Source organism: Anguilla rostrata, chromosome 10, assembly GCF_018555375.3.
Source record: "Anguilla rostrata isolate EN2019 chromosome 10, ASM1855537v3, whole genome shotgun sequence".
Taxonomy (NCBI): Eukaryota; Metazoa; Chordata; class Actinopteri; order Anguilliformes; family Anguillidae; genus Anguilla; species Anguilla rostrata.
This window is the reverse complement of record NC_057942.1, coordinates 40,633,843-40,883,035: the sequence shown is the minus strand read 5'-3', so window position 1 is coordinate 40,883,035 and position 249,193 is coordinate 40,633,843. Positions and strand designations below refer to the sequence as shown.

Below are 249,193 nucleotides of genomic sequence, written 5' to 3'. Positions count from 1 at the left end.
TAAATATATCTGTGCGATCCCTGAAGTGTTCCCTACCCAAGGTTTAATTTTACTTTGCATAAACAAGGAAGCATTCTAAATAGAAAACTCCTCTGCATATATACCTTTACGCCTGTTTCCAAACACACATAACTTCTGATCGTACCAAAGAATAAATTCAGATGAGAAAAAGAAAGACAAATGCTGAAATGTTTGTGGAAACGTTCTTACGTACACTTATTTTTACGATCAAATCTGATCATACTCACGTTTGGTGAATGAGGCCCAATGTCTTTCATGAGCACATGGGAACTGAAGAAAATGTTTCCAGGAAGTGATATTGTTGGTTACGCATCCATTTTGTGGTGTAGGTCTCTTTCCGGAAGTGGTCAGGGAGATGCTGATATCCAGTGGCTTTGTCACTCAAAATCAAACCATTGCTCAAGGGGGGTATGACTCCCCTTTCCCCCAAAAAATCAAGGTGTGATTACATCAGAGAGGCCAGAAACAATTTAAACATGAGTGAAAGGACAGCAATCAAGGCCTCAGCCAACTTTTTTCTTGACTTCCAAAGAAATAAATGTTTTAGTTCTCAGTACAAGCACATTCGTAATAGCTGAACTCACCCAAGCGTATTTGGGAAGAAAAGAGTCAAAGTTGTGAATGCACTTCTGCTCAAAGCTCAATGTTCTGTTTAACCACTATACTGTACATACTAGCCTTAACTGAATACAACATGAAGCAAATGTTATGTATCTCCGTATTATAGTTTTTGCTCATTTTAGTGATTACCAAAATCATACTGGTATATACTGAGATTTTGATTTAAGTAGTGAGAAATTGAAACATTTTCTGAAATTTACTGAATTTGAAGAGGGTGTGCATTTTGAATTTGGGCTCACCTCTTTTAAAGTAAGACACACGCTTATCAGGTCATTGTTATTGTCTTATTTGGTGAAGTACTCCTTTTAAGCTAATCTGAAAACAATAAAGTTGATTGTACATTACATATTAAGACCTTAAGTGACTGTAACCAGTGCTTCATTGTTAAGTCTTGATTTTGTATTTCAATCATGTACAATAGAATGATGTATAAAATGTGGTGATAATGTAATTGATTGAATATAAATATTCTGTAAAATGTAAATGGTCGCTTTTCAACACTGCATCTGACGTCCCCTCTATCTAGCCTGCTGTACATAAAAAAATAAACTTAATTTGCATTTCGGACAGGAAACACCTGTTCTGAGCATTCTTCAGCATTTACAGAGCTGATGTCCAATAATTTTACATTTATTATACATGCAAAAATAAACATTACTACACTTACGGCATTACCTTACAGCATGTATGTCTGCCATCAAGCCACAACAGAACAGCTTTGAAACAAATGGTGTACATATTAATATTACTATGAGACAGTACGGTTGTTCATGTCCTTGGATGGTATACATTTACAGCTGGTATATGGCAATGCTGTTTGACTCTGTGCCTGGGGTTCTCAACAATTTATGTGAAAGCAAGCAAGCTGCTAGGGGTTGTACCGCACTGGAAGCCTTTAAAGTAATTACATTATTATCATTATGGGTTGTTACGATATTACCTGTACACGATGTGACATACGGCTCTGACCTATGACCATAGCTTTATGGCGACGTTTTTATATTTAGATGACATAGTGTGCGCTACTGCATGCCTTGTAACACTGTCGAAATCAGTTCACATAAGCTATTATAATTGTGTCTCTTAGGCTTCATAGAGGGGATTGTGATATACGGTGTGGCCATTAAAGTACTGTCTGTATGATAACCGACATCTTATAGTTCTCTCTTATTGCATTTGATTCGTTGTTCAATAAAAACCTGATGCGGGTACAATTCAGACAACAGCAGCGGGCCGCTTCTCTTGTCCAAATATGCTCAGCTCTAATTGCTTTGCTTTTAGAACGTAATCACTGTTGTGATGCCATTATTTATGGAAACGGGGGGACGGGGGGCGGAGACGGTGGCGGGTGGGGGGGGGGGGGGGGTGTGTGTGAGAAAGAGAAAGAGAAGAGATGGAGGGAGGGGGAGAGAGAGTGAGAGAGAGAGAGAGAGAGAGAGAGAGAGAGGGGAATTGGGAGGGAATGAGAGAGAAAAATTGCTCCCATTGGATTTGCATTGGCCATCCAACCCATAACTCGCAGAATTCATTTGTGGATCTAATGCACTGTAATCATCCAATGAATTTAGATATATTGGCCTTGGTTATCTATCTTGAGTGGATACACACTCCAAATAGCATTTTAATCAGTAATAAACCACATTTTATTTTAATGCTTATGTATTTTAATTCTCTGACACACTGATCCAGATACACTCACCAAGACAACAATAACATCCTTTTTCAAAATGTTCTTGAATGGGTTAAAAGGCAGCATCTGCTGTTTTTTAATTGTGTGGGTTTCCTGCAAATCACACTTAAATTAAATAGAATGTGTTTTTATTTTTTAATGGCAAAATTATACACCGAAGAGTTTTATTCTTAAAAGATGAAGAATTGTGTGTAATTAAATGCAATGAGTGGATTTAAAAAAAAAAAAAAAAATTCAGAAAGTGTGTCTGGGTTTTCAATATGACATGATTAAAAGTAGAAAGAAGACAGTGAAAAGAAGGAAAGAGACTTGGAACTCTGTGAGCGTGACTGTACATTAGCTGGTATACTTAATAAATATATATATATATATTTAAATGAGGTGGCCATGGCCTTTTTAGAAATGATCCAGACGCTGCAGAGAGGCTGAAATTACACACAATTACTGTCTTGCTGAGCGCTATTGGCAGATACAACTTCAGCCCTTTCATTCAAATGCAGGGATGGACTCGGAAGACTTGTGTCTAATTGTGAGTCGAGGATTTTGCTCCTGATTATTTAATTAGCTCAATCATTTGGCCCTGGAATGATATGCACATGAATAGAAGATGAAGATTTTTTTTTTAATCATTATGTAATTATTATTATTCCTTTTTTACTGTGGTCTGGTTTCTGAATGAAATGCCTATGGTGTATGCAGCTAATTAGCTCACTGAGCCTGGGAAATTGATGGTAAGAAAAAACTGTATGCAAACTGGTCCATCAGGAATAGAACTGCCCATCCCATGGTTCAGTGTTGAGAAAAGTAAAAAATCACTTTTCTAGAGAATCACTTTTCTCCTATCATTTTCCCCCAGTCAATTGGATTTTAAATCTCAAACATTTAAAATGGTGATGCACAGTTCAAGAGCATCACATCAACTAATGAGAATTTAACTGGACTGGAATTGGGGTTCCGTATACAGCAGTGTGACTAAATCAGTTTTAGGAAGTTAATTTGCAGGGGGAGGGAAGAGCTGAACCAGCCCGTCTCCCAGTAATTGTCAGGCAGTAGAGTAGCTTGGGCATACGCGTATACTCATTCTGAAACTCATATCTGGATCTGCCATCCAACTTTTCCCACTCTCCAATAATTAAGTTATGACGTGTCAGTTACTGAAGAGTTGTATTAGCTCTCTTTTTTTTATCAGTCATACGGTTCTTTTCACCCACCTGCTACGTGCTGAAAACCTTTTATTTTTTAATTTATTTATTTTTTGCTTCTTCATTATTTTTGTTTCTTGACTGCTTAAAATATTCGGTTCAGGTGCAGAAATTCTGTGTAAAATAGTTTTTTTCTGGCTGATTTTCCATGGTGAGATAGAGAAGATGTATTATATTATTTCTAATATTTTAATATTTGATAGTTCAGGATTTTATTATTCCATAGCCAAGAAACAAAAGAGTAATGGTGATCATTGGGGTATTTTCCCCCATTTTTTAGGTTATTTTATTTATGGGGCTGATTTGATTATTTTATAGCAAAAATAGTAATGGCGGCCATTTTGTATTTATGGGACTGAAAAATCTTCCTCTAGCTACAGTACATTGGACAGAATATGTATTCCTGTTCCACCAATGGATCTATGACTTAATCAGGTAGACCCAGTTATAAGATGTACTTATTACTTCAGTGTAGTTTTTTTAACAGTTGCTTATCAAATTTAAGTGTCAGTGAGTGTCTCTTGACAGTTTTCCAACAGTCCAAATTAATTTGAAATTTGAAATAACGGTGTGAACCTCTTGATGTGGCCTCTTGAAAAACTCCCTTTGAACGGGATATTCTATATGGTGTATAAGTCTTCTGTGCATTCAAATGCTGCCCCAATTGATCCGAAGGGAAGGAACCACTCAGGTGAAAAATAGTCTTAATCTATCGCCAAATTTCTTTTACATTTCTATTTTGTGCACCAGTGCCTCTTGCCTTAGCAATTTCATATAACTTGCATGAACTCCGGTTGCATTGAGAGTGACCTTCAAAGGAATTTCCTGAGTCATTTTTCTGCTCATGACTTGTCCCCGATATTTCATGCAAACATTTTTTTTTCTACCTGGACAACCTTATGAATGTTATTTAATGAAGGCAAAAGTCCATAATTTATCAAGGGATATTTTCCATCCTATATATACAGTGCTGTAATGTTTGGGAAAAAAGACTCTGAACTCCACAATTTTAGATTTGTAATCAAACAATTCACAAGTGGTTAAAGTGCAGATTCTCAGCTTTTATGTACATTTTGGTTTCCTCATGTAGAAATTACAGCACATATGGCGCCCATTTCAGGGAACCATAATATATGGGACAAATGGCTTCATGTGTGTTTCTGATTAGTCAGGTGGGTTCAGCTGCTTCCTTGGAGCAACTTTCATCAGAGCTTTCATTATCTAGTTTTGATTCTATGCTTTTCACTGCCTTTCGAATCCTTTTTTGCCATTTTTCCACATGAGGACCAGAGTTGTGCCAATGAAAGTCAAGGAAGTCATTATGAAAATATGAAATACGAAAAACACAGTCAGACACAAAGGACAAACTTTAGCTCTGTATAAAAAGTGTTGTTATTTCTGCAAAGTATCTTTGTCATTTTATTATATAACTGCCTTCGTATAAACTAGTTTCACAGAAAAGGTTTAGGAGATTAAAACAAAAACAAATAGCTTAAGAAGAACCCAAACAACGCCACAGTGCCTGTTTGATGGGAGAAAGTGTAACTAAAACAATTTAGTGCAGATTCATTGTCTGCTACGTCAAACAGGAAATGCACAATTCTGTTACAAGTCAAAGAGAGTGAAGACTGCTTTTCATTTAATGAACATGTATGGGATGAAATTGATCTTATCTTCCTCATTAAATTTTTATATTCCATTCTCAAAGGCATATCCTCTCTGTCTTTTGTCAATTTAAGAGCAGCTATAACAACAATTCTTAACTCCAAATGATGTTCTTTTACTAGTGTCTCATTCTCATTGCTTCCACACATAGTTGAAGTACATTTTATTATACAGGTATGTACCGAGCGTCCATCCCGGGTAAGCAATTGCCAAATATTTGCCGTAAAGAGCAGATGGATATTCATTCCACTTAAATAATTTTGGTGCAGTGTAATTTTGGGACAATAAAACTCCACCCTTCATTCTTTACAGTCTTCTCTTACTTTCCAATGTCCCAAAAATGACATTGAACAGAAAATGATTTATTTAAGCGAGTTTTTATTCTGCTAACCGTTCCAACGTTTATTAAACATTTTGTGCATAAATGTCCATCTGCTCTTTTTTAGGTAAGTACACCACCTGTGACCACTCATAGCTCTCTGAGAAAGAAATCAGAAAATAACTCTTGACGTAACCTTGCAATATGCAAATATTGTTATACATTGCAAAGCTTTTAATTGACAGAGAGACAATACATGTTTTCTGGGGGATGTATTGTACTGGTTTATAACACCACTACTGGAACCACACTTCCTCCAATTATACTGGTTTGTGGGGACATTTGTGGACAAGCATATTGATGACATTCCATGAAATATATACATGTCATCTATTTTGTCATATTGAACCCAAGGTGTGACCTGCCAAGAAACCCCAATTTAAGGGAATCCAATTCGGTCAAAACATTACAAATAGATTGAGCACAGAACTCAGCTTCACTTGTCCACTTACTCAGGTTGAATTATTTGCAGTTTTATTTGTACAGTTCCCCCCTCCCCCCCCCCCCCCCCCTAACCCCACCCCAGGCAGTATGCGTCGGTGATCAAATAAATAGTGCTTCTCTTACTGTGCTTTACTGCTAAATAAAGCAATACTGGGATACATTTACCAGTGCGTTTATATTTTATGAGCCTATATAAAATAAATAGAGTCCTGTTTTGTTTTCGTTTTTTCACCTGGATCTACAAGCTTTTCCTTCCAGTATTTATGTAGTCTAAATCTTTGCATTTGTGGAGCTATTGTTCTCGGAGTGGCAGCGGAGGTGGAGGCACTTATTTCTTTTGCTGATGCCGGTTACTCTGCAGTCTCTACAGTGTCTTCTTTTCACGGTCTGACAACTTCTCCGAGGCACCATTTGTCTTTTCTGGGGGACAGTCTCCCCAGGTTTTCAATCAATGTTGTGGGTTTTTTTTACGGAGCAGGCCGGATCATTTTTCTCGAGCCCGTGACACCTTAAGAAAAATTACAACCTGTAATAACTTACGCATAAGTTACCTAATCAGGTAGCTCTTCCCTGTGTCAGCCACTCTGAAAATCACGCAGCAGTGACTACACAGAGTAATGAGCTCTTACTCCTGAAAGATTATTTTACAAATAAATATTCTAAGGAGTGTACAGCCTTGCTAATACGGGCTTATTATGCATTGAAAGGAACTTTGGCAATTAGAAGGAAGATGGAATATTTTACCTCACGATTTAGAATCTTTTTTTTTTTTTTTTACGACAGGTTGCTTCAATAGAATTAGCATTTTCGCAGGTTTGGGTGATTGCCAGATATGGTAATACTGGATCTATTGACCGTTGTGGGCACAGTGCATGTTTCAGAGTTCCTGTACGCAGCCCGAACTGTTGAGGGGTACGACCTCCAGCGGCACCTCGTCCAACACAAGTCACACGTGGACCTTTAACTTCTCCTCCTCTTCCCCGCACAAATTTTAGAGACGGTAATTGAAACTGGCAGCCACTTTAAATGAATTAATGGGCCAAAAAAAGTTGCAGCTAAGTTGAATGAGCTTTGGTCAAAGTTTTTTTTTTTTTTAAAAGCTTCCACGTTTAGCAGTAGCTCCTTCTTACACACAGGAAGGTATGAGGCCTGGGAGCTACTTTAGCCGCTAATTGATGCCGGCGATCCGATGGAGTCCTCTAAAAAGCAGTCAGGGGGCATGTGTTACCTCATTAGAACAAAAACGAGGAACCGTTTGTGCAAATGCAGACTCCAAAACAAGTTGGGTCTTTATATAAACCTTATGTGTTCAGTGTGTGAAGCTTCGAGTGCTCAAATAGGCACCGTTCAGTAAACAGACACGCATGATCTCTCCAAAGACTAGCTATTTACGGCTTCTCCCTGAAAGTAGATTAGTCGATTTAAGTGCTATTTTTCTGAAATGAGCTGAGCCGAGAGTTAAAAAAAAAAAGTGAAAAGAAAAGCAATTTGCTTAATGAGTTTATGTTCATTTTAAAAAATCACATTTTTGAAATAAAAATTCTAACCCACGTCAATGAAAATATGCGCAAGTTAGAAGTTAGTATACTGACGGAATCAGTATTGGGACTGAAGCACACACTCAGTGTTATTGTGATCAATCAAAGCCTTTAGCTGTTTACTCAGGTGTAGCACGCCGGGGATAAGACAAAAACTGCATTCACGTGGGATTCTTTTCGGATTAGGCTGGATACCCTTGTTTGCTAGACGAGTGCCCTTAAACCTCAAAGCTCTTCAAATGGTCATTATTTGTATAATTGGGTTGGTTCGTTTCAGTGCTTATCAGTGATTACAGCAATTACAGCGTCTTACAGTGGTGCCTCGAGGATAAAGTACAGGTTAAATGTTTTCCAGGTCACATGTTCCAGAAAATCCCAGAGCCCCTCTGTCTGCAGTGGCACTTCCGATCAGATTCAGTGAGAGTCATTGTATTGAAAACTGAGAGTGAGGATCAGGCTATGGAGACTGACCTGCTTGATCCCTTCTGCTAGTTTTTCACAGCACATCCAATGCAGTAGAATAGGGGCAGCAAAAAAAGGAGGCTATTAAAGATGAGACACAAAAACGTTTTTTTCTTTTTTTTTTTACACGGGGGAAATCAGAACTGTAGCGAGAAAAGAACAGAAGTGAAGAATCAAAACCCAGCGAAGCTTGATGAATTATGGGAATCCACAGCCACGAGATTCATAAGCATGGAGTGAGCTCTCTAACAAAGTTACGTGTGAAAGATGTCCCAGCTGAGGCCAATGATGTCAACCATATGGCGCAGAGGCGGCGTTTTACAGGGCTAACTCACTGTCAGCCTCGCTGCTCTTTAAACAGCCATCGCCCTGGGACCATCCACTCGGAGTGGAGGACACATTAGCGCACCGGCTAATATTAAATGCAGTCCCCAGGCAATACTTCTTCAACTAGCGCTGCTGCTGGTTTCCCTGTAGCCGTTTGCTAACAATAAGTAATTATGATATAACCACATCGTCTTTCCCCCCTCACCCCCCCCCCCGTCCGTCCCCCACCCATTTATTCCGGAGGTGGGTTGGAGATAGAAGGGGTAACTGCCTTCCATGAGTCACACGCCATTGACTCCCACATTTGCGAGCTGCTGGAAGAAAAATCGCCCCAGCGTGTTTGTGAATAAAAGGGCGAAGAAATGCATTTCCATAAATTTCACGTTTGCATTTCATTTGCTCTCCCTCCCTTTGACAAATCATCCAACAGCTTGCGTTTGACTGTAATCACTGTGAGCCTTTCCTACCACTGGCTGGAGGCAAAGCAGGGCATCAGTAAATAAAGCAGCCCTTGCTTCTTTCTCACACAGCCAGCTTCCTTCGCTGCTTTTCTGATGGATTCTTATTCAGGCGTAGGCTCGTGTCATAGAAATCTCCTCGGTGCGCGCTCTTACCCATGCATACAAATCACGCGCTCTTGATATGCCACCTTTCATAATGCCCGTTCACTTCTCATAACGCAATACACTTTTCATAATTCACACACGTGATCTCAGTCGAGACACAGCGGGATTAATGTCGGAAGCTAAGCCGCTTGGCTGCTTTTGTGCATTTTGTGTCTCTTTTTTTGTATGCCGTTGTACAACAGGCGGGCCTTAGAACCTTTCATTTGTTTTTGTGCATAGACTTAACGCATAGATTTACAATGTTATACAGCATGGTTTAGTATAATAGACAGTACACATACGCTGGAAAAATCACAAGCTTTACATCAGGTTATCTCTAACCAGCAGATTGCTTCAGTTGGAAGAGCATGAAAACCCTGACAGTTAAATATTCAGAGTAAAATATTTGCCATACTTTATTGCCTAGGCTCATGGCCTGATACCAAACCTGGTGTTCTTTGCTAAAATAGCTAAAAAGCGAAATGTACCTTTTCTTTACCATGGATCATTAAATCTATCAAAGGCTTGCAATATTAACTCATTAGATTTTTGGCAGTTCTTCCACAATGAGGCAATCAGACGAAACTTTGATTGTGGACCATTGAGATAAAAATCAACCCTAATTTAGAACAGAATGAACTCCTCTATAGTTAGCTGGGGGTGATTGCTCAGTTTTATAACTGCAGCACATGGTTGAAATGTTCCAAAATTCAAGAGTTTATGTGAATCCACAGCGGACAGTGGACATTCTCCACCAGAGTGAAATGTACTCAGTGACAATTGATTTAACACCACCTATTTTGCTGGTTGCATTTTCTCTAGCCTGATTCTGACACCCCCATGACACATATGTCTAGTCGATGAAAAATGTTGTGAAGGATAATTATAGAAAATGTTCCTGATCCTTCCAGATGCTAGTCATTCAGCTTCTGAGCATCAATCACTGTCTTGCTGGTGAGATCTTTTTTTTGTTTTGTTCCAAGGGCTCTCAAATCTCTGCTAACAATAATTAATAAATACTTGTTAGCTATCACTTATTATTCAGTTATTAAAAACAACAGCATATCTGTCAATGAAATTGATATTTTGAACACATTTTATCATCAAAATGTAGCAAAAAGGTAACAAAAACTTTTCAAAAGAAAGTACCAGGCTTGAGCTTCTGTGTATCTGTCAGCAATGCTCTTTGCCGTACAAATAAACTCGGATTTCTGGGCCGCACCTTTTATATTTTACAGCACAGTAAACACCACATTTCAGCGCAGCGAACGTTCTGGCATGGGGTTGCGCGCGGACAGACAGCTGTCTGCCTTCGCTCCTAATGCAAAATTCATTGACATATGTCTCGACCAAACTGCAGCGCGGCCGTCGCGTAATTATTCCGACTGCCCACATCCTCGTTGCGTTGAAATCTGGCGAGGGCCCGGTTTACAGCAGCACGTCCCATTTGAATCATTAGAAACCGTTTCGCAAAAAACACAATAAATGCCACCGCAAGTTACCCAATGGCGAGAGTGTAAGTTTGTAAGTTATCGGCCGCGACGCAAAAGGCCAAACCCGTTTTTTTCCCGAGCCCGTGGAGAGTGTTTTACCGCATGTCTGGCAGCAGTTCAGAGAGAGAGAGAAGAGTCCCTCCTAATTTTCAAAGTTGAAAATTTGTCACTGTCTCGCGCGGTCGAGAACCATACAAATTACTAATCCATCAACCGGTTCAGTTGCCCAAAGCCGGAAGCCGACCTTGGGCCGTAAACAACAAGGCCATGATGTATTACCGGCAGAACGGACAAATAATTACAGTAGGGGCATTATAATGTCCGTTTAGTGTGAGTGGTGAACCTGGATATGTGATATGATCCCCATTTTATTTTAAAGATTGGGTCAATGAATTGCCATGACTGGGTTTCATTCTTGCAAACATTACTTCAGGTGTTTTTTCCCCCCTCTGTGTTCAATGGATATGTTTAGTATGCATAGCTTCCCTCGATAACAGGCTCTCTGAGCAAATAGGATCATAATTAAATTTAAGTAATAATTTCTCCTGCTGAAGTGTGTCTGCAGGTAAATATCACAGTGATTAATGGGCATTAGGCAGACATTACCATTCAGTATTTGTGCGAATTGTGCTTTGAAAGAACCATGCATTTAGTTTGCTCTATCAGGTTTATTTTTATCCTCAACAGAATGGGAAAATTTATTTTTAAAATGGCGAGTTGAACAATTGATGGGACACACTGCCAAATTCATCAGACCACCCTCAGCCCTCATCTCCGAAATACAATAAATCCAGTGTGATCAGAGGGGCCTCCTTTTATTCTGGAGAGCTGTTTCCTTTATTAATCACCTCCTCAATGAAGTCTGTGATAAGTCAACATCCTGTGAGAGACAGGGCAGCTATCACATGAGAAGAAAGGGATTATTATTATTATTATTATTATTAACCGTTATTTATACAGGGTAGGTTGACAGGTCTGAGTGAAGTCAACATGCTAGGAAAGACAGGGCAGCTATCATATGAGGAGGGGATTATTATTATTAACCTTCATTTATACAGGGCAGGTTGACTGAGCACGCATGCACTTTTGCAGCAACACCCTGTGTCTTTTCAAAAGTCTATTTCACTTATTTAAGGCTACAGATCTTACTTTTTTGCTCATCTGAGAAAAAGAATTATGCATCTCTTGTGGCTAATGTCAAAAGGCAGAAAAAAAATAAAGTAAAATGTCACCACTATAAAGATCATACTAAGAAAAGGCAATACAGTGTCTGTTATTTTTTTAAATTATGGAAAAAAAGAGTAGTTCTTTGAGCTTACAGAGGCGTTAATACTGCACAGTGACGCCAATAACACACCTATTTCAACACCCCAATGAAAACAAAAGATTGCCAATAACTTTTACAGGTGACAGCTCAGTCAAGCCAGATGAAGGGCCTCATAAGATTGACAGAAAACCGGTATGAAAAAAGACTAGGTGGAATAGAAAAGTTTAAATGCAATATAGGCTGATACCGGATGTCGTGAAGGCAGAATGAAAAATGTTTGCAATTACGTGTGGGTGGATAATTTCTTCGTCACTTGATAAAAATACACCGGGTCATGTGAAGATTTTAACAACGTAAATTGCGAAAGTCTGATGCTTGTCATAATGAGGCGGCTCAGAAAAACCTGTAGCTTGCTGAGACGAATGCGAAACGCACCTGCTGTGATAATGACTGCAATTGAAGATGTGACTTTTAAAGGTTTCGGATCAAATACGTCGTGTAGAGAGCGAGGGCGTATGCTTTGCATTATGCTGTAATTATTTCAGCTGGGACAGGCTAATAAGGCTAATAGTCCACATATTCTTACTATCTGAAATGGCATGTGTCTGGGAAGACTGCTTCAGAAGTCTACACTGCAATCTGGAGAGGCATTTAGATTGGACGCACCTGGTGGATTAGCATTATAACTAAATAATATTCATCTGTTTTATTCACTTGTTAATTTGTTTGCAGAATATGAAAGTTCATTTAAAGGGATCTATGAAATACAGGTTGTCTGCTATTTTATAATTTACAGTGGCCAATGTGGTTTTTGACTAAAAATGTCTTGGTCCTTCCTGGAGTTCATGATTCCATCGATACCATTAGCAAATCAGAGCCCACAGATGTGAAAGAACCTCATAAAATCACAGATCCACCAACATATTTCACATTCGGTATGATGCTTTTTTGTGAGTTTCTCTCTTTTGATGCCAAGCCCAACACTGGTATGCCTGGCCAAAAGGCTTTATTTTAGCCTCCTCTGACCATAGCTGCCAGTTGTAATAAAGTGTTATGGCTTGAATTGAGTGTCAGTCATGGGTTATAATAATTTTGGAGGTGTATAACATATTATGAATCACAACATCAGTTCATCCACCCATTATCTGTACCCACTTATTATTGGTCAGGGTTGCTTGGGGTCCTAGAGCCTATCCCAGCATGCACTGGGGGAGAGGCAGGAATACACCCTGGACAGGTCGCCAGTCTATCACAGGGCACACACTCCCTCATCATTCACTCACCCACTCATAGGTATGAAGCCACCAATTAGCCTACATGCATGTCTTTGGATTGTGGGAGGAAACCGGAGTACCCGGAGGAAACCCACACGAACACGGTGAGAACATGCAAACTCCACACAGAAAGGCCCAGGCCAGGAATCGAACCCAGGACCTTCTTGCTGTGAAGCAACAGTGCAACCCAGTGCTGCCCTTGAATCACAGCATCTCTTTGCATACTTCGCCATAAAAATTTAAAATATCAGATTTTGGTGTAAAATTGTGACACAATATTGTAAAACGCACCTACAGCAAGCGGGTAAAATGGGTTGCAGTTTAATCCCCTTATTTAATACCTGGCTGCTGAAAATAGCTGTACAATCTAATTAATTCAGACAGAAATAAGAGACCGAAGAGACGGAATATCTTGGGAGTATGTAGGAAAATCAGTGCAGTTGCAAATGCAATTGCTTTATGTGCATAAAATTACCCGTTGAGTCTAGTCAGTGTGAGCAGTGGCAGAATCACTTGTCTGGGGTTATATGGATTGGTGTAAACTGACAGTCTAGTGGAAATTTAACAGGTTAGAAGGGTTTGTTAAATTAGAAATGTGCAAATCAGTGGTCGTCACACAAAATTGTGATTCATCTTTATTGTGGTATTAAAATAAAAACAAATAAGAGCTTGTTTTTTGTACACCTAGATTACTGTCATGTATTTGACAAGTAATATTTTACTACCCATATTTTTTTGATAAAATTTTTTTTCCATCAGACGAATATCCCCATTGGACATTTCCTCTATGTCAGTTACAGGCATCTGTTTTTGTGTTTTCTTTTGGAATAAAACCTAACATTTCTTGAATACTTTTTCCATAACTAATGGTGTAGAATTTATCCTGCAAATGAACTGACACAGTTTGTGAATTTGGCAGTTCGTTTGACATTTTAATGTCGTAAAAACTTTACCTACTCTTTATGAAATACTGCTTCGGCCAACTTTCAAAATGATCAACTTTGTAACTTCATTAAAGCGTGCATATTCACAAGTGTAATTTGGGAATGGTACAATCTTTTTCTTCATGAAGTCATTCTAACTTTTATAGTTATCAAGCTTATTGACACAAATGGACCCCAAGGAGAACAGTAGGTGACCCTGTTCTTAGAACCCAATTTGGTATTCAAAGTGGTATTCTTATCCAAGTCAGGAACACAGCATCTTTAATTCTCTCATGGTTCAAAGTGAGTTGCCCAGTGCAATACAGTTATATATTATTTGAAGACAGTCACCAAAATCTTCTGATGGGGCTTAATTATTGAAAAAAAAAATATATATATATAGTAGAGGTATACTAATAATATTTAATAGTCTGTTGGTTTGAGATTTAATCAGATTAATGGAAATGCTAAAAAAAAATAAAAACAATAATAACTGTGGTGTTGTCAGCCGAGAGTGTTGTGCTGCAATTTTCTGGATTTGACAGTGATGTGCGTTGGATCTCTTATATATGGTTTTGAGTTTTCTAAAATGGTTAATTTCATTATGCAGTTTTTTAACGCTCTGTAAATTGATATGTGACGGTCGATGTGAGCAGTCAACCAACAGCACCAGCTGTGCCACTGCCCCCCTCCTACCCACACACACACACATATGTGTGTGTGTGTGTGTGTGTCCAGTGCATTAAGCAGGTTTTTTTCAGTACACGGCACATGGTTCAGTGTGAGAATCTGCTGTCATATGTACGTGTGAACTTCCTCATTCCATATTCCTTGTCCATTTAAATGTATCATGTAAGTGCTTGATACACTTTTAACGGCCGTTTTATCAGAATAAAATATTAATTCCTGACGTGTCTGACAAGCCAGATGGGACCCTTGGTTAGTCGTTGTTTATTTATTTATTTTTTTATCACATATTGGTTCTGTACAGATGCACTCACCCACATCTCTGGCCCTATAGTCAGTACGACATATGGCCAATTCATCATCACCCTTTAATCATTCATTTACAAGCAATTCCACAAATAAGTCATTCCAAGGTGCAGTTTAGATGAGAGTGACTCAGCTTCAGGCTTTCCAAGCCTGAAATCCAGATGGTTTTCCACATCTGTACCAAAAACATTTGCAGGCTCATGGTGGGAAACCAAAAGGGTTTGATCAAGAAGTTGAATTCAGCGGTTAAGTATCTGAAGCTAACACAAAAACCTACTGAAGTGGAAAAAGTCCAGTTCAGCTAGTCCAGTTTTAATTTGGTTTAAATGGTCAATGCTTGTTCTGTCAGCAGTAGCAGAAAAATGTTTTCAAAATGGTTATATTTCCTGTAAATCAGAGAGTTTTCAAAGTGTGAGCCTGGCCTCCCCAGGAAGGTGCAGAGATGACAGACGCATACTCACATAATCACAGAATGATTTAAACAAATGAGCGAGCGATACAGAAAAGGTGCTAAAACAGTAGAAATAAACCGGCGTATCGCTGTGAAAATGAGATCACTCCAGTTGATTGGAGCGGCTCTCAGCTGTGTGCCTTCTGGACTAGCCGAGAGGTCAAGGGGAGTAAAAAAATAACAAAATTTTTTCTTTGCCTGAAAAGCTATAAATAATAGCTGGGGGGAGGGGGGGTGGGGATGGGATTATCCAAGCTTTGTCTGAAGTTTTTATCTTTGGCATGATGTGAAATGTAAAGTACTGAGCAGATATCCAGCAGTCTCTCATAACTATACCTCGGTCAGCAAAAAGTTAATCGCAGTATCAGTGCTAGGTAATATTTGAACAGTTAAAATTGGGCGGTGTGTTCAGCAACATTCAGTTTCCATTGTGTTTTTAGCTTAACAGTGACAACCTCTGATGGCATCAAAGACACGTTAAATATGCAGTTTGAGGAGAAAATGAAAATTGCCGCAGCCAAGCCTTGGTAATTGAGCACTGGCAACAAAATAGCATTAGTTTTTTTTTTCTTTCTTTTTTTAAAAATAGGTGAACACACACAAAACTCGGCTTTTTAACGAGCAATGCATTTGGTGCCACAGTGCCATCTCAGGTTCAGAGTACACAGGTTCTGCCGGTAAGTGGTGACTCTGTAAACAGATTCCACATCAGCAGAGGCTGCAAACGCTCATAAATTTACTGTGAACACTGGGAAACAGGGAAAAGCCTCACAGCACGAGTCTCACAGGGTGCTCTAGCATTAGCACTCAGCTTAGTTTTGTGCATGAAATGAGATTTTTGTACCCAAAAAACGCAGCAAAAAAAAAAAAGAAATGTAGCCAATATTTTCCTGACACTGCATTTCATTATTCATTTTTTTTCTGCCATGTAACAGAATTATAGATTGCAAAGCTGCATTTTGAGGGCACTTAATAGGATAATGCATGTAACATGCATTGTATAACATGTTGACTAACAGAGCACTGGATCAAATGGGGGTTGTGGATATCAATTCAATATATACCACACTTTTCAATACAGACAAGAGCAGTCCTTTATCAATATGTTGATTAACAAGACATTTTTTTTCAAACCATGGTTTTCGAATAGAGCCCTGACCTTAACCTCATCCAACACCTTTGGGATCAGCTGGAAAGCCAACTGCGAGCCAGGCCTAATCGCTCAATCAGTGCCCCGACCTCACTAATGCACTTCTGGCTGAATGGAAGAAAATCCCTGCAACAATGCTCCAACATCTAGTCTAAAACCTTCCCAGAAACTCTTGTTATGGCAGCAAAGGGTGTACCAATAATTTTGGATGAGATGTTGCATGTCAGGTGCCTGCATACTTTTGGCCATATAGTGTATTAACCATTACCATACACATGTTGCTTTTCCCACTGTGAAAAATTCCAAGATGGCAGCAGACAGGAAGTCTTTTTATGCCACAACATGCCTCGACCATCAGGCCAAATTTGTAACTGCCTCGGGGAGAGTTTTTAATGAATAATAAATTAATCTGCACTTATATGCTATAAATTGATGTACCTAAGTCTAAAAGCCTTTTAGCCTATGATTCACGTTACATAAAGCACTCTCCTCTGAGTAAGATGTTGTATTATTTAATGGCTGGAGTTTTTTTAATAGCAAATATGAAAATCACAAATGGTTTTAATCAATATTGGTCACAGCAACAATTAATTTGATCTTAGCTGTTGTAAATGCCGAAGATCAGAAAGAGTACCATTAGAGAGAGTCTTTGTTACTGTAACCACTCAAAATATCACACAGAGGTCCGGCTTCATAACAATATTTTGCAGGGCAAAATGCTTTCAGAACTCCTTTCTCCAAAGCGAATGACATTGGCTGAAAAATGAATCAGGCGCAAGATTCTCAACTGATTAACTGAAATCTAGCCCCCTGACATATGCAGAATGAAGCCCTCAAATTGCTGTTTAATTTTTTATCAGGACCTGATGGGTAGCGTCATTCGGGCTCCTTCGAATATGACATCTAACACACACAGTGAGCATTAGTCTCTGTTAAAACAACATGTTAAAATGCCTGACGCTCAAAAACCTAGCCATCAATATCATGTAACTTTATAAATGAGTGAAGCATAAAAGTAATTCCTCGCCCTTCTGTCAAAGAAAGGAAAATATTTGTGTTTCATTCAATAATACTGAATGTGAATATGTATTTATGTATGTAATATTTATGTGATATTACATATTATTTGTAATGTGTAATTAGTTTATCTAAAACTGCACCGATGCATCTGCATATTGCAAAATGGATGTGATCCTTCATACCTGGCTGTTCAAAACTGGCCACCTAATTACTGTATGAATACACCTCATCTCAACTGTGGTGAACTTCATGGTGTAAAATGGCTATTGTACATCGCCCAGGTAACGGTTACACATTGGTTGTGGTTGAGGTGAGTGTATCCACTGCTCGCTGTGCAGTATTTTTGAGATCATGAGGGGTAAGTACAATTTATCATCACCGATCATATCCCTGGGCTCCTGTACCATATTGCAATTTAGCTGAGCCGTTAGGTAGTAATGTGGTGGGCTATCCACATCGACATCCCTGCTTGTCAATATCAAGTTCCCTAATCACTTGCAAGTAATATAGCTGGGTAGTCAGCTAATTAACAAGCTATTGATCTTTTAACACGCCAACAATGGGCTGGGATATATGGTCACATATTCAATATAAATCAGAGGCTAGACTTATGTTATAAATTGGAGAACCAAGTTTGGAGCATTGTTAAAATTTCTGGGCACCACCCTGTAAGAAAGGTATAGAAGCTCTCTCTAAAAAAAAGTACAAAGGCAAATAAACTGGCCCAGGTATGAAATAAAAAGGCTATGAGGAAAGCATTTAAAATTCATAAAAGAGATTTACAATATTAACCAAATTATTTTTTTAAGGTTGCATTTTGTAACCAGAAGAAAGCATTGGTCGACTATTTGTTGGTGGTATTTTGTTCTAGTAGTGACTCCAGAGGTCTCATCCTGGCTGTATTTGTGGGTGAACCTGTGGGGAATTGCCATCCCAGACCGGGGATGGGGGTGGAGGTGGGTGTGAAATTAAGATCACGGATCGGAGGGGGAACCCCCGATTTATTGGTGTACCAATCCAAAACTTGGGTGAGCCTAGAACACCCAGGACACAGTGTGCGGCCACCAGTGTTTTGCTCTGATATCTTATATCTTATCTTATGATCAACGTATGCAAAGATCTGAGCACAACAGGTCACAGGAAGTGAAGAAGGAAACCCTTCAGACTCCTCCTGCAGGGCGCAGAGCGGAAAGCGCTTCAGAAAGTGGATAAATAACCCTGAGTCTGTCTGGACTGAGCGGCCCGTTGTTTTCATCATACAATTATACGGTCTTTCTTCAGGGTGACACAATGAATATTTTAGCTAAATGAGTCTAACGTTGGTGTGCAAAAGTTTTAAGTGGAAAAAGTAGGCTTGAACATTTATCAAGGAAAGGTTTCGCAGATAGCTAGGAAATGGCAAGCTAGGTTGTGCTGTGAGCGGTAACATTACTAATTCATTACAAGCAAAGCCAGGCATCTGCCAGAGGCCAATGTGTGTCTGCTCTTTCCACTGCTTAGTACAAAGCTGCACTTACTCTCCCATAAGAAGAGGTGGAAGAAATATGACAAGCTAATCTGTCTCAATTTCTCCTATTTTTTAAACGTTTCTGGCTTAATCACTGCATTAATTCAGGGCATCTGGCTGGAAACTTTAACAATAAATGGTCCAAATCAACGGTGTCCATTCTGTGAAATATTTTTATTTAAAAGTTTGTTGTTCTATTACAAGCTGTACTTGTACAAGGCAATGACCCATTGAAAGTGTCAACATAGATTCATATTCATAAGGTATTTGTATAGCATCCAGCTTAGCATGCTATCTAACTCTCTGTGTAGTTTTAATTAGTTTTTAGGTTAAAAATACATACACATCTATTGCAAATAGAGGACACAACAGTCTTCATCATAGCTGCTAGCGAACATCCTCTAACAGTAAAAGTGTTACCTTTTGAACCACAAAAGAATTAATGAGAAAATGACTGCATGCATGAGTGAATTCATTATTGCTGCATCATGGTATAGTTCACATATACATCTTCTGACAGTAAAAATATTAGCTTATGACCTGAAAAGAATTGATGAGTAAATGAATGAATGCATGAATTAATTAATTATCGGTAGGCTATGCCACAGTTATGGTTCACATATACATGCTTGTTGTGATTAACTATCTGTTCTTTATCTATACAATCTATGTCCAGACTGTACAGAAAAAAACTTTAACCTCTAAATATTTTTCCACTTCTGCTCTGGCAGTTACAAATATGCCCTGTTTCACTGTATGGGAAATAACAAAACTATTATGAATGATATCAATTACTTTCCTGTTCAACACGGGAGTATCCTGAACCAAATCTCTCTTTTTTCCCTCTTCGTTTTTTTGTCTATTCAGCTTTATTTTGCAAGAAAGCTCCACTGGGATGCAAAGTACTCATATACTGCACCGAAACTGTTTTCATATATGAGCAGGCACAGTGTATATTCATTGATCTTTATACCTATCACTGAGTCTCTTAGCTGACAAGGATGATTAGGTTAACGCAACCATGTAATATAAAACTTTTTTGGGTCAGTGCTGCACTTACTGTGAACACTGAAGAAACAGAATATCAATGGTATAAAATCTAAAGTTACAAATGACGGATATTATAGCACTTTTTTTCTGTGTTTTTTTGGACACTTCGCACTTCAAGAACTTATTGTTCCATCTGTGATCAAGTCCCATTGACATTTAAACCATTCACTTTTTTCCTTCCCCCACAAGCACCAGTTCTGTGCTGGTTCAGCACAGATCCTCAATTTAAAAAAATGATGCATCAACGCAACTGTCTGCTTACATCAGCCCGTGCAAATGACAAAAACTCTAATGACAAATGATCAACAGCTGCTAAAAACCTGACACCTGTGTACAAACAGCACGCCAGGCTAGCGAGGCCAGACAGCATAATCCAATACAGAGGCAAAGCTGGCCATTACCCCGAAATGTTCAAATAACATTATTTCAAATGACCAGTTTATTATTTTAAATGACCAATTTTTTTTAAAGGCCTAACAATGACACAGAGGATTTATTGACTGTACACGGGGCAGATAAGGTAGCATGTTTTTCTTCGCTGTTCATCTGCATAAAGACCAGGAGTGTTAGATTAAGACCTGGTATTAAATCTTCATTACAGCACGTGTTTACATCTCTCTCTCTCTCTCTCTTCATAATCTCACTGACAAGCAAATGGGAAACGGTATTGTCTTCATCTGCGTTAATGTCCTGACTGCAAATGCTAAAGCATACAGGATCATTATGCGCATTGTTAAATGGAAACAGCTCTTCCCTCCTTCCAGCTCACAGCCACATTAAATCTACACAAATGTACCCCCAAGGCCTTTTCTCCTCACTTACTGACAGATGTCGCAGGAATAATTCGACAGAGACGGCAGACGTATTCAATTCTGCCTATTGGATATGGGCAGCGCATTTCAATAGAATTTTATTTTTCCTTGAAGAAGAACTCAAGCCACTTCATTAAAAGGAGGACAAAGGCTAGCATGGTTTGTATCCACATTACGTCAAAAAATCCATCAGCTTTTTCTTCTCGCTTAATTTTTTTTCTCTCTGACCTCTGCAATGAAGATACTTACCAGGCACATAAATATGTATTCAGGTGTAATGCTTTTATCAATTTTGTTCCCCTGGGATGTGCGCCAGTTTTGTAAATTTCAGCCTTATTAATATGTATGACCCTTGAAAAAAATGCGCAAAACTTTAGGAAAAGCTAAAATTCGCATTAAGCTGGTCATACACAGCAGGTAAACTGCTTCTGCTTTGCAATAGCAGGTAAGAATGTCCTGTGGATTACAATATAAATATTAAACAACACTCCATGTTGATGTCTACCTCTGCGGCAATTTGAGAACCTGTCAAGCTCCTAGTTAAATCTTAAGGAGAATGTGAATCTCCACAGAGGTGAGGAAACGTTGGAACAATTGCACAAGCTTTTAAATGGGAGGTAATGTAATGCAGTTTTTTGTGTATAGAATTACATATGTTCTGTAAAAATTTTCAGAAACTTCTCAAAATCTCTCTATGCTTATGAAACCTTACCTGCGATGCCAGCGACTTCAAACTGATGCTAGCTCCTTCCATAATATGAATGTGCGTAACACGTGCTATCAGCATTACCAAGGATATTACACTTCAGCCATTGCAGATCTCGCAGTATACATTTCTGGATGAAGTAGGATATTATCTCAATGTATATTCTGAAGCCATCATTTTTTAACTGGAAATTTCCATTCCAGTGCAAACATACAGTAATATCTGGAACTCAGAGTCACAACCCCATACTGCCATCTATGGGCAAATAGGGTGAGACAAAAAAAATCTTTAGTCCATCAGTTCTCAAAATACACAAGAAAGCACGAGAGTAGTAATAAGCACGTAACCCATTGGCACTAAGTGTTTCAATCTACACAAGGTCTTTGTATATACGATATCCCAAAAAAAAAAAAAAAAAAAAAACTGCAAAACTTTTACCCCAGAGCAGTATTGTAGAAGTGTCACCATGGCAACATGCCTTGAAAATCAATGCTGTCATATTTCAGATCACAATGTTCACAGATTTTATTTCCAAAATCCAGGTGTCATCAACAAAAGGTATTTTGGAATGAATGTGTCAATAATGAATGCAGATTGAGTTGGATCACACTGTGCCAAACATCTGTGCTGTACAAACACCGAAAATAACTAAAAACTGAGACTTCAAATGCCGGGATTTGCATGATTGATTGTTCTGGCAGTCGTAGCTATGTTTCTCCTAGAAAGTCTGAAGGAAGTTTACCTTTGGGCACAAAAAGAATTTAAAAAAAAAAAGAATAAAAAATATTTAATTTTTATTTGTCAGAAAACAACCAACCAGCCCAGACAGGTTTTTCACGTTTAAAAATAATAATAATAATATTCTTGCCTGGAAAAGTGGTAAATGCATGAGCGTGCCTGACCTCTTGAAATCTGTGACCTATAAAAGAACTTGCACACGAGGTCAGCTCATTGTTTTTAATAGAGAAGGCGAACTGTACAAAATGGCTTCCACAGTGTGAGGGGTCAGATTCTGGAAAGTACTCTTTCAAGGCCTTGAAGCAGTGAGTTATCACTGCATATGGCATCATTCAATACTGCCATCAAGTACAAGACCCAGGGTGTAAAGTTACAAAGGAGTAAGACCTGGGTACCATATACTGCTCTTGAACAAACTGTAAGAGATTTATCAGCCTAGACCCGTTTATTAGCCTTTTCCACAAAATGACTACATTATAATTCTAAAGAGGTATTTTTGAGTACAGCAGTTTTGGTGACATACATGTGCGGCATTAAATTTTAATAGGGCCTTTTTGTTAATTAGCACTCCACTGAATGTGTATCAAATGTATGGTCTAATTTGAAACTTGAAACTGGAACTTGAAATCTTGAATTGAAAGTTTTTCTATCATTCTCCATGCTTTGCAGTATGCATAATTGCCATTTAAGAACACCGTTTGTATGGTTTCAGATTTATTTCAAACACATATACAGTGGCCTGTGAGTTGTCATTCCAAATATCCCTTCCCTAAATTCAAATTGAGTTTTCCCTTAGTTGAGATTGTCACCTCAGTTCAACACTTAAACATCCTTTAACATCAGCCGTTTTATCAGTGAAAGCTGTTTTTACATTTAATCTTTTTCTGTGATATCAGCAATTCTATTGTTTTTACCACTGATTCTATTCACTGTATCTATAATTCAATTCCAGCAGCAAGTCTTTTAACGTGTAATCAATTTTTCAGATGCAATGAATCTACAGTTCAATTTTAGATAACCAGGTTCTTCTTGGTACCAACAATTCAATTCATGATAGGACAGATACTCCGCTGATTTATTGCTATGACCATTTCAGACATAAAAATTTAAATGGCGGAATAATTTCCCTTTCAGTTTAAATGCTTAAGGAAATAACTTCAGCGAACAGCTAAAGCGTGTGGGCAATACTTCAACCTTTAGAATTTTGTCAATTTAACACTGCCCCCTTGTGGAGTCAAACAATATAAATCTTTTACAGCCGTTATGAATGTATACAATTGACTGAGTCATCAACAAAACATTTATGCACAATTTAATTACATTTAACAATTTTTAGGCACATTTTAATGTAAAGTAAATGCTACAGTGTAGTCTTAATGAAAATATCATTCACTGGAAATGTACATCATCAAATGTAATATCTCTAATGTAATATCTAGTTATGGGTCTCTTGAATAAATTCCCTGCATTTTTCAGTCGTTTCAGTAGTCATTGATCTGTGTTTTGTGAGGGGGGAAAAAAATCATTCAAATTCTTTACTGCAAGTTCAGGACACTGTATTGCGTCGATCTTAAACAGGACAGAGGACACGGTTTGTGGGCACAGCAGTCAGCATTACTAAGGCAACGGAGAAGAAGACACCAGAGAAAGAGCTCATTTTGTTCCATCCGGTTTAATTCTTAATTTCCAGGGTTGTGTGAAATATAGGAGCTGCATAATTTTACACATTAAAAGCATAAAACAAATATGCATTGTTTTCCAAATATTGTTCAGAAAAAAAAAAATTCCACCCCCCCTCCCCCCACCCAAAAAAAAAATATATAAAAGAATAATAAAATATAACGAAAGGTTTGAGGTAGCTAGTGACATACTGCGGAATGGGAGTAAAAATTCGCTATTTATCTTATTATTTGTTCCACGCAAGACTGTAGTTATGCCGTGAAGTCATAACTCTTAAGAAAGGTTTAACTGAGTGCAAACTTTTATGGTACAAACATGTCTCCAAAAGTTTTATTAAAAAATAAAACGCATCATCCCTAAAAGCATTCCTCAGTGACACTAGCTATACAATTCAAAATCAGCCAATGGATCATTTGTAATTGTACAAAATGATACACGATTGCCATAGCATCCAGTATCTGAAATTGAACCAAGTATACAAATTGAATAAGTATACAATAATGCATAGGACTGAACTGAATTTATACTTCACCAACAGTCTGTACCATCTCTCAAGTATTTCAACTGCCATCAAGTTTCACTGCACCAAAGCAAGACAAACGACAATAAAAAAAAAACAGCTTCTTGTGTGATTACAATTCTCTTTGACAAGGCGTGGCCCTGGGCTAGTTTGGATGAAAACGGATCACAGACTTGCCAAAGCGTGATTTCAAAAGAGTAGACCACCAAAATTGACTGCGTTCTGATTGCTGGATATGGGTTCAGTAAGTATTAAGGCTAGTACTTACAGTACAGGGATAGAATTCTCTTTGAACTCACCCAGATTGATCAGTAAACACTGAGCTAATTGTCTCTGGGGACCCAGTATTTGGCCAGCATTTGACTACTCTCCCCTCTTACGACCCACCACAGTGCAAAGGCTGTTCATGCGTGAACTCCGTTCCCCACGTTCCCCAGTCCTCCGCTTCCAGCGAAACTGAAATATTTATGTATCCTTGACCAATCAGAAAATGAAGAAAAATCACCTCCCTGACAGCACGGTTTCTGAAACCGTGAGCGTCACCGGGCTCTATACCGCTAGGCTCGCGCGGAAGGTGCGCAGCCATAGGTTTACAATATTGAATTTCCTCTGAAGCCATAGGGTTATGGCCCAGGTGACTGCATGCATACACGGGTGCAATTATCAGTCTCATCTCGCAGGTTTTCCAGCAAGCTCGTTCAGAGGTTTTTGAAGTCATGGTGCAAAACCATCAAAGGACAAAAAATCACAGATGGGCTGACATCGAACCGCCTTGGGTATTTGCTTAACCCCAACGGTCCCTCCACTCATTGCAAACGCAGTCTGGTTCTCTGCAGATGTATCTAATAGGCACTCGTCTTCTCTGCAATGGCTTAATAAGACCCTCAAACTCTCCTCCTCCTCTTTTTTTTTTGTCCTGCATGTTCTGTTGCCATGGCACCCGGATCCTTCGGCCGTTGGCTTCCTCTTTCTTTCGCTCCTCTCTTCCCCGCTTCTTCTGAGAAACAGCTGCAAGAGCATCGCGCTCGTTTTTATTTCTTTATTTATTTATTTTTTAAACCAACGCTGCACAGATCAGTATATGAAATGGATGGCTCAGCCCATTCTGAGAGCCCCGTGTCAATCCACGCACACACTTTAAAGATCAGTGAAACCTGTTCAGCATCTGCACAGCAACAGTGATCTCAGAGATCCGCTGTGTAGCTGAAAGATCTTTTTTTCTTTTTATTTATTTTTTTGGCAGCTTCTGGGAGCCCTTGTTAGCTGGACTTGTTAGCAGCAAAAAAAAAAATGACTCGTGAATATTTTGTGTTCAAAACGGACTTGTTATTTGTAGGCATATAAGAGCAATTATCTCCATTAGCTCCATAATCGTCTGTCACACCGCAAGAACTGAACTGCTAAGCAGATGACTTGCACACACTGACTTTCAATAAGAATTCAACCAAACAAAAGGGCTTAAAAATCATACTGTTCTAGCTTTTAGTAGAAAACAGAGTATGAATATATTATTTCTAAACTTAGTTACTGACTTTTGAACAAACTTTATAAACTTCACACTGTAACACCCTACCTCCATTTGTTACCACAAAAGGAAATAAAAAACAACAAATACATTTGCACAGCCAATTTAAACCTGTAACTAATATCACAAAAATACTATAGACCCATTTCATCCTGAAACAGGGAATACAGCATGATAGCTTCTTGGGAGATTTCAGCACTTTTTCTGTGGCAGGACCAAAAAAAAAAGGGAAACAAAAACACGATTCTGATTCTCATTTGACAGATTCCATATTCCACAGCATAAAAACACTGGAATAACAACTTCCATAATTATAAAACCCATGATCAAATCCTTGTTCAATATAGCAAAAAAATGTGCAACTTCTATGAACTCTTTTCTGGAATGGGTGGGGGGCGCATGGGGGGGGGGGGGGGTGGTGCGGTGTCCTCTGTACTTTGGTCCAGACAGAGCGGAGTTGTGAAAGCCTTTCCGATATCCGCGGGGTCCTTGTGGGCCGGGAGAGAGCTGGTTTGTAGGGGCGTGCCCCCCACCCCCCTCAGCGGTCAAACGGTGCTGTCCTGCAGGAGGGGCTCGAAGTCCTCGTCGCTGCAGGGGGGCGGGGCTTCGCTCGGGAGGCCGCTGCTGCCACCGCTGCCGCTGCCGCTAGCTTTCCGCGCGCTACAGGTCTTCACCGCCAGTCTGTGGCACTCGGGGATGAAGGAGGCCACCGCCAGGGCCAGCAGCACCGTGCAGGCGCCGAACAGGAAGGGGGGGCCAGGCACCGGCATCCTCTGCAACGTGGGGGGGGGGGGGGAGCGAGAACGACGACAGGTCACCGCGCAGAATCAGTGAAAAATACTATAATAATATTTTTATTCCACATTCAAGGAGCAAGTGAAAATGATTACCAAAAAAAGGAAGCAAGGCTGAACCACTTCCCTGTGATTTCTGTGAGCGGTTAGGGTTTAGGTTAGGGCTGGTTTTCTGCATTTCTGCCACGTGGTTTGAATGGGAGGAGATTTGGGGAGGTACGGTATGCTCCGCGGCGCTAGTTAGCGCTCGGTGTGCAGAACCAAGTTCAGATGAACTTCTCTTTTCAGAGGCCCCCTCCCGGGTTTGTCAAAGGGCATGTTTGCTTTCGAACACCCAGGCCCTCAGAAGCTGCAGGCAAACACGGCCCTGGAGCACTCAGCAGTCTTTAATTCCACTGTGTGGCTTTGCAAAAATGTTGAGCACTTTGTCCACCCCCCCTCCCCACTTCCAACTGTGATTTGGAACCACCATTCCCCGCCCCCCCATCCGATTATGTGCTGTGGCACTAGTCTCATTCTGAGACGGCAAGCCAGGCCCCTGATTTAACCTCGCCTTAAATAAGCTGGAAAATGTAGGACAGCAGTGTGATGAGAAGAGTTTGAATTGGTTTACACTTACAGCCCCCTGCAAGCCCTACCACCTCTCCCATCTCACCTCTCCCTTATTCACCTCCTCAAAGCTCATCAGAGTTTCTACTTAGCTTGGTTCCTCCTAAACGATTGGAATAGCACTGCTGCCAAGTTTTATTAACCAAAGGTTGCAGCGCCCACTAAAACCGCCAGAGCACCGGGTCAGAAAATGCATTTGGTCTGACGACCTGCAATTTATCATCCATCAGTCACGGAAGATCAGGTGAAGTGGTCGAATGCATAAGGAGTATCCATTGCTAATATCCGTCAATTCAAAGATACCGAGGAGTAAAATTGTTGTGGGGAACACAACAGACGTATAAACGCTTTGTGATGTTTGGTGCTAATTTTTGGTATTCTGAAAGCATGCTTATTGCACACGCATACAAAAGCACATATCTAAAAATCATCAATTTCGCAATCGTCTTTGATAATAATGCAATTGTCTTGGCTAATGAAATGAATTCTAATGAACAAAGCAATGCTTTATACCATTGATTAACGTTAATTTGGGTTACAAGGCAGGGCCTGTGCTTGGGTACTAAGCACTAAGAAAATTCAACATTGAAACGACACTGCTTCTACCCCTTTCCCCCCGTCTCCCTGTAGAAGTTCTGGGTACCCTAGTTTCACTTCAACTGGCCTCATCCTAAAATGGCCGCTCATGAACAAACGGTCTATTTAGAACTGAGAGTGTTTTTTATACACCCTGCGGCTGTGAGGTTGTGGGGAACTGAGGAATGAAACACACACCAAGAAGCGGTTAGCACGAGCTGGCGGACAGGCTGGGCAGTCTTTCCCCCTCACCATTTCCTTCGGTCAAAGGAATTTTTGATGAAGACGAACGTCCGCTAATTAAACTCATTAATCTGCTGACGACAAATAATTATCCGGAAGATTCCAGAAAAATACACACCAATGATCTACCATGTTGTCCTTCCACGGGGGCTTGCAATACAGTTTAACGTTTGTGAGGCTGGGCGGTCTAATCGTCGTACCTTGTCGGTAAGATTCTGGAGGGGCTTGGAGCCGTCGGTCTGGACCGGGTTGTCGTTGAGCTCCACGTTGAAGAGGAAGAAGATGAACCCGTAGAGGGCGGGGCCCAGGCCGTTGCACAGCCCGCGGATGCCGGTTATCATTCCCTGCACCACCCCTGAAAAAAAACGGGAAGAGCCGCCAAACTGTTACCGCAGCGCACGCGCCAGAAACGTCGCTCTCAGTCTCATTAAAAACCCAAACGTGAACACGGCCCCATCTGTTCAGTTTGGAGATTACGAGGGCAGCGTTACCCCAGCCAACCACACGCTTTGGCAGAACATGAACGATCTGGTGGCAACATTCAATCAACAGTTTTTTTTTTTTTGTTTTTTTTGTTGTTGGAAGCACCAAATGTAGAGGAAAGCGGAATGGCTGTATGAAGCGAAGCCAAAGGGAACTAGATCTGGTAAATCTCAGATGCTTTGGTATGAAATGACAAACACTGACTATTCCATGCATTGTTTCACATTGCCGTTTATTTTTTATTTTTTGCCAATCTCACTTTGAATATCTGGGGGTCAAATGCTCAAAGGAAATTCAATAAATGTAGTCAACCATCTAAAATATCGTTCTGAAAAAGCTTATGGTCAGACATATACCCAGCTCCCCAGCAATGAAAACACTATATTTATCTATATTGGGCTTTTAAATTTACTTTTGCTTTTACATTTCAGAGGGGACAGATGAAAAACACAAAGCAAGGCCTGCAGAGTAATTTGTCCTGAACAGATCTGTGTACGGAGTGCAAGTAAAGCGGAAAACCAGGGAAATTCTCCTCCGTGCCGCAGAGATAATGGGTAATTTACAGTGAACTACAGGGGCAAGAGACCGCCCTCACCGTCTGCATTCACATCAGCGCGCTCAAAGGTCAGGGAGAGCCTCAAACTGAAAATACGGTGCTGCGTAGAGCCCTGAAGGAAGATTAGCGGTAACAGACATGGCGCACGTAGCATCTGTCACATCACAGCCACCTAAACATGGAGAAATCAGGGATTCATTTTTTTTATCGAGTTTGGTGACGGTGCTTATAATTCTCCGGAATGTTTTTTTTTTCCCCCATGCTGCCTTGCTGCTTTGTGATCGTGACCTTCCCATTCGCTGTGGCTCTGGTGTGCACTCTGGTGATTGGCTGAGGCAGAAATACAGGACTGGGGGGGTGGGCTTACCCTGTTGCCCTGGATCAGCACTGCGCGACACCAGCGCACTGACCGCTGGGAAGGTGATACTCGACATGGCGGCCACCGCACCTGCCGCCCACATCATCCTGAAAAACACAACCCGCCAAAGGTCAAAGGTCAGCGAGCCAACCCAAAGCATCTCTCATTGCATGTATTTCGTAACAGCACCAACAGAATTCAACAACATTTCAATCTGTGCATTTCACTGCATAATAACTTACCGGATACCGAATTTCTTGCTTAATTATAAGCATATGCATCAAATCAATATAAACTCCCCAGCATTGGTTTAGTTGAGTCATAAAATATAATGTCAACAACTGCAATGCAATCTAGTGATGATAAAGCTTGGCCAATGAATATATAGATGCATTCAAGGAAGGATATAGCTCACAAAGAGAATACTACACAATTGAAAATTGTGCATAAGCTAAAAAAAGTTAAAAAGCAACAGTTTATATGCATTGTAATCTAGTACAATCAATAGCTGTAAAACTAAAAGTGTAACCAGGAACTTTCACACTGATGGTCAACTGCAAAATGTATTTACAATTGAGATCAATCTTGGTGGAATACATGAATATTTGACATTATATTGCAAATACTGGCTTGAATACTATACACAAGTTAATGGTCACAATCTTCACACAGTTCAAAAAAAACCTTCAAAGAAAAATCTTTGCAGACAGTCTTGTACATGAAACCATTCAGTCCAAACTGCAGTCGAATGAGCTTTGTCCATGATCATCACAGTGCAGCACAAAAGGCCTACATTACCACACGCTTCATACATCCCTCTTGTGACTATCAGGTGACTGGCCATGCGGAGACGCTTTGCATTTCAAATCCCTGATTATGCTTCTATTAAATCTGCAGCATAAATCGCTCCTGACTGCAGTGTGCATGCATTTTGCAAGGAAACATTTTGCTAGCAGAACAGCAAGAATTCGTCATGATTTTTTATTTACTTAGACAAGTATACATTTTAAGCCAAAATAGTCTAAAACAGACTTGATATTCTTGCTCAAGAAGGAGCAGATTTTTTGGTACAAAGTTTGGATCGGTCACTAAAACATTTACGCATGACAAGCATGGACACATTTATTGCGACAAAATCTATTTTTTAAAAGGTTAGTGCTTCAGCAAGATGCAGACTGACTTATGAATTATGATTTAATAGGCTGCTGCTCATTTCCAATCACGCATGAAATGGGAAGTCTGGACCCAAAATAACATCAGCCATCTATAGCCTCTAGACCAGTGGTCTCCAACCGAGGTCCTGGAGAGCTACAGGGTCTGCCGGTTTTTATAGTGACTCTGCACTTCATAAATCAATTAGAGCAGTTGATTACACAGTTAACTCAACTCACCTGCTGTCTTGGGTCTCAATTGGGTGCTGATGTCAAAGTGAAAACAAAAACCAGCAGACCCTGTAGCTCTGCAGGACCAGGGTTGGAGACCACTGCTCTAGACTAATGACCATCTTGTTGTCTTGCAGGCCATTATGATCAATTATACAGATCAACAGACATGTATGGAGTACCCATATCTATTATATATATTAGGGGTTCAACATCGGTATGTTTTGATGCAACAAAATCGATCATAATGATTCTAACAATCAATTTTGGAAGTTACTATTGATTCCAGCCACTGCCCGACATCAACTGTAGCCAATCTTCGACTGAGAATGACTTTCACTGAAGTCAATGCATGAACGTCATAGAATACACAATGTATTTATGGCAGGCAATTATTTTTCCTTTATTTTTCCAGTGTAATATATAAGCTGGCACAAGGCAATTTTGGTTTGAAATGTCAGCATTTGCTGGTGCAATGCAACCAATATCTTGCGACATCACACAAAATGTGTCTGTTCTTGAACACGGAAACTAAAAGACGGGCTCTTTCTGACAACAAAAAGTCGTAGAATTCAGTGGGCATCTCCGACAACAGTCACCCCAGTGAATAAAAAACTGGCAGCGAGCCAAACAAATGGAACTTAAAGTGGGGCAGTTAGAGGACTTTGGCTCTGTGCTCGGTGTGTTAATGAGAAAAGTTGGTCTTCAAATCTGAAGAAGTAGAGTAGGGGGGTTCAGCACAGTTCACTGAGAAACATTATGCAACAGGACAGTCACCGCCTGGCTCTAAACTCAGCCAAGCATGCCGGCAGATTAAATTTGTAACACGGGTATCAAAATAGATGACATTGAATGTGTTCAAAGCAAACCTTGGTAGTGCTGATGTTGGAATTACCCAGACATTTTATCAAAGCATAGAAATGGCTTTAAATTGTACCTTTTTTTTTTTGTTCCTCAGGAATTAGCAAGACCAAAGCAACAGAGACTCTCCAGAGAGCCAGCGCTCCGGAGAACGGCATCATCGAAAACCACTCTCGTCAGAGAAATGCTTCAAAAGACACCTGCCTCTCTGGGATCTCAACCATTCATTTTATATTCTCCTTTGAAAATGGTTTTCAGATTTAGGTCTCAGAGCACTTTATATGTTTTCTCAGGAACCCTTCAACGTTATTACAGAGTTGTGTAAGACTGTCTGCAAAATGCTTGCAATGCAACGCAATGAGACTCACCACGGCTCTGATCCGAACCCGTACCAGGCCAGCTGGAGCACCTGAAACCCAAGTCCGAGGAGCACCGTGTTCTTATTCCCAATCGATCGCATTGAAATTCTCAAGAACGCCGTCTGCCAAAAGAGAGGGGGGGGGGGGGGGTGGGTGGGTGTATTTTCACATAAGCCAAAAAAATATAATAATAATCAACTGAGCTACTGTCCCTTCAGGTCCATAACGACCCTTCACATTCTGCTCCACATGACACACCACGAGATACACTTTAGACCACCTTGGATGGGAAGCAACTTATTTATTTATTTATTTTTAAAGAAATGCACTAGGTTCTTGGTTATGCAAGTTCATAGGTATATGTTCGACGTTTTTAATCACGCAAACAAATAAATAAAAAAAAGACTGTAAAAGTTGTAACTCCTCCAGAATATCCTGTGCACTGATACTCAGGAGGCACAGAGACTGAAGATGGGACAGATACGCACCTGAGCTATGATCGACAGGATCCCCACCATCGCTATGAACCCCGCGATAGTGGCGGACGAAAAGCCGATAACCTGAAAAACAGACGAACATCACAACGTCAGACACGGCGAAGGACGAAGAGTGTCCCAAGAGACGGCATATGACAAGATTCTCTTGGGGGTGGGGGACTCTGCCAGAGTATATTTTGATTGTTCGGGGGATGTTGGCTTTCACATTAAAAGCATGACAACATTAGAGCGCTCAGTATGCACAACAAACATTTCACTGACTTATAATTAACTGACTTATTATTTACTTATGCTTATTTATTTCTTCTCAGTTAATACAAAAAAAAGTGTTACATGGAAATACATTTACCATAATATAATTCACAATAATGTGGCGAGCTCGATAGTATTTTAGATGCAGAGTATGTGCAGAGTTCTCGGCCAGCTTGGCTGATACTGTTATTATAAGGGAAAATCTATCATTAGCGCAGCACATGTCCGGGCGTACGCTAGCCGTTTAAGAAATGTGAAGCTCGTCACAGTACCAAGCCACAGCACTTTCACACATCCATGCTGCACTGGCTATGGATGGAGCGCTGAATTATTTCCAGGCCTCTGGAACAGCCTGAAGTTCAAATCCGGACCGTGCGCACGAGGTATATGGGCACAGCCGGCTAACATTCGAGCTTCATTAACTCTCTTAGAACCATTCAGGCCTGCGCCAGAGACCATAGGCTCAGGTCTTCAGGCAGTTTTTTGTTACGAAAAAACGGGATTTCCCGAGTTTCCCCAGCGTTGATCAGATTGCGACTTGTGCTCTAAACCTGACATCCTGGCGCTTCAACAATGTGGAAAGGAAACCGCACAAGCGCCATTGTAACACTCGCATTGAGAAACACCACGCGAACGATAAGAGGACAAAACAACATCAATAAAGCTGACATTCAATAGAAAGTGCAATATGATCAAGAGCTATTTATGGACAGAACTCTGAACTGAACTGAACTGAAAATAAGAGCATTATGACCGCCAGTCTTTCATTTAAAGGCAAACTCTTGCATCACTTTGGCCTGACCAGTCCATCATACATTTTAATCCTGGGCTGCAATGTTCATTAGATAAAAAGTAGAGCAATTAAAATTTGAACATCTAATAATAATCTAATATACTTCAATACGTGAATAAAATAAAGTGATGTTTGGATGTCGGAATCCAATAAATGCATACTTGCTGTACCAATCATCAGACTGGAAAGAGCACGATTTCACATCTGAATGACAGCATTTTCTTTTCTTAGCACAACTGTTGCCTAGCAAGTACATTTAATTACACCTACAGAGAGCTGAACATTACTTCATTGCGATGCCAATTAACATGTCAGGATACAACACACTCCTTTCATTCGGAAGTTAATATTGTAAATGCACTTACCACACTACTTCTTTTATTTAAATTTTTTTACTTTTTTTTTTTTAGAATAGCTGTTAAATGTGCGATTCTCCCTAGCTAACGCTTTGCATGATCCTAAAAACCGATTCAATTTCACGCAATGAATTTATATGAATACAGTCCCTCCCTGGACATCATGCATATTTTATAACATCACAGTACAGACCTCATCATGGTCATACGGCATTCAGAATGATGTAAATAAGACTGTGATGATGAGGGTCTGCAGACTCACCTGTCGTAAATAGAGGAAGAAGCTGGAATATTGGCCTGCTTCGGGCAGGTAGGACAGGAATACTGTGATACAGATCAGTAACACTGTAGAGTCCTTCCCCACTTTCCTCAGGGACTGCAGACAAGAACCACATTCAAATGAAGCAATTTTGTCATTTAAGCAATTTTCTTGAATATCTGCACTGAGATTTCTCATATACGGCCATTTTTAAATATTCAAATGTGGTGGTTGAAAACCATAAATGTACAACGGAAGATCTTTACATTGTGGAAAATATGTAAAAAAAATAAAAAAATAAAAACACAACATACGAAAATCACAACCATAAAGAAATGAATGGCTTTAATCTCAGACTCAGTGTGACCTCATATCCTGTAATACAGGCACTCACAGCGAATGGGTCGGCCTGTTTCCAGGAAATGGACGTTCCCCACGAACTGAGCCTCATCTTCTCGGGCAGGGACTCGGGCACCGCCAGGAAGACGAAGCAGATGTCGCACAGGGAGATTATGGTGGCCACCAGCACCACCAGGTTGTCCCCGTATTTGGCCGAAAGGTAGGCGCCAATGGCCGGACTCGTGACCAAGCTCGCAGCGAATGTGGCAGACACCTGAAAGCAGGTGGCAATGGGTTAATCTACAGTCACGTGACACAAAAACTCATAGCAAATACACCCATTTACACTACAAACCTACGTTTCCATTTTACTTATAATTCCCTTTTTTTATACAAATATTTGAAGAGCCAGATGCATGTACTGTAAATGTCTCATAACTGAACTAATAAAATTAGTGACGGGTTAATTTCCACGCACAAAAATACTATAAATCATAGTGCCTGGAGCAGGCTATACAGCCCATTTTAGCTTGTTTTTTCCCCTTTAATGTGTAACGACTTTCCATTATTGAAGATCTGACTCTACAAATCCCAGCAAGTTCTTTTATGCATTCACACCCATCAATCGGAGAATGTGTGCACTCTTGCTCTGTGCGATAGTGTAGTTTTTGCCATAAATACTTGAGGACGTTATGGGAGGAGGGATCATTTTAACCACAGAAGCACCCTTACCAGTCCATAAGCTGCGCTTCTTTCATGTTCCTCCGTGACATCTGCCACGTATGCAAATATCACAGAGAAGGTGACAGAAAACATCCCGGATACAGAAATCAAGGCAAAGTACCACCTGTGGAAAGATTGAAAAATAATAATTATGGATTCTGATTCGGTCTAAGCACGACCACTTTCAACAGTTGGAGCAGGACGGTAAAAAAATGTTTGCACAGCTGGCAAAGTTGCCAACGGGTGCTTGGAGTGGATGAATAACCAAACAGAAATATGAAGCTCCCGCTCCTCTGTGCATTTCCTAAAGCTCATAGTTTATCGCCAAATGGAAGAAGATGAAGGCTTTTTATCAGTACACCCAATTCAGAGCACTGCATTTCTAACTTTCTAGCCAGTCCTGCCATTATAAATACACCTCTAAGCTTAACTGGAAAAAAAGGTGCGCCTTCAAAGGAAAAAAACTAAACAAAAACAAACACCAATGGAAAAAACATTTCCAGAAACAGCAGGCTCAAAATGAATAATGCAACAACAAATCAGATACTAAATAGTTCCTTTAAAACATAACCAACAAACAAATAATTCCTATTCATTCCTAGAACACAGACACAGAACATAGAACACAGACATCTCTGTCACAATGAGGCTGCAGTTTCCAGGCAACAGCCGCTCAGAGCCAGCGCATGAGGGGAATGTGACGGTGTGCAGGGGGCTCGGTGATGGCGGCCAGCACCTCTTACCATGGGCTTATTCTCATGAGCGGGATGGGGGCGCAGGTGAAGAACACGGTGAGCAGCAGGAAGCCCCTCCTGCCCCACGTGTCTGACAGGGCACCAATCAGAGGGGCACTCAAGAAGGACAGCAGTCCCTGCAACAGAAGGGGGGGGGGCTCTGATGACATCACTTTCTGTAAAACCTCAGCGTTTACTTGAAGGGTGCAAGGGCAGGAGGAAGCTCATGTGGTTTGGGGAAGGGAAGCACAAAGGGTGGTTTACAGCTCACATGGTGTGCCCGGGCCTTTGAAGAGGGGAAACTAAGAAGGATTAGTCCACTCAGACGTTAAATGACTCGATCACCTCCACAACCTCCAGCAGACAACAGCTGAAGTCTATTGTAATCAAAAATAAAGTTTCTATCTAAGGAAAAAAAAACAAACATAAAACACTTAACTTACTATAGGGGATCTTCATTCTACTATTGTTGCTGTGAGTTTAAGTTTTATATACTCCTTAATGGCTTGTCGCAACTACTGAATGTCAATGTAGCTCAAAATATACTCCAGTAACCTGGAGGTAAATGTAGCACTGCAAGCTTTTGATGATAAAAAACATATTCCAAGACGTGTGACAGGTAAATTATCAGTCTGGCAGTTTGTCTTCTCTGTAGTCACATGACCCAAAGTAACTGATCCGCTTTTCGTCCCTGCCAACCAGTGAGCATCAGAGGAGAAGTTTCGCCTGCCATAATCTACTGCCACATGTTCACATTTCCCCTTTACTCCCGAACATGTCTATCAACTGGCACCTGCGATCTTTATCGTCAAAATACGGAGAGGAATCTTGCATCATGCCATCTTACTCTTATCAGTCATCAACAAACACTATGACTTTGTTAGTTTGATGCAAGGAAATATCAGACCACAGCTTGGCACAATGCCAGCACTGCGAAAATATAACAGAATACTAGTCTAAACAGACCACTTTATAGCTACATAACCACATGATTTTGTTCTGAAGGCAAACTCATATTGATCTGAAAACTACTGCTGTATGCCAACATTTTAGCACTGACATTTCAGCAATGCTGCAATGCTACTGACTGTTCTGTGCCTAAGCTCCTATGATATGCAAACTTGCCTATGATATTGCTGACGAAAAAACTGTCCAATAAATACTCCTTTTAATAACAATCAAATAATAGTCAAGGTAGAGCAGTCAAAAAGCAGAGAACCACTGTAAATATTACTCAAGTGTACTCATATTAAAGTAGACTACATCATAACATAGATCTCAGTTTGATCACATCACAAACCCAGGCATTTCATATTAAGCTTCCAATTAGCCTATATTCAGCAGCCACCTTCACTACACAAGACGCTTTGTGAATGAAAGCTAAGTCACAAAGAACCATAAATCTACAGAGGTTTCGCCAGCGTGTGCCTTGGCAAGGACGTTACGACAGAGTAATAGCACTGGGGAATCACAAGAAAGTGTAACTCTTTAACTGTGTTGGCATGGCAACGCAAAAAAACGTATAGGCAATTGTTATTGTCTTTAGAAGATGTCTGACGACCCCACACATAAGCATGCCTCTACAGGTTAACAATTCACAGCATGGTTTCTAAATGGCAAATATACACAGTCTGTACAAGGTCGATGTTCCATCACACCATTTGAGCAGCGCTTTGTGGAAACAGGCTTGTGACTCGAGTGGAGGTTCTCTCTCCTGGATCTGATGAATAGTCTTATACAAAAGCAATTCACTAATTTCAAAGAGGCTACTGTTAATACGGTTTCAGCCAATCAAAGCAGATCTCTGTTCATGTGACCTGCGATATCCAACACTGAATTCAGGGCACCAAAAATTTGAATTGGAAATTTTTTTTTGATAACAAACGATTACATTCCCCGGAACCTGCTAGGCATGGGATCACAATGTTATGTTTTCCAAAACATGTGCAAGATATATTTAACCTTTAATGTGAATAACATTATCTGAATATGTAATATGCCGACAGCTGTGCCTTTGTATCAATAACCTATCAACTATCAAACATGTGTTTCCTTATAATGAAAATCTGAAAGATACGAGAGGAACGTCAGACGAGCACTTAAATATTTTGGCAGAGTTCCTTACCTTCACTCCCTGGATGAGACCGTTCATTAGAAACGTATGGTGTGGAAACGTCTCATGCAGAACCTGAGTAATAAAAACAGAAAGACAGTGTACTGTAAGATTTTTTTTTTTTTTTTGAAAGTATTGCATAAAATTCTCACTACCAGTATCATATTTCCGGGTTAGTGCTGAGAATGACATCAGTAAGTTGTTTTGTGTCCCAGGTGAGTTACTCCTTGTCGTTTCCATAAATTGAAATTAACAGATTTTGTTGGGACTTGTTGTTCTGGGGTGCGCCATACTGGGAGTAAATTTGTTTGACGATGAAGTGAAACCGATAATCACATTGACTTTCCACCAAGCTGTCAGGGCTGTCGAGATTACTGGGTTCTTGAAGCGGCCATGTTTGCTTAGCGACTGAATGAGGGAAGGCAAGTCAGTTATTGAAATTATTTTAAACCCATCTGCAGGATTTCTGAAATACTGCAAATGTTTGCTTCTCATCAGCAAAGGCCATGAGACTTTTCAAGACAATTCAGAGAGGTGTACTTCCCTAGTGGCATTTAAATATTGAAAAACTTTAATTAAATTAACATAATTTGCATTTTTAAAGTGAAAGCATTAATAATATGTTAATGATCTTGCTGGGAAATGATCGATTATGCAATCTGACAAATTAAAAGACAGCTTCATAAATTTCTCTATAGCTTCACTTCTAAATATCTCTCAAATTCCAGAAATGAGAACATTTACATGCATAAAAGCTGCACCATCTGGACAAGTTACAGGTGTTTGTGAAGAGCACACACACCACAGCCTCAGTATGGCTAGTGACAAAACTTCCACACGTTCCTGAAACCTTTTGTAAATATTTAATATCTTAAGCTTTCAAAAGGACCAATTTGTGATCTGGCTTCAAAATATATAAGTAGACGTATTGTGTAAAATCCTAAAATTACTATTTCCAGGAGACTTAGATAGACTTGAAATATTTGCAGCTAATAACATACCTCTGCTGACTATTTAACGTCAGGGATTAATTCAGAAATATTCAGTGTACAGATGAACATTCTTATTTATAACACCATTGTAATATTTACCTAACGGAAGCGCAATAATGTTGGGGGCAGTACCGTTATCTGTCCTTAATAGCTTTAAATGAACTCATCGGTATCAGCCGATAAGCCAAGACCGATATGGCTGATATGATGATGTGGAATTCATGCGCCAGAGAGTGATGCATTTTATGTGCGCCTAATGCTGTATATTAGGTGAAAATGCCATGCTCAGAAAGTAGCCATGTCGTAGTCATCTCTTGTTCATTTTTAATTATTATTATTATTTTTATCAGCCAAACACAAACACAGAAGCAAAGTGACACTGAGACTCAGTAGCTCTCCAGACTCATCCTGCCCACAGCCATGCATATTTAACTAGACAGGCAGACACACCTTCAGTTAACATAAGCTCGTGAGTTCCTGGAAGTAAGCCTGCACTGCTCGTGCTGAGAGCAAAACACTGGAGCTCTAATTAAAATGAACTGAGAATAACAGACTTTTAGAAGGCAAAATAAAACTTCCCCGATGGTGTTCTGAAACTTGACTGATGATTGTTACGTCTCATATGAAAATCAGATGCATATACAAAATTTGTAATGTGTAAGAAAATATGTGCATTTCAATAAATATTTTCCCAAGACTTCTGGGCCAAAACAACCATTGTTGCACAAACTGCTATACATAATGGAACCTATCCCAGCATACATTGGGTGTGCCTATCCCAGCATGCACCCTGGACAGGTCATCAATCCACACACTCATTCCCATGCCTACAGGCAATCTGGCCTCTCCAATTAGCCTAAACTGCATGTTGGAGGAAGGAAGCCCATACAAGCATGGGGAGAACACGCGAACACCACACAGAAAGGCCCTGGCCAGGATCTGAACACAGGACCTTCTTGCAGTCAGGCGACAGTGCTACCCACCGCACCACCGTGTCGCCCCTCTAGACTCAAGCTCTCCGCTTAATAATAAAGTAAGCAAGCTGAAATATTCTATGAGACAAATATAACTTGGCTGCTGTTTGCTTTTGTGCTGTAGTGTAAAACAGGGAGGGCAGGTGGTGTAGTCCAACACGACCGGCCATACATCCGTTATTGTTATCAGGCCCCAGAATTTCCATATTGCGCCTTCCTGATTTATCTATTCGACAGCAGAGCAATGGCCGTTCTGCGCTGACAACAATAAGCCGTTTTTTTTTTTTTTTCAAAACGGCGTGTGCACTTACGGTCAGCATCGGAGTCGTGAGCAAACCCCAGGCGAAAAACTCCAAGAAGATGACCACCACCGCATGGCTCACGCTGGCTTTGCCCAGACCCTGCAGACAGGGGGAGGGAAAAGAGGAGGAGAGAGAAACTGGTTAACATGGTGACAGCTCTACTCATTCATTAAATATAATTTACAAATTAATACGAAACCACCATAGTCTAATCAGCACATGCATTAAATCTTCAAAGGCATAATCCAAGAGACATAAAAAATGGTACTGCAGTCATATTAATATGAAATGATAATGATTTGCAATATTAGATAAGCTTCCACAGTTGGCCTAAAACACATATAGTGACACACAAATAGACATCTCTGAGGAAACTGCTCTTAAACCAAAGCAAGGTGAAAAGTCTACAATAATAAGAGAAGGAATCTGCGTTCAGAGGTTCAAAATGTTTAGAATACGATTTCAAATGGTAAAAGGTTAGACAGAGTCAATAATAGTTAATTTAAGCGGTTATGTAACAAAATCATTCATTGAACAGAACTTAAATCAAAGCAGGTAACAATTACACAATGGTTAATGCGCTACATAAAAGGGAGGTGTGTCTGGACGGCTGTTTCTTTGAAAAAAAACTGACACGGATGGGTTCTTAATTCAGTTGGGAGATTTAGGACATTTCTTTCCGAGGAGATTCCATCTTTATCCAATGTGCCAGCCGAATCTTCCTCGTTCCCTTTATTTGTACAATGCAAAGTAAGCCAGATCGGATAGGTTATTTGATTAACCAAATTAATTGTGGAGTCAACGTCTCAGTGTCAAAGTGTTGTTATGCGCTTTCCAGGGGTTGGAATGTCGGTTCTGCAGAAGCTACGTTTAACAACAAAAGAAATTCAACTTTTCAACAACTGTACTTTTCCACGGTGGGCGGGGGTGGGTGTGCATTTCCGCGTACTGGCTCCTTTGAAGTACTGCATCATACAAAGTATACGTTATTTCAACATACAACATACTTACATCGAAAAGCACCACATACGTCGGGTGGTTACGTGCCACGATTATGACTGTATTTGGAAGCAGGTTTAAAAAAAAAAAAAAAAAAGGCTAACGCTGATGAAAAGATGAGTTTCGTTTTTAAGTAATAAACGTTCATGGTGAGAACTGATGAACAACGCGTACATTGCGGGTCCCCAAGGGAATCACGTGACTGTCCATGGTATGTAAACTAACATTTTGTACTAATGAAGGCGTTGGAGTTTCCACCATGAAAATGTGCGGATGTTAGCCAACGGCAACACACCAAGCTACTCACAGTCTACTACAAACTTGGACTCGACGAAGTTCTACTACTCATAGTACTCTACGAACTTGGTACATGTTGTCATGTACCAAGACTGTAATGTCAAACGCACGAAGTATAACTTCAATCATGTTTCACAGGTAGGCTAATATAAAAATAGTAGGCTAGACTTTTCTTTGCCAACTCTGTCACCTACTCCACAACAGTTTCAGCGGTTCAGGACACCGCGGGATTTTTATGTAACAAAGCCATTCCAGAGTCTATAAACTTTAGCACACATAGGTTAGTTAGTTAGCAGTGACCCACTGTTGTCTGATGCTACGTAGCCTATCTACAAACTTATCGCTACATACTTACATACACACACATAAATAAATAAATACTGCTTTTATTTGATCCTGTAAAAAGATCATGATATAAAACAAGATGCATTATTTGACAAGACTCTTAAAAAGACTAAACTGAACCATAAGGTCATATACATGACTCTAGTTTTTCCGCTATACCCAAAGAACAGAAAGCCACGCAAAAACGAAAGAGTAACTTAAAAAACTGGATTGGGAACTACAGCAGTGACGACCATTTTTACGCGTGCTTCCTTTTCAGCTTCTCACCCTCGCTAGCATGTAGACTGGCTTTGAAAACAACAGCTCAGGCTTTTGATTGCTTAAGCTTTGATAATTAACTTCATAAATGTCAACACCACTGCGATGTAACAGCTATTTCCGCAAAAGCATTTGATTAAACTTGTGATTCCGGTGTTTAGCGTAAGTCTCAGAGACTGACAGAATGTGCATCGGAAAAGCTGCAAATCATTCACTTACAGGTTTCCCATCTTTCGTGAGCATTCTTTTGACCAACATCATGCAGTTGGTCTGCTTTTTCTCCTGGGTCATCTCACATTTTGACGGTTTTATAGAAAATCCATGTTGCGTGGATGTCTTTGATGTTCCCGGTTCTTCCAGGTTGCCTTTATAGGGTCGCTGAGTAAATATATACTGGATCTAGCTAATTGAGTACTGCGGTAAGTCTCTATCTATGCATTCCTGACTTTTCACGGCTAACTCCAACACCACCGCCTTCAACACGCGACCGGAAACTACGTGTCTGCTGAGAATGACGTCTCATCACCTAGCAACCACTGAAAAAATGAAGTTAATGCCTAAAATTATAATAACTACATAATAATAGAAGAAAAGAAGTTGGTGACAGCAGCAGCCTGCTCAGTTTACACGTTGTCACTTGCCAGCAATTAGTGTTAAACGTGAACTAACTGCCAAAATAAATTCAAGTTCTAGCAACTGGCTTCAAAATTGTTTTAAAAAATTGTCTCACATAATGTTGGATGATTCACCCTAAAATGAATGTTAAACATTTTTTAATTGAACGGAAGTCTTTGAAAGTGGAAGATTCTGTTTTTACAATCAACAGATATATTTAAAATGATAATTGAATGCTGTATGTGCAGCTACAGCCATCAACGATTTAATCTTTCATTATAACTGTGAAAATAAATAAATTCCACAATTTCAAACCGTTTCACATATCAGTGCCAAAACAGGTATGCCACGAAACTAAAATAATGAAGTGCAGCTACTTTACCAAAGAAAATTTTTACCAGAAAATGAAAAAATGCTTTCATGAGACCCAGCAAACATATTGACCTTTTGCCACCTGCTAGATCTGCCCCAGATGATGTATGCTTGCCAAATAAAAAGGGAAAACTGTAAAAATGGCACAATTGAATAATCTGTGTGGTCTCAGGTGAGCTGTGCATATGTGATATCAATGGAAGACATTTATTTGTTTATCAGTACACAGAAAAGAATCTAGCATAAGTACTCCTACAGAGGCCCGATTCAACTACTATACAATTCTCTGACACCAGTGTATAACCTGTAACAATTAAGCCAGCACACTACTGAGAACCTGCTGAAGCCCCACCTCGATTTCAGTTGTTCTAACCCTGCAGTGACTAAGTCTGACCATGCAGTCATGAGACTGGGCTAAACTACCTTCCTCCCTCTGTGCCATATCCCAGAACGTGGGTGAAGCTGTTAAGTGTGTGTTTGGCCCTGCTGGTTTCAAGGGAAGCATTGTTAGGGTGCCCCTAGCCTGCTCAGCAATCCAGACCTCCACGTCTACCTTCCTAAGATCCATGATTCAGCATGGCCATTTATTAGTGCGCATGCTATGATGTGCCAGCCACTGTGTCCAATATGAGATTGAATAGTCCAGTAGCATCCTCAAACTAACACATAATATACTGTGCCACTAGTACCGCCCTTTATACATTTCTTGCAACCATCTTAAGTGTGTGAGTGCAAGCATGTCACTGGGATCATCAAGTGAGCACCCTCTGAGTATTTAAAATGTATTTGGATGCATGCATGTTGATTTATTTCAACAAATTAATACATGAAACAGTTAAGTATACTGCATCGAGGGCAACCTGTTTCCTGGTTGAGTCTTGTTGTTGTCACGTCCCTGGGGGAGGATGAATGGACTCTGCATCTTAGCTCGTGGACTCTGACTGTGATGCCGACTGCCGAGGTTCCCGTGGCTCTGGCTGCCTGAATGCGCTGTTTGGATGAATCACAGTGGAATTTATCTCCAGTGAATCGGGGGGTTCTGCTAGCGTACATGTTGCACAGCACCCAAGCTGGGGTTTGCATGCAACAATATCTGTATGACTGCTGTAATACAGTCGTCATTTTCCCTTTTCAGGTGGGAACAAAATGCTCACACCTGTAGTTCTACCAGCTCCGATAACAATCTTCAGGCTTCATTCTTTAAAAGCAAACCCTCTTCATGCATAATTTCAAAAGATTGATGCGTTATGAATTCAGTGAATAAACCAGCATTGCCTTTCCCCCAGGCTTTATATCGCTCAGATATTTGACACTTCTCATATGTATCATATGTTAACAAAAATAATAGTCGGCATTGGAAAAACAACACGGGAGGTAGGCTACTTCTGCTCTTCAATCAGCTGCGCCCCTGGTGCATGCTTGCCGATGCTCCCATTGTCGCAGTCAAACCCAGAATGGGCGCACGCGCGGACCTTCGGTTCCATTCATTTCTACCATCTTTGGGGCAATGTGGTGAAGAATAACTCACTATTTAGCAGGAAGGTAGTGTTCGCCGTGCTTGCCTATTCAAATCACAAGGTCACTATTTGGCAAAAAAGAAGGGGAGGGGAGGGGCTCAGCCGTGGAATTTGGGTTGCCTGCAAACGGAGGCTGTTGAGCGGGAGACGAAATAAACTAGCAACATATCTTAACAATTCAGCTGGTAAGCGTCTCAAAACTTAACATTGGCGAGATGGTAACAAGCAGTCATTGACAAGCCAGCAGGTTTGTTTATGTGTGAGTGGGTTAGGTGGGAAAGGAGCTTGTTCTGTTTTTGTGTGAAATGTGTTTTATGTGAGACAGAGTACAGTCCTTCCTTCCTTTGTTCGACTGCGCCGTTTTGCTGGTCTGTGTGCTGCGGGTTTGTAAATATAGTGGTGCAACATGGCTGACATTGACGCTGCCGCCAGTAGCTAGCTAGCAAGCTAGTTAGCCAGTAAGCCAGTTTGCGGTCTCGTATATGGCTGTCCAGCTAAGGAGCTAGTCAGTGCTAGAAGATGTTGCACGTCTGGCTGTAATTTTGCATTGAGCATATACATTCTTTTGTCTTTTTTCAGGACTGTTGCATGAAAATACTTGGATTGCATTTGTAATATTTTAAGGTCACTCTAATACGGGTCTCTTTGGTGTAACAGAATACTAAATTACCATTGTAGGTAACATTTACTCGCTGGCTATGATAATATCTTCAGGTTACCTGTACCTAGATTTATTCAGTAACGGTGTGGAGAAAATGGTCATGTTTAGCTAGCGACATAAGGTCATGCCAAATATGTTTTTTTACGAATTCACATAGTTTTCTGTTACTGAAATTTCATAACTAAAACTCTTGACATAAGTTACCTAGCTGGGTAGTAAGTACTTTAATTCATTGATGTATGCTCTCACAATGAGACAAGAAGAGACGTTTCCTTCGCTGGGTAGGCTGTTGTTGGAGACGTTATGTAGCAACAGAACTCGGGTCAGATTGCAGGTACTGAAGAGGGAAGCTGATTTTAATGTGTTCAGCATTTCACATAATCATTGAATGTGTGGAAAGAATGGGGCGATGCCAGCATTCAGTTTTCCTGTTCAGTAGCCTAACGTTATTGTGAAAAATCGGTATTGTTTGATCATTATACTCGTTACTATTATTACTAGCCAACTATTCTTGAAGTAGACCACCGAATACGATTTCTCCTGCTACTCTTCAGACACATACTTTCACAACTGGCCAATTTATAGCACCGTTAATTGAGAGGGAGGGCCTTTTTGCTGTGGTATTGGTGCGGTGTAGTGTTGAGGTATTAGCCACTAAGGAGTCAGGTTAATTAGGCGTACTATCTCCTGTAGGTTAGAAATCACTGCAGGTTGCTGTTAAAGTCGGTTGATGCACCCTGCGAAGGTGTAACGAGGGCTATGTAAATATCCCCCCCGCCCACAAACAAGAGCTTGCTAGTAGCTTTATTTGGGAGAACCACATTAAGCATAATTCTGTCATACAGGTGCCATATGTTCAAGCAAATGTTTTTTAATGCGTTTGTCTGCATGGTAATCAAGAGCTTTTCTTTTCTTTTTTTAAGCCATGTATCCTGGCTACAAAAAATGCATTTTCCTGTGTTAATGTACCACAATTGCAAAGTTGTGGCCTTCATTGTAACTCCATTTGCTTATAAATTGGCAATTTATAAGGCAGATACGGTGTCCTCCCCATTTCCCCATCTGTTGAAGAATGTTGAAGGAGCAAAGAAAGCTTTTTGTTGTAAGGACATACTGTTCAGCTGTGCTGTAGCCAAGGCTATATATAATCCAACCATGGTCAGCTAGCATGAAGGGAAAGAACATTTAAATAGTATAGATAAAACTGGACTATGTGCTTATTAAATCTTGTTCTATTTAACAGTCATTAGGACTTTTCAGGTACACAGGATGGTTCCTTTGAACATTTCAAAAAAAGAAAAGCCATTTCACCTTTTGTTTTTGGAAGTATAGGTAGTGCTGTGCTGACGGGTGAACTGCTGCGTGCCTCAGTGGAGACCTGATGTAATTTCCTAGCATAATGGACTACTTAATTTCTTTTTGATTACATTGCTGCCTCAGTTTTTTCAGCCACAAATCTCTTTTAGGGCTTCCATCTCCTCTTATCCTTGTGTCGTTGCGAAGCGGCTTTGGCGATACAGCTCGCTTCTTCTCACAAAACGGCTAAAGCAAAATGGCAAATGTACAAAATGTCCCTTTGAAAAATTGCTCAGTAGTGAACTACAGAGCGGCTCTTCCGGGTAAGGCACTTGTGTATAGTGCAGATGTCCTATGGCTCAGATAGAAGCTGGACTGTGCCAGTCCTTGCTTTGGCCTGAGTCCCTGTATAATTACATATAGGATTACATTACTGGCTATCTCTTCACCCAGGGGAAGAGCGGTTGATTCTGCAAGGTAATCCCCACTCAGCAACATCTTGTCTAGTCAGTTGGTCATCGCGATACACAAGTACCGGTTTCGCAGTCTTCCCATACATGAGCTACGCTAGCTTAGCTGGCAGAGTGGACATAACTGCTAGCCATCCCATTATGTGATGATATTCATCTCTTATAAAGGTGAACATCTTTCAGCCCTCTGAAACATGAATATCTTCAAAGCGGGGTTTTTAAAATATTGGTTTGTTACTAAATGGGATATTTTGTATGTTTTATAGCGAATGGCAACACCTGTATTGAATTACGCAGCAAGGTGAGCAGGTGCTTTGTGTGAATCAGTTGCAGATACAGTTGCAGATATTTGATCATGTGGAAAATGTGTGTAGTGCACTGTTGTGAAATGAGAACCCCCAGTGAGCTGATTGCTCTGATCCAAGCAATATTTACAGTCTGGGAGGTGAGTCTTAGATGCAAGTGGAATTATAATGTGCATTTTTCTTAGCTTGGGTTTCCATTAGGAGAATTCAGGAAGCTTTGTTGTTGGTTATTACTGTTTATATAGTCTTGCTGAAATATTTAATATAGCCTATATTAAAATGTTTAATGCATGTCAAAATGTTCAGTTCTTGTTTTACCGTCGACATCGCTTGGAGTTTTAATTAGCAAGCAGACTGTAGTTTCCTGATCAAACAGTGGGAGTCGCTAGTGAGCAATGAGGTGAGGGATTAGCTTGCCAAGTGCTGTCTCCAGCTACTTTCTGGGCATTTAGCGGATGTTCTTACCCACGGCGACTAGCACTGATTCCTTTTTTCACATGCAGTCTGTTTATACAGCTGGATATACTGAAGCCGTTCCAAATAGCCTACATACTTTACTTAAGGGTACAATGGCAATGCCCTCTGCTTGGATTCGATCTCTCGGCCTTTGAGTGGCAGGCCCAGGTCCATACCCACCATATGCCCACCCTGCCGCTCCCTAAACCGCGCTTTCGATCGCACGGCGTATTTAAGTGCCGTTGCTCACGGAGCCCAGCGGCAGTGCCTGGAAGAGTTACGGGGCCCGGTTCCTGCACCATTGTGCTCCGCTGCTGCAGCCATTACGCACAGTCACAGTGAGGCGTGGGCCCCAGCAGGCGTCCATTCAAGCCCGGCTTTCGGGTAGACCATTATACTCCCCACCGGTGTCTCTGCTGGGTAGACCATTATACTCCCCACCGGTGTCTCTGCTGGGTCAACCATTATACTCCCCACCGGTGTCTCTGCTGGGTAGACCATTATACTCCCCACCGGTGTCTCTGCTGGGTCAACCATTATACTCCCCACCGGTGTCTCTGCTGGGTCAACCATTATACTCCCCACCGGTGTCTCTGCTGGGTAGACCATTATACTCCCCACCGGTGTCTCTGCTGGGTCAACCATTATACTCCCCACCGGTGTCTTTGCTGGGTCAACCATTATACTCCCCACCGGTGTCTTTGCTGGGTCAACCATTATACTCCCCACCGGTGCCTCTGCTGGGTCAACCAATATACTCCCCACCGGTGCCTCTGCTGGGTAAACCATTATACTCCCCACCGGTGCCCTGCGGTACATGCTCCATCCTGGGTCAACCATATACTCCCACCGGTGCCTCTGCTGGGTCAACCAATATACTCCCCACCGGTGTCTCTGCTGGGTAAACCATTATACTCCCCACTGGTGTCTCTGCTGGGTAAACCATTATACTCCACACCGGTGTCTCTGCTGGGTCAACCATTATACTCCCCACCGGTGTCTCTGCTGGGTAACCCATTATACTCTCCACCGGTGTCTCTGCTGGGTAATCCATTATACTCCCCACTGGTGTCTCTGCTGGGCGTGTCTCTCACAGGGGCTGCAGTATTAATGCACTGCTCTTCGGTTGGGCCGCCTTGAAAATCCAGCATCTTACAAGTGCAGACAAGCACAGGATTTGACGGCGGCGTATATATTTAAAACCCCGGTCTGTTGTTTGCACAGATTAACTTTTCTGCTAGTGGAAACAGTTTACTTAAAAAAAAAAATAAAAAAAAATTTTTAAATGAATGGCTCGGTCTTGGTTGCGTCGCCTGTGGGAAGAGTGAGTCATATTCAGGCTCCAGGATCGCGATTAACATGGCAAACGGCATCTCGGATTGTAGGAGTCGCTTCTGTGTCCGCCCCCCCTCCTGCTTTATGTGCCCACCAATGTTTCTGTGTGAAAATTGCCTTGGGGTGGAGGGCGGGGGGTGCAGGGGGTTGGTGATTGGAAGTTATCCAAAGGATGTGGTGGCTCAGGGTGGGACAGAACAGTGTAACGATGGTAAACTTTTCCCAGTGTTGAAAATCATTGCAATGGCTTGTTGTCGAGGTAGTCCCCTATTGCGAGTGAATGGTGTGCGTGCCCTGCGATAGAATGGAGGGAGATTGGGATAGGCTCCAGCACCCCCCCCCCCGCGACCCTGACCAGGATACGTGGGTATAGATAATGGATGGATGGATTGTCCCCTATTTCGGCTAGGCCCAGCGGATGGTTTTTGAGATCTGTAAGAACGAACGAGGGGACGCGTGGCGTGCTCAGTGAACGTGTTGCACTTGGCTTTTTCTTCTGTTCTTCAGCGCGAGTGTGGCGAGGCTCTTGGTGTGATGAATGTCCGTGTGTTTTTCCCAGGACTCTGGAGTTTTCCGGCCCGGGCTCCCCCGAGGAGCGGGAACGTTTCCGCGGAGCGCCGCCACCCCTGCATGGTGGTGCCCGACTGCCCCCCCGCGCCCCCCCCCCGCCGACGCGTCCCCACCGGCCCGGGTAGCGGTGCAGCCTTTTCACCCTAGTCCGGCAGCGTGGCTGCTCACCTCATTCCTGATGAATGAAGACCCCATTCGGGAAGACTGCAGGCCAGAGGTCCAGAGCTGATGCAGGTACGACCTCGGCCCTGTCCCACAACCTCCCGCCCGCCCTCTCCCAAAAACTCACGCCCCCCACCGCGCTGAGCGCGAGCTCGCGTTTCGTTTCGGGCATTCACCAAATGTAGATTTCCAGCCGTACGTCAGTTATTTTTGGGGTTAAAATTTCAGTACTTAAACCTCTTAGAAACATTACAATGTGGATTTGATTCATGCATCTGATTGTTCTGCTTTTAAAATGGTGCATGTTTTTGCTTTGTCTGTGCGATAATGTTTTGAATTATGCCTTGTGTACAACGGAACTATTGCCCGTGACTGTAAGAATAGTTTCATTGGCCGTGAGAACCTCAAACAGAGGCACACTTAATTACTCTTCTGCACTATGTCTAAGATGTGTAATAATTTGGTTAAACATGTAGACTAATAGATGATTCGCATTCATCCAGTGGTATGGTGGCTTTGCTAGGAGTGCCAGAACAGAGCCCTAAAAGTGAATGTTTTTTTTATTTTTCTTCTTCCCATGGGAGGTGATTCACAAATATCTGGATGTTTCATGCAAATATGCCTGTGGGAGCTTCAGGTTTACCTGCTCACAGACGAGCAGACTGAGAGACACACAGCGCAGGACTAATCATTTCACATTGAACAGGCCGACATGCGTCATTCTTCTATAATATACACAGTGAAAACAGCACCCCTTGTAGGAACACGAGCTCTTAAATCTTGACTCATTTCTCTGGTGGACCTGTAATTTATTCCAAGTGCTGTCATTTACTTACCTGCCCAGGGACTACGGGTGGAAATGAGCAAATTGCTATAACCCGGTACATTACATCTCTCCTTGTTTTATATGAGGTTAATGTTCTTTGTACACTGTCCCTGTTCAAATAAACAAAATAAATAAATAAACAAATTACAGTCACTTCTGAAAATCGGCATTACTGCATTTGTGTTGTCGTTGCCGGGATATATGTGTCTTGATAAAGTTTTTTTTTTAGATTGGCGTGTGGTGAGAACTGAACACCATCGGTGTGTCCTTTCATCTCATGTTCCAGAAATTTCTATAACACATTTTTTATTTTTTTTTTGCAGAGAGAGAGTGGTGGAGCATTGTAAAAATGGTACATTTGCTTTTACAGAGGCTCTGGAAGGACAAGCTTCTTTCTGACAGGGTGTGGCCCTCTGTACATAGGGATGCATTTTATTGGTATTGGTGTTCAAGGAGAGGATGACCTTATCTCTCATCCTTTGCCATTGTTTTTTAATGTTTTTTCCATCAGGAAACGGCTTGTTAATTTAGTGTTGAAATGACAGTACAGTGCAAAAAAAGTAATTGGGCGTGTTTACAACAGTAATTTCACTTTGAGCTTTTTCTGTCATATTCCAGATGCCGTACAAGCGGCCTTTTTCTTTCAATATTTTCTTTCATATCGCAGCCTTTACTATGTGTTTATTCTGTTTGTGTCTGAAGACATTTGATGTGTGATTTTGAATTGTGCCATTTTTTTTCATTAAAAACTGTAATCTCTTGTTCAAAACATTCATGACTGTCATTGATGGTTTCCTATTGACTGGAGGTATTCCTTTGCTCTTTTCATTCAGTTTAAACTTCATTAGTTATCCACTGCCTGCACAGTGGAGATTAGGGATGCAACAGTTCAGCTAAAAAACTAAAAAAAACTAAAAACATGAACCGTTCAGTTCACCACCCACGGTTCGGTTTGCATGTGTTCAGTTCAGTTTGGGCCACTCAGTAAAAGATTTTTCTCATTTTTCCAAAATAGGCAGTCGTAACTTTGTGCTTTTTAAAAAACCGGTCAAGTGAAAGTTACGTTGGCCAATTCAATTTGATGTCATACAACACTGCAAATAAGGAATACAAAGATCAGTTCATTTGCACCGCTGTAAATAAAAACTCTAGCGATGCCATTTGCTCAGGCGAGACAACTGTGATTGCAGCTTATTCCTGAAACGCCAGTCAGTCAGTCAGACGGTTTGTGAATGACAAGTGTGTGAGAAAAACCAGAATTAGCGGATCCTCCGACGTTGTTTAAATGTGCTCTTTGGGGGCATTGTGGATTTAGTGTTTGCATCGCTAGCGATTGCTTCGTCTGTGTGTCGAATGCTGACGGAAACAAATAAACGGAAATTAGATTGGCACTGGTAGTGGTACGTTTTCTCCCTGAACCAAAACGAACCGAAACAGTGACAGACGCGCGGGTTTTGTGAACCCTGGCACCCCTAATGGTGGATGTAGGTTTTCACCCCGTACTAGATGCGTATTATAACAGTTTTTTTTTCTTTCCTATTTTAGGGCACGCAGGTGTTTCTGCAAGTATGATGAAAAAGAAAAACTCCCACAAGTAAGTTTTGTTCAAGTAAGATTTTTTTTTTTCTTTTTCACATTTTTACACCTGCAGATCTGTCTGACAGATGCGCGTAGACATTTTCAGGAAGTGACACGTTTCCTCCAACGGAGACGGCGAGCGTTTCGTCCTCAGATCGTTCTCAAGTAGGATCCAGACGAATCGTTCACAAGGCGTCTCGTTAACGGACCGCGGCTTTCGTTTGCGTTTGGACTGCCTCCTGTTGTGATTGAAGGCTGCGTGTAGTACTTTATTCCTACAACATAATCTGAGGCTTGGTCACATGACTCTTTTTCCCTCGTGATGCCATTGGCTGGTTGGAGGGCTGGTGGCTGAATGGGGTATTTATTTATCATTCATGTGGGTCTGTGATTGCTGAACGGTTTCACACACACGTGTCAAACACCAGGTGCTGTGCCTCTGTATCTTTGCCTTCCGTTTATCTTTACATTCTTTAATCTGTCAACACCTCCATTAAATGCATGTCTGGTGGGACTGCGTTTAAATCGGTGTGTGTGTGTGTGTGTGTGTGTGTACATGAGATCATAAAAGGAATATTGGTAATTTCTTATTAAGACCACATATTGCCTGCCAGTATTCAGACAGGGTTGATGTACATGGTGCGGATTTGACTGGTCAGGTCTGGCAGGGATCTTGCAGTGCTCCAGAGCAGCAGTACGAGGGCGGAGCTCTTATTGGAGGATCTGAGCGAGAAGGTCCCCCACAGCCCTGCTCTCCACCGCGTGCAGTAAATCCAACGGGACGGATTCGCCCTTAACACCAGAGCGGAGGGAAATAAACGTTGGCGGCAAGCGTGCCACCGCCGTTAAAACTGGGAGAGTGCTTTGTGCGGAGACTGATGCTAATCTGCACTGCGACAAGAAAAGGCTAACAGAGCTAACAGAGTTGCTGTGTGGCTGCGAGTGGCTGTTGTCTGAATGGTATCAACACGCTTTTTTAAATTTTTATTTCAATGCAGCACTCCGGGAGATTTAGTGAACTGGCCGAGGCGTTTGACATTAAATATGTATTTTAACGGCGTAGAAAGTCGTAAAAGTACTCCCTCAAAGGAAAAACAAACGAATAGACGTTTTCATGGGCCAGGTGGAATGTGGTGAACATTGATGAGCACAGCCAGGGATCTGGCTAATCTTATTCACAGTCCTTCTGCAGTCTTTTGAATGTTTCAAAGGGCTTTGCAGTCGGAACACATTTTTAAATGTTCTGTTGTAAAGGATCGTCAAAGCAACTGGCAGAGGTTCCCACGGTTCCAGGAAATGTACATTCCGGAAATCCCCGGAAAGTGGTCAACTCCCCCACTGTAGTTAAAGAAGTCATGGAAAATCTCACTGAATGTTCATGCTTCAGAGCAAGCTATTTTAAAGCTCCTCTTTCTCTCTAACTCGCGTGCTTAATGTCTAACTTCCAGTGTCAGTGTGCTGATATTACTAAGGAATGGGCTCGTTCTTTGAGTGGGTTGTAGAATTCTGTAGAAGACACCGTACCAATGGTTCTTGGCTACACTCGACCACTCACAATCAACATTGTAGGGACAAACTGTCCTGAAAGGAACAAACCGGGGACAGGCAGGTGCTGTGTCTGACTCATTGCGTTCTCCTGCTTTCTGTCAAACTGGGCAGCTACAGCGTCAAGCACGGTTTGCTTCCACTGTGAAACTCAGCGAGGAGGCCCGTATTTGCATTTCTTCATTTTCGGGTTCTTTTACAGCAGCGTTTGAAGTGAAGGAGCACGCCTTTTCAAATGAGATCTTGAATTGATATGGCGAGAAACACAAAAGCCATCAACCTTTTGATGTTACAAAGGTTTTGTTTTTGTCTCTTTAAAGAAAGGCCAAATTCACCTTTTCACATTTGTTTTCTCAGCAGTATGGCTTTGTATACAACGCTGTTGTTGAAGCTTAATTTTTGAATCCGTCGAGAGCAGTGTGCAGTAACAATTCAGCCATACCTGATATGGCTGAAGATGCAGTAGATTGGACCACACAAGGATGTCTGTGTGGGTGCTGGTTTTTGTGTGGACCGTGAGAACTAAACTGTTCATGGCTATGGCTATGGCTAACTGATGCTTTAAGAGAGCTGTACCATATCTGACCTGCGATCTGTAGTTAATGCAACGACCTTTGTTATGCCCTTACTCTACGTCGCTTTGGATCCAGTGGTTTATTTCTAACGTTTTTTTTTGCGTTTTTTTTTTACAGTCCCGCTTCTTTTTCCCGCCTCTTTTTCCCGGCAGGAAGCAGCGGAGCAGCGTGGGTCCGGGGAAGCCGGTGGCGCAGCCGCGGCGGAACATGGTGGGCTGCCGGATCCAGCACAACTGGAAGGAGGGGGGCGGGCAGGCCACGCAGTGGAAGGGCACGGTGCTGGACCAGGTGCCCGTCAACCCCTCCCTCTACCTGATCAAGTACGACGGCTTCGACTGCGTCTACGGCCTGGAGCTGCACAAGGACGAGCGCGTGCAGAACCTGGAGGTGCTGCCGGACCGAATCGGTGAGGGTCCGGGTCCGGGTCCAGGTCCGGGTCCGGGCGCGCTGTCTGAGTGCCGAGCTTTGAGCTCTGGCCTTCTGAAGCTTTGAGTACAGCTGTGATACAGCGGCTTCTGATCTGAACAATGGCGTAATCAACCTAATGATCTATTCATGTTATAATTTTTTTTAAATTATTGAAGTGTGTGTGTGGGGGACAGGAGGCGGGTTGAGAAATTGTTTTTGAATTAAGAAAAGTCCTGGGGACTGGCATTTTGTGACAGTTATGATGGCTAAAGCATTTCTGTCGATCATGATTTTCACTACATTAACACAATCCTTCCCTCTGTGGTTACTTTTCTTTTTGTTCATTCCTGTGACAGATTGTTTGCTTTAGGTGCCAAGGCTTAGAAATTAATTTGTAATACTTACTGGCGATATAGTGCACGAGGAGCAGGTGTTCTTTTTTACGTGCCGTGGCTGACCGCTCAGCCAATGGGCTCGTCCGTTGCTGAAGTGCTTCCTGTCCTTGTGCAGCCTCCTCGCGGATCAGCGACGCCCACCTGGCGGACACCATGATCGGGAAGGCGGTGGAGCACATGTTCGAGACGGAGGACGGGTCCAAGGACGAGTGGCGGGGCATGGTGCTGGCGCGGGCCCCCATCATGAACACCTGGTTTTACATCACGTACGAGAAGGACCCCGTTTTATACATGTACCAGCTCCTAGATGACTACAAAGAGGGAGACCTGCGGATAATGCCTGATTCAAGTAAGTGCCCCCTTAACAGTACTGCTGGCTCAGCGTTTATTATTCAGTGCATATTTATAGAGTCGTGCCGCTTAACCTAGACAGTTGCTGGCTTTTAAATGAAATATTTTTGACATTTTATCTAACACCAGAAAAATATTTATGCACTGCTGACATGTACGTGGTGATTTAGTATCACCAGGAGAAAATACTGAGCATGCTAGCACATTTACTCTCTAAAACCAAATTCTTTTATTACTTGACATTTCTATTATTTTTTCTTTCTTTTTATTTCACACTTACTTGTTTTGTGGCCCGCCAATGGTCAATCAGTGTGTGTAAGGGACAATGAACAGGTTGGACGTGTTGAGTGCTGTGGATTTTTGGATTTTTGTCAAATTTGTGAAGTTGCGTATGTCGTGTTACTCAGTGGCACTTTTGTAAGAGTTAAATACAACACGTCTTTCTGAACCGCCCTTTGCCCTTCAATTTCACATCCCTGGGAGTTAGGTTAGATTAGATCAAGGTTAGAAGTGAAAGCAGTGAACAATGACGATGCTAGCTCCTAACATGCTAACGACATATTTGTTACAATGCACAAATAACTGTCACTGCAGAGTGAGAAATTAGCCGCACTTCCCCCGCAGTTTGATTTTGAGCTGCTGTGTTTGCCGCACAGACACGAGGCTGGCATTCTTCTGTGAGTGACTCCGGGATAGTCCTTAAAAAGTGGCTGAAGGACAAGCTAGCGCTCCTGTGAAAGATCGATAACCCCCTACTGAGGGTGTCGATATAACTTTCCAAAAAAAGGCAAAATGGGGGGTGCAGCGATATTCGTGACCCTGGTGCGAGGAAAAACAAGCGCTTTACACGATGTTGCATCAGGTGCGCTGCGGAGGACCGCCGTCAGCAAGCAGCTGGATCGTCTGGTAAAAAAAACGAAGTGATTAACTGTAATCCACTGCCAGCAGTATAGTCTTAAATCCCACACAGACACCAGCCGAATGACCGTGCTGTTGCCGATGTGCGGTGCCTTCGGAAAGTATTCAGGCCCCAACATTTTGTTACGTTACAGCCTTATTCTAAAACTGATTCATGAAAACGGATTCATTTTTATTGTCATGTGATATTTCAGTTTTTTAAAATTTTGAATAAATTTGCAAAAAAATTCTAAAAACCTGTATTCACACTTTGTCGTTATGGGGTATTGTGTGTAGATTGATGAATTTAATTGAATGTGATCCATTTTGTAACGTAACAAAATGTGGAAAAAGTGAAGGGGTCTGAATACTTTCGGAAGGCTCTGTACTTTGAGAGGTAATTATTGTCCCCCCCCCCGTCGTAGACGACTCCCCCCCCGCGGAGAGAGAGCCGGGGGAGGTGGTGGACAGCCTGGTGGGCAAGCAGGTGGAGTACGCCAAAGAAGACGGCACCAAAAGGACTGGCATGGTCATCCATCAGGTGGAGGCCAAGCCGTCGGTGTACTTCATCAAGTTCGACGACGACTTCCACATTTACGTGTACGACCTGGTCAAAACGTCCTAGGCCTTTCACCGGGAGAGGAGAGCGCCGTCGGGAGGCGAATCCTACAGACTTTGCCAAATCGTTTTTTGGACATTCTTGCCCCCCTCCCCCCCACCCCACGCGACAGCTTGAAACAAGATGGACGATATCTTCACGGGCTATCGAGGAAGCCTGTCCCCCCCCCCTTCCCCCTATGAAAAGGGATCTTGTTTATTTCCAGTTGAAGAGAGAGCTCTGCACAGCTTTAAAATATTGACCAGCTGTGTTTTCTGTTTCAGAGACCAAGTCTGGAAAAAAATCGATATATCGTTTTTGTTGCCATGAAAAGAAAGGGTTTCTATCTTTCTATAATATGTTTACTTAAATAGCGTATGGGGCATAGACACATATATCCTTAAAATACTTAAGAGAGTTTAACGCTTTAGTGCAGTTCTAAAAAAGAAAAGGTATTCAAACACTTCTAAAGTTTTTTTTTTTTGGAAATCTTAATATCCTTTTGATCTGTACTACTTCTACACACTCTAAAAGTGATCAACAGTCCAGTGTAAAACATCTAGCTTTGAGGACTCCAGATTTGTAAAAGGACTTAATCCTGTGGCAAATTTAAAAAAACAACTAAAATATTGTCTTTATTGTTTCAAATTTTACAATGACATGTATAGATTTGTAGTCTTCTTTAATCTGAGTTGGAATTAAATATTGTGGCACATAACTAAATTTTTTCTCTCGGAGAAACGTTTTATTCCAGAATGCATTTTTTATGTCTTTATCCTCTCATCTAAGTATTGTTTTTCAAATTATCTTTACCTCACTGTAGTTCCTAACAGAGGTAAAGCTGTTCACCCTTTCTCAAAATGCACTGCTCGCTTTTAGTCACAAAGTGACAAAGTAACATTGAATAGCTTAACGAGTGAAATGAACAGTATTTGAAATTACATTAAAATAGCAACAAATGGTTTTTCTGTATTTTTCAACGTGAGTATGCAACAGGGCAAATTGTCGTTATTTTTAAGGCCGTACCTAACAACAGTTTGGAATCTTTGTCCCCACTACAGCTGCTTTTTAATTTTGCCTAATTCAGTTTAAGCCTTAAGGTGCACGCCTCCTTAAAACTATGAATGACATCGGAACAGCAGAACAGATCATCGACGCATTCCCTTCACACAAAAAAAAAAAAACCCACTGTCCAGAATGGGTAACCAAAAAGGCCTCTATGGGCGTTTCCAGTGCCGTTCACCGAGAACCCTAAACGCTGAGAACCCACAGCCATAAGTCCTGTTCATCCTGATAGTGGACAGTGTTTCTGTGAGCCTCTGAAGGTTCATATTTTGTATTTGTACACAAATAGCAGTGAAAGCAAAATAATAGCCCCCGTTTTGGAGAATAGGTCCTCTTTCAGTCTGACGTCAGTGTGCATTGTCATTAGTTTTTGCTTAAAAAAAGTTCAGTGATGAACTCAGTGGGGTAGGCTATATTCATAAAGCAGCTGGTACCTGGCAGCCTAAAGCTGTTTTTTTCCATCGCCTTATTAACCTTAATGTCTGTTTTAGCATGTATGTGATGGACACCATCGTTATGGAAACAGCACTGATACAGTAGTAGTTGCTAGGCTGTCGAAAATCAGTATGTAAATGATGTAATATCTATGCGAGCACTAACGAGGATGTCCAGCTAACAGCCAGAGGGAGACTGGTCCTTCATGTGAAGCACGGCAGGTGCTCTGTGAAGCATCGGTGAGCTCTGATAGCCACGCTATGCGCTGGACTACAGAGGCAGCGCAGCCTGCTCTCCTGACAGTGCGCACGCGATACATATCCATTCTCCACCTCGGTCACCGCTGCGCTCGCGTTCTCGTCATCGCAAATGACCGGTCTTGACAATCTGCGGTTTCCGTGACGTTACGCGGTTTTTCGGACGCCGCGGACAATCGGCCCCCTCTAGCTGCTGAAAGCCCGAGACGGGACTGGCGTGAGATTTTAGCGGTAGAGCTACGGAGGTGTCCTTTCGTGCACACTAAATCGTCCAGTGCTAATTCAGCTCTACCCCGGTTCATATTGAGACCGTATGTACCATGTAAAGAGTTGATTTAACACTTTAACATTTTGCTGTGTGGATATTTGAGATTGCTTGCTGGAAAGGGGCTTTTTTATGTCAATACCAAAGCAGCCGGATAGCATTCGGCTTACACTTTCATGCATTTATAAGTGAAACAGTTTCAGCGGCGTTTAGCATCGCCATGAACGTTATGGATCTACCCCATTGTGTTCAGAGAGAACTGAAAAAGAAAATGGAACATCTGTGCAAAATTTATTTAAAAAAATATTTCAACAATGCTTAGACTGATTTCATAATCAAAAGGACATTACACATTCAGACTGAATGGAGGCCTTCCTGTTCTTTAACAAGGATGGATATTCAAGTGGCCAAAAAAATGAATAGTATTGGCAGCTGACAATGTAGTATTGTTAATAATGTTGATATTGTTTATATTGTTACTGTGTATTGCCAGTGCTTTTTTTTCTATTCTCTCCATAAAGCTGACCTCCCCCCATTACGCTGCTGATGATGCTTGCTTTGTGTGCGAAAAGAACAGGAACCTGTTCAGAAATACAGCTTAACTCACTCCTGTGTGCAAAAAAAAAAGAAAAGAAAAAAAACTTGCTGTTTATTGCTTTCTTATACTTACAGGACAGTCATTCGCTTGGGGTTCAAGTTTCAGAGCGACATGCACCTCTTGTTACCCCGGTAACTAAATGCAAGGCCCTCGTTACAGGGTTCCATTTTATTCCAAACTGCCAAAGGGGCTTGTGTGGGTGCAAGGCCCAGTCCGGCATGTGTGTGAGATTTACTGTCCTTTTCACATTTACCTACTGTAGTATTGTACCGTGTTTGACGTCAGTTCCGCATTGAACGTTATTTAGAGAACAGACCATTCTTTTTTGCATGCGTAGAAAAGTTTGTTACTTAGTGTGAACTGCATGTCTGATTCTTCTTTTTTATTTTTTATTAAAAAAAAGGTCATTTATGTTACTTACATATGCTATTTGTAAGTTTTGTTTTCGGTTAGGCCTAGATTCAAACCAACTGCAATGCACTTTGTCGATAAAGTTTGAGTACCCATGCCTATAAGTTTTTTTTTGTTTGTCATCTCCTACATGTTTTTTTTTTTTTGGGTCTATTTCACTTATCCCAGAACTCGTTGCAGTATTTTCTGTAAATATTGAAGGGGAGAGCTGTTGAGTAATTTGATACTTAGACAAAGTGCTTTGCGGCTTGATTTAATAGGGTCCTTATTTTTAAACTTTTGATCTGAGAGGATCAAATGCACTGGTATTGCAAAGAGTGCCAATGAACTGGAAAGTTACCAGTGTTGTACAGCATTTGAGGGATCATATCATTTCCAAAAGAATATAAATTCCTCTAAAACAGGCAGATAATTTCAATGTATCCTTATGAGTGCCATAAAGTATATACACAAGGATAAATGGCCTTTTGTGGCAGGGGAAAGGTGTGCGTGTGTGAATGTGTATTTCCGTATGTGTGAGTGTGTGTATTTCTGCATGTGTGTGTGTGTGTTTCCGTATGTGTGTCTGTGTGCGTGTGTTGTAAAAAATAAAAAAAATATTGTGTACATTTTAAGTTAAACACACTTCTTTTTTCAGAGGTATATAGTGAACAAAGTGAAGAGACTACACTATGGTCCCTTTGAGATGCTGTCACTTTCTAATTTTATTTTGTGTAATACAGTGCAATTTTCTGGCGAAGGGTACATGTGGAGTTTAAAGGTCTTCATGGTTTTTGCGTCTAGGTAAATGGCTTATATTGGACAGCTTGTTCATTTTGTTTTTGGAACAATGTAGATAGTTCGTTATTTGCATTTAGTAAAGTATCAACACTTTAAAACATGTTACTTAATTCTGTAAGTAATTTTTATAATTATGTAAGTCTATCATAACATTTAAAAATAAAAAATTAATGTGAAATTCCGTGTTGATGAATTTCTTTTGATCTCCGCAGTGATTCATATAAAATGTGTGATTTAAGGGGGTAAGTAATGAGGGCGACACAAACTCAAATATCGAGAATGCGAACAGATGCACTCATGTGCCACTTTGTGTTGAAGCCAAGCAGTGACGGCGCTGGCTACACATACAGTTAAATTCCTTTTTACATTCCTACACGGATCACCCGATATGGATGTAAATAGCCTCAAATTAAAGCTGACGGTCTGTACTTTAGCCTCTCATTCAGTGTTTTATTTCAAATCCAATGTGCTGGAGTACAGAGCCAAAACAACAAAAATTGTCTCCGTCCCAAAGATTTTGCACTTAACTGTAAATTAGCCAGAGCGTCTCCGTACCCTGGTTGATCAGGCACCTGCGATTCGCACACTCCAATGGCACAGTCCTTCGGGACGTTAACGGCAGAGCACAGCTGCTGGATTGAAGAACGGATATAAACGGCAGTTGGAAGATGCGCCTGCCAGTGTGTGCGCGCACTTAACGAATCCATTGAGAACGATGAAGCGGTTGGATGACGCCCTACAATTGCAACAATATGGATTTCCACATCGGGGGAGAAACTGGAATGGAAAATCTTCAGCTAATTAGGCAATTCTATACAAATGATAATCATATTAAGCCTCAGGCCAACAATACACTCCGAAAATGAAAGTATAATAAAAGCAGTAATGTGGGAATGGGCAACTTCCTGTTATATTATGCTGTGTTTTTTAGTGAAATGAAAGTGTACACGTTTCTTTTCTGTCACCAACAGTCATTTTTAGATTCCATCTTCTATCTGAGATGATGTTGGTACAGTAAATTTTTTAAAGCGCCACATGAGGGTGCTAAGTGTATTTGCATATGGCAGGTATAGTTAGTTACAAGGAAAATCTGAGCACAAAACCATGCTAATTTAGCATTCCAGGTACTCTTTGTCTTTCTGTCTTTCCAAGGCCTGTCTTTCTAAAGACAGGCCTTGGAAAAATTCCCACACAGATATTTTTTATTTTATTTTAATTCCGAGAACAAACAGCACAGTCGTCTGCAGCAGGGGTTAATCTTAGCAGCTTCGCCAGCCAGCTCTTGCCTTCTACTGATTTCTTTTTTCTTTCTTTCTTTAAATGCTTTTTTTCCCTAAAGAGACCTCTGTTGGCCTCGGTACAAGAATGCCCACTCCCCCCCCCCCCCCCCCCCCCCTTACTCCAAAAGAACACCACCCCTCTGGGTCATTCATTAGGTGCAATGGAACAGCCCAGATTTCCCGCGGGCGATCTCCTCAGGCCGGCGCGATGCTGAACGCACCAGTGCGGATCTGCGAGCAGCGCGGGAGCCTGCGAAAGCGCGTCTGTCTCCTCGGGGGAGCGGGTTTTTCACCCAGCGCCAGACCGCGGACCGGGACACGCCGGCAGCATGCTGAAGAGCGTCTTTCAGACCGCGGGAGGCTCTCTCTCTCTCTCTCTCCCTTCCCTTCCGCTCCAGCACACGGGTGCTACTGACAACGGGGAGGGGTCCGCTTGTCAAGCAAACCCATCTGACACGTTAGGGGGTCCGGTTGGATACCGTTGTGCGGCCCTGCAGTTTTACTGCTGTCTGTACACAAATTGAACTGATTTAGGAAATGATAAAAAATAAATAAATTATTTTTTTGTGAGTATTTTCTGTTTTGAGAAAAAGGTTTGTTGTAGCACAGCTGTTTGCGTGAATCCGCTCAACAAGCATGTGAGTGAGTGAGATACTGGTTTTGCAAATATTGCAAACAAGTATTAGACGACGGACATTAAGCCATCTGTTCTGGAAGATACTGCCAAATGCAGTGACACAAAAAGTGGCTGAGTCTAAAGCACCCTGGAATCCCCTCAAAAAAGTGCACATTTCACACCCCCACCAAAGTCTCAGGGTGTATCACTCATTTTACCAACTGCTCGTTTTTTTTCTCTCTCCACAGTTTATCAGCATATATTCTTCCCTACAGTACAAGCACAAGATTGCTTTCCACCACTGGAAGTGTGGGGAGAAGAGAGCTCCAGTGTTATCAATCCGTCTTCAGTATGACTCAGTTGTTGAGCAGTCTTATTCATTACAGGCATTTGGCGGAGGCTCTCATCCAGAGACAACTTTTTACATTACAGCCATTTATACAGCTGGATATATACTGAAGAAATGCAGGTTAAGTACCATGCTCAAGGGTACAACAGCAGCGTCCCACCAGGGAACCAGCTCCTTACCGATTATACTACGCTGCCACCCTGTGTGTTCACTTATTTGTGTGACGAAGTCTAGCAAAATCATGCATACTGGACTGTGAAAATCAACAGAAGACCGTGATCTTTCCTCGTTTCCAGGGGGTAAACCTGGAGAGTAGGGTGGGGTTGAGAAGAGGTGTGGTAAGGTGGATATCCGACCAACACCCCCCCCCCCCCCCCAGTCCATCACCTTTTCTGACCTCGTCACTTCCTTGGCTCCTCAACAACAAGGAAATGGCTTGGAATCTAATCGCAGCTCATAGCAAACTCAATTTGCCATTCGAGGAGTCGGCTGGATTGGAGCACAGAGGCCCCGTAAACGTAACTGGGACCGCGGCTATGTGAGATCACTGCACGGGTACTGTAAGGGCTGCAGTTAATTGGAATTTAGATTAGAGGCTGCGGAGAGCCATCGGGCTTTGAATGGCAGTGATGACATTTTGAGCACGACCGGAGGCTGTGAAACACGCTGTAATACAAGATGGACGACTTAATACTGTCAAACAATGAGGATTCTATTACGGGGACGAACCCGATGATGCCGTAGAGGAAGTCATCAGTGCCCAAGATTATCACTAAACTCAGCTTAAAATGTCATAAGGTCTCTTTCTTTCTCTTATGGTTTGCGTGCGCGGTTTACAAAGCGACGCTAATGCTGGGCTTCTCCGCGTTTTGATTTATATCGTGACACAGCCAGCGCCTCATTAAAAGCACGTTCGGCGCAAGGGTTCGTTTTCTATTCTCTAATGTAAATTTTATGTTTAGCGCCAGCAGTAAACAAAGCAATAAATATAATCTCCGCATAATGAATAAGATTATCAGGCACGGCACCCAAGGTGACGCAAGTGGCCCTGCGCAGACTCATCGTTAGCCTGAAATGTCATGTAAATAATGTCAGGGCCTGGGCTGTAAAGGATGTTTTAAGGACGGTGTATTTTTATATTTTTTCAGAAGCACCCAATGCAGCATCCTCTTTATCATTTTAGTTAGTTCTGCAATTCTGACCTTGAACTCAACGGTCTAACGAGCAAGTTTTTGCTTTCTTTTTTGTAGCCGAGAGTGGGGGGTGAGGGGTGTTGGGTTTGGGGGGGGGGGGGGGGGGCATTAACCTCAGTGGGAGCCATGGTAACAATGCACGAGCAGAAAAGTCTCATTACGTTTTTATTTTTTTATTTTTTATTTGTAAAGGCCCATCGTTCTGGAATCGGGACGGTGGCACGCTTTGTTACCGCTGCTGCTGAAAAGAGAGCTGAAATGTGTCCGCATTGTGCTCAGCGCTGGCTTCCTCGAAATCATCCGCGATGATAATAGATGCGAAAGGCTGCTATCTATCCAAGCCTGTATAATGTCTGAGTGCGTTTCTCTTCTCTTCAGAAAGCAGAATGGAGAATAACACAGAACAACGGTAATGCCACTGTTTTCACCTCTCCTCTTGCGCTCAGACTCACCACAAATTAAATGAAAACATGCATTACACGTATTTCTGAATGCATCTTTTTCCATTTATACTGAGTTTCACTGAATACATATTGGTCATTATTTTCAATGAAACAGAATTTTTTGGGGGGGCATATTCACAACTCTATTCACTCATTTATTGCCTCACGTCATGAAAGTGTTCACATAATCCCACAGAACCTGCCTGGAAAAAAGTACAGATTACACTTCTGGTTTTTGACTGTTCTTAACAGTCCTTGTATTCCTGTGTTATGGCGTATATGCTGAAGCTGTCCTTCGTTTTTGTAGCGGGTTGTGCCCAGTTGACCACCCATATAAATAGTCAGAAAAAATCATTGCATTCTGTGCATACATTTTTTAAAATTCCACATGACTACAGAACTGAACTAATTGAAGGGAAGGAGTCATGGGTATGCATACTGTGGAAAGGTTAATATCAAAGGTGGCCATTGTCACTTGTGTGACGTCAGCAGGTCTGCTGTGTATATACAAGCAGAACAGTGTCCAAGGTTTGTGTGGAACAGGATTCCACAGAAGCAAATCAACACGCTTATGACAACTATATCTGGTCAGGCGCAACCATATATATTCCATCCTAGTGAAGGTCATAAACGGTCCCTATGTTGAAAAAATTGGACCGTAAACAACATGGATGCAACCACAACTAGTTTTTGTTTACGGACATTCTATAAAAGAAGCTGAGCTGAGCTGAGCTGATTGTGGCACACAAATCATGTCTGCTGCCGATGTCTACACGCCGTATTTCGAAAGCATCGCCTAGTATTTCAGCGATACTTACGAAATACGACGTGGCGCATTTTTAACTCAGCAGTTCTGGTAATGCGATTGCTTCTTTGGAATGGCTGAGACCGTGAAGGACGACTGGCTGGGCTTTCAGTGGTGGAGATGTGTGCATCAGCACTTTTCTCACAGCGAATATCAGGGAAAAATGCAAAAATGTTTTCCTGTTCACTTCTCCTTGACCCTTCTTCTGATTTGTATGGACCCGTGTGTGCTCTTAAGTTCAAGGCACCCGAATCTTAAACCTATTCTAAAGACAGATAGTTATTTTCCTCCCGGGAGTGCGAGATCAATGGAAGGCTCGTATCTAAGGCTCGCAGTGAGAGGGCGCTTCTAAAAATACATTTTTTCAGAAAAAAATTAAAAAGAGAAAAAGGTCCCTGTGTCAAAATAAATGTTTGGATTTAGCATGAAAGACGCCTGGGATTTCTTGAGAAGGAGGAGAGAAGAGAGAGAGAGAGGCTGACAGAGGACCGCCTCAGGTAAGAGCTGAACCTTTGTCGGCAGCCAAGGAAGGGGGCGGGGTTAGGGGGGGGGGGGGGTGGGAGGAGCCAGGCACGGGTGGGCGGGGACAGAAGATCGGGTTACAAGCGAGCGGCGCGTTGAAGCAGAGCCCGGCCCACTCGCTCGCTCACTCTCGCTGACAGGCTCTAATGGACGCCCCGCGCGGCTGTGGTTGTGGGACGGCCCACACAGCGCTACGCTCAGTGTGGATGAGCGCTGAGAGAGGAGAGCCACTAGTGCTGTGGGGAAACGACGGCAGCCTTCTCCCAGGCTACGCCTCGGACCGCGAGGGAATAAATTACAGCCGGTGAGTGGACTACATTTTTTCGCCTGGGGGGAACAGAAGTGTTGTGGGGGGGGGGACTGAGGGTTTGTTGTGGTCCCCATGTCCCCATTTGTGTGTGTGTGTGTGTCACACTTTTGTTAACTGTCTGGGAAAAAAAAAATTGTCTTGGGAAAAAAAAAGATGCCTCCAAAAGAGAGAGAGTTCTGATTGAATACCAATTAGAATGGTAAGGAAGTTCCTGAGGGAGTACAGTTGCAACTTACTATTTTACAACCTGAGTAGAAAAAGGGCTTTAATTCTGTTTTGTTGATCTCAAGATATCAACTGAAAAAAAACAGTGAGATGATAGTAAAAATTCACTTTGTTTAGTAGCTTTAAAGGTATCAGTTTGTTATATATTATGTATATTTAAAATCTTACGAATTTGAGGTAGCACTCTTCAACACACTGTGTTCAGGGATCTAGGTCTAAAAATAATAAGGGACTTTGCAGTAACTGTGCAAAAGCATGGCACAGATGTGTTTCAGTGTTTGAAATCATAAAAGGATGTTCAGTAATGATACTGCAGGATAGTGCTGGATATGAATCTCGGGATGAAACAGGGATGGCATTACCACTCCCAGAAGATCTTCAGATTGCTGGCAGTGTGAGCTCGACTGGCAGGCTTAGTGTAGGCTGTGCATGCACGCATGCACGCACGCACGCACACACACACACACACACACACACACACACACACACACACACACTGGCAGTGTGGACCGGACTGGCAGGCTCACTGTAGGCTGCACACACACACATACACACACACCCACACACACACACACACACACACACTGGATTGGCAGGCTCACTGTAGGCTGTAGCTGAAGCATTCTGAAAGCATGGCTTTCATAGGAGCCCATTCAAGGATGCCAGGGCACTCCTTCACTGCCCTAATCCACCCCCCCCCCCCCACTCTCTGTCTCTCACACACACACACACACACTCACACACACTCAAAGAGCTCCCCTCACATGCATAGAGAGATGTACGCATGGTCCTTCATTCACAAACACACATTTTCTAACTATCAGATACAAAATAAGACTCTCAGACGCAGACAGCTAGTGCCTCATGAGACATGGAAAGCATACCGGTCTGGTGAGTCAACAAAAAACTTAAAACCAGAACTAGGATGTTGATAAGTCTCTGTACAGTTCAGACTGTGGTTGTCTTACCACATCACAGCAGTTGAACAGGAAGAACAAGCAGAAATACCAGAAAGATTGCACGCACGCGATCAATCCAAAGCTGCTCTTACAGGCTGTAACTGTAATCTATACTCAAAGTCCTGCCAAACTGCTCCACTGTACTCTCTAATGCAATCTCCCCTGGTAGAAACAGCTGGTAGTGGCCCCTTGTTTTCAGAGAAGGCATAAATCACATTGTAAACCCGCATTCATTCTCATGCCTTGTTCGAATGCAATGGGCCAATAACGGGCCTGGTATCTACGCGGTAGATGCGGCAGATGCGGCTGGACCCCCCCCGACCCATAACACCCCCCCCCCCCCCCCCCCGCAGCGAAGGCCGAGGCCAGGCGACCGCCAGGTCCTCTCCCCCATTAAAGATTCAGCAGTTTCCTGCTGAGGACCCGGGCTCAGGTTACGGTCTCCTTCCTCCACACAGCGCAGCGCAGGGCAGGGCAGCGACGTCCTCTCCCTGCCTGCCACCTCACCACGGGGGGGTGGGGGGTGGATGGGGGGGCAGTTAACGCGACCCCTGCCTGGGTGTTCTGGGTCATCGCAAACTAACACGGCCATTGCTCGAAGCTCGAGGAGGTTCAGTCAGCCGCACCACATGCAGTGGAAAACGCTGATGCTCATTTTACGACGATGTGATGAACAGTAGTAAAAGTAAAAGTGAAGTGAAGTAAAAATGAATGAATGAAATAAAAACAAGAGCATCGGAAGTCATGAGCAGACAGTGCCACAACATGTAAGCGGTGCTTTGGTTTTAGTATTAAGAAATATTCCACACAACTGGGTCAGAGACATTATGTGACTGCATCTGTATTCAAGGATGCTACATTTCTGGGGGGGAATTTTTTGAGAATTCAAGAAAGTTTCAGTGACGGCGAAAGCGAAAACCAGAGCCTTCAATCTCAAATGTTTTTTCTACAGATGTCTTTAAACTGACTAGCTCTGCAGACCGAAGTTCCTTTTCCGTTTCGGTTGTCATCCCCCCACGCATACGTCTCTTATCCGAGTGAGGAAGAAATGCACTTGTTCTTCGGTGCCACATCCACCGTAGCTCTCCAGTCAGAAGTTGTCACGTATGCGGAGGGGGCTCGTCAGTGCTGTCCTGCGGGAGGGTCGGCTTGCAGCGCTTCACACGCCGCTGATGGACAGCGCTTCTAGATGTTTCACGTCATCGACACTATTCATGTTCTGCAGTGAAAAATAGATCAAGTTCCTTAATTCATTTTCCATAACGAGCATGCTATTTGACTGAGACTATAGGCTATATAGCATGCATATTGCATATCATGAAATTTAAGTACAGTATGTTTAAAAAAAAAAATACAAATAAAATACTACAGTTGTTTATTTTAGGAACTGGAGCGTAGTATGGGTTTTAGAGTCCTTAGCACCAAATCAGAGGTGTTAATTGATAGAACCCCGAGGGTTACTTCCAATATACACTGATCTCTACCCACCCCCCCTCCCCCTTCCCTCTTCCCCCGCAATCTGCCACAGAAACATCGAGGGCTGATTTGATCTCTTCAGACCCCGGCAGCAGAGCTTTTGTTCAAACTGCAAATCCCCCCCCATGTTAATTTGTCAGCTCTAGATAGCTCACTTCCACAGACAGCGCCCCCTGGGGGTCTCCCTTGGAGGAATCGATCGCAGCTCCACATCCCCCGCAGTGCTGCCCATCTCACTCAATGTCCTGAAACTTCACTGAACTGAAAAAAAAACACACAGAACAGATGGAAAAAGACTGTAGACAACGTAAAAATGTAGACAATACGTAGCTTAGCTTAGGTCTTAGGGCGTATAATTTGCTAAGACACGCTTGCTACTTACTGAGCCTTGTGTACTAGGTGATTTGGGAGGGCATTAACCTCTGCTCGAGCAGTGGGGTATCCTGTGTGTCATTCTCAGGTTCCCTACAGGAATCTCCTTTGGTGTGGCTGATGCTGTGCTGTGTTTGCAGGCAGGCTTTGAAGTTAAAAAAAAAAGAAAAAAAAGGAAATCACATAACTGTATAGTTAAAGGGTAGCATTAAGCTTAAACATATCACGTCAGTATGTTTCTTTAGATTCAGATTTGTGTTGTCAAACTTGATTCTAATGCAGATGAGTCTATCTAAAAAACACCTAGTAAAAATCCTGAATTTCTACTACATCCATGACTGAGAGTCTGCGTTTGTAGCACCATATGCATTTAGTAATGAAATCTCCAGTTTATTAGGGAACAGATATGTTTAACTCTTTAGTCTTGCAGCAACTCTCCCTTGTACCTATTGTCTATTACTTTACCTCTGAATGAACAATGGTAATTTGATTCATAAGCTGTCGTAAGCACATATGGGCATTTTTCCAGCACATTCTTCAGTTTAACTTGGTAGAATTCTCATATTTCCTCGATATTTTACCATTAGTCATTGCCTTCAGAAAGAGACAACCAAATTCAATTAGCATTTCTTAAAAGAAAAGGAGACCTATTGCTAGCTTGAGCTATTGCTCGGGTGTAAGCGTATAGAATTGGTCAAGTAGAACTTAGTAATACTGCCTGGGTGAGAACAAGGTCTTCTTATATGTCTGAACCAAAACTCTGAACATGAAGAGTCAATTGAGATGAATCCACAGTGAACATAAACGGCCTTTTCATGACGTCCAGATTGACCCAGCCTGTCAGGATAGTTTTGCATTCACTGCTAACATAACTAACCCTTTCACTAAATCCAGTCTCTGCCAGGTCAGTAAAGCGGCTAATTGTGCTGTGAGTCAGTGGGGAACCTCCTCCTCTCTGACTCACACACACACACATACATATGCACACACACGCACACACACACACACACCCACACACACTCACACGAACACACGCGAACACACACACACACACACACACACAAACAATATATATGAATATACACACATATACAAATACACACATGCACAACTCTCTCTCTCTCTCTTTCAAATACACATGCTCATTTTTGTATATAGGATATTTACTGTTGCCAAGTAACAGTGGATGAAACGGTGTCCTTTCAACAGGATGAGAATGAATGCCCTGATTACCACCATAATACAATGGTGTTTCATTAACAAAGAAAGACTTTGAAAGAAAAATTAGTCACTAAACAAACTACAAAGTTTTAAGACTTATTATCAATTGTGCAGGCGATGGTACACACAGAGTAAAGTTTGAGAAGTTTGAAGACGTCCCGATCATTTATTTGTTTCGAAAACCTTGGAACGGCTCGGCTGATGCCTTTGCAAAAGTCCTTTTAAATATTGTACACAGAGTGCAGTTGCACTTTAAGCTGATTCATGCCACGCAGAATGGAATCTCAGGCTTTTACACAAATTTTCTTTACAAACCTTCTGTACAGACAGAAAGAAAGTTTCCATCGGCAACCAAATAAACTGAAATTGTTCCTCACTATTTATGTTTTTTCTTTTTCTCTCTCTTTTTTGCCTCTTTTAGAGTGGGGTATGGTGCCATTAGAATTTGGGGTAATATCTCTTGGCTGTAAAATGTCTTCTTTATGGGGATACTACAGTAGACGGTTGTACATAAAAACCTGATGATGCTTGATCAGTCAGTTAAATGTAATGCTTTTCTTGCACTTGCTTTTATCTTGAGTCTTTTCCTGTCGTGTACTTTTATCGAAAACAAATTTCATGTTTCTCTCTTATTGTAGACATTCTTCAAGACTGAAGAAATGAAGCTCAACAACAACTCAACAATTTCGACAAAACAAAAATGACTTTTTTTTACCTTTGGGTCTCAACATACTGGCAATTGGTACATATGATACTGGAACAGGAACAAATTAAATCAAAGGACAACTTATATTTTCAAATCTAATTATTCTAACTTGATGAAAGCATCCAAAATTAAGATATATTTTAATTAATAATATTTGATACAAGTGTTCATCACACATAACTGGTAAAAGCCTAAATATATTGTGGACATATTTTTGACAAATTCTGGCCACTGGCACTGGAAATGAATTATATATATTATATGTGCCAATACAGTATTTCATGTCGATACATTATGTGGCCTTTTATCATAAAGTACATAAATCTGTCATAATGAAGCCTGACACAGAGATACAGTGATTTTAAAAATGTGACACAATGAGTCAGCATTGTACCATTATGAACCATGACACAGAGATGCAGTGATAGATTTAAGAATGTGGAACAATGAGTGAGTAATGTTCCATTATGAGGCGTGACACAGAGACAGTGACAGATTTAAGAACGTGGAACAATGAGTCAGTGATTCAGTCCATTCCGCCAGAACATATTTACACATGCTGAGAAGAGAATGTGGTTCTTCCATGTCAAGCAGACACCAAATGGAGATGATGCCATTGACTGACAGATAGGATAGTATCGGGTTTGAAAGTCAAAGCTTAGTCGACACTGCTCAGATTCAATGAAAGGAGGAGGGGCACTGAACAGCTGGTGATTCTCATTCGTCAGACTGCATGGAAACCAGTCCTTTATAGACGTCAATCAAGAAGGCCAGGCCCCAACAAGGACATTGACCTCTGCATTATCTAACCAAGGAAATTAAGTATGTTCAGAGCTAAAAGCCAGGCAATGAACGCTGGTAACTGAGCGGCAATGTTGGACACACCTTGTCCCAATTACTTGCGATGGACACTTTCTCTTGAGATGGACACTATCTTTTGAGATGGACAGACATAAAGGAGGAATCGAATCCGTTAAAAACTTTTGTTTTCAACCGATCGCAAGCAGCTTGAGAAAAATGGCAGATCAGGTACACCTCTAGCCGACAGAGAGTGAGGGACCTCTGATGTAACTCTGGAGGGGGGGGGTACCATGCTGCGGCGGGGGACTATGAACTTAGTGGTCCGCTCAGGCGTGTTCCTGGTGGCGGTATGCTCCGCCCTGTCCCTCCTCTACATGCTCGCCTGCAGCCCGCCCTCTGCAGAGAGACTGTCCCTCCTGCCCCGGGCCGACGTCCCGGCGGACAAGGAGTCGTACCAGGCCCTCCTGCAGGAGCGGGAGGAGCAGCACCGCCGCTACGTCAACAGCCTGGAGAAGCAGGTCTCCCAGCTGCAGGAGGCGCTGGAGGAGCGCAGCCGGCAGCTGGAGGACCTGAGGAAGTCCCTGGGGCAGGAGGAGACGCTGACGCTGCTCGCGGAGTCCCCGAACAGGCTGGGGGGCGGGCCGGGGGGCAGCGTGGACCTCGAGGAGTTCTTCCAGAGCCAGCTGGACCGGGCCGAGGTCCGGGCGGGGACCAAGATCCCCAGCGAGTACGCGCTGGTGCCCTTCGAGGCCTTCACGCTCCACCGGGTCTACCAGCTGGAGACCGGCCTCACCCGGCACCCCGTGGAGAAGCCCGTTCGCAAGGACCGGCGGGACGAGCTGGCCAGCGCCATCGAGGCCGGCCTGCAGGCGCTGAACACGCCCTGGGAGAGGGACGACCCGACCCATCGGCGGGTCTATTCGCCCAGCGACTTCATCGAAGGTGAGTCAAGGGGTCCCGATGAAGTCTACCCTCAACAGTCGTGTCAGACATTCGTCGATGCCCAATCAACATTTATCCTCGATTTTAGCACACAGTGAATTGCAAGTGCCAGTTTGTGTTGTAATAAATACAATTTAGCAAGTATGAAGATCACTAAAACTACCGGAAAAAAAAGTTTTTGCAATGATAAAACAGTAACACTTGAAGTTTTGTAAATCCATGTTTTAATTAAAACTGGTTTAGACCAGGCTAGATTCTCATGCATGATTAATTACTGTAAACTGTCTCAAATTCTGTGCACTCGTTGCTTAAATTACCAATTACTCATCAGCTGCAAAACTGCAGACATATACCTCACAATTCTTTCTAATTTGAACCAAAATACTTAATGTGCTGAAATTACAGTGGGGAGAAGACTCTGGATGATATGATAACACAATAACTCAAAATGTGAAGGTATGATTTGAGGAGGGAATTGAGGTTATTACAGTAGTTCCTAATTTCAGTACAGACACCCTTTGGGGGCAGTCTGGACTGAAGCTGTTTAAACGCGGAAACCTTGAACCCTGCGAGAGATCAATCCGCCGTGAGCACTGCTTTGCAGTGAGTGGGTTTGTTCTTCTCAGATGTGAAGCAGTCACTGAAACCAATGTAGGCTTTACAAGATTTCAAACGGTTTATTTGCTGTGTGCATAGGGACACACAGTACAATGTCTGGTGTTATAACAAAGTAAGCTGATTTACGTGGTCTGCCAATGATCTTTCAGGAGAGTAATTCTTTGTGATAGCTGCTATGGAAGGCAACTCCCATTACTTGAACTCTGCAAAGTTTTGTCCTCATATAACCATCGAAATCTTCCTTTACAATTGCCAGAGATGCTAGACTTTATGGGTTTATCTTTATTGTGCATTGCACCCCGTAGGCACCCAACCTACCTCTCAGCTAATCTGCCTCTGTGCAGGACTACATGAATCATCCGATATGGATGTAATGAGTACGCTCAGGACCACAGTTTTCTCACACCATAAAACTACCGCTGTACTCCAAAGATACATTAAGGTGTGAAATATAATTCCTGTTCCGTCTTTACGACTCCTCAGAGAAACTGCTGTGCGCTGGCCGCGTATCTAAATTGAGGAAAATATATTTCGAGCGGGAGAGCGTGCAAAGCAAATAAATCTGCATACGTTACTGCTGCGAAGGGTATCCGTTAGCATCAAACCGACCGCGCTAATCACTTATCCCCAAGAAACAAAGCGCGTCGTAAATACGAGCACGTTAGCAAACCCTGGACCTGATATTCAGTCAGGTGTATTGATTCCGAAACCTTCCTGCTCTATTTCTTCTTCAAGCTACGGCACAGTTTGAAAGGTTAGTCATACATCTTGTCCGGAAGCATCGATTTGTTTGTGAGGTAAAAATCAATAGCAAACTCTTCTGATCTATTAAATAAGCTGATTCTGACATAGGTTTATGAGAATCGAATTAACCTATCAGTTGAGAGGGACCAAATCTGCCATCGTTAGCTTTGTATATCTGAATAATTTCTGTCTCTTTATAATAATCATAAATGTCTTCATCATAGCCACAATCTTAAAGATCACTTTTTTTCTTTTCTTTTTTGTTGTTGTTGCACAGAACAACCTTAAACTTGAATTCTAATTTAGAGGGCCAAACAGCACCATATATTACCAACAAAATACCCAGAAATATCCATTAAAAATGTAGTAAATGAATTTAACTGAGAAATATGGCAATCGTTTACTCATATATTGCCCCCCCGGCATCAACCAATATTTCTGGCTTCATTTTGTAAATACAAACGCCAGTGCTGGTTCACTCCTATATCAGACTAGAGTCCAAAATGTTTTCACAAAGGATACACGAGCACCCTGCAGCTGAAGCTCTCCACTTCAGCAAATATGTCAGATTAAATAAATGACTGGGCTAATTAAATAACTGAGAGCATAAGCTGGCACGGAGTCCCTTCACAGACCAGCTCCCCTGACCTATCTAGCATAAGCACAGCTGCTCACGATTTGGACAACATTTTGAGGAGGATTCATTTCCAAATGAATTACAGTCCTGACAGAGTGTTGGATTTTACCTCGGATTCTTAGGAAGGTGGAAACTGAGTATTTCTGTCTGTGGTGACGTTGTGCATACATGATACATCAAGTATAGACAGTAATGGAACCTAATATACATACTTCCTGAAAGAACCAAAAATATGTGGACGCAGCAAACACAATATTTACTTGGCGATTCCTACAAACACAGCATGCTATTATAACTATTTCCACATACCTGTTCAAAACATTTCTTTTTAACCATTTAGATTTTCTCAAACAAATCCTTGTTTTTATTCCTGGAAATGCATGTACATGGAACAAAAGATATTTTAAAACCAGTACATCATATTAGAACCAGTTGTCTGATGTACTGTGTAAACCAAATTATATCTTTTACTAAAATGCATTCATGTATGACTGCCCTGCTGAAAATTCCTGAGAAGGCCAGCTGGGATTCTAAGCTGGTTTAAGCAACACTTCTAGCTGGTCATAGCTGGTCTGTGGCTGGTCAAACTGGTCTCTAGCTGGACAAAGCTGGTAGAGTAAGCTGGTGGTCAAACTGGCGGACTAGCTGACTGTATAGGCTGGTCAGCTGGTGATCGAACAGCTGGTTGACCAGTTTAAAAGTGTTTGCGTTTGAAACCGATTTGTACAGAGCATAAGATCATTGGGAGCGGCTGAGATCACGTACTACATAGTAGTTACAGGAAACACAGTTCCTAGAAAGTTACCTTTGGGGAGGTATTTGTACTATAGGTGTTAGGCCTGTGTATCAGGATGGATCAGTCAGTCCTTTAAATATAGGCCTTTATAGAAAATAAACAACGGTGGATCGGAAAATGTACTCTGTCACTCTGTGTTTGTCCTAGCCTTTTTGATTTGCAGTGTGCAGAATAGCTTTTTCCTATTTTTTAATCGATTAATCAATTCCAAAGCATGCATTCGTAAAGCGATAGGGATCGTTGTTTTGCCGTCAAACATACGGCTCGCCCTCTCAGTTAATCGATTATTTTATCGGTAGGTATTTCTCGGACGGAGAAAGACAAGGGGACCGTGTACGAGCTCACCTTCAAGGGCGACCGGAGCCGCGAGTTCAGAAGGCTGGTGTTCTTCCGTCCGTTCGGGCCGCTGATGAAGGTGACGAGCGAGCGCGTGCGCACGGACAGCGTGCTCATCAACATCGTCGTGCCGCTGGCCAAACGCGTCGACAAGTTCCGACAGTTCATGCGTAACTTCAGGTAAGACGCCAATCCTGTAACATCAATAAAACAATTAATGTTGACAAAATGAATTATATTCTTTGTACTGGTGTGCAGGTGTTGATCATTTAGTTGATAGATTTGCACTCAGAGCAAGTAGACTATCAAGGTCTCTGCAACACTGGTGGCATGCACTGTAGTTCCTCTGTTTAAAAATAATCACTAGGCCTACTGGCAATTCACTTTACAGTAAAACGTCTGCAATTCAGAGTGTTGGCCTTCGATTGCAAAACATTGTGTAGAGAACACCCTTGAATGTAATGTCAGGGAATTTACTGCATGGTCCACTTTTCAATATTAGGCAGTTATTCAGTTTTGTCCCCTGACATTAAAAAATGTATGAACACAACCTGCAGTTAGTAGGCACATTAAATGGAATGCAACATTCGCCCCAAGTAGCATCAGAGCAAACTCTTAGCGTAGACATCCAATATGTATGATGCTGTCGAAGAGGAGAATTATGGGCCGTATCCATTATAGTCCAGAACTGAATTGTAATAGAACAGTGGGCGTGAATGGCAAGGTAAAAGCTCTGCGATGCCACAACACAACCAACAAATGCAATGTCATAATGCTGTAGTCTACCATGGAAAAAAAAAAATGAATAGCTATTTCACAGTGGGGTGGCTGTCATCTCTTGTCATTTCTAAGATGACATGCCATTCACATGCAGAATGCTTGCACTTGCCCAGGTTTTGCAATGGGTGACTGGCATTTCACTTATGTTGACAGTTCCAGTACATATCTCTAATGTGCATCAGGTTTCAGTATTCAATGGGGGACTAGCTTGTGCGTTTGCGCATAGGAATGCAGTTCATCGGGCAGTAATCCCTGCTGCTTAGTCAGACAGGTTGTCCATGCCTTGGAATCTCTCAGATACTCATATTTCTCCTTCCTGGAAAATCAATAGCCACATCCCTCTGCTGACTCTCCAGTACTGAGTGTCACTTCCTGGAAGTTGTTTTCCAAAGGAGAATTTACTTCTCCCACAATCCCATTCTCTCCACTTCTACTTTGCATTCTGTGCACCTCAAAGCCAACGTGTAAGCCGTTTCACATCTTGAACCCACATTTTTTTTGCCTACAATGCAAAACCATGTGACCCCAGCACAGACACGTATAATCAGCTTTCATTAGTTTCTCACCATTTTTTAAGCAGCTGAAAATAACAGTCATTTTCTGTGCAATTTGCACATCCAGGATAGGGGCCTCGTTCATGCAGATCTGTGGGGGGAAGATCTTAAGCTGTTTGAAGAAGAAAGAAGCTTTGATAAACGGAATATTTTATTAATCTTTTTGAACCACACAGTGTTTGCACAGCGTGATGGTTGGAAGCAAAACTGTTAAGTCTGACAATGTTCCTGCAGAATAACAGGAAACTAGACTTTACACCACATATTCCCCTAAGTGTTTGGACTCATTCTGTCAATGATTACAGAGCAACTTCAGACATGCAGTCATCACGTCTTCTCAAATGTCATTATCATATTCTACACCATTGTAGCCGATACATTCAATCAAATGTAGCATAGACATAGCGTATGGGATTTTTTGATATAGTTGATTATCCAGGATCAAAGCATTGCTCTGGTGTCCCAGACAAATAAAGTCCAATTCCGACTGTTAGAAGAACCTTCTTATACTTATAACGGTTTTATCACTTGATTGAAAGAAGTGCCTACATTTTCCCTTATGCAACGGAAAGGGTTTCAAATATTTACAGTATGTGTGAAAGCTTGTTATCTTAACCCAGCCTTCACGAATGTGGAGCGTACCCATCCCAGGAGCTGGTGTTGATAAGACAGGAAGGAAATTTCTGAAAGTAATGGGGAACTTGTGCGGTATAACTTTCAACAGACACTGGGTGCGTTGAGTGCGATGGTGAAATATACCCAGCCACTATGTGACACCGTGAAAGAGGTCCAAAACCGTCCACTCAGCCGTGCTCATATATCTATTTCTGTCTGTGCGCATTGATCCATGTAATGCGTTCTCTCCCTGCATGCTATCTGGGATGGCCACTTTGAAGTGAATTGAACTGAGTTTTGCTTTGATCTTTGTTAAAACTCTTGCTTCTACCTTCTTTTATTTCTTAGACCCCGCTATCTGTTAATGTTGTTTTAAAAATGTAGACTGCGTTACGTTTACTTGGCAGATGGTTTGCTGTGCCCTTGTGGTCCTCTGCAGCATCCAACTCCCTGGTAAACTGAAATGTGATAAGATTAATACTATTGGAGTGATACAAACCTGTGTTGGTCAGAGGAGCAGAAGCAGGTATTGAACGTTCGGTCTGGTACACGAAGGGGAAGGTCATTCAGGTTGATGGGAGGCCGTTTGTTCCATGCCCCCCCCCTCCCCCAAACAACACCTTCCTCTTGCCATTCACAGCATGGTAGAAGGTTCTCAGTTCATATAGCAATTGCTTGTTCATAAAAGCAATGGGAACCCATCAGATCTGGTTGATTGACTGGAAGCAGACAGCAAAGAGGAACATGCAAATTTGCAGAAGGTGTGGGGAAACGGTCCGGGGGTGCGTTTCTACAGATCTTGACACAACGCAGGACACTTCCTTCCTCTCTTACCGTTTCAGGGAAGTCTGCATTCGCCAGGACGGCCGAGTCCACCTCACCGTGGTGTACTTTGGGAAGGAGCAGATTAATGAGGTGAAAGGGATACTCAGGACGACATCAAAGTAAGCGCAAACCTTTCTTCTCAGGCGCATTTCTCCCGTCCAGGACTTCAGAAGAGCAGGCCCTCTGAGGCATCGCTCGCTCGAGAGCGTGCTCGAAGTCGGAGGTTTCTGCGACGCCTCATTCTAATGCAAAGCATTGCCTTGGGATATTACCCGGGAATCAGACGTTTGTCACGTATTCGAAAAGAGGCAGGAAATCTGCAGTGTGAATAAACTGAATTATTTTCACAGTAAATCAGTTACGTGAGATTCAGAACTGCTAAACCACCACAACCAATTATGTGATTAATATAAACCCGTCTTGTGTGTTTTGTGTGGGCATCCATCAGTGTAAATTCTTCTCATAAACATTTCGTTCCAATGTGGAAAATGAATTTCTGCTTACGGGTTTATTTAGTTCTTTCTAAGGACAAAAGATTACACTGTATTCACAAAATGACACAATATATTTTGTGTTTAAATGGATGGTAGTCGCACGGACATAATTCAGTTTATGATAAATATATGAACACATAATAATTCTCTGCATAATTTTGTTTGAGTTGGTAATACGGTGAAATAGATAATTTTCTCCACATAGCCAAATAGCCCCCTTAGCAAAAGACATCAGAATAAATCAGAGCAGATTCACCAACTGCATTGTAATGCATTTATCTAATACAGTCCCTGCGTTTTTATGATTAACGTTACTCTGACTAGCAGGTCCATTTGACCTCTGTCCACATAAGAAATTACTGATCTCTGGTCGGGCCTGACTGTGTCCAGAATATAAATGGACTGCAGGTTTATTCAGAGGATGCACACACCATGCCTGTAGCAGTGAATGTACCACTCTGTACACTCTGTAGGGGGGGACTATTCCACTCCATAGGAGGGACTGTACCACACTGTACACTCTGTAGGGGGGACTGTTCCACTCCATAGGAGGGACTGTACCACTCTGTACACTCTGTAGGAGGGGCTGTTCCACTCTATAGTAGGGACTGTACCACACTGTACACTCTGTAGGGGGGACTGTTCCACTCTGTAGGAGGGACTTCCCCACTCTGTCCTTATCAGATCGGGGCCAGCCCTCTGCAAGTGTTTGCCTGAATCTCATATATCAACCCAAACATGCAGGAAATGGAATAACCAGCTCTCACAGGAAGTTGTTATCACTGTCTCTGACATCTATTACACACACACACACAGCCTGGAGGAAAAAGTGAAGACATCAAAGAGAAAGGAGTTTTAACCAGTTCATTCTCTTTGCCTCTCATCAATATTTTTATCTCATCTATCTTAATGGGTTGCAGTTATTCATACCAGACAAAATGCTGAATAATATAAGATACGCAGCCAATAATTTAAGGTTGTTTCCTAATTCCCTAAGTGAGTTATGGGTGGTGCAGGCAGGCTGCAAAGGCTTGGGCACACTGGATGAGTATGCATTTGTAGCCATTACTTAATGGAATATCTTTCATTGCAGATTAATTCTCCAGAGAGTAGGTCTTAGGATCATTACAGAGAAACCAACTCATCTACAGCTTTATTGCTGGACAGTTAACTGCATGCGTAGTCTAACTAATTAATGACTCTAGTCAGGCTGAAAAGTAGAGTTTGAAAACGAAAACTGGCCCTTTTTCTTTTGATATGCATATTATTCTTTGGGGAAATAGTCCAACAGCTTTGACTAACACATTTCTTAATCAGGCTTAAGATATGGTGACTGTCCCACCCACACACACACAACATTGGATCTCTTTCTCTTGTGCCAAGTTTAGCATGTAATGCTGTTGTATTTTTTTTTTTTTAATCTATGGATTATTAACCCATATATACATGTGGTAAAACTGAACTAACAATAAAATCAACTTATTATGTGCATGAAAGATTAATTCATTTTGCTGCATGTGAAAAACACACATTCACTCACACACACTCGCACACAGACATACACCGTGCACTCATACATGCACATGCATTAAATACACAATTTTCAATATTTAATTTTGAAGTTCCCAAGGCAAGCCAACATGCCCACAAGGCAGGGTATTTTTTAAACACCTAGCTACTATTAAAGATGACAAAGCTAATAAATCCCTGGGTGTGTTGCATTTGCGAGGGCAGATTTCCATGTCCGGAAAAAATATAACACGCTGGATTTATAAAGATGGGTGGATTTAGGTTCAGATTTGTTCTGCCCTGAGAGGAAAATGATGGAGTATTTCTAGGGAGTATTTTAAACAAAATGAAGTCATTACGCTGTCCTTGTTATTGTTATGGGAATGGGCATAGTTCACTTTGGGACAACAATGTTTAGCCTTTTGGAACAGTAAATCCCAGCACTGGCTGACTATTGAGCATTTGGCCAATCTACTAGACTATTGCTGTACCCTGTAAAAACTCCTGTGAAGAAAACAGCAGAAATGTTGCCCTCGAAAAAACTGCATGAATCATGTTATTTAACAGTAAAAATCTTGTTGTGCAATGGAACGTCTCTCCGCTCTTACTGTAACTTAAAAACCTTTGAACAATACCTTCTGATTGTGCTGAATCCCTCTGGAAAACAACATAAAGAAATGAACAGTAGTAGTGGTAAGACCTGTCTTGTCTGTGTTAGCTGAGGTGTCCGCCTTCCTCTCACACAGAGAGATGAACTTCAGGAACTTCACCCTCATCCAGCTGAACGAGGAGTTCTCGCGTGGGCGGGGCCTGGATGTGGGGGCGCGGTCCTGGAAACATGGCAACGTCCTCCTCTTCTTCTGCGACGTGGACATCTACTTCTCCGCCGAGTTCCTCAACTCCTGCCGACTGAACGCGAAGCCTGGTGAGGATCACAGGAAGCTCACGCTAAATACAACGCGGGCTGGATTTTGGCCTGGATTTATTCATAATTTCTTCTAAACTTTTGACAATTAAATGCATGTTAATTAGTAGTCTCTTCATTTTGTTGTCTTGGAAGAGGGTGATTCATGCATTAAACTGCCATAAATTAGGTAGGGTTTATCCTTGAATTTCTCTTGAAGACATCATTAAAATTCCGTAAATGGAGTGATTCAATTATCGTTTCTTCCAAATGTCAACATGTTTTAAAAATGTTGCAGGTATAAAAAACACTTCCCCCTTTGTCTGCTAAACCATAGGCAGAACATAGGTTGCAATGTTTAGCACTGTTGTGGGATTTCTACCTGTTGAACTGTTAAACTGCCAGTTTATTATGGGATGGAATGATCATTTCCGGTAAGCTCTTGGTTCGTTATCCCAACTGTTATTTCTGCTCGCAGGCAAAAAAGTGTTCTACCCAGTCCTCTTCAGCCAGTATAATCCAAGCCTGATTTATGGCAACAATAGCATTCCACCTTTACAACAGCAGCTGGTAAAGTATTCATTTCAATCATTTATAATTTAATGTTATTTATTTATTAGGGTGGGGAATGGATGGGCAGGGAATTTGGAATTGATCGGATTTCAATTTTTAAACATAAAACATAAAAAACTTTACGGTGCATTATTGTGTAATAAATATACCTTTGAGCCTGTTCCAGTCTAGCCCCTGGGCTGTTTAGACTTAGACCGTAAAAATGATATAAGAATGTAAGATTGCATTCATACTGTATAACTGTGCAATAACAACATTTCCTTTACTGAAACTTGAAATTAAAGGGAAACTGTTGTATAAGCAGACCTGCCTTTGTCTTACACCAGGGAATAAGCATAAGGCTTCTGTCTTTAATATTAGCAGTGTATTGTTTTAAGCATTCTGGGGGAAATTATGTGTGTTTGAGAATCTGACTTAGATTTCTCCCCACAGTTGATTGATAAAAACACTGGATTCTGGAGAGATTTCGGTTTTGGAATGACATGCCAGTATAGGTCGGATTTCATCAACATCGGTAATTATGTCATCATAATTAAAGATTTCAAAGATTTTTGAAAAATATTGTCTGCCAAGCAGAGGGACAGATTTCTCCATACACATCTCCAATAGACCTTTTTGTATTGTTATTGTTAGTCAAAAATGCATCAGAAGGCATTTTTGCTGTGGTATGGACACTGTTAATTATATTTATGTAACTTTTCTAGTTGCTGCTTGTGGATGACTGCAAATGCCCACAGCTGTTTATCACTGAAAGAACTGATATTGAACAAACAAGCTTGTGCAGCAAATAAGAAAAGAAAAAAAGGTTTTGTGGAAAATTCATGAAGAGATAGTGCCTTGTAGATATTTAACCAGATGAACAGAGGAGACTGGCCCCCTAGCTTCACGGTTCGGTTAGTGGTTATGGTCTGAGAACTGCACAGTCAGTACGAAGAATAGCAATGCCAACGTGAAGCTCTCTTTTACCAAATTAAACATTAAAGCCCTTTCACACACTCTGTCGTTATCATCCAGCATAATATGATAATCCAATGCAGGCACATGTAATTCAGTGGTAGATTGTCATGGTGATATGTAAATCCATTCTAACTAGATGAATTATTCATGTTTTGAAGTGCAGATACTCACAGCCGAAGACTAAATGTATGTGCATATGCATATGTTACATATTTATGTCAGAAAAGGTCATCAGTAATATACACATTTATGAGCATGATTAGTTATGATATTTAAGTGAGTTTTCATTAGTCATGTATCTCATTATCTATTGAAGACTGGATTATTTGCCCTTTGACCCTGAGCACTGGGACGCCTCTCACTGTCACCTGTGCCTGTCGTCTCCCAGGTGGGTTTGACGTGGACATCAAGGGCTGGGGCGGGGAGGACGTGCACCTGTACAGGAAGTACCTGCACAGCCTGCTGCTGGTGGTGCGCGCCCCGTCCCGCGGCCTGGTGCACCTGTGGCACGAAAAGAGCTGCTCCGCCCAGCTCCCGCCCGAGCAGTACAGGATGTGCCTGCAGTCCAAGGCCATGAGCGAGGCCTCGCACGGCCTTCTGGGAACGCTCTTCTTCCGCCGCGAGCTCCAGGAACACCAGCAGCGTCAGCAGGGTCTCCGGGGCGACGGGAGCCGGTCCTGACAGGACGGGGGGGTGGGGGGGGGGTGGGTAGCCGAGGGAGTGTGGCAGACAGAGTCCTGACGGGACAGGGGGTGGGACGCCGAGGGGAGTCCTGACAGGACAGGGGGACGGGATGCCGAAGGAGTGTGGTGGACCGAGTCCTGAAAGGATGGTGTGGAAGCACAGAGGACAGTTAGGAAAGAGGCCTTGTTGTTATTGAAGAAGCCGTGGGATGGTGGGAGAATCAGACTCAGGAGCAACGTATCAAATGATCAATGAGTGCGATGTTGATCAGACGCAGAATGAAGAAATTAGCGGATGACAGAGGCCTCTGGGTGGGAGGGCTGTTCTGGGATCAGCCTTCTCTTGTCCACGTCTGACCCATTATCCACTCAGAGCCAAAATGCTAAACTGATCCTGGATCAGCTCACCTACTCTGAGACGCTAAATGAAAAACGGGGGGGAGGGGGGGATTAGGAAGAGGAGAAGAAATGAAGGGATCGACTAGTGTGTGGGGTTGGGGTTAGACTGAGAAGAAGACAAGAGGACGTGAGAGGATCAGAGACAAAGGCACAGGAGAGTCTGGGAGGAACCCAGGCATGGTGTACCAGGAGGAAGGAAATGGTTTTGTCTGTGTCCCTGCTGAGCCTTATTGATCCCCTTCTCTCCTGAGCACCTCCCTCTCCGATGCTGCTGCTGCCCCCCGCCCCCCGCCCCCCGAATTCTGCATGAGTGGAGCGGAGATCCTAGTGCATTTAAAATTCACTGTAATTGTAAAAATGTATTATTTTAAAAAAATATATAGATAAGAGCTTCATGTATTGGATCCCTCCTTTTTGAGGGACACGGAAACAGGTGCAGTCCCTCCCATTCAGCCCTTCTGAAGTGTCCTTTGCACTGGCACATGCCAGGCTGATCTTCCTTGGTGTGAGAGTTAAAAACCAGGTAACTGCACCTCGTGTCACGTGGCACAATATAGTGTAAATTTAATCATTTTTGTTACTCAGACGAATAATGCCATGTAAGGCTGACTTGAGCTCAAGACTTATTAAACACTCAGTGGTATCGACTTTGACTGGAACAGATATATATATGTCACATATATGTTGTTAGGTCTTCTTTTACATTGTAAGTATAAGTAATGTTCATTACACCATTCTAATACCCTTATTCTCATAGAATAATTATAATTATGCATTTTGTTAAATTTTATTTTCCACAGCACTTTTGGGTACATGGAAATTGGTTAAAATTTGAATGAGCAATGTGATGATGCAATTGAAGAATGACTGGAATCGCAGATATTCACTGTAAATGAATTTAAGTGTGAACATGCAATTGTGATTAGGACCTGTCAATTCTCATTCTATTTATATGAAATGTTCATTTATGATTTATTATGAAAATAGTTCAAAAGGGGAAAAGTATTTTGTTATGAGAAAATAAATTGTAATATCTTATTTTGGGGAATTGTAGTTAAGGTAACGTACTTCCGTTTTCTGTTACATTGTTTGCATGAAGCTTGAACCTGCACACGAGATGACAGTAGTCATCATATCCAGGATATAGGCACAAGCCTATTTACAGCAAAAATTTAAGGAATGCAAACAATAAATGCCTTGTAATTGACTGTCTGACAATCATTTTTCAATTACTTAGCAAACTATATGCAGAAAGTACATATCATAGGGATAGATGGTTAATTACCAAAATAAAAATAAATGTATTATCGTTGAAAGTGTTAATGTTAGACATTATTATTTAATACCAATACTATGCTGTTTCTTTTTACAGTCCTAACTAGTTTGTCTACCTTACTATAGACTAATTTAAAGATATTCATGATGAATTCAATCTGATCTGACAGTATATTTTTTAAAATGTTTATATCGGATGATGTTTATAGTATTTTTTCCATAGGAGAACTGTAAGCAACCATTTTGGAGATGGAATTCGTCACATCAGAGGAAGCAGGTGGGACGCAGAATAAATCACTCAGGGGAAGTTCCCAATTAGTGGAAGCCTGCCATTTTTGGGCCGGTGCGGTGTGTGAATTTAGATGCGACTTTGACGTTCCCAGTTATTCGATATTTCGCCAGCAGATGCCACTGTTGACTGCATAAGTGTTGCCTTTCTCACGTTATTTGTTTCATTTGCACAAATTTCTGTAGCTTATATCGTGGGGTACCCAGAAATAAGCGCTGATCAGTAATAAATAAATAAATTGTTTACGTACTTTTCTATATTCATAAGCTTCTATTGAAAATTATTGATGTAATGCTAACACAGGGTAATACATCCTGTTTCATCTCCACTAAATAGATTTTCACATTCATATAGTATTGTTCTGTCGTAGACACTATATGGGACTTTTATCCATGTAATAAATCGTGTATGTATGCAAACACTCGGATAATGCTTAGATATTGTGAGGTATATACAGACGATGCCAATGATACTGATGAGATTAACTCATGCGAGAGAAGTATTTAGTAGGCTAGTTGTGCGAAAACGCGTCACCTCAGTTACCGCATAGGCTACCGTACATCTCATAGACATAGATGTCAAAAACGTCTGGTTGGTATAATTTCGCCGGGGCACCGTAGGCATTTCACCAGAGGGCAGTGTTTGACTATAGTTTAAAAAAGGACATCGCTGCACAATTAAAAATAAAATCAGCTTAATGTAATGATGTAGCACAGCAGACGCCATGTTACAACAATAGCTCTCTGACATGCCATTGTCGCGATCTGTTATTAAAAATCTGCTGTCGTAAAAGTTTAATACGATAGAAGTAGGCCTAATAGTGCATTGACAATTAAAAATATGCATATTATGCGATCCGTTTTATACTTTGTTACATAATATGCAAACACAGGGAACACAACACACGTCTTCCTTGTTTTATGATATGTAAGGGACCACAGATCATAACATTTTAATTTCAGCACTATTTGAATTGTATTTCTATGACACCCCTTCTATTTAATACACCAACGAGTATTTTATAAACTGAAAACATTGGGAAATTCAGTTATTATGTCAAAGAGGGCAAAGGCATTGCACGTTCTCAGTGAGAACCAACTGACCACAATGCCGATGTGTTCTCTCTTTTGAGCATGGGCGTTCATACAAACTGAGTTCAAAGTATGATTTTCCCCGTAAAGGTTAGAAAACTCCATTACGTAATGTGGCAACCCTTGTTAACTGCGCGCGGCAGTCGTATACAAGGACAGGCTAAGTCTGCGACTGCACAATCTGGGAATACCTGTAGCCCTGTATTTTTTAGGCGCATTCCTGTTTACGAATAAAAACGGCATATAAATCACAGCTGCTTCAAAAATAGATTGCGGACTGCGCATGACGAAGACCTGTATGGTATTTCTCATACTTTGAAAAATAATCTGTCTCCCCACGCGGGGTTGTGTATATCCAGTTCCCACACTAATAATGTTAAATTAATCCTAACCGCGTTCACGGGCGAACCGCACTCCACGGGTCACACGGGAAAGTGAAGACCATAGACCCACGTCTTATTTCTCGCACTTTAATAAATACCCTTTTATGGAAAGCGTGACGTGACGGAGGAGTGACTTTGAAACGGAGAGAAGGTGGAGCGATTTGGACCTGGCGAGGGGGTTCGTATTGTCCTGACAGGCACGCGATAGGCTCTCTGTCTGATCAGTGTAAACTCGGCATGACATCTGCCAGTGGACCGCAGTTCGGGAGCTATGTAACACCGACGACAATAGGAAAATCCTGAGCTAGATGAGACGGTTGGGTGGATCAGGTTCAGTGGGTGAAGGGCAACGACCGATATTTTTATTCTTCAGATTAGCGGTTTTTATTCTGTAGGCTGCTGGGATGATTCAGCTACGACTGTCGTTCGCCATTTCGCCTTCCATATGCACTGTATTTTGCCTTTAAGTTTACGCTGTTTTAGCTTTTAGTTCTCTGTTGATACTTCTCGAGGAGACGCAGCAGCAAGGGGACTCTACGACTGGTAGTCTATCCTACATCGCCTAAGGACCCGTTCATTCGTTTATGAACTGAAACTGAATACGAACACCAAACATGTTCGAAACAAAAGGAATTCTGTTCGTTGTCCTTGACATAGTCTGCCTTGTACTAGGTATGTATCTACGCTCATGCCATGGTAAATTTAGACACACGATAATTATTTACTTGGTTATTAATGTGCGGCTTCTGTATAATCATTGGTAGCCTATCATTGTGTCAGAATATGAACTTTCCTGTATGATGAGTGCAAATGACCATTGATTTCATTCAAGAGCATCTAACGTGATCGTGTATTGTTTTGATGGCAAAGATTAAAATGGTAAAGCCAACAGTCTTCATGAGAAAACTATACTAACATATATTCTGTATTTATGGGGCCTTCTAGATTCCAATTAATTTAGTTAATATTGGCGACATTCGTCGTAGCTCCTTAAACATCTAACGCTTGCGGTTACAATAAGGTATTCGTCGTTTATTAAAGTTAATGCCAGTTACATTAATTTGGTTTAGGTTTTTGCAACACGTTCTGAAAAAGAAAATCACAAATACTAACTGGGTAGCCTAGTACATCAGGGTACGTATCGCTACTGTAGGCTGTAGATAAGTGTACGCGCCCGTAGCCTACGTCAAGCGTGCGCGTGGGATTATCCTCCCCGGTTTCAACATTGTAATTAGATCAAGGATGTTGTTTTCCTTCAATGGGTGTCCTGATCTAAATTAGTCAAGCGTTATGCAGTTGTCATTCACAGTGGTGCTTTGCCCTTGATGTACATGAATAACGACCTGAACTATTTAACCTAATCAAGATTTCAGCAAGCGTATTTTATTTGTTCAGCAGTGAAATCCGGAAACAGTTTGGAACATGAGATTAAGTCTATACGTATTGCTAACGTATTCGTTCATGTCTTGAAAAATTATATTCCTTTTGTCGTGATAAATGCAGCCATTCGGTAAATTATGGAGAAGCTGCAAATGTGCATGCAGGGGTCAATATTCAGTTGTACTTGCAAGTGTCTGTTTTTTTTGGCTGGACCGCAACAGCGGGGCCAGCCCTACAAACGCGAATGTCTGTGACTGACTGACTGAGTGAGTGAGTGATGAAGTTACACCATTGGTCGGCCGGATCACGTGTGTTATGTCTCGCCATATACTAGGTTTTAACCTGGTCTTGTTTTTCTTAAATAATTTTTTATTTTGGTTAGATGTCGTGATGATACGAATTGTAAAGCACTAGTCATTTCTGTAGGTTTTCATTGGGATGAATTTGTTCACCCTCAGCATAGCAAAGTCCAGAGTCCCTCTCTGATGAGAGGTTAAAGTTGAGGGTGGACGTGTGTGGGGATTTTTATGCTCCTGTTAAGTGCTGATTACAGTATATCAGTACTGATCTTTTACACTTAACTGAAGTATGTAAATGACCGGGATGATTTATGCCACAGTGATTTCAAATGTGATCAGCTGCAGATTGTGTAATAAGAAAGTATCCAATTGTCTGATGCAGTTAGGAGTTGACTGTCTAGCTGGTTTAGCCAAGCTGAGGGAATTTCAAAGCATTGTAAGATCACATATACAACACTGCATGACTGCAGTTTTATCTACAAGCTGAAGAATATCTCTCTAAAAGATCCTATTCGAGATAAAGATACTTAATGATACTCAAATGCCACTCAATTTGGCCTGTGCTGTACAGTGGATAACCAGTTATTCTGGGTTATTACCTGTCAAGTTCTGCATCACCTCAAGATAAAATAAAACATTGACGCTGCCGTTTTGTTTTACTAGAAGCCTTTTCTGTGGACCGTTCAGCTGTCTCCCCAGTTCCACACAAGATGCATTGTTGCATTGTTTCCTGCAGGATGCAGGGAATGCTGAGAACTGCAATGCACAAGCAGTCATCAGCATTTAGTAGAAAGCCTGTGTCTGATAATTGGCTGAGAATGGGATCCTCCATCATGGAAAAAAAAATGTGCTGCATGTGGCTAAATAAAAATGGGAGATAGCTGCTTATGTTGTCCAACTGAAAATGGTGTAATTCGTTTATGTTTAAATGCACAGAATGGCATTATAAGGTCTCGTGTGAATTGGGTCTGAATGCGATAAATTGAGCTATTTTCTGAGGAACAATGCAGTTGGCTTTTTTTTTTTTTACAATTCTTTAGGTATCCAAGCGAAATCTGTGTGTACCCACATTCCACATAATCAGCTGCTGATTATTTTTCTTGCTGAATTTCAGTTAAGAATAAGAGTCTGCACTGGAGTCTCTTGTCTATGTTAGGTGTACATCCCATCCACTAATGGTGACATGTGGTCCCATGAGATACATTGTTGAATGTTTCATTAAGTAGCGAGGCCTCAGTTGAACATGTATAGTGATTCTTCATTGTGGAGTGTTTCAGTCAGTGACGCAAAACCCATATTTTACCAGAACATTCTTCCTTTCAGAAATTAGGATTGAGTGTAATGCATCCTAGCTTTCACATATCATAGCATAATGACGAGAACAGGCCATTCAGCTCAATAATGCTCGCCATTTTCCTGACTAAATCAGTGCTCTGATTACCTACAGACTAGATAGTATCTAACACCATATCAAGGCTGGTCTTGAAAGTCCCCAGAGTTTTTGCCTCTGCTATGTGACCTGGCAGGCTATTCCACACATTGACTACTGCATTAAAAAATTCCTGCTAATGTCTGTACGGAATTTACCTTTTGGTAATTTCCAATTTATGTCCCCTTGTTCTACTAAGCAGCAACTATGGCTTGAGAAAGGGATGCAATAAGATATAATTCAATTATTATTGGTAGTATAGATATTATGTTAGATTTACTCAAAACTATAAGACGTGCATTGGAGAGAATAATGCAGAGAGACTGAACAAATACATAGAATAATATTTGATATTGCCATGATGGACAGATAGCTGTTGTCTCATACTATTTGCTTTGTCATTGAAGAATCATATCAGAGATTGTAATATGGATCCTATGTGGTCATACCACACAAGATGGCACGTGCCCACCCGGGACACTAAATTCACCTGAGAGTGGTTGTGTGCTCCTCACTGGCATTGCCTCATTTTACCAACCAGGAGGTCCTTGAACTGCTGTAGCAACCAAAATGCTTTTTGGTTGCGTTGCTTCTTGTTGCTCTGAGACGCATCACCATTGTTAGACAAGCACAGGAAGTACGAGAGCGAAAAGGTCTGCCCATGTACTGTATAAAGCAGGAACAACGATTATAGATGTTCGTTAAAGGAGGATCACATTGCTTTCCATTCCACCGTTTTGTTTTTTTTATAGTCTTCATTCCATTATAGTGAGTTGTGTGTGCGCAGCCACACCCTTTTAGCCACAACATGATTTATTCCTTCAGCCTAATCTATTCCCTTGCTAAACGCCGCCCTACCAAAACAAGCTGTCCGTCAGCATCATCACCGACCGACCGGCGCAGTTCTGCTTAAAAAATCACGTATGGTGCACACAATGCAAGGGCCACGCCTGTCATGCGTGAGATCTTTGCAGACGGGCTTCACTGTGGGAGTCGTGTCATCTGGTGGAAGATAGCGTTGGTTTAACAGCGAGGGTGGGTTTGTTAGAGACCACCGCCGTGGTGCATTTCCAAAGAATCAAAGTGCATGGTATGCTACGTACGTACAATGCCAGAAGGAATACGTTTTCTCTGAGGGAGCTATGTTTATGAGGGTGGCAGCGTTTACTTTTAAAGGTGCAGTGTTCGTTATTGTGGGACAGTGCCAGTACTCACTGTGTGTGATCCAGAAATCGCTGTTGTAGGCGGCTACAGTAAAATGTTTCATTTGTTTATTGTAAGGTATGGCCACCAGCGAAAGCAGATGGTAGGCTTCACATCTTTCATCAGTCTGTGCACATTGTGGAAGCTAAGCATGATGTGGCTGTTATTTTTGTAATGGGGAGAAGTTTGTCAACGCTGGCACTGACATAATCTGCCACTGTGCTTCAAAAGCCAAACTCATCTTATTACATAATATCACTCCTGATATCACTCCTGATGTGGACTTTCCAGTATGCTCATCTGACCCTGCTTTGCATGCCCCTTTTCACTCTGTCACTTCCTGTCATGTGTCCCGAACAGAGAAGATGCGTGAAATGTCAGTCGAGTGTTTTTATCCATTTATTTATTTATAGAGATGGGATCACATGCATGCATGGGACTGCTCTACATTTGACTTTTTTTTATCTGCCAGTGTTTACATTTTGAAGAAGTGGAAGAGGAAAGGAAAAAAAAGTTTCTAACAACGCGGTCACTGTACGCGCTGAAAGGTAGCGAGGAGTAAATGTCTTCATTTAGAATGCAGATGTGTGTCTTTGCAGTGATGATCAGATCAGCAGCATGCTAAATAAGCCTAATGTTTTAACAGGATGCTAAAGGGCATGTTTGTGCTTTTATTATTCTCTTAGATTTAATTTCTTGAGAAAAGCATACGCAATCAAGCCTATATTGTACAGCTTATCTGTTTAACTAGATTGCATTATGATTGTTTGTATGTGTTCAAATACAGATACTGCAGTGACTTTTTGTTTATAAAAAGAAATGGTTTTATACTTTGCAAATACATTTTCACTCACAGTAATTGTTCTTTAGCAGTTCAGTGTATGAACATTTGTAAGTGAATGCAGTCCCCTCTTTGTTGAAAGTCCCTTCTGCGGTTGAGATACTGTATTTGAATACGCCCATGCTTTTCTTTGCAGTACCATCAAATAAGCAAATCAAGAAAAACCTTGCAGTTTGGTTTTAGTTAGAGCACCTTTGGCCATAAATGTCAGTTTGCATTTAAACTTGAATACGTCTCCTTGTTTGCAGTTCAGTTCCCTGTTTGTGCTTGACATCTATGCTAAATATCTGTTCAGCCTTGGGTATCATTCAAGAACATACCGAAAGGCAGAATTTCATAGATGTTTATAACTTATAATTAAAATGAATGATTATGTAGGTATTCGTCGAACCATAGATGGTGAACAGTTAGTGTTCAGTGGTTTAATGTAAAATGTAGATTGGAAAAAAAAATGGAAATGCATATTCTTCATTCCTGTTTCACAAGTTAAAATGTAAATGTTTGAAAAGTGACAGCACACACCATGAAGCAAAAAAACTTCTGTGGCTCAAGGTGAAAAAACAGTTCATATGAACTGTTCGTATTCATACGTTTAAATATGTATTGCTGTGAGAAACAGTCCTGGGAACTCCTCAGAATACAATGCCAGTCACTACCATTGTCCATTTTGAGTTATTTTCTGGTGGACTTAATCTTAAGCACATACTACAGAGAGTGAAATATGAGTCCACTTCCTTTGAAATCTGAGCTAAGGCATTAATCACTATATTTGACAGCCAAACTCACCTCTTTAGTGAAGACTATGGGATGCTATGGGAAAATGTCCACCCACAAAGCCTACATTTACTAGATGTAATTGCCGTATGATTTGCTGTGCAAAATATATATGGAACCAAAGCATGAGTAATAATAGCTTTGTTGCAGATCTCCTGAAAAGACTGACTTTGTTCTATTTACATGTTTGCGATGGAGTGAGCTTTTTAATTTTGTTTCCAGTTACATACCAAGACTTACAAAGCGCTACTAGCCTTAAAGAGAATTCCTTGGGCATAGAAAATGTGCTTCCAACATCATGCATGCTGTTGCCATCACGTTTATAAATCTGTCTTAAAACCTCCAGCTTCATGACTTGACTTCTTAGCATCCTGTTAAATATGACATGGAGGTATTCCTGAAAATGCTTCCTGTTGATAACTTTGCAGTGTTCTTATAGGATCTAAGATTCTGTTCATGTACCTTGGTTGCAACGTCATCCCAACGTTCTCAGATGGTTTGTGATGGCCACCCTGTAACTCCCAGTTTCCTCCTCTTCGAACCATGCCAACAAGCTGTGGGCACAGCAGCAAACAACATGATCTTGTTACATTACATTACAGGCATTTAGCAGACGCCAGAGCGACTTACACAACTTTTTTACATAGCATTTTACATTGTATCCATTTATACTGAAGCAATTTCGGTTAAGTACCTTGCTCAAGGGTACAACGGCAGTGTCCTACCCGGGAATCGAACTTGCGACCTTTCGGTTACAAGTCTAGTTCCTTACCCACTGTGCTACACTCCGTCCTGTTACACCACGTCTCTGAAATGTTCATCTTAGACTAATCTCAGTAAGTTTGCATTTCAGGTCATAAGCATGACCCAGTATAGGTCTGCACTGCAGCAACCTACATACAAAACAGCTGGGGGTAAAAAAGTATTACACTGCAATAAAACCCATGTCATTTCTTGTAAGAATATCCACAGACGTACAAATGCAAATAAGTACTGGCACACTATTTGTACCATCCCTGCCATATCTTTGTACCAACTTTACTATCTTTTCCTTTCTCTCTGCTTTGTTTAATTGATGTACATATTCAAGAACGACAGAATTGTTCAAATAATCACACTTACCTAACTTTACGTTGCACAAGCAGCAAATGCTTTGTGTCCCAACTGACAGAATATTTGAGTAATAAGCTTCAGGATGGTCTGGGAATCTAGTACTACTTTAAGATATTTTTTATTTAATTACATTATTTGCATGGCACACAGCCAGCAATGCTTTCAGTCTGGTCATTAATATGCTGGCTGTATGCCTTTCTATAGCTGGTTTTGGCATGAGAATCTAGCCATTGACCTTGCTGGCAGGGCACTAATGCAGTGTAATTTGAATTTATAACCCTTAAATCCACAGCGTCGTCATTTAACTCGTATGTCTTTGTCGGTCTATTGGTGATCTACAAAGAGCAACAATAAAGTGACTGTTGTTTGTTTGTGGTTACTGAACTTCAATAAATGATATGAGCTAGAGTAACGGGAGGAAGTGTGTGTTCCTGTTTGTTCATTATACCGGTCTGTTTCAAAACTTAATTCCCTCACTAGAAATGTCTCTTCTGTGGTCTCTTCTTCCCAAAAGCTCTGAAACTCTTTCTCCATGTTCTCTTTTGCTAGCTGGACTCCCATTCCTAATTCTCACACCACGGAACAGTCCGTACAAACGCGGATTCTTCTGTGACGATGACTCCATCAAATACCCCCACAAAGAAGACACCATATCCTATCAGTTACTGGGCGGGATCATGATTCCTTTTGTATTGCTGTCTGTAAGTGATTTTCTCTTCTTCCCCTAATCTACCCACCTTCTTTGTCCCATGTGCGTTAACAATCTGTATATTTTGTCCTGCTGGACTCATGTAAACTGCGTTAGAGCTGAATCAGATGTGTTAGATTTGTTTTAACACGGAACGCTCTGATGTGTGTAAAAAATAAAAAAAATTTAAAAGGAAGCAAAATTTGATCTAGTGTATTAAATTGAACACTCATGGACGAAATTGGCATGTTGTATGTAAACAGACATGTGTAAATGCATGGGAAGTATTCTTTCATATCCTATAAACAGCACAAGGCATTTTAAAATATCCAGCATGACAAACTCCTGCCACACGAGCTGGAAACTGCGTTTTAAAAACTTGTGGCGCTGCTTTCTATTTTGGTATACACCACAAAGGTGGCCTAAAATAATAATAAATAATCAGGCAATTGCTTATGCTTATTTGCCATAATAATATGCATAGCGGTTTCAGGTGGATAAGCATTCATATAGCAATGGTAAATGAATCTGTGCCATTGACTTTGTGTGTCTTGTTTTGACAGCTGGTCTTGGGAGAGTGCCTTTCAGTGTATTTTAAGCGCATCACTTCGAAGTCCTCCATCAGGAATAACTACGTGGCCTGCGTCTACAAGGCCGTGGGCACGTTCGTGTTTGGCGCGGCCATGAACCAATCGCTGACCGACATCGCGAAGTTCACGATTGGCCGGCTGCGGCCGCACTTCCTGGACGCGTGCAAGCCCGTGTGGGACCAAATCGACTGCAAGTCGGGGGGCTACATCGAGAACTTCACCTGCACCGGGGAAAGCGCCATGGTGACAGAGGCCAGGTCAGAGGCGCCAGACGGAATCCGAAAATCTTAATACTGCATATGACTCGTATTATAATTCACTTTCCAGAGCTGTCAAATAAGATAGCAGACATGTTAGGTTTAAAAATTGAACTGCCTTATTCAATTCTACCGCACATCACCTTGGTCTCCGCCCTTTCAATATAAAATACCTCATAACTGAATATTGGAAAGGGCCATAGTTCATTAAATCATCTTAGTTTCTCCTACGCGCACCATTATTACACAGTTGCGCAAGTTGCTCTGGATAGGAGCATCTGCTAAATGCTTGCAATGGTAATATTAGAGCACTTAGTATAAAGTGCTAGATTCCGCGGGTAATTCCCATTACCGTCCTACTTCCTGTGCAATTAATTCTGGAACATGCCCATCGAAGCGCCTCTCGCCAAGCCGAATCTCCGGGACGTTTGGTGCAGCGCGTGTCCGTGTTATTTTAGAGAACAAAGGGTGTGAAAACACCCGTCTGAAATGGCAGGGTGCGCGTGTTTGTGCAGCGCCCGTCCACAATGAGAGAGCAGAATGATCTCACCTTTCCTTTGTGCTCCCTCCCACAGGCTGTCCTTCTACTCAGGCCACTCCTCCTTCTCCATGTACTGCATGGTGTTCCTCACGGTGAGTATGCGCCCAATCTACGTCTGAATCACTTTTAATCCTCCACCCCACACACACCACACCACACCCCACCCCACCCCACCCATTACATTACAGAGATTTAGCAGATGCTCTATCCAAAATGTTGTTTTTTTTAAAAAACATTGCATCCATTTATACAGCTGGATATATACTGAAGTGATGCAGGTTAGGTACCTTGCTCAAGGGTACAAGGGCAGTGTCTCTTCCCAGGAATAGAACCTGTGACTTTTAGGGTACAAGACCAGTTCCTTACCCAATGTACTACACTGCCGCCCACCCCACCCCCACCGGCCCACTAGAAATGGATCGAAATGTATTTTTTATATTTTTCACTTGGAAGTATAACGGTGCCCATTTGAGAATGTACTTGTGGGACCAAAGAAAAATGACACTAGTGTGAGATACAGAACCGCACAGGCACTGCTATACACGTCCTCGCTCACACTCAGCATTCACCTTTTACAATAGCGTGTGAAATCATTGAGAGGACTGCAGTCCTGTACATAAGGAAGTTACCGGCTGGATCCGTCGCAACTTTTTTAAAATAAAAAAAATGTTTATGTAAAGCTCATGCCACATTCATCTCTGAAAATCCGTATGCCAAGTTGTATTGTTCCTGACAAGCGAGGAGAAAACGAGTTCCCCTTTTCACGGACTAGACTTTCTAGTTAAGTCAGTCAATCACAACAGTAGTTTACAGGCGATTACTCTGAGGGAGGGAGTTCGTTTTTTTGTTTGGCAGTACGTCTGCGGTGGGTTAGATTACCTCAGAAGCAGCAGGGGGGTTGACTTTTGAAGTCCAGCAGGAGCGGAGGTGTGGTAGAGAAGCTTTTCTTCTTCACCGCTCGGACATTTTACAAAACACAAACAAACAATTCCCACATTCTGTCCTCCCCGTTTGAAGCGCAGAACAAATATTTAAAGCGGCCCGCGTGGTGTTTTCTTTAATTAAAATTACAACCGGGCCCAAACGGGCCCAGCCTGTTTAATCCGGGCGCTCTGTTGCCGAGGCGACGTCAGAAGCGATGCCGCGTTCTTCTCGCCGCGGAGTACTCCTTGCGAAGGCGTTCGTCCGCGGCGTCGCCGCGCGCAGTTCGGCGCGACCCTCGCCATACCGATCGGGCCTGCGTTTCTACAGGCGCGAAAAAACCCTGTACATTTACACTCCAACAAAAACACGCCGTTCCCTGAGCGCAGTGACGCTATTTAGCATTGCCGTGCCTTTTGTGTACTTATAGTGGTTTCTCCCCAACACTGCTTTCATTGGGCTGTTCTTACTGGGGTGTTCTTACTGTAAAGAGCAAGCTTAAGCTACCTCTTCACATTCATGTGGATAAAAATGTAGTTTCCCCCAAAACCTATAGTGATTTTAAGCATTGTACAGCCAATATTTTTCACCAAATACCATCTAACTCAACACGGTATACATTTCTCTGGGTAGCCTCTGCGAATGGCTAGTGCATTTGTGTGCGTGCGTTAGGGCACCGATGACAGGAAATATGGGGTGGAAGATAATTTCTAACATGACTCAATGCATTTTTAATCTTACTAGTTTTTTTTTCTTTTTGTCAGAAAATAACCTCCATTGCAGTTGGATGGGAGTGGTTATTCTACATCAGTGGTAACTAACCCTGTTCCTGGTGGTCCTGTGGGTTTTCCCTCTAACCCTAACAAAGCACACCTCATTCAACAGCGAGAGATCTCTGTTGTGCCAATTAAGTCAGGTGGGCCAAATTAAGGCAGAAATAAAAACCTGCAGGACAGAAGATCTCCAGGAACAGGGTTGGTTACCGCTGTTCTACATGGTTCCACAAGGCATCTTTAAGCTGCTTTTTCTACTGACTAAACTTCAGCTTAGGTCAACCTACCTTAGGCAGGTTGTCCTCAGTTGTGCTGAAAACCTATTGCAACACAGTAGAAAGGCTATTACATCACAGTAGAAGAGCACACAGCTGAGGCTGATTAGTGGGGAGCCCAGACTTGGGAAAGTACTCAGCTCAGACATGAGTCACCCATATTAAGCATCCCAAACTCTGTCTGATGTTGCTCTGAGACTGAAATAAAACCTGGAGGATACAGCTTCAGACAGAACCAAAATGTTTTAATTGCAAGGCCTACATGAGCTAATGATTATTCCAGATAACAACCAACACCACACTGCCACTTGTTTTCACATGCAGAGGAATGTTATGGGCACGGAGGGAAATTTAGCATTAAGGCGTGGCTAGGCTACAAAGTGCGTGTGGAGTTCGCTTTTTAAATAAACGCAAGAATGTGCGCAAACTGGTTGTTTTTTCCAAGCTCCTTCAACGCTTGTATGGCGTGATCATCAGCATCATCACGCCATAGTCACAGGATGTGTGATGCCATCGTCGTTTACACACCCATCAGTCAGAGGTTGCCTGTTGCCAGCTTTGTTGAGCCAGCTTCGCGAAGGAGAGCCAACACAAGGCTTTAAAACTAGCAGTGAAATGGCAACAGGAAACAACTTATCGCTTACAAAAAATTTTTATACTTCTGATGAGCATAAATTATTCTGCAACCAGACGAGAAATCACAACGTGCAACTATCTAGGGAATTTTGGCGATGAGTAAGCAGCATGCCCTGTAATTAGTGATTCCCTGTAATTCACGTTCAAACTTGTCGAGGCAAACTGTGAAGCTGCATAAAAATAAAGCTTTGATCCTCCGTACGAGGAAAAAGAATCTGGAAACCTAACTGACAAAAGGAAGCTGCTACTTCTCCTTCTGTAACTGACGTTTCACAAAATGAACCAAACGTGTCCAAGTCTTAAAAGTCTGGATTAGTAACTGATACTTTATATAAATGTTGCCTGTAAACACCGATGTCAGCTGTTTAATGTCTTTTTCCATGCCAGCTGTACTACCAGGTCAGGCTCAAGACGGAATGGGCCCGGCTGCTCCTGCCCACCATCCAGTTCTTCCTGATTGCGGCCGCGCTCTATGTGGGCCTGTCCCGCATCTCCGACTACATGCACCACTGGAGCGACGTCCTCGTGGGCCTCATACAGGGCGCCATCATCGCCATTCTGATTGTGAGTGGGGCCTACGGGCTCGTACACTGACACCGTTTCACTATTCACTTTTCTCCCCGTCGCTCAACTGATTTATGAACATACAGGGCGCCATCATCGCCATTCTGATTGTGAGTGGGGCCTACGGGCTCGTACACTGACACCGTTTCACTATTCACTTTTCTCCCCGTCGCTCAACTGATTTATGAACATACAGGGAGCCATCATAGCCATTCTGATTGTGAGTGGGGCCTACGGGCTCGTACCCAGCCTCGGTTTCACTATTCACTTTTCTCCCCATCGCTCAGCTGATTTATGAACATACAGGGAGCCATCATAGCCATTCTGATTGTGAGTAGGGCCTACAGGCTCGTACACTGACACCATTTCACTATTCACTTTTTTACCATCGCTCAACTGATTTATGAACACCTGCTTCTTTATGATGACAATGGCGGCCACAGAATCAAACTGTTAAATTTATACATTGTGTGTGTGTGTCTATGCGTCTATACACAAACTTGTGGCTCAAGAATAGCTCATTTAAACTGCATTGAATTATACATTTTGCTTTAAACCTTCCATAATGTGCCATCAATTAACTAGAAAAGATCAAATGTGTTTTAAATGGTTTTTTTTTTACAGTAAAGCCAATCTCACCTACAACATCACAGTCGCTGTGACGTACTTCGGTACGACACATTTTGAAAAGGATCGTTTTAAACTGCCTGACAGAGACGCGCTCTTTTCTCGCTGCAGGTAACGTGTGTGACGGACTTCTTTAAAAAGCCTGTGGCGGCTCACAAAGAGGAGGAGGTGGACATGCCCCAGAGCTGCCTACAGGAGAGCCCCACCAACGGCAACCATTACGGAAGCACTCGCTAACGGCTAACCAGCGCCGGCGATCCGGGAACCAATCAGAGCATCGCGAGCTCCTGGGTGCACGAGCGAGTCTGAAGGAGCCGAGAACATGTTACAGAACAAGTTCATTCAGTCTCGTTGTGAACACTGCCTTTTTTTTTTTTTTTTGGACTGCTGTATCTGCTACCAAAGTTCCTTCTGTCCTCTTCACAAACACCCGTATATTAGTGTAGCTATATGCCAATACATTCACACGAAAAAAAAGAAATGTTTTTTTGTTTGTTTTTATAAAAAGTAAACCAAAAATTATTTATGTTGAATTTTGTTTATTAAAATCCTTAAAATTATGTACAAAGCTAGCTTCTGTGCTTTCCGAAGAAAGCATGCTTAATATGAACAAAAATAAAAAATAAAAAAAAGTGTTGGACATCTAGTCTTGAGCACCTTGACAACGTCTCGCCACTGTGCACGACAGAACCAAAAAAAAATTTTACAAATAAAGACTGGCAGCAAACACGATATCCCTCTTGATTTTCGTTATACCTGGGGAGAAAAATCACACGTTAGAATCTTTTCTTTTCAATTTTCACTTTAGATACTGCCTTTAGACATGCTTATTTGAGGGTTATTCTTTGGCAATGAATCGTTTAAAAGAGGCGTGAAGTCATTCTATGAGCAAAATCGGCCTATTAAAGGCGTCTGCCAAGTCCTTAGCTGCAGTGATAGTTTATCTCCAAACATGTACCGACCTGCTTTCAAGTGCCAATGGCAAGTACTTCTAAGTGTAACAGGAGTGCTGTGAGTTCTCTTTGACTCTACGGGCGGGGGGGGTGGGGGGGTGGGACAGACGGTACCTTCGGCGAACTTGTTCTCCAGCTCGGTGTTGCCGATGGCCTTGGCTGCCTGGCACATCTGCCTCAGCAGCTCCTCCAGGCGCCTCATACAGCGAATGATACTTCCTGTGGAGACAGGAAGTGGGGTGGGGGGGTGGGGCAGGCTCAGCACGCGAGCGATAAAACCAGCTTCCCTCCCGCCCCCCCCTAACGTGTGCAGGCCTGGAGGACAGTGTTCTCTCAGCGATCCAAAATCCATGTGGAATTCACCCTACTCACTAGACGAGAACTTCCTTCAGTACAACATCTTCTAAGTGCTCCCGATTTGTCCAGTGCCATTAATTGTATCGTCTTGTATTGTGCAACGGTAATTGTGTATTGTGTGTGTGCGTTAAGGAGAAAGGGAGGAACAGAAATAATTTTAAATTTCAATTCCTCCAATTGCTGGTCACATTTTAATTACTTAAACCAGGAACTGAAAGTCTGGTCTTGGAAGAAAAACCAAAAGCAAAAAACCAAACTGAAATACAGCTGGAAAAGAAAAGGAAACCATTTTGAAAGGTTAACTCCCCCCCCAACCCCCCTCCTCCATCTGTGTAATGTAAATAAAAAGTGAATAAAAAAAACTGAAAAAAGAAAGCTTTCTGCATCTTTGTCAACCTTCGAAAACGTCGGTCATCTTGCAGATCTGTGCGAAGGAGGAGCCGTTGGCCCAGGTGTACACCACGTCCATCAGGTGGGGGCGGAAGGCGTTGAGGTACGTCTCCTCGTCCACCTCCAGCTTGGCCTCGGCCGACACCTTGGCGATGCGCTTGGCGCATTCCTGAAAGCAGAGATTGGGCCCGGCGTTAACCAGAACATCCCAGACTCGGGTGCCAGTTCAAAGGCAAGATATATAAGGGTAAACACAAACAGAAGCACCAAAGCACACTTCTAATAATATTCATTCTAGCCCATATACGCAAGTTACCACAGGCTTAAATAGACTAAAATTAAACTGGCAAACCACCTGTGTGAAACTTAACAAACACACCAGAATAAACTTGGGCACTCGGCAAGTTAAGTATGCAGCGCAAGTTCGGAATTCTGTTTGTGCGCGTAAGTATCATTCCAAGACAAACCACTTGTAGACACACGGCTAAACATCATCCCCAAACAGAAAGACAGAAAAACGTCTCAGAAAAAAATTTCGGGCACTTCTGGGCCTACCTGCATCTGTCGGAGGGGTCCTGCCAGCTGCTCGGTCAGCTTTGGCATCTCGTTCGCCTGAAAGAGAACCAAACGTCGGGCAGAGGTGTAGGATAGAACAGAACACCTCAGCGAACCCGCATGACAAACCCACATTAGCTTGGTCCTTTGCTTTTAGCCAGTTTTCCATTAGCGACAGTCACATTACAGACCCCCCTGCAGTCGCTCCGGGCCTTTCAACAGGTCCCATTTGACACATTCACACAGGAATAATGAACTACATGTCAATTCCATTAAAATGTCCCTCAGTAGGCTACTATCACTTCTAGGGCTCACCTGGTTCATAGAAATGGACGACTGCGTAGCAGAGGTATATGGTTAAACTACAGGCCCTTAACATCGAATGAGGTTAGCGAGTGCGTTAGCTTCGTCAGGTCTTGTTGCTGTTTGTTTCAAACCACGTTTCTCAAAGTAACAAAACTAGCCCATTCTCTGCAGTGCAGTTCATAATGGCAATGATGCGCTAATGAGCACATCCAAATCCACTGTTCCACAACGTCCCGATTAACATGCCTAAAGCTCTGCGCTCACTTACCACGAGCAGCACAATAGCAAGAGAGTGAAGGGTGGGGGGGGGGGGGATTAGCCTGAGAGAGAGTGTCATCACTCCAGGAGTCACATGAGGATAACCCCGAGGTATACACCGGTTTATGAATCTCATAATGAATAAAGCACTTCCTTTTTCCAGCATGAGTCAGCAGTTCCTGAAAATTATTATTTTATTATAGAACTGAATATAGTTGCAATAAAACAATGAAAGTAACACTTGCTTGAGGCAGCTATCCAACTTTGAGGAAAGTGATGCAGTCATTTTGAATTTGCACACAGTACGAGTTGACCCTGAAACTTTATAATTTTCTTACTGAATGTAGCTGCAAAACTTTAATCCAAGTTTTAAGGATGGGGATGCAGTTATGTTACATATAGGCCTTAAGAGTTCTGCTTCTGGGTTGCATTTAGCTGGTTAATACACACCCCTACAACAAAGCTGCCGCAGAGGGAGCTCGATATAGCCAAATGAGCGGATGAATTTGTGGGCATCGTGTCAGATGTAGCATAACGAGCGGATGAATCTGAGGATATGGCGATAGATGTAGCACAGGCAGGGCTGTTGAATCCATGATAAATGTCCATCTTATAGACAAGCCAAGAGGCACCGCCTTCTCTCCCACTGACTTGCGCAACAAGAAGAAAATTACTGACATCTTTGCTTAGATTCTATCTGCTCGCTGGCTGACTTACTGCGGGGGAAAGAAATGAAGATAAGCCTCTTATCACCGAATCAGTTGAGTGCTGGGGGGAAACCCTGACTGTTTGGTGGGGGGGGGGGGGGTTTAAGATGGTTGCCATAATAACGACAGAAAAAAAGCAAGCAATGGGTTTCATAATTAAAACACTAACTTTATCCATCAGATGTATACTGGCTGATGAGAGTCTCATCAAGGATACAATTTGTGATGCGCATTTTTACACTACATGACCGAAGGTGGACAGCCCTTGGTCTAGGGCTGCGTTTCAAGGTTTGGGCTAGGCCCCATAGTTCCAGTGCAAGCACATCTTAATGTCATTCTAGACTATTCTGTGCATCAAACTTTGTGGCAACAGTCTGAAGAAGGCCATCTCTCCTGTTCCAGCATGACAATGCCCCCGAGCACACAGCGAGGTCTGTATAGACATATAAAGTATAAATCCTTCCCAGAAGAGTGGAGGTTGTTGTAGCAGCAAAGCATGGACCAACTCCATATCAATGACCATAATTTTAGATGAGATATTGGACATCAGCTGTCCACATACTTTGGGCCATGAAGTGTATCTTGAATCGCTTCAGCCTGCGGGGACTGCCTTTTGACTTTTTGCCAAAACATATAGTACACAGTTGATTTATTAACGCAATCTTGAATTTTCCATTAATCAACGTCTCGATGGACTTTACACCTTGTCCATTTGATAATATCCTGTCATAAGCATCGGCTGAAGCAGGCTTGGCTTCTCATATGCACTTATTTACCAAGCATTCCAGGCCTCGCGGCAACGGTTGGGCGTGGCCAGTGATAAGGGTGGGTGAATGAAGTCAATGGTGCCTCCATTAGAGGGGGTGCCACTGGAAAGAGACGGGCATTCTGGCATGACCAGATCTTGGCCTGAGGGCCAGGAGTCGGATCAGGAAAAGCTTTTCAACAGTTTATAAGCCCAACGCAGACGCTCTGTCTCCCCACAGCAGTCCACAGCGTTTAGCCTAATCTGTGTATTAAGACCAGTGTCCCCAAAACAGGGCCCATTGCCAGATTAACAGGTTTTTATCTCATTTCATCTCATTCTAGGCCAATTTACACACTACTGCCATGATGTCTGCCTTGGCTCCCCCAAAGCCCAGGGGCATTTAAAGAACACATTAAGTATTTAAACACATTTTCCCTGTCCATATGTAACCCACATTTAAATCTCAATTCAAGACTTTCTTCACCCCCAAATAAAGTCATGATTAGGCGGCAATCAATCTGACTTTACAAAGCTGCCAATTTTCCCTGACCCTCCACGCATTTTGGTGCACAGAAAACGCCGAGAGCTATCCTGTGAAAAACATACTCACTGTAAATTATGTTACAACTTCAAATGTTTCAAACAAATTTCCCATCAACTGACAACTGAGAAATGTGAAACAAATTGTGTCTGCTGAGCGTCGCCAATCACACAGTTACCCCCCCAGTCGAAACGTTTTCTGTGACTCGACCCTAATTATAGTCGTGCCTCTCCCCGACCTGACCGGGGTACGGTTTCACACGGCATATTTTACACACGAGGCAGTTTGGAGAACGCACAGCCAAGGACGAGGCAGGGGGAGGAAACTGGCAGGAACAGCAGAGCTGGGTTTTTTCGGAAAGGTCAGGCTCAAGCAACACCTTTCGGACACGACTATCAGCGTTTTTAATACAGGTTCAGGAGCCTCGAACGCCTCCAGTTCTGAGACCAAAAAGGGAACTCGGGGAGAAGCTTCCCCCACTCATGAATGCTCCAGAGAGAGAGCTGCATCAGACCGTACCCCCCGCTCTGTCATCTCCCACGGTAATTTGGGAGGTCCGTGAGACGCGCAGGCTGCTTAAAAATAAACAACAATTTACGACTCCACCCTTTCTGCTTGTACCACACCGTCTTGTGCGAGCGACGCTAGGCCCAAAAATAAAATGTTTACAGATGCGTTTTCTTTATTTTATAGTTAAGATTGCTGGATGTTTCTCAGGAGATAATTGTGGTAAAAAATGTTTTAAGTTTGAGGTGTACTGTCCGGGGGGTGGAGGGGGTGGGCTTAAGCCAACAAGGGAACCTATTTACTGCTACAGCTGCGCCCCCTAGCTGTTCAGCAGGCACCTACACATTTCCGTCGCTCAGCAGTGAGAGATGAGACTCTCCTGTAATCCGTACGAGCAGGAGAACTAGCACAAGCACGAGCACTAGCATGAGCACGAGCACAAGAACTAGCAGGAGCATGAGCACTATCACTAGAACTAGCAGCAACACGAACACGAGGACATTGGAGGTTGATCTCTGGACTGTCCGGAGCGTTCGGGGGGGGGCGGCTTACGTTCTCCTGGAACACGAAGCAGCTGAGGAGGGCCGTGGCTTGTTCGGCAGTCAGGTCGTTGAACAGGCCGTTGAAGATCATCTCCGTCAGCAGCAGCTCGTCCGCGCTGGAAACACAACCGTTAGGCGTCAGCGCCAAAACACGACCTTTCAGAGCACTTGTGTGTGTGCGTGTGCGCGTGTGCATTTGTGTGTGTGCGTCTCTGTGCGTCTGTGTGCCAGGGGGGTGAGGGTGTGGGTGGGGGGGGGACTCCGTACCTGCTGATTTCGCAGGCCACGCGGCCCTTCATCTCGATGACGTCAGAGGAAGTGGCGAAGCCCAGGCGCCGCAGCACGCGCTTCCTGCACTTGAGCTCGTCCATCTGCAGCACGGTGCGCGCCTTCTTCAGCTCCCGCTTTGCCGCCTTGATGTCCCCCGCGACCTGAGGAGCGCGACACACACACACACATCATACGCACGTGCAGCACAGACACACACACACACGTACACCATACGCACACACACACACACCATACACACACACACACACGCACGCACGCACGCGCCACACACACACGATACACACACACGCCATAGACAAAAGCAAGCACATGCACACGCACACACACACACACACACACCAGACAGTTTTTTAAAAAAACGGATTATTCTCAATTATGTTAAGCAGAGAGTTTGATTGGAGAGAGCTACAGTCTGTATAGCTTTGCTTGCGAGTCTGGCTGATGAAAACCGAATTTTCACATGACATTTTCACATAGGTTCACAACGCAGGTCCGAAAAACCTTTTACACAGTTCCACTTCCTAGTGACAGCGGCAGATCCTGAGAAAAAAAGGAACCAGCAAACGGTCGAAAGGGAAGATCAAAGCACGGGCGTGCCAAAACGGAAAGCGGCTCTGAGGACAGCCGTCGCCCGGGGTTACCCCTCTGACCCAGAGAGCGTGGCACGGGGCGATAATCCCAGCCGTGTACAAACAGGAAACTACACGCTGCTGAAACCACAGTGTCAACACTTCCAGCTGCGCAAGGGAACAGGACACACTGCATTGACACACTGCTGTTCTGCACAAACTCTGGAGTCTCGACTCAACAGAGGAGCGCACAATGAAAAACACATTTACTGTGCCTCACACTGTCATTAAATATTCCTTGTTAACAAATAAATCAATTTTGGATTAAAAAAATAATAATAATAATAATTTAAGTGCCCAACGTGGGGCTACACATTCCCCAGTTCTCACCCTAATTCGGAATGGCTAACTACCTGCAAACGTGTTCATGCCTTTTTCCAAAATTCCAAGTCAGTGTTCTAGAACTCCATTGCTTTGATTGTTACATCAGCATTAGAAAGTTCAGTTAAGAATGCGCGTGTGTGAGTGTGTGCGTGTGTGTGTGTGCGTCTATGGAGAGGGACCAACCTGTGCCTTCTTCTCGCAGAGGGTGTAGACAGCCTCCAGGTTGGGGTCGTTGTGTAGGGGGTGAGAGTACATCCTGTGCTCGAAGGCCTCCACTTTCTGGATGACCTTCTTCAGGCCCTGGTCCTTGATGCCCATGTCGTCGATGGGGTCCAGGAGGGGCACGCCGTCGGGGAAACGTTTCTGCACTTCCTGTTTCAGTGCGGAAGGGAAGAAAGCTTCAGCTGCACTTCCTCAGACCGCAATGCACAAAACCAAATTAATCAGGAACGAGGAAAAGCCATACAGGAAACCACTTTGGCTCTGGGACACTACACTGTAAAAAATTACGTCTGAATTTTATGGTAAAAAACTGTAAAACAGCAAGAGTACAACATTGTAAACTACTGAAATGTAAATAATTGTATAAAAATTCCGGTGAAACGCCATGACACGTTTAACATTTTTTATGCATCTGATGTACAGCCTGCGACCGTAAGCTTCCTACATTGTTACTGTTATTTAAACGGGTAAAGTTCTGGCAACCCAGCTGGCAGTATTCTACCGTAAAATTTACCTCCCCCTCCACAATGTACACAGTGGAAAATGATGTATTTTGGTATTATAGCACGAGACGGCGGGCGGAAGCGGGGGTTCTGCACAGCGCTAACGTTAGCCAGCGGGAGCCCCTCACCTGTATGGACTTGAGCACGCTCTGCCTGTTATCCGGGGGGCGCAGGTCTTTGGGGATGTACAGGCGCACCGAGCTGATGGTCGTGAGGAGATGAAGCATGACGGGAACGACCTAATTGGACAAAAACAAAGTGAGGCGCTGTCACAAACACAGTCGCACAATGAAAGGTTGGCTCTAAATGCATGAAGTGCATATTAACTGCAATGGGATTCTGACTGTTGATTATCACGTTCTGAAAGCATTTGGGAGGATCTTTCACATATTTGGTAAGAAAGCGCTGGCTGTTATTCTCTGCTTACAATGCTGGTGAGTAAACCACAACACTTAGGAATGCTTTCCAAATTTCTGCAGCTGTGTCCCATCGCCCTGGCTCACACTCAGCCTGTACAGCAGCTGTGTGGGCTGATGACTCACAAATATCAATAAACACTGAACTTATCGCGCTCTTATTTCAAATGTGTAATGTACCGCCAAGCTATCAGCATGAAACTATGCAACTATGCACTGTCTGAACCTGTAGCCTTCCGGTGATCGCATTTCTCCTGGCTCTCTCTCTAGTATTGACCAAAATGATAAAATGGGGGGGGGGGGGGGATGCTAGAAAGTTGCAGGTCTTTTTTGATTTCCTTTCCATTGTACCAAGGTTCTCTCTTTATTTTTTAAACAGGGGGCCAGAGTGCCCCAGGACCAGGGTACACTTGCAGACTCCTCCTCCCCCATTTCTCTCCAGAAACTTGCAGGTCGTCTTTATTTCTTTTCCACTGCACCAAGGCCCTCTTTTGTTAAACGGGGGCCAGAGTGCCCCAGGATCGGGGGGTAAACCCGCGCACACGGACCTGCATCTCGCCCTTCTCCCCGGGCCGGGCGGGTTTGGCGGACTCCGTGGCGGCGTTCTTCACGCTGTCCTTGCTGCAGTGCACCAGCACCTCCACCACGTACAGGGGGTCCAGCTCCCCCGTGTTCCCCTGCGAGAGGACGCGGACCGCGACAAAGTCACCACAAACACGAGAGACGACCGAACACACACCACAGCCGTCACCCTCTACTACAGATAAAACGAACAGGAAACGTCCTGTGTTTTTACACACTGAAGGGCAGCCAGGGGTAAACATGTCAACATAGGCCCAAATACTGAATCATCAAGAACGCGGAAAATGTCCTCTGCAACATTTACAGCCCTATACTGCAAAACTAAACAGCAGAACATCTTAAAACACCATGATCTTTACAATAACTTTCAGGACTTACCTTCACATTTGATTTTTTGGAGAAATTGACAACAGCTCCCCATCCAAAGTCATCACCTTCATTTTTGACCTGTCAAAAACATTTCAGTTCTCAGTGTTCCACATTCAAAGTCGATGCCAGTTACTAATATATGCACTGCTTATTAAAAGCAATACAGGGACAATCAGAATGACCACAATCTCACGACCTTAACGGAGTCACGCCGAGGATTATGGGTGACGTTGAGGAATTTAAACTCAGGAACAAGCATGCTGTGTGAACACTGAATCTCACATTCTTTGTACAGCAATTACGCACAAGATTTTTTTTTTTAAACTGTTTTCATGAGAATGTTCTGACCATAAATCTGTTCATAAACATCTCCATGAAGAGATATCATGGTTCAAGGACTAAAAAAAGTAACAGGAAGAAACTAAAAACAGCAAAACCACAGGCCCACAAACAAGTTCTACCCACGGAATGATCCCTTCCAGACAAAACAACACAAGCCATTTGGGAAACGTGCGCTTGTTCTGGGAACTTCATAAATGGTCCTATCCATCTGGCCTTCTTTTCAGTCATTTATTTACTCACACACAGAGGGCAGCCATCTTGTTTTAGGCTCACCTTGACCAGCCTTCCGGGCTGTAGAAACGGCAGGCAGTATTTGGGCTTGTGGACGTACTCCTCTATCTCCTTCCCCAGCTTCACCAGCTGCTGGCGGATCTTGTAGTACGTCACCACGCTCTCCTCGTTGGGGATTTCTATCGCATTATAGAGCACTTCCAGTTTCCTCATTTCTACAAGAGGAAAAAAAAACCCCATAAATGACATACTCCAGGTGCTGCAGAGTGGCTCACCCTGGTAATGCACTGATCTACTGAATGGACAGTGCATACAAAGGCCAGGAGTCCCAAAGGGCAACAATACACAATTGCTTTCAATGACGCCCAGTGATTGGAGGGTTTTCACTCCAGACAGGATGAGTGTCTCGCTAAACACCAGCGACCCCTGCTGGTCAATCAGCCGCCCACAAGTTACATGTGGTGAGTCCTCCTCAGACTCATGTTTGCACAAGCGCGACTTACGGCGTGGTTAAGAAGCATTCCTGACAAATTACTGCAGTAAAACCAAATTAACAGAATTCATATGAATCCTAAGGAAAGCCTGGCGCACTTCAGAGAGGTACGGAATCGGTCGGCCGGGTGAAATTAGGGAACGGGCCGTCGGTGTCGGGACTCACTCTCTACGACTCCGGGCACGGCCCGGTAGTGCTGGAACTGGTAGAAGGACTTCTCCAGCATGTACTCGGGGTTGATCTCCTCCACCCGCAGCAGGTTCATCACCATGTTGTACGTCAGGTGGAAGGCGCTGTTCAAGGGGTCAGCTGATCCCTGAGGGAGGTCACGTGACAAGACGACGCATGTAAAAATTACGCTCTGCTGGTGAGTTTTTCACCCCAGTATCATTTTCATGTTCATTATTATCTTTAATAATAATCAATTCTCTCATATATTGGGGGGGGGGGACATTTGATATAATTTAATCCTTTAGGCACCAATAACATTCCAGCATACTGACTATTTTAAAATAAAAATGCATTTGCAGCAATGTTTAGTACATTGTTTTGACAACAGAACATTGCTGAACAAGCTGTTCTGGACTTAGCTGATGAGTGCTTTCTTACTTTAAACCACAGGCTCATAAATGCCCCTATACCTGCAATGATAATGTCCACATCTCATCGGAAACTTCTGTATCTAACTCCTTCATCATTCAATAAAACTTCAATACTTTAAAAAAACTTCAGAAAGTTAACCGTCCCTTCAACATGATTTCAAGTTTTGACTGTCAACATATTTTGTCAAACATTTTCAGGGATCTACAATTTTACCAGTGAAAGTAAAAGTGAAGGCACTTTAAATACATAGTTGCTGTATGTTTTTTTTGCGACTTGCAGTGACAAAGGTCGAGTCAGACCAAACCGTCTGCACTGTAGGCAATAATGAGGAAATGTGCACACAATGTGACCCCACAGGCCAACATAAAAAGAGGCCTTGTCCCATTACTGCTTTTCTTTCTTTTTTAGCACTCTGCCCTGTGAAAGAACTCATCTAAGCGTGGGTTACATGCTTTCTTTAGGGCAGGGATGAGGTGGCCAATAATGTCAAAGGAAAAACTTGATGTCACGTGACAACACGTGCACAATGCATGCGTCGGACACTCATGGATAAACAGTGAACATAACTGCATTTCAGCATTAAAAACCATTGTGAACCCTGATGCACAGAATTTACTCAGCAGGAGCTATGAAAAAGAGTAGCCAAATTTATTAACCAAACATAACTTAGATCCAAAACTGAAAGTCAGTTTGTTAAAAACCATAAAGCATTGAGCATATCACAAAAATTTGGAATAACAGTTTGTGTAGCTTCTCTCAGCTGACCTGTTGAAACAGAGTAATTTAATCACTACAGACCAGTTGTCCCAAACATGTTAAGGCGTTTATGATGGCGAAGGCTTTAGAAGCTGAAAGATGGACACAGGCTGGAAAAGGCTTGCAAAAGTTTTTTTTTTCCCGGGTACTGCAGAGTAAATGCTGAGCATCAGGTTTCACTACAGCTGAAATAAATTCCAGTAGAAATAAAAACTGAATTTATATTGAGGAATGAGGATATATCACTTCCTATATTTCGCTTGCAGTATAACCAGGCAGAATGGGCTGCCCTGACAGTACAACTGCCATTGTGAGACCCAAAAAAGGCCCATCTCACATGCAGATATTTGTGGAGAGCATTTCTGGCCCAATACGATGATACACAGTAAACTATTTTGGTGTGGGTGTGCAGTAAACCGTTTTGGGTGTGCAGTAAAGCGTTTTGGCTCGGTTGTGCAGTAAAACGCTGCAGCTCGGGTACGACGCTCACCTTCAAGAGCTGCTTTCCGACCGTCGGGCTCATCTTCTCGTCCACCATGAAGATGACGATGCCCCTCTCGTCCATGCCACGTCTGCCAGCCCGGCCCGACATCTGGATGTACTCCCCAGAAGTGATCTGCAATGCCCGCACACGTCTGTAAGCCAACCCACTTTAATCCCCCGTTTGCCCATACAGAGCATACAGCCCAGGAACATTACAGGCCTGTACACCACAGCTGGGATGCCATGGCTAAAGCGAACTGTGAAGCAGTTGGTAGTGACACTCAATAGCTACATATAACAAGAATTCAAATTTGCTACAAAGCTGTAGTTTCCAGACCAAATGGCAACTAAAATCAATCAAATTTGAAAGTCAGATCAAGCTATTCAGACAGGATCCAACACTACAATTCTGGCAAACAAAATGAGCACAAAATACTATGTGGTGAACACCAAACAAAAATGCAGAGGTCGACAATTATCACAAATCTCATAATTCTCTTGGAAGGCCATGAATCAAAATGACAAACCATGAACGACTGAATTCTCTAGAGTGACCATGGACACAAAAAGTCAAGTGCATCGTTCGCCTTACCCAACGGAAATCTTTCCCGTCGAACTTGCGAGCGCTTGTGAACAGCACCGTTCTGGCCGGCATGTTGATCCCCATGGCAAAGGTCTCCGTGGCAAACAGGGCCTAGAAGGGAAGATAGGGCAATTACCAGCTGGCACATGATAGAGCATCTATCCCACAATTCCACAATGAGAGAAGAGACTGCCAAAGTATAACCATTAATTGAAGTACACATTAAAGTACAATTACCTACAATTAAGGGCAGATACAAGATTAAAAATGACTGGACTAATCAGTTTTGAGAAACAGCGGGTACGTGTCCACCTCGGGGACAGGGTCATTGCTCTCCCAGGCAGAATCCATTTTGAAGTGATTACAGAGGCCCGTGAGACAGGAACTGACCTTGATCAGCCCCTCTGAGAACAGGATCTCTATGGTCTCCTTCAGGATGGGGAGCAGTCCTCCGTGGTGGATCCCGATCCCACTCTTCAGCAGGGGCAGGACGTGCTCCACCTTTCACATACATTACATTGCAGGCATTTAGCCGACAATCTCATCCAGACTTACACAACTTTTACATGGCATCCATTTTATACAGCTGGACATATACTGAAGCAATGCAGGTTAAGTACCATGCTCAAGGGTACAACGACAGCGTCCTACCTGAGAATCGAACCTGTGACCTTTAGGTTACAAGACCAGCCCCTTATCCATTATACTACACTGCCACCCTATACTACACACGTACGGCAACAGTCAGAGAACGTTTGTACGAAATTACTCTCAAACAGGACATGATGGGGGGGGGTTAGTATAACTGCAGACATGGGTGTGCATGTGGAGAACTTCACATGTGTAATGATGTCACTCCAACGTCGCCATCCACTGCAGTGAAGAACCAGCACTGCTGTAAGCTGCACTACACTAATCCTATTCAGGCTCACTCTTCTGTGTTCACCAGCAAGGTTGTTCAATAGCCAACCCAACAGTCCTGTTTCTGAGCCTTTGATCACCGTGGGGGAAAATAAACACTGAATTGCCCGCATACTGTACATCTACACCGGGATTAAAATGAAATCCATATGCCTCCCACTGGTGACAGGACAACAGCTGCCATGTATAATTTCAGAATACCTCTATGATGTTCATATACGTATATACACTTCTTCACTGTAAACTGTTTTATAAATAAAACATGAAGGTTTGCTGCTGATGCACAATTGTTTAAAAGGATCTGGTCCCCTTATAAAGACTCCCTGTTGAGACATACACTGCACACAAAGGAACAGAAGCCTTCCTGCGATAAACCAGGCTCCAGCTTTTATAAACACATCAAAGCAGCGGCTGGACTACATTACCCAAGGCCTGGGAACTACAATCAGGAGGAGAGCTCACTTCCGTCTTTAACGACACAATAAAGGGCTTAATGATCAAAGAGACGCTGGAGAGTTGTGATTGGACTGGAAAACATTACGCTCTCAACCAAAACAAGCCAAAAAAAATGTAATAAAAAATCTTATGCAATGTCAGCACAAATTCATCACAAGCAGGCTACGCTGGCTACAATGCACTAACTGCAATCACGTGGACTCCTGTGCAGCCAGAACCCAGACGTCCCAGATTTTACATGAGGAGCTCGACACAGAACACAACAGGAAGTGTAAGTTGTGGTTATACACTGTAAAGCCACCAGAAGCCAACAAAAAGCACTGTTTTTTGAGATTTCAGCACACAGACTCTCTCTCCATTTTAAAGCTGTACAACTTTCCTATGCAAAGGTCTGTTATCACTTAGATACACAGTAATTTGACTGCTGTATACAAGTGTTTAGAGACTGACACAAGAGCCGTTTCCCCTGCAGAGAATGACGTTACATGTACACACTCATATTTATCACAACCCATATCAAATTATACACTTTGACTTCAATTTGTCCTTAATACACACACACACACCTTGTTTATAAATTCTTACCTGCGGGAGCTTCTTGTCTTCATCGGACAAACAGTCGATGGCATTGCTGAATACCTCCTCCACAAGCTTCTTCTCTTCATCTGCCATGTGAACAAAGAGCGAGTGAGGCAGCCTAATCTGGCTAATCAGAGATCACATATGTAAACTTCAATTCCCACAACCCATCAAACGGCAATGTGGAGAACATGGCTGCAAGGACATTAGGAAAATGAAAAATGCTGACAGTGCAGTTTTAGCAAACTGAGCAAAATGGCAGGTGCTAAGATCCAAATGCATTAAAGCCACTTAGCTGAGCCAATATCATATACCAGCATTTGTCCCAAGCTGAAATGAATTTTATTCATTCTGCATATGCATATAAACCTGCACCAGCAGAAACTAAAAGCCTGAATGGAAAGCAGACAGACAGCACTGATATGTATATGATGATGCACACACTGCAGACAATCTGAAGCTGAGCTGAAGCTTACTGACCTGTGTTGAAGTCCAGCTTGGCCACCTGCAGAGCGTAGGCCTCGCACTCCTTCTTGCTGAAGCTGAAGATGATGACGGGCTGGAAGTTCCGCTCCATAATCATCTTGACGATCTTGAAGACGTTGGAGGGCCCTGCGGGGGGAAACGATGTGTGAGATTTTCTGCCCGATGCGCATACTGGTTCAGCAAACAGTTTCAGAACAGGGCTAATCTTCATTAGCTCCCTCAGCACCCAACCATACAGTCCTCACTCTCTTGTTCTATTGTCCACGGTCCTCTCCTTTCAGTGTCCCATTTCAATTAATGATGAAAATAATGACAATAACATTCTGTGCATTTTAAATACAATGCTTCTACAGTTCCTCTTCTGAGTTAACAATTCTCATGTAATTATTAAACACCAAATCCTTCAGTTTTTTTTTTTTGCTTTTTGTTGCCAACCCCCTCCCAACACACCTCTTGTGCCCCCTTTCCGGCCTTTGGGGTCCCACTTGTTACCACTGCTGCCCCCAGAGTCCCCGGCGTCTCTCAGCACCTGCATAGCCGTGTTGAAGTTGTCCTCGCGAAATTCGCCCTGAAAAACAGAACGCAGGATGCATCAATAAAGACTGACATTTCTACGAAAGAAAATAAATGATTACTTTAAAAACCCAAGAACTGCGTTAACACCTCAGTCAGATGGCTGTGGGAATGTGCTTTCATCATTTTACCCAAGAAAATATTTCTCATGAAAAACATTTCTCTATAACAGAAATATAATCCGCCATTTTAAATTCCTCACATCTCCTTATTTCAACCCCAAGAGCGAAAGCGAAAGCATGCCATGTCTTCTTTTTTCTAACATAAACACACTTATAAAAACTGCAAATTGCACAACAGTCCATCTTCTTTCACTTTAACCACAAGGTTTCAATCTAAGTGCATCTGTTGGTAGGAAACCCCAAATTATACATGACAACAGCATGGAGCACTTCCGTACGCCCTAAAATAGCTCACCGAACTTGGACCGAACATTATAGGACAAACAAGTCATTCACATTTATGCAGAAATGAACTTCAGAATAAATTGCATGGATTTACATAGACAAACATCTTGACGATGCTTCTAGGCTTATGATGAATCAGTAATACTTGCAGTCCAATTACTAAAGAGGTTCTCATTTGGCCAAAGCAAGCTGGATTTCGACAGAAATAAAGGATGAATTAAATCCTCCAGAGAACTTTGTGTGTGTCACTAAATGTCAAGACAGCTTGAACTGCGGCTTCCTTTACTGGTACCTCTGAGTCACGCTGGAAAATATCTGCTCGGCACATTGGCACTGCCACCCAAGGCTCTGCCCGAGCAGACTTAATAATAACAGGTTTGCTGGCTGGGGAGTGTGCAAATGCTGCACACCTCAGATGATCTTTAGCCAGCCCCGCACACTGCCGGCTAGAAATTCAGCCACCCAAATGTAGCACATACACAGAGCTTTATTCAGAAACCCAGCAGTGTAGAAAATGTCTGTGCTAAAGCAACAAGGAAAACCATGAATTACTGCACTACTAGTCAAAGTAAGGACATAACTGCAATGTAATACATTCAATTATGTTTTACAAATACCTGTTATTTAAGCTTTCTTTTAAGTAGTGAGGAAGTTAATACAATTTAATTCAGTGGTTGATAAAAAAAGTTGTGTTAGAGCCACTGCCCTTGCAAATATTTGAGTAAAAGGAAATTCTAACCGATTACGTAGACATGTTTCAGCTCTGAAAAATATAATTAACACATTTACATATGGAATGCATGTATTAAAGATACATGAGAAAATGTAAGCAGTGTTTAAGCATTACTCACATTCTCGTCCACTACAAGGTGAAGTCCGTCGCCACCTGCTGGAAATATGTAGTGTTGCAGCGGAGTGGGGCGATAGTCTGTGTAGACCACGTGACATGGCTGCGGAGACAGGAGTCATGGGAAGAAAATATTTACAGTGCGTGCTAGGAAACATCTTCCAGTAAAATGCGGGCAGTAACGAAAAAACAGCACGTGATGCCCTTAGATATCACTGGCATCGCAAAAACAGCAAACAACAATGCAAAACAAAGGCCTTTAACCTGTGAGCTGGCAGAATAGTCATCCTCTGAGACGACTAAAATTACTAAAACTAATCTCCAAGCACATTCAGTGAGATTAGCGCAGGTAAATACTGGAAATGTACAAACAGCTGTAGACAGAGGATAATTTCCCTTCTTCAGGAGAGGTAAATGAACGCACCTGCTTGTGAAGATGGCAGATCCATTCGGCAAACTGCCTGGCATTGGGGATGGTGGCGGATAGGAAGACGTAGTGCACGTTGTCTGGAAGGAGGATGATGGTCTCCTCCCACACAACACCACGCTCTGCAGAACACAACATTTCCCAGCTGATTTCCTCTCGTCTTTACAATTACAAACCCTTTCCAGCAATAGCGTAGCAAACCATTTCTCTGCACGGTTGTTATAAGCAATAAAAAGCTATTTATTTCATTCCTTTGTTCATTTTTTCAATTGATTTTGGGGGGAGGAGACATGAATTCAAGATATACTACTCCATAACTGACACGCGAATGCATTCACCGTACCTGAATCCCTCATGTAATGGATCTCATCAAAGACAACCCAAGCCACCTCTCTCATGACCTCTGACCCTCGGTACAACATGCTTCTTAAAATCTGCAGGGAGAAAAATGACAAATGTTAATAGCGGGACCATGACATAGAGAAGGTTCCCCTTTTCTTCAGTAGAATTCAAAGTTAAGACACACTTCAGACCGACCCTGTACATTTCAATCCCATCATGCACTATTTTTTTTTATTTGATGCAGACAGTTAGCCAGAACTCCCATAAAAGCAGGACATCCCCATCAGCACCAGGCCAATCCGAACTAAAAGCTCACCTCAGTGGTCATGACCAGACAGGAAGCAGTGGGGTTGATGGTGACATCGCCGGTCATGAGGCCCACGTCCTGGAACTCCTCGTACATCTCCCGGTACTTCTGGTTGCTGAGGGCTTTGATGGGGCTGGTGAATATGACCCGCTGCTTCTCTCTCAAAGCCAGGGCGATGGCGTATCTGTGGGGTAACAAATGTACACACTTACAGTACTTTTCCTCACAAGCTGCTAGAGTTGATGTGGGAAAAGACAACAAAAAATAAATAACGTCTGCCCGTTCCATTCAGAACTGCCTTCTCTCCTGTTTCCTGCAGTACTACAACATGCCTCTGCACTCAAAATGATGGGTAGCCACTTCTTGCAAAAACGGACCTTAAAACAGTTGGCAATCAATTTTCAATGATCACTTATGCAACATCTAGTACTCTCTACCAGGGTCAATCAGAAAATACCACTACCTTAAAGCCCATCTCAAGACATACTTCTTTAGGTATACATTTCATGCCAAACCAATGCCAATAAACACGTAAAACCCCCGATGTCCTTAGTAGACTAAAAGCATTACACCCAATCAGTCTTGCTGTTAAAAGCAGTCTGACAGCAGTCCGAGTTTATAGATGCTACCATTTGAGCTAGCGCCCATTTCCTTTCCGCCCAAAGCGTACTCACTCAGCACAGACGGTCTTTCCAGCAGAGGTGTGGGCTGAAACCAGGACAGACTGGTTGTTGTCGATGCAGAGGATCGCCTCCCTTTGGAACGGATCCAGAATGAAAGGGTACTCCTAAAAAAAAAAAAAAAGCAAAGTGTTGACAAGCTTTATCACAACCGATTGGAATGCAGGTGTCTTTCACATACCTTAATTTTATTTATTTATTTTGCTATAGTTACTAGGCATTACACATTCTCCAATTACCTTAGCTGCTTTTCCAACTCGAGGCTTCAACTGTGTGTAATCCTCATTGGCTGGCAGGGCCACCTGATTGAGAGGAGGGACCAATCAGCAATCCTGCTGTAGCTAATCGAATGTGAAATTCTGTACAGTTAATTCCTCACAGTACAAGACTTACCTCATGAGTGCAGCCTTCCACAGTCTCAACCTGTTCCACTTTGACTTTGGGCATCAGGTCTGCAAGACTACAGGAGTTTTGAAATCGAGTTATACAGTATTTTAATTGCCAACTACAAACATGGTTTGTTGACTGTCTATCCACACAGACACAACTATCCTAAAGTATATGTGGGACTACTTAGAAAAAGGAATGACCATCACTGTGTTTGAATCATAAATCAGGTGGGTGTATCTCACTACATTGAAAAACTGGCACAATGCCCATGAAACGTCTTTGGATGCTTATTGCCACCCTTACTTTATTTCCTCTGCAGATACAGTCTCGAGCTTGGGCTTCTTCCCAAAAACCTCGTCCGGCCCATCGTCCAGGTCTTGCTTGCCCGGAGCTGCAGAACTCTGTTCAGCCTTGTCTTTCCCATGCTGACCGTCTTTCCTGGAAAACAAGTCAATAAAAACCAAGTCAATAAAATGGACTTCTCGCATTAAGGCCTCACATAATACTTCTTGCAAGGTGCTTAATGTTTTCAGTCCTTCAGAAACATTAAGCACCTTGCTGTGTACCTAAACATGTAGTTAACTGGCTAACTATACTTAAACATAGCGTACACATAACTAAGAACTGTTCGTTTAACTCATTTTCATTTATTCATAGCCTACACTGGCACGCACTAGGTTCGCTCGGACGTAACAATAGTAGCAAGCCAGCTCGGTTGACTGAACCGCTAACTACCCAACCCAAAGGGACCGCAAAGTAATGGTGTGTAAACGCTCAGTCGGTAACTTACCGGCACCTAAATTGCATTTATAAATAAGTTTAGCCATTGTTGTCATTTCAGACCATGTGTCATTTTGCTAGTTAGCAAGCAAGCTAACAGCTATAACCACCCGCACATGTTTTGGACATACGACACACGCAAAGAGGATAATTACACACGCGTGTTTAAAACAATACAACCCAGCAGCCAGAGAAACGAAGTTTGTCCATCTTACCCTGCATGAGCTCCAGCACCAGTGCTTTTTCGTTTCTTGGAGGATGGTTGTTCCTCCTCAAATACACTGAACAGCTCATCTCCAAAGGCGTCCGCCATTGTTGCTGGCTGCAACGCTGCTTCCGTAAGAAAAAAATACTTCCGCTACGGAAAGTGGTAAGGACCACTATAGAATACGTCGTTATCAAGTGGATCACCGATTGCTGCATTACAGCTATTTATTTGCGTTTTTTAAAAATCGTAATTTATTTACCAAGTCAATAAGCATGCTAAAATAAGATAGCTATAATTGTGTTGCGCAGAAACAACAACATTGTAACCTCAGAAGCTTTCTTTTTGACCTACGGACAACACTGAGGACATCAAAAGACAGCAGAATCACCCATGGACAAAGAGAAAAAACTGCAATAGTAGTAAGTTGTAAGTGCAGAGACAAGTTATTTGGGCAACACATGATAATTTTATGGATTTTAAATTTAAGTCCAGAGGCAATATAAGATAGAAAGTAAAGTCATGATCTACTGGGACATATGTAGGCCTAAATCCAACCTGTACAGATCTCTTGGTCTTCATTCGATGCAGATTAGCTCAGTGAACAGCTATCCATATCAGATATTTCCAAGGCACACAGATGGTATAAGAAGGCAAGCAAAGGTGCCAGATTGGCAATCTACTTTGGATAAGATAACCATTTTATAGAAATCTGTGAGAAAACTCAACCCCTGAAACTGACTTTGCCATTGTCTGTATGTCTCATTTGTGTGCCCGTTTTTACTTGGCAACGGTTTTAATATTGTAATATGATAATACATTTTTAATATGCTTCAATATTTATGTCAAGTAGGTGTGGTAGACAAAGAAGGTGCTTCAACCAAAGGCACACTTAACATGATGCGTCTGGATGACCAGGTGCAAGAAAATATTGTGTAATCTGTGAACCTACTAATTACATTTTTACAGGTTAGAATAAACAAACAAAAAACCCATCAAAACCATGATAAAGAGGTTCTCGTTCAAATATAGCTTTTAATAATTAAAAATATATATCTATGACCAGTCAGTTCTGCAGGGTTTCCCCCAGTAAAATAGTTAGAGGAGGGGGAAGTGCCTCAGAGGGTAAGCAGTGGCGGTGTGAAGCGGTGTGACCTGCTCCAAGGACTTCACCACGCCAATTTAGTTAAATATCACACACGGAGAGGAGTTCGAGTCTGAGGTTTTATTTTTCTCTTATGTCTGCGAAGACGCTCGTGAATTCAGTGGAGGTGCAGCACTGCTATTAACACCAGGGGAAACCCATGAGCTGAGTATATAGCACTGGTTTAAAATAGTGTACAAATAGGAGTTTATGCAGTGCTGTTATTACGGCACATTTTCACTCGGTTCAGGATCACGTAATACTGGTTTACAGCGCCTCACTGTGTCAAGATTAGGAAATTACAATATAGTGTGAAGACCCAGAAGGTGATGTCATCGTACTACCTTCAATTTACAGCCATAAAATTCAAGACGCACACTTAAAATCTCAAAATGTTTGCCAAAGGAAGCACATACACTTAGAATGGCGATCAGATGCTTTAATGGGATATCACCTACAACATAGAACACAACTGTGTTTAACGAAAAATGTAATATTTAGTTTCCAAAATAGGTGGCAAATGTTACAAATACAAATGTCTACACTGTTACAGAAATTCCAGTGCCAAGCCAGTCAATGATCAATCAGGACAAACGATTCTGAAGTTTGAACCCGTTTATTTTACTTGTATGAGAGAAATGTGTGACAAGAATATGGGGAGGTAGTGACTTCAACTTTTGAAGTTAAAATAATTTGGAATTGAACAAAAAGTCACTCTCGAAAACACAGGACTCTCTACGCTTCAAAGCTGGACAGGAAGTTCAAGACGACCTCCTTCAGTTTGGCATCCGCCGCCTCTGATATCTTTCCATCGGTCCTGCAACAGAGAAAAGGAATCTGGTTTAGAAGAGGAGCAGTCCAAACCTTTCAGTCTAAAACGAAAATGAGTAAAGTACAGACATCAGAGGCACAGAACTGCCTCCCAGCAGACATTTTTATAAACCGGTTTTTTCCCCCCATTTGAATAGGATACTGCTTTGTCAGCTCAAAAATCCTAGAGCAACATGACATAACAGCTCTCCATATTACAGAGAGGAGCAATGGAAGGCTCACCCCTGTTTAAAAATTAAGCCGCAGTCCTGCTTGACATTTTAAAAATGAAATTAAAAATGATTATTATTTTTTTAATAGCGAGGTGCTGGTATGCTGAAGCACTGAGACAGATCACATGAGCGCTGCACTACGAGGAGACCGTACCGGATTGTGGCCAGCAGCTCCTGCTGTTGGCTGAGGATGTGCTGCAGGAAGGCCTTCTCAAACTTGGTGATCTTGCTGGGCTCCAGCTTGTCCAGGTAGCCTCTGACTCCGGCGTAGATAACCGTCACCTGCTCCTCGATGGCCATGGGGGCTGGGCACAGCAGGGAAAGGAAACAAACCGTCACACGGATGACAGGGCGCAAGACGCGGATGACAGGGCGTAAGGCGCAGATGACAGGGCGTAAGACGCGGATGACAGGGCGTAAGGCGCGGATGACAGGGCGTAAGGCGCGGATGACAGGGCGAAAGACGCGGATGACAGGGCGTAAGACGCGGATGACAGGGCGTAAGACGTGGCGAACACTCACAGTACTGGCCCTGCTTCAGCAGCTCGGTCAGACGCACTCCGCGGTTCAGCAGTTGCTGGGTGGCGGCATCCAGGTCCGATCCGAACTGGGCGAAGGCGGCAACCTCACGGTACTGGGCCAGCTCCAGCTTCATGGTACCGGCCACCTGCGGGGGGGGTGGGGGGGGTGCCGTCACTACAACATCATAGCATCATAGCACAGCAACACCAGATCACTTTGCTTTGAAATTATTTTAATGCTGGTGTATGTCTTTCCAATTTACCTTGGCAGTTTGTGTGTGCAATGAAGGATATCAGTTTCAGACAAATGCCTGGTATGGTTGTATTTGGGATATTTGTGGTCTAAAGCAATAAAACTAAATTCAAGCAGCTCGCGCAGCGATGTTATGCCCCCAGAGGTGCTCCTCAAACACGCAGCCGGGGGACCCACCTGCTTCATGGCTCTGGTCTGGGCAGCAGACCCCACGCGGGACACAGACAGGCCCACGTTGATGGCCGGACGGATGCCCTTGTAGAACAGCTCCGTCTCCAAGAAGATCTAGGGAGAGAGAGAGATGGCCGTGAGCTAACGGGTGATCTTACGCCCAGTCCCCCTCTGCCCGCCGTGCTCCCCGCACAGCCTGGCCGCCGCGAAGCCTAACCGCCGCTCACCTGGCCGTCGGTGATGGAGATGACGTTGGTGGGGATGTAGGCGGACACGTCGCCGGCCTGCGTCTCGATGACGGGCAGGGCGGTCAGGGAGCCGCCGCCGAAGTTGTCGTTCATCTTGGCGGCCCTCTCCAGCAGGCGGGAGTGCAGGTAGAACACGTCGCCGGGGTAGGCCTCGCGCCCGGGGGGCCGGCGCAGGAGCAGGGACATCTGCCGGTAGGCCACGGCCTGGGAGGAAGTGACATCACGTAAAAAACCCGCCCGGGGGACAAACGGTGCAGAATCTGAATAACTTCACCAGATTCCTTTGCAATAATGAAAACAAAGACGACCGCGCAAAAATTAAATTCCCATTTTTCGTGTGTTGGCTTAATGCAGAATATCAAAAAAGAAAGCCTTAAATTTATTAAATTTATAATGGTTGCATGTGGGTGTTCAGGCCTAAGGCTTCGTCAACACGTCCTCCGAGTTCACTACAGACATCCTATATAGGATGTGGTTACTTATTATGTTGACTCATTGGGAACATGGAACTTCATGTTCTACTGATACAAACGGCACAGTTTGCAGGACAGATAGGAGAACTCTGCCGATCGCGGCTTTGGCTGACCTGCTTGGACAAGTCGTCGTAGATGATGAGGGCGTGCTTGCCGTTGTCCCGGAAGTACTCGCCCATGGAGCAGCCGGAGTAGGGCGCCAGGTACTGCAGGGGGGCGGCGTCGGACGCGGTGGCCGACACCACGATGGTGTACTTCATGGCGTCCGCGTCCGTGAGCCTCTTCACCAGCTGGGCCACGGTGGACCTCTTCTGACCAATGGCGACGTAGATGCAGTACAGCTTCTTCTTCTCGTCCGTTCCTTCGTTGAAACGCTTCTGGTTGATGATGGTGTCGATGGCGATGGCGGTTTTTCTGCGAAGACGTTTATGGTGCTTAGACGCAATTCACGGTCGCTGAAACAACTTTATCAGCATTTTAAATGATGTGCTTATATAGTATAGGCCTGTGTGGCAATGCAACCACCGAAACAACTCGAGAGTGGGCCTCTTACCCAGTCTGCCTGTCGCCAATGATCAGCTCTCGCTGGCCACGCCCAATGGGCACCAGGCTGTCCACGGCCTTGATGCCAGTCTGCATGGGCTCTCGTACAGAGATCCTCGGGATGATGCCAGGGGCCTTCAGGCCCACTCTCCTGCGGATCTTTGATCCCAAGGGCCCCTGGACGAAAAAACGGAAAGAACCAAAAATTTTAGATTTCCAATAAAAATTTTGATTTCCGATGTTTTTCTTAGATGATTTTCTTAAAAGGTGCCTTTAGCTTCAGTGACTTACGCAACTTTCTTTTTAAAACATATATCCAGCATATGTGCATACACACAGACATTTAGTGAGAAATTTAGGGTAAGGGCACCACCAGTGATATACCTGGGAATCGAACCCGGGGATCTACTGGTTAGCAAAGCTCCTTTAATAATCCTTAACACAAATATTGACAAAGCCTACCAACCTCAAGTATTTCCTAGAGATAGCTGTATGCTCAGACAAAGCAGTAAATTGTAGGAACTGGATGAACTATAAATTCATGGCTCTTATTTTAAATTAAGCTACTATTCAGACCTTTCCATCAATGGCATTGCCCAGAGCATCCACAACACGGCCCAACAGCTCATCTCCGACAGGGACGTCCACAATGGCGCCAGTCCTCTTCACGATGTCACCCTCCTTAATCAGCTTGTCGTTACCAAACACCACAACACCAACGTTGTCGGGCTCCAAGTTCAGAGACATACCCTGTGAGGCAAAAGGAATGGAACACTGAGGTTGGAAAACATGTACTACCAATATACTCTCAGCTACATCTAACTTCTCTGTTTCTAGTTTCCAACTCTTTGATAGCACAGCGCAGTGGAAGTTAGCGTATTTCAGAAACATGCATTTCATGAGGATCTTACCAAGTTTTACTCTGAATAACTTCACAGATTTCTAACAGTGAACCCGCCTGTACAAGTACCACTTCATGAATTCACTTGCTTCACAGAACAAGCCAAAATGTCACTAGAAAAATAATCTATACTCTTCTGTGGCGTACCTTCAGGCCAGAGGAGAACTCCACCATCTCCTCGGCCTGCACGTTCCTGAGGCCGTACACTCTGGCGATACCGTCACCGATGGACAGCACGCGGCCGGTCTCCTCAAGGTCGGCAGAGGTGTCCGCCCCCATGATCTTCTCCTCGAGTATGGAGGAAACCTCAGCCGTGCCTGTGTGCACATAAGCAAGAGAGCACTGCGTTCACAGGAACAGTCGGCTACTTCACTCTGATGCCTGAGATACCAAGATACTCAACTGTTAATAACCTCACGTTTGTGGAGCTTGACAAAAAATAGTTTTTTTTAAAGCATGATACCTAATGTTGTTCCAGTCCCACTTAACAAATAACTTAAAACAAAAACATGAACATGTAAAGTACATGCATACAAAATCTGAAAAAATAAAATGGAGTGGGGACTAAGGAGCAGGCTTCTCCCCCAAAGAGGAAGACCAGGCTATCAGTTACTCAAATAAGTTCAACTCAAGTGGATTGCTGATAGCCATTCAAGTTGGAAACAGTACAACCCTTTGGATAGGCTTAGGTCTACATGGCTTTTTATAGAATTTGTGTCACGATTAACTTCATCATGAACCTTCAAGTTACCAACCTGTCTTCTGCAGCCATGGTCTGTTAGTGTGCAGATTTTTCACACCCACACAGGCAGCAGCAGCATTTTTGGAAACCTGAATAAAATCAGTTGAGAGTATTAGTTTGACACTTTTTCCAACGATAATACGATAGATAAATGATTTTATGACCAAATAAAGGCTCAGTACAGACGCAAAGAGCTTGCACGTCATGTTATCCAAAATGAATATTTCGAAATAATTGAGATAACCAGCTGTCTTTAAACAAGCAGCTAAAGTTAGTTAACTTGTCAAACTGACAAGATGACTACAGGCGGTCAACTGGTTAGCAAGTAATACGCACCTATTAAAAGCAGGTCTAAGTCTCGTACTGGAAATAGCAAATCCTGACCTTGCCGACATTCAGACACACTAAACACTGAGATTCCTCCTTAAACATCCAACCACACAACAGGCTTGATACACCTTGCAGCTTGCTAGCAAGCGTCAATTAGTCAGGGTACGCGAAATGACATGTCTGCACGGTAAATGTGTGCTACGAAAAACGAGCAAGCTAGCAACACAGTAAACATAGCTAACTTAGTTATGCAACTTTAGCTACCTATCAAATGCCCCAACAGGCAACGGGCCCTCGAAAGACTGAATACTGCAAAACCTCGCTAGTTAGCCACATTCAAACCACCTTGCTAATGACTTGCAGAATAACTTGGCAAAGACATAAATGAAAAAAACAGACAAGACATTAAATCCTGCTTACAAATCCTGCTCGCCTCGGCAGAGCACGAGTGAGAGCCGCTGCAACACGTAGAGACAACATCTTTGGACAAATTCGGAGAGACAACCCCTCTCCGCTAACGGACTTCTGGTGGCGAGAGAGCAAGAAAGATGGTGGTGGAGGACACAGACTAATGACCCGGAAGTAGTTAGTTGAAAGACTATTTTTTCTATTTTGCCATGAAATTAAATATAATTATTCTAAAGGGGAAACAACTATTTTCAATTACAGCGTATTTTGTTTACTTTTTAATGTACTGATTAATAATATTAAAATCTCACTGTTTAAAGAAAACGGTAGCTTTAGGCATCGCTTCCGTGTTAATGAATGACAAGACCGCTCTCATTGGGCAGAGTAGTAATCCATGTAAACTGGCTAACAGCGAAGTAGCCTGCAGGTCACTTGAAAGACTTATTGGACGTCATATCAGAAATTGCTATGGTTGCGGCTAACGAGACGATAATAGTATAAAATGTGGCGTTGTCTGTGTGACTACTGTTATTGTGTTCTAGTTGTAATTTGTATTATTTATTAAAACAATAATAATGAAAGAAAAGGCTTAGCTTTATTTATACGTTTAATTTATTGAGGTGCTTTATAGAAGTAAACAGAATAAACCAAGGATATAGCCTACCTTTAAAAAAGGTTTTGAAGCACCATCCCTTGCACTCCTACAATTAAATTTATTCATACTGAAAATAAAATAAAACCATAAGAAAACATTCAAATAAAATGAAATACAAAGCAAAAGTCAATTTATGTCCTAAAGGCCTTCTTTAACATACTTGTAGTATATGTGCCTGACCTGATAATCTCAATTTTCAGTTAAAATATGTGAAAATGCATCTAGAGAATGAAAGGCGACATTCTGAATGGAGAAGATTGAGCTAAATTTATTACTGTCAATGGTATAATTGTATTGTTTTTTGTTGCCATCAGTAATTTGAAAAAGCAAATAACATTTTCCAAACTACTTGCTATGTAATAGCTTGTAAGAAGCTGTTTAAAAGTTTCGTAGTGGATTTTGTAACCCTGCATTTGCATTCTGCATCGTGACAGTTATGTTTTAACAACAACAAAAAACAATAATTTTCCATGGTGTTCCATACATATGATCAGAGGTGAACACACGTTTTTCTTAATTGACAGCCGGTTGAAAGGAAAACGCACAAACTCGAGGACACTGCGGCCGCTTGAGATTCAGTTTGACACAACAGTGTCAGAGTACTAAATTGCAGCTACTTATTTCAAGACCACATAAGACGCTACGTTATAGGTACGCAAGATGGCACTCGCGCTTAAAGAGAAAAGGCCGGACCTGAGCTACCAGATATGGGCCCTGCTAGACCATTAGAATCTGGTGGGACTATGTCATTATGATATTCGGAATACTTCCAACACTTCCAATGTTGTTTATGTTGCAGCCGAGAACAAACTGCTATTTCTTTGCCGTGATAAATTCTCTAAGTTAAAATTCAGTCCGTTGCATATTCGTGAATCACAGTCGGCTGTCATTTAAAATGTGCTGTCTATGCTGTTTTAACGAGCGAATATCAAATTATTAATTGATGCGGAAACCTTTTTTTGGAGATAAAACTGTAGGCATTGCAAATGGCATTATCTTGCTTTCAGATCGGTTCTTAGGGATGCAATGTAACAATATTGTGGTTAATAAATGATCTCTGTGCGAATATTTGTGTAAATGTATCCAAAATTGAACTGTTTGGGGCTTTGTGTTACAATGTTTTATTTAGTTAGTACTGTAAAATGTGTATAAAATTAATTGGAGGCTTTATTTTATAAACATTGGCGTGAGGCTATGCTTTAAACCCTGAGAATTTGATCTCGTAGTACTATGTCTGCTAGGACCGGAAGTCAATGCTTAGTGTGCGATTGGTTGGTTCTGTCTTTGTCCATGAGGCAGCTGTATGATCTACCCCACATTTGAATATATAGGAGATAGGAAGGGATCATTTTTCATGGGCCATATATAACAGTGGAGAAGGCTGCGGTACTATCAAAGGTTACCAGAATGGTTCTAGTGCATGTTGGATATCTGGTTCTTCCTGTTTTTGGCTCTGTAAGACATAGAGGTATTGTAAAATTCTTTTTATTTTCTTGGACAAAAACTGCATACATAGGGAACAATCTTGTTAGCCATTCTTTTAAAAACAGAAACGAGGCGATAATCGCGTTTGGGTTTGTTCCTGACATAGGTTTAGCTAGCTGTTAGCTACCTAGCTAATCATCAAAATGCGAATTTGATTTACTAGCCAGCTAGCTAACTAATATTAAACCAACGCATCTGGGTCTTCACCCACTACCTAGCAAGCAAACTAATGTTAGACACATATTAGCTAACGGGTTTAGCTATCTTATATTAGCGTTGCAATGGTATTTGCTGGTGCTGATTTTCCAGCTAGCGGACTATGGGATATGTTGATACATTCGCTAAGTTAGCTAGCTAGCTAACGTTAGACTCGATAAATGTTTGTCTTACCACCTGCTATGTGGTTAGTCTAGTTTAACACAATGATCGGAACTTGGTTAGCTATCTAGCTAGCTACCCTGCGCCAAACAGTTGAAACGCCACTTGTGTTTTGTCTGCATATCTGCTGTTTACTGCTACGGTGGCTAGCTATCAAGCAGTTTTTTGGCTAACGTTGGTTCATCCAAATTTGGAATGGGCTTACATTGGAATCCAAAGGGTATAGCTGGCTAGGTAGCTATTTAACACAAGCTAATTTAGAATGGTATCCAGTAATCAATACGATTTTGAAGTATCAATTGCGTGTCAAATATAGCTTAGCTACCTAGCTAAACTGGTTTACGTAGACATCCTGTGGACACGACTAGCCCAACACTAGAGTGCAAGGTGTCGTGCGCAACGCAGAAGTCTCAAGCAGTTCTGCATTTCCTGTTGTTTGGTAAACCAGGGTAATATTTTAACGTTAGCTGTCATTGTCAGACTGTTGTCCTTTTAGTCAACGTTAGCCAGCTAGAATTTGTGCTGATTATATAATAATACTAGCTAGAAATAAATGACGTGCCTCTTGAAGTACAGTGGCATCAACAATTTCATTGTGCTTTATTTCTGTTCTTTTTCCCCGTTTCATAGTATGGAGGCTGGCTCTACATTCTGCATTTATCAGATCTTTGTCGTCCCCCTCCATTGTGTAGCTAATGACCATCTGCTGCTGTGTGGTGTGGCCTCTGCCTGTACTCCGCATTTAGCTGTATTGTGAATCCCTTCTTCCTCATTTCCTCTTTCCATCAGAAGACGACATTGGTATTTAAACAAAATATATTTTAATAGTAAATTTATCCTCTTGTTTAAGTCTAAAATTATAACATCTTCTAGAGAACGCTGTCTTTTTTCCTGTCAAATTGCTGTACAGTTAATAACCCATTGTAGAATTAGAAGTTAAAACAAATGTCATTGTGTACCCCCCATCCAGTCTTAAGTAGACTACATAATACTGTAAATCCCTGTAAAGTGGATACATTTTGTGTAGATTCGATTATAGCGCTGCTTGATCGAACACCAGGATTTGTCTCATTTTCGTTTTCATTTTTTTTCTTTTTTCAAAAAAGGTGCATTGTACCGAGCGTCATTTTATAATTCGTCCGAAATTGCCGTCGCGTTACATCATCTGACATTCAATATTGAATATTTTGGTATTTTCTATTAAAGGGGTATGTCGCTGCAGTGCTTGCTTTACCTCTTTTATACTTAGTATTTTCAAGCATTTTAATCGCAAACGGCCTATCTGTCCGAATGAGTTTCAATGAAAAATGCGACGGTACACTGCACCTGTGTCAACTGTTAAATGGCCAGTCATAATCCTGTCCGTGTGTGTAGCCCTTTGTTCCTTTTGAAATGTGTGCTCGTGAAACCCGTGTACATCTATAGCCATAACTGGCTTGCCAAAGCCCAAACGATTTACTAATTCTAAACATTTCCCTGGTGATTCATTGCTGTGCAAATTCTACACCTATTTACAAAGCACAAAATGCTGTCCATTCCACAGGGATAATTATATAGACTATTCCTCCACTGCTATAGATATCCTCAGAATAAAAAAAAAATGTCTTTATTCTTTGGTTGTGGTTTTCTACCTTTTTTTTGTTCTTGTATTAGAATTTAAAAGCATGGTCATTTTATTCTTATTTTGTTTTATACATTGAATAGTAAATTCCAATGTAATCTTCCTGTAGAAAATATGTACCCTGCTGTACTGTATTGTGCTATAGCATACACATCTGCTCATTGGATGCTGCTTTTGTTCTGTTAACCCTATACGGAGCATGGTGGGCCTTGTCTTTGGTTGTTTTTGCATGTAATTATTATTATTACACAATTCCACATTTTACTAATATTTTCAATAAAGAATATAGTATTTTTCCTAACCTTCAGTGTGCTTCTTGCTGATATCCATTTATTGTCTTACCCCCCCCCCCCCCCCCCCCCAACACCCCTCCCTGCTGTGACGGATTGACTGTTTCCTTGCTTTTTTTCATCACAAGGCCTGAGTGAGATTATCTGCAGTCATCTCTGTGGTAATTGTACGGAGACACTTGAAGGTGCAGTCCTGTCCTGATGTTAAAATTCACAGGATGAAGAAAAAAAAAACGCCTCTCTGACTGTGAAATGGAGTCTGAGAGGTCGCCCGCTTGTCGATAGATGCACACCTTTATTCTGATTACTTGAAGTGAGCATACTTATTTCCGTATTTCTAAAAATTGAACCAGTCATGTTGACTGAATGATGTGTTAAAAAGCACACAATAGACAGTTATATTTTTTAATATAAATTGGGTGTATTCCTAAATCAGCCAAATTAATTCTGAAGAATGTTCTAGAAAGGAAATGCTTTAAACTGCACCTTTAAGTCTCTACTTGACAATGTTAATACTGATCAAAATGCAATGTAGACTTTGCCTGTTTCCTCTAGGCTTTAAGGGGTTGGTTAACCGTGCCGTAGAGCAATCTCCCAATTTCCAACATCAGTTAAAATACATTCTGTCTGTTTCAGGTCAAAAGGATTAGTCTACAAATTTGTATCATGGAGGCCTAGCAATTGGCTGTTGGAATAGCATTGTTTTAGTGAAGAGTGTCCAAGGACAACTTTCTATGAACAATTTGCATTACCCAGAAAGCTTTCCTATGAATGATTTGTGTTTTCTTGAAAGTGAGAAATCAGAATCAGAATCAGAATGCTTCACAGGGAAGCCTGGCTAACGTGTGAACCATTCACAACCACTTTTAAGATGCTGGTATTTAGTTGGGTAATCGGAGCCCATGTGGTGAACGCATTAAAGTTTATCATTGGGCGAAACCCGATGTGCAGAAGCTGCTGTTTTCTGATTGGATGAAAATGTGCGCTGGGAGTTCTTCCAGTTGCTTTGGCATTCGCTGTGGGGGGCAACACTCACGGAAGTCCCATGCCAGGGCCTTTAGTATCATATTGACAGTAGCGCTCAAGGGTAGTTCATAAATCTGACAGGAAACCATTTATGACAGCATTTTGAACTTTAGTGTCCTCTTAAAAGAGTTACGAGATGAGGCTAGACTTGGCTCGCAGCCATTTCTAAGACTTGTGCAATTTCGAGACTATACCTAATGAAATGCATAAAACATATCAATGTGTTGCATAAAATGGTCTTGGCAAAATGTTAATTTTATTGCTCATTGTTTCTTCACAAAGAAAGGAAGTAAATGTATGCATTACTATGTACAGTAGCTGTCACTGGAAAACTATAGCACTGCGAGCTTATAGTTAAAATTTTATTTTCCTACAGTGTTTCTTTTGTGAATATGCAAGGGGGAACATACTGAGCCAATGCTAATGTGATGCCGGCAGTCATTTTTTTCCCAGCAGTTGAACTAGTTTGCAGTGTAACCAGAGAGACGTGCAGCAAACATGTCTTCAGAAATCCTTCATTCTTGAATTTGTCAATGTCAAAAAGCAATCAGAGGGATGTCGAAATTTTGTGTGTACGTTTTGTGAGCCCTGAAAGAGTGATGCTCAATCACTGAATTATTGTGGCTTTGCGTGCACACACTCATGGATCTGTGTGGAGCGGTCAGTTCAGATAAATGCAGGACATAACACCACTTGTACCACACTGGCTGGGACACTATTCATACACTTCGATGTGTACAGAAGGACAGATGAGGACAGAAGCACTGGTCTCAAGGACTCCTGTATAATTATTAATGGATGCACTGTTGTTTCTTACATCACGGGAACATTATGGGTCTGTATTTCGATTATGCTGATGCAGTATTTGTATAAATTCTGTATCCCAGAATTGTGGGTATTACTATGAAATTCTCACTGCAGTTACCCATTGCAAAGAGAGAGAGAGAGATGGAGAGAGAGAGAGAGAGAGAGAGAGAGAGAGGGAGCTGTGTCCCCCCAGGTACAGGCTGGCCGAATAATGCATCCTGAAAAACTGTCAAACAGTGGCAGCATCATTTCCTATGTGAGTACTTCACCAGCCCTGCCTAATTCAATTTAAGCTTACCGATGCAGAACCCCAAAAAGGATACCACTTTCCCCCATTTGTGGATCACACGGCCAAAAGCAGTGTCAGATCAACACTGAGGGATTTAATATTAAACTCTTAACAAAGGACCTATGCAGAAGAGAGGGTTCCATTTCAGAGATATAAATATTAATATTTATTGGGTAGGTTCATGCATGCTATGTCTTGCTAAATTACTTTCCAGTACTTTTTCCATACCGTTTTCCTCAGCGCTTGCATGCTGAATTAGAGCACAGCATATGCAGTGTTATGCAGTTATATATGTAATATATATTATATACAGCGTATGTGTAATTGTACACCAATTGTACAACACAAAGTTTTATTTTCTAGCCTGAAATGACAGAGTGCTGATGGTATTGTAGTGTAAACCTTCTGACCGAGTGCTCATTGTAAAACGTCTGAAAAAGCGTTTGCAGTTCTGAGGTTCTTTTCTGTGATGCCACAGTCAGGCAAATAGTAGTTCACATGAGGCCCGAATTTAGCCAGTAGGACCAAACCATGTCATTTTCAACTATATTTTGAATTAGATTGAGCTATACGTTTAGGCAAACTGAAGTGACCTCAGGGAAAAGTCACATGTCCATCAAACATAGCTACTATTTGTAGGGATGTTATTTAAGAGGAGAGCAGCTGGCGGAGTGCAGTTTTTAAAACCATTATTCTTCAGTATCTCATCCCTCTCATTGTTGCTATGTTCTTTTGTAGGTACTATTGTTTTTCTGTTGTTCCCCGGTGTCCTTGCTAAATTCCCAACATGGCTCTCTCAACCTGCCACCTGATCGTCCCCCAGTGTAATTAGCTAAAAATCATTCTCTCCCTCTTCACCTCAGCTGTGAGTTCTGTGGCGCAAAATGGCCGCCGTACATCACCTAGGAAGGTGCTACACATCGGTGGTGGTGAGGGGGGGGGGCGCAGTCGCACTGTGCAATGGGGAGTTTGCGTTCGACGGCGCGTGGGGGGGAGAGAGAGGGTTCCCGCCCGCCGCAGTGGCGCACGTTCTTCACCAGGAAGCAGAGCGCTAAGATCCAGAGAAGTCCCAGAGGGGCTCGGAGCCGCTGACAGATGATTTCGGGGGGGAAGGCGAGACGTGCTCGGAATGCGGCCAGAACCGAAGGATTGGGAGGGGTGTGGGGTGGGGGAGGGGGGTGGTTAGGGAGTGCTGCGGACTCTATTTCTTATTTATTTCTTCGGCTGATTCTGCTGGCTGATGAAATCCCCCCCCCTGAGGCCAGTTTTACCTCTAGGCTGGGAGTGCAAAAGACCCGATTAGTTTTGTAAATGCAGTCTAGGTGGAGATAGAGCACTTTAGAGCAAGGTCATGGCATAATATGTTTGTGTAGCCATCTTTTTTTCATTTGTTTGCTTTCTGCAGACTGGGTATACTGCAGTGCCCGTGACTGAGCTAGTGTGTGTCTGAATTCGTATTGGTAAACGTAGGCAACAGCACTTTCTAGTTCAGATGATGATTATGGAATGTGGCGTTTGCTACTGTACATTTCGGCACAGTAAAACAGTGCTGAAATACAGATTGTAATTTGTACGACAGCAATATGCCTTAATGAGCCCACAGCCACTAAGGAGATTGTCCATCCATTGCAGAGAGTGCTACTCTTCCTGATTGCATTTTGACATTGTGGATGTCTAGCTGGAAGAAAGGCTGACTTGGGGGGGGGGGGAGGAACTTATAACTAATTATCTGTGTTCCAGCCCTAAATCAATGTATGCCTTATTAAATATCACACCACAATGATATGTCAGCAGAAAGCAAAAATCAGCACTCAATATTTGGTCAGATCACCAAATTGTAAATTTGCCCTTAACTTGACCAGTGGCATAAATGCAAGTGTCATTTGTCAAAAACATTTTATTTCATCCATTTTAATGATTGAGGAACTTGCTTAACTGTGTTAACAAGCAAAAAAAAAAACTTGATTACTCTTGCCCATAAAGATATTCATGTGCAGTGACACTTATGGTGCATAAGCCAACATAGGCAACATACCATAAGAGAAACAGTGCACATGCATCTGTCGGCACTGTATTTCTCTTTCATCGATGCTGAGCATCATTGCAACCTTTGCTGACAATATCACATTATGACGGTTCTAAAATTCTACTGCTTGAATCGCAATATAACAGTAATGACAGTTCTTATATAGCAGGTGACCAGTCTTCTGTTTTCGTCACATCCATTGCCTCAGATTACATGAATGCGTACGGTACCATCCGTCAGTTCGGTCAAACGACAGATCCCATTATGCAGCTTATTTTTCAGCATCACAGAATTGCAGGAAAATGTAATTGTGTGGACTGAATGTTTGCAATGCCAGAGTTTGTTCACTATAGATGCCAGGAATTCATTTTTGCTGTTCTAAATCATAATTTCAGAAGACTATAGATGGGCACTGGACTAAATCAAAATGAAGAAGTAAATACAGTTGAAATACATTAAGTAATTTCTCTGTGCAATTGCAAAATTTGGTGCAGTTTTGGTTTCATCACATGGCAACTCCTACCTTGACAAGGTATAAATCTGTCAATGGTGTGGCAGACCTGTTCACAATTACATGCACTTTGTGGAAACAGAAGACAACAATTGTGGCTTTTAGAAATAAATATTCACAGCTGAGGTTGAGGTTAGGAAACAAGACAGTTGTTTTCTTGAACTGTACCATGGCTGAGTCACAATTCTTGTGTCACATTTTTGTCACGCTATCTATCAGATAAATAGGTTCATGGGATAAAAAAAAAACATACATTCCTGACACTGACAAAGTTGTTTGCATGAAATCGTTAATTTTGTTTTTAACGAAGACCACAGACCTTTCCATGACAAAGCCACCAGACTTCTGCAAAACCACAGTGAATATTATTGGTTTGGTCCTTTATTTTGTGGAATAATTTATATTTATAAATGTGGCTTTATGGTTTTCTGGAAACTTTTTATATTCCCAGTATGCTAATCATTAGTATACCGCCATATTTCATTAAATGGCCCATCCAGTTAAAAAAACTATATCGCTGCTGCTTTCTGTGTAACTTCTAAAGCTCCTGCCTTTATAGAGGTTACTCAGTCAGGGCAACATGCAAGAATATTCTCAAATAGCAGGCTGCACATTGTAAAGCAAAAATCAGCTTGTCAAAAAATATCTTCTCCCGCATTTGTTCTGGGAAGGATCGCTGACATGTCCCGTTGTTGTTGTCTCCTCGCTGGAGCACTGTCTGTTCTGCTACAGTTGAAGTCCTGTCAAGCTGACATCTAAAATTACCCATTTGCAATCGTCTCAGCGATTCTTCACAATTGTCTGCCATTTTGCCGATTTTATCCATCAAATATCATCCCATTGTGCGATGACGTACGGGCTAGACAGTGGAATTCTTTGAAATGTTAATTTAGTTGCATCAGGGTAGCAGAGAGCCCATGACCTTTGAATGCATGCTGAATTAATCAGCTGACGTTGTGTGGTCATTTTACCTCACCATTTGAAAGCACAAAAGTTTATCTCACTTAACTTCTCCAAAAACATTTATGTTTAACCTGGCATACCTTCACATGAAACATATATATATTTTTTATAGATTCATCTTTTTTCTTTCTTCTATAATATTTATCTGCCACAGCCTTTTACAAAATTATACCCCTCAATTTTGGGTTCCCTTTTTAAAAAATGCTTATTAACACTCTAATGGGACGAAACATTGAATCAAAATGAGAGTGATTCTCAAACTGCTGACATTCCTCAATGTGTCAACGCACTTAATCATTCATCTCTCACTACACACTGTCGTCATTAGCAGTCCTGGAATAACCAATAAAGAACGTGTTATAATTTAGAGATTGTGGAGGGGTCAGTCCATTTTTCTTGATGCCATGTGCCGGAAACAGTCTGTCCATGATTCTAAATTTCCGTTTAGACTGTATCTCCTATTCACAGATGTATTACATTAAGTTCTGACGTACCAAAATATGTTAGGGAAAAAGAGGCAATCTATTACATTGTGACTTCCTAAAACCCATGGTTTCAGTGGCCCACTTTTGTGAGAATAAGTGCTAAGCAAACTTGGCCAGGCCCACAGAGAGACTGGGCCAAAAATGTGTCAACAGTTCAGTGCGCAGAAATTTCATAAACATGTCATTTAGGATAGATGTCAGGAAGTTGGATAATAAAGAGCCACACATCATCTCATTTACACTACTTAACAATCAGCTAAATGGGGCTTTTTTTCATGAATTCATATGGGTAGTAATAATGTGTTGAAGAGAAGGCAGTGTACGCACATCCAACTGGCGTGACCAGTTGCTAGGCAAAAGAATGAGACAATGAGAAAGTAATTTGCCCGTCAGCAGGTGTCCTTTATTTCCTCATAGTAATAATGTGTTGACAGTTTCAGTCATGTTTGAGTTAAAAGCAGCATTGTTTTGCGTTCAAAAAAACTGAAATAAATACGGCTGAATATAATTAACCAACAGCATTGCATTTGATTTATTAATGTTATTCCAGCAATGCCAAACAGCTGTTTTCCTCATTTATGTTTTGCATAGAAATTGGCAGTTCAAATGTTAGGGCTGTTTAATTGGCCACAGCTACCAACGTTAGACAAAATACAGCTACATCGAACATGCTGTGAATAGCATAATGGGTAATGCAATTTACTGTGTGATGGTCTTACTTCGGTGCAAAACCTTCTAAGACATGCCATTATCAAAATCACTGTCTTATTTTTTCTTGCAGTCAATCTTACTGTGAATATCTTTAGAATATGTCTTGTGCATGCTAGGATAACATATAATTAAAATTCCTCAGGGTCTTCTTCCAAAAAGAAAATAAATGCTGTAAGTCACTAAGGTGTGATGAGCTGGAAGTACATCAGACATTACAGACTGGCCTCAATCCAGCACGGTGCTGGAATGCATTCAATGAATATCTGTCTTACTGGCCCAGCACGTCACCATGTTTTATGGAATCTGGCCGTAGGTTTTCAAACGGCATTGGGATAATTTTCTTAATGTGATCTGCATTTGTCTAAAAGGCCAATCCCTGTTCCTTTAAAAATGTTAAAAATGTAAAAAAATTGTTGTTGTAGGTGGTTAGCAAGAAAAGAGGGTCTTGACCCTGCTATATTGTCTTGATCCACTGCTTGGCTAGCTACAAAGCACTAGCTCACTGGTGCTTTAGTGATGTTTCAGCTTCACTTGCTGGTCTCGAAATGCTGTCAGCAGGTCTGGCACTCATATAGATTAATCAGATGACTGTACTTGCACGTCTCCCATATTCTCCCAAGTTGATAAAGAGCATCTGTTAAGTGAGTGGTTGTAATGCTTTGTAGCTCTAGTTTCAGACTGAATTTAATAAGAGAAATAACACTGCTCTGGTCTTGCAAAACAATGACAAAACAGTCATTTCAGTGGGATGAATGCCAGAGGACTCTTTAGGTATATTCCACACAGAACCATGGTTAGTATTACGGATTCTTATAAATAGAGCGGTTAACTGACTCTGTCTAAGAGGGTTCAGTGTCATATGATATTTGTGACCTTCATGGTGAGGTATGTGCGTGTGTGAATGTGTGTGTGTGAGTGCGTGTGTGTGCATGTGTGTGTGTGTGTATGGGCATGCATATTTTCACAAACAGCAATTCCAGTATCAGTCTGCCATATGGACTATATCCTGCACAATCAAATCATGCTGTATCAGTTCCATCGACATACCAATTCTACTTCTGTCACAACCACCACTTGGCCTCCTCGTAGTAGTTTTAGTGGTGTTCCTGTTATTTATAAAAGCCAGACTACAGTCCTGACTTGTTTTTATTGACACATAATTAACGCAACACAATCAGATTAATTTTAGATACTCATGCCTGAGTGATCTCATTATATCGTTACTGTTTCCAGCCTTTAGTAAAGTCTCAGAGAAAATCAGATAATTGACGCATCTGCACGGTCCTGATTTCCGTCTGGTAGATGCCAGAGGCTTACTCTGTGAGAGAAATGCCTCCGAACCGCTCCTGAGGTGAGAAGCCAACACCGGGACCTCAACGTGACGTACCGCACCACTGATACCACTCCACCGTGCACACACACACACACACACACACACACACACACACACATATCTAAGACGTACTGCACAGCTCACCGATTACTCATACGCAGCTCAGCGGAAAGCCCTGCTGATATAGTGTAAATGCAGTGGCGTGAGGGTTTCGGGAGTAAAACACCCCCCGGTCGCCACCCCTTGTAAAACCGGCCGTCACAGTGAATAGATAGCCAGGGCCACAGCTGCTCTGGGTAAAACACTGACTAAGACAAACTAAAACAGAGCTGAACAGAGGGAGAGTAGGGAAAACCAGCCGGTGAGCGTTTTTTTTTTTTTTTGGTGGACTGACGCCACGCCCCCTCTGTCCCCCCCCCCAGGGGCTCACTTCAGCAGGCACCAGCACAGCCACGCTACCTCCTGCCGGAACTTCCACCTGGGCTCACAGGCGCCGATGTCCGCCGACTTCCCCCTGCCCCACCCGGGCCCGCCCCAGCCCCAGCCGGGCGTGGCCACCTCCCACCTGGCCCCCCCGCACCAGCACGCCCCGCAGCTCCACCAGGCCCTCCCGCCCCTGCCGGGCCCCCAGTTCCAGGAGGTCCCGGGGGCCCCGTTTCTGACTCAGGCTCTACACCAGCAGTACCTCATCCAGCAGCAGCTCCTGGAGGCTCAGCACCGGCGCATTCTCCCCCACTCCCGGTGAGCTCCCCCCATTCCCCCTCCAGTAAAAAGGGGATCTCAGCGCACAGCTCAAAGGAGAAAAGTACTTACTGATCCATTGATCAAGGGCCTGTATAACCAAGCAGGATTACAGAGTAGGCATTGAGTAAACATTACATTACATTACAGGCATTTAGCAGACGCTCTTATCCAGAGTGACTTACACAACTTTTACATAGCATTTACATTGCATCCATTTATACAGCTGGATATATACTGAAGCAATGCAGGTTAAGTACCTTGCTCAAGGGCACAACGGCAGTGTCTCACCTGAGCAAGACCAGTTACTTACCCCTCGTACTACACTGCCACCCTAAAACCCTGGAACCCTCATTAAAATCTCGAACATGGACTGAACTAAAAAGATCTGTTCCGGGTTTCACTCAGTGCAGTTATCCAGCTAACTCGGTAGTCCTGCTTGGTGATACAGGCCCCTGTTCTGTTGGCCGAAGTGACGCTAACCAAACCTTTTTGATGTGTCTCACACCTGTTGTAGGCGTGGCCAGGAGCGAGTGCCCCTCCACCCGCACCGGCTGCGCGCCGGGTACGACTACATCCCCTCGCTGCACCTCCCGCAGCCAATCACACAGCAGCCCCGCTACTTGGCAGAAGGCACTGATTGGTAATTTGGACTTCAGCATGATTCCATCAAAACTACGCTTTCTCTTCTCTTCTCTTATCTCTGCAAATATATCTTGTGGTAAATCTTAAGACACTTTTTGGAACAATGGGAAATATCTACCTACCTAATTTAGAAGGTACCCTGAAGGTACCTACATATTCAATTAAAAAAATAAACCAGTTGTCTTTGCTTGTCAGAAAAATACCAACGTATATCCCCCCACAGGGACCTCAGCGTGGACACGAGCCTCTCTCACCATCAGTATCACCTCCGACAGCTCCCGCAGCACTATCAGCATTACTTGGCATCTCCCAGGATGCATCACTTCCCTAGGAACACGTCGTCCGCGCAGGTGGTGAGTGTATCATTCCTTTAATCGCAGCCGTAAAAGACACTGCCTTTCCGGAAGCTGTTTTAAATCACTGCTACAATACAAATGCACGTTTGTGACGTACAGTATGTCATTTTCAAACACCGTGAATCCTTGTTGCTATAAGTTGATACAAAAAGGGCAATTTTTTGATGAGGATAAAATGAACATACCTAATCCCACCCTAGCACTTAATCAGAGCTATTGAATCAAACTGTATTTTTCGCAGGTTGTCCATGAAATCAGAAACTACCCCTACCCTCAGCTGCACCTTCTGGCACTGCAGAGTCTCAATCCTTCACGCCATGCAACAGCCGTTCGGGAGAGCTACGAGGTAGGCCTACCGCCAGATCACCTTTCCACTCCGTCGTGCCTGTCGTCTCAAATTCTCTGCTCATTCTGGGACCATGAAAGAAAGGACTGCCTGTGAGCATGACTGTTCTCAGCCGTCCACTTATCCATTAGAGCCCTGTCTGCGTGCTTTCTGTCCTCGGTGTTTGGTCGCTTGTCATGTTTTTAAAAAATTATTTCTTTGTTTCTGTTCATCTCCGTTTGTCATGGTTGCCGTCGTGCAGTAGCGGTGTCAGAGTGCATATGAACAGTGTCACGGTTTGTGCTAGAATTTATGAGCGGTTATTGTGATAGATTAAAACAAAGATAGATTGAAAACCATGCTGCTGCTGGCAGCTGCGACAACGCCGGCTGTCGTTTATGAGGGGGATCTATCATAAGGTGTGTGGTTTCTGGCCGGCCTGTCAAAACGCCCAGCCTGCGTCGACACAGTAAAATGTTCACTGTTAAATCAACTCTTACTGAGCACATATGGTCCTGGGTGGACTCGCACGTACTCTGTTAGAGTTGAATCAGCACTGCGCATTTTTACTGTGTTTAAGTCCGTACATGTTGAGATGATTTAGCGGGTAATCCGAGCCTGCCGTAAAGCTCTTGGCCGCACTTCCGTGACCCGATTTGCTTCTCCGGGGCCGCTTCGCTGACTCAGGCCGATATCACGATCCTCGGCGGATATAGCCCACTGGGATGCTCGCAGATGTGCAAGCAAAAAAAAAAAAAAAAATGAATAAAAAACCCAAAATCTGCCTCTCAGATGAGCGTTTCTGCCTCTTTCCGTGCACCGCTAACCGCAGGAGCTGCTTCAGCTGGAGGACAGGCTTGGCAGCGTGAATCGAGGAGCCGTGCAGACCACCATCGAGAGGTACACATTCCCTCACAAGTACAAGAAGGTGAGAAATTCCTCCTCCTTTGCAAGTCAGTGCCGCTCGTCACTGTTCAGTGCCCTATGAGGTTTAAAATTATGCTCCCTTATTTTGTATTAAAATAAAGAAAAATAACCTGGGCCTAATACACATTTCACCGACACTGGGTGGGAAAATGTGGCATGGTGCAAATGTTCAAAATGGAAATTGATTAATGCACATTGTAGATGTAAACTTTATTTACACCAAGCTTACATGACTGATGTTTTGAGTTTGTGTAGTTCTGGCCATCGATCAAATTCAGGCAGTTTGTTTACGACTAGAAAATTTGGCAGCACACTGAGGGTTCAAATAGCTCGCTAATTGGAAGTACTTCTGAAGAAGCACAGCTTACAAATGAAAGGACCGCCCAGTGACCCAACCTCCACACATAATAACCTTACCTCCCTCTGGATACAACCTGAGAATGCTAGCCAATATGCATCAATGGCAACTCACACATTTCCCCATATGATGGGATTTCCCAAACCCACTCCATAAATGGCATGACTCGGCCTAGTTATTAAATTAAATATTCCTGTTTTTGGGAGGTCTTCAAAAAACTATAAAACTATTTATAAAGCTATGTTGGTACATATTTCTCTATCTCACAAAAACAAAATTATTTATCCATCTCAGACCATGCAGGTTCACACTTTTAAAATTAAATATGTTGTTATTGATGTATCCACCTTATTCAACCATGTACGTCAAAATGTATGTGTACTTATCATGCATGTCAACCGCTCTAGGATAAAAACGAACAGCATTAATTTTGCTATACGTGGTCGTTACTGTGTCGTTATGCTCCGGCAGGAAGGACTGACATTTTAATTCTCGGCAAATCATGTACAGCGCGCCTCTCTTTCGTCCCCGAGAAAGAACAAACATTGCATTTAATTTCGCTCGAGTAACCAAAGCTATTTCACAGTGACAGCATACATCTCCCCCATTTCACCAAGCAATCTGAATCACTTTATGTGCACGAAATGTCTGCATTCCAATCGGGTTGGAATGGGTCTTGTCCACAGATAGAATTTTTGAGTGCAGGTTGTAAAATATATACAGGCCCGGGGATCTGGGCTTGACTTTTAAGGGGCTGTAAAGGGAATTTCTGTCCTCTTGTTCCTCGGGGTAGACTAATCAAAAGGTTTCTGAGAGATAATGAGCACGGCCCAGTGGTAATCAAAGAATGCTTCTCAATCCCCCGTTCACCAGGGAAACAGAAAAGAGATGCGATACTCTCACCTCACTTTAATTAAAAGCAGGGATCAAGGTTTGTCCTGCTCTGAATGCAGCGGCTTTCAATAAATTCATGGGGGAAAGAAAGAGCTGGGAACACTGGAAAGCATTTGAGGATAATATTTCTTCTCTGCCGAGTTTATTTTAGCATCTTTATGAAACAAAAAAAAAAACACCAAATGCTATGACAGAGGCACATTTTTATCATTAGTGCAAAGCTACAGGAAATAGCAAAGAGGCTTTGACATATGGCTGTTGAAAGGTTTCTGTTGTCATGGTACTTGCAGCCTGAACATCAAATCTTAGTGTGTTTGTGTGTGTGTGTGTGCGTTTGTGTGTGCTTGAGTGTGTGTGTGTGTGCGTGTGTGTACTGCGTACGTGCATATGTGTGTGTGTGTTCATGGCGCGTGCACAAGTGCATGCACTCATGTGTATGTGTTGCGTGTGTGTGTGTCTGTGCCCATTTTTTTTTGCCGATGACCCCGGTGCCGCCTTCTTTCCAGCTCCAGAGCGCCAAAACATTGACTCACTTCTGTCCTTCATTAGATGAAGCGCTTAACTTGTCCCGGTGTAATTAAAGGTTCTCGTGGAATTGCCTTGCGACTGATTGATATGCTCCTGTCCCAGAGAAAACCAGCGGACTTGAAGATATCGATGGACGAAGAGGAGTCGGACATCGATGAGAAATGCACAATATGCCTGTCGATGCTGGAGGACGGAGAGGACGTGAGGTAATTCATCAGCAGGCCAGACACGTGCGCGTGACCTGCAGGGTTTTTTTTTTGTCCTTGGTAATAACATGCTCTGCCTGGAGTGCTTTGTCCACTTTATCTACATAAAAAGTGTACACTCAATTTATATTCAATGCGTTGTGGGACAAAACTTTAGTGTCATTTCCCCAAAAAAAACGATGATTCATTGGTATTGATTTCATATCTGGTTTGTGCACCTCTCTGAACTGTGTGAAATAAGGTTTATGGGTGAGCTGTGGGGTGAAACTAGTCCTTGAAACCTCAGCTGAGATAGTCAAGGAGTACACTTCTATAATGCTGACTTGGTGATTAATGTAGAACCAACCGATTAATGTGTGCATGTGTGTGTGAGTGTGTGTATGCATGTGTGTGTGTGTGTGCGCTTGTGTTTGTGCGTGTGCGTGTGTGAGGGTGTAGATCAGCCTGCCAGCTCTGCATTTGAGCTCTCAGACTCCTCCCCCCACCCCCTCCCCCAACGCCCCCCCCCCCCCCCCAGCTGTCTGTGAGCATGCGGGTGTCTCTGGTGACCTTGTGTGACACAGAGGGAGGGGGGAGGGGGGGTGGGGACGGGACGTGTGGGGGGGGGGAGGTCCTGGCTCTGTCCTGCCATCTCAGAAAGAGCAGTAAGAGGTATTTTAATAGCCTCCATATTTAGCACCCTCCTTCTGGGTATTTTACTCTTTCTCTTTTAGATGTAGTCAGCTCACAAATTAACACTGTATGAGGTCTGAGAGAAGCTTCAGAACTGAGGATCTGTTGCATGGATGCTTATTATATATTACTGTAATACATTTTACATTCATGAGTCTGTTTGCAGACTATATTTCTAAATGGGATTGAATTGAATTGAATAATGAACTGAACTGAACTGAACTGAGCTGAATTGAATTGAAGTGCATTGACTTGCATACTAATCTTGTATTCAAAGGTGTATTCAGTCTTGTGTTGATTGAGTGTTGTTATTGTTTCTGTCCACAGGAGGTTACCATGTATGCACCTCTTCCACCAGGCCTGTGTGGACCAATGGCTGGCCACCAGCAGGAAGTGCCCCATCTGCCGGGTGGACATCGAGACCCAGCTGACGCCGGACAGCTGATGCCCCGCGGTAGCCCTGGACTTTGGTCCCGCCGTTCCTCCTCACCCCCGCCTCCTCCCGCCACCCTCCTCCTCCTCCCTGGGGCCCCTCGAGCCCTTCGCCGAATGTCTCCTGTCTTCGACCGCTTCCAACCCCGCCACCCGGGCCGCCCCGAAGACGACCGGAGGAGAAGAAGCGACGGGCAAAAGAAAAGAGGAAAAAAAAAGAAAAGCACACTCACGGAAGAACAGCAGAGAGATGCAGGGAAGAAGAGGGAATAAGAGGGCTTCGTGATGGACTGAGAGAGGATCGGATTCTCGGTCGCCATCGCAAAGGGTGGGGGATGTCGTGAAAGAGGTGGGGGCCGGTTTTCCCCCCAGATGTGGTGGTGGTGGGGGGGTGGGGTGCAGTGCTGTGCTTCACGGTCTTTTAATGATAGGGGCAATGAACAAATACTGCACAGCATGCTGTCCTTAGTGCTGGATATGTAGAAAAAAAAGCCTGTTTTAGAGAGAGAGCACTAGCCTGATGCCGTGTTTGTGTCTGTGGTGGTACGTATAGCCCCCTGGGTTTTCATTTTAAGACATTTTCAAGTGTTTGGTCTGATCAGTGAGAGAGGTTATTCAAATCTATATGATCATATATTTTGGGATTATGAGATGTTATTCTTTCCTGGAAAAGTCTTTGTGCTTTATCGGAAAAAAAGAGTAGAACGAGCTTGCGATTGGTGGCAGGGGGTCACGCATTAGTATAACGTGGTTTACAAGGTGATCGCTCAATCCAAAAGCCAAATGCCTCTCCTATGCCATAAAACGTAGGTCTCTCTGCTGATTGCGCATAGTTACCAGTGGAGGAGTGGCTAGTTTGTGGCTGTACATGTCCTTGGTGAACGCATGGCCATCCAAGCTTGTACAAATAAGTCTCTAGTTCTTGTGCCCCTCCCCTTCATATAGTAGCCACTTCAGAAGCTTTCCTTCAGTGTTAGCCTGGGCTGTTTCTTGAGTTTGAGAAGAAGAGGGGTTTTGTACACGCATGTGGTAGCTGTCAGAGAATTGTGGCTTCTTTTTACGCACTAACAAACGACATGAGAAATTCCACCCCAGCTGGATGGCTAGACCTGACATGAAGAAATATCTTCATCCTGCTCTTTCACTGGCCACAGGTGGACCCCCCTTTGTAACATTAACCTTACTGCCTAAAAAAAATTTAAAAAAACAAGCACATGTGATCTTTTTTAATGACTGTTTCAATATCAGCAGCCAGTGTTTGCAGAGAATAAGCAAACGTGTTTCTCGTGTTTTTTTTCGGTGTATTGGACCGCCCGTGTGGTTGCTAGCCTGTGTTGCCATAACGATGAAGACCGCGCTGTGACGGTGGCAGTATTTTCCGTGTGACGCGCATCGTGGTGCTTTTTCAGCCGCTGGAACGTGAGGGGGGGGGGAAAAAAGCCATCTGTTTGAGAAAACCAAACAACATCCCTTGTCTGTCAGACTCACTGCTAGCTAATGTAGCTGTAGGACATTTATCTTCATGTTTCCTATCCGTCTGCCTGTTTGTCTGAATGTCTCAATTAAAACTGGACATTGGACAGGTCCGTGTCCATTTTAACTCAATTTTAAACAAGAGCTGCAAAGCTGCTGTTCTATTTATTGCTTTATTTTCCTTTTTTTGTAATGCACTATAATCTTAAGTTGCCTCAAATTGATTTTGATCCAGAGAGTATTTTCCTGTAACTGCTTGTGCAATTGCACCCAGTGGTTTATCTTAACTGTATATTCAGCCCAGTGCATTCTGGGAAAACCAGTGTGCTTTATGGTTCTTTGTTACTGCTGCATCGTTTTCCTCATCCCAGAAATATATATGAGAAAGGCTAGGGCTGATTGGGCCTCATTCACAATACTGAAATTATCCTTACCTACAAAAAATGTGTGGTTCCTACAAAAAAACAAACATGAGATTCATAACACTTGTGCAGACCTTTGTTTTTGTGCGTATCCCAGGTGTATGAGATGATGAATGCTGGCTGTTTGTAAATTTTATGCGCAATCCTGTTTATGTGATTTGCATAAGGAAACACAGTTTTGCGATCGTTTTGTGAATGAGGCCCATTGTCTCTTTTTACAGTATCAAAAACCTTGTTCGCTGAGAGTTTCCTTTCAGCCTAGTGTGAAAAAAACAAACTACCAACTTCTTTTCTTCAAGGGAAAAATTTAACTATATTTAATGGACTGTATTATTGCAGACCATGAATATTTCATTAGGACTGTTCAATTATTTTAAAAAGCCATTGCATTAATGCAGCAGTTCTGTGTTAAATAGGCCAGATATCGGTATACTATCAAAAAAAGTGACATTCTTTGTCCTTATACTTGAAACAAGAAGTCTGGCTGGTTAGTTGAGTTGAGCTGTTCCTTTTTGGATTGGCCATATCCCCAAATTAATTGGGAGAGTGTGTTGTCTAAACTTGCCATCCATTCAAAGCAGCATTTCTAAGATCATTTCCCAACTCTTCAGTGACACAAAGGGTACTGTACCTGTTTTTGACAGAGCTCCTGTGGGGAGTAATGAACATTGACATAGTAAGCAGAGTCTTGTGAGTTGAAAATGCCTTAAATATTACACAATCATAACTTATTACTAACTGTAAATATTTGGGCATGAATTTATTTTTTTATAGTTTTGCTATTTTTATCATTTAATTTAATTAGCTGTAACACAAGGTATCAGCAAAGTATTTTTAAAAAGACCTTGCATTGCTTAATTGAAATGCTTTGCATGCAGTTTGTATTTAAAAAAAAAAAAATTTAAAAAGCTAAAATATTTTATTTGACCTAAGCAGGGTATGTTTAGTAGTTTATTTATGTGGTGCTGTTAATATTAGTTACATTCCATTAAATGTAATTCCTCTTATTCCCTATGCTGTGATCTTGTGGACAGGCTGCAATAGAATGGGAACAGTTTTAGTGCGGTTTGAGTCCGATTTTTGCACTCTTTCGTTGAACATAAAGCAAACCATTTGCTGGCATGAGCTCGGTTGCTTTCTCAGCATCTACATCTACACGTCCTGTCCCACGTGCTTGTGTCTGTATGCCATTTCATTAACACCACCTTATGCATTTCATCCATGGCTTCTGACATTGCACCACCGGACAAGACTAACTACAAGTGCCTCAACTTCAGTGGCAACAAGTGATTCATATACTGTATAGAGCTTACAACAGTCATATTTCTGAATAGGCGTTCTTTTGAAAATCCTTACTCTATGAAAAAAGTTCTAAAAGGTTCAGGGACAAATGATAAAGGTTTTTGTGCCAGGATTTTTAAGGACATTACCCGGGAACATTTTTTTTAAATTTACAAAACAAGTGATCAATTGTGGACACATTTTAATCGGTCTTAATTTAATCAGTGTGCAGTTCACCCTTCCTAATCTATCTATGTGTCCAGGAGTTTTGACTCCTTATCTACCACAATAATAATGCTATAATAATATTACAGCACACCTCTTAGTCCAAGAGGAGTGCCATGTAATCACAGAAGCTGGGTTTAATTGATCCCTTTATTTATCTCCCAAAATGTTTAATTTACCTTTGATTTATAAAGCCCCAGTTTGTTTAAAAAATATTTAATTCCCTATAACATATTAATCTTTAAAATATGTTTTTTCCTGATTTATTATGAATTATTTGTTCCCAAGAAGGATCATTACAATCATTTTCCCATAGACCTGTGGGAACCAAACATAACATTAAAAAAAACAAAAAAACACGGTAACTGAGTTGGCAGAATGGTGTCCTATATAGAGACATTCTGAATCACAGCTTGACTTCTCCCTGCACCCAAAGGATGCTGGGAAATCTTTCACAAGCGCTCCACTGAAACATACGACTGCATACGTCATTGTACAAACCCAGTAGCCTACCAACAGTATCTTAAAAGCACAAGCTATTTAGGTGTATGTCGTTCTCAGGTTTTAATATATACGTGATAAAAATAGATGCGTTAAAATCGTCGCAGATATACCTTGAATATTACAGATTGTTTATTTGCTGCTGTTGAATGATGCTGAAAATGGCTCCATAGTCTGCCAGTAAAAGGAATGCTGTCCCCCCATTCTCTTCTTCGTATGAGATTCTGCTCTTTGCTGTTAACGCGCAATGTTTTACCTTATGGCATATTTTACAAATAAAAGTAGGAATTTGTATCATTAATATGAAAGCAATAGCTCATTAATGATGACGGTTACGATGATGCGGAATACCTAGAGAAATCAAAAAAAAATGTGTGGAAATCTTAGATTCACATTTGGTGGATTTTGTACTGTATTTATATCAAATGAGAACGATTTAAACGAGAAACTGCATCGCTAAACCCAAACTGTTCTGTTCTTTTTTTAATTTTAAGGCTTGTAAATGATTCTTTTGTATGTGGTTTTCAAATAAATTGTCTGAAACAAGCAAACACATCTTCCTCATTATTTGACAATGTGAAACTGATCCTAGTTCTCAATATACAATTTAATATCATATTGATTTATAACAGTCTCACCAGTAGACATTTTTTTCAGTGTAACTTCAGTTGTTCTGAAAACAATTGTTCTGATTTGGGATAGTGATCCCTTGCCCTATAATTCACTGTTATGAAACATCCAAATAAAAGTTTCCAAAAACATTTTTTATTGCGATCTGTAGGTACGGCAAATAGTCGAATCCTGTAAAAGTCACTTGTTTTGTTCAAAATCCTCAATCTGTGGCACTGATTTCAAAAGCAGGGTTCATTGCAAACTCAATAAGCCGAAACAGAATTTAGAACATATTTAAATAATATCTCCTTTGATATACTTATTTGAAAAAAGTGGTATTTATAAGTTGTAAATGACTAATTACCAGTGCAACAGCCGAAGCCCTACAGGCATTTTCATGTGATGGCTACATTTTTTAATCACCAAATTCATTGCTCCTGTAAACGATACAGATAACAGATAATGTTTCCATGTCGTGCTTTAAACAATCTATTAAAAAATATCACTGACCTTCAACACATAACTGTATTAATTTGACCACAAGTATGTATTCACCAAGGACATCTGATGACCCATATTTCAATAACATAATCTAAATTCTAGATTTGAATTAGCTGGCACAGTGTAAAATTAACACTATGTGTCACATACTTGATTAAGTGGGGACAAAATTGTCTTAGGTGAAACAATTGAACCTTGATGATTAATTACACAGAGGCTGTGGGCTGTGGCTAAATTATACTGCAGACCTCGCATATCAAAACTCACCCGTAGTGTAAACTGAACACTAAAATATTCTGCTACTCACATATAAGTCAGAAGGATGTCACTATTTGAAGGAATCTCCGTGAACATAAAAAAACTATATATATCCAAACCAGTCAAAATTATTTGTTAAAAATAATATGTTTCTCTGTCAGTTGTATGAATTAGACTGCAAATATGTCAATTCTTTTCCTTCTTTAGTGTAAACTCATGTAAGACAGTATTATTGCTTACAGACTATTACCCCAACCATCAATTTACTACTGAAGTGCAAACAGAATGTTGATGCTGAAGTGCCCCATGACAAAACTAATATTTCAGGGGCCAGGGTTCAGGTAAATATGGTGGCACAATTGGGTATATGATCAGGCAAACAAACATGGGCCTAAATCATATCAGGTTCATTTGAGAGCATTAGATGTAAAAAATAAAAAAAAATAAAAAAATAGGAAAGAATGGAATTCAAAATAAAAGTCCTCTTACAAACAACAAAACACAATCAAAATACTTCCCAGTGGTCCTGTGGTGATGAGGGTGTCGATGGACCAGTGTGGATCATTTTGATAGGCGCCCTGTGTTACTATGGGCCAGTCTCTGTCCCGTGGGTTCTGGGGAACAGGAATCATTATTTTTTGAGTTTTTTTAGTTTTTTTTTGTACCTAGAAAAACAATCATACTGGTTCATCCAGACTAAAAACAGTAACATTTCATTCTAAAAATTAGTCCAGGGAACATGGCCTTAAGTAGGTAAATAAATAAAAAAAAGTAACTAAAGCAGCAAGTTGATTTTGGAGGCTCTCTTGACAGACAGCACTGAAGTCTGGACCAGTGTAAAGCTGGCCTCTAAGGATAACCCCAGGGAAGCGGGTCAGTATTTGGGCCGGCCTCTGAGGACACTCTCAGAGAAGCGGGTCAGTATTTGGGCTGGCCTCTGAGGACACTCTCAGGGAAGCGGGTCAGAATAGGACACTCCCAGGGAAGCGGGTCAGTGTTTGGGCTGGCCTCTGAGGACACTCCCAGGGAAGCGGGTCAGTGTTTGGGGTGGCCTCCGAGGACACTCCCAGGGAAGCGGGTCAGTATTTGGGGTAGAGCACCCTCTGGATCTGCCCGTCCGCCTTCGCCGTGTCCAGCCACTTCCCGCACAGGAAGACGGTGGTCACCCCGTTGGCGGTGTTGGTGACCTCCACCCGCTCCAGCAGCCAGCCGCAGGACGAGCTGGTGCTGTCGTGCTCCACCCTCACCCGCTGCAGCTCGCCCAGGTCCAGCATCTCCAGCAGGAAGCGGTCGGTGCGTCCGCGCTCGAACAGGTTCCGGAACTTCTGCTGCAGCGCCCGCTTGCCCGAGTCGCCGTTGGACCCGTATATGGTCATGGAGACGTTGGCGTCGGTGCCGGCTCCCTTCTGGTCGCCCGTGACGACGATGATCTCGTACTTGACGGGGACCAGGCTGCGGACCTTGCTGGCGAAGCTCTCCTGGGCCTTGGTGCACTCGAAGGTCACGGCGTCTTGCTTCTTTGACGAGAGAGGGATCTGGGCATCACAGCGGAATATGAACCTGGGTGGCGGAGGGGGGTTCGGGGGGGGAGAGGCATCAAAAATCGGTATGGAATGGTAAAAAAAAAATACTGAATAGAATTTCTAAATGAGGTTCAAAAGGACTCTGAAAACAGTTACTCTTGACAAGGCACTCAAACAATTGTATCTAATCAAGGAAGAACCTTGTGAATCTTTTGTGTTTTTGTGCTTTACAGACTACAGCTCAAGAAGTAGAACTTAATAGAAGATAAAACAAGAATGAGCAAGGCTTCACAGGCAAAATGGGAAATTAAAAATGCTGGGATTTAAAACTTGAGCTTAGATGACCGGGCGCGCGATTGCTACAGCAACAGCTAATCAGTCAGTTCTGCTGTCTGATTGCTTAAACTCAAGGTTCAAAACCCCGTAAGTCTCACAGTGATTGGCCGAACAGTCTTGCCCCGTTTACAGCTCTTAAACACCTGAAATATTCTGACGTAAGTCCGGACTCCCCGTGTTGATTATACCAGTGCAAGCTTCACTCACTTGTTTCCCAACTCCATCTCTGTGACAACAACCTCCTGCACGTGCCAGAAAGACTCAGTCTTTACTTTTTTGCCGTCTTTGGGAGCATGCCCCATGCAGATACTGGCCAGGTCACCGAGATTTTTGCAGGAAAATTCAAACGTGTCTGTAGCTCCACTGTTGAAAAAAAAAAGAAAATGCAAGAATGCAGTCTTACATAAATCAGCCACAGTTATATTCATGTTTTCACAAAGCTGTGATTGCATAACCAATGTTCTGTAATGTCTAGGAACTAGCATTCTAATTTAACTTTGTCAAATTAGAATTAAATTTAGTTAAAAACATCGAAAGTTTGAAATGTAGCGTGTGAACAGCACCACAAATAAGCCCCGAAATCAGCGGCGGCTAAAATGTTGTGGTGACACCCTCAACAATCCGCTTTGTTCCCCAACAATCACCAAAGACGCCACTGACATAAATAAATAAATAAATAAATAAGAACGTACCGCTGGAACTTCTTTTTCTTTGAGGAGTTCTCCATCACAAATTCCTTTGAACGTCCTTTCCTCCCTTCCAGCACGATCCAGACGTTCTCCTTTGTTTCCGCGTCGGTCGCGTCGGCTGTTGTGGTGGCAATTTCGTATTCTTTCAAAGCAAAAGCAGAACACATTCATTTCAGCACTGGAAACCGTAATACAGGGAAGAGAGTCTGCACACACACCTCTGAGCTTTGGAAACCTGTGCATACTTAGACTGTCAACAGTCTTATCCCTCATGAAGTCAAAATAGGCCGGATAAGCCAGACGCCACAGTTCTGTTAATCAAAGCACACAAACAGTGACTAGACGCCAAGAATAATAAGCTCTCAGATGTTTCTGCTATCCAGTATTCTGACACTAGACACTGAATCCTTCGCTGTGGTTGCTTAATTATTCTCAAAATATCAATTCACACTGTGCTGCTCTCGCGTTGCTAGAATTGCTGATACACAGTAAAATTAGTTGAATAGAGTTGAATTAACACTGGACATTTTACAGACTCTCGTGAAAACTTTATCTTGCTCTATTTATTGGAAGTTGGAGTATGGGTAGACAGTCACTCTCTTTCTGTCTGCCTGTTACTTCCACTTGAGAGGGTATTCTTTGCATAACGCTCAGACATGACACTGTCTATTTGGACAGATTTAAAGCTTAGTAAGGATCTTTTTAAAAGCTGAGGAAATCTATATTTAAACCACTGCGGGAACCAACAAATTAATTCAACCTTGTCTGCTACTTTTACTGCATTTGAATATAGACTCTAGAGATTTGAGGCTGAGTGGCATTCATAAAATATTTTTATATGCTTTAACAGTATGGATAAATCTATTGAGGACTTACCAACATGTGATTAAAAATCACTGACTGAGAATAGTTCTCATTGTACTGTGGAGTATTTCATTTAGTAAAGGTTTAGGTTTACATTAAGAAGCTTACCTATGGTGGTAATTTATAATAACCTTAAATTAATTAATTAATTAATTTATTTATTATAGTGCCTGTAAAAAAGATGACATCACTCACCACTTTTATTATTATTTATAATTAAGGCTAAATTATTTAATTATACAGCTAAAGATCTGAATTAAGCTGCTAGTTAGTAGAGTCAGGTTTGTCAAATTAGGGGTGAAATGAAAACCCACATGATGGTAGATCTTCAGGAGCAGGGTTGGTTACCACTGGCTTAGGGCATCAAATGATCCATAGTTCAATACATTAATTAACATTACTATGTATTCATGTTAACAACATTAATAAAATTGTAATAGTTTATAAAAGTATGAATTTGTTCGATCTTATTGTAAACTGCATCCAGTGTTTAATAAGACTCCTTTAGACTCCTAGCTCTAGACTCCTAGCGCTAGAACACACTTGTCTTGCCAGTGAGATCCAGGAAGGGAAAAAGTCTCCAGTGTTTAACAGGACTGCTCTAGACTCCTAGCTCTAGAACATACTTGTCTTGTCAGTGAGGTCCAGGAAGTCGTGGTTGGCACAGGCCAGCTCCCGCATGATCTGCCCGTCGTCCTCGTTCTTGGCCAGCCAGCGGTCGCAGGGGAAGCGAAACGTCTCGTCCATAGTCTCGTCCTTCACGTCAATGAACTCCAAGTGCCAACCTGGAGCAGGACCTAATCGCCACAGGTATGGTTCCTACATTGCTACACGCTGGTACATAGAGCATATGTATAGCATATGTATTCATGCCTTACAGCCCAAACCATTAAAAACAGCCACAGACCAAGGAGTGAACAGATACTTCTGGTCATATGGTATATATGTACAGTACCCCTTGTTTCCAGTGGAGGCAAATGATACAGCATACCATCACATTCTAGATGATTCTGTGCTTCCCCAACAGTTACATGAATCCATGGTACAATAAGACTTCCACAGTGTGCATTTAGCAATAGCCTGGACCACTAGACCACTTGGATGAAACGCATGAACTGAACAGCTGAACGTTGCTGTGAGCATTTAGCGAGAGTCTCTGACTGGCTCACCCTTGTTGTCGTGCCACACCCGGAGTTTGGACAGCTCGCCCAGGCTGAGTACGTCGGGGAAGCGGAACACGTCCAGCTGCTTGCGCTCGAACTTGTTGGTGTTGCCGCTGGTCTTCAGTGCCATGGTGCCCGTGTCCCCGTTCTCCCCGAACAGGATGAGGAACACGTTGGCGTCCGTGCCCGCTCCTGGGGGGAAGGACCCGAAACAGGACACAAATAAGTCCTCACTGCAATCCTGGAGAGACTGCTGCATAATCCGGAGATAATATGGGCACATCAACACTGGCTACCAAAACGACACTTGCAGTGGGATGGAACAAACAGGCAAAAGCTGTTCTGTCCGGATGTACAGTCTGAGTGAACAGAAAAGGTGTCTTGGATGTCTGTTGATGTAATATGAATTCAATAAAATTAAATGATCCCACTGGTATTTTATCACTGAATAGGCTGAGATGAGGAAACAGTGCAACAATGCAAGCCTGGACAATCGAAGAGGTATACAAACTAAACTGAACCCTATTAAACAAATATTACTGCTTCATTTGCATTACTGCTTCAGGTAATTAAATTAATGAATTTTTTCTGATGATGAAACATTTTTCATTACATGCGATATTATATTGAAACCTCATAACTGTATTATCGGCTGCTTTAGACTCCACAGAAATGAGAAAATAGCATTGAGGCAAAATAGTTTTCAGGCAAATGTTGTAACCGCATCTTAAAGTTTTGACTTGCGAGCCCCAGGTGGGAAATAGCCGGCTGGTTCCTAAGCCAGAAATCTTCCACAATATCGTCGCCGAGGGTTTCAGAGCTCTCATTAACGATCCCTGTCATCTACTTCTGCGGCCGTTGCCTGCGATACGAACGGTGACGCCGCCGTGTTTGTTCATCTTAAATTTGCAATAACATCCCGAAGTCAGCCGAGCTGCAAATAAGATTGCGTAACAGAGCAGGAAATCCGCCGTCCTCCGGTCGGGTAAAAAACTCTCACGAAGCGCAGGCTTTATGAGCTTGCGGGCCCCAGGAACCTCTTGTTTAATAAAGGTTTGATTAATTTTTTGGCCCCGCACTTTATAACCTGAGTTTATTGTCTCCTGAGATTTTAGTGGAGAGAGAAGCCAGGACATCAGGCGGGTAGTTTTAGTTCTTTTATTGCGTTCAGGGAGGGGAGAGCACAGAGCGGCTGGCATTTCAAATGTGACTGCGTCTGACTCAGGTACTGATAGATTCTAAGCTCCTGTGTCAAAATCCACTGCGTTCTTATCATAACACCGTCAAAGACCTCCCGTCCCAAGTAATGCGTGAAATATCTGAATAAACTTCACATCAGTGAGCATCACTGCAGCTTGTTCTTCCCCCTAGTTTGACTTGGCACAAGTTAGGTCAGAATCAGGTCAGTTCAATGAACTGTGCTCTTGGATATAAGCAGCTGTGCGAAATGAGTATTGCACCTTATCAAACCTGTGTTTTGTAGTTGTTTCAATGACCATTATGTGCACTTTTGTACGTCGCTTTCTATAAAAGCGTCTGCTAAATAAATGTAATGTAATGTAACGCATCAGGTCTGTGAGCTCTCCGTGTGGCACTGACCTCCGACGTCGCTGGTCTTCACCTGGATGGTGTACGTGGTCATCTCCACCATCTCCTCCTCGTCCACCACGGCGGCCAGCTCGCAGATCTTGGTCCTCTTGGGCCCCTTTGTCTTGGACAGCCACTGCTCGTAGGTGAAGACCGACACCTCCTCCGTCACCTGGTTTCTCATGATTATCTGGGGGTCACAACAGCGGCCGAAATGCATCACACAAAGTGCTGCTCGTACAGCACGCGTACCTTTTTTAAAACGGAAAAAAGGACATCATCAGATGGATGTACTGTAACCCCAGGGAAAACCCACAAATCCTGGAAAATGCTTTGTGTTCTGACCTTGTCCAGGAACCAATCGGGACGGCTTCCGGACCCATCAATGCGAACCCTAATCTTCTTCAGTGGAGCGATGTCATCTATCTCCAAATTGAACGTGTCCTCCTGGCCTCTCTCAAACCTGCAGAACATCAAAATTTATGTAGCCATTCAGCTCAACAATGCTTGCCATTTTCTCAACTAAACTTTTTCCTAACTTTAGTCATGCTACTTAAAAATAATTCATACCTTTAATATTTCCAGCTACAATTTGTGCACAAAATAATTATTAAAACCCTGGAAATATCATTCACCGGAATGTTTATGGCAGCTTTTGCAAGGAATTTGCAAGGCAATTCATCCAGCACAGATGCACAATCGATTGTGTTTTAATATTTGTTTAATCTGAAATAATCCCTTAAGAGTCTTGTGTCCATGTGGCGGCCCCTTCAGCTTTAGTGTTCACTGGGGAATCAAACGTATTTGAACTGAGCACCTGTCGGCTTTCTTTTCAAGCAGGATCTCCTCTGTGTTCCCATTGGCTCCGAAAACTGATAAGTAGATCTGGGTGTCGGTGCCAGCATTCTGAACGTCGCCCGTGACAACGGTGACCTCATAGATGATCTGGAAGAGGAAGCATGACTCAGCAAACATTCCTATGGACCATTATCATAAGAATGCTTACTACAGTCACAATATACTGTTTACTTCATAATACTCAATCTAATTGACTGCTATTATGCAGAGAACTGCAAGAACTAATGAGAGGCACTAAAACAAGTATTAATTAACATGACGGTGGCAGTAGGGATTGTATCCTACATGGTCAGCGTAAAAAAATATAAGAAATGGGACACGGGACCTATTTTTGACATAATTCAATACAATATTGAATCATGGCAGCTTTTTCCACATGAACAGCTGAGCAATAGAAGTTTCAATTTGAACTGGAGCCATCTACGAAAAAAAAGGAACAAAGATAATGATTTTTTTTTTCAGATTTCACTTCATTGAACCCTGTGGGGGAATTTGTCCTCTGCATTTAACCCATCCTAGCTACTTAGCAGCAGTGGGCAGCCACAGCGCAGCGCCCGGGGACCAACACCAGTTCTGAAGCCAGTGTCAAGGGCAATGGCAGGAGAACACCTAACCTGACTTGAATACCTATCCTGACATGTCTTTCAGTGTGGGAGGAAACCGGAGTACCCGCAGGAAACCCACACGCACACAGGGAGAACATGCACGCAGAGAGGGCCCAGCCAGGACGTGAACCCGCAACCTCCTTCTTGCGAGGCAACTATACACTAACCGCTGTGCCGCCTAATTTTAATTAGGGACTGGGATCAGAGACACTTCAACGTCATCTGTGAATAAATAATGCCCCTTTGAAACCAGAAGAGGAACTAATTGGAATCCAGGAAGGGCAACATCAATTACAGTTATTGAGGGGGAGGGATTCGAAGTCATGCATGAGCGGCCATTCAGGTGATACCCCAGTGAATAATGGACAAGCTACATAGGAACTGTGGCGTGTCACAGGACGGGCTGTCTGCGCAGAACTGCGTCTCCCTCACCTTCTGCGTGATGCCGATGCTCTCGGCGTCCAGCACGTTGAACACGCGGGCCGTGAGCCCGTCGCCACGGTCTTTGGCCAGCCAGCACTTGCACTGGAAGATGTACTGGACCCCTTTGGTTGGCACGGCGACGGCCAGCTCCTCCACCAGCCAGCAGCTCTCTGGGGTGGCGCCGTCGTGCCCGAGCTGCGGTGGCACAGAGGAAGACACACGCGGTCACGCGATCAGCGTCAAAACGCTCGACGTGGTGTCAAACCCTTAATTTCCTACGGAGGGAGCGCTGATGCCCAACCTCGCAGCAATGCCAAGCATGTCGTAGTGCACAGCTCTAAATAATGCCAAGCAGCGGAGTTTGAACTTTGACCTTTTAGTAGAGTGTCCAATCACATCACAGCTTTGTCTGAAGCAGGCAGATGTAAACACGGAAGAACATTTTTGGATGATCGATTTCATAAAGCAGGTTCACAGTTTAGTCTTATTCCGCAGACAACCTGTACTACTATCCCCGATTGCTACAGTGTTCCAAAACCAACGACCTTCCTGGATGGAAATTTCAACAGCTGGCGGCAGTCGATTCATAGAGAGTTCGCACAGTCAAAATTTCCCTGCCCCCCTTCCCGGACAGCCCGTTGACACGTAGCCAGGAAAAGCACAACACAACAGCAAAGACTGTCGACAGCCATTAGCCTCGTCCTGGAGGCTTTCCCAGCCGCCCTTCCAGGGAGGCCAAGGGCCCAGCGGACCTCACTCAGGGCCAGGAGTGACTGAAGCAGAGGCGGACACCGACGGACGGACACCAGGTACGCCACAGCCGCCCGTCCTCCGCAGGTCACCGTTCTCCCCAGGGAGGAGGTGACTGAGAGGGGGTTTCCTGGTGTCTGTGACGCAAACGCGCTGCCGCTACGCGTGGGTGCGCTAAACCCTGGCGTGATGAGACACTTCGCCACAGCCACCCATGAAAGCTGTGAATCACTCAGACTCACTCGGTCGGTCTCCGGGGAGCAATTAATACCTATTAATACCTGTCGCCCACGCCTGGAAGTATATTAAGCAACCGTGGCCTTTCGGGAGACTAGCCTTCACATCTAACCTCCTTTCAGGAGAGCAGAGAAAACAAAAAAAGTTTTTTTAACTTTCGCACAAACCTTTTTTATGACTTTGACAATAACTCATACTTCATATTTGCTTTGCTTTCCAATTCTACCCACGGCTGTTTTCTGCAATTCTGCCTTTATGCTGTTTCATTCTTCTTTTGTTCTGCATTATCTCCAAGAGCCTTTGAAGGTGCTGAGGCTGAGGACTTGAGATTGTTCTCTTTAAGTGGCAAATGCTTTAATTCCACTTCAGATGCTGTTTGAACCTCACATGGTGGTGAAACACCGTGATTGTACAAGAATTGTTTCCATGCAAAAAGTTCATGGTAGAAAGTTCATTCCTATCCATAAGAAGATAGATGTGGGATGCGTTGGAGTTTGGAATTTGAGCTCAGGGAGGTTTTCAGAGGGAGAACATGTCATTTGGACAGGATACTTTGCAGGTGGTACATAGAAAATGCTTCAATAGTTTCCTAGCTCAGCATGTTCATTTGGGCGGCACTGAAACCCAGGTTTCATGGAGGCACATACAATATCAATATTCCGTACCTCTGTTCTGTCCTCACATTGGTGCAGTGTCCTTGTTACACACAATTCTGTTAGCTTGTGCTATGGGTATGTTGCTATAATCCACAATCAGAGGCCATTTTAACATGTTGATACAACCCCGAACATTTCGTTTAGAAATATTAAATAGCAATTATCAAGGTTTTTTTTCCCCACAGCTTAACTCGTAATCTCCCATGAAATATGACATGAAACCCAGAGGAAAGCTCCACCCGTTTTCCCCGCGGCGTCCGCCACGCTCACTTCCACTTTCTTGATCTCGCCGACGTCGGTGCCGTCGCACACGAAGTTCTCCATCGTTCCGGCGCCGAAGCACGTCTTCCCGTCGGACAGCTCCAGCCAGAGCCGCTCGGTCTCGATCATGTCGGGCCCGATGATGATGACGTAGACGCGGCTCGCGGTGCCGGCGTCCCGCTCCAGCCCCGTGGACACAGCGATGTGGTACGGGATGGCTGTGGGGAGGGGGGCGGGGGTGGGGGGTGCGGCACAAATCACAAACATCATTGGGAAGTTATCTTACTGTAGCCATCTATCGTTTCTGAAGTGATCAGCCAGCACTTAAACACACAAACAGTACTGGCTGATCACTTCAGAAATGATGGAAAACTGCCAACTGATGGATAACTACTGTTGGTGGACAATGAAATACCTGCGATTGTCCATGAGCGAACAAATTTTTGGAATAGGTTTAACAAAAAAAACACAATGACTACAACAAACTGATTGTCTGTAAACACTGAACAGTAGGTTTGAGAAAGCAATCAGATGCCCTGATTAAATTAAATGTGTGTTGAAAAGTGCAAGAGCAGGATCAGTACTGGGGAGTTCCTCGATGATCTCCTCCTCCTTCTTCTTCTTGTTCTTCTTGTTCATGTTGCTGTCCAAACTCTTCATGCTCTTGATTGAGCTCTGCGAGTTGTTCCTATTTCCTTCATAACCCTTTGAAAAAAAAACACCTTGAATCAGCTCCCAGTAAAAGAAATGACATAAGCTTTATGTTGAACTTACGTTATCCACCTTAAGGTCCAGATACAGTGTGTCTGAAAACAATTTGTTTTCAACAATGTCAAAATATTTTGAATTCTTGAGAATCCTGTTCATTTTACACAATCCAGGCACAGCGTACAGCAATATGGTCTCCCCCAGGCCCTGCAATACCTTTACGTAGAAAGTCCTCTCAATTCTTTTATCCTCCTTCTTCTTGGAAAGCCAGCGCTCGCATAGAAACAGGTAAATCTCCTCCGTTTCCACGTCAACAACCTCCACCTGATCAAGGTACCAGTCGGCCCCGACCATGGTGTTGTCATGGCGAACCTTGATCTTGAAGATCTCGCCCAAGTCCACCGCTTCAATGGAGAATTTGTCCACCTGGGGGTAAAGAACAGCTCTTTCACCTGGGGGAAAAAACTGCACTCGACCCTTACAGTAGACAATGCAACCAGATGAAAAAAAACAACGTTCCTACATGAAAGAGAAATCTACACCCCCCCCCCCCCCCAAAAAAAAAACAGCATTTACAGTCTCACTGTTTTGTGCTTTGAAAGGACTGAAGATCAGCTATCACAGACAGAGATGTGGGGTGAAATTCCTGGGACCAGGAAAAAATTATATTATTATATTATTCTAGGGCCCAGGACAATAAATATTAAAAATATAACACAGACTATTGGGGCCCCCCTCCTCCAGGGCCAGAGACAACATACCCAGTTGCTACCCCCCCCCCCCCCAGCAGACAGCACCAGCCCCACATTTCTAAATCAACAGTGCAGATCTCCTCAGGAAGTTACATCAATCGCCCCGCTTCCTCCTGCCTTGTACTCTTCCTTAAATGCAACGTTCTTTAGAGGAGCCTCGTTCTAAGGAAACGGCTTAAAAAATTTGATGATGAAAAGGAATCGGCTCGGTGTAAGACATCCACAGCTGCGGAACGGCTGCTCGGTCTTGAGGCGGGGAGAGAGGGACAGAGAGAGAGAGAGAGAGACAGCTGGAGGCAGAAGGCAATGAATGTCATCCCAGCTTGACTCTGGCACCAGGAGAATTCATCCTCCCGCTGCAGCACACATGATTGCGTTGCTACGGTCCCTCTTGCCGCAGGCCGGTGTACTGGTAAAATAGCACGGAAATTGCACTTTTTTTTCTCATTTTGGAAATTGGCAAACTCGAGTCATATATAGCGCCAGAATGTGGGGTTGAAAAGTGGATAGACCGAGAAACCAGAATTCCCAGCATGCAGTACGACATTCTCACTTTCCAGTGAACACTACAGAACTTGAGTCCATGACCCACAGGGGAATTGCCTTAAAATCTCGTCTTAGAGATCAGAACCTCCGGGAGCACAGCGTTATCAATGGACAGGGGGCAGTTGGATCTCAGAATTCATAAACTGCCACTGCTTGTACACTTAAAACAGTGACACACCTGATTAGCTTCAAAGAAAAATCAGTCATTAGAAAAGGTGTACTGATCAGCTACACTTAATTGATGACAACTCCAACCAGACCATAATTTCCCATGAGATACTATGCTGCGTTAACTTGTGCCAGTACACCAAGAACACATTACACAACAGGACGCCGAAGATAAAAGCAGGAGGGATGACTCTGCGCAAACACACGTCATGCCCTCCGGCATTACGGAGAGCACTGCCGGGAACACCGCCAGGCCGAAGACTTACCGCTCCGCGCTCAAACTTGTTTTTGTTGCTCTCGGACTTGCTGAGCTTGCGCTCCCCCGTGTCTCCAAGGTTACCGTAGATGGTGAGGAACACGTTGGCGTCGGTGCCCGCCCCCTGCACGTCGCCCGTCATCACGGACACCTTGTACGTGTGAGCTGAGGGGGGCACACAAGCGCGGACACAAGCGGCTCTAAGTCTGTGCTCCACAGCGGAGATCAGTGCCAATAGTAAAGATCCAAACGAGTGTCAAAACTGGTGGCATTTTAAAACTTCTGTTTGATATGAGTGCAAAAGAAAAAAGGTCAATCATAATAGTCTCAGACAAGATAAAATAAAGGAAAACTTTTGAAAAAGTTTGTAAAGATCTATTTTTTAAACTGTTTTTCATTATCTACGAATCCAGCACATAGCAACGCTAAGGTCAGAACCGCATAAAGGTATCAGAGAGGCAGAAGTGAGGTAAACAGCGGGAGTGACGTACTCTCCAGGGCGTCCTCCACGTCGGTCTCCGTGCGTTTCAGGGTCCCGTCCCTCAGCAGCTTCTCCTGGATGATTTCGGAAGGCACCAGCTCCCTCACGGTCTCCCCGTCGTCCTCCGATTTGGCCAGCCAGCGCTCGCAGTAGAATATGGTGGTCTCGGACCCCTTCCAGGGGAGATCAATTCACTCAGAAATAAGCGCTCAGAGGTGGAAAAAAGTAATGCCTACTGCAAAACATGCTTCCGTAGCATAAATGTTCAGTGTGAAATCAACTCTGATACGATGGGTTACTTTTAGTTCTAACAATGTGCACATGGTCCATATTGGATATTTCATAAATGTTATGAGAACTAGAAATATGCAGTACCTTCCCTTTCCTCAGGAGTCTTCTGATTTCAACCCGGTCCAGATGCCAGCCGGGATTCGTCCCCCGGTTGTCGTGTCCGATCCGGATCTTCTCTATCACGTCCCCCACGTCCTCCAGCTGCAAGACATCACAGGCACATGTCACATGAGCCCCAACTGCCACTTCAACTGTCACTTCGCACTTATTTACGTTTGACTCAATATTCTCCACAGTCCTACAGCTAGTCTTCATCCAATATGTTTTCACTCATTTTTAAATGTTAAAAATTAAGTGAACTAGATTTTTTTCAATGTGTAAATTGTCTGTTAAGAGCAGGGATATAACAAAGAATAAAAGATAAACTAATGGGAGACTTTGTAAACCGACAGAATGTTTGAAGCTATAATGAGCTGCCTGTCACTGACTTGAACCAAACGAAACTATTCTCTCTTTTTACTCTTTATAAAATAAAACAATGTTTTTTTTTCAGATTAGACATCATATAATAATGGCTAATGGATTTGGTCTCATAATTTCTAAATTTATATATTTTATTATAGTATTAAAAACACACTCTTTAGCACTGTATTTCACGATTTTAACACTGTGTTTCAAGGCCCACCTCCACAATGAACATGTCTTCAGCGTTCCTCTCGAAAAACAGCCGCCTCTCCCGCTTGTTAACGCAGAGGTACTTCTGCTGGGTGCCCAGCCCTTTTCGTCCATAAAGGACGATGAACACGTCCGCGTCCGTCCCTGCTCCGAAGATATCGCTTGTAAACGTGGTGATCTCATAAGGCACAACTGCAAGACAGGGATAAGGGAAAGCAGCCATTATTCATTTCACTTTTTCACACTTTTCAAAGCATGGATTACAGAACAAAGAGGCAATAATACATTGGCCAGTTGTGTAACCCTATAAACAAGCAGAGACTACTAAGTGACGACTAAACATGATGGAGAGATGACAGAAGAGGAAGGACGGCTTGAAGGATGAAGACATTAGTTCTGTGCGGTCGACGTATAATTTCAACATATTTACTTCTGTTGTTCTCCCAGCTGTACATTGACTCAGGAGGATAAACTCTGAGGGATGCACTTAGACCCTTTACAGGTGTTGTTAACTTACGACAGTTTTTAAGGATAGTTCATAAGTGCATGGAAGACAGTTCTGGGAAACAGCCCGAATATTAACCAATCTATCGAGGCTTGCCCTGCAGCAGTATCGTGGTTCAGATTTGGGACAGGGGTAAGGGAGGGGGGTGGGCCTCACATGGGGTGTAGAGCTCAGTCTGCAGGTCAGCAGGGTACAGGTCCCTGACGACCAGCCCGTCGTCCTCCCCCCTGTCCAGCCAACGGCCACAGGGGAACCGCAGCTTCTCACCGAGGGAGGGGGCGTCGATCTCCACCCAGTCCAGGAACCAGCCCGGCGAGCCCCCTTAATCACAGCAAGGGGGTTAAAGGTTCGGATACGGTGGGGGTCTCAGGAAGGGAGGAAATGTGAGGGGGGGGGGGGTCTCTATAGGAAGACTGAACGCCTGAGCAGACGCCACACACTGCTAATCTCCATTCTGTGCTCCATGCTGGCGTGTCAAGCCTGACGTTCCGTGCCAGATCGGCTCTCTGCTTTCCAAAACGTGCATCTGTCAGTGGTTGACCTACTCCGTCTAAACGGCCTGACCTGACCGCCTCTAAGTCTGTGATATTGATAGCGATTAGGCTGTTGATTTTGACAATGATCTTTATTTTTCACAGTTCATCTGTTTAAGTGCATGTTAATTTCTCAGCATTTGTGCTATTTCGAGGAATCGTCCTGGCCTTCAGTATCTTCACTCTCAACTAATGGTTCTGCTGTATTTGTTTGCTGTTTAAAAATTGCAAACAATACGACGTGATTAAATGTGATCAAGAAGTGTAATGGCTATTACTTGTATTTCTATTCCTTGTACACAGCCTCAACTCTCCAAGATCTTTCCCACAGTTGGCAAGTGCTCTGGGTACATTTAATACACCGGTTTATATTCTTGTCACAGCGCATCATCGGGAGCCACTGACATACATACAAGCTGAAGCCAGACTGATCGCAGAACCGGTACGCCGCTGCGTGTGTGTTTGCGAGGGCCAATCAGCGAGCTGCCAGCGCTCACCTGAGTTGTCATGGCCGATGCGTAATTTCTTCAATGCGCCGATGTCCACGGCCTCCACTGTGAACTCGTCTATCATTCCCCGCTCAAATTTATTCTTGTGCGACTTGCAGGCTTTGAGGTTTATTATTCCTGTCGGGCGGGGGATTAGCAAAGAAACATCCGACTCAGAAGACAAATTAAGTATTACCAGCTGTCAGAGTCTCTGCAATTGCATCATATTTCCTTTTTGCACAACCTGCCCTACAACCACTGTGTTCAGATTATGTTATGTAAAAAATTATCGGTCAACCTTGGTAATTATGCAGAATTAAAATAAATATCTGGACACAAAAACAAAATACAAAATACACTAAATAAGAGAGCAGTGATAAAATAATGAATATGTCGCAAATTGCTTTCTTATTTTCAACTTGATCATTGAGAACAAAAACCTCAATACCTCTAGTCCAGGAAACTGAAGTACTGTAAATGCTTCAAAATGGAATTTATTTTTTATGAACTAAAACAGTCCTGAAGCTAGGGCCATTCATGGTGTCCAAAATACTGCAATAAACCTCTTGCTTATACTGTACCATACCTGTGTCATCATTTTCTCCAAAGAGAATAGCAAACACATTGGCATCTGTTCCAGAATATTTCTTATCACCCGTCTTAATTCTGAGGGAATAGGTTCGTGACATGGCTGCAAAAAAGAGAAAATAAACACAACATATAATTTTGTTTGATTGCACAAAATGTGTGGAGATAAATGCAAATGAGGACCAAATAAAAAATTAACAGCTCCATCTGTCTTCCTCGTTTACAAGTGGTGTTTCAAAGACCTCACTATTTGTCTTTCATTTAAGGTGCAGATGAACCCACAGGATAAAGATATATAGTTTTTCAAATGCATAAACATGAAAACAGTAAAATTAAATGTGGTTAAAAAGTATATATTTTCTAAACATGACAGCTTGATGTCTGACATGGCATGTCCGTTGTGTAAGGATATTCACTATGGAAGTTCACCAATAGGTCACCGCTGATTTGTTCAAATGTCAAATCTTTATTTCAAAAAAATATTATTACCTTTCATTATGAACTTATTTTATATTCAGGATAAAAACAAACCTAAAATCTCAGCTGAATAAAATAGGTTTGAAAACATGATAGTTGTTCCTTTGGTTCTTTATGAAGGCCTATATCTATAAAAACTTTTTTAAAATTTTTTATTGCGCAGTGATTTGAAAAGCAAACATAACTTCAATTTTCACTCAAGCTTAAATGCCTGGAGTGACCCTGTCAATCACAGGCAATGTATTTGTGGTGCAAATGAATCCCAGGATCCCCTTATCCCACGGTTGTGTAATGGTGGACCATTTGATCCCATCTCGTCCCGCCCCGTCTCCCGCCCCTTCCTCACCCTTCTGCTCCAGCCCCAGCGTAGCCCCCGAGCCCTCGTCTTCATCGTCCTTCTTCATGAAGGCCTCGTCCACCGGAACCAGCTCCCGGGCAATCTGGCCGTCGTCCTCGTCCACAGCCAGCCAGCGCTGACAGGGGAAGTAATAACTGCGCAGGGGGAGACCCACACACCATTTCACTGCAACCGTCTTTTACTGGGGCGCGGCCCGTTATATTTTATTTACAGAATGGACGAAGAGGGCGTGAGTTTGATTGCTGGGTGAGGCGCTGCAGTTGTAACCTTGAACAAAGACCTGAATCGGTGCAGCGAACTTCCAGAAAGAAAAAAAAAAGGCCTCATATACTGTTAAAGTCACATTGTGCCGCAAATGCAGCCCAATGGTTAACGGAGCGGAGCGTGAAGAAATTAGCACTAATTAAGCGCAGATGATGACCGACAGTGATGTCTGCAAGCCTCACACTCACATGTGATATCCATTCATGGAGCATAACAGTCTGTCCTATCTGTTCCTGGCCACAGATACGCTCAGTTCTTTCATTTTGATTCTGTGCAAACCTCTTGATCTGTGGCACATATGTCTGTCAAAACATCACAATTGGCCATTCAATTATTTAATTAGTCATGTGACTGTACCTTTCGAGTGCCTACAGCGACCCCTGGAGGATACCAACTGAGACGCAGGTAGAGACAAACTTTCGTCTCGATCAAAGGAATAACACTGATTGCTTTGTTGACACATTTGCTTTGCACAAAATTATAGTTAAAAAAATAAGTTTATGTGTTCAAACAACTGTGAATATAATTCCTGTGAAGAAAAGCTACTGGGCCCAAATTTTCACCTGGAAACCCCCCTTTCCCTCTCTCCCCCCCTCTCCAGTTCTCTTTCTGAATTGATCTTCCTGTTCCTGTGAAGACTCACATGGTGTCATCCTTGCCGTCCACAATCTCCACGCGATCCAAAAACCATGACGACTGAGGCTGAGAGTTGTCATGGCGAATTCTCAGCTTCTTCAGTGTCCCCAGGTCAATGGCTGAGATGGAGAAAATGTCCTCCTGTATGTTGCACCGAACAACAGGAAGTAAGCCTCCAAACAACAAGCTCTCCTTCTCTCAAACTCTGATATACACAGTTGTCAGGCACATTAGCACCTATAGCCAGAAATTCTGATCATTAATTATAATGAAGAATAGTCTCCTTTTTAATATACATAATTATAGCTATTGTTCATTGCCTTTCCTGGAACACCATGTAAAAATATTATTATTTTTTTAAATGTATTTTATGAAATTTCATAATTTGTTGTGAAAGCAATTAACCATACAGATTATTGCGGCACTACACTGCGCTGTTGATACTAGACATAAATATGAGTTATTCAACACAAAGCAACTACAAATCGAGGGTAAATAATTTAAGAAGTGCTTTGATCATCGTATATGGTCACAGAAGCCTTACTCAATGGGCATAGCATTAATGTTCCCGTATGAATGATTGATGCGGTAACATTAACAGATGAGTAAAAGTACACCCCCCTGTAGCCTACGTACTACTTTGGCTAACGCGATCAGGTTCGCCTGGATCCGGGTTCAGGGGCCTAGCGGGCCTGCCTGCACGTAATTTCTCACACGGCTAGTCGGATGGAGGCGCTCGTAATTCGAGCGCGCGCCCTACCTGGCCCTTCTCAAACTTATTGAAGTGGTTGGACTTCCTCAGCCACCGCTCGCCCGTGTCTCCGTTCTCCCCGTAAATATTGATGTAAACGTTGGCGTCGGTTCCGGCTCCTCCCACTCGGCCCGTGTAGACGTACACTTCATATGTGTTCACTATGGGGGGGGGGAGGGGGGGTCACTGTCAATGTGGCTCATTCTCTTGTGTGAAAGTCATTATACTAGTTGCATATGAACAAAAGCAGCCAAATAGCAAATGTCATGGTTAACAACAACATGAAAAATGAATACTTTTATCAAAATGACATGTAAAATATGAAGAGAACAGAATGTTGATGTGAAATATTCTTCTCTGCGGTAAAGTTCCTGCGAATATGAGAGTGCAAATTTAAGTTGACGAACTGTTGACGATGGCAGTGGGTGAATTGGGTTTTCCAAAGCTAATCCCATTAGAGGAGTATTACAGGAACCAAGTTGCCCAACCCTGTTCCTGGAGATCTACCATCATCTAGGTTTTCATTTCAACCCTAATTTGGCACACCTGATTCTATTCATTAGGAGCTCAACAAGACCTTTGTTGAATGAGGTGTGGCTTTGTTAGTTGGAGTGACAACCTATAGGAAAGTAGATCTCCAGGAACAGGATTAGGCAACCCTGCTCTCGAGTAACCCCTTACCTTCCAGGTCCTCTGCTTCCTCTGGGAGCAGCTCCACGACCAGCTCGCTGTCCTCCTCGTCCCGGGCCAGCCAGCGCTGACAAGGGAAAGAGCACGTCTGCACTATCTCCTGCATCTCGGCCACGGCCTCCTCCTCCTCCTCTTCCTCCTCCTTCTTCTTTTTCTTCTTCTTCTTGTCCTTTTTGTCGTCCTTCTTGACCTCCTTCTGGACCATGCCCATGATCAGATGCTTGATGTGGACCGTCTCCAGGAACCAGCCGCTGCCGAGGCCTGTTCCGTCGTGGCCGATTCGGATCTTGAAGATCTTCCCCACATCTTTGACCTCTATCTATGACATCACGTTTTTTTGGGAGTTTTGATAATGATGAAAAAAAAAAAACCACATCAATGTACAATGAATGTTCACCCTTGTTGTGAGCTATCAAATCTATTGAGCTCACTGTAGCCCTACTCACACGAGACTAGTTTAACCCCAGGATGTTCTGTAATGTAATTTTTTTTATACGTTATGTGGGGTAATGGCATTCATACAGGATAAAATGATCCCTGCTTTTCCACCAGTTGCAGAGATCTTTTTCCAAACCTTTGAAGGCTGTCTGTATCTCCACACTGCAAACAAGAACCCCACTCGAATGCATCTGCATATACCACCTGTACACGACTCTAAATGCTCCAAAGCCGGTCGACAGGCACAGCTCTAGGCTTGGATGCCGCGCATTCTTTCTCCTCTGCAATGCAACTAACTAACTAACTCACCCCAGGGATTTAGCCTAATTCAAAGGGATTGGTACCTTGAATATCTCCGTGGTTCCTCTCTCAAAGTTGTTTGATCGGCTCTTCAAGGTGATTAAGTCGGTCTTCCCAAGGTCCCCATAAATCTGGATAAAAATGTTGGCATTTGTGCCGGCTGCACGAACATCGCCAGTGACCACCGTGACCTCATAATTAACCACTAGAAAATGAAAGGAAGACACCATTAGAGGAAGCCGAGAGAGACTCCATCACTTTTCAGTTACATTACATAAACCACTGCTTCAAAAAACACAAGCTGATTTACAAAGTGATGTGACTCTGTTTGTGTTCAAGTTGACTTTCAATATCCAAATAAAAACAGATAAAGTATTTCATTTAAAAAAATGCACTTTTGCAAGTTGTCTGAAAAGCTACTAATAATTAACTTTCAATGATCAATTTCTGTAACACACCAAATGACATGCTGTATCAGATTGGAGTTTTAAATCTGTAAACCCTTCAATAAAATCAGCACATTCCCTGTGTTTAAATGGGTCTTTCCCCCTGGGTTTAAAGTAACATCATTATTGCTTTAAAAGGAGACTTTTAACACCGTTGTTTGAGTGTGTGTTCCTACGTTTCTCGATCTCCAAAATCTCGCTGGGGTAGATCTCCACCTCCACCTTCCCGTCGGCCTCGTCCTTGCACAGCCAGCGGTGGCTGGGGAACATGTACTGCTTTCCGTGGACAGGAACGGTGATCTGCACGCTGTCCAGGAACCAACCCGCTCTCAGGCCTTCGTTGGTGTGTCCAATCAGGAGACGGCTGATCTGTCGCGGAAGAACATTGAGAACCAAGATTTGGAATTTCAGTGAAAAGCAACTTTCCAATACTCCCACCCCCCCCCCCCCCCCCCCCCCCAGTTACATTAGTAGTAACATTTTCAGTTACATTAACCAAATTAAAATGGCGTACCTGTCCGATATCAGAGGTATCAATGGTGAAGATGTCAATGCGTCCGGTCTCAAAGTAGTTGCTGAGGTTGTTGTCAGAGACCACCAGCATCATCTTGCTGGTGTCTCCCTTGTCTCCGTACAGTTTGACGAAGACCTTGGAGTCGGAACTGGCACCGCTGATGCTGCCGGTCTTGACCGAAATGTGGTAGCTTATGGCTGCAAGAGTGTCGACAACCACAGAATGAGTCAGCATGCTGGAACTGCGCCAGAATTAAAAAAGAACAGTAAAGCCATAAACCCCAGTACAAAAACTCTTAGCTCTGTTTATCTTTTTTAGCATCCTTCTGAATTTTGAGTAAATTAAGCTGGTGGTTTGTGATTTAGCTTTAATTTAAGGTTCACTGGGTGAAGGCTTGTTTCTGTGCTTACTGAAAAGACGCTGTCCATCTGCAGTTGGCACTAACTCTCGAACTATTTGACCGTCATCCTCATTTCGATCAAGCCACCTGGAAAAGAAAGTCAAGAAGCAAATATGAAAAATTGGATTGCCAAACAGAGCTAGACATAGTTTTTTTTGAGAGGGAAATGACTGACCAGGAAACTAGGAGAAAAACTCCTGAAAATGGTGGAAAGAAAAACAGGTGTGACCAGCTTGCCTGTCACAGGGGAACTCTATGGCCTCGTTCTCTGTCTTCCCCTCCTCCCTCACCACCACCTTGTCCAGGTACCAGCCAGAGCCCCCGCCTTGGCCGTCATGGCCGATCCGCACTCTTCGAATCCTCCCCAGGGAAACCGCCTCGATCATGAACTCGTCCATCTGCGAAATAAATGCAGCCGGTGCATATACGTTGAAATTAAATTTAATTGGCTGACAGACAGCCAAAAAATCTTAAACGATTGCAAAGTACTGCATTAAATGCAGTGTTGCTGGGGCAGCATATCTTCGTGACTAAACTGGACAAGAAACAACACTACTGGAGTGTATGATAAACCATAATGATGCCTAATACATCATAATGTATTTTGCTGGCAGACTTGTTCTATTCAAAGAAATCAATCTTGTACTGAATGCAGCAAGCTGCTAATTTAAATCAGTTTGGTTATCATATTCTGAGCTACAGTATATTATTTTTGATAGGTTGACAGCCAAATTACATAGAGTAAGTATTGCAATTTTTGTAAGGGAATGGAATATTTCTAATGAAGAAAAAACCAACAACCTAGGGAGTCTTTGTAACGATGTTTATTAGTTCAAGAAAATGTTTTAAGCCAGTAAACATTTTTGTTTAAAAACTCTGCATAACTGACATCACTACTCAGGCACGTCTGTTATATTAATGTTTAGAAAAATTGATGATAGAGTGCCAGAGATGTAGTTCTTTTCAAATTTCAGATGTGGCAGTGCACTGTAATGGGTAAGGAACTGGACTTGTAACCTAAAGGTTCAGGTTCGATTCGTGGATAGGACACTGTCGTTGTACCCTTCAGCAAGGTACTTAACCTACATTGCCTCGGTGTATATCCAGCTGTATATATGGATGCGATGTAAATGCTATGTAGAATTTTTTATACGTCGCTCTGGATAAAAGCATCTGCTAAATGTCTGTAATGCAATATAACGTCATAATGTCCATGGCTTTTGCAATGGGAGGACGGGGACTCACGTTCCCCTTCTCGAACTTGTTGACGTTGTTCTTGCAGTTCATCAGGACCCGGTCGCCGGTGTCCCCCTTGTCGCCGATCAGGCACAGGAAGACCGTGGCGTCCGTGCCGCTCCCGCTGTGGTTTCCAGTGTACACCGTAATGCGGTACTTTATCACTGGGAATTTCGGGAAGCAAGAAAATTCCCATTCGGGATGCGTATGGCATTCTTCAGCGAAAACGCAAGTTTTTATTAGGCTTGAGAATACAATCGAAGTCTAAAAGCCAAGGAAATGTCTCACGCTGGAAAGATTAAAGCCTTCTGCCAGTTTATATTAAATTGGTGTTTTCTTTCAGTTAGCAAAAAGGTCATGCAACAATATAAATAGATCACATTTAAGGCTCTGTGGATTTTTCAGTTTCTTTGGCTCTATATCCATTAAATCAGTTTTGTACTGCAATATGCACCATATAAGCTGCATTGCCTCAGAGCACTCATAATGGCCGGAACTGCTTGCCAAGTTTTTAGCATGAAAACAACATGCAGAAAGACAGAACAGCTGAAGGCTAGTGTTCATACGTGTCAGAGGTGTAGGAATATGTTCCCCCGTAGCGGGAAGTTCCCTGATGATCTCGTTGTCGTCCTCGTTGACGTCCAACCAGCGGCCACATGGGAACGTGTACTTGTCCTTTGTCAACGTCTTCATCAAAGTGAGCTTCATCAAGACATGGCAGGTGACATGGCAGTTATCTTTCTTTCTCAGCTTGTAACACTTGTGTATGCATGTAAATGTGTATAATATTTAAATATTCATACATTTCTAGATAAGTATGTTGAAATAACTAATAGTGTTACAGGCCAGATGAAGAACAACATGTCTATTATTAGATTTGAATATAGTGAAGAGAATAAAACCCTAACTTCATATTTTCTTTGTCATCCTCACCTTGTCTAAATGCCAACCTGCAAAGGGGTGTCTCTTTTCATGCCAAACACGGACTTTCCGAGCCTTTCCCAAATCTGGCAGTTCGATCTGCATGGGTACGTTACAAAAAAATAAAATAAATAGATTTTTTTTTTTTTTAAGACAATAGTTCCTCGGGAAGGTGACGGACCTACCATGAACTTGTCCAACTGCCCCTGTTCAAAGTTGTCAGAGTTGTTGTTCAGCCTCAGTTCGTCTGACTTCCCCTTCTCCCCGTAAATCTGCAGGCTGATGGGCGCGTCAGTCCCCGCCCCCTTCACATCAGACGTCCAGATCCAAAGGGACCACGGGTGCTCTGGATTGGACAGGGAAAAAAGTGCCGGAGCTCCAGAATAGACCTCTGTCCAATCCCTGTCCGCTAAGATGTGAACCTGTATGAACACTGGTGCTAAGATCTCCCCTTCATTGGGCAGCACTAGGCAGATCAGGCACTGCGCCCAGGGCCCCACCTTCTCACCCAGGGCCCCGCCTTCTTGCCTTCATCTGACATTGGTTTCCAAGCAGAAAAATCAAAAGGTGCCAATGTTTTGGAGGGTCTCCAAGTAATTTTTTTCAAGGGCCCCCAAAAGTCTAAAAGACAGCTCTGTTCAGCAGAGACGCTATTTGGCAGAATACCTCCTAAAACTCAATTATGGTATAGACTGAATTCTGTCAGAAGATTCCCAGAAACACTCAAATAACAAAAAGAAGGAAGTCTGTCAAATACCTTTTGGGTAATAGTGGAAACTATAACATTGAGAATTAAATAAATATTTGCAGAACATGTTGGGCTTTTGGTCTTCCTGTTTTGTTATGGTGTTAAACCCAGTAACTCAGGAGCAAGTGACTGCAAATCTGTGATCAACTGGGACATAGAAGAGACTGTCAGTCAGATTGAGCCAGATTGCAGTTGCCTGGAAACTAGTCACAGGAGAAAACACTAGCCAATAGGTATACAATTGGGCTTACGTCAATGAAGATCAAGGTAATCTTGTAGGAGGAAGCCCAAGTGCCTTTATTGAAATGACATTGGTAAGAAATTTTTCAAAAACCAGTCTAAAGCTATTGCATTTTGGCCATACCAGCCTGCAGCAGGGCATGACTCAGTGAGCACAAGGGGCCCTCTTTATATCAATGAAGCAAATAAGGAGCAAGACATTTGGATTCAAGAATATTTGTTGAGGTATCGATTTTCATACGACGATGGGTACATATATGAGAGAAACCACCCAAGGAGAGACCACCCACTCTTCTGTCTCTTCTGACGCAGGGAGACCATCTCGTAGAGCTCCCTCTCGATCAGTCCGTCCCCCTCGTTCTCATCCAGCCACCTGCTGCACAGGAAGGTCTGCTCGATCCCCGTGAATGGGCAATAGACCACCACCTGAAACAGAAAGGGTAAAGCAAACGTTGTCTTCCCATTGTCCCAACACTGCTCCTGGACTGCCTCAAAGCTGCCCCAACACAACTTAACACCAGATCTCAAAGATACCCTAACACAGCTTTGCCCAAGTCTGAACATAGTCAAAGCAACACCTTTGGATACTTCCTTAGCACTGCTTCAACACTACTAACACTGACTTAGTACTGACCTAACACCGCCACATAGTAGACTCAGCATTTGACCTCACACCTCTACCTCATTGACTTTAAAACGGTCATTAGACTTTTCATTACCCTGCATTTTGTTTCCCTCTTGCATGAAGCAGTGTACAATTACTTTTGTTCTTTCTGCACTGAATATAGCATTTTGGTACGTACACACCCCAGTGACACACTACCTTTAGTTTTTTCATTGAAAGGAGTGGTTTTGAACACGTCCTTCCTGAAGTTTAGTTAGTTTACAGGCAGACGCTCTCATCCAGAGCGACTTACATTGTATCTAATCATACAGCTGGATACACACCGGAGCAATGCAGGTTAAGCACCTTGCTCAAGGACACAACGGCAGTGTCCTACCGGAGGAATTGAACTGAATTGACCTTCTTCAGGTTACAAGACCAACTCCTTGGCCGCTACGCTACACTGCCGCCCTACGGCCTCACCTTCTCGCAGTACCAGCCGGCGCTGACGCCGCCGTTGTCGTGACCGATGGTGACGCGGCTCAGCGGGCTGAGCAGCGCGGCGATCTCCACCTTGAAGATGTCGGTGAGCGCCCGCTCGAACTTGCCGCCCTCCAGGAAGACCTTCCCGCTGTTCTTCAGGCCCTTGGAGCCGTGCATGATCATGTGGACCTTGGAGTTGGTCCCGGCGCCTCGCAGGTTTCCCGTCACCACGTGGACGTTGTACACGATGCCTGCGGGGGCGGGGGGGGGGGTGTTCGGTTACACGCGTGCGGCACAGCAGTCAGATTCTCGCGGTCCTTGGCAGCGGGAGTTCGCCGCGCGAGCCAGCATAGATTAGTCAGCCTGTGAATAATGCAGCGACGGGCCAGATTATGACCTGCTATAATGTAATTAAAACTGAATCTGGCAGTGGAAAACTGAGCCGTCATTCATCTGCCTCCGTGTCTTATATCTCAGGATGTTAAAGTAACCGGTAACATACTAGAAATGCACAGTCGTGCAGTAGCTACACAACATAAAAGAGAGGTCTGGTAAATCAATCAGTTAGGCATCACATTTTATAGGAAAACGGTGTGTAAAAAATGGCGGTAGTTTTTTAGACCTTGCTCTTTTGAAGACTGTATGTTACTTTCCCATGGAAAATACAATGCGGCTGTCATTCCCGAGAGTTTTTGGGCTAGCGGTACTTCTCCTAGGTCTCACCGGTGGGCTGGCTGCCCCCCACCAGTATATCTCTCTGGATCTTCCCATCGTCCTCGTCTACGGCGAACCAGCGGTTCACGGGGAACTCGTACAGGGCCTTGTGCCCCATGTCATCGATCAGCACCTGCAGAAACAGACAGCATAAGCAATAGCAACCAATCCTATGCTTCAGTTCATGAAGGTGCCATGCAGAATTTATGAAGATCGGATAGCTCTTATGAAGGGCCATTCAAAAAGTGTTTGCACACAATCTAAAGGTACCTATAAAAGTGTTTGCGTATAATCTAAAGGTACCTGTATACTTCATTCTCCATAATACTTCAAAAGACAGAATAATCAAATCTGCACTCTATTTGAGCAATATAGTTAATAAGAATGGCTGCTCTCATGAAACTAAATATGGGTGCAATGACGTCATTAGGATTAGTTCAATTGGATCATTAAAACAACGACCTCTTGGAGTGCTGGTATAACTCAAGGAGCAACCATTACATGCTCCGTATATTGATTAGCCTAAGGAAAACCAATCTGGTAATGAAGCCCGGTGTTTCATTACAGGTGGGATAGAATGACTTTTATGGGCAGATGACCTCATCTCATTATTGTATTTATGATGCAGTCAAAGGGTGGGGCCACTTCCTAATAGGGTGTGTGTGTGTGTATGTGTGTGTGTATGTGTGTGTGCATGTGTGTGTGTGTATGTGTGTCAGTCAGAGGAGGGGTTGTGGGCATTTAGCTTGCATAACAGTCAGACTCAAACCTTCCAAATCTCACGTTTCACATAGTCTCACTATCAAATAACATTACCTGCATTTACATGTTCTCGAAAGTGCCTTGTCAGCCTAAGACTTGATTACAGAATGTACATATTACACGAGTTCACTGGTGCTTTATCCCACCAATCTCACTCTGAATATTCTTTATATTACATTGCCAAAGATTTGGTTCCTGTTTTAGTTATGAGAATATTCTCAGTTAAACTTCCAAATCAATATAGACTTCTGCACAGTGTAGGTGTGTAGGTATGTATTCTAACCTGCCCAGAGTAAAATCTATTGTTTGATAACCAAAAGACCAATTTGGAAACAAAAACATTTCTTTTTTTTCATGACCAAGAGCCGACAGCTGTCCTTAGCTTTGATTAAATGGTACTTTTTCCCAATACAACCCAAACCCTTACCTGCCAAGCTACCTTCAATACCACCTGCCCCTGACTAATAAGACAACCAATGAGTGGTGCAAAGCAAATGCCATGACCAATCATTGGCCACGTTATTGGATTTGCGTGTGCTGAAGGCCCTCGGTGTTCAGCCAGGTGACTCGGTACCGAGGCCTGCCGTGTATCTTGCTCTTGCCCGGGACAAAACGATCTCAAAAGGCCCCCACCCCCACACACCCCCGCCCACCCACCCCGTGCGCAAAAGACGAAATACAGCAACGAACTGAGACATGTCATCATTCCCAACTTTAATGCTTTGAAGTTGTTCATGGATTTAGATTTCATGAGATTATTCCAGCAGATCATTTAAAGGTTAGAGGGCCCTTTTGGCCCCCCCCCTTGACCCAGGGCCCGGGACAACTGACCCGGCGTTCCCCCCATGTCGGCGGCCCTGTCAGTACCTTCTCCAGGAACCAACCGGCGGAAGAGCCCTTGTTGTTGTGGCCGATGGTGATCTTCCTGATCTTCCCCAGGTTCGGGGCCTCCATGGTGAACTTGTCCTCTGTCCCGCGCTCAAAGTTGTCTTTATCGTTGTCCAGCCTTCTCTCCCCTTCGACATGCATTGTTAAGAGAGAAATGTATGTCAGCAGAATGTGTAGAAATTTTCCAAACTCTAGTGCGCTGCACAGTACAATGCTCACCTGTATCACCGTTCTCCCCAAAAATATTAATGAAGACGTCGGCGTCTGTACCACTCCCCTTCACGTCCGGAGTGAATACGCTCACAATGTACTTGTTGTCTACGGATTAAAAAACACATTTTGGGTAACACAGCTCTCCTCTGTTTGTTCCAAGTACAAACTTCTTGCAGTTCAGATTTCAGTCAGATACGGATGTGATTCAGCATGTCTGTATCAAATGTTTCTTACTTTCTGTCCATGCATTAATCATATTATAAAAAATAAAAAAAAACATTGAGCTCTCATACTATGGCTAACTAATACTAAATAACTGAATGCACACACAGCAGGCCATAGAGGAATGGATTTCCATGTTAAAATTTCATGCTATTTGTGCCCCAATCTATGTTACATTAGATCGCTCCATTAAACAGGAGGGTTTGGAATTACAGAGACGATGTGCTGTCTAATGATGCCTTTGGCTATCACCCTCTGTAGCCATTTGCTTGTTGTCTTCAAGGAACATCAATCTAAATGCATGAATGCACACATGCTTAATGGAGACAACTGGGCAGAAATCTAATCACTGCACACATTGATTCAATTTCCATCAAAACACCTTGCAACTCCTCACTGTTTGGAAGAAAGACAAAAAAATAGCTGTGTTCATTAGAAAGACAGCATTCGTTTTAGAGACTGACGTTGTCCTTTAAGAACCTTTTCTCTTACTGAACAGAAGGCACTGACCTTGCTGTGCCACAGGTAACATTTACAACTGCACTTTTCCTTTTGAAACAAGCCTTTTGCAGTGAGGACCCATCATCCGCAACTGTGCACATAATGCTTAAAGCAGGGCCCAGGAGTGGCTCAGCCAGCTGAGGCACTTGACATACATCTTGATTTCAAGTTCAGGCATCGAACGTCAAGGGGTTGTTAATCCATCCACCTACATTTGGGCATGTCCATGGGATCGAGGGTGCCCAACAGGTCGCGCACAAAGAGGCCGTCCCCCTCCTCCCGGCTCAGCCAGTTGTTGCAGGCGAAGTAGAAGCGCAGGTGGGGTCGGGTCATGTCGGTCACCATCACCCGATCCAGGAACCATCCGGAACTCAGGCCTGTGTTGTCGTGTTCGATCCTGGGGGGGGGGGGGGTATGGGCGAGAACCAGTTTTAAAAACACCAGCTTTGATTAAAAAGAATGTTACCGTGTGGGCATAGTGCCACCAATCACTGGTTATATGTAGACGCATGCCTAGCGATTTCAGTAAACTAATATTTTACCAGAAAATGAAGAAAATGGAACGTGACTTTCTTAGTTGGAAATCATTTGGAATCTAAAGATATTTTCACTTTAGAAGTCAAACATTAATCTGGGCGGCATACCTTATCTTTTGTATCGGTCCGACGTTATTTGTTTTGACCCTGAAAACGTCGGTTTTGTTTTTCTCAAATGCCGTTCGGTTTCTGCAATGGAAAAGCGTAATTAAAAGTGTGTAAAGCAGAGGCGTTTTTTTTTCACCCAAAAAAAAAAAAAAAATATAGGTCACACAGAAAATGCAAGGGGTCTTAATCCACAGTGGAATTCTAAACCAGCTTCATCGTTAGCGATTCTGTAACCTTAGCTCCATTTACCAGATGGGAGTGGCATCACCCTTCTGTACAGGCTTTGAATTAGATACGCAGCCTCAACAAAGATGGGTAAGCTGGCTATTCTCACTGACATTTTAAACATACACAGATGCGAAACATGTTCATCCAAAGTGTGATAAGCCCACAAGCAAACTTTGGAAATAATGCAATTTAGACACAAGTGTGCCTCAAATTCCATTTAAATTCCAAAATGTTGCATTATTGTCAATCACCGTTCTGAGTGATTGCACCAGACCACGCAAAACACACAACCAAAACTTACCGGGACCATTTTATGACGTGTGATCGGTAAATTCATAGACAAAGGATGTACTTCATATGAATAAATAAATATATCTGGCAACATGTCCTGAAGATGATGTACTGTACTTCACCTAAATATCTTTTAAGAATCACAGCCCACATCATTTGAACTCCATACACCAGAGACTACACATACCATTCCATTCTTGTCCAAGGCATATAAATGGGAATGGAACCGGTATGGAATGCCATGCATAGCAGACTTGTTTAAATTAAGTTTGATTCACAAATAAAGATGAAACCTTTTTGGAAGCAGCATGATATTGTCACAATGGTATATTTATTTTATTTATTTATTTTGTCCAAAGGAAGAGCTACTATGTCATGCATTTCCATACAACCCCAGGCCACAAGTTGCACTCATCATGTTGCTGTACTGTATGTACATGCTTGTTCTGGAATTTCACCATGATATTCATGTGAGCTCACTAAGCAGACTGGGTGGTTACCTTGCTTTCCTTTACATACTTGGTGGACCAGTGCCTGGTATGATTGATTCTTTGATGAAAATGTTTTTGATCTAATTTCATTACCATTAAAAGTGAATAGAAATCTGTGATGTGATTAGTGTAAATTACATGTCATGCAACCTGACTGACTATTTTCAGGACTTTTATTTCAGTTTTTTCAAGGGTTGCTTTATTATGTTCTTTTCCAGCCTTAAAATTCAACAACAGCTTGTCCTACTACTTCATAGCTATTGTCTTTGGTGCAGTTTCGATTTGTTGTCCTCTACTTTCAGATAAACTGTGCTGCTTTTGAGCTACATGCTGTTAAATCACTTTCATGTCACATGATGTACACAAGTTTAACATTGCGTATACAGTGCAGCTAAAAATAGTCTTGAGTCATGATAAACATATAGAGCTCTTTCTATCACTGGGCATCTCATGCAAATCTAATCCTTGGTCCTGCCATGGCCCCTGTACGTAATGTTATAATTTTCCTAACAGAACATCTGTCAAAACCTAATATTTGCTGTTTAGTTGAAGCTAGCATAGATATTAACATAAATCAGATATCCCATCAAGTTAGCTAGACAGCTGTATTGAATTTGCAGGGTTTTTTTTCCTCCACAGTACAAAATCCTAGCTAGCTCCATGCAGAAATTCATGGAAATTACATGCAGTTTGTAGGTAGCTTGCTACACAGTAAAATGTCCCGTGTTAATTCATCTCGAACAGTGTTAATTGAACTCTTACCTGATAATATTTGGTCCCACATTCCAGAGTGGGACCAAATGTTATCTGTTCAATTAACACTGGACATTTAACTGTGTAGCAAATGCTCAAGGCAGCTAGCTAGGAAGAGCAGGGAATATCGCCATGGTAAAATGTTCTAGAATAGCATGTATGCTATAGACAGCACCATTCAAAACGCAGGGTGGGGTTAGCATTGACCTGTCTTCTCATTTCACCATTGTTTCATACTGTATAACAAGTGGAAAACGAGTACCTCTTTTCAGTGCTGTAGGATTGGAGAGAAATGCAGAGCAACATGTTAAATAAGCCATAAATTACATTTCCCTAAACAAGATTTCAAATGCATATTCAAGTAATTTCAGTCAAAACAAGGAATTGGTGGAAAAATTATATTAAATCATTCAATGGCATAGTGGTCACAGTGGTAATAGTTTATCTGAATCTGACACTTGCCTGCTCATTTTGATGATTTATAGAGGCTATAGACAATGGCTATGTAATAATATTGTGCTTAATGAAATGGAGTACAGGTGTATATATTTTAATTACAGTTTCTGATTTCCTGTTTGTTCTTTGAATGATAACCTTATCCAATTAAACCGCCATTTAATTAACCACACTCTCCCTCACGCCTTTAATCAGTTACACCAGGGGATTGGCCGATTCATTTGCATACATTAGCATATTTATATTATCCGTCAAATAGATTAGCTTGAGATGGTTCATATAGGTGTGCGAATGTAACCTATAAAGGGACTCACTTGCTGGCCAGGTGCACCTTGGGAGTGATGCCATAGTCTCCAAATAAAGTGACAAACACATTGGCGTCTGTGCCCGCCCCGCGGACATCTCCAGTGATGGTGACCACCTCATACACTGCGGATGTATGAGGGTGCCCGAGAGAACGAGAGCGAGAGACAATGAGAGACAGAGAGAGAGAGAGAGAGAGAGATTGGCATTTAGAGATGGGCACAGGCTGGCATGAACGAGCAGTGGAAGGGCACGCTGTAGCCAATGGGGGGACTGCGTGGTGTGCACGGGACCCAAGAACTGTGATGTCGACGCCCTCGGATGCCACGACCACTACACACCTTATGCGCAGTACATACAATCCCATTTAGCAACAGTTCACCACTGCATTGTTCCCCTGTGGACAGTACCTAAGATCATTTAATTGCAAACTGCTTTGGCAACATGTTCATATTTATGCCAACAAAGCACCTTGAAGCATAGAGTACAGACAGAAAGCGGGAGAGAGAGAGAGAGAGATGGAGGGAGAAGGAAAGAGAAAGAAGAGTGAGAGCAGACCTTTTCCATGAGGGCCCACCCTTGCACTGCTATTGCTGGGAAACACTGCGCAATGTAGACTCAGTGATTAATGTTTACCACTGGCCTTATAAAGTTGGGACTTGGGCGTCTTCGAATGGAATAAAAGAATTAGAACAGAAGCACACGGCAGACCAAACGATTTACAGCCTTCCATCGCTGAAACTGAGCTGGCATAACTGCTGCTGGTATGAGCTGTACGTAGAGATTTTTAAGGAAAAAAAAAAGTTTGCTGGAAGCCATTTTGGGAACTTATAAAATTATTATAGACTTTTTTTTTTTTTAAACACACACATTTCACTGACAGTGCATTAAATGATAGTAAAGGGGAATCACTTCTTTTGGCTTGAAACTACTCAGTTTGTTTTCATATAAAAGCAGAGTATCAAATAATATGCAAATATCAGTGGGGAAAATACCCCTGGAAAGAAAGCATAGTTTAAGGGAATGTTGCCATAGCATTGACAGCATTGTTTATCAGACATCACTTTTGTACTACCTACTTAAGAAAAACATTACTTTGTACAAGTGGGTTATGCATATTTTATCATTTTATAATATATCAATTGTTACACTGTTATAGTTTATAACTTTCATCTTTCATCATGCCATTTATAAACTGCAACAGTCAATTGCCAGACATATAAGCCTCATACCTTATTATCTAACTGAAATTACTGTCACTTTTGGAGTTATGATATGTTACTTATAATTCAAAGCAGAGTTCCTGTAATGTTAACAACATTACGTAGCAAGAGTACCGATATGCGACTATATCATCAAGAATCTCCATTTCCATCAGCTCAATATAAAAAAGCTGGCATGACAACAAGCAAACACAATTCTGCTGTCCTACTAAATAAATAATCATGTGTGATATAAATGCAAGCTGCGTTCCTTTAACCGACTAGCTGTTCAAAATGCTCCTTTAAAAAAAACAGTGTGCCATAAGGCAGAGGCTATCTCAGTGTGAAACCAGCACAGCCGAAACAATGTGCTACTCATGGGGAACGCTAGGCTCGCCCAGCCTATGCTGACACTGGGGGGGGGGGGGGGGGGGACTGGATCACACAAAGACAGCCATGGGGAGCACGGTCTGGCCCCGGGGGGGAGGGGGACTGGATCACAGAGAGACGGCGCGGTCGATCGTACCTTTCTTCTTGTGGTACTCGTCCTCGTACCCCTCGGCCGTTTCCGTATAATTCCGCAGCTCGTTCTCGTAGATCTCCACATAGTCCACCTGCTTCACTTTGGACTTCTTGCCCTTTCCCTTCTTGTTGTCCTCGTCGCTGTCCCCGGAGCCCTTCTTGCCCTTCTTGGCCTTTTTCTTCTTGTTGCCCTCTTCCTCCTGGACCTCCTCCTCTTCATCATCCTTGTCGGACTCCTTCTTGGACTTCTTGCCGCCCTCCTTGCTCTTCTTGTCCTTGGCCCCCATGGTGTCCTCCGGGTCGTTCTCGGTGGACGGCTTTTTCTTCTTGTCCTTTTTGGAGACCTTGTTCACTTCCTCGTCATCCTCAGTTCCAGTTTTCTTGGGCCTGGTCTTTGCGTCATTTCTGTCGCGCTGATCCTGGCTCTCCGTGTCATCGCTGGTCCCCTCGCCATACTCTCCTTCCTCCTCTTCTGAGTTCTTTTTCTTCCCCTTTAGCTTCCCATTGGCATCCCCTTTTCTTTTTTTGGGGGGTTCCTGGGTCTCTGGCTCTGAGTCTTCTCCCTCCTCTTCTTCTTCAGATTTTTTCTTCTTCTTCTTCTTTTTCTCCTTTAGCTTCTGTGTGGCATCCTCCTTTCTCCTGCTTTCTGTCTCATCGTATTCTGGGGTCTCCGGTTCTGAGTCTTCTCCTTCCTCTTCTTCTTCAGATTTCTTCTTCTTCTTCTTCTTTTTCTGCTTTAGCTTCGGTGTGGCATCCTCCGTTCTCCTGCTTTCTGTCTCATCGTATTCTGGGGTCTCTGGCTCTGAGTCTTCTTCTCTGGTCCTGCTCTTCTTCTCTTCAGCAACTGATTTGCTCTTTCGCTTGGGTTTCGACTGAGACTCATCAACATCATCATCCGCCTCTTCGGTTTCCTCTGTCCTTGCGGTTGTTTTTTTCTTCTTCGTGGGCATCTTTTATTCATTCAGCGCCCTGTAACTTTAACCGATTTACTCAATTCCGGATGAAACACAATTAATCTGACCTGTGACGCCACGGCAACCTGGCACCCGGCGAGGAGTGAACTGGCGCGCAAGGAACCTTGGGTACCGCCCTGGCACGACGAGCAGACACCTCCGCCTGAGGCTCCCCTCCCTCAGCTGACGGAAGTCACACTGCGAGCTCATGAATAATTACCACAGCGTCCAGAGTCACGTGACCAGAAGAGAAAGCCAGGTGAAACGTGACACTGGACAGGGTAAAACTTTACCTTAAAGTCTGTGGAGCTCTACATTATTTAAAACATTAGGATCACCTTACAGACAAGGGCTGTCTGACATGCACTTTGACACTAGCAGAGGTGATGGCAAAAGGCTTAGACTTGACAAGATAACCCACAATGCATACATAAACCACTGTAATATTGAACTAAGGGAAATCTGGTAACACCATTGTCTCTCTCTGCTACACACATCAGTGTTTCATCAAAAAAAGACTGATGAAAATCTCTTGTACAGTACATAGGCACCATATTTAATTGTGATGAAATGTCATTAAGGTCATTAAGGCAATTTTGATGTCATTGCAAAACTTTGAAAACTGAAATATTTAACACTTTTTATGATATAAATCACAATTTGCCTTCCATTTTAGCTGAGGAACATGACGGATTTGTTGCTTAGGAATCTCAGTAAGTACGCTTACCTGCGAGGAAGATGACGGACTATCTGCAGCATTGGCATTTGGTAGAAGACTTCGGATCAGTGAGGACATGTTTCTTTCCCAGCATGGACTCATGGTCGTTCCTTTTTTAAGGTTTCCTGATGTCCGTCCAGGTGTCCAAAGACAGCAGCTGTTTTAATGACAGCTGTTTTCTGGCCACATTAGGAAAACTGTAATGGCTCATAAACATTTGTATCCAAAGCTCTCCCATTAGGCTATTGGATCAAGCCTTTTTAGAGCCTTATTGATTTTGCAGCTTTTATTGTGCAGTTCATCCATGCCCAGGCTGTCCCTGAGGTCTCCTTCAGTCTGTTCAGTCTCTCTTTGCTTTAATGTTGAAGCCCTGGACAGCTTTCAGCAAGTCTGTGGAACGCAGCATAGTGGGGAAAGTACATTAAAATTTTGAACCAAAGACACCGTCTTCTATTCATAGCTGCGCACAGTAAAAAAAATAATTGTAATTTTACAGTAAATTACAGTTTGTAACTATGGCAATAACTGTTTAGCAGCCATCCCATAAAAAAACAGGATTATTAGTGTTATTCCCCCTTCATTAAATTGGTTTTCACTAGCAACATTGCTGCCAGTTTTTTCACTATTTTAAATTTGATTTTTTTTTTCAGTGTACAGGTTCACAGGTTGTATGTCAGGGAATACTTTGCTTATGATAGCACTTTTTGTTTTCCATACAGTACAAAGATTTTACGGCTGTTCGGTAGGAGAATAATATTGACCTTAACGGCTGTTGTTGTTGTTGTTGGGTCCCTCACCCCCTGTCTTTCAGCATGTCCCATGATGCCTAGGAACAGGAAACCACTGATGTAACTCCTCCAGACGGGCAAGGTGTTGACACACCTGTTGACAGAAGGGGACAAGGCTCAACCAGTGTGGGAACACTGCACAGTAAGATGGAGTACTCAATGTCAATAAAATCAAACAGCTCTTTCAGTGCAGCAATGCCCTTGTAGAACTATATTTATGATTATGACCTCATCACAAATGGCATTGTTAGACTGCAAATTGCAAATAAAAAACAGGCGGGACCAATGTTATTGTGCTCTTCAGTGAGAAGAAAATGATAAAATGATAAATGAGCAGATTACCAGAGGTACTGACACAATTAATTTGTTTGAAAGACAGAAATAAATAGAAATGTATGCTGTTGATTGAAAGGCTTTAATGCTACTTTATAATGCAACAAACATACATTAAATAAATATAATCATTGACTGTCTGTTCAAAGAAAAAGAAAAGACAAATTTTTAAAACAACACACTCAAGAGTCTCCCTGTGAAGAGATCTGAAAAACACATGTCTATTCCAGAAATGCTTTGCGATTTTAAAGGTCTCTCGGAATTCCTGAAAATACTGTTTACCTTGAGAATGTTAGTACCTGTATTAATTTTCCAATAAGCAATTCACCTCTGTAAATGAATAAATGGAGACAAACAGATATTCGGAGGCATCAACAACACTCCTACAACATGACTGTCGTCCTCTTCTTCAGATAATGTAAAAATGCCGTTCGCGCCGATAGACAGGCTTTTACAACACTGACACCTCCTGGTATATAAATGTCATAACACCCAAATCTGTTCAGAGAAGACATCTCTAATGATAACGACCGTTTAATTTTCATTTTGGCCATGCAAGTTTTCTCGATCATTCAATCAAGTAATTAAAGAGCATTAAAATAGAGACTGTAATAACTCAGAGGGATGATACACTACACTTTATTTTTAAAGCAAAGTCCAACGGTATTTGGAAAATGAATTATTCAATGGACTGCATTTATACAGCGCTTTTATCCAAAGCGTTTTACAATTGATGCCTCGCATTCACCAGAGCAGTTAGGGGTTAGGTGTCTTGCTCAGGGACACTTCGACACGCCCAGGGCGGGGATCGAACCGGCAACCCTCCGACTGCCAGACAACCGCTCTTACCTCCTGAGCTATGTCGTACTAAGCATTCAAATAGCTGAATATAAAACAATGCAACATATATTGTAAAAAAGTGAGTTTATTTATAGATAGTCTTTTTTGGTAGAATAACCAAGATGTTTATTTGGTAGACGCAATAGCCATGCCATATATAGGCATTACTTTAATCACCAGAGCACATCCAGGTTATTTGCATATATTTGTAAACAGAATTTAAACATACATACTTGATATATTTGATAAACAGACAGACAAATCTACATACTGTGTGTTGGGACAATTGTTTTAGGGACCAAAATATTCCTGTTCATGAAATCAAAGACTAAATAAAAAATAAATAAATTGACCAGAAATCTTCTCCACTTTTCTCTTCGCACAGAAAGAGGTTGTAAAACAACGTATCAACAGTAACATACTGTATTTATACTGTTTATCACATACAGTAACAAATTTGACAGGAGGTTATAATACACATTATGATACAGTTTCTCACCAACAGAATATCAGAAGACAAATCACTAGTCACAGTAAAGGATTACTCCTGGTTAAATTCTGAGCCATTGCAGATTGCAGAATTTGTCCAAATTCATTCATCCTCAGAATTTCCCCCACAGAATTTACAACTACAGTTGCAATGCTTCATTTTTTCTACCCTAAACAGATGAGAAAGCATGACTTCTTTCTCTCATGTCTGCATGTTCACCAAAGTTATCCTCATTAAAACCACTGAAGTGGAGCTGCCCCATTTTAGGCCTATTGTTTTCTCATACGGATTAGCTTGGCCCTGCCTCATTACAAGAATAAGATCATTTGTGCTTTCTTCCAAAGGTTCCATCAAAACTCTACTCCCAATTTCCCAAAAGGAAGATGCATCTGTCTTTTTGCACAAAGACTGAAACGCCATGCGGCCCAGCTAGCTGCAGTTAGCAGCAACCCGGTCATTTCCGGCAAAAAGCCGAAAATTGTGGACATACCTTATTTTGCACACAATGCAATGTGGTTTTAAATTTTTACTCAGGGTCACTGACGACGGATCGCACAGAACACATCGATTTAACAAAGCAACAGCACATGAGAGAAAATTCTATAAATCCACACGTTTGTCAACGAGCACCCTGAAGAACAAGACTGAAGCTGAGAAAAACTGGTATAGAGTAGCTAGAGTAGCTAGTTAAGGTTAGACTTTCTTATCTTTTCATACTGTACATACCTAACATATCATATCATTACATTATCTAAATAACAAAATTGCTTTATGTTTTCATATTGGCGGAAAAAAATATTACTACAGCACTAGCTGTAGCTATAACTTTCTGCCAATATTATCTAGTTGCCTAGAGAAACAAGACATTGCTATGCTTGGGCTAAAAACGTACATGTCATATATAATGCATAAATAGTGACTGAAGCTCTAACTCACAAGTTCTTGCATTGCTGTGGTGTTTATACATTATTTAACAATGAAATGTCCACAGTGTCAAAATATTTTCTGTGTACAAGTTTATTTGAATTATTAATGTATTTATTAAATTTTGTGCAGAATTTAAAGAAGTGTGAGCAGAAAACCCCCAGGAGTAAATTATCAAAAAGTAGTCAAACATTGATAGATATATCACATAAGCAGCAGTCCAGTTCTAATGCATTACACCGCAAAAACGGGAATGTGCCAGTGTTTTATTGCTTCTTGTAGAGGAAACATAGGCTTTACAAACCTACGCGACCATCAATATTACAGGTGAATAACAGAAGTTCCTACAAAGGAACCCCTTTCTTTGAAAGCTGCACAAAAAAAAAAAAAATTTTTAATAAAAACTGTCCCAAAATTTCCCCGAATAAATGCACGTAAACATGAACATATCTAAACGGAACCCGAAATTACAACAGATCTTAACAGATCCAAATGACGTCTGCACCAGAGGCCGCTGGGCGGTGGCCTTTCACCTGCAGTGGTTGGTGTGCACGTGGAGGATGCCCCGGCTGTGCAGGTGCAGAAAGCTGAAGATCTCGCTGGGCATGGCGTGGAAGCCGGGGCGGGGCTTGATGTTGTCATAGTAATGGTGCATGATGAAGATTCCGGAGGGGTTCATGGAGAAGGCCCAGAAGCCGTAGAGGTGCACCTCCTCGCACAGCTCCATGGCGGCGGTGGCCAGCATCAGGCCGCTGGTCAGCCGCTTGGCCCGCACGCCCTGGATGGCCCAGAAGCGCTGCACGCTCAGCAGGTACTGCGGGTTGAAGAAGTAGACGGGCCGCTGAGAGCCGAAGTCGTCCATCGTGTACTTGACGCGGAAGGAGACCTCGGTGTTGTGCGTGTTGTAGAAGGCCGGCAGCACCACCGAGCTGCCGTTGTAGGTCTGCAGCGCCTTGAAGAAGGGCTTCCTCCACTTCTCCAGCTTCTGGAACCTCTCGTCAGAACACAACCAATGAGAGTCAGGGGGAACATCAAACCCGTGATCTGTCCCCTGTTTCGTCTCAATGATGGTTTTTTTTGTACATACAGCCTACATTATCATTAAAGTGTGAGATACTGTACATGACTTCAGGTATATGTTCACACACTCTCTGTTCACCCCAAAAACCCTGCAATTCAGCCTAATTGGGATCTTTTTGTATATTTCTGCTTTATTATGACAACAGAAATTGCAGAGGAACTGAAAAAATGTTACATTCTCGAAACATGAATGGATTAGCATAGCATTTCTATCTATAGATATAGAATATAGATATAGGATATAGAACAGGCCCGAGCTTGCATTACCTGTCTATGATAATACTTGGATTTACAGTGACCATGTTTGTCTTGTACCCCACGTCCACTGCGTACTTCTCAGAGATGGGAGGAATGTTACACCTTCGAATTGAAACAAAAAATACCGTCAAAATATGTTAACGCCTTCTTGCCCATAGCTCCCCCTTCTCACTTAAGGCCCCACCTTCTCACCCAAGGCCCCACCTTCCTTACCTAGGGCCCCACCTTTTCACCCAAGGCCCCGCCTTCCTTACCTAGGGCCCCACCTTTTCACCTACGGCCCCCTCACTCTCGCCTTCCTTTGACAGCAAAAAAAAATCAGAAGGAGCCCTCAAATTATTTTTTGCCTTGAGCCCTCAAAAGTCTAGGGATGGCTGTGACTACAGCAGTACAACAGTAACAGGAAGAGCCAGCCAGCAGTCCCTATCGTGAGCAATTCCTCACTTGACTGAAGAATTAGCTTCGTCTGCAGTAATTACCTGAACACAAAGTCCGCAGAATCAATCTCTTTCCCACATTTACTGTTCTTGATGATGCCTCCGTTGCCGATCACTGCACATTTTCTGTACTGGGACCTGGAGTACGGCATGTCCTTCAGGAGAGAGAAGAGTAGCATTAGTTACAGTACGTCACTGAAATATGGCCTGGAGTCCAGACATTTTCCTTAATGTTCTGGATTCACAATTAAATTCAAGAGTTTTTTTTTTTTTTTTTTAACTAATTTGCTGAGTTCAATTACTTCAAAACAGTTTCAAAAATGTTTAATTATGTTTAAATAATTAAACATAATTTTACATCATAATTATTACGTTTAAATGTTTAAATGAATTGGCGCCTTCACTCTGCCCACTTCTGTCGCCGCACTGGTAACAAAGGATTGTCACTTTGCCACCACTAATTTGATCTCAAAGCTACACCCTGAGCCGACCAGAGGAGGATGGGCTCCCCCTTTGAGCCTGGTTCCTTCCGAGGTTTCTCCCTATCTGTTACCAAGGAGTTTTTCCTTGCCACTGTTGCCTTAGGCTTGCTCCTGTGGGGGTTTAGGCCAGGGTTGTCTAGTGCAAAGCGTATTGTGAAACTTGTTTGTGAAATGCACTATATAAATTTATTTTGATTTGACTTGATTAATTATGAGTCAAAGTCAAGGGACGAATGTCGATTTAATCCATGCCTAAGTTGATTTAGCGTCAGTGCAGACTTGACAACGCTGATGAATGACAGAGCCGAGCCGGATTTCTATTTCAGCACTCAGACCTGAATCTGACATTACCGCCGTGGTCAGGCGGCGACTGCAGCCTGCGTATATGAGATACCGGATGCAGTGCGGATCGAGTGACAGTGTGTCTGTGTCCCCCAGGGCTTAATGAAAGTGCACACCGAGTGCCGAGAAACAGCTGGGAAATTTTACTCTGTGCTGTCAATCAAACGCAGGCATGTTCCCAACTGACTGAGCCCAGCCTGGATAATATAAATCACTAAAAAAAAAACAATAAACCCTGTGGTGAATGCAACAAGTCGACTCATTCCGTCTTAAAAGAGAAGTCAGTTAATGTCAGTAGCACAGCCATCAGAACACAAATGCATTCCAACCACAAGACTAAATAACACAGTGGAGCCCTCACTAATTAAACACAATACCAGCCTCAAAGCGGAAAGCCCCTTTTAAAATGGTAGAACTGTCTATATTTAGACATCGAAAATGCTCTTCAGCTTAATTCACAACAATAACAGCAATATTTTCTCTCTTGTTTTGCAATACTAAGATTTGTTATAATCAACATCACAGCACAATGAGTTACTGTTAAGGACAGAAGTAATAATAATCAGCAATATTACAAATGTGGACACTGGACAATATTAAAAGGAATTATTAAGAACTAAACAATAATGATTGCCAGAACAATTTACAATTTACAAACAATCATACAATCTGTAATCATAAAGGTTAGGTCACTCAAAGTAAAGTAAAACTTATAGTTTTGTTGTCTTGCATTAATTAAGTACTAAAATCTGTCCAAATTTTAGTCCCAGATCTAAGATCACATGTTCAGATATATCAAAATCCATCCAATCAAATCACCATCCAGAGCACGGAGGTCCATTCTTAAGTGAAAAGGGGGGGTGCTGGTGCAGGTTTTGTTCTAGCCCAGCACTAAGACACCGGATTCAAGGCCTTGACTGACGACTATGAGTAGTTAAGTAGTTGAATCAGGTGTTGTAGGGCTGGGCTAAAACAAAAACATGAACCCACAACAGCCCTTTTCACATAAGATTGGACACCCCTGATCTAGAGAGTACTAAACCGTCACCAAATCATATGACGCCAACGTAAATGATCTCATCCCAATAGTATCCAAATGATTGCATAAAAATGATCTCACAGGCAGCTGGGGCAACATAGCCAAGGGGTTATACAGGTTATACTTTCCACTTTCTTGGATTTAAGAGAGAATCCCCAGCAAATTGTCCAATAGACCGTCTTCACAGACAGCACTCACGTCTGGGAACATCTTGAAAATCTCGGAGGTGATGGGAAGGGTGCTGCTGGTGTCCACCTCATACCTCAGCTTGGTCCCCGAGGGCGTGTTCTTCTTGGTGGTGAAGAGGAAGGAGGGAGCATTGCAGCAGCGGGATAATAAATTTCTGCCAGAGAGAGAGAGAGAGAGAGAGAGAGAGAGAGAGACGAGACAGAAACTGCGTCAACGATACGAGACAACATTACCTTCGGTGCCTTGGCTGGAACAGTCAGAAGACTCAGTAAATGATGGAGTGAAAGTTAGCCTTTGGGCTCCCGGAGTTAGCTGCCGTATGGAGCTGATTGTCATGGATGCTCACCTGAAGGCATTGGCTTCCACTTTGTTCTGTTCCCATCGGCACATCTGCAGGCTCTTCCATCGTTCAAAGAGCTCAGAGGTCCTGACCCTGAGGAGAGTGGTGAAAATGGACATCACGGTGAGCATATACAGGGGGGAAAGCACCTCGCACAGCAAAACTCTGGGGTGCTAAATGGAACTAAGTGTATACCATTACAGCTGAAAGCTTCCAAACAGAGTTGAATGAGCTCTGAACAGTTTGCTCTACTCCCATGCCAGCTAAATAAAAAATATCAACTGCACTCTTTGTCATTATCATTGGCAGTAAGCTTCAGATCTGGCTGTGACAAAGGACTATGCAAATAGGCTATTGGCTGCACACTGTAATAAATATGAAATGAAATGACATTTACTTGATAAGTGCCTTGCCCCACAGGGAAATACATCTACATTAATGACGGCCTTGAAACCATTTTTTCATAAATCTGGCTCTGGCTACAGAATGAGGAAGATAGATTTCCAAACTGCAAAGAAAACAAAACGTTGAAAACCGTGACTGAGGCATAGAACATTGTTGAAGACCAGTGCCATTTCCTAATATTCCATAAAAACCTTGAAGGCAAAACTTTTACATTTAAAAAACAATAAAGATTAATAAAGCTAACAAAAAGGACAACATCAGTCTGACAGGATGTGTGCTAAAATAAATGCAAAGAACACAAACAGGGACGCAGAAACCAGTCCATACAGCAAGAAGGAATACAAAAAAAACCTAGGATCCAATACAGCAAATGGCCTTTGACAATGTGTAAGATGGATGTACAGATGAGTGACTGTATATGTGTGCCCTGTGAGAGACCCACCCAATGCACGCTGGGATAGGCTCCAGCACCCCCCGGGACCCTGCCCAGGATATAGCGGGTACAGGTAACGGATGGATGGATGGATGGATGGACGGATGGATGGATAGACGGACGGACGGACGGATGGATGGACGGATGGAGGGTACTCACATGGAGAGCACCTTCACGCCCGTTATATCCTGCCGAAGCTTCTTGCACGTGGTGCAGTTGAATTCATAAGGGCTGTCGTGCAGGTCAAAATACCGGCTGAGAACAAAAAGAAAAAATTGAATCTAAATTGAAACAAGCTGCTCATTCAACATCCTGCTTTTTTAAATCGCAAAAGTTTGGTGTATTGGTGTTCAAAGCATACACATCCATTTCAATGAAATTCCGAAGTAAAGACACGAAAACAAACCCCACGATTATTGAATTAAAAGTGTCCGTCAAGGTGTTTAGAAATCGGCCATTTTTTCCCTGGTTTGCTTTCATTTTAACATTGCTATTTGAAGAACTCTTGCAATATTTACAATGGCTGGCTCTTATACTCATAGCTAAAAAATCAGCACAGGCTGTTGTTGGCCTCACTCCAATCAAAATGAAGCGAGAACTGAAGTGGGCAACTAAGTCGACAGAAGAAACAACATAATACCTTCTAAAGAACAACCATACTAAATGACCACAGTGCAAGTCATGCACAAATAGTTTTTTTTATTCAAATTTTTTTTGTTTTATGAGTTTCTCTGTACTTCCTTTTAATTATTTTAAGTGATTCATTGCAATATTATAGCGAACAAAATTAGCCACTGGTAAACAACAATCAAAAGATTATGTTTAACTACATCCCACACTAAACCATACATCATTTTAAACAATTAAATAATATGGTTTTCATTTTTCTATAGTTATATTCTATTTTTCTTCTAGTTATTCTAGCTAATTTATTGAACAATGTTTGTGTTGTCAACTTATCTTAACCATATAAAAAGTTTTTCCAATCTAATTCTCTCAGGTTGCCGGTGTAACATTGTAGCTAGTAATGTGACCATTTTTTATATAATAATATTTTTGTACAAAAGGTTTACAGGCCACAAAATATTTAAATAGAATTCCATTGTTTGAGACCTTATTCTGAACAGTTTTTCTTTGGTAAACTATGCCTCAACCTGATTTATGTAATTATATGATTTTACAATATGTCACCTAAAATCAAAATGCAAACAAGGGGCTATTCTTTACACAACCAATGTGTTCGGAAATAATTGCAAAACAGCCTTAAATATCATTGTATATGAGATATTTAAAAATACTCATGAATATTATTGATAGGCCTACAACACGTGCCTATGATTCAGGGGACCAATAAATCACGTTCACGACTATTTGCTGAAATGTGGTTCCTATGTGGAGATGTCGCATTGGCCGCTCAGTGCATTGCACGATCAAACCCATGAATAGAATTATTTCTATTAATCTGGAGTAAGAAGGAAAATGGCACCTGAGTTGCAGCTGTGAAAGACCGCAGATTAGCCGGCTAAATAATTCAATAAAATTTAATACATGCAAGAGAATCATCCGTGGAAAAATGTTATACATATTTCATTATTACGCAAAAATTGAAAAGCAAGGAATTCAAAGAGAGGGGGGCCATAAAAATAACCTTTATGCAGGATAACTTTAAGAAACGTTCTAACTTGCCATGTCATGAAGCATTATTCCTATGTAAGATGCATGACCTCGACCAAGGAGGTTTAGGGTAGGCTACATGGGCTATATTCAGAATCCTCCTTCCATTTAAACACACAACTGTACACCTTGGACTGTTGTACATTGGCTACGTAATTGTACTGTTATTATTTGGCCACTCGCCGACAACATATACAAATCAAAACGCTTACCTTTTAACGTTGGGCTTTCCGTAAAGAATCTGCTGTAAAAGAGAGACCAACCCAAAAACACAAATGAACATAAAACAAATAGATTTATTTCCTAGCAGATCTCTGCCCGAAGGGTCGTAAGTTCCCATTCTGTAGCGTAGCCAGGGTGCGACGTTTCGTGAAGACTAAACTACTAAATACGGATTTCTTGTGCGTTTGCCCTGGGAATCATTCTGAAGGGCATAGCCTTTATTCTATACATTAAATATCTTATCACTTCAGCAGCAACGGCGAGACCCGTCTTTTCGGCAGTAGCCAATACCCGTTTTGTCGTAAGAAGCTGGTATTTTCCTCAATGTGAAATTATGAGACATCTATGCTTTAAACCTATTCTTGCTAATCATATTCCTCCTTACGTCCCTGACATCTAACTAACGGCATGTGCGGGCATCCGTGAAGTGAGCAGCTCAGCCACGCCAGTCTATCTGGTAGTCTAGTGTTATAGGACCTACTGAGACTCGCTCGTTGATAACACTTACTGTAGATAGCCTACTAGATTATTACTAGGTATTGTTGATTTATTAAAAACCACAAACATACGTTCCATGTAAGAATAAATAGGTTCTCTGTTGATTTGATTATACTTTACATAAATAATTTTGATTTTATTTAGCCTAATGTAGCAGATGGTTGAAAATGCAAGGTCACTTTTCATCCTTGAAGGACAAGGCTATTTAAGTTAGGCTACGGTCCAGTGTTTTTTGTAGTAAGAACCGTGCGACGATTGTTACGGATAATGCGATATGTGGCGTGAATTAGGCTATAGCACCATTGACACATCACACACACCGCCACACAAACGCACAGCCTATATTAATGTATGCCAAACATAATTATTTCTGCAGGGAACTTTCCCAGGCAAAATGCTGATGTTTCTCTGCGAGCACAGACTCTTTCCAGACGCTCTTTGTTCCAGTGGCATTTTCCAAAAGGAAATCTTCTGTTCGGTTTCCACTACAAGCATACGCTAACCTTATTGAACCCAATTGTATATTCTAAGTGGGCCTACAGCATGCAAACTATGCTGTGTAATCTTTCATCATATTTTACTGAACTAAGGCATCACCGCCAGTATCACAAGCGAGAGAAGTCATTTATTATTAATAGACTGCATGCAGGACTACCCAACTCTACAATGCTACAATTATATGCTTTTGTGTGCGATTGGACAAAAACAACATCTGAATGTGACAGACTGTAAAGGGGGTGTAAATGAAACAGAACAGGTTTCAGCATTCAGACATGCAAAAAGAGCAGGAGCAGGGAAACAAAATCACCTGCAAGCTCTGGCTGACATAAAATTCACATTTTAAAAAACAACTTTGTATGACTGTTGTAGGGAAAAGGCAAAAAGGTGATCAGATAGCAGTGCCCCCTTATTTTAACACATGAGCAGCCACCACAGGCAGAAGGAAGGAAAGATGTAAGCAAGGAAAAAAGGAAGGAAGACTTCATGGGTGTGGATTAGAGATGAGCAATGGTGAGAAATATATTGCAATTGACACTTTAGCCTTGTGGATAGAATTGTGGACAAGGCTGCCTTAGATTACCATTCCTTTTTAAATAAACTGAAAGTTAAGAAAAGTGCATTAGAACATCCCTAAATCGGCCATGGACAATACTGCCCTTTTTGCTGTCATTAATCTGTTTAACTGTACAGTAGTTAAACAGCATGCATAAATAAGTAACTAATATTTAATGGGAATAAGTAAATTCACGTGGACAGATTTATTCATTTCTGTACGTCATTTTGTTGGAACGTGTATTTTAATCAGTTTACCCCTGTAATTGATGTGACACAATTGCAACACGACACCCAATGCTTAAAGTACTTGGTGATATAAAACAGTATATATAGCTTAGTTTGTGCACTCCACAAATTCTGCAAACCTTTTAAATTATTTTGTAGTCTAGTAAGGTAAAACTTGTCTAGCAATTTTGAATGGGTAAAAAAGTTTGAGAATTAAAAATATATATATCGCAAATTAACGAATAGGCCTAACTGTATAGCACATGTATGTTTCAGTGGAATAGTTTATTTTCCATTTGTACCAGTCTTTGCCATCATATTCCCATTTTCTCAGTTTCGGACGCCATTTCTTCTGCACCGGAAGACCTTACTTAATGTAACACCACACTCTTTTCCGGTCTCTATCGTGTCAGCTTCAGGAGGAAGATGGTGAGTTTTTGAATGCTGCCACATCAAAATCTGAAATCATCTATTATTTTTGGTTCTCATCGCCATCGGCAATATAACAATTCGCACGCCGCAAGCATCCTTTAATTATGTATCCGGAAATTGACAGTGATCAAGTTAATTTCAGCTTAAATTAATTGCAAAGACACACTGTTCCGTCCAAGTCCATTCAAAACACAAGCAAACTGGCGTGCTAAGTGCAGCATTTAGCTAGAAAGCTACTTCGCCCTGAGTATAAATGCAAATTCCGTTATTCGTATAAAGTGTGTTTTTAAAGAAAAACTTAATGGTGGGAATACCGCGAACGTTTGCCACATTAAGTTTGCGTTCTTGAATAGTATAGCTAACTAGCTAGACGGCCAGCTAGCGTTTGGTCAAAGTAAGCACGCTGTGAGTTAATGTTATCTAAATGGCATTAGCTAGTGAGGTAAAATGGTCACCCTGTTTGTGGCCGGCTTTATTAGTTGTAATGAGTGAAATGTACAAGCTGTTACCTCGGGTACCTTGTATATTTTCCAAGGCTGTACTCCCGCTAGTCTCCGTCTAGGAAGTTGAACCTCTAACACCAGGTTTGTGCAGTTTGGTAACTGGTTGGTTGGTAACGTCAATTAAGGAAAGCTTGCTTGCAACCCTTAATTGTTAAATTAACTCGGTCTGCGCATTTTCAAGTGTAGCACAATCGCTTTTAAGGTCTTGTCAATGATGTTGCAAACACAAATGTCTGAACATATGAATTCTATTGATTCCAATTTTTTTCTGAGACAAGACCCTATCTTGCGAAACTTGCCATGCTGTAGAAGGACGAACAATTTCGATGGCATGTTTTGATTGAGTTCTAATTTGTGTTTTAGACGAAAGGAACGTCATCCTTCGGAAAGCGTCGCAATAAGACGCACACGCTGTGCCGTCGGTGCGGCTCCAAGGCGTACCATCTTCAGAAGTCAACCTGTGGCAAGTGTGGATACCCCTCCAAGCGCAAGAGAAAGTGTGAGTTGAAGCTGTGAATCTTGGGGATGAGCCGTTATGTTCATAACAAACAATGTCTCACGGCCATCAGTTTTTCTCATGAGCTATAAATTCAAAAGTTGCATGAAGTCATTCTTGATTGCAAAGTTTACTGTTATTCTCTTAAGTTTGTCTTGGAAGGGAATGTGAATTGCAGGTTTTGATTTCACTCGTACTGATGGTGCGCGTTTATCTTTTCGTTTTCCAGACAACTGGAGTGCCAAGGCGAAGAGGCGCAGCACCACTGGAACAGGGCGCATGAGACACCTGAAGGTTGTGTACCGCAGATTCAGGTAAGCACACCTGTCTCCACTGAAGGAAGTGATGCATCCGAGAGCTGATTGATGGTAGTTGTGTTTTCTTAAAAGGAAAGCTTTTGATACTGTTGAAAAATGAGACGTGATGGCAGAATTGTGAGAGGGCCCTGTTGAAAACGCGTTTTGCACATGCCCTAGCTTTGACTAAACACATCTTCGGTTTGATCGCCTCAGTTAGGGAGTAATATTTTCTTCCATTGTGCCTGTGATTTACATCTACGGTGCAGATTTCCTTGAATTTGTCACGGGAAAGGTGTGAACTACAGTCATTAGAATAACCTTCAGTCTCGTGCACCTCATACTGCACAATGTACCTCTTTAAAGATGCATGCTCTTAACAGTTTCTGGCAGTGCATCACATGCCTCCACAGCGGTTTGCTTTGTACATTTCCAAAAATGTTTGGAAGTACAGTACGTACGTTACTGGCTGTAAAATGCAATTTATATCATTTGTGTAAATGTGATTAGATGTTGCTTGAATATGCTTTTGGCCCTTTGAGTTAAGATGGTTGACGCGTTGGTAGGTGGGTGTACCAAGTAGCATTACTTTTTCTCAGGTAGAGCTCTTCTAGAGGGTCTTCAAAGGATTAAAAGGCTCTCAGAAAAAAAATAATTGTGGTGAATGTGAATGACAACAGCATTAATACGGACGCACAGTGGAGCTCTGACCTGTTTACAGATCCACCCCAAAAAGTTCAACGCTGCCTTTGAGAGTAGTTCCTAGTTGTTCAAGGAGTAGAGAGAGCGTCAGTCTGACACTGCGTACAGTGTGTAAAGAGTGTGTGGAAAGTGTTGAGATTGCTTGTCTGACTTTAGGGTCAAAAGTGTTGATGTTCTGGAATCCACCGTTCTTAGAATGCCCGGTAATTATATGAGGTGCATTGGGATGACGAAGGTTTAGCGTCACTGCATTTCATTTCTCTTTTCTGAAAGTGTTACATACTTATGCACCGTCCTTTGCAGGTGCATGTAAGAATATGGTGTGAGCGTGAAGAGCGTTGTTAAGCTTTGGACTATTTTCTGAGAGAATTGGTTGACCAGGCTAAACTGTAATTTCCATGTGATAAATTGAATTATTGTGCATTACATTGAAGTTGCCTAACAGCCAGCTGAGAAACTAAATGGAGGAGGCTATCATGTTACAGGAATTCCTGGGTCACAAGGCACACAAAATAAGTTTGAGGAAGTATTTGTAGGTCTTAAGGTGATCACAAAGCATTCCTTTTCTGAAATGACCATAAAAAGAATTGTCCAGCTGTTTATCATTCCCTACAGTATCGCTACACCTGATTACCTCAAATCATAAATTTAAGCTGTTGTAACATTCTTGGCTTACAAATCCTGGTTGTCTGACATCTACATTGTGGAATGTAAGCCCTGACTCTAAAATTCTAAAGACTGCTTATTTCTATTTTCTTTCAGAAATGGATTCCGTGAAGGAACGACCCCCAAGCCAAAAAGAGCAGCAGTGGCTGCCTCAAGCTCTTCTTAGACTGGCTTTCAAATAAATGTGCGACAAAAAGTTCACTTGGTGTACGTAATTGGTTTTTAAAGTGTTATGGAAATCTGAGAACATCCTACAGGGGAGGAATAAACCTGATGCAAATTGTGACGTGCAACTAGGCAGCAGTGTACATTCCTAGATTGTTTCATTTATGCACAAAATAAAGCCCTACGTTTTACACATTGTTTCCTTTAGCCTCACTCAGCCGTACAAGAAACACGCCATGATTTTTCAACAAAAGGTTTTTCCCCCCCCTCACTTTTGTCCAGCCTAATGTCAGACAGGTTGTACCTGTAAAATGTTCTATCCTTTAAAGTTTGCCACTGACCAGCATGGCCTTTATAACATTAATATCTTCCTGCTTGTTCAAGATAAGAGGATGGGAAAATTTAATCCATCAATAACTGAAGTGGCTTAAACAATTCACTGTACTAGAGTGCTACTGTATCGTGCATCAATTTCCATGTACAAATCATTTTTGTCAAAACTTTCAAACATCTGGCATGCTGATTTGCTGGCTTTCCAAATCTAAACTTGATTTTTTTTTTTTTTTCTTTCCCTGATAAAATGTGTGGTTTGCTCCAGGCGTTCATCTTATGCCCTTGCAAAATGTAAGTGGGGTGCAGAAAGTTCTAAGTTAGATTTTGAGTAGCACCACATGAAAACAAAACAGGCGTTTAATAGTGTAATGTTACCCCTTTAACTTATCTAGTTGGTGTTCAAATGAGGTATAATTTAGTGCAATTCAAGCAGCAGTGGGTGCTTAATTGCTATTTTTTTAAAATTAGTAAATCTGTATTTAGTATTTCGTGGTCAACAGAGAAGGAAAATTGTGATCACAAACTAGACCAGTACATTGACAAAGCACATTTTATGCTCCCAGAGGTTTTAAGACTGACCGTTTATCTGAGCAAACTTGCTCCGATAATTAAGCGAATTTATTTTCTATATGTTACGTATATTTTCTTGGAATTACGGTAGAATATTTCAAATGGATTCATGTATATTTTCTGGGAATTACGGTAGAATATTTCAAATGGATTCATGTATATTTTCTTGGAATTACGGTAGAATATTTCAAATGGCTTCATGTGCATTTTTTTTTTTTTTATGTACCTTCTGCGCGATTTTGAGCAACGAGCAGGTGAGGTGGGAGCTCATAGGAAGTGTTGCGGGAATGTACTGGTCACGATAGTTTCCCCGTAAAATGTGGCCGGCTAGTCGGCTAGTTAAGGAACTGCGTTCCACAAGAAGAATCATCAGGGGCTTCTATGTAGAAATGGGAAGATAGCGAAAGCTTGCTACACAGGGCTTTCGTGGGAAGATGGCGACGGATAAGCAGAAGCATGAAGGCAGGGTGAAAATTGGACATTATATTCTTGGAGACACACTAGGGGTAGGAACCTTTGGGAAAGTAAAGGGTAAGTATGAAAACTTCACAAGATGAGTAGACATACTGTGTTTAAGATCTTTTTGAAATAAGGTCGCCTTAGTACGTCGGACAGGACGTGTATTCACGGCAGAAATGACTTAGCTGCCTAGCCACGACAATTGACAAGTGAAACAGCTGATGAGATGGCTGGGTTTTAGCTGGTTGTGTACGTCAGCCAAGCACAATAATTGTGCTATTTCCCCATACCGTTTTCTGATATTCTGACGTTTACCTGATCAGGATATGAAGTAATCACTTTAGCACAATGCCGTGTGGCTAGTTGGTAACCTTACAGCATAACGTTATATAGGCGTGGTTGCTAGCTAGCATTTGAACATAACGTTAGTTACTGCAAGTTTAACATTAATTTTAGCTAGCTAGCAGTAACCTAGATCCTAGTTTCCCATCGAACTAAAGTTGACGTTTAAAGGTTAAAGGACGTGCAATTAACGGGTAGCTAAACACCTGTAGCCTAGTATAGTTGGCTATATGATTCCGTCCTCTTAGCCGGGCGGACTAGAAGTTGAAGCCATTCAGACAATTTGCTAAACCTATCTAGCAGTACACTGCTAACATTAAACAATGCAGATACGTGCGCATTCATATACTGCTAGTCAACTAACTAACGATGTCCACGAGTGCTCTTAAGTTTTGTGCATGGTATTCTGCCTTGGTGTGCAAAACAGAAACTTTGAGCTGACAGTGACATACTCGCTCATAAGGAACATTATTTACAAGCTAATGTTATTGTAACGTTAGCTAGCAAACCTAACGCCCGGGGAATCAGGGACTTGCTAGCGAGTTAGCTTGGTGATAAGCAAGCTAATAAAATGGCCATATACGAGAAAACCTAGCGATGGCTCTGTGTTCGAAAGCAGAAGGTCTTCCTCAAAACGTTAAGAAATAACACCGCACCGCTTTGCAACATTGGCTTTTAACTTGCACTGTCTGGGTTATTCCGTATTTCATCATCCACAAAGCGATAATGGGTAGTTCTGTATCCTTTACTCTGCCCCGAGAAAGCAATGAGTTCACAAGACAAGTTATTTGAGTGAAACAGCTGCGTTTTGTTTACACGGTTTGTAAGAGCTGGTACCACTGAAACATCGTTAAAGGTGTAATACTGTTGTGCTTTGGAACCGGTGATCTGTGGATTTGACATCCTGTCGAATTGTCCTACCGGATACCGCGAATTTATAATTAGGTCTAGCTATTCTGCTCATATTTGCTCCCCTATCGAAAAAAATACGTCAAGTAACCTACTTTAAAAAGTCGGTAGGCCCTTGCACCTTAACAGAAAATGCTTCTAAACTAATTGCATCACATTATTTTCATCGATTCATTCAACAACAATCTCAAAAACGTTTTGGCCTGGGTTTGCCAGAGGCTGTTCCTTTCTTCTAATCGCACATCTCTTGACCGCAAGACAAGAACAATGCTTCCAGCATGAACTACCATGTTATATAGTCACACATTGCGCCTAAAACAATTGGCAGCATATTTCGATGGCCTAATTTGCCCTATCAGAAAAACCTGTCATTGGTGTTATATAGGAAATATCAATTCCATCCACTTACCTCCATAAAGTACATAAAAGTACTAAAACAGGTATGTTTACGCGTCATCATCACCTAACTTCTGCGTGCAGTGGTTGAGTTATAACAGGTGTGCCATTATACTCGGACTAGCGTTACTTATTTGTGGTGTGGCAGTAGGCCTAGAGGTACACCTATATGGTATGTGTATCTGATAAAGTGGCCAATTACTGTATGAACATCGCAAATTAAACATAAGTGCCTGCTTGGAATTTATCGTGCAATTTAACATGCAATTTAAAACCTTAGGTCAAAAAACCAGGTCGCTTAAATGTATGGCCGTGTCGCTAAACAGGAGATGCAAAACAGGAGATAATGACGCAATTGTGATGTGCGCACGCGCAATATCCCTCGGTAGGACAACGCGATAGGATGAAATGTGAGAACACCTGCATAGCACATCAGGCCGGTTGTCTCTGTATAAAATTTATGGATGTATATCTGATAATTCTGCAATTGCCGGCTTGTAAAGATTAATTGAACGCTGCTCTGTTTCTGTTAAACCTGCTGCATACATTATACGGAACCTTTTTTTATCTGGACAGTTCTATGCTACAATTATTGTGAATATTGCTGCTTTTAAATCCTAATGATCACTGTCTCCCTCTCTTAGTTGGTCAGCATGAACTGACAAAACACCAAGTAGCCGTGAAGATCTTGAACAGACAGAAGATTCGCAGCCTTGATGTCGTAGGAAAGATTCGCAGAGAAATTCAGAACCTAAAGCTCTTCAGACATCCACATATTATTAAACTGTAAGTTCGAGAAGGGGTTCTCTATGTGTTTAATACGTTGCATTAATTAATCAGCAAAATGTGTTCTATTCATACATACATTTGTGTTTAATTTCTACTGTGTAACTACCAGCCATGGAATGTTCAACAAGTTCAGCCAAAATCAGTAGAGTACATTGCACGCATCATGTTCCTATTCTTTCATTTGCTTTTCTCTATGTCAATCTCAAAAAGAGAATATAATTTTTTTCCATTGATGGTTATGTTCATCTTAGCATTTTTTTCTTATTTTCATATTTTTAGGCTTATGAATATATGTAATGTCAGATTTTATTGCTCCTTTGCTATATTTTCCGTTCTCAGGCTTCGGCACCTGCTCTTGTTGCAGGGTCACCTGTTCATGTCACCTGTGGCTTATCAGCCACTTATCCTTTATGGCCTTTGAAGCTATGGCACGTGCATTTGCAAACTGCTCCGATAAGAACAGTTCATTCTGAAGTGGCTCTGAAAACAGGCAAAAACAATCTGTGTGAAAAAGTATCGGTGTGTTTTAGGTTGCTATTAGGTTGTTTTTATACTCAATAGGAAACTGGTGTTATTTTGACAATTTTCGTATTGGCACAGGTATCAGGTCATAAGCACTCCGACAGATATCTTCATGGTGATGGAATATGTCTCTGGCGGTGAGCTGTTTGACTACATCTGCAAAAACGGAAAGGTAAGCACGGTTTGTGTGGAGTATTTTTGCCCTCCCACTCCCATCAGTATCAACAAAGACCCTTTTTTTCTGAGTGAGCATTTCTGTTATTGAATAAGGGTTGTGAACTCCAAAATGGGCAGGGCTGTGTTATGTTGACTTTGACTCACTGGGCAGAAAGGTTTACGTAGGAAAGCAAATCTTTTGTCTGGTTCATAAGTCAGCGGTTGAGCAAGACGCTGTTGGTATGTGTTGAGCCCTGACCCCGAGTCCTCTCCTCGTCTCCTTCCCTTGATGTTATAACCCTTCCCCACACAGTTCACAGCCTCTGTAATGTGTTTACAAGCTGTTATTGTGAATGATGAGCGCCATTTTCTGGTTCCTCTGCCGTCAGCTGGACGAGAAAGAGAGCAGGCGTCTGTTCCAGCAGATCATCTCTGCCCTGGACTACTGCCACCGGCACATGGTGGTGCACCGGGACCTCAAGCCAGAGAACGTTCTGCTGGACGCTCAGATGAACGCCAAGATCGCGGATTTTGGTGAGCGGCAGATGTCCTCCGGGGAGACCGCAGCGAGTTCCTGTTTCCAGTGATGCGTGCTTTATGGAGCAGCCCTGTGAGAGGATCCGTTCAGCCTGTATCTGCGGCCTCGCATCAGTGAAGCGTCATTTGCGCATTGAGAGCACTGTAATTGTTTCCTGTTGCCCTGTCCCACTGTGGTAATTTAGTTTGTTGTTTATGAAACAACATCCTTTTTTGTAGTTTAAAGCAAAAAATATCATGGAATAATTTCTCCCTACGGAGCACTGCATCTGATAGTCTGTACTCACAAACTAGTGGGAAAACAAAATCCTGTATGTACAAAGCTTATTTGGGATATGGGCTTCATAGAGGCTTCTATTTCAAGAACAATCAATATTGAATGGAAAAATCTGTTAATGAGAGATCAATTTTGAAAGCCCTGTTTCCATTCAACGTATGGCAGTCAGGGCAATCAAACGGTAGGCTGTCATATCTTAAAATTCTATTGCTGTATTTATGTAAAGATTATTGAGCTCACATTTCATAATAAAGCGACAGTCCCTCCTGACAGTCATGTCATACAAAGTTTAATAATTGTCATCATATATTGAATCTCTCACTATGTCTGAAATCATTTACATATCTTGTCCTCTTCCTGTTTTCAGATCTGCCCATGCAAAAGATGTTTAAAGTCACAGGAAAAATCTTTGTTGAACAGAATTATACAGCGGAGAGCGCAATGAATGAAAAAGGATTAAATGCTTGAGTGATATATCTAGTGAAATCATTTAATGACTTAATCACCATTTGTGAATGCCTAAAAAGCAGAATTTGATCTCAGCTCACAGAAGTCAATCTGTGTGTTAAATGTGTTTCCCTGATTAATATTTGTTCTTCAGGCTTGTCGAACATGATGTCAGATGGGGAATTTTTACGGACAAGTTGCGGCTCTCCAAACTACGCAGCCCCTGAGGTCATCTCAGGAAGGTAGTTCCCTGTTTGTGCTTAGAACTTTATTACTGGAAAGTTGTAAGACGGCTAAATGTATCTCGTCTTGATCCTCACTGAGGTAGGACCCTTGTAGCATCATCTTTACGTCTCTTGTGTTGTGCAAGAGGATTCATGTAAGAGCAATAATGCATGGGCAGCATTTCTCCTGGCCTAGAATCCATTTTTATCGTCGGTAAGAGTCGACCGTGAGCTCATTTTTATCCCCCTGCGCGCAGGTTATACGCTGGTCCAGAGGTTGACATCTGGAGCAGCGGCGTGATTCTGTACGCCCTGCTGTGCGGCACGCTCCCGTTCGACGACGACCACGTGCCGACGCTGTTCAAGAAGATCTGCGACGGCATCTTCTACACGCCGCAGCACCTGAAGCCCGCCGTGAGCAGCCTCCTGAAGCGCATGCTGCAGGTGGACCCCATGAAGAGAGCCACCATCAAGGACATACGGTGTGTTCTGGGGTCACAGACAGGGAAACAGTGTCGTTAGGTGGTCATCACTTTACACACACACACACACATACTCTTCCATTGCTTGGCAAGGGCTTCTCTCTTTTTTTTCTATTTGATGAAAAATGGCAGCTTGTAAGACTGTTGTATGTACCGTAGGTTTTATGGGATTTCTTGTGCAACGTGCCTCAGAATGTTTCCCCCCCGGGGTGGATGGTCAGTCGTCGTTGACCCGCACCAGATGCGTGCACTCGCCTCTGCAGGACATTTGAACTTTTGCACTTGTGCAGCTGGGTCCTGTGTCATGGAGCAGGGTGTTAGCTGGGTAATAGGACTGAGTAAAACCCAGAGCCCTCCAAAATGTGGAACATGGAACAAGTAAAAAGAGCTGTTCCGGGTTTAAAGCATAAATCGTTTTTTGTAGCTGAAAATCGTGACCCTCCTCTTTTGTCCCCTCAGAGAGGACGAATGGTTCCAGAAGGACCTGCCGAAGTACCTTTTCCCCGACGAGTCGAGCCACAGCTCCACCGTGATCGACGACGAGGCCCTGAAGGAGGTGTGCGAGAAGTTCGAGTGCTCGGAGGACGAGGTCCTGACCTGCCTGTACAACCACGACCACCAGGACCCGCTGGCGGTGGCCTACCACCTGATCATCGACAACCGGCGCATCATGAACGAGGCCAAGGACTTCTACCTGGCCAGCAGCCCCCCCGAGGCCTTCCTGGACGAGCACCAGCAGCCGGCCGCCAGGCCGCACCCCGAGCGCGTGCCCTTCCTGGTCGCTGAGGTGACGCCGCGCCCGCGCCACACCCTGGACGAGCTCAACCCCCAGAAGTCCAAGCACTCCGGGGTGCGCCGGGCCAAGTGGCACCTGGGCATCCGCAGCCAGAGCCGGCCCAACGACATCATGTCCGAGGTGTGCCGCGCCATGAAGCAGCTGGACTACGACTGGAAGGTAAGGAAGGCACCGGAAATTTCCGGAAGTTACCAGAAGTTACCGGCAGTTTCCGGAAGTTACTGGAAGTTACCTCCGTAAGTTACCGGGAGTGAGGAGACTGGGAGATGGTGATCGATTTATGATCTCAAACCTGGGGTTTTGTTTGGTGATTTATGATCGCGAACTTTTGACTGTAGATGGTGTTTTTTTTGGTGATTTATGATCTTGAACATGGGACCGGAGATGGTGTTTTTTTGGTGATTTATGATCTCAAACATGGGACCGGAGATGGTGTTTTTTTATTGCTAAGGAAATGTTGCCCCCTAATGAGTTTTTCTTGTGCTCTCTGTATCATTTCTCAGGTTGTGAATCCGTATTATCTGCGCGTGCGGAGGAAGAATCCGGTGACTGGAGTTCAGGCCAAGATGAGCCTGCAGCTCTACCAGGTGGACAGCAGGACTTACCTTCTTGACTTTCGTAGCATTGACGGTATGTTGAAATAAGAAGAACGGCTCTTTTTTCAAAAATTTTGTGTGGTAGGCCTGAAACAAGAACTTTGGTTGATCCACACACCAGAGTATTTGCTGAAAGCTTCTTGATTTGCCATCGGGGATGCCTTATGAAAAAAGTCCCTCTTGTGTGCAAAGGAGGATCTAATTTGCCTGCCCTCTTGGAATATGTACAGGTTGAAAGACCCTAATGTAATGAATTAATATGTATGGTGACTTCTGCTCAGTTTTATCTATGAGTTGTCAGCATTAAAACGTGGTTATGGTAGTTTGGCCCACTGTCAGCAGTTTCTGCACTCTATAATTTAGCGTACGGTTTGTGATGCCAGTGTTAATCTCACATTTCAGATGAAGCGCCGGAGTCAAAGTCCGGCACCGCGACCCCTAACCGCTCGGGGTCTCTGGGGAGCTACCGAGCCATCGCCAAGACGGAGAGCGCGGGGGAGGAGGCCAAGGCCGACGCCCTCGCCAAGGGTTCGGACGGCTCCGTGGCCTCCTCGCTCACCTCCTCCGTGGATTCGGCCGGCGGCGGCGACGCCCTGACCAGAGTGGGAAGTCACACCATAGAGTTCTTCGAGATGTGCGCCAATCTGATCAAGATGCTCGCGCGGTAACGCCTTGGCGGCGGCCCCTCTTTCTGCTGCGTTTCCATAGCAATAGGAGCGCGAGGGATTCGCGGCTTGGCGCGTGCTGCTGTGGGCGGAGTAGTCCCTCTGTGGCACTGACAAGGTTTAGCCCTCTGTAACTGAGAGGTAACTCAGGGTGTGAATGTTGCGTATGCCGAGCCACTTTATAATCACAACAAGCATTTTTACCCGATTGCCTTTTTAAGACCGGTTGTCATTTACAAAAAAAAAAAAAAGAAAATGTCTAGAACACATTTACATTTGTGTCCCAACCATTTTTGGTCAGGAGCGATGCATTGAAGTAGCAGAATTGCCTTTGTTGGCGTCAGATCCCTTCATGTTCAAGAAAACGGCGAGATTTGCCCGTGAATGTTAGAAAAAATATACGCAGGAGGCACTTTTGCACCGATTCCTTTTCCCTACTGGTCTCGTTTCCAACCTGCTTATCTAAGTCACAGTGCACATGTTGTGTAATGGGCGGCACAAACTGAAAGAAATTCAAATAGGACCAAATTTTGTCAAGGAGGTGTAATACGTACTGTATTTATACAGAGGATACATGTTTCCCCCCATTTCATCCCAGTTTTAAGTGTAAATAATCATAAAAACTAAATATATTTATCCAGACTTCATGGGGGAATTCTAGATTTTATTAAAAGAAATAAATTATTGTGTGTGTAGACTTTGAAATTGATTGTGTGTCTGTCTTTTTTTGTAGTTTGTTATCATATGGCTGGATATAACAAACTATTTCGCTCCGTTGAATTTGCACTTGGATTTCAGTTAAACCCAAGAAGTTGCTGTAAGCGTGACTGTTGAAGCGCGAAGCCGAGTTTATCATTAATGGTTAATTACGTGAGCGTAACCGTTCAACACGCTGTTTAATTCTCGTCTTTTTTTCTTTCTTTTTTTACACAAAGTAAATAAAGCAAGTTTACCGTCAATTTGTGACCATTTAGCGTGACTGTCTTAGTGGGAGAACAGGGTGGGCGTTATGTTTTAAGAGTGGATTTAATTAGAAAATCCTGCAAATGTAAGGATGGGAAAGTTGCACAAGGCATTTTTTGTGGTTAGATGTGTTCAATTTTTCAATGTGGTTTATTAACTTTTATGGTTGAGGAATAGGTGCGGGCTTTGACTTGGGAATAAGAGAATGGACACCTATTATTTAATGCTGTTTTTGCCGAAAACAGGAAGCGTTGAGACCGTTCTCAACAGAATCACTGTCCTTAAATGGTCTTGGCCACCATTTTAATTAATGAAATTAAATTAATACAATGCTGAATGAGTGGTCAGTAGTTGTTATGCAAGTACTCGCCATTAAATTGTGACAATATGAAGGTTTCTTCATTAGTGTTCTCTGTTTATTATGTTAGAGACTCGCGCGGGCCAGTATATGCATTTTAATTACCGTATCACCTTTAGGAGGGAAAAAAAGAAACCGTTACAGACGTTCACTCTGCTCACCCATAAGCTTCCTCGTTATCAAAGTTCCATTAATCATTCTTTGGCAATAGATTGCTGTACAGTTGACCAATGGTTTGCAATCTGTTTAAAGTAGTACCCACAGAACTTTCTCTGTTAAATGTATCTGGTTCATAATATGCTTGACTGTACATTTGTTAAACTCTTGATTGGGTTATAAACTCATGAATGGTAGCATTTTGTGTAGCTTTCCAACGGGAAACCTTTGTCAAGGGAAAGAAAGTGCTTTAATTGTTTTGATATTCCCAAACTTACCATAAAATTAGTTTTTAGCACATTTTTATTATGTTACATATACATACTTTGATTTTTAGAAATGATACTTCTCTCACTTTTTTATAAGCGGTTTTCTAACAAGCTGATTGGAGCATATAGGGAAGGAGGATTTTTGCTGATTGTTTGTTTAAACTGCACTCTGTATGTGTGATGCAGCAGAAGAACTTGATATAAGGGTTGTGGGTTTGAAACGCACTTGCGGAAACTGCTGTTCTACCTTCGGGCGACGTGTATATAAATTGCTTAAGTAAAAGGAAAGTGCAATTACATCCATGAGAAAGAGAATGTGTTTGAAATTGTAAGCACTAATAGTTAAGAAAAGGCGAAAAGTAGTGTACTTTTTTAATGTCTTAATGTGCACACAAACTGCCTAATAAACATACATTGCACCAATATTCCCTGCATCTTGTCATTTTAATAACATGACTGCTGTGATTTACATACTCTGTATCTACACCGAAACGTGTAACACGATCTCTTGCTTTGTTTATGTAAATGTATTTGAATGGAGAGTTTGTTGGGCAGGTACCATGATCGTCCTGAATGTGTGAGTTTGGACAGTAAATGGATGATGTGATTTTAACAGTGAGAGGAAAGCAATGAAGTAATGAAAAGACTACATTTGATAATGTAGCTGATGTTGACTTTATGTAAAAGTAATTACATTTGTCATGTAATATCCAATTTTATATTATTACAGAGATTTAACAAGCACGCAATAACTGATTCTATTATATGGTTCAAGGGCTCACTTTCCTTTGAGTTTTATAGGTAAAATAGCTGACTCATACTGCACAGTGTGTTCACGTGTATCTTATTACACCATATGGATAATTTATGCTTAGGTAAATAAAAATTAAGCACTGTTAATACAGGCATAATGTAGCAGCTCTGGTATGCATTTGTTTACAATCATAATTAGGCTAAATGTAGTACAACAGAGAAAAATGTATTTTTACAAAGGTACGTATTCAAAGCAAACCTTTTTCCTCTAGGTTAAGTGGCTTTGCTCCCTGTGTTCAGGTTTCTATTTAGCATGATACCTAACTAACTATAACCTTCCATTATAATGGCAAATGCGCAGTCAAAAAGGTATGTACCTGTACCTGAGAAGATCTGTTGGCCCCAATGGACAGGGGTGTACTGCTTTCACTCATGAGGATGAACATGGCATGTACTTGTGTTTCCAGTAGGGGGAGACATTTCAGTTTGTATTTTCAAGTCAGCATTAGAGTAGCAAAGAAAGGTTCATGTGGAACGCATGTACTCAGTTAAAGTTTGACAACGGGTTGTGTTTCTCATTGCTATGCTAGAAGCATTCTGTTGAGGGTAGGTCACTTGACTATTTTATTAGAACATGTGTAACAGTTCAATATGAATGTGCAAATCAAAGGGGGTTTCATGTCCTAGAGGAGCTTACAAGTTTAGCCCTAGAATAGTTTTTTGTTATGTACGTGTTTAATTTGTTCAGTTGCTGTCATTTTCACAACAAAGATTAAACAAGCCAGTACACAGTGTAGTGTGTGTTTAGGGTAAATTCTGAACACACAATTCACTGTATACATTTAGTCTCCGTAGACTTAGAGATATAATGGCTAACCTCCCCATCTCTTTTTAAAACAAGCAATGAGTGTGTATGTGTGTGTGTGTGTGTGTGTGTGTGTGTGTGTGTGTGATCTCATTAAAAGAAAATCATGCCAGGTGGGATTTACAGGAATAACTGACAAGTCAGTTATCCTGCTTTAATTGTCATTATCATGATAATTATTTTGAAAGAAGGCAAAGCCTTTATTTAGATACAACTTCCTACATGTTACACAAATTACTACCTTGTTTATGTTATTTTATCTGGCTGTGAGGTCTCTGGTTATTTCCCCTGTTCTCCACTAGAGGGAGACATCCCCACCATAGGGGCGACATAACTCAGGAGGTAAGAGCGGTTGTCTGGCAGTCGGAGGGTTGCCAGTTCGATCCCCGCCCTGGGCATGTCGTGTCCATGAGCAAGACACCTAACCCTAAACTGCTCTGGTGAATGAGAGGCATCAATTGTAAAGCGCTTTGGATAAAAGCGCTATATAAATGCAGCCCATTTATTATATAAATGCAGTCCATTCACCAGAGGTTTTCTGGGATGGACTATCTGGACTGATCATTCTCACCTGTCTTGGCTCGTTAATTGTTCATGTGATTGATTAGTATGTGCTTATGAGGCCTGCGTTTTGTGCTCAATGTGCTCACTCCATTTTGTTCCCACTGTGCCGTCGAGTAGAACCTTGTTGATTATTTTGTTTTCTATTTTTTCCTCTCCCGAGTCATCTCTGCTTCTGGGTTCGCTCCACTCAGGACATCCCCTACGGTCTTGTGTGTAAGCTTCCGGTTAATCGCCACCACTGCTCAGGTTTGAAACCGAAAGCGACAACGTATCCTATACTACTTTGTGTGCGTGTTTATGCAAGAAAGGTTGTGCTAACAAAACAAGAGCATATGAATATGAAAACGTGTTCTGCAAATTAAGTGACTGTTGTACATACTCATGCACAAAGAAACGCTGTAAATAATTGATTGAATGATTTAAGTTCCACTGAGTCATTTCTCAAAGTCCACTTCTGCAGTGTTAATCTACAGTGATAATGACAGGAATGAGACACACTAACACAAATGATTCATTGTGCCCTCCCTGACTAGTAGAAACTTCATGCAGTGCGGCATTTAAAGGCTTATACCTAAAGACAAGCTCATTTCCATTTTAAAGTATTAGGATTTTCCTCGACAAACTGTATGAATCATAATTAATGTCTGCAATGAATGGACAGAAGCACGGACAGCAATGACTGAGCAGGGGAAAAAATGACCTGCATTGAATAGAGTGTATTTCTATTGAGGGGGTACAGCCAACATTTGGCTTGTCAAATAGCAACCTATTCCAACCAACTTTTTCCATGTTGTTGCTAGGATATTACAAAGGTAGCCCTGTTATTTGTGTAAGCTGATATTGTGGATGCTATGGAATTAAATAATGGCCTTTGTGATCATCCAGTCAAGAGAGGGTCTGGCTGCATACGTCGTCTATTTCTGGCATGATCTGTTTGTGGAATATTTAGCCATGTAACTTAAAACAAGATCAACATCATGAGAAGTATATAGACCTTCGTATAAAATGATCTTCCAGTGATAATCAAGGTACATATATACAATGCACAACAGGACAAAGAGCATCCAATTACATTTTTTTTTTTTTTTTTTTTTTTCTTGTTTGTTTTTAATTTGTTATGGCTAACCATGCATGACCAGGCTATGCTATGCACTTGATAACTGAGTACATCGAAGATTCTTGAATTCAGGTGAGGATTCTCTGGGCAAACTAACTGAGACAGGATTGTGAGTCTGCAGTTATTTGTGCTGCCCTTTCTCAAATTTCATTTATCATGATCTGTACTGGTAAATGTATTTATGTTTTTTTAAATGCAGACGAATGAGACCATTAACATTTATTGACTACACTCATTGCCGTTTTTGTATATGGATAGTAAACATACCCTGACTTAGATTTGGCGGCCTGTCCAGGGTGGGTTCCTGCCTCTTGCCCAATGCACAGTGCTGGAGTCCGCTGTTTGGTGCCGGGGGTCTACATGAAATTGTCATTTCCGAGTGTGTTTTACAGAAAGGAAAAGCAATATCAGAGGTTAGCAAAGGCAACAAATAGCCTTAACATGATCGTGCATTTCCCCACGATTGACCTGTCACAATGATGAAACAACAATATCCTGTGCTTGTGCACCAGCGCCACGACGGAGACCGGAACAGATCAGGGTCTCCGAAAGAAATGGAACGCGTGACAAACAAATGAAATTCGATCGAACTCCGCGCAGCTCCGCCTAATGTGACCGAGGGGAGAAGACACAGAGAATCAGACGCGCGCCAGATACGTATGACGTCTCCGTGGAGGTAATTTAAAGATCTTTACCCAGTGTAATTACGCAACTGACTCATTGGGTCAAAAGAAAACAATAATTTCTGGGCGGCGCCTGTCTACTGACACAAGACCATACCTCCCCCGGTTTCCTTTTCTAGAGAAAATACGGATCCTTCACATTTTCCCCCCAAACGCTGAGTTGTCCCGCTCGTTTGTTTGGTGTATAAATAAAGGTTCCGGTGTGATTTAACCATGTGGTCGTCTGGAGAAATGGTATGAGTCTCACGAGGGATGTAACAACTGGCTCGTGCATTTGTGCCCGGAATTCCCATTGAGTCATAATGCAGGTGTCAAGTGTCACGATGCAGAAACAAATTATTAATTATAAATATAAGATTGGGAATTGGCATTAGTTCTATTTTATTGCAGTGGCACCTAGTTCGGATGGAGCTGGATCACTGTGTGGTACTAGCCACAGGATTTTGCTTACAAACCATCACTGATTCACACATAACAAGTGGAAATGGATGACGGTCCATGGGTGGACCAGATCCGGTCCCATTTTTGGACCATTAGTTTTATTGCTGTTTTTATGTGGGCCGTCGATGAGCCAAACCAAACTTACAGTATGTTGTAAAGCTAGCCGAGCATCGTATACCGAGCCCGCTTTATGAAGATTAACTACTAATGTGCTTTTTTAGTGCCCTAGGGAATTAGTCAGTACAACAAATCATTAGTGAATTTGAAGTCCCACACATGTACTACGTTGGTGACCCCTCACATAAATACAGTTGTTTCACAAATAGAGTTTGTTTTGTTGTTTTCAAACACCAGGCCTACACAAGAGAATATTATAATACAGCGATGAAATGTATGTCAAGGTGGGACAAGAAATGGAGATCCTATATTTTGTAACAGAATCCTTTCTCCTCGCTTAATTTACTGTTGCATGTTTGTCCCGTGACTGGATATCACAGTTCCGTTTCATGTGTTATCTACATGGAAGTTGCGTCTGATGAAACAGCACGGGTCATTCTTATAAGAGCCTATCTCCATTCATGTGCCATGAAGCAGGTTCATGTTATTAAAAAACACCCTCTAGATGGGACACCCGCAGTGTTATGTAGAGGCAAAATGAATTTGAAAACGTTATCATGTTCTTCCTGTTCGAGTGGATAAAATTTATTCACAGTGTTACCGCAGAATTTTAATTGCACATTAGCAAAATTATTCCAGTCTTGTTTCAGTTGCTCCAATTACCTCGGTTTAAGGCATTCAAGCACCATCCTATTATTTCAGAGGGAAGGATGCGTCGTTGTTAACCCAGTTCAACGTAAGCTTAGCGACTGTGTGATGCGCGCTGTCATTGTTATTTTGCTTCACCGTCAACATATGAGTATAATGGTGTTTGATATTTCAGTTGCTTGTAATATGAAATAAAGATTACATCAAAGGGGAGACTGGAAGACCTTACAGTGCAAGTCAAAAGTGTAAAGTTGCAAAAGCGTCTTTCTCTTTTTATTATAATTTTAAAATATTAAAGATTATTGTTGGAAGAATATTTGGGTAGACCTTAGTTTCTTATGTTTTATTGTGTGTAGACACACTCCAATTCCAACAACACTAGAAACAAGGTGTATGGTGCGGTGGTCCTTGAAATAAATGCTTCCGGAAATCCTGTGCAAAAGGCTAATTTATGAGTTACTTGTGTACTTGCCCCTTGTTACCTTATTGTGACAACAATTATAATTTTTTGTGACAATACACACTCCTGTGTCATCAGAGTTGTCACTTCTGAATGGAAAAATGTGATCAGAAAAAGAAAGTTGCCTGTGCGAAGTCCTGTGCAAAAGGTTAATTTGAGAGTTGTTCGTGTACATGCCAATTGTCACCTTGTTATGACAACAATTATAACTTTTCGTGATTGTACCCACTCTGTACGCGCCTATGTCGTCAGAGGTGTCACTTCTGAATGGAAAAATGTGATAAAGAAAGGAAAGTTGGCTGACCTAAGATTCGCAGCAGTCTGTTAAGCAAGATGATTGACTTTATAATTTATTAAACGACTTCTCTCTGCCGCCCACGGTATCCCTGCTTTGAGATTCTGCAAGCCCAGACACAATCCCTTGGAGGAAATGCTCTTGGCTTTTCTTCAAAAATGAGTTCTTGCACCACCTGAGTCATCTTTGGGTATCGCTTGAATGGAGTTCACGTAGTACCAAGCGGATTAACTTGAGAAACGACAATATTCAATGGGTTAGACTGTACAGTATCTATTCAGTGTCAGTCAATGCTGGTTCTGTGTCTCTTTATCTGATAAGATGGCAATTGTATAATAGTCCTGCCCATTATTGGTTTATAAAGCTTTACTCTACCATCACTATTAATTATATGCTCATAACCTGTACAGTTGCTACTATCACAGATTCCTCACTCTTGGGGCACTCCTGGGTCTCCCAGTGCACCAAACAAATCTCTTTTACACTAGATTCTACAGTAGCAGAATTGTGATTTAAATCTTGCATTGTTAGAAAGCTTGTTACAAAAGGCTTGCAGCCATTGTTACCCCAGTGCACTCCTGCAAAATCTCTATGAAGGATTAAGAGGTATTCTGCGAGTAGAACAGGTGTGAGAACCTGTGGTACTGGTCTTTGTGATGTACGTATTAAACAGTCAAGAAACATGTTTTCCTGTTGCACAATACTCTGTACTATAATGTATACAGATTCCAGGCTACACCTGGAATCAAAACACTGTGCCTACTCCAGTGTAAACAGTGTGGAGGTTCATACCAACGGTGATATAATCTAAGGTTTTTGCCGAGTCATATCAGTCTTAAACAAACTGACAATGTGTCCTGTGTGAAAATGGAGCAAGCTGGCTACCATAAACCCTTCAACATAACTGCTTATATAACTATCTCAGTGATGTAGGCTGCTGTTATGTTTTTTGCAAGCCCAATACCTGTTTCAACAGTGTTACCCTTCTGCAGTTTTACCAAGGCAAGTGCACAATCAAAGCCATATTTCAACACACTTTAAAATTGAAAACTGAAGTCATTAATTTGTCGGGAGGGTGGGAGGGAGGGTGGGGGGGGGGGGTCTAATGTATCTTACAGTTGCGTAACTGTTTCCGTTCTGAAAATGCCCCACCCCCCCTTGTGTACCTTGCTCAGCACTATAATGGCTCTGTTCCACCCACAAATAAGTATTGCAATGTTCTACTCTCTATCCACTGCCCCACGCATCTCTTTCATTACGTCAGACAGTAAATTAAAAAAAATATTTACTCGTCGTCCTTGCCGATACAATCTAGAATAATTGATAATTGCCATAATTTCTGTGCCATGATCATGAGTCATATGTTTGGATTTATTTATTGATATTTCATACCATCGCTGTTTTCCTAAGCGCTTGTTCAGGACACTTGGGCCCCGAGGCCTTCCTAAAATGTACCGGGCGCATGTCTGGACCCGTGGGCTTATGAAAGTACCAGCTTTTCAGCTGACTCAAGAACCCGGAGCACCAACCTGTGGCCACTGGCTGTGAATCGGAAAAATGTTGGAGCCATACCACACAAATATTAGTTCTGAAAACCGACGAAGGCCACTGTCCCTTCTAAAGAGACTTTAAAAGCGAATCCTTATACTGGAGAAATCTGAATGAGCATTCTGTATATGAGCCATAGTTGAGTATCCATAAGTGTTTCTGTTATGTTCTATTTGTATCAGTTTAATTAATTCGGCTAAAGCGACATACTTTGAATTACTACCTTATCACTGAAGATTAGAGCCGGATCTTAACACTCACTATTAAATGCAGGACAAATACAGTTTGTTTTTTTTCCAGTTTAGCGATAACTGAAATTGACTCTCAAAACAGACTTTTTTAAAAGTTTAAGATGAGGACAAACGTTGGTTGAATCCAGGCCTGTGGTCTGTGTATAATTTCACAACTTTCTTTCTATTATACAGTTTTGTGATGACTGGAAATGACAGATAGACCTGCATGTGAGTATAAGCACATACTACTACAATATGGGGATTTATTACATTACATACCCTCTATTTTGACCAATACATATCTGTGATATTGAAACATTGTGTTATCAGCTATAACTTAGGGGTCATATTCCAATCCCCATTTCCCAAAATGCAACAAATTGCATTGATATGAGTGGCCACAATGAGTTTTTGTAATTCATCTGTATTTCACTTTCACTGTACCGAGGTTTCATGATTCAGCAGGTTGTGATTGGAAACTACACCGGCTCAGAGTGCTGTTCCTGTAAACCGTGTTGTGATTAGTATTCATGAGAGAATTAAAAGAAAATAACGGAAACTTGGAGCGCTTTTGATTTTTGCCAGCATCTTTTTCTTGGCCTCAGCATTAATTTAGAGGCATTTGTTTCACATCTGTTGTTCCCATCGGACGATATCTGATCTTGTGTTTCAGCGAGCCTGACATGTTACTCATTCAAGGTGGTGTTTAAATACTTATGCACTTCTGCTATGTACTGAAGCCAACTAAGTTTTAGCTGCAGCAGTGGACAGTTTTCGATGGCCAGGTTTCATTCTATCTAAGGTAGTCTTCCTAGTAAGAATATCTGGTTATTTATATATCCGGAATACAACCTGGACATGGCACACCAACTCCACACAGACAGAAAGGCCCGGGCCGGATTCAAACCCAGGACCTTCTCGCTGTGAGGGCGACTGTGCTGCCCACTGCACCATCGCGCAGATCCCCCCTGGTCATTTCCCGATTCGCCCAGACGCCTTGATGAGAGCGCAGATCGCCACATACTTCCTCTCTTTCTTCTGTGAGAATTTGCCGGTTTGCCGGGCAGAGCTGCCCGCCCCTGTGCGTTTCCTCCACAGGGGGAGATCTATGAATGACAAAAAAATAAAAAAGCTTCACTGGGGAACAACGAGAATAATAACGCTGGGGGAAAAAAACAAAACTATTTACACATGGTAAATGGATCTCCACAGAGGGGCTGCACAGTTGTTTCAGTGCGCTCAGGTCCCGTGCTGGGTGGGGGGGGTTGAAACGGTAATTGCTAAAGAATGTCTATGATCCACACAAGTGTGGGAGCTGCTGCAGAGGGGTTGGACAGTGACTGATGACGGTTCATATAGTTTCGTGCTAAATTAGGTGCTTCATTTTTTTTCAGCGTGCTCTCGGCTGTGGTCCAGCTCATATTATATACTACGGGTGTTTGACACCGAAGCAATATTAGGCACATCTGGAGATAGTGAGGTTGTGATGACGGGATGTTCTTTGCAATGGAATTTCCTGGAATCAAGAACGGATTGTATGTATACATTTCATGAGGCCGATGTTAAGTCATATGTGGTTTTGGATATAAAGCACCTGGATGTGCTCATTCATACTTTTAAGGCTGGCATTCATGGTTGTTTGCGATGTCACATGCTTAAAGACACGTGCATCCAAAGAGCATAATGCAAATCAGCAAAATGTATTCGTTTTTTCTTCTGATTGCTATGAGGTTCTGTAAGTCTTGCAAGCATTTTTTGGGGATGATACAATATTACTGGGGTGACAGAGGAGTAGTACATGACAGCTCATAAATTAAATTACTGTGAATGGCTGCATGTGTGTGTATGTGTGTGTGGGTGTGCACTAGGGCATACATTGTACAGCTAGGGAAGGTGTAACTTATTAAAATGCTATTGAACAGTAAGCTGTTGGGCTGTGAGAGTGTACAGGGCCTTTGGGGACTAGATGAAATTGTGTAATGAAATTTCACATTCTTTAATAACAATACCACAACAATGAATGCCGAGTCACTTCCTCCTTTCTTCCTTTCCCGAATATTAAATTGTGCAGAATCATTTTGACAAGTAAAAAAAAATCGACTTTCTCTCAGGTCAAAGGCGCCATGTAAAATTTGACAGACTTAATTGATCACAACCTCCGTCTTTGAGAATAAAACGACTTGAAGCACATGACATCGTTTGTCATTTTCTCAGCTCATTTTCATCAATAAAATGCTGTGGGCTTCTGTAAGATCAGCTACTATGGTCATCAGATCATAGGAGGGGGAGGGGGGATGAATTCTTATATCCTCTGGCAGTGGTAGTACCATTCAAACTGACTGGTTTTGACATTTCCAACCACATCGTTCCTGGGGCTGTTTTCTTGTTACACACATGAACGGAATGCTTTCATTCACGCGCCTGATCTTTGTTACCATGGATTCCAATTTCAGGGTCGAAAGCTGATCTCATGGGTCTAAAAAGTGTGAAGTGGACGGCCCGGGGATGGCGTCAGCCAAGAATCTGTTTTTAAACCGAATGTGGAAATATGCTGTTGCTCTGACAGTTTGAGGGGTAGACTTTCGGGAACTGTGACACTGATTCTATTACTGTAATGGACTGTAATGAGCGCTCATTGCCAATATGGCTGACCGTTAAACTCCAAAGTAACAATTCTGCGTTAAAGCCAGGCTGTATATGGTATTCTTATTCAAAGTGGGGTGAGGCGAAGGGGTTTCTTTTAGGGAGCTGGGAAGGGGGAACAAGACCATTATAAACATTGTCTTGTTCCCCTTCCCAACATTCAACAGTTTCTCAATCATTGATTTAGGAACCGTTGTACTTTAGGAGATGATAGTAATAAAGTAACAGCAAGTGAAGTAAAATAAAAGATTTATACTGAATGGATAACACTGAAATAATCACAGGAAGATACAATCAAAAGGTTCTAACAAAGTTTTGAGAACAAAAAGTGGCAAATACATGAAAAAAACTTCACAAAATGTAAATCACAAAAATTGCCTAAAATGATCTTTGATCTTTACATACAGAGCACTTTGTGCTTTGATTGCATCGCATCACCAGTTTACAACTTCTCATAGAGAAGACATCACTTTCATGTTAAATAAATTATAACAATGCGCAAAAACAATTCACATCTTAGAACTGCGGAAGTACACAGTATATTTCTGTCAGTCAAATATCTTTTTTAATTGCCATATGTATTTTTGCTGGAAGCATCCTGTCCAGACAATTAAACAATGAACATTTCTTTTGTTTACGTGCTGAAAATGCCATTTCCTGGAACACAGGAATTTTCACTTTGATCACATTTATTAAAACGGAAAACAAAGTCCTCAGTGGAAAAAAGTGGTATGTTGACATATGGTTATACTCAGAGGGCAGAATTACAGTAATTGACAGAAATACCACGGAATCACAAACACAAACACTCACAGAGCAGACATGTATGAGAAAATTCACATTTCAGCCATGTCCTATAGAACCTAGGGGACCCATCAATAATCACTGCTCTGCGCAAGCCTTTTCATGTGGTCCAATGAGACCGAAAGCTTGCCAAAGCTTCCTCTCTTGAGCTGCCAGGAAGTCACCCTTTGTCCCAACCATAGGGAGAGACCTCGACGGATTTAAATGCGTCTCTCCTGCAGGTCCAGTGCCTCGTCCGTAAAAGTCACGTGGAGGGGTCGCTCTTTCGGGAACGAGAGAAACTGGCTCATGTTCGAGAAGCTGACGCTGGCGCTCGATCGCACGCAAGGCCCGCGCTCCGCGGCACGTTCGTTCAGGGAATCCGAGCGTCTCAAGCCCTTGAGAGCCGCGGCCCCCGCAGGGGAGCTGGCCCCCGCCCGCCCCGAACGGGGGCCCTCCGCGAGCCCCTCTCGTTTTTCGGGCGGGTAGAGGAATATCTGCGAGGAGCTGGTGACCTCCCTCAGCTCCCACGAGGTGGCGTAGGGGGAATCGTGGGAGGCGACGGACGAAAAGCGCGGCTCGTCCGCGTAGCGGAAGCTCCCAGGGTGCCGCGGGGTCCGGCCGCCGATCTTGCAGAAGACGCACTTGATCTTCTCCAGGAGCTTGAGGAGCACGGCCTTCCGCAGCAGGATGTAGACCCAGGGGTCCAGGATGGGGTTGACCGAGGCGATTCGGATGGCCTGCAGGTCCGGGTTCTTGTCGATCCTCTCCTCCACCGGGGTCCTGTACAGCTGGTTGACAAACACCTGCACCTGAAGGGACAGAGAAAAATGGGGGGAAAAAATAAGACCACACAAAAATGACTGTTGCAATGGAGAAACTCAGTGTGAATTCATATATTTTGAATGTGCACCCCCTTAAATATATAGCTCAGAACTGCATAGAACCCAAAAAAAAGAGTCCCTGTATAAGCAAGGAATGGACCTCTGGGAGCCATTACAATCATTTATCCAGAAGACTCACACAGCTTCTTCTTTATTTATTTTTTTTACCTAGCATTTATATTGGATCCATTTATACAGCAGGATATATACTGAAGCAATGCCGGTTAATACCTTGCTTGAGGGTACAACGGCTGTGTCCTACTGAGGAATCGAACCTGTGACCTTTAGGCTAGAAGACCAGTTCCTAACCCATTATACCGCAGTGCTGCCCATTGTTGACCGCCAAACTTACACTTTAATAAATCCGGTAAAAATGTCTGAGTGAAGCCTGCCAGCCCATTAAATTTGCTTTGTCTCGTCTTTCAGACATTTTAATTTTAAAGGGGCCAATGGCATGGTTGCGTGGGGCCAGAGGATGAACACAGCATCGCCTGGCTGTACAGGCTACCATAAATGACAGGAACTGAACGGAATTTGGTCTAAATCACATATCCCTGCAGCAGCTTTAAAAAAAATGCTTTTCATATAGTTCAGCTCCCTGGAGCGGGGTAAATCAGATAATACAGTAAAGCAGGGCAGGAGGCAGGCCTACGGCGTCTGTTTTTTTCCTTTTTTTTTTTTCTTTCTTGCAAACATTGGATACTTTGTCCCAGCAGGAGAAATCAGTCATGATCATTTTTATCGTATCCACAAGCACACACGTTTTCCGTCTTGCACGCACGAGCCAGCTATCTGAAGCAAGCTGAGATTTTTTAAATTCAATTTTATGTCTGACAGAAGGTATATCGTGCAACGGCTGATAAACTTCTGTAAGACGGACGTCATTTCAGCAATGGGCACATAAATACAGAAAATAATCCCATTTTGAAAAGAAAAAAAACACTACCATATGGTTTTACGTAACAACTGCATAATTTACTATAGATTTTTATTTGAAGTAATTCCTTCTCACATGGTAATGAGATTTAGGCTACTACAGACCAAATTAGTTGTCCCAACATTAATATTTAAGTTTAACATATGATGTGTCTTAGCCTATTAAATATATTCTGCTTTAAACATTTAATCATGCTCAGTTGAGTCTCCTACCTTCAATAGCAAGGCTGATCAGTTGTACAACGACCAAATCCCGATAATATGATTAACCGCAACATGATTTATGTACTAGCCTTTTTGAATCCCAATATTCAATTTCATGCTTCATAAAGATAATTAAAGGTCTTGGATTGATTGGAAATTTAGTGTTAGACGACCATGGCAAAACACATGAATGAGGAAGAGTGCAAACTCACCACTAGTGGTATTGAACAAACGAGGACCACCGCTGAAGTAGCTATGAGTAAAATAACCATTTGAATTTCTGCACCGGCCGTACGTCCAAAACTCCGTCTTCTTCTGAGGTCAATAATCCTTCCTTGGCCGGTGCCAAGCGACGTCCGTTGCATGAAGCGTCTGTGCATTCTGATCAAAGCGCCGCACACGAGCACATTGCAAATAACCGTGGACAGGATGAGAAAAGAACTGAATCCCGCATACATGTACGAGAACGCCGCGTGTCTGCTCTCGTTACTTCTCCAGTCGATGAAGCACCAAGTTTGCGGATATTGTTTCTTCACATGGCCGAGTCCCATGATCGGCAGGGCACAGAAAAGAATGTTCCATATATAAATGGCGAGAAGAGTCAAGCCCGCAACCTTCTGGTCAACAAAACGGTTGTAGAAGTAAGCGTGGTTTATGGCCATGTACCTCTCGATGGACATGGCGCATATTATACTGAGGCCAGCCAAGAAGAAAAACAGAAGGATGAATCCGGAATATTGACACAACGCTTCCCCACCTGGCCAAGATCCTTTCATATAGGTGGCGATAGTGACCGGGCTCGCAAGCAGAGTCCCGAAAAGGTCCGTCACAGCAAGTCCGCAAACCAGTGTGTAAAATGTTGTTTCTTTCTGTTCCTTTCTTGATTTGCAAAGCACAACTATGGCAATCATGTTCCCAACCACCCCGAATATAAACATTATAACAGGGATCGTCGGGTCCATAGTCCTGACTGCGAGAGTGTTGTTACTCATCTTAGATCAATTTATATTTTTGTATTTTATAACTGGCAACAGGTCTCACACGTGAACAACATTACAAGTTCCCCCAATAACTTATGTAACGACGTGTTGTCAGCTCAAAAGTGCTATTCCAATGTTCATCCTCGTCAGTAAAAAAAATAAAAAATAAAGTTAAACTAAAATAGAAATAGTACTACTCACGTAAGTAAAGTGACATCTACAAAAAATGCCATTTTTCGTTTAGTATATTCTGACTTTCCACCACATATTCATTCAAACTGACGTGAATCACTTTTAAGTTCATAGCGTCCCTTCTAAAACTATAGTTTCCACCGGCTTGGTCCCGATTGCGCTCCAGATTGAGCGAACAGGAGGTACCCTTCAAAGCCTGCGTGAAGCTCCGCCCCTTTGGTTTTGTCAGCCAGTCATAAAGCCCCTACGTTGGCTGTGAACCGGTGGTTGGCTGCATTTTTAACCGTTGAGCCGTAGGCACCACGGGCATTCCTGACGGAGAAGCACATTAGTAAGTACTCAAGAATAGGGCGAACAGTACTTAGAGCTGTACAGTACTTCTGCGACAAATTCAGTCCATGTGATAAAAGTCCGCCAAGTAATATTTGATCATTATGTTTCGTTCTTAACTTTTGTCAGTAATTAAAGTCATGTTAGTTTCTGTCATTTTAATGATCACGTGATACAGATGGCTGGGTAAGTGCTGGCTCAAAAATACGACAGGGTCTTCTTCATTGAATTGGTACTTGTAGGTTTTACAAATAAAATACATTAGCAATTATGTCATATATTGTTGTCAAAGGATCTATTTTAAATTTATTTACTTATTTTTAGTGGAACATGCATAAATAAACAAGTAAAACAGATCAATTCATATACTCCGATAAGTATATAAATATCATTGTATTATGCCAGTGGGTGAAAATGGCACAACTTGATAGTGTACACCAAGCATTAGTCATTAAATTGAATCTGCTTTTAATTCAATTTAATAATAAAATTGAATCTGCTTTTCATTTGCCAATGTAAATAAAGGAAAAAATATTGGCATTGATGTGTAAAACCACAATTCCATTGAGTTTCCATTTGTATTGCATACATTTGTATTTGTTATCATTTTAAAACCAAAAATTCTGTCCCTGCCTGTGAATGAATCCACTGATGCAAGTATCTCAGCCAGTTTTACACGCATGGGTTTCATGACAGAATTGCTGTGATATAATACAGCCAAAGGCCAAATTACAGAAGTACTTTTTTAAGACTGTCGGGTTAGTGTGAGGATAACGTTCACTTGCTTGTTATCGGCTGAGACCTCTCCATGGTGAGGATGTATAGGGTCAGCCTATGCCTCACATTTCTCCATGAAGACTTTTCCCGGCAGCGATAACAACAGCCTCTGGGGAGGCCACTGCAGCACGACTTGGAGAAAAAAAAAGAAAACTTCACTCAAGTTGGAGTCATCAGTTCTCCCTTTCCAAAATAATTTATATAATGTCTTCTGAAAACGGGTCAGGCATCGCTGTGGCCTCCTGACGGTCCCCACAGACTCTCCAGGAGAGTTTATACACTCTTCAAAAAATATTGTTTTTTTCAAACTAAATGTCAAAAGACTCTTTTTTCTTTTTGTTTTTAAACTATTTTTTGGAGGATTATTGAGTCGAGCAAGCTGTGGTGAGTGCTGTTGGACCTGGAGATACCCCTGCAGACAGACCCGCTCCTGACTCACTCACTCCCTCTTTGCCAGGCACCCCCTGAAGAGAATAAAAAAGAATAAAAGAGGCTTTTGGCGGTAACCCAGGAAGAAGAATGAGGGAGGTCAAAGCCAGCTTGACTGCAGTCAAAAAAAAAAAAAAACAAACAAAAAAAAAAAAACAGATCGGTTGTGATGAAGAAAAATGGGAAGCAGTTTTTGAGGGACACAAGCTCTGATGTGAATGATGAGGCGTAAGTGTGCTCTGGCTTCTCTGCGGGCGCACGAGTGTCACATTCTCCATGGTGAATCCATTAGTGGCACACCCAGCCAATCAATTCCCACTGTCTGACACCTGGTTCTCATTGGCCAGGGTATTGCGGTCCAATAGCAGTCGGTCAGAATGAGAACCAGAGATAAGGCCTAACAACTAGTTTTGAATTCTTTGTTAAAGCATATTGACCTGTTCTCTGAACCGTTTTCTGGTTTCCAATGGAAAATCAACACTGTAATAATTAATTTTCAGGACGGGTGAGTTTTGGGTGAAATTTTGTTTGTCGTTGCATTTCCGTGATTCGACAGCATGTGCTATTTTTGTCATTTTCATGCTCTTAACTGTTGTTGAAAAGGATAAAAAGAAGCATGTATTACAAAGTTACAAAATCATAATTCATAGTTATAAAATAAAGTCCTAATGATGAACACATGTACTAATTCATCCTCCAAATCCCCTGTAATTCTGGTGAAAAGTACTGTCCAATTTGACTGACTCCAAAAGCCATCTGGAGTCAGTGCAGCTGGATTAGGTGCTGTTCCCATGGAAAAGAAAAAGACTGAAATGACTGCCAAAACCTCCCAAACTTATTTTTAGGAACAATAGATTAGAGTGACGGCAGTACTAGGCAATGCTGAGCTTCATTAAGCATTTCATGATTTTGTGCAAACTGATTATTGACAGTTTTAACCCATCGAAAAACAGTTGTCAGGGAGAGCGCTGAATTTTTTGCTTTGGTAGCACAAAGAGGGCTAAATCCGCCAACAGCTAATGAAGTGATTGGCTCGCGCAGCTTATTGCTTTGTGGAAAAGAAAACTATATCTAGCTGTTGCATGCAACAGGTTTCCCTATATTATACATGCATTTGCAGTAGAAAAATCAGATACGGCCATTAACAATTTTGGCCTAATTTCTAAACCTGTTACCAAACCAACTTCTGGTCCTACTGATCAGACGTTAAGATCAGATTGAAAATCCCCAGCATCTTCTGCATGAAGGCCACAATATTATATACTCAGGATTTAAATCCATAAAACAGCTTTAGTTGGCCTGTTTTTTGCAAGCATTGTTACTGGAATTTATTCACCAATTGTGTATGGAGCCAGTCCTCTGTTTAAATAATTGAATCCAATTCCTTGTCAGCTCAGAACAATTTGAGCATTCCTCCAGTCCACTGAGAGAGTAATGAGAATGACAGGACTTGCGATTCTGACTTTGACACATTCTCTTTTCATTTCTTGACAAAATGAGAAGATTGTATCGTTTTATTTATTTATTTATATTTTTTAGCAGAAACCATCCAAGCTTATATGTTGGTACTGGATGCAGCACCGTATCATTTTCTCAGTAAATGTATTTGATATTTTAAAAAGATGATTTTTTATGGTTCTCACTGAAAACAGCACAGCACAATGTTGAGTATGAAATCCACTCTTGAACTGTATATTAAAAACTGATGGGTGACATTTAGCCTCCTACTGGTCTAATATTAACCTTTATTCCAACTGAATTAACTGTCAGAAGTGATTCGATACAGCATGCTGTGAATGGTTTTCTTTCACTGCTCGCCTGAAAAATGGCAAAAGAAATCAAATATAAAAATGATATATAAAACAATGGTGCACACAAACATAAAGTCTGTTTTTAATGATTATTATGATATGCTGGTGTCCAATCTAAATGGCCATTGGGGGTCATGAGAGTTAAAGGATATTTTTTAAAGAATACTTACTTGGTTTGTCACTTAGGACAATGTTTTTTTTTTTTTTTTCTCAAAATGCACATTAGGCCAACAGGCTATGGTAAAGTGGCATCATTAGGAAATATAATACTAAGTAAGACATTGCTGAATTGAACCATTAACTTGTTTAAATGCATTAAATGCCATTTGATCTTCTAATGAGTCATGTATGCATGCTAGACATTGTGGTTATTTTCCCCCGGACATCCCCAAACCATTATAAATTTGTTAAAGATCTATGACCAACTGCTTAGAGCTAGCTCTGGCAGCAGTTGGTAATACGACACGTTGTATGCATCAGTACGAAAATATTGGGTGTGAATAAGTTTTCTATTTAGCTGAGCTTGTAGTTAGAGATAGCAATGAGATATCAATTTTACTGATTATCATTTTCCTGATCACCAAACTCATTAAATTGTGTTTGTATAAAAACAGATAGCCGATGCTTTCATTAAACTGTGGTTTAAGGTTGAGGGGTCATGTAAATCGAATCCATCCACGTGTATGTCTCTGTCGGAGGAGTTATAAAATGGCCGCCGTGCCCAGCTGTGGTGTGATGTATACTGTGGTCGAAGGATGACTCAGCGATGCTGAATGTTCATGCTTCCTTTTCTGATTCCTCTTGAGGTCTTCAAACAATTTCACGGAGTGTGAACAAATAAACTGGAATCTTTGCATAAAACGTGTGGCCCAAATACTTCCCTTAACACATCATCACTTCTGGCGACTTGGAAGGCTGCTTTCTGTAACAACTTGAGGAGATAAGCACTTCGCAAATCTTTTATTCAGTGTCGCAAGGAATTTGCTGTGCAAAGCAGAACTTTATCAGTAATAACCCATGGTTATATCCCGCATGACCTTTTTCATTTTTAATGCTGGTTTAAAATTTCATTTTATTATAGCCCAAGGCCCTTAAAAACAAAAAGAGTGACCTGCAAAAACACAATTACGCTCTTTCCTTTATGACCCTGTAAAGACACATCTGCCTGCTAATGTGTCTAATGGAAGCTCACTGTTGCTACTGTAGTCTTTTTCACCTCAGGTTATTCTTATATAAATACAATAGCACATTCAATTTCAGATTGAAATAAAGGAACATCATCATGCTGATATGTATTTATGAGCACAAGCAAAATACTTCATGTGTGAAATGGCAGACTTGCCAATGAGACTGCTTGAGGGTGAGAAAGATTGAAACACTGTATTGTTTAGTAAAAAAAAAGGGGGGGAAATAAGTACTTATTTGATTATACTGATTTAAATGTGTTTCTTCCAGATTGTGAATTTTTAGGAATTTGCCCACAATCTTTCTGCTGATGTGCTGCAAAAGCAAAGATGGTTTAACGCGAGTAAGAGTAAGATACTGAGAATAAGTAGGGGACTCGTCACTTTTGCACATGCATTTCTGTTGAAGTACTGAAGCACAGCATACCATATGCGTAACCACATTTGTGGATAACTGAATAATGTCCCTAAAGCTTGACTTGACATTCAAATTTGTTTTCTGAGAAACCTAATTACCAAAGCTTGCGTTATATTGGGGTGTTCTGTATGATCTTTACTGTGTCTAGGCTAGATGGATCACAGACATATGCTTCATTTGCTGTGTTCTCTGCTTGAAATGTATTGCCCCGCTTCAATAAACATCATTCACTACCTTGTAAATTTACAAAGCCTGATTTAATTAGACAGCACTCTCATTGTGCGTTCTGTGATGTAAAAATACGATTTATAAGGTTAAACACCACTACTACCTCACTTCCAGGAGAATTAATTTTATTGTACATTAAATCACTTGATAGAGGGGGGCATAATGGCATAAGCTGGTGATGGTGCTTCTTGTAGAACCACAGAAAGAAAGCAGTGGAAGAATCGTGAAATGAGAACAGTGATAAAGAACCCTGTGAGAGAACATTAACAATGAAGAACACAAATCCAAAAATGACAGCACCCTCTTTGTCATTTATACAAACAACTGTTGATAAATCACAATTCAGTCCGCATTCTACATCATTGTCAGTTTCCTCAAAAACTGGCAGTTTGTCATCATTGCTAATCTGTGAACCCTCCTTGTGTCTTCTTACTGTTGTAAAGGAGTGGACCCTGAAATCTCTAATACACAGTTCGTTTATGTTGAGCTTCTATTTTAATTTCTAAATTTCTGCTAATGAGAATGGAATGGAATGTTTAAATTAATTCCTTGCAATCAAAAAATGACAAACAAACAGAATTGTACAACAGTTTTTTTAAAATATGGAAAGATTTACTGAAACCCCACACTTTCTCTTTCTCTGCTGAATTTTGAATGGGCAGGTCTGCTTCTCAGGTTATTGCTATGCACTGGCACGCACTCGAGCTGAAACGTGTTTCATACCCTACACCGTCCGCACAGAGCCAGGAGCCCTTCGTGACACAGTCAGAGAGCGTGCACTGCACCAGCAAACAGGGGGAAACAGGGGATGCACAGTGCACACACTTCCTGAAACGGAACACGGAATGTGTGCTGCTTGGCCAGTGCACACACTCCCTGAATCGGAACATGGAATGTGTGCCGATTGGCCAATTCACCCACTCCCTGAATCGGAACATGGAATTTGTGCTGATTGGCCAGTGCACACACTCCCTGAATCGGAACATGGAATGTGTGCCGATTGGCCAATTCACCCACTCCCTGAATCGGAACATGGAATGTGTACCGATTGGCTAGCGCACACACTCCCTGAAACGGAACATGGAATGTGTGCCGATTGGCCAGTGCACACACTCCCTGAAATGGAACATGGAATGTGTGCCGATCGGCCAGTGCACACACCCTGAAACGGAACATGGAATGTGTGCTGATTGGCCAGTGGAAACATTGCCTGAATCGGAACATGGAATGTGTTCCGATGCCCTGGGCACAGTCAGTTTCGAGTCTGGCCTTCTACTAAGTACGCAGGTATTACCTGTTGCATTGCAACTTGTGCCCAAGCAAAATATCACCATTAAGATATTAAAATGGACCTGAACACACCTATTTCGTTTGCACCGAATGCACCCAGCTTAGAGTCCTTTCTCCTTTTCAGTTTTCCAGTAATGGATTTGAATCATGCTTTCCTGGTGATCATCAAATTACAGGGTCTGCATACTTCTTAGTATGAGCTGTTTTAAACCGTGCTCCTTTACTGCCGTTACAAATGGGATAGTCTCCAGACAACACATTGATTCTACACTTTTCCATCTTCCATTCTTATGAAATGAGACTGAATGAAATTCAAACCGATGGGAATAAGTCAATCATTTAAATTGACCCATCAACTTTAATTCTATTAACCTTAATACCACTCACAGTGCTATTTTAGTTGCTGGCCATAGACTTTGTCTCAAAATGTAGGGTGAAAAGAATAAGAGATAAATATTGAAAACAAAACAATACTTTTTATCAATATATTGGAAGAATGTTTTAAAATCCAACTTTTGCCTGCTAATTAATATTAGATGTGTCCATACAATCAACTGCATGCGATTATTTTCACAGTGCAAAAGACAACATTTCTTTTTTGGAAGTCTTACAAATTCCCAAAAGGGATATTGTCTCCTAAAAAAAGTAGACAAATCTTGCCTTCTTATGATCTTAAAAAGCACATTCCCTTTTTCTGAAATATGCAGCATTCCTTATCCACAGAGCCGATTAAAGGACATTCCTGTGTTGCAATTATTTTCTGATTTATGCATGAGAAACACAAAGATCTGCTTTCCCTCTATGGAAATCCTCCCTTCCAGCAATGATAAGGATCACAGTTACAACAGCAAAACCAATAAGGTTACATACTACTAAAATGTGTGTGGCATTACTTTGTGGATCAAAATCTCCCACCTTTCCAAACTTGTTTCCAAAAAATTCTAAATGCTATTTGTCAATCAAAAGTTGTGAAATTGATTTATTAAGGTACAGAATATCACACCATGCTAAGGGATCTACACCAGCGGGCAAATTATTATTAAAGGTGTAATAGCTTGTCTATAATACTCTGAGACTGTAAGCTGTTATCTAGCATCAGTTTAATATTAATCTTTCAGGCTTTACGATGTGAATGTCTTATATGTGTAGTGTGGCCACATGATTTAGCTTAGCAACATTGACCATGAACTGTCTCACAAGACAATGGGGTCTGGATATTTAGAGAAAAAATAAATGATTTGTATCATAGGACTGATTTTGGATTCCAATTCTGTTCACAGCCCAGGCTTTTAAATAGAATTTCGCAAGGATCTTCTGACCTGGCCGCAAAAGAATCTCACTAGACCTTAACATTATCCAGAGGACCCGCTGCGTGGGATTAGTCAGCATTCACCATTCAACACGCCCGTCTGATATCATTTCCATATTAATATTGCAATGTTTTTGAAGCGAAAAGATCCAACCGCTCTTCCCTGCAGGAAGATTAAGCCATGTATGTCAATCAAAACACGCCGGCATTCTTTTAATGCTTTCTTGTGTTTATGTTGGTCCAGAACGATGGAAGATCCTTAGAGGAATGGTTCACAGCATAAACAGAGTATCCGGGACTTACTTCACTGTGTGTTTTGGATGAGGCTATCATAGCTATTGGAATGCTCTGCAATAACTGATGTTCAAGGCAGACTCTTATTACTTACTATGACATAGTTCAAATAAATTTTAAACATACTAATAATGGATGCGTAATACTGTACACCGCAAAGGGAATAATAGACATAGTTACAGCGGTTTTTAAAAAATCACAACAATGAATCAGATTTGGAAAATATCTCGGTGTTGTGTCTCTTGAGTGAATTTGTACTCATAGCATTCAGTGAGTGTTGGGGGTTAATTTGGCCTTAATTTGAATCGAATTCTTAAATAATATATATAATCTGCCAGTAAATGTTTGTGGTTTATAGTACAATTTTATTTTTTATTAATTCAGTTTGAATTATGCTCAGATTGACCCCCAATGGTATGATAATGATAACCAAAACAAATAATCTGACAGTAAATTAGACGCATCATGGACTATTTTTGTTCAAGTTTTGGAAGGAATTATCCTGGCACCAGCTTGTAATAAGGGGTCACTGGGGAGTCAGTGTGTGACTTACAGCTCATGTAAAGTCAATGAATGTCTTATTCTAGCCGATAATATGGACAAAAGGATATAGGGTCACATAATCAAAAATAAATAATTCCTGTGACTGAAAGAAAAATGCAGATACTTACTGTCTGTGACAACTTATTAACTTTTGTTTTATTGGGAGATGTTGATAATGCAGACATGCTTTCTGACATTTCTGATTCAATCTGACCTCGCATTTTATACAAAATTCAACCAGGCATATTTGCACCATCCTTCAAAAGTCACAACAAGCAGTAAAGCAGTCATGAGTTCAATTTCATGATATTGGATAGTAAAAAAAAAAAAAAATTTTTTTTTGAAAACACTGTATATCACCCAAAAATGCAGGAGGCAAACAGAAAAACGAAGCCCACATTTTTGTGGCAGTTGGCTGAAATGTACAGAGGCTCACCCTGTGCCCCAGAGGGGGCCTGTTTCCTGCTGCCAGGATGTTCAGCAGGGTTTCGGAGTGCAGCTCAATGAGGTCATCAGGTCTTGGCTGCTGTACAGCAACACCTGTTCACTTTCACACACACTCTGTAATCTCACTGCCGAAAGTACATCCGAAAGCCGTATGTCACACGACGATACCCTCCGAGCAGGACAACATAAAAAACGTGACTTTCAAAAGCTGTTGGATGACAATGTTAAAATTCGGTAAGAGGTCTCGAACGATGGAACATTTTGATTTAGACTTTGATGTGCAGTACATTTATGCCCCCCTGTTCCTGTCCTGGGATGTTGTATGACAGTCAACTAGATCAAACTTCACTGTCAACATTATTAATTCATAAACAAACAAACACTTAATCTGGTTCTTGTAAATGCGTCAATCTCTGGAAACAAACGAGGGAAAGACGCATGGAAGTATGACAGACTGACGTGTGCTGGGGTATCAGCCTTTGATGCCAAAAACAGGCCCCACCGCAGGACCCCCTCTTTTTGATTACCGCGGGGGGGGGGGGGGGGGACCAGGGCCACAGGAAGGAGTGGGCACGGCCAAGCAGGAGGAGGGTGGCGGTTGGCCGTCGATCGCCGCGGCAACTGGCCTCGGCCCATCCGCGCGGACGCTACAAAGGCCAGGCCGCTCAGCGTGGCAGCAGTTAGAGGTGAGTGCGTCAGAGGCAGAAGGGTGTGGACGTTCAGCTGGCACCGTCGACAGTCCCTGCTGGAGGTGTCTTTTCCCAGACTGCAACAGCAACAACAATTAAAAATCTCCACAGTTAGAGCTCCACTGTCCTATTCAGATGTTCCATTTTTAACAAGCCATTTCATCTACTTAAAGTCTTGTGATGTAGAGCTTCTTTTTTTTCAGTTCATGTAAGACATTATTTGGCCTTCAGTTTCTTTTTTTGTTTGTGGGAGGATTAAAAGTATTTATTTCTTGTCAGTCGTATGATCACTTATGGTGAACCGAAATGGCACATGGAGCCATTTCCGATGGCTTATGATGGATATGAAATTAAATAAATTAGTGTGTGATAAATCATGTTTAACGAATTGGTCTTTCAAAGAGATTCTTAGCTGGTTTTCCCCTTTAATCCTCATATTACCAATTTGTAGTCATCACTGTTACAGGCATGTCTAACATGAATTATGTCCAACATTAGACAGATTGCTATGTGAGGAAATGCAGGAAGCAGGAGGCATCGTGTGTGTCTGAAAGAAGCAATGGCCTATATTTTTACTGAGCTTTTACAGGATTATGTGTAACCAGTTTGGTAATAGGTTTTTCATGAATAAACACTATTTATGACTATATTTTGATCATATTTTGGAAGAACTAAATTTTAGAAGAGCTATTCACCAGATAGAAAATACCTGGACAAAACACGGACTGCCTCCGTATTTTAACTCCCATATGTCACAAACATTAAAATGTTGCGATGCTAAATACATTAGCTGTACTACCAAAGCAAATCGGTGTAGCAAATGGATATTCCATGGAATGAATCCATGACATCATATATTAAGTCTTCAAGGTCTCTTTGCCACACTCCTACCTACAGTAAACGATTGAAGAAAAAAAAAACTGAAAATTTTAAAGGGGTACAAAAAATATATTGGCAGAAAACGCATATGAAAAAATATGAAGATAAGGTGGCATTAACTCAGTATGAAAGTCCTGGTGATTGATGAAGCAAGGTGTGGGAGTTTTGAAGATTATCTTCAGCTATCCTGTATCAACTGACACCTAATAAGGAGCTGCAGCAGCACGAGAGCTTCACAGGGACTGTTATTATGACTTTGGAGTTTGGGGAAAACGCTTTCATGGATAACCAGATAGAGCACAGCGAGCCTTCAGAGAGGCTGACCTGTAGGAGAATGTGAGAAAAGTAGGAGGGATCCACACCTGTCTCCCCCCCGAAAGCTGATAAGTCCGTGGTGAAGGAGTGTGGGGTACGTCACCTCAGCAGCGGGACTGCTGTGTAATGTCTTTCCCAATCTCGCGCTATGAGGCGGTTAGGTTCGAAATTCCTCACGTCCAGTGACGTCGTCGGGTGGAAGTACAGTCGTTCATCACCCGTGCGTCGGTATCGCGCCTCCCCCAGGCTGCACCTCCTCCTGGCTGCACCTCCTCCGGATGTTTTCGGAGTTATGGCCGCCGTGGGCTCACATCTGTGGAGGAATTTTTCACGAAGCAAAGAGAAATATTTGAGTACATGGGAGGGAATGACCTCACTATTGTTTCATGACTGAGCTCTCACTCATAAACTCCTCAAATAGGCTTTAGTACCATAGTATCATTAATGTACAAACATTACTGTAGCTGTAAGCAATATAGAGGAAATAAGATTTTCTATGTTAGTCATTTTCCTCACAATATTTTTAAAGTTTATTTTAAAAACATACAAACTGAGGCCAACCAAAGAGCACACTGTGTACTGCGTACTCTCTATTTCTGAACAAACAGCTAAAATAACTATGAGACTATGTGTTTCATTTTCTGTGAATTTATAAGACACAATATGAATGTCAGGAAGATTCAGGATATGTGATTTTCTCCTCAAATTAGCTTTTTTTGACTGGATTACTCTTGTCTGCTTTCTTTGACCAATGTACACTAACAACCTGATTCTGACATTGTCTAGTGTGTCAGGTTTTGTGGAAGAGCTGGAGTTGTGCATGTGAACTGTGCACGTGTGTATGCCTGGCTTGTGTGTTGAAAGAGGCCGCGTGTAATTGGCTGCCCACCAGGGCTACGTTTGGAGGCAGCCAATTACAGCGAAGTCATGAGCATGGATGCTTTTTGTTCCCTGTTTACCTAAAATGGTTGTGCTTTTTGACGTACACATGAAACCCCCAGTTCTTGTTCCAGCTTGTATGTGTGGCATAGATAGTTCTTGAAGAAGCACATAATCACCTTTTTTCTGTTAGGAACACCTTGTACATCACTCATTATCTCATCATTTTCTAATTTACATTTTTATCATTTTTTTTTTTTTTTTACGCCTTTATTTATTAAACCCAAAGGACACATCAAATGATCAGCATGTCCTAAGTGCCCTTTAAAAAGTTGTAGAGCGGCAATAAATAGATCTCTCTGGAGACTTGTTGCTCAGTGCCTTCCAAGGAAAACAAATCCCATGACATCCTTCTGTATCTGCGCTGTTCATCAGTTCAGAATGAACAGACATTGAACAGACGATATAAACTGAGGCCTTCGTGCAGAGAGCTGCAGAGTGTATTCTGTTCATCCCCCTTTTCACCGTTCTGTTCATCCTCTTTTTCACCGTTCTGTTCATCCCCCTTTTCACTGTTCTGTTCATCTCCCTTTACACTGCTCTGTTCGTCCCCTGTTCATTGCTAAATTAGATTAGATGTTTGAATATAAAAAAACTCTATGCACAGACTGTCTAGCACAATAACTTCAGAAGAGCACAATGCCAAAAAAAACGAAAATATCTTAGATACTGTACCCATTATAACTTCCATAATATTTTTATTCACATTTATTTATTTATTTATTTACAAGTTTTTTTGACTGTACCCTCAAGACAATTTTGCGACAAGTTGTCTGCATAGTTCAGCATGACATACTCATACTCGCTAAATTAACTTGCCAAGCTAGTCTCAGGTTATTAGGAAAGTCATACTCATGTCCTGAATTACAGATGGCATCATCACTTGGAAGCTGATGTACATGCACCAATGCACATGTACACAAGCTGAGTGTTCACAGTGGGGTACAAATGCTTTTATGCCAGTACATACCTGTGTGCGAATTTTCCTATGGTTTGCAAGGGGTTACATTTCATAAATAAAGTCAATGAGAACTGTGACTGAAGAATACTAGCCAAAATGTGCTAGAGTCTGTATCAGGTACAATCAGGAAGCTCAAACAATATTGTCTTTGCGGTTTAGGGTTTCTCTTTAGTATTGTCCCCAATATCTCTGGGGTATATGTCTTTCAAGAACTTCCGTTCAGCATGTAGAGGTATAGAGTGTGTTGCACACAATTTTATTTTCTTCTGTGAATTCATCTGTTTTACAAAATAATAATTTGGCTCTCTGTCCTCCAGTCGTTCAGCCCCACAGACTATTCCTACAGTATCTACCACAAGTTGAGGGAAGACTAAATGCAGAGAACCAAACCCGGAGCTGCGATGTGTTGAAACAGGGACAATCATGCAGAGACCCAGAGAGCAGAAGGTGGGGAAACGGGCTTTGTGTACTCGTTTCCAGAAAAAAAAAACCACGCAAGGCTTTATGGGTAATGTGCAAAGTAGCTGAAGCGCTCTTTGTAAACAAACCAAAGATTAAATTAATAATTAGTAATTCTGGATTTAACGAGATGGAAAATACCGGAAGAAAAGGTCATACAGACTACACAGGACGGTATTCCATATCGTAAACACTGAACGTCTGGAAAAGAGAGATGTAAAATAGCATTAAGCATTAGCTGAGCATGAACACAATCAATCTTAGAGAAACAGAGATGCTGGACATATTTAATAAAGACTGCTAAATTATTTCAGTGCATGTCTGGTTTATGCTAGAGTAATATAAACCACCAATCATCCTTTTTATCCCATGACAAAAATGTGATTTAACAGGTCCGTCACAGAAAATATTGCCTTTGATATTCATAATGCCTTACTGGATAAAAAGACTCAAGTGAGATTTATATGGCAATAAGTTAAATGCAGTAAGAATTGACCTGAGGCATTAACAGGAAGATATTGTGTTTCTGAATTCACAAAAGTCCCTAATTCATTCAAGCATTGCAGCTCTAAATCAGATTGAATCACATACCAATCACAGTTACTGTAAGGTCAGCTGAAGCAGTAGTAATCCACAGTAAACAAACAGTTATGTAGTTGACCTTCAGTGATGCAGTGTGTATCTCCAGTACAGCATGTATATTGTTTTTAATATTATCCGTTTCATCTCTCTATTTCTCAGTTCAGTCAAACTTGGGTTTCTGCTGTAAAAAAAAAAAATCACTTAGCCTGTATCTGAGTCAAATACAGTCTCTGAAAAAAAGCATTTTGTCTCCATAGGGGGACCATTTTTAGTTCTTTATGGAACCCTCTTGCTAGGTGCAAAAAAGTGCAAAATCTCTCAAACCGTTTTTGCCCAAGAAAGAACTCTCACACTAGATTGAATTCCTCTGTGGAGACACAGAGGGTGTCTTTGGAACCCTTTGTTATAAGAGAGTATATAGCGCAATGAAACACAAAGGATCTTTTTTGCCCTTTTCCAAAGATTTTGTCAAAAGCGTACCATATTGAGGGAATTAAATGTTTCGAGGGTTTTTCTTTTCACATTTGAGGTGCACTTTGGAAAATCTGAAAAATCGGTTTCCTTACTCAGCAGGCAATGTGAGTACAACAGCATTACATTTTCCCAACAGAGAAAAATGACATTTCTGGCTGAAGAAGATAAGTGGTTTCAGGCTGTATTCTTTAAATAAAACGGGCATGTCGTAGGAATAAAAATCATTTTCTGAAAAATCCCATCTTTCTCTAGCGGCAGATACCATAGCTGTTGGTTTCTCTCTCCTATGTTTCCTTCAATCCACTTCCTCCAGTTTGCTGGCCTCGTCTGATTGGCCGTTTCCGACTGCAGCTCCCTGCTCTTATCTGTTTCCCAGGGACACTCTAATTTAAAGTTGCATTTACATTGTAATCTGGGTCATAAAGTGCAGGGCCATGACCATGCGAACTTGTATAATAGCAATAAAGAAAATATTGATTTGAAATATTTGAGTTTCCTGACTGAAATGATAAATTATGGAAAGGGGTTATAAACATGTATGTCCAGTCATACAGGTGGCAAGGTGACAATATTTCTGTGTCACTTGAAGCAGCTACATCATATTCATTCATCTGAATGGTAAGAACCACGTGTGGTTAGATATTCAGTTAAATTGAACTATACAGTCTGATTGATATATTGCACTAGTAGTGCCTTTCACATATTGTACTGACCTAGAATTTTTAAAGGAACCATATGGTGTTGTTAGAACAGTAACAGGATGTAAACCATTAATTAACATTAACCATTCATTTACAGTCTAATGCCCCAATACAAATTTTTTGAACACATAAATGAACGCACCACAATAAATCCACAGACATGATTTGTCCAAATATTTGCAAGAATTTACAGCAGACTGCAAATAAGAAAATAGCAACAAGCACAGGCCACCATTTGCATGCTGCAAAGATTCGGATGATGCTACTATGGCTTATTTGGCAAGAAATTGACATCTCTCTGCTCTGGTGGTCAACTTACTGGCTGCTGTCCCCGACGGCGAACATCCCATTTAACTTCACAGCACTGTGGTGCCTGTCATACTTCAGCTTTTCAAAACAGGCATCTTTAAAGATGACTTTCCCATCTGTGGCGATATCTCACTTTTTTTTGGCATGCGGAAATGCGGCTTTAACTGATTTTCTCATCGTTATCAGTCTGTATGGTATAAAGTCAAGGAGAAGAAAACAGATAAATAAGACATTTCCCATCACAGAGCTGTGGACAAACTTCACACAAGGTCATTTGAACTGGTGACCTTTCAACTCTGGGAAACTTATAAACCTTAGATCCCAGAAATTGAGGCACGGCCATCTCTGACCCACAATATGAATCATTATGACTGGCCACAGCTGCTCTGTCTTAGCATCGCATTGTCATGTTCCTGTTAATACACAGGAACATATAACTGGGCCAAAATGTACTGTTCAATGTACAAAACAACCCTAAGTTGTTTTAAAATATATATATTTTAAACAAATTGTGTTGTCTTCGGCTTTGGAGAGTGAGTACACAAATCTAGGAAAGGTCATTTTCATACCTGATCAAATAAAAAAATTTAAATGTATAACTGTCACTTGCAATTACTGCGATGTCGTCTGTTAAAAGAAAATTCGAATTTTGTTAGTACTGCGTATCAGACCGAGGTGATGCTCTGTGGAGGGACGTTCGATAAACGCCTGGCATTTCCAACCAAACCTCTTCCTGGATTTGGTGTTTTTCCAAAGCCAGCAGTTGGTTCCCGTTGACCTTGTAGAAAGGGTCTGTTTGGTGAGCGGACGGTATCGTTGGACTGCACGTGCTCAGTGAAGGGAATCTGAGGTCCAGTTAATCAGTGAGCTGACCGCTTCCTGACATTTAGTACCCAGCCTGCTCGGCTGAACAAACTGTGTGCACACCTGGTGGGTATTAGAACCGAGAAGCTAAGATCCAGGTGGTAAAACAAAACAGCCGAACAGAACAGAACTAAAGGTTCTAAGGCATATTAAGCCAGGTGATTTACCTGTGAGTCATGGGGACAGTGAATTACGTCTTATTTTTCTTTGTATTGTACATCTGTATCCGGTGTTTTTAAACAAATCCAATCCAAATCCAAGTCCATGCTCTCACTGTGACCTTTTTCTCATTACGGGTTATTGATATTGCCAGCCATAATGCAATGAGCTGGAGAATGAGGCACTCACCATGTAAATCAGAGAAAAAGACTCTGACCACTGCAAAATTAAACCACAACCAAAAAATACTGCATGTGAATCAATCACAATATCTTTTTTTTCTCACAAGAAAAAAAATAATACTTTGAACAAGTTGTTGTGAAGTCTGCTTTGTAAAAGTTTTTGCTTGTGTTATGACAGTGATATGGCCCTGCTGTACACTGCTGTCTTATGCCATGATTATTTTAATTCAAATAAATTGTAACCCTTCGATAATAATCAAATGCATAGAGGACCTTTGGAATTAATGATGTACACAATGCACTTTCTTTTTACATTAGTCACAATGGCGAGCGGAAAAAGGGCCATTTTTCCCCAAAAAATGTTCATTAATAAGAATGCTTCTGTCACAATATGTCAGGTATCATGACGTGTAGTGTGCATATATTTGAGAACCAGAATTCCTTTCCATAGTGATATATGATTACCCTTGATGCCTGCAGTACAATGAAAGTTGTGTCAAACTCAAGTGAAGTATGAATCCTGTTATACAATTATTCACCAACAGCTGCCAATAGTGCCACCATTTTAAGGAATGTCAAGAAAATACATAAGTACATCATCTCATGTAGTGTTATGTTCAGAGATGCCTTGCCTCTGTGGGATGCTGTCTGGAAAAAGTTGCACACTCTGAAACTCAAACTTAAATTGTAAGAATATTTGAACATGTGGAAATAATTGAGCAGGGTTTCAAAGTGTGCAACTTTTAACAAATGGCGCCCCACATGCCTGAGTTATGTTATATGCACACAAAACAGAAAAAAAGAATGTTTCAGTTATTTGAATTATTTTCAGTCAAATAATTACACCATTTCATTGAAAGACTTCCTATTTATCACATTTTCTATCATTTTTAAGTTACATAACTTTTACACAAACCACAGCTTAATATGCCGTTGTTATCGTACCTATCATCCTTCTCTTTATAATAAATCAGGTTTTAATGGCGGTCAAAAGTTTTTACATTCTGGAAGATGGCCAGGGTGTGAAGTAAAGAGAAGGGCAGAGAGAGGTCAATTCGGGGATAAAATGCGTTTCCTGAAAAGGTTTAATGATTGTTAGGGAACAGCAGCAGTAAAGAGTCAAACCTGACAGTTACTGCCAATGCGCAAATAAAGAGCCCATTTCCTTGGGCACATAAAAAATGCGCATCACTGACTGCGGTCTAATCGAAAACCGTCGCGATGAGGCTTCGTCTTGGTATTAATTGTAATAGAGTTTGGATCTCTTCCTATCTCAATAGATGAAATCTCCGTGTTCTGGACCAGAAATCGATTGCGTTGTACCCAGCTGTTTCCCGGAGATAAGGGGGAAATTGTACCATTCGTAAATTGACCAGAAGTAAGCACAGGTGGCTTTCAAAAGTACACCCCCTGCGTCATCGGAGTTTGGTGCAGCTGTTATGTATATCCGAAAAGGCGCCGTTCATGCAGTTCAGCAAATCCTGTACCGCAAGCGGCGTGTCCTGTTCAGTAAACACTGCCCTCCTTTGGTCATTGCAAGCGTCACGTGCCTACACATCGTATCAAAGCCCCATTCATTGTTCAGAAATGGAATTAGCAAGCATGTGCTTTTGTACGAATATGTGTCTCGTGTCAGTGAGAAAACACCACCTCTCTCCTTGCAATATGTTTGAGATGGGCTTCCAAAACCTGGGCCCATATTGGTGACGCACCTCAGACAGGGACAGCACATCTGGTTCGCTGTGCATATTCTAACCATTAGAAGCGCACAGCTCAAAACTGATCCTAAAGAGCCTGGTCCTTCTTGATCCAGCACTTGAGATACATTATGAATACAGGCACTGGTTTAAAAGAACTCTTAATATTAATAATGCATATGTAACAAAATAACCATTGACTATAGATTAATCAGAGAAAACCATATCGCAAGTGTTAAGTTATGAGCTCTTTGATCTTCATCACTATTTTAGGCAATATCAGTTGTTGGACACAGTCAGCTGACTGCCCTGTAACATATTTTTTTATGAAAATGCAATTTAAATATTTTGAATATAACTGTAACCCTTGTAAACATATTTCTGTATCAATTCTGATACTAGCGTAACAATTACAATTACATCTCAAATATTTCCTTTTATGAACTATAATAAAGATATTGAGTCATCCTTATCACCAGTATTTTTATTTTTATTCTTGCAATATATATATTACACCACATGAGGGCAGTAGTATGTAACAATTGACTGTGCTCAAACGGATTTTCTCTTGTTCCACACCATTGCTTCTTCATTAGAAACCAAATAATTAATTATGCATTTAATTTACAAATGAAAAGTATAATAATCTATTACAGAGCTACAGTATAATAATAAATTGCAGAGCTCTTCTTCTTATTCTTCTTCTTCTCCTTTCCCAGACTAAATAATTTTATAAAACAGCCAAAAATGCCTACAAAAAGTAAATGAAAAACACATTACTGCTCATATTGCTGGGCTTGCTAAGTAGTGCTACAGCAGTCTAATACTGTAGAGCATACTGTAAGGACAAACATGGGACATAAGGGATTGGTCAGCGGGGGAAATGCCCACTTCCTGCCCGATTAGCACATACACGGAATGAGAAAGGGATGAAACATATGTTCCTTTGTCTGTTCCTCTCCAAAGGAGAGCCGCTCCTCTGCAGTTCCATTTACTGCAGTATGCCTGCAGCTCAGCTAGCCAATAACAATCGGGAAGTATTGAATTCGGTCGACATCACTCAGGCTGTGCGAGGAATTCTTTCAGAAGATATCGAAGGCCGTGTAAAATTACAGTTGCCACGAAGCAAGCTTGTGAACAGCCTCTGCTAGATATATTTTTTCAAAATAATATTTCTGTTTGAAAGAAAACATTTTAAGACATAAGTACAAATAATCCAAGAAAACTTGATTCTGCGTCCCTTTTTCCACAAATGCCTGAAAGATTTCTTGGTTAACATCCATACTTATGTAGTAGGGATAAAGTTATTTGTTATTGTTCTGAGGCATGACTACTCTTTTAAAGCAAACATTAGCGGGCGCATGGATATTTAATGACATAATAACATTACACAAAAACATGCTTCAAACTATTTTGATCCGCAGTAAAACAATTTTAACTATGTCTCTAATAGGTGGTAATGTAAAGCTGAAAAGAAGCCAGCTTGTCTCTTGTTAAGCTCTCCTGGCTTCAGCTTAAAGAACATCTTAACATTGGGCAAGCTTATTAACAGAAGGCTGTTCTCTGGTTCGTTGACTGGAGTGCCATAAAACATTCTTATCGGAGATCAACCTTGACATATTCTTGGTTCCATGCCTAAAAAGCCATTTGGACCTGTATTAAAGCTTTTACTTCTTATAAGACATTGATTGTTTTTTTTTTTTTGTGTGTTTTTTTTCATTACCAAGAAGACAAATAACAAATGAAAAATGCATTTTATTTGCAGAATGGACAATGCAACAATATTCAATAACAAATATTCAGTTATAAATATTTGTGTGTACACAATTTAAAAAAATGTATTTTAACAACAATTTAAAATCTGCACATTGGGAATTAATCTCCCTTCACTTGCATAAATTTCAACTTGACATGGATTCCATGGATTTGTATGAGTTTGGGTCAGCCTGAAATGCACTTTACAGTGAAAACGGGACACTCATTTCAACCTCCAACTAATCAAATGTAAAATACCTAACTGGGCAGGGCAGCCATTTTGTGCCGGAATTTTCACTGAACGTGCACTTAGGTGGAGAGGATTAGGTGACCTGGTTGAGAATGCCGGCAGGAAACCAAGAACCGTAGAAAAAAGTGCCATGGAATCAAGGATGAATCCAAAAACTCAGTTTAGCTTTACATTTGAAAAATGGCGCCATCTACAGAACAGTCCTTGTCACTGCACTGGAGCATTGGTGTTTATTTGGTCGGAAAAGATGATTACCTGCTACTGGGGTATTTGGTCCAGAGGAATGACTGACTACAACTGACCCAGCAACATTGTTGCTTAGTTACAGCCATTCAGCAGGAGCAGGGATTTAGCGTTTGAATGAGAATTAGGCTGAATATTTGACCTATATTTAAGTGATTCAGTGTACATAGGTTACAATAGGGCCGATAACTGTTCTCAGATGAAAAATAGTAATGTTATGATTCTGAATAGTTTTTGATAATTCAAATCGTATCTTTTCTGCATTCATAGGAAAGAAATAATTACCTATGACTTCAGATCACTTATCATCTATATTTTCAGACTGCAGATGCAGATATTTTGAAACGCAACTAAACAATCAAACATTTAAAATGTATTTATCGGATATTTTATCACAATAAAAGTGGCAAAATGAAAGTTTACTGAATACAGCTTGGTGCGATAGAAGAGCCTGCCCCACCCAGCACTGCGTGGCAATCCCCTTTGTGATCTTACTCCTCTTCCTGGCATCCCCCTGGATGCCAAAGAGAATGCCAGGGAAATGCCAGTGACTGTGACTATGACAACAGTCCCCCCCCCCCATGTGTTCATCAGTCTAAAAGAGTCCTTAATGAGTCATGCAGACTGCTGCGGTCGGCAGGGATAGAAGAAAAGTCCCAGCTTCCCCTGACAAGACCAACCTCCGTTCTAAAGCACTAATTTAGCACCATTCTTAATAGCATAGAGTGGGCTACCTCTGCCGTGACAGATCCAGAGTGTTGCTTGAGCCGAACCGCATTGGAACCACAGATTAGAGAAGACATGCAGTTATTAAGGATGAATGAATTCCAGCTCATATCATTTTAAATCCTTTCACACTTGAGAATAATGACTGGCACACTACATTCTCCCTTCACATGGTGAAATCAGTGATATGATATGACTTTATATAGCATTATAGTGGCCTCACCTGACAGTCGTCAGTCTAGGTACCACCCCTTACGTATATCCTATCAAATATAGTCACCATCAGCTGTCAGCAATATCAACAGTTAACTTTTTTTCTTTCTTTTTTTTTGCCTGAAAGATTTTTAACTGCGATGCATTGAACTTGTGTGGCACCTTTTTCCTCACAAGACCAGCTATCCAGAAAATGATTGCAACGGCGAGGTAATTTATTAACCTACTGTGCACGGAAGGAAAAGGACATTATTCACCCTCCCTGCGGTGACAGTATTTAGGTCACTCTGAGGCAGAGAGTCGGTGTGGAAAACACAAAGGGGGGAAAAAAAGTCCTGCATAGTCTGCTAATAGGCCTCTGGTATTGCACCAGTACACTAGTTCTAATCGGATGTCTGTCATAATGGCTCGTTGCTGATAGGTCAGAAGTAGACAGCTTTACTGCTTGTATGCCCAGAGAGATTCTGATCTAAAGCACAATGCCAGTAAAATGCTAGAATGTATTAATACTCTGAAGCTGTACCCATGGCTCTGTTCTTATCAAGAAGCTCTTTTTAACATTAAGTCTGAATTTAAAGGCAAATAAACTGCACATTTAGATTAGTTTAAAAAAAAAAGATATATTACAATATGTATTCCATTCATCAAAGCCATAATTTGCACTTTCCATTACACATTAAATCAGCAGGAAATTGTACCATTGTAATGCCTGATCTAGAAATCAATACTGCAGATTACTTGATTACAATCACCATGGCAATTACCACCATACTGCACTATCACCCATAGTGTAAAAGCCACATGCAAATTTTCTGTTTTAATGGAACAAACTAAAGGAACAGATCTATACTTTGTCTTCAC

General features: G+C 42.1%; 12 protein-coding genes, 1 long non-coding RNA gene and 1 other non-coding gene across 23 annotated transcripts; 7 read left to right on the top strand and 7 right to left on the bottom strand.

Annotated features, from left to right (window-relative positions):
- Positions 1-23,991: 23,991 nt before the first annotated feature.
- On the bottom strand, positions 23,992-43,021 carry mfsd14bb (major facilitator superfamily domain containing 14Bb). The gene is made up of 12 exons (XM_064297154.1): positions 42,737-43,021; positions 40,628-40,717; positions 38,363-38,425; positions 36,247-36,374; positions 35,513-35,627; positions 34,836-35,054; positions 34,445-34,558; positions 32,773-32,844; positions 32,294-32,406; positions 29,692-29,789; positions 28,486-28,640; positions 23,992-26,836 (listed from the first exon to the last, which is right to left on the bottom strand). The coding sequence occupies exons 1-12, from the start codon at positions 42,806-42,808 to the stop codon at positions 26,609-26,611; spliced, it is 1,467 nt and encodes a 488-aa protein (XP_064153224.1). The 5' UTR covers positions 42,809-43,021; the 3' UTR covers positions 23,992-26,608.
- Positions 43,022-44,922: 1,901 nt separating this feature from the next.
- spinb (spindlin b) lies at positions 44,923-61,438 on the top strand. Of its 6 annotated transcripts, none has more exons than XM_064297157.1 (6): positions 44,923-45,046; positions 50,104-50,348; positions 52,648-52,696; positions 54,953-55,206; positions 55,719-55,952; positions 57,277-61,438. In XM_064297157.1, exons 2-6 carry the CDS (start codon positions 50,297-50,299, stop codon positions 57,474-57,476), a joined length of 789 nt encoding a protein of 262 aa, XP_064153227.1. In that variant the 5' UTR covers positions 44,923-45,046; positions 50,104-50,296; the 3' UTR covers positions 57,477-61,438. The 6 variants fall into 6 exon arrangements, with proteins under 6 accessions (XP_064153227.1, XP_064153225.1, XP_064153230.1 ...); XM_064297155.1 differs by lacking the exon at positions 44,923-45,046 and adding an exon at positions 45,058-45,206; XM_064297156.1 differs by lacking the exon at positions 44,923-45,046 and adding an exon at positions 45,141-45,268.
- Positions 61,439-66,584: 5,146 nt separating this feature from the next.
- On the top strand, positions 66,585-86,112 carry LOC135233527 (chondroitin sulfate N-acetylgalactosaminyltransferase 1-like). The gene is made up of 9 exons (XM_064297153.1): positions 66,585-66,772; positions 71,670-73,480; positions 76,575-76,791; positions 79,403-79,504; positions 82,135-82,313; positions 82,771-82,862; positions 83,298-83,379; positions 84,211-84,591; positions 84,628-86,112. The coding sequence occupies exons 2-8, from the start codon at positions 72,829-72,831 to the stop codon at positions 84,501-84,503; spliced, it is 1,617 nt and encodes a 538-aa protein (XP_064153223.1). The 5' UTR covers positions 66,585-66,772; positions 71,670-72,828; the 3' UTR covers positions 84,504-84,591; positions 84,628-86,112.
- Positions 86,113-88,090: 1,978 nt separating this feature from the next.
- LOC135233525 (phospholipid phosphatase 1-like) lies at positions 88,091-101,585 on the top strand. Its single transcript, XM_064297152.1, has 6 exons — positions 88,091-88,614; positions 95,531-95,682; positions 96,233-96,516; positions 97,092-97,149; positions 100,050-100,226; positions 100,965-101,585. Exons 1-6 carry the CDS (start codon positions 88,557-88,559, stop codon positions 101,088-101,090), a joined length of 855 nt encoding a protein of 284 aa, XP_064153222.1. The 5' UTR covers positions 88,091-88,556; the 3' UTR covers positions 101,091-101,585.
- LOC135233526 (uncharacterized) lies at positions 100,138-100,696 on the bottom strand. The gene is made up of 2 exons (XR_010323858.1): positions 100,605-100,696; positions 100,138-100,273 (listed from the first exon to the last, which is right to left on the bottom strand). It is a non-coding gene; the product is annotated as an uncharacterized LOC135233526 (long non-coding RNA).
- On the bottom strand, positions 101,373-121,109 carry mtrex (Mtr4 exosome RNA helicase). Its single transcript, XM_064297151.1, has 27 exons — positions 120,955-121,109; positions 120,263-120,397; positions 119,963-120,029; positions 119,809-119,871; positions 119,564-119,676; positions 118,899-119,073; positions 118,584-118,674; positions 118,238-118,362; positions 117,818-117,916; positions 116,437-116,554; positions 115,981-116,112; positions 115,507-115,586; positions 113,935-114,045; positions 113,554-113,655; positions 112,969-113,094; positions 111,285-111,435; positions 110,669-110,841; positions 110,063-110,131; positions 109,651-109,779; positions 108,815-108,925; positions 108,145-108,333; positions 106,985-107,148; positions 106,728-106,833; positions 103,109-103,165; positions 102,560-102,722; positions 101,921-102,025; positions 101,373-101,609 (listed from the first exon to the last, which is right to left on the bottom strand). Exons 1-27 carry the CDS (start codon positions 121,050-121,052, stop codon positions 101,557-101,559), a joined length of 3,105 nt encoding a protein of 1,034 aa, XP_064153221.1. The 5' UTR covers positions 121,053-121,109; the 3' UTR covers positions 101,373-101,556.
- A 1,403-nt stretch (positions 121,110-122,512) lies between these two features.
- Positions 122,513-127,891, bottom strand: LOC135233522 (ATP synthase subunit alpha, mitochondrial-like). The gene is made up of 11 exons (XM_064297150.1): positions 127,734-127,891; positions 126,997-127,072; positions 126,389-126,558; positions 125,917-126,090; positions 125,351-125,517; positions 124,911-125,211; positions 124,304-124,528; positions 124,083-124,190; positions 123,654-123,798; positions 123,286-123,436; positions 122,513-122,905 (listed from the first exon to the last, which is right to left on the bottom strand). The coding sequence occupies exons 1-11, from the start codon at positions 127,791-127,793 to the stop codon at positions 122,824-122,826; spliced, it is 1,659 nt and encodes a 552-aa protein (XP_064153220.1). The 5' UTR covers positions 127,794-127,891; the 3' UTR covers positions 122,513-122,823.
- Positions 127,892-129,079: 1,188 nt separating this feature from the next.
- ark2cb (arkadia (RNF111) C-terminal like ring finger ubiquitin ligase 2Cb) lies at positions 129,080-150,315 on the top strand. Of its 2 annotated transcripts, XM_064297147.1 has the most exons (8): positions 129,127-129,844; positions 140,724-141,042; positions 141,560-141,685; positions 141,911-142,040; positions 142,285-142,389; positions 143,201-143,296; positions 145,178-145,281; positions 146,281-150,315. In XM_064297147.1, exons 1-8 carry the CDS (start codon positions 129,784-129,786, stop codon positions 146,396-146,398), a joined length of 1,059 nt encoding a protein of 352 aa, XP_064153217.1. In that variant the 5' UTR covers positions 129,127-129,783; the 3' UTR covers positions 146,399-150,315. The 2 variants fall into 2 exon arrangements, 1 of the variants encoding a protein (XP_064153217.1); XR_010323857.1 differs by lacking the exons at positions 140,724-141,042; positions 141,560-141,685; positions 141,911-142,040; ... (2 more) ...; positions 145,178-145,281; positions 146,281-150,315 and adding an exon at positions 130,870-132,161 and having other exon boundaries at positions 129,080-129,844.
- A 336-nt stretch (positions 150,316-150,651) lies between these two features.
- Positions 150,652-188,938, bottom strand: LOC135233521 (lipoxygenase homology domain-containing protein 1-like). The gene is made up of 43 exons (XM_064297149.1): positions 188,372-188,938; positions 187,730-187,850; positions 185,302-187,358; positions 183,585-183,699; positions 181,052-181,132; positions 180,620-180,804; positions 179,691-179,789; positions 179,451-179,599; positions 177,831-177,954; positions 177,108-177,358; positions 176,311-176,446; positions 175,218-175,378; positions 175,045-175,131; positions 174,678-174,813; positions 174,121-174,275; positions 173,113-173,273; positions 172,886-172,962; positions 172,476-172,672; positions 172,138-172,330; positions 171,560-171,720; positions 170,769-171,096; positions 170,097-170,248; positions 169,344-169,477; positions 168,425-168,570; positions 167,600-167,704; positions 167,023-167,151; positions 166,149-166,313; positions 165,498-165,679; positions 164,897-165,013; positions 164,532-164,694; positions 164,051-164,205; positions 162,535-162,744; positions 162,195-162,315; positions 161,620-161,828; positions 159,716-159,901; positions 158,638-158,765; positions 158,166-158,283; positions 157,833-158,010; positions 156,240-156,425; positions 155,697-155,867; positions 154,210-154,348; positions 153,725-153,880; positions 150,652-153,218 (listed from the first exon to the last, which is right to left on the bottom strand). Exons 3-43 carry the CDS (start codon positions 186,245-186,247, stop codon positions 152,738-152,740), a joined length of 7,473 nt encoding a protein of 2,490 aa, XP_064153219.1. The 5' UTR covers positions 186,248-187,358; positions 187,730-187,850; positions 188,372-188,938; the 3' UTR covers positions 150,652-152,737.
- A 58-nt stretch (positions 188,939-188,996) lies between these two features.
- Positions 188,997-205,426, bottom strand: LOC135233518 (alpha-2,8-sialyltransferase 8E-like). 3 transcript variants are annotated; one of them, XM_064297145.1, is made up of 8 exons: positions 205,306-205,426; positions 197,235-197,266; positions 195,508-195,603; positions 194,517-194,603; positions 194,180-194,324; positions 192,161-192,273; positions 191,691-191,783; positions 188,997-191,335 (listed from the first exon to the last, which is right to left on the bottom strand). In XM_064297145.1, exons 1-8 carry the CDS (start codon positions 205,354-205,356, stop codon positions 190,873-190,875), a joined length of 1,080 nt encoding a protein of 359 aa, XP_064153215.1. In that variant the 5' UTR covers positions 205,357-205,426; the 3' UTR covers positions 188,997-190,872. The 3 variants fall into 3 exon arrangements, with proteins under 3 accessions (XP_064153215.1, XP_064153216.1, XP_064153214.1); XM_064297146.1 differs by having other exon boundaries at positions 197,235-197,263; positions 205,306-205,420; XM_064297144.1 differs by lacking the exon at positions 205,306-205,426 and having other exon boundaries at positions 197,235-198,145.
- On the top strand, positions 190,589-212,954 carry LOC135233517 (5'-AMP-activated protein kinase catalytic subunit alpha-1-like). Of its 2 annotated transcripts, XM_064297141.1 has the most exons (9): positions 203,399-203,717; positions 205,937-206,078; positions 206,682-206,775; positions 207,149-207,293; positions 208,175-208,262; positions 208,502-208,726; positions 209,186-209,681; positions 210,026-210,152; positions 210,521-212,954. In XM_064297141.1, exons 1-9 carry the CDS (start codon positions 203,621-203,623, stop codon positions 210,784-210,786), a joined length of 1,680 nt encoding a protein of 559 aa, XP_064153211.1. In that variant the 5' UTR covers positions 203,399-203,620; the 3' UTR covers positions 210,787-212,954. The 2 variants fall into 2 exon arrangements, with proteins under 2 accessions (XP_064153212.1, XP_064153211.1); XM_064297142.1 differs by lacking the exons at positions 203,399-203,717; positions 205,937-206,078; positions 206,682-206,775 and adding an exon at positions 190,589-190,598.
- On the top strand, positions 199,342-202,476 carry LOC135233520 (large ribosomal subunit protein eL37). Its single transcript, XM_064297148.1, has 4 exons — positions 199,342-199,452; positions 200,322-200,457; positions 200,684-200,768; positions 202,215-202,476. The coding sequence occupies exons 1-4, from the start codon at positions 199,450-199,452 to the stop codon at positions 202,282-202,284; spliced, it is 294 nt and encodes a 97-aa protein (XP_064153218.1). The 5' UTR covers positions 199,342-199,449; the 3' UTR covers positions 202,285-202,476.
- Positions 200,161-200,238, top strand: LOC135233822 (small nucleolar RNA SNORD72). The gene has a single exon (XR_010323956.1). It is a non-coding gene; the product is annotated as a small nucleolar RNA SNORD72 (small nucleolar RNA).
- Positions 212,955-223,128: 10,174 nt separating the features above from the next.
- Positions 223,129-227,051, bottom strand: LOC135233516 (prostaglandin E2 receptor EP4 subtype-like). Its single transcript, XM_064297140.1, has 2 exons — positions 225,916-227,051; positions 223,129-224,491 (listed from the first exon to the last, which is right to left on the bottom strand). The coding sequence occupies exons 1-2, from the start codon at positions 226,693-226,695 to the stop codon at positions 223,901-223,903; spliced, it is 1,371 nt and encodes a 456-aa protein (XP_064153210.1). The 5' UTR covers positions 226,696-227,051; the 3' UTR covers positions 223,129-223,900.
- Between the last annotated feature and the right edge of the window lie 22,142 nt (positions 227,052-249,193).

What these genes read in the sequence shown, in the direction of transcription:
- mfsd14bb (XM_064297154.1), bottom strand. Translation starts at nt 42,808, where the DNA reads ATGACCCAGGAGAAAAAGCAGACCAACTGCATGATGTTGGTCAAAAGA. An exon ending in GAAGCGCAGCTTATGGACTG is followed by an intron (nt 35,055 to 35,512) that starts GTAAGGGTGCTT and finishes ACCTGCTTTCAG; the next exon opens with GTGTCTGCCACATTCGCTGC. An exon ending in GGGTTCGGATCAGAGCCGTG is followed by an intron (nt 29,790 to 32,293) that starts GTGAGTCTCATT and finishes TGTGTTTTTCAG; the next exon opens with GATGATGTGGGCGGCAGGTG.
- LOC135233525 (XM_064297152.1), top strand. Translation starts at nt 88,557, where the DNA reads ATGTTCGAAACAAAAGGAATTCTGTTCGTTGTCCTTGACATAGTCTGC. An exon ending in CATAGTCTGCCTTGTACTAG is followed by an intron (nt 88,615 to 95,530) that starts GTATGTATCTAC and finishes CTCTTTTGCTAG; the next exon opens with CTGGACTCCCATTCCTAATT. An exon ending in GCCATGGTGACAGAGGCCAG is followed by an intron (nt 96,517 to 97,091) that starts GTCAGAGGCGCC and finishes TCCCTCCCACAG; the next exon opens with GCTGTCCTTCTACTCAGGCC.
- LOC135233521 (XM_064297149.1), bottom strand. Translation starts at nt 186,247, where the DNA reads ATGCCCACGAAGAAGAAAAAAACAACCGCAAGGACAGAGGAAACCGAA. An exon ending in CCGGCTGGTACTGCGAGAAG is followed by an intron (nt 176,447 to 177,107) that starts GTGAGGCCGTAG and finishes TTTCTGTTTCAG; the next exon opens with GTGGTGGTCTATTGCCCATT. An exon ending in ATAAGTTTGAGAAGGGCCAG is followed by an intron (nt 169,478 to 170,096) that starts GTAGGGCGCGCG and finishes TGCAACATACAG; the next exon opens with GAGGACATTTTCTCCATCTC.
- LOC135233527 (XM_064297153.1), top strand. Translation starts at nt 72,829, where the DNA reads ATGCTGCGGCGGGGGACTATGAACTTAGTGGTCCGCTCAGGCGTGTTC. An exon ending in ATACTCAGGACGACATCAAA is followed by an intron (nt 79,505 to 82,134) that starts GTAAGCGCAAAC and finishes CCTCTCACACAG; the next exon opens with AGAGATGAACTTCAGGAACT. An exon ending in CCGACTGAACGCGAAGCCTG is followed by an intron (nt 82,314 to 82,770) that starts GTGAGGATCACA and finishes TTCTGCTCGCAG; the next exon opens with GCAAAAAAGTGTTCTACCCA.
- LOC135233516 (XM_064297140.1), bottom strand. Translation starts at nt 226,695, where the DNA reads ATGAGTAACAACACTCTCGCAGTCAGGACTATGGACCCGACGATCCCT. An exon ending in TTTGTTCAATACCACTAGTG is followed by an intron (nt 224,492 to 225,915) that starts GTGAGTTTGCAC and finishes CTGTCCCTTCAG; the next exon opens with GTGCAGGTGTTTGTCAACCA.
- LOC135233522 (XM_064297150.1), bottom strand. Translation starts at nt 127,793, where the DNA reads ATGTTGTCTCTACGTGTTGCAGCGGCTCTCACTCGTGCTCTGCCGAGG. An exon ending in ATTGGCGACAGGCAGACTGG is followed by an intron (nt 125,212 to 125,350) that starts GTAAGAGGCCCA and finishes ACGTCTTCGCAG; the next exon opens with AAAAACCGCCATCGCCATCG. An exon ending in GCTGAAGCAGGGCCAGTACT is followed by an intron (nt 123,437 to 123,653) that starts GTGAGTGTTCGC and finishes TGCTGTGCCCAG; the next exon opens with CCCCCATGGCCATCGAGGAG.
- LOC135233517 (XM_064297141.1), top strand. Translation starts at nt 203,621, where the DNA reads ATGGCGACGGATAAGCAGAAGCATGAAGGCAGGGTGAAAATTGGACAT. An exon ending in AACCTTTGGGAAAGTAAAGG is followed by an intron (nt 203,718 to 205,936) that starts GTAAGTATGAAA and finishes TCCCTCTCTTAG; the next exon opens with TTGGTCAGCATGAACTGACA. An exon ending in CATCCACATATTATTAAACT is followed by an intron (nt 206,079 to 206,681) that starts GTAAGTTCGAGA and finishes GTATTGGCACAG; the next exon opens with GTATCAGGTCATAAGCACTC.
- mtrex (XM_064297151.1), bottom strand. Translation starts at nt 121,052, where the DNA reads ATGGCGGACGCCTTTGGAGATGAGCTGTTCAGTGTATTTGAGGAGGAA. An exon ending in TCTCAGAGGGGCTGATCAAG is followed by an intron (nt 113,656 to 113,934) that starts GTCAGTTCCTGT and finishes CTTCCCTTCTAG; the next exon opens with GCCCTGTTTGCCACGGAGAC. An exon ending in TCGGAAAGCAGCTCTTGAAG is followed by an intron (nt 111,436 to 112,968) that starts GTGAGCGTCGTA and finishes GACCTCCCTCAG; the next exon opens with GGATCAGCTGACCCCTTGAA.
- spinb (XM_064297157.1), top strand. Translation starts at nt 50,297, where the DNA reads ATGAAGACCCCATTCGGGAAGACTGCAGGCCAGAGGTCCAGAGCTGAT. An exon ending in GGTGCTGCCGGACCGAATCG is followed by an intron (nt 55,207 to 55,718) that starts GTGAGGGTCCGG and finishes GTCCTTGTGCAG; the next exon opens with CCTCCTCGCGGATCAGCGAC. An exon ending in GCGGATAATGCCTGATTCAA is followed by an intron (nt 55,953 to 57,276) that starts GTAAGTGCCCCC and finishes CCCCCGTCGTAG; the next exon opens with ACGACTCCCCCCCCGCGGAG.
- LOC135233520 (XM_064297148.1), top strand. An exon ending in CTCCAAGCGCAAGAGAAAGT is followed by an intron (nt 200,458 to 200,683) that starts GTGAGTTGAAGC and finishes TTCGTTTTCCAG; the next exon opens with ACAACTGGAGTGCCAAGGCG. An exon ending in GTTGTGTACCGCAGATTCAG is followed by an intron (nt 200,769 to 202,214) that starts GTAAGCACACCT and finishes ATTTTCTTTCAG; the next exon opens with AAATGGATTCCGTGAAGGAA.
- ark2cb (XM_064297147.1), top strand. Translation starts at nt 129,784, where the DNA reads ATGGTTCTAGTGCATGTTGGATATCTGGTTCTTCCTGTTTTTGGCTCT. An exon ending in CCGTTCGGGAGAGCTACGAG is followed by an intron (nt 142,390 to 143,200) that starts GTAGGCCTACCG and finishes CGCTAACCGCAG; the next exon opens with GAGCTGCTTCAGCTGGAGGA. An exon ending in TCCCTCACAAGTACAAGAAG is followed by an intron (nt 143,297 to 145,177) that starts GTGAGAAATTCC and finishes CTCCTGTCCCAG; the next exon opens with AGAAAACCAGCGGACTTGAA.
- LOC135233518 (XM_064297144.1), bottom strand. Translation starts at nt 197,362, where the DNA reads ATGGGAACTTACGACCCTTCGGGCAGAGATCTGCTAGGAAATAAATCT. An exon ending in TCTGCGGACTTTGTGTTCAG is followed by an intron (nt 191,784 to 192,160) that starts GTAATTACTGCA and finishes TTCAATTCGAAG; the next exon opens with GTGTAACATTCCTCCCATCT. An exon ending in CCAAGTATTATCATAGACAG is followed by an intron (nt 191,336 to 191,690) that starts GTAATGCAAGCT and finishes TTCTGACGAGAG; the next exon opens with GTTCCAGAAGCTGGAGAAGT.